This window comes from Etheostoma spectabile, chromosome 4, assembly GCF_008692095.1.
Source record: "Etheostoma spectabile isolate EspeVRDwgs_2016 chromosome 4, UIUC_Espe_1.0, whole genome shotgun sequence".
Taxonomy (NCBI): Eukaryota; Metazoa; Chordata; class Actinopteri; order Perciformes; family Percidae; genus Etheostoma; species Etheostoma spectabile.
Genome location: NC_045736.1, coordinates 16,933,532 through 17,206,250, shown reverse-complemented (window position 1 = coordinate 17,206,250; position 272,719 = coordinate 16,933,532). Strand labels below are relative to the sequence as shown.

Below are 272,719 nucleotides of genomic sequence, written 5' to 3'. Positions count from 1 at the left end.
TTTATGTTTCACAGATGTTACAGTATATGAAAGAAAAAACATGCATATTGTAAATCTTCAGCTAAATGGCAGTTCTCTCTACTGTGCTCTCCTGCTGTGCAACTACAATTGTCATCTGGAGATAATTACAACCAGATACTCCCTGAAAGGGGAATTAATAGTAGCCTGTCAGAGATTACATTTCCACCATCACTATACTGTGGTCAATATGTTGTTTTTTGTCCTACTACACAATTTATTTATTTATTTTAATTTCCATGCAACATTTCTCAATTTCTTTTTAGCATAGCATTTCTAAAATGTCTGACGAAAGCAGTATGTGTTTTTGCTAGAAGTATCTCTATGCTCTGTTTGTGTTGTTCCTGCAAAGCAGTGAGATCATTGGGTACAACAATTGGAGCCACTATTGTTCGGAGTCGTAAAAGCGAGTGATATTATAAATATTCAACCAAATGTCCACCACTTTCATCATTGCTCTAATCTGTATTCTGTACTGATGTTTGACTATAACAGGCTGGACATGAGAGACATACTCAGACATGTCCCTATTAAATAGTTTTATAGTATAATAATAATATGTAGGCTAAATGAGAAAAAGATAACAGACTTATTTCACACAAATAACATTCACAATGCCTCTTTTCCATTTAGGTGTAGAGCCAACCTGCTCGACACCAGTGCCAAAGCACTATCACACCTAAATGGATGTTATTGATGTTATCAATTACACCTATGTTTAACAAGTCAAAATGTCTACTGATTAACTGTATGCTACGAATAGTAAGGAGGGGACAAATAAAAAGTACCTAGTAAAAGTTAAATAGGAGAGAAAAAGTAAATTATTTTTAAATGATAGAAAAATAAAGGTAGAAATCACTTTGATATTTTTATCTAATGCTCTCGTTTTTTAAATATTTTTCTTTCAGCACTTTAATTTTGGGCTATTGACTATTATCAACATTTATTTTTGTCCATGCATTTTTTAATCTCCTTAAATAATTTAACACAATCTATCATGTATGTATATGTAATAATGCAAAACGGTAGGTGTGTGCACTTTTCATCCTATATTTAGGCCGGATGCAGGTGAACCAATTCATCCACACACTCCCAGAACCATACTGGACAGAAAAGCAATGTATATGCACTAAAATATTCACTAATACTTTTTTACCCTATACTGCCACATTTTTTCACATCTGGGTCTCCATAATTTAGAGCTTTACATGCTCACCTCTGGCGAGCACATGGTGGAATAATCTGTTAGCCCCAGGAGAAGAATTTGTTGTTGGGCCCCCTGTTGACATCCTGCCTACCACATATGTACCTGTCTCCTCCAAGTTCCTATTTACTGTACAATTCCCACAGCAGACTATACATAGCAGTTTCAATAGGTATTTTTTTCTTTACAGCAAATATGTTGACATGTCGTTGTTAGAGAAGCACAAATGGAACAACAACAACAATGACTGCTTTTTTTAAATTTTTAGGTGTCCCTGTTTCATGGCCCTGGTGTTATACTGGTTCTCTGAACATTTAAATGGAGAAGATACATTAATGTTATAAGTCACACTTGTGTTTTTTCAGACAAGTTAAAATCTGAAAAAGGCCTATGTCCGAAATCCACACTACTTCATACTAACTGTTGCAGAATGTACAACTAATTGTTATGGTTTACTATTTTGTACAAACAGGAAATTATCAGTATGTGCAACATCATTCTTCAATAAAATTATAATTTTGTATATTTTATATTGTCATGATTCCAATGTGCACACATTATACTCAGACCCTGCTTAGAATTTGTGTGTAGTATAATTTGTTATGACAGTTGCTACTTTAGTAAAACACATCATAATTATTCAAATTAGGTGGTGAGATTAGACTTTTGGGTCCCTTTGGGATATGGTGCCCCAAAACTGGCAAAATGGTCTAAAGGTTTATCAGACAAGTCAAAAATAATGAATACTGAATACATCAATAAATAATATTTGGCTGAAATAACTGTGGTAATGAGCGATAAATAGAAGAATTAAATTAATTTAATGTATTTTATCAACTGATCAAGTTTAAGGGAAAATAATGTAGCTTTACATTTATTTTTACACTAATTGTTTACCTATCAATATTATTTATTGATATATTCAGTTATGTTTGTTATTTTTCTCGTAAGCTTTTTCTGCATTTTTACTGCATATGGACTGTGAATAACTAGACAGATCTTTTTTTAAAGGTCACAAACCAAGCAGGTTTGATAGCCACTGCAATACTGCATTATATTTTATAAGCTTATCATATGATTTTAATACCAAATCTTAGGTTTTACGTTAATGAAATTACCTAAACAGTTGACTTGCCTTCGTGGGGCCTCTGGACTTTGGGGCACAGTGTGTAATGCAGCCTTGAGGGGTAGTGAAAGCATAACAGTTTCTTTATTTCGTTGCATTCAGGGACCCTTTAGAACTTCAACTGTTGCATCCTCCTGTCTCACAGTACACCACATTGAAGAGCAGCGGTCAGACTTGTAAAAATACTAAATTTATGCCGATGACAAATCCCACGTGGCTCTGCAGAGATAAATAAAGCCCAAACTAGATTCTTCTTCTGCTCTTCTGTTGCCTGGTGAGCGTGAACGCGCCTGTCTCCACGCGCTGCTGATGAGAGAGAGCGAGAGAGAGAGGGCGAAAGAGAGAGAGCCGTCGTGGACGCGCCGGCCTGTGTGTTGGTGGTGGTGTATATGTAGGAGCAGGAGGAGAGACTCTGCAGTGTCTTGGCAGCTGCATTAGTGCATCTCCCACCGTCCGCGATGCCTCCGCGGCCAATGCCTGCCTCCTCCGCGACCACTTGACAACCGAAACCGATATGAACTCGTTGGGAAACTGAGTCGGACTCACACTTCACACTCGCTAGCTAGCTATATGCCCCGGAGCGCTTCATCCAAGCACAGAAACCCCGTGCCGAGAATTGTTAATGGAAAATGGCGATAGGCAAAGGGTCTTGCAGCATCGTCTGCTTGGTATCTATCCAGATTATCTTGATTTCCAGCGCATCGTGGCCTGGAGCAGCGGGTCTCACATTCCCCCAGCAACACACGTAAGTGACGCTTACCCTGATTGAAAACACACCGGGGCTTTTGATGGGAGACAACTTTTGGCTTGTCCACTCAGCTCTGGTGTTATGCGATACTTCAGTCATCCTGTTTTATTTTATGCTGTTATATAATTTGACAGTGTTGGCGTTTACATGCATGTAAACGTTAAAGCTCATTGTTGTGTAAGGTGTAGTTCACTGACTGACTGGGCATACATAGGAAAGCTAATATGTATGGGAAAGCTATTCAGATCATTTACAGGTAAATATTTATATGTGAACAATCACATCAGTGTCTCAGTTAAACAGAAGACCTCCAATTTTTTTGTGTTATTTTTTAAATCAAGTTGGCCTTTTTATCAGATAAATGTGTACTTTTTCAACAATAACGTCCTCCATTATTAATGGTAAGTTATGCCTAAATGGTCTGAACACTCAACGCTATAAGTATATTTACATATTGCCTCAAGTCAGGTTAATGTAATGTTATTTTTAATTTAATGCCAAATGAATCTCATTATGTCAAGGATATAGAGATCTTTTTCCCAGTGACACTTGTTATGCAAGTGAAGTTATAGGTGATGATGGTAATTGCTTTTATTAGTTAAAGCAGTCAGATGCTCATGTATTTGACAGGCAACATGAAGTGTGCAGTTGTTATGAAACTGTAAAGGCCTCCCCCCCCCCCCCAGCTTTCCCCTGGCTGTTCTTGTGCGCCAGAACTAGAATTTTCCATGCAGGCTTTCAAGTTTCTTTATTTTGTGAAACACTCGCTTCTCTTGCAACCCCCTGAGAAAATCACCAGTACAGCAATAGCCTCTAGTAGTACAGCATGTTCAGTAGCAGTAGGCCTACCATGTTGCATAGAAGAAGAAAGGTGTGGTCTTACTGGGAATTTCAGCTGAGAATGGATTTAAATTTGAGCATTTCCTCTCTATTTTATTTAATCCCATGCTTAGTTCTTAATTATTAACCTTTAACTCGTTGCTGTTAAGTACAGCAAGCACTTAACTTGAGACTACAGTTATCTGGGCCCACCTCCAGGCTTTGCAATCAGGCTGCTCTGGAGGGAGGAACCGGCCAGATGGTCCACTCATCTTCAGGGCTCACAGTGAGGGATTTCTGGCCAATCACAACTGGAGATTCAAGGTGTATTTACCAATTAGGAAAGGGGTCTATGAATCAGGGAGGTGTGTGACTGTGAGTGTTTTATGATGAATTAGATTATTTCAAGTAGGGTATTAGCCGTTGTTTTCTCCACCTCCTCCTCCTCCTTTCCGTTGATTTTTTTGCTGAGTGCTACATAGCCCTCTGCCCTGGGTCTCTTCATGTAAGCTAAATGAAGCAGAATCTCTACGCTGTAGAACAGCATCTCTTTCCAATTAAGAATGAATACTGCAGCAGTGAGGATTTATTCCCTTTGCCCTCTCTCACTTCGCCCTTTAGTCTTGACTCTGTCCGTTGCATTCTGTCTCCGCGCATAGATAGATAGAAAGCAACCCTGTCTTCTACAGAATATGTTTATATACTACTTAATTGCTCTTCAAATAAGTTGTGGAATAACATGTAATTGCTGCCGTGATTAGATTCACAAGCAATCCTTTTTTTTCTAATTTAGGATGTGTGACAGTCAGACACAGAGCAGGACTATGACACCGGAGTTTGGAGTTTTCCACACTTAGTTCATGTTCTAGACAATGTTATATCAAGATAATGTTTGCTTGCTTTTTGTGTGTAATGAAGGTGTTAAAGAAAACGTTTGAGAACCAATAGATTAGCTTCCAACCCTCTCACTATCTCTGCCAGAGCCCTATCCCAGAATATATATGTTGTGTAGTGTTGGAATTTTAAATGTTGACTACTAATTGAATGAACCCTGAGAATGGAGCAGGATTTAGCTCCAACAATAGCCAGACAACGCTGACAGTCCTGTGGAGGTCTGGCTATGCGAAGCTTAGTAAAAAAGTAGAAAACACCACAAAAAAAGAACACCCAAATGGGAACTCTTTCAAATGGCTTGTTTTTTGGGGTCAACAGACCAAGGACCAATTTTAATCAATTCACATGATCCCAAAACAAAGAGGAGAAGCATTTTTTTTCCACTTTTGCTTTAAGTTTTTGAACATTTTGTTGGCTGCTGTTGATTTAGTTCCCCAATGATGGAATTACCAATTAATCTACTAAATATTTCAGCATTACTTGTTTTTGGTTGAATATTCAAAAAGTCTTTCTGTTTAAACGAGTATTGACTTTTCAAACATTTAACCCAAATTAAGTCTCTCATTACTTGACCTTTCTCCAAAGCGCTTTGTCAGCGCTGGAGTATAGTCTGGCTACACCGCTTACCTATTTGTGGATAGGGGAAAACAACCTTCTGGCTTGTTTGTTTCTTTAAACCAATCACAACCGTCCTGGGCCCTTGCAAAATAGATAGCGGAGATAGCGAAGGGGAGGGACATCCGGCACGTGAAAGATGCACTGAATATCAGGCTTTGTCCCAGCAAGGCACATCTGGTGAGCCAGAATAAGCCAATCATGGTCTTTCCCTTCCCCTAGCTAAATGCTTTGAGTTGCATAAATATAACTATAAAAATGTTAATCCCACTTTAGTTGTACGGAAATAAATGAAATGACGTAACATTTGTGCAGAGGAAGTCAACATGTCTTTTTGTTGCCAATAATTTGATAACAACGCTGAGAGTCTACAGCTGTCCTTTTGAATCAATGCTAACATGCAGATGTTTACCAGGTAAAATGTTTATCATGTTTACCATGCTAGTTTAGTGTGTGCTGTTTAGTACAGCTGATGCTGCTGGGAATGTCTTTATACTTGCAGATATTTGGTCTCAAACCATAGTATTTGTTTACAGTGATAACCAGTGATGGCAATACAGTGCTACTCAGGAGTATAAACCCCTACTTAAGTTGACTAAAAAGAGAAATAAAAAATCATCTTTTGGAAATTTATGTTAATGCCTTAATTAAAAATGTAGGAAAAATCCAAACTTTTTGCACATAAAGCTGTAAATGTATCCTTTCTCAGCTTCTTATACTCCACCTATTGCTCTGCTGCTCCACCCTTTCAACATCTCAACCTCTCGCTCTCTCTGCTATAAGTGAATATGGGTCACATCACATAGCGCTTCTCTCTTTCTTGTCCCAGGGGTGTGTGACTAAAGCAGGTAACAGAGTAGAGACACAAGTGTGCTCTGCTGTTCAGCCGCATCTTCGCAGCACTGCGATAGAGTTTTCTGACATCCTATAGGGCTTGAGAGTAGAGGAAATGGAGCACACAGTAAGAAACTTAGGATTGGACTTCAGCTGAACTGACTCACACGATGAAAGCTGCAGCTTTGTGGGTTACAGTCATGTAGCCCACCTGATTTATTCACGCAGTAGGATTTTTACAACACTTTGCAAGGGTATTTAAACTAATTTGTGATTCTGTACGTTTCTTGACTCTGGTCTTTTATAAAAAAATAAAAATAAAAATTGGCAACCAAAAATTGCTGATAATGTCAGAAATGTAGGACTAAATTCTTACTGAAGTGACTTGCTGCTATAAACCACATCTATAAACTCAGCAATTAAAATATGCCCAAAAAAAGATGTGGAATAGGCTGGCCAATGCAACAATGTAAGCACTCTATGTAAAATAAATCTTACTTTTACTGCCTTTTTAAAACATGACCAGTGCAAATAGATGATGTGAGTTGATGATCAGCTTATCTGCTTGCATATTCTTTCAAACAAATTAAATCAGTTCAACAAGTCACCAGACATTAATTTGACATGCCTCAAAACCATCTCATACAGTGTGACATGCAACAAATAAAATAAAAATGAAAAACTAATACTGTAATCTTAGTTTTCCACACCACTTCTTTAACTTGGCACATGACTGCCTGAAACTCAAGCATGCATCTTGGAATGCATGCTTGAGTTTCATGTCTATTCACCATCAGGTATAAAAGTCTTTCTCTTGTGTTCATCCCATAATACAATCAGAAAGCTGGTAAACAAATAATAGTCAAATATAGGGTCCTCATTGTGAAGATTGTTTTTCTGTGGATCTGGACACTCCTCAACACTAGAAGCAACCCCAACAAGACTTGAATCTGCAATGTTTTCTTGTAAACTCTGCTGTGGGCTTTCTGACTGATAATACATAGACTCTTGAGCACTTACAGGATCCAGGGCCATTTTCTGCATATTGAGATCTATTTCCTGGTTCAAACTAATTTCGTGCTCAAATAAATGTTTCCCTCTCCACAAAATCTTCCGTAATCCATTTGGTCAGGCTGAACAGCAAGATTGCATGTTGTGAATGAATGAAGGTTGAAAAAAGTGAAGGAAAGCAGGAGGAACATGCAGAAATAGGAATCTTTATTGAGATATTGAGACTGCCTTTCTTCACTGGTCCTCCTGGTCTCTAGGATGGAGTGGCAAATTCTGCGCATACAGGGAGTCTTTAAAGCAAATTTTGCTTAAGCAATTCTGTTTCCTGTGGCCAATAGCATGTGGCTCAACATGGCATTGATGCACTGACTATGAAAGACACTGTTCTTCTTACACTGCATTATGTTGCTTTTGTTCTGATTGTGTAGGATTGTGTACTGCTTTGAAATTGCAGTTTTGTATGATATGCTGTTTATGACTCAGTCCACAAGGAAGAATACATATAGAGCGCGTACTATCAGGAGCAGCACCAGATGTTGTAAACATCCTGGACTTGGAGAGGTCCAGGGGGCATCCAACCATGCTCACAGTGCAGCTATATGCACTATATACAATTACTTTTTGAAAACCTTGTAATGGCAAAATTACATTAACCAATGATTTTCATATTAATTATTTATAATAATATCTTCAATGCCTCTCAGAGTATTTGGGTTCCTGTATCGTCCCTCAGTGTGATCTCTTTGTAGAGACAAATGGATATGTTAGGACTTTGCATTCTCCCACCAAGGATAGATGACGTGGAGCCTGACAAAACAGTTGCCTAGAACGGTGTTTATCATAGCAGGTCCCAGGTCGAGACCAGAGCCTATCCAAGAGACAAGATGTCCTTTTTTAGCTAAGATAGAATGACCAGTCAACCCACTTGGACACACAGGGACAGATTCAGAAATACGTAAAAGCTCCAACTGTCTGCCTGAGGTCCACTGATTGTTATGTTTGAGATTAACTGGTTTCCAAACAAGGTTGGATTTCCTCTGGGGCACTGCATATAAAGAAGTGGATTACTGATTGTATTTACCAGAATTGTGGTGTCACTCTGTTTACTCTGTTTCATTGTGAACTGCCATTCTCGTCATTTTTGTTTGATTGTTCTCTCGAGAAATAATTAAACTCTTTCACCGAATATCTAAACTTTTATCCAGTCTCTAGCCTGTCTTTATTTTTGTTTCAACAAGGTCTCTTCTTCTTCTAAATCTTGCTTTAGCATCCTAAGCTTCCCTGTCTCAAAAAGCCATTCTCAGGGAAGCCATGCTTAGTGGTCCAATAAGCCAAACAATCTAAGGTTTGTGGACCATATCGTTTCACCATCTCATCACCAACGGGCCTGAAGGAACGTGTGATTTTGTGCCTTTATTGCCCATGTCTAAATATGAAATGAGCAGCTAATTGAAGTACTTCTTTTTCGTATAATCGTCACTATACGGCCCAGTTTAGTCCTCTCGTAACTTTGCGAAAAAACCTGAAAACAGCTGTAACTTAATTTAAGCTACATGACTGTTTATCTGTGATAGATTTTAGCTCGATGAAAATCCAGATAGGCAGCTACGATGACTGTTTATCTGTATGATTTCAAAATCTATCCTTCACCCCGTCCTACTCCCTTGTTTGATGAGATGATGTCAAATTAGTGGTTTATTCTGTTCAACAACCTGGATGTTTAAACCCACGAATAAAACCCTTTTTCTCTTGTTTTTGTAAACCAAAAATTTTTCCCAAAACAAAAGATAAAACTTTCACCAAATAATCCCAGTAAAAACCCTTGGTCAGTCTTTGTCTCACACGTGTCTCGGTATCCAATTCAATTGTTTAAAATTGAAATTCTAACTTACCCCCGCTGTTGAAATTGCTTCCTTTTCGTTTGGATTTCAGAGTGGATCAGCGAGCCCTCCGCGGTTCTGACCCTCTGTCTCTCAAAGTTTGTTTTGGCGAGGTTTAGAGGCAGGTGATCCTCAGATCCCTGGGTGCTAGCTGTCATCAGTCACCAGCGGAGTCCCGTTCTGATCCCTCCTTGAATCCTGCCGACAACGAAAAGGAAGCAATTTCAAACAGCGGGGTAGTTAGAATTTCAATTTTAAACAATTTGAATTGGATACCGAGACACCGTGTGAGACAAAGACTGACCAAGGTTTTCACTGGGATTATTTGGTGAAAGTTTTATCTTTTGTTTTGGGAATTTTAGGTTTTTACAAAAACAAGAGAAAAAGGGTTTTATTCGTGGGTTTAAACATCCAGGTTGTTGAACAGAATAAACCACTAATTTGAATCATCTCATCAACAAGGGAGTAGGACGGGGTGAAGGATAGATTTTGAAATCATACGATAAACAGTCATCGTAGCTGCCTATCTGGATTTTCATCGAGCTAAAATCTATCACAGATAAACATCATTGTAGCTTAAATTAAGTTACAGCTGTTTTCAGGTTTTTTCGCAAAGTTTACCGAGAGACTAAACTGGGCCGTATAGTGACGATTATACGAAAAGAAGTACTTCAATTAGCCTGCTCATTTCATATTTAGACATGGGCAATAAAGCACAAATCACACGTTCCTTCAGGCCCTTTGGTTGATGAGATGTGAACGATATGGTCCACAACCTTAGTTTGTTTGGCTTATTGGACCACTAAGCATGGCTTCCCTGAAAAGGGCTCTTTGAGCACAGGGAAGCTTAGGATGCTAAAGCAGATTTAGAAGAAGAAGAGCCTTGTTTGAAACAAAATAAAGACAGGCTAGAGACTGGTTTAAAGTTTAGATATCGGTGAAAGAGTTTAATTATTTTCTCGGAGAACAATCAAACAAAAAATGACAGAATGGCAGTTCACAATGAAACAGAGTAACAGAGTGACACCCGAAATCCGTGGCCTGACGAGGGCATTCTGTGCCACCAACGCTGCAACACAACCCCACCAGAAACGAGGCAGTGGTAAAGACTGACTCCGACGGTGTTGTCATGTGCTAGTGAAAGAACCTCTGACACCAGAAGAAATCCACGGCACCAGAAGCAAGACAGCCGGGTCGACAGCCTGATCCTGCATCACTTATCCAGTCACCCACACGCGCAACACCCCTGAAGCAGCAGACTTGCTGCAACGATGGAAGGGCACAAGAAAAGACAGACGTGGTATCCGCCTCACATTGTGGGGGGTTCATTGTATTCTTGTTCTCTGTGTCCTGTCTGTGTCTGTGGGGGTAGCATTTTTGTTGTTAGACAGATATGATGGAGATAAATCTGACATCATTTATTCTAACACCACTTCTTCTCCCATTAATGTTACTACTGATGCACGGTAAACTCGCACACTCAGTTTTCAGTCATCAAATAAAGGGTTAGAATGAGCAGAGCGCTCTTCACCTTTCTCTAGACAGTATTGGAAACAGGGGTACGAGAAATATAAACAAAGCAACAACCTTAAGACAACAGACTTCATGGTAGTAGCTAATGCATCAACTACCTTTCTGTTGTAACCATGCGATTACTTTCAGTCCGAAAATGACAAAATCAACTCAAATGATTAACATTGTGTAAAATAAATGAGTTCTTTCTTCTGACAAAGACAACGCACTCATATTCCAACGTATGACTAGGCTCAATCAGCAAATTTACACGCGATGTAGGGATGATTAATGTTGATTAATGATTAATTGTTTCCCCACTCACAGAAAACGGGCTTCACCCATAAAACCACTCGTGCTAAACCTAATTAACTATTTGTGCACTGACTGCACTCTACTTTAAGAGCTTAATGTAAAATGATGAGTTACAGTAGCAAATTTGTTTCAGGAATTCTTCCGTGGTAGGGTTTAGTTAATAACGCACATGATATTAATAAGATACATGAAAGTTTGGAAAATCTGACCGCCGTCATGTTTGCGGGGTTCAGCGATTTTCCTAAAACCTTGTGGGCTATGCGTAACATGTTACTTCAGAACCAGATGGGTCTAGATTTACTGTTAGCAGCTCAGGGGGGGGCACTGTCATGTATTAGGTGATCAATGCTGCACATTCATCCCAGACATTGAAGGTAACCTCACTGAAACCGTCCATCAGCTAAACCACCTCGCCACTAGTCTTAGGGCTCAAGATGTCCCTCACACTTATTCTGGGGGGGATTGGGGCGCTTGGATAATTGGGGAGGGGTGGAAGGCTTGGATGGGGAATATTGTGATTCCAGTAATCTCTGTGATCTGTTTCTGTTTTGAAGTATTGTTGTATTATCCCATTAATATGAATGATTATTTTCTTTGTTTCTCTAAAAGGTTCAGTATCAAACCTTACAACTCAAAGATGATGGTCCTGAATTGTTCCATTTGCCCTCTTACCATGAGGACGGTTGCAACTCGGACTCAGCTTCCCAATTTGAGTAGTTCCTGATTCATAATTCCATTTTACTTCTCATCTTTCTTTTAGACTAAGATGTAGTGGTAGCTTAAACTAAGAGGTTTTAAATTCATCACAAAAACATTTTTTTTGTCTTTTCAGTAATTTTCAATTGTGTTGTATTAGTATGTAATCAAAAGGGGGGAAAGTAATGGCAAAATTACATTAACCAAAGATTTTTATATTAATTATTCTAATAATATCTTCAATGCCTCTCAGAGTTTTTTGGTTCCTGTATCTGTCCTCAGTGTGATCTCTTTGTAGGAGACAAATGGGTATGTTAGGACGTTGCATTCTCCCACCAAGGATAGATGACGTGGGCCTGACAAAAACAGTTGCCTAGACGGTGTTTATCATAGCAGGTCCCAGGTCGAGACCAGAGCCTATCCAAGAGACAAGATGTCCTTTTTTAGCTAAGATAGAATGACCAGTCAACCCACTTGGACACACAGGGACAGATTCAGAAATACGTAAGAGCTCCAACTGTCTGCCTGAGGTCCACTGATTGTTATGTTTGAGATTAAACTGGTTTCCAAACAAGGGTTGGATTTCCTCTGGGGGCACTGCATATAAAGAAGTGGATTACTGATTGTATTTACCAGAATTGTGGTGTCACTCTGTTACTCTGTTTCATTGTGAACTGCCATTCTCGTCATTTTTTGTTTGATTGTTCTCTCGAGAAAATAATTAAACTCTTTCACCGAATATCTAAACTTTTAATCCAGTCTCTAGCCTGTCTTTATTTTTGTTTCAACAAGGTCTCTTCTTCAAAACAAATTCCTCCCTCGCTGAACAGAAACTTCCATAACAAACTGTACATAGTTTAGTAAAAAACATGATGGTTTCCAAGGAAAAAAAATAATCAAAAATATCTAGATCTTCATCATTCTAAAACCAGAACAAATAAAGAGAGGCAAAATAAATAGGTAGGGTAGGAATTTGGCATCAACAGCATTTATAATCTTGAAACCTATTTTTGTTTTACTATGCCCCAGAAGCCATCCCCCCATTCCACCATCATGTTGTGTTGCTGACAATGTGTACTGGCCGTCTTTCCCCCATGCAGTACTCCACCGACTCTGGTTGTGTGGCTATTAGACTGAAGTTTAAGACGCATTAGAGTGAAAGACTCTCAGTCAAATGATATATTTAGCTGGGGGAGGCAGAATACAAAACATGTAAAGTAAATTTAAAGTTGAGTTAGAGCTATTTCTCCTGCAGCTCTCTCTCTGTCTACGGCTAGCAGATAGCTAAACTACACATCGCCTCCGGTGTCTTCTTGTTTGGATAGCAGCAGCCTGCAACAAGGACCAGAGCCATACCACCTACTGCTGCCATCCAAACAAGAAGACACCTGAGGTGGTGTGAGAGGAAACTTAAACATGGCAAACAAGGCAATTTTAGGCCAAAGGCTAAAGGCATCTCAACTCTCTAGAAGAACTCTGAAATGACCTGTGATTGGCAAAAATCTCCAGTCATGGGCTAGATTTTCTAAAGCCTGAAAACAGAGCCAAGAAGGAGATGCAAAAGTATAGTTTTCTCTCAAACCACTTGAATTACAATATGCTGAATGATTATTATGGAAGTTTTGCCCAACAATTCCATTAACAAACTGCCTAACCATAAACGGAATTTGACATCCGAGCCAGAGGGCAAAAAAACCAAAAAGCGTCATTGTAGCAGCTGAGACCTGTTCTACCGCTTGAGGAACACAGCACGATCACATATGGACAAAACAAAAATGTTTATTTTTAAAACAAGATTTTAAATTACATTGTAACAATTTGCCCTAGTCGCTGCATGGCTGTCTTACAATAGACAGACGGTGGGGGAATGCCCTGACACTTAAATTTATTTAAAATGTAGCCTGACAGTGAACAATCAGTGTTTGACCTACAGTCTGTTGAGATGCCTCTTCAAACGCAGAAACGAATCGCAATCACACCATAAAACGTTAAGAAAAAAGATCCGTATTTTGCCATATTTTAATTTTTTACTTTTTTTGAAAAAAGTAATCCACGGCAATCAATAGATCCAGAGAAAGGGTCACGGTGTATCACTACGCCCATCACATTCACCAGCCAGCTCCAGACAGGTGAATGTGGCCTCTCCACTTTGCTGTTCAAACAAAGCGGAATAAAACGTATACAAGTTCAAATCTACACAAAACTCTAAGCTGACCTCAAATTCATATACATGGCATTTAGGAAACCTCTATTGCAATGTTGGCACGGCAACATGTCCCCCCAGCCCTGCACAAATGTGTATGTGCATAACCCAGCTGTAAGAAATACTTTGACATATGGGTTCATTTAAATGAAGGCAGTGACCTCAGAGCTGCTCACTGGTTGTTTGATACTGTTAGTTATTAATTAGTGCGCTGGCCTATTTATCAAAGAAGTATTCTACACAAATGTTTGAATCAGTGGTGAAAAAGTAAATTGCCTCTTGCATTAATGAGCACTGCTCTCTGCCTAAAGATGGCGGAAAACAGCTGCTATACTACCACCTTACAGCTACAACATTTACTTAAAATTGGCACTATTCGTGAGCAGTACATCTCAGCCAGCATATGAAAACAGTTATTTATTGTCTCTGGGGCTCTGGAGGGAGCTTTCCAAAGTGCAGAGAAACATTGGACCAAATAGTATGAGCCTCAATATAATACACCTCTGCATTTATGTCTTGAGAAAGTTCCTTGTGACCAAAACGATGCAGGTGACAAGTGTGCGAGATCTTTGGGGGAATTAATTCCTTGCACCACAAAGGAGAACAAGCAAGTGATGCGCATGTTGCTTTCTATTCACTTCCTCAATAATATACAGCCGTCTGTTGTTTGCTTTGTTCCATTGCCATCTAACCTCAGCTTATTCTGACCTCAGCTTGTGATCATTTAGAGCCCTGGCCTCAGGCACTGGTCACTAGCAGAGTAAAGTAAAGCTTCCGTAAGCTTGTTGATCAATAGCAGTATGGCTCTCCTGGTAAAATCATACGTGGTGTCTCATCAAAACAAGAAGAAAAACTTCCTCTACAAATGTCTTCCTGACATTGTAATGATGCTGTTACCTTCTGAAGATTCATCTTGTGTTTGTTTTAGGCCACCTTTCTGCTTAATGTTTCACTCTGTGCTCTTAAACATGATGAAATTGGTCATGGAGGAAAGAGATTGGGTTTCTAAAGGAGATACCAAGTCCGTACACATTAAACAAGGCTAACTTAGTTTTCTGGGCATGTTTCTTTGCAGGTCTAGGTAAAAGTATCCCAAAGCAATATACACATTCTCTTCAAATGCTTCTTCTTCTTCCTTCTCCTCATTCTACTTTTGTAATAGAACCCCTATTAATATACTTTTCATGGGCTGGGAGGGAATTAGTGGCTAGAACCACATGTGCTTGTCATTGGTGGTTTTGGTGTGCAGTCAATGCTGGGTGTGATTTCTGTGTTGGAGTTGACATTTAATAGAGGTATTGGTAGGAATGCTGATACTGTCAAATGCTGTGATACTGCTGTTAAGTAGCCAGGTACCCTTTTATCAGCCAGTAAAGCTTTCTTTTTTAACATTAGTTAACTAAAGGAATCTGTGTTGGTGCTGGCAGTCCACCATCAACGGGTGCAGTGGTTGTTGTTGATATCACAACTACGCAGATTTACAAGCCCAGTTTGGAAAATTAACAAATAAAGCACATGTTAGAAAACGCTGTAATACTGTTAAGACAAAATCAAGGATAAAAGGATAGGATTAATATCTAGTAAGCAGTCTGCAGTATAGCTGGGTGAAGACCTTTTGCTTTTTATTTTTTGTTTAAATGAAAACTTCTGAATTTAATAATTTTTTTCATTGTCATACTAAATATGCAAACAACAAATGACGACCTTGAATGACCTCTCTACTGAGCACAAAATCCATGCACACGCATGTGCATGTGCATATTTAAAACCCCCGCTCAATTAAAGGTATAATATGAAGTGTTTTTACTAAGAAAACAATGTAAAGACTAATACAAAAGTAATTCCTCTCCATTATCACTGACTTACTAAAAGTGTGCGGCAGTGTCTTTATCTGCAGAGACACTGCCTTTTGGGCCCCACGTGGGTGTGTAACCCCCAGCCAATAACGGCGTTCAGATTGTGCAGCCCGTTCTCATCCCCAGCTACCGCCACTTTGTCACGCCTCTTAGTGTCTCACGCCGATGGACAAGTTTAACTGACACACACAGAAACAGACGGGATAAAGGTTTGCATTTACACAAAATCCGGGAATGCCACACCTTTCCGCCGAGGTGTGTATATTTGTGCTTTAGAAGATATCTGCCGTTAAAAAAATCAGAAAAATAAAATTGTTTTCCTCTTATTCGCAGCTTGTTCTGCTCTTACTCTCTTCATTCAGTCTCTAGCTTGCTCGACCACCGCTGCTCTCTTTCTCTCTGAGCTGGGGAGAAGGGGCTAACTTTGAACTCTGTACCATCTACATGTTACCTTTAAAACTCAATGCAGCAGAATTTGTATGATATGTGTAGTTCTGGGTACTAGGGTTAAAAAGTAGTACAAAGATATGATAAAGCTGCTATAAATTATAGTTTTATAATAACAATGTATCAAATGACAGGGGTTGCATGAACCTACAGAGAATTATCACTTGAAGCTGCAGCTTGGCTTTATGGTGCTTTCTAGTCAGCTTTAGCTCATTATTTAGCTGTTTGGATCACAACTTTACTGTTTTTTTTACTCTGCTAGTGTTTTTTTCAGGAGCAGGAGGCAGCTGTTTCAAGCAACAACAAAAATACATATTTACCTCAGGTGTTGGCAGAGACCAAAACCAGAGCTAAAAGAGCGTGAAACACGACTCGAAACTATTGGATGTGTAAATAAGCAACTGTTTGCCAACATGTTCTGTTGACTACATCAATTTAAGAGGATATGTTACTGAGTGTTGAAAACCTATTGTATTTATTACAGGTTTTAAGCATTTTGAAAATATATTTTTAGACAAAATAGGTTTCAAAGAGACTTTTAAAGCCCAATAAGGTAACTAACCACAAGACAGAATTTTTCAGAATCTGGTTCTGGCTAAATGGCTCCATGTCACTGCAACAAATTATAGATGACCAACACTTCATAAAATCTAAAGAACTTGTGGGAGGATTTAAGCCACATAATAAGATGGACTCAAAGACTCAAATTCCAACAGAACCTACATTTTACTGCAGTTCATTGTCTAAAGATCATCACAGCTCCAAGCCATGTTCCAAAGGTTTCTGACAATAATAATGATAATTGTTTTTATTGTTATTTTCAAACTCCATTTCACAGAGTGCTACAAAAAATGAAAACATAAAAACAACATATTTTACAAAATAACAAATAAAGCCAATTTGGTGTATAAAAAATTAGAAAAGAAAAGAACAATTTTAAAGAATAAAACACTGTTCAAGAAGGTTCAATCAAATAAAATCAGGTAAGGCTCTCCAATAAAAGTATGTTTTAAGAAGGGAGTGACTTAAAAGAGATCACTGACTCAGCTGACCTGATATCCTCAGGCAGATGAATAAATCACTGAATACATTTTTGGAATCGATTCATAATATTTCAATTTTGAATCGGTAGAGCTTAAATCGCAATTCAATCGCAATCAATTTTTTTACACACCCCTAGTGCAAGGCCACAAAGAGCCTTTAAAGTGATCAGTAAAATCTATTCTAAAATATACTGGACAGCTGAGTTCTGCACAGTGGAGTCAATTTACAGATTTATGGTTCAAACCAGTAAAAAGGCTGTTGCAATAATCCAGGCGTGATGAGATAAAAGCATGTAAAATATTCTGTGTCTTTAAAAGTTAACATGGGTTGTATTTTTTATATTTTATATACCAGTTGTGTGGTATGCTGCTCAAACCTCAAGTTACTGCCAAACCAGATGCCAAGATTCCTTGCTACAGACTTGATGTTTTCCAAGGTTGTCCAATAAGAGAGACAGTTGCTGCTCTTCATGAATATCGATGTACTACATATTTATGTTAAACATTTTCAACTGTAATTTGTAGTGCCCAGAGCCTGTTACATTACTCAGCTCTAGAGCCACACATCGACCTCTCCTTCATTGAATGTGCCTCTGTTATTATTACTCAACACTTTCAACACTGTGGATATTTTGTTTATTCTGCCTCATTTGTTGCTCTATTTTAGGAGCTTTGTGTAATTCCAGTTGCCTCAAGTGTTCTATGTTGTTGCAGCAGGTTTTAAAAGCTGTTTATGTACTTTATGTAATAATGATGTAACAAATTGAATTTTTGTTGCTCCTGAAATATCCTTTCATAGAATTATGATGAGTCAACAAAGCTGATTAGTTACCATTGCTAACATTTCAAGGCTTAATCTCGACCACAGTCTGAGATTTTACTCTTACCCTGCTGTTGATTAGTTAATTGGTGTAATCCGTGTTTTTTTGTTTTCTTGAAAAGATGTAAGTGTAGAAAAGAGTTGGACTAATCTGAGTTGCTTTCCCAAGGTGTGAAATTCTCAGGCATGGACCTTGCATGGCATTGCCTTCTTAATGGTGTTGGTTGCAGGGTGAGGGCACCTTTTTATTCATTTAGTGCATCTTGAAACAATATTTAGTAGAGATATTAATGTGTTTTTGTTAAATGATGCACGTTTTCATAATTTGTGTTTTAATCCATGCACAGGTAATGGCTTTTTTTGTTGCAACATCACTGCTTACCTCTGTGAGATACACACACACACACACACACACACACGGTTGTAATCACTTACTGCATTACACTGTAGGGAAATTTAAAGCAGAATTGCAATTTTTGTAAGGCCAACACTGAAATTTAACTTCAATTTTAATTAAAATCGATCTACACCAAATCTGTCATTCTTTGTAGCAAAGAATTTCTGCTCATATTCATGCTGCTTACCTCTGTGAGACACACACACACACACACACACACACACACACACACACACACACACACACCACACACCCTCACCCTCACCCTCTCTCTCTCTCTCTCTGTTTAGTTAGTTTGTGTTGTGTGACAGTCAGCCTGTGTTGTTTATCCACAGGATAACGCACTGGGCCAAACGTATTGAGCAGGAGATTGACAGAGTCTTTCAGCACATCACTGGAGCTCAGCAGTTGAAAGGGGTGAGTGTGTAGCCTTCTTTTTATAGTACACAGGTCTATCTTATCATAGTGCTGCATAAACACAAGAATAAGTTTAGGAGCTATAGCTAAATACTGTAGGTGAATAAAACAATACAATAATTACAGTCTGCCTTTCAAAAAACACTTTGTTTCTTTTTTCATGACTCCCTGTAAAGATATAAGCAGCCAAAAACACAATGTTTTTATTTTCCATAAAACTCTATTAGCTTTTATATTCATCAGTTTTCATTTCATTCATCAGGTCGTAGCTGAATTTTGTGCATTGCGTGCAATAATTATCAATCTTGCCCACATTGCACGATTCATACAAATCCAAAGAGCTACCTGAACACACGCCTACACTGGTTGAATATAGACTATCTGGTGTAATGTGTCATAAAGTCATGAGTTTAAAAACACCTACATTCATGCATACTAATTCAAGTCTTTCACAAGCCTGTAATGTCTGTTATTTTTTACTAGTGGAACAATTCAGACTTATATTAATGGTTGTATTACTTTGTATAAATGCACCGATATCTTTCATCAAACTCTCACACTCTAAATGGTTCAGGAATTGTTGTGTAGGAAATAAATTAGAGCTGAAACGATGCGTTGATTATTAGATAAGTCAATTGACAGAAAATAAATCAGGAACTATTTTGATAATCAATTAATCGTTTTATCTTTACTCAAGTTTCTGCGAGCAAAAGTTGCCAATATGCACCAATTTTTAAACATAGCCACGCTGTGAAATACAGAGAGAGTTTTGTGGAGCTGATAGTCATAATTAGCTTTGCAATAACTCATTTGATAATGGCTTGAATGTAATGGACGTTCATTATTATAAAAAAAGTTATGCACTAAAGCTTTAAGTAGGCCTGCCTTGTTGCACGATCCAAATTTACTTAAAAACTTGCCACTTTCAGCATGTAGCTTGCTAGTTGAAGGAATTTTGTGAACGGCAATGCACAGAGAGGGGAAGGTGACATTCAGCGTGCCAGATGTCATACTTTATCTTGGAAATGTACTTCTGTTGATCCAGACTAATACTTATCTAATGCACCGACTATTGCACTTCATGTAAATGTCCAATTTGCTGTTTTCCTGATTTATGACAGTGATTTGGTTTCTTGCGTAGTCGGGGCCTGAAATTAACAATTGAAGGTGAATTTAGCAATTGGCGGGTAACATTATCAATCTACCTGCCACATTGGTAGGTTGCCAATGAGAATTGAATGATTCATTAAGTTTGTTTTGCAACTGTTGTTCTTTTACATTTCAACAAAGTCCGTCATTTCGTTGGATTTTAGCTTCAAATGTGGCGGCACATTACTGGGGTAAAGGGGCCATGAGCACTAGTCAAAGAAAAGTAAAAGAAGATGTTTTAATACAAAGTGGGCAATTGGCGGCAACGGCAAGGTTCGTTAAGGGCTGAATTATGACAGGAGTGCAGAACAAATGCACTGCAGAGACTGCTGTGTACGTATATGGCTCAGAGAAAGCGAAGTCAAATCCTTTTGTAATCAAGACTTAAAACTTAACATTAGAAGCAATTATGGACCACAAGTCATCAAAAAGCCACCTACACACGATAAGTTGGAAACTATTAAAGACTGCGCTTCCAAAGGAGACCGCTGCGGTCAAGGCACTGATGTCCATGAAAGCAGCACAGTTGAAGAGGATGCGATTGCTGTTTCGGAACGTTCATGTGATTCCTGTTTTTCACCTTTTTATGAGGCAAAAAAAACTGGCTGGTAAAGGATTTTTAAATCCACCTGCCAGAGTGGCTGGTCGTCAAAAAAGTTACCTTCAGGCCCTGTTGGAAATCCATTGCATGCTTAAACTCATTAAAATATCCACCATTTACCTATCATGTCCAATAAGTTTTAAGGTTATTTCACATCCTTCCTCTAACAGGTGGCTGGGAATAAAGGGTTGTCCCTAAGAAAGCAAATGCCAAAAAACAGGACCAAAGTTCATCTGTAGGGGGCAAGAGAGACTGCTCGGTGAAGATGTGTGGGGGCGTTCCCTCAGCAGTGAGCAGTGGCACGTGTCCTATCTGTTTGTGTCACAGCAGAGCAGATGGTCTGCCTGCAGCCTGCAGTAATGCCTTGATGTGAGACTCACTTGTTCATTGAGTCCTCATTAATCCCTCCATGCTCCAGAAACAATCTGGATCTGTTAAAGAAATCGTTCCTCTTTGCCCGGAAAGCTTAGTACAATCTTCTCTTGTCGAGGAAATGCTTGTAATTTAAATGAAATGTCATTTTCAATTCCTCAACCAATAAAAATACCTGATTTTTTTCATTTGCAGATTGATGACCTTTCTAACACCGCTCTGCTCTAAATCATTTTTGTGAACCACTTAGACTGCTTGGCTGCAATTTGGCATTTTTTTATTCTAAAGAAAGCTAACATGATTATCTGGAGGTTGGGAGAAATATGTTGTTAGTGTCTGCATGCTAACATGCTGATGCTAAGCTGGTATAATGTTTGCCCTGTTTACCATCTTAGTTTAGCCAGTTAGCATGTGATAATTAATACTAAGACAAAGTATAGCTGAGTATGATGGTAATGTTATTATTTTTGCATATATTAGGTTATTAATGATGATACTACATGACAAGTCATGGAATCACCAAGTAATTGCAATTTATCTTGAAGGGAAAGTGGATATGTGTACCAAATTACATCGCAATCCACCAAATTTTCAAGACTTTTCACTCAAAACTACAAATGTCAGCCACATGATGGCATTGGAGGAAAAGTCAATAGGCTTTTGACCTTGAATGTCTACAACAAATCCCATGGCAACCCCTCCAGTAGATGTTGACATATTTTACTGGGTAATACCATAGAGTTTAAAGAAAGTATATGGTAGTACATGGTAATACATATGTTCACCTACTGGTTGGACCAGCTAAAAAAAATCTTACGTTTTTCACTTTTGACTTAATTTCATTCAAAATGTACAGATATACAATGAAGAAAGACGACGGTTTAGTCTGGTGAAGAATCAGCCTCGGAAGATTGTGGAGAAGGCGGCCTCAGATATAGAGAAACTCCTGGCTAAGAAACGCAAAGCACTCGATGTAAGTACATGTTTCTGAGAAATATGACAACTGACTGTTGCTATTTTATCTGTTTTTAACTGTAAATGTTTTTTTTATGCTAATTTAATTTTAAAGTTATTTTTAACATGCCATGCCCCTTTACTGAGATTTGTGCAAGATAGAGTTTATGGCTCTGCAACATCAGTATCTCTATCTGTGTATTGATAAAACCATGGCACTGTCCGTGGTGCTGAAGTAGCTAACAGATTTGTGTTTGTGACTTTTTCTCCCTCCTTTTTGTCAGTTTGGTCTTGGATCTATAATATTCTTTAACCTTTGTAGCTAATTTTATTAATAAATACAGAACCAAGAGTCGTTATGGGGCGGTTCACTAGTTGCGGATGAACGACTCTGTTAAAATTGAACAAATCACTTACTGGCTATAGGGTTTGCAAATTTAGAATAATAAGCATTGATAGAAAAGCAATTGATTGACAGCATCCCTGATATTGTCTGAGCTCTCCTGTAGCACAAAGTGTAGGGTTACCTTATAGCAGAAGCCAGTAAACCCAGTTCTGTCTTACTCTCAGCACCATGTTTCATAGTGTTCCTCCTACTTTGATTAGATAAATCAGATTTGTCATTGTTGCTCCTCTAATGTGAGTGTTTCTCTGTTTTCAACATGTAGAGGTTAGCCAGTGAAGCAGAGCGGCTCCAGCGGGAGCATCAGTGGCGGGATGGAATCAAGGTAAACTCTTAAATAACACTTGTCGTTAAAATAATGCATTTGTAAATTTGGATCTGAGTGGCAATTTATATTACATGTACTATAGTCAGCATTACTGAGAGCCTTTGATACACAGCACAGTGCTGTACTTGATCAGTATTATCGACAACCCTTGATAATGCTTTTTCTCAAACACGCAAACCCAAGAACTTCCATAGTCCATATTTTCTGTGATTTTTTTTCCCCATCATTTTCATGATTTTTTAAATTTTCATAATTTCCTCAGATAGTGGAAACGCTACGCACTCAAATTTAACCAGTGATGTAAATTCAGACCAGATGGGTTTGATGTCTCTGAGCGTTGGGACAACTTGAAAAAGACAGAACATTTACACCAGTCAGCTGAGCAGATCCCTGAGCACTTAGCTGGGTGAAACAGATGACTGAGTTCTATTGAGCCCTAAACACATTGGCATTCCACTTTTCCACTTGGTCGGCTTCATTTGGCCAACATAATAAGATGCGGTTAACCCCAACCTCTCACATAGCCTCTCACATGCTTTTTTGAGGCGCTGAATCCTTCTGTCATTTTAAAAGACACATGGTTTTGCATATTTTAGCTCATTTCTTAAAAATGTTGAGACATTTCAACAGTCAACCATTTTCCAAAGCACACCACCAGCTTTAAGATGGATTTCCTACCTTTTTCAGTATCTCCTTGATATGATCAGTGCCCAGTAGGTACGGTATGAAAATCAACCTAAAATCTTTTTACAAATGTTTTTCTGGCTAAAGAAGATTGATAGCATTCTCATGGCTGTATGCAAAATATGAAGCTACAGCAGCCGGTTAGTGTAGTTTAGCATCAGGACTGGAAACCGCTAGCCTGGCTCTGTTCATAGGTAACAACATTTGTTTACTAGCACCCCTAAAAGCTCACATATTACTCCATATTACAAAAGTCACTGCATATGACCAAGAAATATTCCTGCATTAACACACCATAAAACCATTGTTGTTTTGTTTCCTTTGGACGGAGCCAGCCTAGCTTCTTTCAGTCCTTACGCTTAGCTTAGCTAACCATTTTTATGGCTGGAGCTGTATTGATCTTCTCATCTACCTTTCAGCTGTTACATTTTCAGAGTAAAGGTTTTTTATGATGACAGAAAAGCTGATTCCAAAAAGGATCTAAGAAATATTATAAGTAAAAATGTTTCCCTGCAATTCTTATCTCAGAACACATAAACCATTTACCACAGTGATTAACCAGTGATGTTGATCAGTAGATTACACTTTTATTTTGTTTTTTTGTACAGGAAGAAGATTGTAAAGTGCTTCCAGTTATTGCAGTTAGCTTAAATAGATAAATAAAAAACTGCAAATACTCACAAACCTTTTTCTGCTATTTTCTTTAAGTCATACAATGATCCTAATCGAGAATAGTTAGCTCAACTGTCAGTTTTGTTTTATTTGTAACTCAGTTGGGAACAAGACAGGGGTCAGTGGTTTGGTAATGCAGTAAGAGTCAGTGTCTCCCTTTCTTTTCATTATGTCAAGAGTCATTTGGATTCAAGCATTCTGAGATTGCCAAAGATTCCTGCCCCCAAATTGTTCTTTATCAACAGGTGAAACATTTTCCAGAGGATTAAAACACTGCTAACAGGATAAGGTCTAAAGAAGCTGAGCTATCAGGAGGAGTTAACATGGAGGATGAGCAATGTCACTTCTCTGGACTGTCTTATAAAAACAGAGGCTGATAATGGCTAGATGTTTTAAGCGCTGTACTCCTCTGAGGATGGGAGATTCATATTACTAACAGCAAGAAGACAAATAGCTGACAGAGAGAGATTTGGTATATTTAGTTGAAATGTAATATAAGCTAAGGCACTCTTCAGAGATAATATTTGGTAATCAGAACAGTCCAAAATAGGAGCATATCAGTAGATGCCATGCTTATTCTGAAGTATGTACGGTCTCTTCAGAAACTAAGACTAACAGATGGCAATGTCCTACCCAAGCCTTACAGCCTGTCCACACATAATGTCACAGTAGTGAACAGGAAACAATAGCAAACATTTGGTGGTTACAACTTCAAAAATGCAAGGATTTGAATGTTTTTTTTGGTTTTTATCATAGTAAACCAAACATTGTTAAATACTTATTTTGAACTTATTATTATGGAACTTATTTTGTGGTGACTTTTGATGGACATTTATCATGAGTGTTGCCATTTTACGGTTGGAACGATTCATTAATTCCTCCAAATTGACCTTGTCAGTCCCATCATTTATGTGAGGTTTACGCATTAATTGTCAATCAGCACTAGACCTTAAGTGATGATGCATGGTTTTAACTCCTATTTGAGTGTTGCTACGGTCATCCAAGCAATTTCAGTACTTTATTGTGACTAGAAGCCTAATGTATGTTACTTATAGGTTATGAGCTCATAGTCTCCGTTTTAAAGAATAAAGACACAGATTTCACTGATTTGATGTGTAACTATGCTGTAATGAACCATAACATCACACCTTTTAGAATTAGAATAAAATGCATTTTGCAACCTGGACTTTTCAAAGCAAAAACTTCTACATTCCTTAAGTGCATCATAGAATTTGACTGCAACTATTTAAATTACATGTTTTTGTTTACTCTTTGTAAACAGCCTGGCTTGTCCTAAAAAAAAGATGTGCATTGCGTTCATGAGAGAAAGGCAGATACATTTAAGTATAACAATGCCGTTTTGTGCCTGATGATTCATCAAAACAATCTTCATTTGCTACCTTATTTAAGTAGCTTCCATGTGTCTGGAGGTTGACTTGACGTGTACAAATGTACTGTGCGTATGACTACTAGTCCTCATGTTGTTTCATGGTTGCCAACATTGCAGCCTCCTCATATCTGCTTTTGTTTCTCCTAGGAGCTTGACATGGCTTATTATGACTCCAAGGCTGAGCTGGATTATGTGAGTATGGGACAAAGGAACAGATTTGTCTGCTTTGTTTGTATTTACTGAGGCCATTTCACAGAAGCACGATGATTAGATGTGTCTGGTTTAAATAAATAGACTTTAAAAAATTGGCAAAATGCAATTAGATTGTCACATAATAGTGCTGGTGAAAAGATGAAGGTAAACGTGACATGCATGCTTTCTGATGTTCTCATAGTATTCCATGGATGGAGAAGGAGAGGTGGAAAATCCTTCACACATCAAGCTGGAGTTTGTTTATGATCCAAACTTCAAAAACAATGTCAACTATTCCTACACAGCTGTTCAGATTCCCACTGATATTTATAAAGGAGGCAAGTGAAGTTCTGATTAAATAATGTATTACTCAGCAGCATGGAAATATGTCATATGCTTGTGATTAAATTTGATTTATTTTACATATTTTAAGGAGCACATCTAAGAACTTTAACTCTTTTCCCCATCAGCTCCAGTCATTTTAAATGAGTTGAACTGGACACAGGCGCTCGAGAAAGTGTTCATGGAGAACAGTCAGGAGGATCCGTCACTGCTGTGGCAGGCGTTCGGGAGTGCAACGGGTGTCACTCGCTACTACCCAGGTAGCTTTTAACAACCATCCCTGTGCTTCCTAACCTGATGATGTTGAATATGAAGGGTGTAGGGACATTTTAAATGGATTAAACAAGGGCTTACTCATATTTCCATAAACAGTATGAGGGAAACATCTTCTCATTTTTTCAGCTTCACCTTGGAAAGCCCCCGATAAAATCGACTTGTATGACGTCAGGAGGAGACCCTGGTACAGTAGTGCTGCCTAAAACATCTTTTCATGCCAGACTATCGCAGGTGCAGTAGATTTACAGGCTTGACGTAGTGCATTCTCTCTTTTTCTTTGTCACAGGTACATCCAGGGAGCCTCATCCCCCAAAGATATGGTCATTCTTGTTGATGTGTAAGTAATTAATTACGTTTAAAAAAGTTTCTTTGGTTCAGTAATTGGCTTACATGTGGCTTTTTGCTAGCATACTGTAGGTATGCTAGCAAAAAGTACATGTGTGTTGCTTCTACTATTGCTATGTACCTGCAAATAAAAAAATAAAAAACTGTCCCTTGCTTTGCAGTTTTAAATAATTAACTGGTGTTGAAATCCATCTTGAAAGTTTTCCTCAGCCTTCCTTGCACTTCTTTCTCACTCAAAATTGAAGTGAAGAGACCATCTGAAGTGTTATTGCACATAAGTGAGCAGCTTCTTGGTGCTTCTGGTCCTACAGGCCAGCAACATTAGAGAGAGAGAGCGAGAGAAGCCAGACTGAATTGTAGTGAAAAAACAGTGCACCTGGCACTGACTCTGCACTAAAAGAAGCTGAGAGTGCAGATCATATTGCTTATCATGTGTAACAGCCTAAAGGTCAGGTTGGGGATGATTCAGACTCAAGAACAAAGTTAAAATGATTTGTACAAGATGTTGTTTTGTAGTCTATAAGTGGAGAAATGACCAAACAAACAATTTAATGAGACATGAGATTTGGTATTTAAGGGAATAGTTTTACATTTTGAGAAAACAAGCTAGGATCAGGCAGAATTAGCTAAGCTGCAGAGTCTCCAGGAAGTCACTGTCCCCAGCTAAGAAAAGGTCAGGCACATAACCCCCCCCCCCCCCATAAAATAGCAACACGTTGTTGTTTTTACAGTTCAGTTTTGGTACAGTTCAGTTTTGGTACAGATTGTAAAGAATTGCTTTAAGCTCAAACATGATCAACCAAGTTTTGCTTCCTGTTTCTATGGTAGATCAGGTAGTAAAGTGTGTTTTGCTCTTTGTAGTCAAACTCATAGTACAGCAGCCTATTGTCACTGTACTGTCTCCATGGTTACTATGCATTGTGGCGGTAATTTGTGGTAACTTGGAACTCTTTGCCAGGTTAATCCTATTATTGAGTTGAATGAAAAATACTTTATGAACTCATGAAGGACCTTTCATCAACATAGTTCATCACATCAAGATAGTCACTGAGGCAGCCATTTTCTGTGGACATTTTCTAAACTTGTTGTTTTTATTATTAGAATTCTATAGCATTTTTCACCTTAATAAACTATAGGCCAAAAAATCATTTGCTCTACATTAAGTCATGGAGACAGTGTTTAGGGACATCAGGGTATAGTTACTAAATAGTGTTTGTCCATATTTGCAATTTATTTATTTATTTGATTAGGACAATCCACATTTATCAACATGTCTGTAAACGTGCCAGTTGGCTAATATTCAACTGTAGTCCTAGTTACCTAGCATGCATATCTTTATGGTGGGAAAAGACCAGAGCACCCAGAGGAAACCGATGCAAACACGGGGAGAACAGAACCAGAACCTTCTTGCCGTGAGGCAGAAGTTCTAACCACCGTGCTGCCGTTATATTGTCACTGGGGTTGTAATACGTTTTTTTAGTGCTTGCAGTTTTAGCAATGCTGCTACAAATTTTGCTTAGGAAAAAGTTAGTGTGTTCCTCTGTGAGCTGCAAGACACGGGAGATGGAAAGACATACAGATAGCCACTGAAAAGTTTTTTTTAATGCTGATTGAAAATCTGAAGGATGTGTAAAGTTCTCAGTACTATTAAAGACTTTAGTCGGACATTTAGAGGGTGAGAGGGTGCATTGTAATTGAAGCAGGTACTTGGAAAGTACTTATTAAAATAGACATTTCAGGGTTTTTAAAAAAGAATCTATTTAAGCAAATGAGCAAATACTCTGCTAAACTCAAAAACAAGCTGCATAATTTTGTAGACATTGGACAATTATGTTGTTTCTTGTGTGTGCCTTTATCCCTGTGTATGTATGTGAGCATGTGGTTGGGATGATACTTGTGTGTTTCCCTAGGAGCGGCAGTGTCAGTGGACTCACTCTGAAACTCATCAAAGCATCAGTGATGGAAATGCTGGACACTTTGTCTGATGATGACTATGTCAACGTGGCCAGGGTTAGTTTCTGCTACACTCTGACTCTTCATCACTGATACTCTATCATTTCCCATCCCTCTAGCTTTGTTTACTTGTTTGCTTCACTTCAGTCTGTACATATTAGGCCCAAACTGTCTGCTGCTGTGTTTCAGTTTAACGAAAAGGCAGAGGCCGTGGTTCCCTGCTTTAAACATCTCGTCCAGGCTAACGTGCGCAACAAAAAGATCTTCAAGGACGCAGTGCAGCAGATGCAGGCTAAAGGCACCACTGACTACAAGTCTGGATTTCATTTTGCTTTCAACCAGCTGTTAAATGTAAGTCACACATTTATTTACATCAATTTAGGATTATGTCAATACTAATGCCTCCACTCACTCATTATTATTTTACTGTATTGACCAAAACTACTGTTTACTCTCCTTCCCTCCCCCAGAAGACAAATGTTCCTCGGGCCAACTGCAATAAAATAATCATGCTGTTCACTGATGGAGGAGAGGACAGAGCTCAGGATGTTTTCATGCAGTACAACTGGCCCAACAAAACGGTTTGTTTATTCTGATCATCTCTTCAGAGCTGACAACCTTTCAGTCACATCCAGCATTTTTGCATTGTGGTATTTGGTCATCCTCTGAAAACCTATGTTTAATTTTCTCCATTTATTCCTTCTAAGGTTCGAGTTTTCACCTTTTCTGTGGGTCAACACAACTATGATGTCACACCTTTACAGTGGATTGCATGTACCAATAAAGGTGAGCAGAAGTTTTAGTGGGATCCACTGATTTCATTTTATTCCCACATATCACATACTGTAGATCAGTAGTTTCCAGCCTTTTTTTTGTCCCATCAGCCCTCCACTGGTACCACCTGTTATGTTTCAAATAGGTTTTTATTAATGGATTATAATCTGGATGTTATTTGAAACTAATAATTATATAAAACTGGATATTCTTACTCCATTTTATTATACTATTAAATTGTCAATGTTTAGGTTTCTTTGATCAAGTTTGCATTCATTTGTTCCACTTGGAGTGGAAGAAGTTAGATGTTTTAACAATTTTTTAATTACTTAACAGTTTCAAAAGTTCATTCATTACTTTTAGCTAACTATTTCAACTTCTCTGTTTGCTACCTAGTTTTCACACTGAGGTTAATGGACATCTTACTGGTTATTGAATTTACTGAAGACCAGCTTAAAATCAATTTGTAATACTATATGGCTGTTTATTTTCCTCAGTGAAATGTGTGGATATATGTTTTAATCATATCGCAATTGCTGTTTTTTTATTGAGTTTGGTTAATTTGCTTTCGACATACCCCCTTGCAGAAGTCTTAAAAAGATACTATAGGTTTTCAGAAGTTAAGACTATAGTCTGTAGTTCACTAGCAAGTACCACACTATAAGAATTATCAAAAGGTAGGACGCCATTCTCAACTGGCATTAACATCCGTCCTGAGTGATCGGATCACAAGTGGACAGCTCCAAGTACAGTGCAGGTGAAAACTCTTTTAGGACGCATTGACATCAGATCCCAAAAAACACATTTGAAAGGTGGTTTAGTCTGCATGTGTCCACATTCTAGAAGTGAACTGAGTGGTCAGTGCAGCTGCTGTGAAACGGTTTCAATTCCAATGAATTCTTAACAAACAAAGCCCCCGTTATTTTGGAAGTTAAATGCTTTTATTATAAGCAGGAAAATCTGGAAATGTTGGGTCTTCATCAGCCGTAATGTAACGCAACTCCTAAGCAAACATTAAACGTAAAATAAAGCAGTTAATATAAACTAAACTTCAAACCACAGAGATTCCTTTAGAAGCTACAAACGTACTAAGAGCTGAACACACTGAGACTTTTAAAAACATCTTTATTCTCCTGCACAGGTCCTGCCGCCCGTTAATAGACATCCATGTCGGCACTCTTTTATGTACAGTCTATGGTAGGCACTCAGACAGTGGACAGCGCTTTTTAATTTTTCACTTTGAAAGTTACAACTGGCATTATATACACACACAACCAGCCTAAATGCGAACAGAAATTATGTAGGCTACGTGTTTATTTGCATACAGAGCAGGGAAGTGAGTTTCGATCATAAGTGGTCACTGAGGACGCATTTGGATACACATTCTACCAACAGGTGAAAACACACTCACCTAGAGCTGTCCACTTGTTATTGGATCACTCAGGACAGATGTTAAATCCAGGTAAAAACAGGCCCTAATTTTAGAGTCCTTCTTGTCCTGTGTCCAAACAGGATCATTGTTGTTGGACTTTGTGTAAAGCATCAACAGTAAATTAAGTATTTTTAGCTAAGCAGATACTCTTTAAATTCAGTGCTATAAAAGCCCTACTTCATTCTTTAAAAGACTTGTCTACTGTATATTTATTAATAAATGCTGAGACTGAGGAACAAATAAATAAATTACTGAGCCTAATGTAAAGTGCACTTAGCTTGCTAATGTGTTTGCCTTTCACATCTGTGAGCAGACCAGTGTTGGTTGTCATAAGGCTCTGTTTGCTCACTCAGAGATCCCTTTTACTCGTACAGATCAGACATCATTGTCTTGGTGTCAAGACCGGGACTCTGGATTTTATTTCAAGACCACAACTGCAGGGATATCACTTAATTGCCTGTGTTTCGTCTGATTTATGTGTTAACATCATGACTGTGATTGACGGTAAAACTTCCTGCTTCAAATGCAACCAATAACTTGACTCATTTCTAATTTGAAATGTGTAACTGTTAACCCTCGTTCCCCACCCACTTAACATGCAATCCCAAGAAAGTGAATGCGGTAGACCAGAGAAGAAGCTCTGGCTGTCTGGGAGATGTCAGCCAAATCCTCTGTAATACAATTTGCCTTCCTAAACCATAAGGGGTTTATTTCTAACTAAAGGAAAACAAATATTTTCTATGCATATTAGCTAGTTGTGTCTATTCTATATGTTTTCAGTTAGTGTTTTTTATGGGAATGTGGATCTTTCAGATCAATTTGAGGAGTGCCTATGGTTAGCGTTGTCCACATTTTATCATGTCATGCAGTGTGGAACTCCCATTGGTCTGGTCTTGGTCTTGACTCGGTCTTAACCCCTCAAAGTCTTGGTCTTGTCTCAGTCTCAGTAATGACTTGGTCTTAAGTAAGTAAGTTATTAGTCAATAAATCGATTAGTCAGTCAACATAGAATTAACTGCTGCTATTTTAATAACTGAGAAATTAAATACATTTTTAAAGTAATGACAAATGTTTGATGGAAGACCAGGTAAAAAACTCTTGTCAAGTTGATAAATGAGACAAGCAAATTCTCCTTCTGAATAGCTTCAAATATTCAATTCAATACAAAACATTATCAACTTCCAGCTTATTCCATCTTAACTGTTGGGTTGCTTTTCCTTGTCATATATTATTTTAAACTAATTATATTTGGGTTTTGGACTGTTAATTGGACAAAACAAGACATTTAAAGACACTACCGTCATTTCTGACATTGTTTAGCATAATTTATATCAAATAGTTAGCTGAGTTATTAAGAAAATAATTAGCTGAGTAATTGATAATATATGTAATCATTAGTTGCAGCCACATTGCAATGAAATAGGATGAGAAAGATCTTATTTAAGAAAAAAACTTTAACAATAAATCCTTTTTTATGAAGCAGATTCTAATAAGGTTTCAAGTTGGACAGGAGCTTTACTTTGAACTCTTGACTTCACTGTGCAAATACAGATACAACAGTTTTAAAGCTCAGTGGTATTCCTCTCTAAGCTTCCTATCTGTGGGAGTTAAGTGGCTGAGTCACTGGTCGAGTAACATCTAGTAAAATCTGGAATATTTATGAGCACCACTCGTGTGTTTTTTCGGAAAGCATTGCTCACACATGCTCTTTCTCTGTCTTTTTTTCTGTTGCTTGCCAGGTTACTATTTTGAGATCCGTTCCATCTGTGCTATAAGGATTAACACCCAGGTGGGTTTGTCTAGTGCCTCTGAAACAGCTGATCCCTGTTCACTGTTTTGAATTCTCCTTGTGGTGCTCACACACTCTATAAAAACATCTACTCCCATTTGTTTGCAGACCCATTCTCCCTAAACCTGATGTTGTTGGTTGTTTTAAAGCTGCAGCCGGTCACATATCTCTTTTGTTTTGTCAGGAGTACCTCGACGTGCTGGGTCGCCCCATGGTTCTGGCAGGCAGCGATGCCAAACAGGTTCAGTGGACCAATGTGTATCAGGATGCTTTGGTGAGACTGCATGACCTTGTTGGCTGTACTGTATGTGATCAAATACTGTATAGTAAATACATCAACCATACTGTACATGCTGAATAAATACAATCATATCATATATGATTTGGGACTTTTTCTTTGGACTGTAGGGTCTTGGCATGGTAGTAACTGGGACTTTGCCTGTATTTAATCTCACAATGGATGGAAACTCACAGGTAACATAACTAGTTATTATAAGAAAGGTTATGTGTATTTTAAGGTTGCATGTTGCAGGTTACGGTTGTTTTTTTCAAAAGTAGAATTTAGCTCTGTTGTGTAAAATCATAGAATACTAAATGACCACATTTAAATGAATAGTTTTTGGGAAATGAGATCGATACAACTTTCATGACTGTATGGTAAATATGAAGCTACTGCTAGGAGAGGGTAAGCTTAGCTTAGCATAACAACTGGAAACGGGGAAACGGCTAGCCTCGCTCTGTCCCTAGGTAACAAAATCCACCTACCAGCTTCTCTAGCTCACCATTTAAACTTGTTATCTCTTCTTATCTTATCTTTGTTCATTTTTATCTTTTTTTGGTTAAGCCCATACAAAAACTGAAGTGTAAATACGACTGTCTGGTGTTATGTTGGGATATGTGTGTATCTTGACTATGTCTTGGCCAGGTGCAGTCATTTCTTACCAGATAGATACGAGGTATCAATCGTCTCATCTAATTTTAAGCAAGAAAACAAATAAGCATATTTCCCAAAATGTCAAACTCTTCCTTTAACCTTCTGTATGTGTTTTGTCCGAGCAGAATCAGCTGATATTAGGTGTCATGGGAGTTGACGTGCATCTAGACGAGATAAAGCGGCTAACACCACGGTACAATGTATGTGCACCACATTAACACCATTATTAGTCATATTTTTCTTTATTTATACTTGTGATGGCGAATATAGACTGACACATCACTGCTATTCCTTGCTTTTATTATTTCCTTAACAGCTTGGCGCCAATGGATACATATTTGCCATTGATCCAAATGGATATCTTCTCCTTCACCCTAATCTTCAGCCAAAGGTGGGGTATATTTAGCTTACCTTTTTTTTTTTTTTTTTTTTTTTTTTTTTTTTTTCAGTTTTATTGCGGGTTGCAGGGAAGAGAAGACATGTTAAGAATACAGGCCCTTTGGGGTTTCAAATTCTGATTGTTTATATATACTTGAGATAATTATGATGCTGGTATACCTGTTCTACATTTGATGTTAATGTAAATGGATTTGTCTTGCCCAACTCCTCTCAGCCGGTAAACCTCCCTGAGCCTGTGACGCTGGACTTCCTGGATGCAGAGGTGGAGGACAGCAATAAAGAGGAGGTGAGCACTTAGTGGAAAGTGGAACTGAAAGGTTTCTGGTTTCAAGCATTTTCTGTTCCTTGTTGTTGTTGTTGTTGCTGCTGCTGTTGTTCAAAGTTCTTACCGGGCCAGTGAACATCTATCTGTCTCAGGACAATCTGCCTACCAGGTAGCTGAAAGCCCCACTTAACATGTTTTCATTACATGTTTGTGACTGAAATTTTTTTTTCTAGATCCGGCGACAAATGATTGATGGAAGACCAGGTGAATTGCAGGTCAAAACTCTTGTCAAGTCGATTGATGAGGCAAGTAAATTCATCTTCTGATTAGCTTCAAATATTTATTTAATCTGACTTTTATAGCCGTCCACCCTTGTTTTCAGTCTGTTTGGTGGAATAGCTAAAAGGTTTTGATCAGCTGATGTTTGGGTTCTGGCTGGGTGGTAGTGGGATAATAGTAAGTTTCAACTTTCACCATGTATATATTTCCAAATAACTGTTTTAAAGGCCCAATTCTTATTTTATTACGATATAATTATTTTGACCATCAGTCTCACATTGCCAGACCTATCTCCACAGCGCTATGATCTGGCTGAATAACTGTTCACACAATACAGTAACGTGAGTTATTTATGTTAGCTGGTTACAAGGTTAAACGTAATTTGCTCTTACCAGGGTATCACTGTCTGTACGTTGTCCACAGCAATTCCCACCAATCAGTCCCAAAACGTCCCAGTTAGATAGTAAATGCCATAAACATATTGTTAGTAAATCTTTACAATCATTCACCAAAAGAACTAAACAGACCTGCCTTATTGTATGATCCACATATTCTTCAAAACTTGCTTATTTCAGCTCGAAGTTTGTAGTTGTTTCCCAAAGCGAAGGAAGTGGCTTTATCTTGTAAATGTACATAGTTAAGGACAATGGTCAATTTTAGTGGTGATTAGGCCTTAAAGTGCTCATATTATGCTTTTTGGGATTTTTCTCTTTCTGTTACTTATCCATTTTGTGCACATTATGAGTTTACTAAGGGATAAAGCCCAAAGTCCACCCCAGAGGGACTTTCCATCTCCAACAGAAAACACTGTTCACAAACTGTTCCAAACAGCTCTATTGTAGTCCAGCCTTTACCTTCGTGACGAATGTGCGTCACTTTGTAACACACGTTAAAATGCTCGCCTAGCTGCTAGCAATGCACGCCCTAATACTCTACTTCTCTCTGGGTAGTGTCCTTACCTAGGTACTGTGCCTGTGCGACTCCCAACAAAGATGGAATAGAAGTGTGATACCTCACTCTGTAGCTAAAACAGAGAGCTCCACACACAGGATGAAAAGAGGAGCTGCAGCAATATGCTGTTTGATAAAAATATGGTGTCTTTTGAAAGTTAAATCATGTAAAACTATTCTGACAAAACCTCTAAATACAATTATAAACCTGATAATGAGCATAATGTAAGCTCTTTATAATCGAGCTCTCTGAGGATTGTGGTCTAAGTAGTATACTTCTGCATCCTTATCCAAACACCTCACAAAAACTGTATTGCACACATGTTACATAAAGTAAAATGGGTAAACTGTAGCCTGTTTAGTTTGGGTGTTCTCAAGTGTCTCCTCTACCTAGCAATACATTGATGAGGTGTACAGAAGTTACACCTGGACTCCCATCAACGGCACCGATTACAGGTGAGCAGTTACAATAAAATTATAAATTACAGATAAAAGCTAACCAGCTGTGGTCCAATGAGGACTACACACATTCACTCTCTCTCTGTCTCTCTCTCTGTCTCTCTCTCTCTCTCTCTCTCTCTCTCTCTCTCTCTTCTCTCTCTCTCTCTCTCTCTCTCTCCTCTCTCCTCTCTCTCTCTCTCTCTCTCTCTTTCTCTCTCACCACCTGCAGTCTTGGTCTGGTATTACCCCCCTACAATGAATACTTCATCCAGGCAGACCTGAGTGATGTGATGCTCCAGCTCCAGTGTGAGTCCAGGGAGGCAGAACTTTCAAGATGCAATGTTTATTAAGATTAATGTAACAAAGAAGAAATGTAAAAAAACTTACATCCCCCTCTGCCTCTGTTACAGATATGCAGTCGCTGCTGCCCAGCTCCTTTGAATCCTCAGGACATGTGTTTTTGGCTCCAAGGTTCCAAAGCTCCAACTACCATTTCTCTTTTTCTCCTGATTTCTCAATCTGTTAGTAAAGGGAAAGTTCTTATTAATTCTGTCCTCGGTTTCTCCAGGGAATACTGCAAACGTCTGCATCTTTCTGACAACAACACCCAGTTTTTGCAGAACTTCCTGACGCTCATGCTGGACATTTCCCCAGAATCTGATGAGTGTGAGTGTGTTAACAGCATTTAATAGTTTGTGAGATCTGCCTCTGCTGCAGATACACTGATGAGATAATATACTTGTTGTTTTTGGTCTCAGGTGACCAAGGCCTCATCCACAACCTGATTTTGGATTCTAGGATTATCGGGCAGCTGGCCTCTCGTGTTTGGAAGAACAAGGACTTGAATTCGTGAGTCAACTTGTTCTTGCTTCACACACGATTCTCACACGCCATTCACCAAAAAAAAAACATTGTGCAAATAAACTGCAATATTCTTTAATGGTAATACAGTGAAACACACAGAGTTGGCTAAGTAAATATTAATTGTTACAGGTACGGCTTCCTGGCTGTATTTGCATCCACTGATGGAGGTATAACACGTGTTTTTCCCAACATGTGAGTAAGATTAATGCACTAAACTAAAGCAGATAAATACAAAGTAATAGTACACAGATATTCTGTCTGTAAACTGTTTTCAGAAAACATTTAATGATTTGTGTTGTGTTTCTACAGAGCTGCTGAGCTTTGGGATGAGGATCCTGAACCTTTCAATTCAAATTATTACAGAAGGAGCCTTGACAACAAGGCTACATGTTCAGAGCTCCATCGAGATCCGGTAAGTAACTGTGGAAACACAGCTTGAAATGGCTACTATCAAAATTTTTACAAAAACAATTAATCAAAAGACTGTGTGTATGTGAATGGGGTCACTCATTGTGATGAACCCACAGAGAATCATCACCAATCTCTGCAGTTTACTTAAACTTTACTGTTTTGGTTAACTGTGATTGTTTACATCGACAGCAGGAAGCTGTTTTCACGCAAAAAGCTCTAAAAACCCTCTGTACACTAACTGCTCAGCACCACTGACAAACAAAGTTAGAAGCTAGCTGCTGAACATAGATGAGCATTTAGCAGCTAACGAGCCAAATATCATCTCTGCAATTGGTGGAGACCAAAAAAGTGAAAGTCAGACTTGCGTCTGCCAGGTGACCAGGAACATGACTTTAAATGAATTATAATGTTTCTCTGTAACTGCTAAGCAACTGTTTCACCACAACTGTAATGATTGGTCAGTGTTGTGTTCACAGCTTGTCTCTGCTGCCAAAATTCAAATCTATAATGCAAGTTTAATGTATACGAGTTCAGTTCATTGAAAGAGACTTAGCTGTAAATGTTTAGTGATTTAAGCAAGCTGGATTTGGGGCAAGCATGTGGGACCAAATAGTCTCAAAGTTTCATTTGGCAAACTATCTCCGGTGTCATCATGTCTTTAAACTGAGACAGGGGTCATGGTTGTGAAATGATAAATTCAGCATTCATACGTGTGACATTAGACTGTAACCTCACATCAGTTTTAAAAATCACATTTTGTTTGTGAACAGCGTTGGACGACCCTGTAGGTGCAGAAAACGGAACCGTTGGAATTCTGGTTAGTTCGGCTGTAGAGGTTAATTTAGGGGGAAAACTGCTCAAACCTTCAGGTAAGAAAAATATGTGGCAAACTTAATATACTATCCTGTGTCATGTGTGGGATTCCCAGGAATGCTCTTTATCACTCAGATATTTCAGATGCCTCTGTTTTGTTTTCTGTTTCTTGTCCTCTTCTTCTTCTTTTGCTCTGGTCCTGTGGATGTTGTCACTCAGTGGTCGGAGTGAAGCTGGACTTGGAGGCATGGGTGGACAAGTTTAAGATCCTGGCCAGCAATGTGTCAGACACTCGACAGGGGTCACACAAGGTACAGCACGGTGCCAGTAATAACGAATAATCACTCATTACATACTTAATTGAATTTACTGTAAAAACATGACATTAATGTCTCATAACGCATTTTGTTAAAACAGTGTGGACCATCCAGAAGCTGCGAAATGGACTGTGAAGTGAACACTGACGTAAGAATGTTTTGTGTTTCATTCTCACATTAACACAACCACAGGACTGTAGCATACTGGCTATTACAGCCAGATACTGTCTTCAGCTTTGTGACCACAATTGCGTTCTTCAGAGGTTAAATGTGTTTTTTATATTCTTGTATTGGTCTGTCATTTAGATGAAACTTTGCATACAATTTATAGACCAGAACAGAGCTGTTGTCTCTCTTTCAGTCAGTCAACTTCACAGATAAGAGGAACGTTTCCAGTGTAATTAACCAAATCCACAGTGCTGCCGGTGTGCATGATTAAGATTAAGAGGGTGTTTCAGGTTATCAACAATGATTAAATACGACTAACGAGTGTGCGAAACAGCAGCAGCAAAAGTCAAGTAAAGGTGTAATATGACGGACATGGAGTTATGTGTATTGGGGTGTAGGATATTACACTGTGAAATATCTCCCTCTTAACAACTACTTTAGTCAGATATTGAGCCTTAAAATCATATTTCAAGAAAAATCGGCCGTGGGGTGAGATTATTTATTAGTTTCTTATACATTTTATATTTAGTGATTTGCTTTTTTCTGTTTTGACATTAAAATTACTAAAAAAAAACTTGGAGCAAGTGTATATAAATTATTATTTATATAATGTAAACTGGCTTGTTTTGATAATGGCATGGTTAATTTAAGACCAAAGGACTTATGCAAATAATGTTTTTTTTTTATTAAAGATTCATGTACTCTGCCTGTATGAAGACATATTTTTCTTATATTGGTTTTCAGCTTTTCACACTTGCCTGCAAGTTTTTTCAGTCTGCTATTTCCCCTTATAAGATCACATCAACCTGTATCTTGAGGTTTTCGGTTTCTTGCTGCTGTTAAGTGAAAGTAGTGTTAAAAATTGCTCACTTGATGTAAACTGTGCCGTGTTGTTCGTAGGACCTCCTCTGCTATCTCATCGATGATGGTGGATTTCTGGTAATGTCCAATCAGAGAGATCACTGGAAAAAGGTTTGTGTTTGTGTGGTAATGTACTTACTCTCGTGCACTGTCTACTTTGTCAAAGTATGCAGTATGTCTTATTCACTGTGTTTTAAAAGTGATGCAAAATAAAGGTATACAAATCTTAATTATATTTTATAAGCAGATGTGAATTTCTGAGGTTTTTATTAACATAGCAGTTGTTAATTGTGGGGTTTTCATTGCATGTTTTATGTCATATTTTTTGCTGATTTCACAAATAGTTTTATTTACAGGAACATTTAAGTATTTAACTCAGCTAAATTAATCTCAATTTTCCTCCATGTACAGTTCAGTTGTCACTGCCAAATAAATGAAATGAAACAAAATACAAAAGAAAGAAAGAAGTGACTTGTGACACTTTCTTTTCCTCTGTGTTATTGTCTTTCCTTTCTATCCCTGACAGATCGGTCTTTTCTTTGGTGATGTGGACCCTTACCTGATGCATGCACTCTACAACAGCTCAATCTTCACTCGCCGTCAGTCCTTCCACTACCAGTCAGCATGTGAACCAGTCAGCAGCAGCCATACTGGTGCAGCACCGAGGGGCTTCTTTGTGGTAATAGACCACCTTCTGGTTTTAGATTCTGGGACATATTATTATACATTGTTGGTGTAAAGCTCTCATCTGTAACTACTCTATGTTTCTACAGCCGTCCATTGCTGACATACTCAGCTTGGCTTGGTGGAGCTCCACTGTTGCATGGTGAGAATTTCAGATGACACCAAGAATATGTGCGCCCTTTAAAACAATCTTAAATATGTGACTTCTGCACATGACACCGGGGGTGAGGGGTTAGCTCAATGTTAATGTAGCTGTGACATGTGTTTACTATATTTATTTATGTTTACACATGGTATTTCATTTTTTAATCAAGTGCAATGTGAACACTTTTTCAGGTCTGTGACCCAGCACCTACTGTATGGACTGGCCTACAACAGCTGGCTCTACCAAGGTGGATTTGTACATCTTAACACAATCTTTGTGCGCACACATGAGTATATTCTCATGGATTCAGGAATTTTTAAGGATCATTGTTTCATGTTTTTATGTTGAAAATAATGGAAATTAGATTTTTTTAAAGTAGCAAGCAGCTCATTTGCATTTTTTCCCTTTTTTTGCCTCACACTTCTGTTACTGTAAAGCTGACCCCGTTTTGTTAACAATGATGTGCATTCCTACACAAAGGCATCAGGAAACAAAAACAGTTAGATTCATGTGAACATAAAATCTGGATGAAAATCAATTCAAACCAGTTTGCTCCTTTTAGAACATCTTAGTCTCAGTTAAAAATCAATCAGTCCAAATGAGCTTTTAGAATAATCATTAATATAAAATGTTGTTTGTGTTCTAGATGATCTCCTGGCTGCAGGTTTTGAGACAAGGGAAAGCAGCTGTATGACTATCCAAAGCCAGTTCTACTTTACAAACATCAACAACTCCTACAACGTGCTGCAGGACTGTGGAAACTGCTCACGGTGGGTATTTCTTAAGAGCCTCAGCAGTATGTGTCTGTGCTCTCAGACCTGCACTCTACATACTGTATGGTGTTAGCTTAATATCCATCACTGTCTCCCACAGGCTGTTCCACGCAGCGCGCATAGAAAACACCAACCTCCTCTTTGTGGTCGCTGAGACACTCCCCTGCAGCTCATGTGAGATAGAGAGATTGACACGGATCAGGACAGAATGTATCCTTTTCATGGTCACGCACTCTGCGGTGCTTTCTTTTGTGCTGACATTGGAAATCTCATCAATCTTGTATGACAGGTAAGATCAGTGCTAAGTCCCTTAACTAAAAAAACAAACAGTTCAGGAGGAGAATCCATGCGAAGTACTGAGCAATGCGCGATATCGTAAAGGCCCGACATCCTGCTTTGACTACAGTGCCTTAGTAAGTAGATGTACAGAATTATGTTTGTGCCTTAAGCCTGAGCTTGTGATGGGACATTTTAAGCACAGAAAAACATTTTTGTAAGCACATAAACTATATTTTGTTGAAAAATTATTATCACACGAAGAATAATTGGATTTTTAACAAAAAACAATGTGACCTCTCGGTGTTCCTGCTTCGTGCACTTGCAAATCTTTATGAAATTCTACTCGTAAATTAGCCTTTAACTTGCTCACTTAGTCAGTAGCTTGCTCACCAGATAAACAGTAGTTAACTAGGATAGTTGAATAACCTCACAGTCATAGCATTATAACCATTAATGTAGTTCATTGAAAAAAAAAAAACTAACTATGCCGTTACAACAGAGTGGGCTACATCTGATTTAAAAGCACAATATAAGGTGGTTAACAGTACTAGAATTACATTTATGATCCTAATGCTGTGTAGCTGGCAATTATCAAGCCAACTAGCTTACTTTCTATAGCTCCTGCTTATTTGGCAGAAGTAAGCTAACTACCTCACAAGATAGCTAGGTAAATAATGCACAGACTAACATATAACTGGAATTTCATAAATGTTAATTCCTTTCTGCCCTAGTAAAGCTGCCATCATGCTTCATCAGAACTGCTTGTCAGTCCCTGTGTCAGAAAATTTCTGATAACTTTCCAAAACAGACAATCTGACAACTTAACGACATGATTGGCGGAAAGGAGCCCGAGTTTCTTTCTTTCCGCTGTCACTATTCATGTGAACAACAGAGTGCAACACTATGAATTTGTGCCAGGAGAGACTGTCTTTAAAATGTGCAACGTTATCCTCATATTTCTACGATAGCACGTCCCCCCTGTCTATGACAACCAGCTTTCACTCCACCTTCCATTTTACTATAAACACTTTTGATATCCGACATAGTTGAACAACCCATCTGTCAAAATAGTTATTTTTTTAGCATAAACTGACCCTAACAATCAGCAAACTAGCAATTGGATTGAGACAAAACAGCCAGTCATAAACAAATACTCTAGTTTTACTTGTGGCTAGAATTGTGGTACACTGAATTATAATAATTTTTTATAATAGTTGTTCTTACAAACATTGTTTCTCTGTTCAATCCCATCACACACTTAGAAATAAGGCACTAATTCCATATATGAATGCAAAACCACTCATATTTATGAATCATTAGATTTCGAAAAAGAGGATTTATTCTCTCGTTGCAGGAAAACGCGTCAGAGTGTGGGCGGGGTCATGCACTGCAGTCCTCCATAGGAGTCCTTCTCTTCATTCAGCTTATTCTGCCTTTTTTTCATCTCTGACACGTGCAAACACTCAAACTGACATCTTTCATCTCTTTGGGTTTAGGCTCGGATCTACTGAAGGTCAGATCAAACAGCAACTGAAAAATTATTCTTTTTTTGATGTACAAACGGCACACAGTGCATTTGTGCTTGAAAAAAAAAAAATGTGGATCAGCTCTTAATGCTTTTTGCCTTATTGCTTATGCATTTGTTGGTTTTCAGGGCTCGAGTGCAAAATATAGGAAGAGAATGTGTAGAGTGTGCATGCTACTTAAACTAGGACAAGCATGTTTAAAAATTTTGCACACGGGCTCAACAATGTAAGCAACCACCAAAAAGTCAGGGAGGCAGCTGAAATGTACTTTTAACAGACCAATAAATGATCACCCAGCAGGAACAGACGTCAATCCCAATTTTAGGTTGAGTTGTGGTGGTGAAATGATAAAAGATCTAAAAACTCAGTTGGATTTGTATGCTGTGTTGTAAATACACAGTGGTGGAAAGAAGTCAGATATTTTACTTAAGTAAAGTTGATCAAGCAATTCCAGTCAAAGTTATGCATCCAAGATTTTAAAAACAGAGAAGTATTAGCAACAAAATGAACTTAAAGTATAAAAAAAATACTCATTTGAAAGCAGAAAGGGTCTTGCCAGTGTTATCTCTTCATAATATGCATTATATTATCTGATAATTATTATTGTTAATGTATGAAGCATGCATTTTAATGTTGAAATTGAGCTAATATTTACTACTTTATATACTGTTGGGTTGTTTTATGTTTAACAAAAATTTTAAAAACTCAGCATAGGTTTTCTATGTAAATTATTAAAATGAAAGAAAATACAGCTGCCAGATAAATGTAGTAGGTTAACAAGGACAAAATTCCTTCTACGGTATAGTGGAGTTGGAATATTAAGGTGCTATGTGGAGTTTTCTTGCAAACACCAAGCTTAAATCAAAGCTTTCAAAGCTTCTACTTAAAATCAATGTTTTTTTACCAAACCACAATATGTGTATTCTTGAGCTTCAACAAACTTTTTGAATGTTCCTTCTGCCAAAATCTTAAAACCACGTTGTTTACATCCATGTTTACTTGCTTGCAGTTATCTTCTTTGCTGCATTTTCTGGCGTATTGCAGCCTTTCTCGACACGATACTGCCACCTGTAGATCAGTGGAATGGTGTGAGACCCTTGACTGTCTAGTGTGTGCTCCGAACATATCTTCATAGCGCTACTAGTGGTCAAAACATCACAGGGTACATACAAGTAAAGTACAAGCAACATCAACACTGTACCAAATTATAGTACTTGAGTAAATGTACTTAAAGGCCCCCTCCAGCTTGTTTTTACATTTTTATGATATTTCATATTTTAGCTGTACTTTACTTTAGTGTGTTGTTTTATTTTAATAATGGAATTTCTGTGTGCAGTGAATGGATGCAATCAAGGCAGTGTTATTCAAGAAATTCCACCGGCAGAAATAGTACAACACACTCACACAGTCTCACTCACTCTCTTTGTCTGATTAACAGTGAATCCATCAAATTAAGTGCCATTTCACTGTTTTCAAAGATGCTGTATTGTTAGCTGCAATTGTTTTGCCATGCTTATGGATTACCTCCGACTCTAATCCACATACCCATTCTCTGTTTGAGAGAGAACGTTAACCATTAAACAGGCAACGCTGGCTGGAGGGGGCCTTTAATTACTTCTTCAAATACAACGCTGCACACGCCACCACATGTTTTATCCAGAAGGAGCTCCGCAACACAAATGAGCACAGTTGTTAACACAACAACTTTGTGGAGAGAGCATTCTGAGTTTTTAGATCTTTCATTGTTACTGTCTGACACCTAGTTGATCAGCTCTGAATATATTTAAATGACTTTTCAGCTATATATTTAACAGCATTTTTGTGCTTGAGATGGCTTTTGTGCTTGGGTTGGCTTATTAGATAATTATAACTGCAGTCCACCTTAATAATTATCTGTTCAACTGCTGGGTATAAGCTATAAAAGGCATTTACACAACTGACAGTTTTACATTTTGCACACGACACAAAAAGCTGACTACTACAGCATGAAAATGTAAATAGACAGAAGGTAAGATGCTGCTGCTTCTGGAAACTTCTGCTTTTGTTGGCTTTGTGAAACTAAAAATGAATTATCTGCACAAGTTTTCATTTGCATGTCCCGTCCTAGTACATGTCTTTGCACATAAAGGAGCTCCCTGCACCTACAGTAGTTTTTACATGGTAGTACATCCGGGCCTTAACCTCACATTCACTTCAGTGTCTTTCAATCCACCTCTGATCTTTGCCAAGACAGTTTTAGTACAATAAATTATATCACACATGACATGACCCAGAATGATTTCCCTTTGCCATCTCTAGTATGCCCCGTCTCTTAATTCAAAAATATATCTGGATATATTTATCGGATATATAAAAATATTTTCTCAGATTACTTTGACAAATGAGACCACAGATGAGAAAAGCCAGTATGATGAAAAAAATGGATTGTTACAGTCAAGATTTGTTTTGCTGAAATGCTTCCACCGATACTAAGTATCTAGTAGGATCTTAAAGTGCTTCCAGTTGTTAAGAATTGTTGAAGGGTTTAAAATCGGTCACAAACAGACCAGAATGAACAAATGTTAACAAGGATTTGTGACAAAAATGTAGTAGTGAATCCTCCAAACCACAGCATGGTTAAATGCAATATTGATGTGATAATCTGATACTTTCTTTTAGCAGTAATTACCATGACCATTATTTTATCCTTGAGTTTAGACTTTAAGTAATTTACATGCAGTGTTATCTCTGTAGACTTATAGGACTAAACATGCGCAGACGTCAGTGTGTGGCTGACATGTTTTTAAACATAAGTTGTTTGATCGAAAGGAAGCTCTCTGTAACTTTTTTGTATCTTGTATTGCCAATATTTGTCAAACCTGAATTTATGCACTTATGTATGCTTCTGTATGGGGAATGTAGCTTCTGACCAGCTTTCAGTGTTATCAGTATGTGATGCTTTCTGCCCCTCTGTTGAGATCCCCCCGAAGTCTCGTTCAAAGTGATGACTCGCTGTGGTAGAATATTTTAATTGTATCATGCATACCTCGTTATGGCAGTAATATCTGATTCCTCTTTTTACTAAATTATAAAGCTGTAAGACTTAGTAAGTTAGTCACAGTAAAATGTCTGCCCCGTTCTGTATGGGGTCATTACTACTTGAGTTAGAAGTGTTGCACTAAAAAATGTTTACGATTGTACAATTTATTTTATTTATGTCAGGGTTAAAACTCTTTTTGTTCAGGTTTAATTAGCACACAACAGAACATATTCAACATACATAAGGTAAATAAATGTGTTAGTGTGCTTTATTAAAATCATGTTTTAAGACGTAAGAAATAGATGTTGATTCAGAAAACGTTGAATTACCTTGTTAAAAATGCTTAAAATTACATTTACAAAAGGTTTAACTGCTGGACACAAGATGCCTCCTACTGCATATTGGACCAGAATTGACTTTTTGTGCTGTCTCAAAGCCTGCTTGTACATACAGTACACATGTTAAACTCAGATTGAAGCACAGAGAAGCAGATGAATGTGAAAACTTGGCATATGCATCATTCTGAAAAGCGAAGCTGAAGTATCCAAGTGAAGTCACAATAAGCTAAATACATTTTTGAGTTGGTGGGGGAATTTCAGTTATCAAAATGAATTCTACTGAAGAATACTGAACAGTGAGAGCCTTTGTAACAGTGTTTCACTGTCGTATTCGTGAGGAGTTGCATGATAAAATCCTGAAAACATTTTCCCACAGTGATTTGTCAGCCCCTGAGGTCTTCTTGTGTTTTTAATCATTTGATCTGGTTAAAGAGTTAATGGGGGATATTTAAAAAAAAAAAAAAAAAAAAGCTTTTTTGACAAAATATTTGTACAATGCTGTTTCTCTCTGTCTGCCTGGTGTTCTACCCTGCAGTGCCTTGATGCACTCATTTTGGATGGCAGGAACGCTTGGCTCTTAGCCATGAGGACGTTCATCCTGCAGGGTCATGCGAACAACACACTTGAATTTCAAGGGTTGCAGTGGTCTAGCTTAAAATGGACATCTCTCGGTTAGGTATTTAAAAAAAAAATGCTCTTCATGAACTTATAAAGCATTTTAAAGTAGCACAGCACCGTTTTGAAAGAGCTCAAAGGAAGTGTGTCGAGCAGCTGGCCTCCCCTCCTGCCTTCTCGTGAAAAGATGTTTTGTCAAAGCAACGAGAAAAAACTTGCTGCCCTTCTGCTACGTGTCGTTTATCTCTACACTGTGGTTAAGCCTCGAATCAAAGCACAGACACTGTCCATTGACATAGATTTACTTTGTCCCATCTGCACACTGGATATTCTATATTGAAGCCTGTACTTTTCCATTAGGACTATCGGAAACGAGTGAATGTTTATGTACAGTAATACCTACTGTTGTGCATCTCTGCTGTACCCGAGCATGGTGGGGACGCGGAGAAGCAGATTAAAGCTCATCACGTTTTGGAGACCTCAGCAAAAACACTGCTTTAAAAAATGCAAAAAAAACAAAACAAAAATCTTTTACTCTGAGACCTGCAGTAGTAACTTTAGGTCGTATTACATTACTCAACAACACAGTTGTACATTGAGGGAAAGACATTTTGTGAACTCTTTATAGCCTACAATATATTACTGTTAAGGTCAGTGTTTCGGTATTTATTTGCATGATATTTTGAACAGTTTACAGATTTGTGTACATAGTCTGATGAATATTTTACATTCCTGTTCACTTCCGGCTCTCCAGTACTGTGGGGAGAAGTGATGGCGCCCTCTGTGGATATTTGGGGTAATGTGGAGGCCTCAGAGCTCTTTGCTGTGTGGAACCTAACAAAGTGGAAAGTTTGACTTCAGTGAAGCCTACAATAACTGTCAGTAATTAATTTAGGGATTTTGCAGCAAGTTAAAGCACAGAGGAGTTTAGAGGTATGAGCAACATACTGCCGGATTAAGCTTTTGTCGTTCATTTGGGAAAATTGACACCAACACGCTGGAGATGATTTATGCATTTAAAGGCTGTATAACGAACAAATAAGGCAGTGGCATTTGTGGGGACACTCCTTTATAAATTAACTTTGTTAATCGAATAGCCTAAGTGTTGATTTATTACATTTATTTACTTATTATTTTGTCTGTTTATTTATTTGGGTATTGTGAAAAATATTTGTATTGGACAGAAAGGAATTGAATGTGTTTGAAGCTTGAGTGGGCACACTAAGCAGTTTAAAAGAAAATTTCAAAACAGACAAAAACAAAATACTGTATGTTCATGTACTTTTATTTACTGAGTATCAACACATGAGAATGTTAATGTTTTTTGCTGTAACTTTGCTTTTCATTTTGCTGACAATGTTTACCTGGGACGGTCTCCAATGCCACCTCATTTTTGTACAGTCGATGTGATCTGTCAGCAGAAGATGAAGGCTAACTTTGTAAAGATTTTGTCAGTCACATTACAAAAATGGATATTTAAATGTTTATATCTTTGGTGATTAAATGCTGTTGATATTTTTCACTTCAGTTCTCATTCCTTATTTGATTAAATGTTTTCCATTATTAGTTTCTTAAAGTATAGCAGCCCTCAGAAACATTTTGTTTGGCCCCTGAACGTGACATGAAACACATGCTTTATATTTTAATCATCTGTAGTGTATTTCAATACCTTAACATTTAATAGCTTATTTATTACGTTACTTGGCTGCTGCGTCAAACTGACCCCTGAAATTATGTTTTGTTTTATGTAGGCCTATGCACTTTTCCTGTGCAGCCCTCAATCATATGGTGGCTCCCTGGACATCAAAACGTTGAGAACCCATCGGCCATAGTATGTCATAAAAAAACCATAAGCCGATCATAAGTCAAAGTCATTAAAAAAAGTAATAGTTTAGTACCCCATTAAAATAAAAAAAAGGCTGAGTCAAGAGTATTGTATGTCATTAAAACGTTATAGTATTGTCATAGAAACGTTGTTAGAAAAAATCATAGGCTACGTCATAAAAAAGTCATAGTATAGTCATTGCAAAAATTTCATAAAAAAATCTCATAATTGTAATTTGAATAGTTACAAGACACACAAGTAAGAAAGGTTATCCTGGCACCAAACTGTAGGTTTACAATGCAGTGAAGTGAACTGTATCCCTCCAGTATTCCAGTGAGCAGCCCTTCCTTCCATTACCTACGTAATGCAGAGAGACTGTATTCCGGTCAGCTGTCGGGGATTAAAACGTGAGTTTTAGTTGGCTCAACTCGGACCAGAAAAGAAATCTTAGAGTCAAGCAGCTTGTATGGCCATGCCTTTGCTCATAACGTCAGTCAGTAAATATATCAAACGCTAAGCTGATGTCTTCATGAGAAAGACAATCGGTCGCTGGCTGCTCCTACTAGACGCAAAGCTCTGGATGGGAGTTACGGGATGTTTTGGCCGCTCTGGTTCCATAAACCAACAGTCCTGCGTGCCAGTGGCTCTTAGATATTGTTTGGATTAGTGATACCTATCCGGCAGGCATTGTGCCTTGTTATGTGGCTTAAAATACACCGTCTGATTTAGCCATGATATCAGACCATCAGAGTTTGGCAAAGCAGTTCGAATCTTATCATTTTAATGCAACAAAGCCCACTGTATGGTGTATAACCAGCACTGGAGGCTCGTCTCTCATAAGCTGAACATCAGAGACACCGATCTGTTCTGTTCGCTTTCAGGAGAGACGAGATCTGCTGCACAACATGGCTTAGGTAAAACTGTTTTAATTACAATTTATTAAAGAGGAAATCTGTTCTAGCATCAGATTCTGTATCCAAATGTTTTAATTTGTATTCTTAAGTGTATAGTCGAGCAGCTTATAAAGATATAAATAATGATATAATAATATAGATACATGTTTTGTATTATATGTAAAAGCATATTTCTTTATTCTAAAATACTTAAGGAAATCAGTAGCTTGGGACTTTTTCATGAGGACAATTTTATGATTTAGAACTGGTAAGTGTAGCAGGACTAAAACAGGTTTGTTTTGTGTATTTGATACGTGTCTAATATGGAGACAGTTATTTGTGAAGCAAAAGCAGAAATTAACCTCGTTCAAAGTTATTCAGAGAAAATAAGATACTACTGTAATATACCATACTTAGCTGTGTGTTGATATTTATGCATAGGAACTAAAACATACCAAAAAACAAGTTGGAACTATAAAATGTCCCCTGTAGTGAAATAATTCTGGCAACAACAGAGAAGGCTAGTTCAAAGTCAAGTCTGGGGCCGCAGATTCAGGAGTAAACAGGTGCCGATTAGTGGTGGGAGAAAGGCAGCTGACGTTTGTCACAATGTTAATGAATGGCTTCCCAAAGAGGAAGCACACAGTACTGGTTGTTTCCTTCACTCCCAAAAGAGGTTTGATATTTTTCTTCTTTTTCTTCTTCTCTGTTGTCAGGAAAAGTCTTGATGCAACAAGTGAAACACACTCCATCTTTATTCCCACTTGAGTCACAATTTGGACACATGTTTGTCTTTAAAATGTTTTATCTATTGACTCACTATGTTACAGTATAGATAGACAGACATACACTATATATAGACAATCAGATAGTCTTGCATTGCTGGACCTATTTCCACAGCAATGTTAGCAATGGAGTGTGCTCTGGCCACACCCAAGGGTGTTTTTAGGATTTGAGGCCAATGGGGGCTTAGCCCTGACCTAGGGGATCTGGGAAGCCATCCCTGGGATTTAAAAAAAAGAAGAAGCTCTATTTAATGCTTTTGTATGCACTCTGGCACCTTATACATTTTAAAGTACACAACTCCAGATTAATTCTGAATTGTGCTGTTAAAAATAGTTGATAGTAGTTAGAAGTAGTAGAGTTGGTATGTTAGCAGTGGTGGAATGTTGTACATTGACTCAAGTAATGTAGGCCTACTTAACTACAATTTGGAGGTACTTATACATAAAATGTATAAAACTTCTACTCCACTATCTCAGGGGGAAATACTTTTTACAGTTTTAGTTACTTTTCAAATGGAGGTTATTTATGCAAAATATACATTTTTGCACATGAAAATATTAAGTAAGTTATTTACTGAGTCTTTTCTGCACCACTGTTCTTTTTTTAATTTATTTTTTTAAGGATTAGTTTTTGGGCATTATCAGCCTTTATTTTTGACAGAAAAGTGGAAGACGTGAAAGAGGAGAGAGAGGGGGGAATGGCACACAGCAAAGGGCCGCAGGTTGGAGCCGCTGTGCAGAGGAGTAAACCTCTATATATGGGCGCAGGCTCTACCAACTGAGCTATCCGGGCGCCCAGCACCACTGTTCCATCTTGTGGCTATGTATTGTTTTAAGTTGTTTGCAGCTGTGTGTAGCACTATTGCCCAAGCAAATTTTCCCTTTGAGGACAATAAAGTATATCTTATCTTATGCTGCACTTTTTGTAGTAAATAATATAGTTTGTGTTGTGTAAAGAAAGGTTTAAAGACAGTCTACTGGCAACATCATTTATTTAATATAGATCTCCAATACTTTGTGAGAGCAGTTCAATGATAAAGCATATTTTATGATTTTCATTTGTGTCTCTCACAGAGGTTGCAGGTTATTCTTCAGCATCCTTTGCCTAAAATGGATATAGAAAATGGAGAGAAGAAATAATGAATGGTAATTGTCTCATATAAGGAAACCTTTGCAGGACTGATGCAGCCAATTATTGTAATTACTTTTTTATAATAATATAACTGCAAAACAACATTAGCTGATGAAACAATGACTTTTTTGAATTACTTACTTTTCCAATTTCCCGACTCTTGGCCCTCAGCTTGTTGACCTGAGACTCGGCGATGTCAGCTCTCTCCTGAGCCTCCTCCATCTCGTGCTGCACCTTCCTGTACCTGGACAGGTGAGTGTTGGCCTGCTCCTCCTATAAGGAAATTCAACACAGGAGTCAACATCCATTCAAGGATCCATTCAAGACTGAGGACATATACATTTTATTAATGCTTCTGGTAATAACGGTTTTGTATTTTACACAAAAGAGTGTGGTTGTATTTTTCTGTCTCTAGATCTGAGTGTACAACTTTATATGAGAAAATACAGTAACAGGTTTCTGACTCACAGCCTCCTCAGCCTGTCTCTTGTAGGCCTTCACTTTCAGCTGCAGCTTGTCAACCAGATCCTGAAGTCTGGTGATATTCTTCTTGTCCTCCTCGGTCTGCAGTTAACATTAATTGATTATTATGTTGTATTAATTTGCAACTTTGTTAGATGACTGTACCAATCATTAGGGAAAATAATGCATACCTGATAGCTGAGCTCCTTCACTCTTCTCTCATATTTACGAACACCTTTGATAGCATCTCCTCCTCTTCTCTGCTCGGCTTCAACTTCAGCCTCAAGTTCACGCACCTAAAATATGAACAATGTATGCTGTTACTTAGAGGGCAAGAATTTAATGTTAAAAGAAAAGTTGATATCAGATCAAATTTTTCTTTACCCGAGCCTCCAGTTTCTGAAGCTGCTTCTTGCCGCCCTTCATGGCCAGATTCTCAGCTTCATCCAGGCGGTGCTGCAGGTCCTTCACTGTCACCTCCAGGTTCTTCTTCATCCTCTCCAAATGAGCACTGGTGTCCTGCTCCTTCTTCAGCTCTTCTGCCATCATGGCCGCCTGAAATGTTGTTAAATGTTATATTATTATATATAAGCCTATTGCAATCTACTGTTTCACATGCTATGATAAGTTAGAGAAATGGCCGAACATACAATATTATGCACTAACATGTTATGTACTATACTTATATGCTATACTACATAGAAATGTGTAAGGATGACTTACATCAGTGATGGCCTTCTTTGCCTTTTCTTCAGCATTTCTGGCTTCCTGGACAGCATCTTCCACTTCACCTTGGATCTGGACGAGATCAGCCTCCAACTTCTTCTTGGTGTTGATGAGGCTGGTATTCTATTATTAAAAAGGGAAAAATCAATTATCATGAATTGAACTGTAGAAGAACAAAGTGAAAATTCCTGTTTGTCAACCTTTGAGCATACCTGAGAGTGCAGCAGTCCCACACGCTCGCTGGCATCTACCAGCTCCTGTTCAGCCACTTTGCGGCCTCTCTCCGTCTGCTCCAGAGCAGATCTCAGCTCCTCAATCTCAGCCAGCATCAGGTTGTTCCTGCGCTCCACCATGGCAACCTGTTCCTTCATGTCTTCTTGGCCTCTAATGGCTTCATCAAGATGCAGCTGGGCATCCTAAATTGTAAAACATTAATAGATATATCAGCAAACACTTTTGGCTTTTATTTGAAGCAAGATGCTCTAGCAAAAATCTTTCAGTGGATTTACCTTAAGCTGTCCCTGCACGTTTCTCAGCTGTTTCTGGGCTTCGGCTGACTGGCGGTTGGCGTGGCTCAGCTGAATCTCCATCTCATTCAGGTCTCCCTCCATCTTCTTCTTAATTCTCAGGGCATCATTCCTGCTCCTGACCTCAGCATCCAAAGTGCTCTGCATGGACTCAATCACTCTCTGGCTGTTTCTCTTGATCTGCTCGATCTCCTCGTCCTTCTCTGCAAGTTTTCTGTCAATTTCACCCTTTACTTGGGTGAGCTCAAGCTGAACACGCATAATCTTGGATTCCTCATGCTCCAGGGTAGCCTGTGAACAAGTGTGACCTTTGTCAACTAGTGCACCAAACAGTTCCTTCATTTTAAATAAAGAAACGGAGGTTGAGTCACAGTGAAGAAAATTGCACTGAGGTGTCAAGTCCCACACCTGTGCAAGATGAGGTTCACACAGGTGTGCTCTAAAGCTCTGCTAATATTTACCTCTGCCTCCTCCAAAGCAGTCTGGATCTCTGACTTCTCACTTTCCACTGTCTTCTTTCCCTTCTCAAGCTCATGAATCGCCTTACCGGTGTCACCAAGTTGCTCACTCAAGTCTGAGATCTCCTCTGTTGGAACAGAAGAATAAAGTATATATTTTAGAATATTAAGCATGGTAAGAAATAAATTAAGTAATAGAGATACTTCAGAGAGTGCATGTCTGTTCAGGGAAAACTTGGAAAAAAAATTGTTACGCTGCAGGTTCTTGTTCTCTCTCTTCAGGGTCTCCAGCTGGTCCAGGGCTTCTTCATAGGAGTTTTTTAATTTAAACATCTCAGTGCTTAATGACCGAGTCTCCTTCTGAGCTCCTTCAAGCTCTGCCTGGCTTTCCTCATACTTCTGTTTCCACTCTGCAAGAACCTGAGCATGTAGGGAAAAAAATTGAGTGTTTTTTGTCACGTTACATTAACCAGTCTAAGTTGTATGTTAATACAAAAAAAACCCTAACCTTGTCAAAGTTCCTTTGTTTCTTGTCAAGGTTAGCAGCTAGAGCATTAGCTCTCTCCACATCGATCATCAGGTCTTCCACTTCCCCATGCAGTCTCTGTTTTGTCTTTTCCAGAGAAGCACATTTTGCATTCACAGCCTCAATGGATTCCTCTGCATCCTGAAGACGCTGGGCAAGTTTTTTCCTAAAAAAAACAACAACAACAACACACAGTTAACCGGATTTATGAGGATTCACAGAATCAATGCATGTGCTAATGTGATTTCAGGACTGTTCATTACTTAGCCTCCTCTAGCTCCTCAGTGCGCTGAATGGCATCCGTCTCGTATTTGGCTCTCCACTGAGCCACCTCGCTGTTGGCCTTGGACATTCCACGCTGCAGCTCCGATTTGGCCTCCAGCTCCTCCTCATACTGCTCTCTGAGCAGGTCGCAGTCATGACGAGCTGACTGAACAGCATGAGCCAGGGCGTTCTTGGCCTATGAATGAAATGAACAACTGATTAATGTTTGATACCAATCGTCTGCTGGACTTTTCCTCTGTAATTTCCCTGCTGATTTCATAGATCTGTTACCTTAACTTCCTCCTCTATGTGCCTCTTCAGCTCCTCAATCTGCTGAGTGTAAGCCTGCTTGGCTCTTGTCAGTTGAGAAATAAGAGCTTCTTTCTCCTCCAGCTGACGCGAATATTCACCTAATCAAAGATGCTAGTTGTTTATCTACATCAAAACAACATTGCAACATTTATATACGGTGTTCACGTTAACATCCAAGAAAGTTTTCCTCCTGGGCCATCATGTTGAACAGAAATACAATTTTCAAGTTTATAGCTAGTGTATGTCACTGCTGATGTGTGCAATTTGCGACAAAATCTTAAATCAAGGAGAAGAGAATGAAGGTGGGATAGGGTTGTAAAACATAGCAGAGAAAATTTAGAGATAAAGTTGGATTTAGGTTTTTGACAAGACTATGTTTTAATATACAAAATTTAAGAAGCCCAGTTTTTGATATCCATACCATTTTCAGTTTGAAGTCTTGCTTTCTGTGCACTTTGGTCGTTTAGCTGACGAACATTTTCATCATTCTTGGATTTTAGCTCACTCAATTGATCTTCTAATGTCCTGCACAGCTTCTCAAGGTTTGTCTAAAAAGGAAGCATGAGTTAGTATAAAAAATTAACATTGTTTTTTTGCTTCCTGCAAGAAAATGTAGCTCTCTCACCTTTGATTTGGCGACAGACTCCATATTGCTGCTGAGATCATCGATCTCCATCTTGTATTCACTTTTCTCTTTCTCCAGCTTCTGTTTGACTCTCTGGAGGTTGTCAATCTGTTCTCCCAGCTCTGCCACACTGTCAGCCTGCTTCTTGCGCAGAGCTGCAGCGGTGGCCTCATGCTGCAGGGTGGACTCTTCCAGGTCACGGCGCAGCTTCTGAAACTCGGCCTCACGCTTCTTGTTCATCTCGATCTGAGCAGACGTTGCTCCACCAGCTTCTTCAAGCCTCTCGCTGATCTCCTCAAGTTCCCTGGAGAGATCAGACCTCTGCTTCTCCACCTTGGCCCGAGCAGCCCGCTCAGCCTCAATCTCTTCCTCCAACTCCTCAATACGAGCCTGAAACACGCAAGTTTTAACTTAAAATCCTTCAAGATATTTGTATGTTCCTATTATCCTTTACTCCTACTTCAAACTGTACCTGCAGTTCCTTAATCTTTTTCTGTAGCTGGGTTCCAAGAGACTGCTCATCCTCAATCTTACCGAGGAGCTGGCTTATCTCAAAGTCCTTCCTGCAAGAGACAAAAGAAATAGGCGTATTAGAGTTATGTACTAGTAGTGCCTCTCATGAAATCATGTATTGCAACTAGGTAGATGGATGGCGTTTGTTCATTCTTACTTCTTTATTTTCTCATCAGACTGTTGCTTGTCATTCTCTAGATCCATTATGGATTCCTGGGCCAGTTTCAGATCTCCTTCAAGCTTCCTTTTCGCTCGCTCAAGATCCATACGCAGCTTCTTTTCTTGCTCTAAAGAACCTTCCAGCTAAATAGATGTTTTATAAAAAATAAAGTTATAATCCATAAGAGTTTCAGAAAACCAAACTCAATTTTTAGTAAATTTACGCTGTTGTTTTTTCAACAGCCATTCATTCCATTTACATTCAGTAGTTACCCCTCTAGATAGTTGTTTTTATTGTTAGTTGCAGAGTTGGCCATTCCTGCATTGGATTTAGGTTGACTTCATGCACACAAGGGATTCACAGGAATCCCTTGTGTAAAAGTGTGCATGTAATCCAAATATATCTAGTTGATAACAACTTCAGTGTTTACTATTCATTATTTTAACACTATGGCAAAGCTGTTAGCATTAACAGTAATTGTTTATCAAAATGTGTCTACAATTCAAGATAGTGTTATATTTTTCAGTGCTATGACAACGGTTGTCTATGTCCACGACGTTCCACTTCCGGGATTGCTCCAATGCTGCAGAAAATTCTGCCAGATGAATCTCTTTTCACCGATGACCGTTTCCTTCTGCTTTCTTTGTGTTAGAATAAACAACCAGTCAATTTATAAGGGCTATGGTTAACTGTTCCTCAGATCTCTGCATGGTAAAGTGAGACAGGTGGCTAGCCTTTCTGTTCAATCTGAGTTTTCTCTAGCATGACTGAAACAACAATTTTACGTGCACGTTCCACCAAAGCAAGTTACTTTCCGAGGCTAACTTTCAGATGCTCTATTGGTGGCTTAGAGCAATACATGACAATTGTTATTGGTTTAAAGAAAGGCCAATAAACCAGGGCATGTTATCTCCCATCCTGGAAAGTGTTGACTAGCCAGATGCTCCTCCACAGTTCTTAGGAGGAAGGTCTGGCAATGCAAGACTATGAACACGGTAACCACGGCTGTCACCAAATTAACCAGGACTGAACTGGGATTACCAAATTTAAAATATAGATCTTTGCTGCCTCATAAGCAAGTTCAGCTTTTGCTTTTAAATGTAGATGTTACTCACATCGTCCACTTGCTGTTCCAACTTGACTTTAGCCTTGGACAGAGTGTTGACTTTGTCTTCCTCTGCCTGGAGATCATCAAGGGTCTGCTGATGGGCCTCTTGGAGGGCTTTCTTCTCTTTGGTCAACTTAGCAATGGTCTCATCTTGAGATGACATTTCCTCAACCAGGTTTTTAACCTGTATTCACAAAATTGTGAAAATAAGTTTAGTGTTCTGCAAAGAGCAGACGTCAATGCATAAGGGAAGATACCAACCTTGTTCTCAGTGGCATGTTTCTCCTTTTCCACTTTGGCCAGGGTGAGCTCCAAGTCATCAATGTCTTTCTTCAACTCAGAGCACTCGTCCTCCAGCTTCCTCTTCTTTGCAGTCAGCTCAGCATTCATTTCCTCCTCATCCTCCAGTCTCTCAGACGTCTCTTTGAGTTTGGCCTCAAGCTGGATTTTGGCTTTAATGAGCCCTTCACACCTTTCCTCCGCATCGCTGAGGTTTTCACCCTCCTACATTTGCCGTGGCATACAATTAAAATTATATTGAGTTATTTGTAAAGAAAATAAATAAAATAAGGTAAAAAACTGTCTTGTTCTATTTAACGTACAGACTGAATTTGTAGCATCAAGTCATTCTTCTCCTGCAGCAGAGAAACCATCTTCTCCTCCAGTTCTTTCTTCTTAGCCAGAGCCTTTGTCAGATCTTCTTTCATCTTTCCAAAGTCCTCTTTCATTTGGGCCATCTCTTTTTCAGTCTCTGCACTCTTCAGCAGAGGCTTAATCTTGAAGTACAGCTTCATCCATGGCCAGGTTTTGACATTCATGAATGAGCGGATGTTATACTGGATGGAGAAAATGGCCTCTCTGACAGTGACAAAGAAAAATGTAGTTAGAAAATGTTACAAAGTTGCAGACTTTAAAAATATGCTTTAAAACTAAACAACATTAACAAGACACATTACCTCCTCTCCATCATCTTGACAAACTCTGTCCTCATGAGGAAACCTCTGCAGAGAGCCTGAGTCATTGTGACCAGTTTAGCAAGTTTATCATCTCTCATCTCCTCCAGAACTCCAATCAGACCGGCTTTGAAGAACACCTAAGAGTCAATTATTATAATTATTTTTAAGTGATTAAATATTGATGACAGTTAATCTAAACAGCCATGTCCAGGGAAGCATTTAAACTTCACCTTGGTGTGGCCAAACTTGTACTGAGTCTGGTCCACATCGATGGATCCCAGCAGTTTCTCTGAGGCCTTCTTGTTGTCGATGAATTGGCCTTCTGGGATGACACTGGCATTCAATACTTTATATCTAAAAGTAAAGATTTCATTTGGTTAGACACACTACCTTGAAGATAATAAACCGTAATAAGCGCTTTCCAATGACTGTTAAGGTCTGCTACCTCTGCTTGAAGTCACCGTAGAGGATTCTGCTGGGGAAACCTTTCCTACAGATCCTGATACCTTCCAGCACACCGTTACACCTCAGCTGGTGGATGACCAGGAAGTTCTGCATGAGACCTATGATATATAATTTATTATTCGTTATTAATTAGTTACAGTACAATAAATTGTCAACTCACATGATACAATTTCTTCAACATTGACACAAAGTGCACATACCTGGTGTCTTTGATTCATTGGGAATCAGGCAGCGCACAAAATGAGGATGTGTGCTCCTCAAATTTGTCATCAGCTTGCCCAAATTCTCCTGAAGAATTAAAAAGACATTACATTGGCAAAATGCACTAAATTAGCGCCATGAAGTACGTAGTAAGTCATTCTTTCATATCTTACCCTGAACAATGCAGACACAGTCTGGAAGGAACCACCCTTCTTCTTGCCACCTTTCTTTGAGCCACCTTCAGCTGTTAGCAGAACAACAATTACATTAAATGATTAAATTCAACACAAGTAAAACATTTGCATTTGTTAATAGCTCATAATGTAGGGACAGGTAACATCATGTACCTTCTGTTGAGGCATGTGATGCATAGAGGTGAGCCAACAGTTTGACTGCAGACTTCTGGTAGAGCTGAACCACTGAGTCGTTCAGGGGGTCTTTGTTTTTGTCGAGCCACCCGTTGATGTTATAATCAACAGTGCCGGCATAGTGCACCAGAGCAAAGTGAGCCTCAGCTTTCCCTTTGGCAGGCTTTGGCTTCTCAAAAGCCTTGGTTTTACCAAGATGCTGGTCATATAATTTGTTCTTGAAGGTGATGTCTGATGCTTTGGGGAACATGCACTCCTCTTCAAGGATGGAGAAGATGCCCATTGGCTGTCACGATGAAATGATTTTTTTAAGACAAAAGCTTCAAACATCATCAGATGGTTTTCTGTTTTATGAATATACCGCATGTCGCTCACCTTCTCAATCAGCTCAATGCAGGCAGCCAGGTCCATACCAAAATCAATGAACTCCCATTCAATTCCCTCTTTCTTGTACTCTTCTTGCTCCAGGACAAACATGTGGTGGTTGAAAAACTGTTGCAGTTTTTCATTGGTGAAGTTGATGCACAGCTGCTCCAAGCTGTTGAACTGATTAATTCATAACAAGCCAAAATTACTTCCTGTGTAACAAAATCATCATCATCAAAAAAAAAAGAAGAAATTGTTTCATCACACTTACATCAAAAATTTCAAATCCAGCAATATCCAGGACACCGATGAAGAACTGTCTTGCCTGTTTGGTATCCAGCATCTCATTAATTCTGACGACCATCCACAAGAACATTTTCTCATAGACAGACTTGCAGAGTGCCGAGACGGAATTGTTGACCTGATTTCACAGATGAACAATGATAAATCATTAATAATGATGTTGCAAGAAAGAACAATAAAACTATTCAAGGTTTTCAGGGCTTAAAGAGACTATTGCAGGACTTTATATGAACATTTCACCTGAGGAACAGTCTGGCCCTTAGTCACAAACTCATTTCCAACTTTCACCCTCGGGTAGCACAATGCCTTTAGTAAATCAGCTGAGTTCAGGCCCATGAGGTAAGCAATTTTATCGGCAACTAAAAGGCAAGAGAAAACTGAGAGATAAGATGCCATTCTTACTGTTAATACAAAATATTTAACTCTTAATTTTTCATTTGTTTTCAAAAAAGTGCAACTGACCCTCATTGCCATCGGGCTCAGCCTGCTCTTCACGCTGCTTCTGCTTGAACTTCATTGCTCCATGTTGCATCACAGCTCCAGTCAGCTTGTAGATGCTCGCCTTCTCTTCAGCGGTGAAGCCCAGGATGTCAATAGCAGTCTGTGAGCATTCAAAGACAGTTAATAAGTTCTGCATTTACAATTCTAAACGCATACAGCTTTTTTGGGGGGGGGTGGCTGGATATCATCATTTTCTTACATCAGTGGCTATGAACTCCTCAACGTCATCAATACTCTTGACAGTGATTTCACCCTGACTGATCATGGGATAGTCATACGGATTGGTGGTGATGAGGAGGGCCTCTGAAGAAATAAAGCACTTGTGGTTAAATGTAAGCATATACACTATACAGCAGATAATGTATGGCCTAATAAAAAATCTCTCACCTATCAGCTCAGGTTTGTGGCCTGTCATGAGCTGATAGAAGATGTGGTAGCTCCTCTCAGCAGACAGCTGAAACGTCACCCGAGACTTCTCCAGCAGATCTGTCCATCACACAGTTGGAAAACCAGTCACTTCTGTTCAATGATCTGAACAAAAACAAACTGAGCTATCTGTTTTATTATTTTTGCCTTACATGTTTCAATGTCTGCGGAGGCCAGCTTCCCAGTTGTACCAAAATGGATTCTGATGAATTTACCCTATTCAGAAGAGGACTGTTAATTAGAATTGTAACTTCTTGAATTCTGGTATTGTATTGTAAAAAGACAAACACTTACAAAGCGGGATGAGTTGTCATTCCTCACAGTTTTGGCATTACCATAAGCCTCCAGCAGGGGATTGGCTGCAATGATTTGATCTTCCAGCGACCCCTTCATTCAGAAATGAGTCAGGGAAGCACAAAAAGTCATGCTTCGTACCTGATGGTCCAAGATCACATTCAATATGTCTATGTCAGCTTTGATAACACTTTTCCCTGAAAACAGATCTGTTCATATACCTGAATTTTTCCAGTCTGCTCCTGTTTCTTTGGTCCAGACACTGCAATTGTTGCAAAGTACTGGATGACACGTTTGGTGTTGACAGTCTTTCCAGCACCAGATTCTCCACTTTGAGAATAAAAACAGGTCACTTAGCACCAGAAAACTATTGTTTTAGGTGAGCTGAACCATCATTAAACAAAATTTTATTCAGACATAAGGTGTATAGAGTATATTGTCCAGTCAATATTACTGTATGTAGATAATGTTATAAGATGTAAGTAATGACACTTGTCTGATCTCAAGATCACTGTTTGTCAGAGCAATGATTAATAAAATTTGCAAACTTACGTGATAAGGATAGACTGATTCTCACGGTCTGTTAAAAAAACAACAACATATTTTTAGATTGTTTACTTAATTAGAAAGTTTCAAATCTGTTTGTGTACATTTATTTTTCTATTGAAAACATCAAAGGTTTTTGGCACACTTCTCACCAGTGAGCATGAACTGATAGGCGTTATCAGAGATGGAGAAGATGTGGGGTGGAGCCTCAATCCTCTTTTTGCCTCTGTATCCTGAGACAACCACTGAGTCGTACACTGGGAGCCACTTGTAGGGGTTCACAGTGACGCAGAACAGTCCCGAGTAGGTCTGTGGAGACATAGAAGGTTTCTACTGATATGTCTTCCTGTAGTCATTGTTTCACCTGATGTGATAATCAAGTCAAACTCACGTAGATCATCCATGCTGCATAGCGCTCTTTGAGGTTATACAGCACAGAAGGCTCACTGAGGTGGGTCATCATGGCCATGTCCTCAATCTTATCGTACTTTGGAGGGTTCATGGGGAAGATGGCATCGTCTTTCACAGTGAGCGTCTGTTAGAGGGACAGAAAACAACACGGCTTCAGTTTTGACAATAGAATGGTGATGTAGCAAGTTATTCAATATTTGTATATATTTGTATAACTTAGGATTTATAAAACCACAAATACTTTTACCTTTTACTTTTGGGTTCACACACAGGAGCACACTAGATGTCACACTTTATTCCACTGCCAACATGCTCACCTTTCCACAGAGGGTCTCCACGGTGGCTTTGCCGCCCTCTCTTTTAATAAGTTTCCCCTTCAGGTACATCTCTGTGGGCTCGCTCACAAAGTACGCAGTTTTAGCATCAAAAGGAGTGTTTTGAGCTTCAATTCTCTCTCGTTCTGGCTTCCGGAGGTAAATGGCCGCCGGGCCAAAACATTCCATTTCCCCATCCATGGTGACCCTTTACTGCAAGTAAGCAAAAACAGTTCCACGTTCATTTATATCAGTCATTATTTCTTCTCATGATGGGACTTCACTCATATACAAAGCAGTTAACGTTTGTGTGATGAATGTTGGACAACATATCATCATTTTTACTTTTTTATGAAGAAGTTAAAAACTACTGTAAGTGTACAGTTTTTATCAACAGTGACACATTTTTACTTTGTTATTTTTGTTGATGCTATGACTTATTACTTGCACTACTGAGTCCTTGTTCAAAAGTATCATACACTTTGTCATAAAAGGTAAACAGCAATGACACTAAAAGAAAAGTGACCATTTATATTTTCTATGTAATGATGCAAACATTATTGGAGTCAGATGCACAGAGTTGCACAGATGTTAATTGATTTGTCACAGACTTCACACAAGGTTAAGGTTTAATGAACATGCATTGTCATGACTCTATAGCTATTGATTCAAAATGTCTTTAGAGTAAATAAAAAGTGATAAATTACCTTTCTCCCTCCCCTCAGATGAAAGAAATATTGATGATCTAATGAGGGTTCTGAAGAAAGACACAAATATTTTAATTAATAACTGTAATTAAACTATTTCATATTAAAAATGAACTTACTGTACACTGAGGTCCTGGCACAAACACGACAGTTCTGTATTCACTTTGTGGTGTCTGGTAATAAGTGGTCATGCCCTGCATTGTTCATTAAGCTGCTGGTTTTCTTCCTGCTAATAAAAGACTGCAACACACTCACCTTGACTTGTGTCTGTCAGTCCTTGGGGGTGTCCAGCCTCCCTTCTTATATAGAGAGATCAGTGTTCACTCAGCAGAAATGACTTGCTTTATTTGGTCATGTATGCTCTCATGCTTGAGTATTTTTTGCCTCTTATATGATCTCAAGCATCTTTTGTCATGGAACAAAACAGACAGTTTATCATTTAACTCCTGTCACTTTTCCTCTAAGAGGCACTGGTTTAAATAGTGAAAAGGGATGAGAATTTAAATGAGAAGTACATTCAAAGATTGTTCTTGGAAATGATTGTGGTTAATTACAGTTTGTGTTCAATAGAAATGGCTCATTATTGTTGTCAGCATTAGGTTAACTCCACTTCATCAACAAAAACAAAAACAGGCCTGAAATGTGTTGATATGATGGTTTTTTCATTTAATCAGGATCATTTGCTTCAAATAGATCTCACAATGTCCTTCAGGGCTAAAGTTTATGGATGAGAGACAGAACATTTGTCTCATTGTAAAAATTTTACAGGAAGAGAAATGGTGCCCCACAATAGGCACAGTAAAACTAGAGACTGAATTTAAAAGTATAGACAAAGATCAAGACACTTACAATGCAGCATTTTTTAACCTTGTGCAAATATTGTTCTGGCAGGCATATCGGTTACTGAAGTTCATACATTGTTTTAGCCTTACGATAATCTCCTTAATGCACCTTGGCACTGCAGAGGATCCTACTTTAGCTGTGGAGAAGCTCTCATATGTCACTGGTATTCTATTGCAGAAGCCTTGCAAGTCTTTCCTGTGACAAAGGAGCACAATTGTGCCTAACAGTTGCTAATCTAAGAACCTGTGAAAATGATGATACCACATGATAGCAGTAACGCTTCCAGAGGTCTGCGCTTTATGAAATCCCAAATTTAATTAGATTTGTTCTGTAGGGAAGAAGGACAATAGGAAGAAGAATAATACTCATATTTATAGCCCTTTATTTTCCTCTGTTGTTTAATTAATGCATCCAAAGTTATGTATAAACATGACATAGTAATCCTGTGAAAGATAACTTGTCAAACAAATGGTGATGGCATTTGCTTTGAAGTTCCCTAGATATAAAATCCCCAATGTCACCACAGCTTATATCCCTATTTTACAATATTTATATAAAAATATTGTATTTATTGCAGTGGGAAATTCTGCCAGCACAGTGCCATGACATGAAAATCTTCTAAAAATAGATACATCCCTTTAAAGGTCCCATGTGGTGACACTTAAACTTATATTTGTTGTATTTGTACTGTTTATATGTGTCTATTAAACCCTAATTTAATAGTGTTACCAAAAAAAGAGAGTTGGGTAGATTTCTCCACACTTTTCTGAGAGACTTTTTTTCTCCCATCACACAAATGCTTGCATTCACTGCTGGATGGAATGTTCAGCCCACAACTAATTAATATTCAAGAGCAGAATGCTCTGATTGGCTAAGTGACTCTGCACCCTGGAGTGCTCAAGGGGGTAAGCCAGCCTCCACTAAGCGTAGCTCCTATGGCGCCATTTTTATGCCAGCTAGCACTCACCCGCTGTTAGCATTAGATAGATAGATAGATAGCCTTTATTATTTAGACTCATGGTCCATAAAAAATACAAAAGCAACAACAGAGAAACATACAGATACACAAGACAGACACCGATCAAATAAGACAACTATACCAGTAATCCCATAAGGGGGACTGGTATCGCATTCTATTGACTGCTATTCATTTTGACATTACTTTGACTGCGAATAACTTTACATCTGAAGCGTTTGAAGACTCTATTTGTCCATTGTTTATTTCTAAATAAAAACGACATTGTATAAAAGGCTCCATTACCTTGTCTCTCACGTGTCTTACTGTCGCATAGTAGTGGACTTCCATTAGCTCTTTAGGTCTAATTACTAATATTAACTGGCATTTTAGTTAGCAATAATTAACCTGTGCCTATGTTACCTCCTTACATATACCTACGCTCTACGTCTCTGCAAAATTTGGAATGATTGAGTTTTCTCTTGGAACAGCTATAAGACTTACAACTTTCAGATAGGTTGGTCATGTCACATTTACATCTTCAAGCTCAGTTGGAGACTGCGCAGTAACGCTTAGCCCTCACCAGAAAAGGGCTTCTAATAGCTTTCACTGGTCTCCATTGAAAACAACGACGTCACATTGTCCATTTCTCATACTGTCTATGGGAATGATGCATTTCTCATGGGCGGTTTTCCGGGAAGAATTAACTCGCAACATGACTCCTGATTCTTCGGCATGAAGCAAACGCTAGAAAAGGGGTGGGACTAGGTCAAATTTAAAAAGCGACACCATTGGTTACCCGGTTTCTACGTACAGTAGCAAATACATGAAATTCTAACTGTCCCGTTCAGCTGGGAGGCGGTCTAGTTTTGTGGGGCTGGAGAAATAGCTACAATGAGCGATTTCACATTTTCACAGCTTTTACTTTACACCCCCGAGTCTATATGACACACAAAATCCCATAAAAAAACATTTTCAACATATGGATCCTTTAAATAAATAAATAAAAGCCTGCCAAAGTGTCTACACTTTACTTCAAGTATTTTGCATTATGAGCAGGATATACACATTTACTAAATGGTTTATAACAATCAACTTGTGTAATTTAGTTTTACAAGTGTCGCATTAATATTTATGAGATAAGATAAGATATACTTTATTGTCTCTGAAGGGAAATGTGTTTTGGACTTTGTCCGTTCCGCAGCTTTACAAAGACAACACAAAATACAGAAAATAAACATATCTCAACATGCTCTGATATACATTAGACAGGTACCTATATAGCACATTAACTCCTTCTTCCAATGGCAGTTTAAAATTGAACAACCTTGTCGACCGCCTTCTCCGCAATTAAAACATTCATATTTAATGTATTTATTAATTTGTCAACAACCATATGAGTGGAGGGGCGACCTATAGCTCACTCAATAAGTGTGTACGCCCCAGTTGGCTGAGTCCTGCAGCGGACCGGAGTTTGAATCCAGCCTCCGGCCCTTTGCTGTGTGTCAACCCCCATCTCTCTCCCCCTTTCACATCTGTTCACTATATCTATCTATCTATCTAATAAAGGGATAAATAAATATTCAAAAAAAGAACTATATGAGTGGAGGCTGGTCTATAAACAGTTGATGACAATATAGTATAAAACAATTGCAATGGTATAAACAGAACAGAACTTTTTGACAGATATTTTTTAAACTGGTCTAAAAAAAAGCAGTCCTGTTTTTAGACCAATGACCTATTATCCCAGTGAATTTGTGCAATTACTGAGGAATAATTTGGGCTCTGCAGTTGTTTATTGGCCTGATTATATAGTGCATAAAGGAACAGAGAGGGGATGATTGCAGTTCTATTTTTGAACTTATTACTTTCCAGCAATTCTTCAGTTATTTCAGTTTGTATGAAATTGTGTCACACAAATAAACTCGAACAAATAAACATGATCTACAAACTGTCTGGAAAGTGAAGGGAGCCTGGGTAGAGCCTGAGCTATTTCTTTTTGATTTGGGTTATGTAATGGAAGGAGATCTTTAAACACTACGATCTCATCTGGTACTCTCACAAGTGTGTTTAAGGGTCAACACTGTATCCTTTCAGACAAAAGGTAAAAGATTGTATATATATATATATATATATTATATAGAGAGAGAGAGAGAGAGAGAGAGAGAAGAGACTTGTTGCCATGTTTACACCCTCTAGTATACATGACTTCTAGGGAGCTGTCTGGAGCAAAAACAGTGTCAAGTTTCCATTAATATCTTACTGACATGCTCTAACACAGTGAAAGGCTTCACTTTTACTACTTTCTCCAGCTACTCTAATAAAACTGCAGGAGGAAGAATATTTAGCGATATACTCATTCAGATGTCTGACTTTTGTTGTGGCTTATGAGGGTGTGATGAAAGTAGAGCTCGGAATAGAGGCGGATGACAGACATGTTGTCGTCTGGCTTGGTCAAAGGACTTCAGCTTTCTAGGACTGTCTCTGAAATCTGATAGCCGGAACATCACCCCTCAATCTGTGCCACAACCTACAGAGAGGTATTAGAATAGTGTAACATGCTCGTTATTTTGGACCAAATGTATTTATTTTGAAATACATAAACACTGAGTTTGACTCATACAGTAATCTGTGGGGTGTGTTTCAAATGATGATGATTCAAAATACAATACCAGTGTTTACAAATGGTAGTGATGCAAACAGAACGACTATACAAAATTAATGTAATGTTTCATTTAGTGAGATTAACCACCATCATTAACCCTTGTGTATTTCAACTCTTTCTTACATGGTCATATTTGTACGTTTAACTTGTGTAAAAGAGTTGCTTACATGTATATGTGTTTGCAAACTCACTAGTAAAACTCACCTAATATTGCCAAACAGGGAAAAAAATAACCTGAATTTAATTACAATTTAGTTTATCTTATCTATTGTTTAAAGATAAGCACGCTAATGTAAATAAGTGAATAAACTGCAAATTAAGTTAAAAGGAGACAAACTCCATAGCATGCTAATTCAAACTGGATTTGATCAAAAATTGGTGATTATTTCTTTTCTTTTTTTTCTTTTTAAAATGTATTGTTTTATTCAACTAAATCTTGTCACTTTCATTTGTTTTTATCATTAGGCAGGAATACATTTTACTGACAACCCTCTTCAGAAGAGTTTCAGATTAGCAGTGGCATTTCAGTAGCCTGCTAGAGCAGAAAAATGACTCTGACCAAACAATTAATAATCTATAGCACAAGAGGAATGACTTGAAATGAGCACATTTGAGTCACTTCACTCTTAAACTTTATTTATTTATTCATTTATTTATTTTACAATTTAATCATGGTTTTCCGGTTTCATCCTCCTGGGCTTTACAACTTGTTCACATAAACAATACAACTTCAAATGTCTATTGAAAATGTATTCTGTTTTTAACAAATGACTTTTGTCTCTTACTTACAGTATCCTGTTACATTTGATGAACAAATGTAAATGTTTGTATCTAATGTATTCTGTGTCACTTTCAATCTTCATTTTTTCTATCATATCAGATTACACATCTGCATTTCTGACAGTTTAACCAGTCAGTGTGGGGGTCAGGCGTTGACCCTCTCATCTCCCCTCTGAGCAGCTAGGGTCAAAGGTTTAAAGGTTTTCTGTTGACAACTCAACTGTCAGTAAGACATGAGAAACGGTTTTGACCCCACTTATGTCCCTTATTCCGCTGGCTCTCGTGACTCGACTGGTGGCTTTAGAAGTCCTACAGTACAGGTTGTGCTTCAAAAAGTGTTTTATTTGTCCATAAACTCTATTAATGTCAATTACAGCTCTATTGTCCATGTGGAATCTTCAGTGAACAGGTGATAAGATTTATGTCTGCAGGTTTTCCGAGACAGGCACTTGTGTTGTCTCAAGGGGACAGATGTATTTATAAACCCTTTCTTTAAATGGACTCGTTGTACTGTGTGTCCTGACAGATGAACTGAAGACAAGGTCAGGCTTGTAGCTTGACCTTTCCTTAAGGCAAGTGTTTGTTCCCCATACGTGGCAAGAAGGGGATCATGTTATATGATGTGTACTGGTTTGCATTCTTTCCTTGTGGAAAGATGACACTGAACTGGCAAAGAAGGGGAGGGGGCATTAGCAGCTAAATACTGAGGACTTCACACCCTGAAAAAGAGACCTATATATTCAATAAAAATATGTAACTTGAGCTCTTATGCTCCCGGGTGTGCTTATTTGGAAGAAATACAAATATAGCTGTCTCCTCAGCACTGTTCTCAGAGCTCAACCATTTGTCACTGCCTCAAGTCTTATTGTGGAACAACCTTTAATATAGAAACACTCACTTCCATCGTGGTCTTAGTCTTAAATATAAAAAAAAACTAATGATGCTTTTATCAATGTATCATAGTCATGAGACTTTAAATCTTATTGTGTTCATTCGTTGTGTTTCAAATTATGTATTAGCTTTCTGCAGCAGCAACTGCTGGCACTGATCCCAGAAAAATAAACACAATGTTAAAGAATAAGTAAATAATAAGACAGAAAAATCTACTAACTGCTTTTGTCCAGTTTTTTTATTGTTCAACAAGCTTTAGGTCTCAAATAAAAGTGAATAATAGAAAGAGGAATGACACAGAATATAAAGTAGTAAAAGATACTTGATTGATGGTGATAAACTCCTCTTTTTTGTAGATAAATAACCAGTTTGGAATGTATTCCTGGCTAATTAAGTAATTTATACTAAAGGTACTTCATCCCCCTGTAAATGTGGTACTGCCATACAGAAGTCTTCCACACTGCAGATTTGTCCACAATGTAACAATATAACCAGATATATTAAATGAGTAGTTACTTCTGTATGAACAGTATAGCAAAATATTTGTTGGTAGACAAATATATATCTCCTGATGCTGTATATTTTGCTACAGTCCACTCTTCAGAAAACCAGTTTTAAACAACAGGATTTCAGAAGTAAAATATATGTATGACAGTAAGTTTTTAGGTCAGTAGACTGGTGAAGCTTCAAGTAAGGTTGTAATTTTATTATTGGCAATAAAGCAACATGCTTTATTTCTTTACGTTTGCGTTTCATCTATATTCTGTGAAGATTTGTCACTAATAAATCGATTTCGGATGTTAACCTACAGTAAGCAGAAACATTTCAACACACATACACACTGAGGTATCACTGTGTCTAGAGGTTCATTAATAGGTCTATTTTCATCACAACTTGACATTGTGCAACATGTGTTTTGAAGCACATAAAAAGCTGTAAGGTCACACAGGACTGTCAGTAACATTATCACCATGAGGCAAAGATTTGCAGTTATCGTAACCTGGAGAACTTTTACGTGTTAACTTGCGACAGTTGACAACACAGTTATTTTAATGATGAAGCTACATACGCTGCTGCTTAGACACAAATACACCACTCAAAATCTGTTTATTTCTAGTCCTACTGTTAGTAATTAGATGTATGTCCTCCTGATAAAATATAATTGATTTGTTTGTTTTCAAATAATGGTCAATAATGCTCTTCAGTTGTAGATCGTGGCATCAATCTTGATTTTGTGAAGGTGCACCAACTAGCTATGGAAAAGAAATCTCTGCATGTCTTAATGAAGTGAAATAGTTTTTTTGTGTAATTACACTATGCAATATATTCTAAATAATTCAGAAGATAATCCTCAGAGTTAAGACACTGCCTGATTGGTGTAAAGAAATTGTCAAATCTCTGTCTTCTTTAAAAGTGTCTGACCTTACATCTAAACTTTCTGCTTGTAATGTATTGTGAATAAATAACTCCATACAGCCAGGGATACTTAGACAATTTGCAATCCATCATCATTGCGTGGGCAGTGTGTTTTGATTAAAGGTGTTTGGCTTCCCTCCACGGCACCAGTGCTTGGAGCAGCTGAATGACCCAAAACGCATCGGTACGTGCCATCCGATGGATCCCAACAGACCACAGCTGTTCCAACCCCTGTGAACTGGTGCTACAGAGGGAAGCCACACACTGTTGACATTGCTACGACATAGAGATGGATTTAAATCAGCAACATAACTCTGAAAAAGTGATGTGAAACCAACAGATTAATGGCACAAAAAAGCCATTCAATTACTTGCAGATTTAGGTCTTACACATTTGAAACATCCGACAAAAAGATCATGTTGTATGACTTCTTGTACTGTGCCTAGACTGATGCTCATTCTTCGGCCTCCTTTCCCTTTAAACAAATACAAAAGAGACAGTAACAAGTTAATGGTTAAAAACATTGTCAAGATGCAGAAATTCCTTGTTTAAATATCAAGGTGTACTACTGAATGAAAAGAAATAAAAATGAATACACCCTGAGGATCTCACAGATTTTTGGCTCGCAGCTTGTTGACCTGAGTCTCTCCTGAGCCTCCTCCATCTCGTGCTGCACCTTCCTGTACCTGGACAGGTGAGTGTTGGCCTGCTCCTCCTGGTAAGTTAAAGTAGTGACGTCTTGAACAATCCCTCCAGAAAAACATGCAGTCATTAAATCATGCTGCATCATCCTGTCAGTCCTCTGGTGTTAGAAAAGGTGTTACTGGTGTGACACCTATTTGCGTTGCATGTGTCAAATTTTTCACACTCACAGCTTCCTCAGACGGCCTCTTATAGGATTTCACTTTTAGCTGCAGCTTGTCCACCAGATCCTGAAGTCGGGCAATATTCTTCTTGTCCTCCTCTGTCTAAAGGTGGTAAACAGAAGTTTTTCATCCCATCAACCCAACATTCTTTTAGGATTAAAACACTCAAAAGTACACTATTACATACAACTTAGTAACTTCAGGAAGACTGGCAAGAGCAACCAAATAGGCTACAAACACTGAAGATATGATTTAATGCAGAAGAGAATTTTACATAATTTTTTTAACCACTTGTACAATAAATGTAAGGGATCCTTCAGAGCTGTCAATCAAGCTGCCTGAAAACTAAGTGTACTTGCAAGAGTTAAATATCACATGGTCATAATATGAGCACATAACTGCATGTATTCATAGTTGCAATGGTAAAAGGTTTTTTTTAGTTGTGGCCCACTCCATTTCACTTCAGTATGTCTGTCGGAGCTTCACGCATATGATGGTGATTCATGCCCTCTAGAGGTTTGTCTTCAGCAGTACAAATTATAGAATTCCTTCAGAAGATTACTATGTGAAAATAAGCAGTTGCACCACTATGTTTTGCTGGTGTTTGTAATAAGTCAGTTCCTTTACTCTGTTTGCGGATGCCTTTCACAGCTTCAGCTCCAAGTCTCTGCTTGGCCTCCACCTCACACTCAAGCTCTCGGACCTGGACGCCAAGAAGTGCAGATTTAATGGTGACAGAACAGAATATGTTTAAACACATAACAAATATTTTAGGAGCTTGTTAGTTAAACATGTTTGTTACAAGAAGAAAATAGTAAATTGCAGGGGGATGTAAATACCCTGAAATTAAAGCTGAAAGTCAGCAATTTAATTTCAAACATGGGTTTATTTCAAAACAAAATTGGAAGAATACAGATCCAAAACAAAACTAAAATAATTTTCCTAAATAGTAAACTCACTCTAGCCTCCAGTTTCTGAAGCTGCTTCTTTCCGCCCTTCAAGGCCAGATTCTCAGCTTCATCCTGGCGGTGCTGCAGGTCCTTCACTGTCACCTCCAGGTTCTTCTTCATCTTCTCCAAATGAGCACTGGTGTCCTGCTCCTTCTTCTGCTCTTCTGCCATCATGGCGGCCTAAACATGTAGTGATTGTAAGAAGGCCAATGAGCTGAATGATCGAGTAAGATAAGGCCTTATTTTTACAAATTAGGCTTTACCTTAGCCAAATGCAAAACGAAAGAGCAGATTAATACAGTGCAGTATTTAGTTATATTTATAAAACAATACAAAACTACTTTAATTAATGATGGAATTATAAAGTCTGTAAAGTGAATGTCAGATGTCAGAATTCATTCCCTAAGATCACATTTTGAGAAAATTTATTATTACAATTTAACAGAAGCAACAACTTTGTAAGTCTGACTGTCATATAACTAAGCTGCTGCATTGACTGTTGAAAGAATGTATGTGTAGCTACAGTTTCCATCATCGTTTTAAACATCTTCTAAATAATATTGCTGGTGGCTATCTGAGACGGTTTTTTCCATTACACAGGTTCTACATTCTACTTTATTCATAATTAGTCAAGAATTTAATTTAGCTGTTCTTTATTAAAAACAGCTAGGTACTACTGGATGCTCCAAAAGTAACCACTGGAATGTCTCAACTTTAGGCTCCAATCTTGGGCCTGCTGTATGCAGTAAGCAGCTGGGTTTTAAATGAAATAATAAGTACAGGCTAAAATACTAAAACATGGCTCACATCAGTGATGGCCTTCATGGCCTTTTCTTCAGCATTTCTTGCTTCCTGGACAGCATCTTCCACTTCACCCTGGATCTGGACAAGGTCAGCCTCCAACTTCCTTTGACGGTTTATGAGATTTGTGTTCTAAAGGGACAAATATATGGTAAGGTTTTTATACATTTACTGAATGTTCTTTTATTTAACAGTACTCATAACATACAGATACCTGAGAGTGCAGCAGTCCCACAGGCTCGCTGGCATCTACCAGCTCCTGTTCAGCCACTTTGCGGATCCACCATGGCAACCTGCTCCTTCATGTCTTCCTGGCCTCTAATGGCTTCATCAAGATGCAGAAGCGCATCCTAAATTAAAAAGAAAAAGCATTTGCAATAAAGTCTAAATAAAGCAAACTTTACCTTCAGTTTTGTTTAATAAGCCACCATACCTTAAGCTGTCCCTGCACGTTTCTCAGCTGTTTCTGGGCTTCGGCTGACTGGCTGTTGGCGTGGCTCAGCTGAATCTCCATCTCATTCAGGTCTCCCTCCATCTTCTTCTTAATTCTCAGGGCATCATTCCTGCTCCTGACCTCAGCATCCAAAGTGCTCTGCATGGACTCAATCACTCTCTGGCTGTTTCTCTTGATCTGCTCGATCTCCTCGTCCTTCTCTGCAAGTTTTCTGTCAATTTCACTCTTGACTTGGGTGAGCTCGAGCTGGATACGGATGATCTTTGATTCTTCGTGCTTCAGTGTCGCCTACAAAATTAAATGTAAGTTGGAAAACCTCAGAATTAGGAACTATTAAGTATACAGAATGTTGCAGTTTTTGGATCAAGATTCTTAACTTAAGAGGACCATGTTTGGATGTTTCTAAACTCTAAAGTCTTTTTAAATACCTCAGCCTCCTCTAAGGCAGTCTGGACTTCTGCTTTCTCGCTCTCTGCTGTCTTCCTCCACTTTTCCAGCTCATGAAATGTCTTTCCTGATTCAGCAATATGTTCAGTCAAATTGGAGATTTCCTCTGTTGAGAAAAAGAAAAGAAAACACAAAATGTTTCATAATGCAATAATAATTCTTATGACAAAAACAGTTTACTGTTGTTATTATAGTATTGCATTCATTCTTTGTCATTTTCTCTAGCCACTGAATACCAAAATTAAATTTATGGAGCATCATGTTCAGAAAAACAATTTAACTTAACACTAATTTGGCATATGCAAGCCTTTGTTTTTCTTCAATGCATTTAATGTCAACAATCACACGCGGGATTGGTTGTCTTACGCTGCAGGTTCTTGTTCTCTCTCTTCAGGGTCTCCAGCTGGTCCAGGGCTTCTTCATAGGAGTTTTTCATTTTAAACATCTCAGTGCTTAATGACCGAGTCTCCTTCTGAGCTCCTTCAACCTCTGCCTGGCTTTCCTCATACTTCTGTTTCCACTCTACAAGAACTTGAGCATGTAGGAAACAAATTAGTGTTTGTGTAACCTCATGAGTGAACCAGTGCATAACCAAACAAAAAAAAACCTTGTCAAAGTTCCTTTGCTTCTTGTTGAGGTTAACAGCCAGAGCATTAGCTCTCTCCACATCGATCATCATGTCTTCCACTTTACCCTGTAGTCTCTGTTTTGTCTTTTCCAGAGAGGCACATTTTGCGTTCAGAGCCTCAATAGATTCCTCTGCATCCTGAAGACGCTGGGCAAGCTTTTTCCTGTTAAGAATATTTGATTTATAAACTTTCAGTATTTGATTACTCATACTCACTAGTGGTGGGAAGACAAAGTTCAAATTGTAATGTCTTACTTAGCCTCCTCCAGCTCCTCAGTGCGCTGAATGGCATCAGTCTCGTATTTGGCTCTCCACTGAGCCACCTCGCTGTTGGCCTTGGACATTGCACGCTGCAGCTCCGATTTGGCCTCCAGCTCCTCCTCATACTGCTCTCTGAGCAGGTCGCAGTCATGACGAGCTGACTGAACAGCATGAGCCAGGGCGTTCTTGGCCTAATACTGACAAAATACATCATTTGGCTGTTCAAAGTTCAAAGCCTCAAATGAAAAATACTCACGGACACAGACTTGCTTTTTTTCTTTGCAAAGGGGAATGAGTACTGAAATCATTCAGCAGTCTTCCAAAGCACTCATCCCTTGCTCTGCAGTTTTATTAAGTGGGTGTGGACATAAATTTGTTTTACATAAATGGGTGTAGTATATAGTTGTTTTACATAAATGTGGGTTAGTATATCATTGTTTTACACAAATGGGTGTTAGTATATCATATTCCTTGCTTTACTATTGGTCCAGCTGTAGCTGGGTGTATTAGGCAGGTATTTAGAGTTTAAATAGTTCACCAAAGTCCAATAAAAGAACGATATGCATCTTTCACACAGTCACAGCTGCAAGTTTATCTTATCTTACTCTGCTAGCTCGACACTCCTGTGTCTAGCTTCCCTCGTCTCAAAGCTTTTCTTCATTTCTCAAGGTTTTTTTTTTTTATTTTTTATTTAACCTTTATTTAACCAGGAAAATCCCATTGAGATTACTAATCTCTTTTTCAAGGGAGTCCTGGCCAAGACAGCGGCACAGATCACAACAATTCTGTACATTACAGACAATTTCATAACAATTTCATAAAACTATTTAAAACATTTACAGACCATAGATTTAATTTCTAAACCTTTGAGCAAGAGTTTAAACTGGCCAATTGCAACCACTTCCTTTAATTTCCAGAACTTTTGTAAATTGTTCCATGTTGTGGGGGCAGAATAGTGAAATGCCACCTTACCAACTTCTGTGCGGACACTTGGTACAGACAGTAGCAGTAAGTCTTGTGAGCGTAAAGAATACAGTCTATCCGCTTTTGGTTGAATATATTCACACAGATATGAGGGGAGCAGACGCAGAATACCCTTATAAATGAACATATACCAATGATTGAGTCTACTATTCTCCAATGCTGGCCAGCCCACACGTGTGTAAAGTTCACAGTGGTGTGTACGAGGCTTACAGTTTGTGATGAACCTCAATGCGGCATGATAAACAGAGTCCAGTAGTTTCAATACTTTGGTTGGGGCATTCATATAAATGAGGTCACCATAATCCAGAATGGGTGTAAATGTTGCAGCTACAAGTTTCCTTTTTGCATTGAAAGAAAAACATAGCCTATTTCTAAAGTAAAATCCAATTTTCAGTCTCAGTTTCTTAACCAATTGTTCAACATGTCCTTTAAAACTAAGACTGTCATCAATTAAAATACCTAGATATTTAAAAGATTTAACTCTTTCGATTTCTGCCCCTTGAAGAGTGACAATTAGAGGATTTATGTGCAGATTGCTCTTTGCTTTTGAGAATAACATCAACTTGCTCTTATTTGCATTTAAAGTAAGATCCAGTTGTAGAAACATATTCTGAACTTTGTTGAAAGCGTTTTGTAATGTAGAGACACAAGCACTAAGAGTTTTTGCAAAGCTGTAGATAACTATATCATCAGCATAAAAATGGTAATTGGTGTCCATAAGACCCTGACCAACATTGTTCACATAGATAGTAAATAAAAGTGGCCCCAAAACAGAGCCTTGTGTGCTAACTTACATTGTAATGTTCTCTAAAACATTGAAGGTTCAGATTGTTTTATTGTTCTCTTGCCATATGTTGTACTTACCATTTTCAGTCATTAGTCTTGATCTTTGAACATCAATTTCATTTAACTGATGCATATGCTCATCATTGATCCTCAAGAACATGGCACATTTTCTTCAGGTTACCCCACAGACACAAATCAACGCAATGTTGAGTCCACTGTAGTCATAATGCTACTGTAGATGATAAAACAGGAATGGTGATAATAATAATTATTTGAATGAAAGCAAAATGTTTACCTTTGATTTGGTGACAGACTCCATATTGCTGCTGAGGTCATCGATCTCCAGCTTGTATTTACTTTTCTCTTTCTCCAGCTTCTGTTTGACTCTCTGGAGGTTGTCAGTCTGTAGCCCACTCAGCCTCGATCTCTTCCTCCAACTCCTCAATACGAGCCTGTGATGCAAAAAACAAGTTACATAGATTTGTTTAAATGGCCCGTATGCCAAGATGGTATTTATGTATGTTTTACTTGTTTTTTTGCGTTTATGAAAAAAATTATAAGATAAAAATATGTAATTCATGATAATACAGAGAAAATCAACTAAACAACTCAACATTTCAAAACTGGTATAAAACCAATTTTCTTTTAGAAATACCCTATTTTTCAGAGAAAAAAGGCCTGTGAACAGCAGCTAGTCTGAAGTGAAGCTGACACTAAATATGATGTTTTAAAAAATAATTTACTTTTCTTTTCACTAAACCTAAATGTTTGTTAATGGTTTTATTATAAACATGCAAGTGAAACAAAATTGTCCACTAGTTGTTTTAGGGAATGTAAAATAACTGCGCTCCTGATTTGCATTCCCTCCATCCATCTGTCACTTCCATAGGAAAGATGACTGTTGATACCTTTGATTAACAATCAAATTACTAACATTTTTACACACAATTTCTCCACAAAGCCCAAACACATATTTGTGCAGAATCAACAAATGTGGACTAAGAGGTACAGAATTAGCTTGTGTACCTTAGCTTGAAGTCATTATAGAGGATTCAGTGTCAAACTTTATTCTGCTAGTTAACTCTTTAAAACTTAACACGTGTCATTGTTTACTTACATCAAAGATTTCAAACCCTGCAATGTCTAAGACACCAATGAAAAGGTTTCTGGACTGTTTGGTATCCAGCATCTCATTGATTCCGACGACCATCCACAAGAACATTTTCTCATAGACAGACTTGCAAAGAGCCGATACGGAATTATGCACCTAGAGATGAAAAGAGTTATGGTTATATGAACTTTTTATATTAATTAATACATATGTCTTCATAAACTAATATTTTGATGTAAATTACCTGTGGCACTGTTTGACCTTTTACCACCATTTCATTGCCGACCTTGACTCTTGGGTAACATAAAGCCTTGAGCATATCAGCAGAGTTCAGGCCCATGAAGTAGGCAATTTTATCCGACTCTAATAAATAACAGAAACCACAGATTATTACTCAATGATGCTAATAAGTAAACAAAAAAGAGGGATTGGCTATGGTGTGAAAATCTACAGTATTTAAAAAAAAGTCCATCCATTCTGCCTGTGCTGTTTATTTGGATCTTGGTCCATGTGACAACAGGGTACGTGTAGGGTAGCCCAGACAATGTTTACCTTAGTCAATCCTCCAGTCTCTCTGGGGGAATCCCAAGGCATTCCCAATCCATAGGGGATCTTGCATGTTCTAGGCCTGCCCCAGGATCTCTTCTCAGTTGGATTTACCGAGAATACATTCTAATCAGACCAACTCAACTGGCCATTGTCAATGCAAAGGAACAGCAGGTCTCCTCTTAGCTCCCTCTGTTTATCTGGACTTCCTACCCTGGCCTCAAGAGTAAGCGGAGAAAAAAAAAAATCAAAAAGGTACGCTAGTAAGGACAAATTGGTTTATGATATCAAGAAGAAGTATGATATCAAGAAATTTGACTGCCCTTGACTTTACCTTCATTGCCATCGGGCTCAGCCTGCTCTTCGCGCTGCTTCTGCTTGAACTTCATGTTTCCATGGTGTAGCACAGCGCCAGTCAGCTTGTAGATGCTTATCTTCTCTTCAGCAGTGAAGCCCAGGATGTTGATGGCAGTCTGCATGAATGAATCATCAAAAACACAGATTTGGTGAAACATTTTGCTCTTATATATAGGCTATCTACAATATTTTGGTAACAGATCCTCATTACAGAAAAAGGTGAACTGGTTCACTTTGTGTTGTCAGTTGCTCTAACAAGACATCATGATGACATCTGCAACCCTTACAGTTTGTTCAATAGTTAATTACTTTAAAGTTACAGTGGATTTAGCAGCATGTGTACTCACATCAGTGGCTATGAACTCCTCAACATCATTGATACTCTTTACAATGATTTCACCCTGACTGATGGGGAAGTCGTAAGGGTTGGTGGGGATGAGGAGAGCCTCTGAAAAAAATTAATTGTATTTCATTATACAGACTCTGGTGAAGCTTTCATTAGTTCTATAAAACGATATACAGTATGGCTAATTCTCCTACCTGTCAGCTCAGGTTTGTGGCCTGTCATGAGCTGATAGAAGATGTGGTAGCTCCTCTCAGCAGACAGCTGGAACGTCACCCGAGACTTCTCCAGCAGATCTATAAAACAAGCCGCTGAGCCGGTAAACAGTTTGTCCATTCCTCAAACCTTCTGGATAATAGGCTGGAAACTTACATGTTTCAATATCAGCTGAAGCCAACATTCCAGTTGATCCAACATGGATTCTGATGAATTTACCCTACAAAAGAATGCAGTTATCAGTGTGGCTATATGTGTAACTCACTCTGCCAGTACACATGACTTATACTTGGTAGTAAATTTGTCAGATTTTAATCATATTAAAGGGCTTTCCACTTGCACCACACTGAGTGAGAATATAAAAACCTAAGAGTTAAATGTTAATAACATAGTGGCCTATCAAAAACTATACAAACAAAAACAGCATGCTTCTAAATTTTGATATTGCACTACAGTAAGGACTATCAGACCATCCTTACACTATTTATAACATCAGGATTTTGTGAACCAAAACTTACAAAGCAGGATGAGTTGTCATTCCTCACAGTTTTTGCATTACCATGAGCCTCCAGCAGTGGGTTGGCTGCAATAATGTGATCTTCCAGCGACCCCTTAAAACATTGTTATGAAAGATGCGATTAAATTTACACTTTTAAAGATATACATATTATATCACATTATTTACCTCCACCAGAATGCAGGAAAATAGTGCCACACAAGTTAGTGAGTCAGATATGGTACATACAGCACATAGAAAATATCAGTCCAAATTATGTAGAATAATTATGTTATTAATGTTTATCATTGACTTATGTAATCAGGATTGACTGATTCTCACAATCTGTTGATAGAATGAAATTTGACACACATTGTGTTATTGCATTCATTTATCCTAAATATTATTACTGAATTTTAGTTTTTTACATTATGGCAGCCAGAGTGTCACAAAAAGTGCATGCTTACCGTTGCGTGAAAACAAAATATCTTAAAAAAACAGTGTACATTTTTGTAAATATTGCTGTCTTATGACTATTCAACACAGATGTCAGCTTAAAAACTGACTGATACCTTGGAGCATGAACTTATTATCGTTATCAGAGATGGACAAGATGTGTGGTGGAGCCTCAATCCTCTTTTTGCCTCTGTATCCTGAGACAACCACTGCGTCGTACACTGGGAGCCACTTGTAGGGGTTCACAGTGACGCAGAACAGCCCTGAGTAGGTCTGTTTGAGGAAAAGGACATGTATACAAGATTGCAATATATACTATATAGTGCAAGACGTTTTGTTACATTTTTAAACTGGTCTTACATAGATCATCCAGGCTGCATAGCGCTCTTTGAGGTTATACAGCACAGAAGGCTCACTGAGGTGGGTCATCATGGCCATGTCCTCAATCTTATCGTACTTTGGAGGGTTCATGGGGAAGATGTCATCTTCTTTAACAGTGAAACTCTGCACCAAAACAGTGAATAATTTGCTCTGTAAATGTGCACTATAAAATAAAGTGTGAGGATATATAGCGATTACCTAAACTTGTGTACTGTATTACATGACAGTAGATCTCTACATACCTTCCCACCCTGAACTTCAACGGTGGCTTTGCCACCCTCCTTTTTCTTTTTTTTCAGCTTTTCCCTTCAAATACATCTCAGTGAGCTCTGTCATGTAATATGCTGATTTGGCATCAAAGGGAGTGTTTTGAGCATCTATTCTCTCCTTTTCAGATTTCCGGAGGTATATGGCTGCCGGGCCAAAACACTCCATTTCTGCGTCCGTACTCATGGCACCTCTGGAAAAATAATTAAAGTATAAATAAAATACTCCAATTTGGATTAATAGAAAGATTTTTTTAAAGATTTGGTATACAAATGCATTGCTAACTAATACATTTTTAATTTGATTCAGTATCCTTTTTCCAGTCAGGCCACTAGCCATTTACCTTTTTTGTTGCCAAGTGATGCAGTTGTTATGTGAATACAAAACAAAAGGAACATTTGCCAAAATTTAGGAACGTTACAGGAAGGTAAAAGAACTACTCTTGAACTACTAATTAATTAAAAGCACTTATCACAGCAAAAAGTGTGATGAAGACTCCCCTTCGTTGGCAGCCTGTCAGTTTGAAACTTGTGACGAACCTGGGAGTGCCTCTTTTATACTGAAATCTCTGGACTTCAAGCAGGAGCAGCCTTCCTGTTAAGGTCACTGAGCTAGTCTTGAGAATGATGCCAGATGGCCTTTTCCAAACCATCATCACTACTCATGTCACCTTATCCTGGATGATACATAAACAACATTAACATGAAAAACAAATAGATCAAAATTGCAGATAACTGTCCAAATATCAACCATCTGGCTATGACTATGCATTTTAACACCTCATTATGTTGTACTAAGTGGTTTAACTATGAGGAATAATGGATATTTACTGTATTGTTGTGTATAACTTAAAATTACGAATCAAGCTATTACTTAAACCCAGTCTGAATGTGTGGGCCAGTTAGACTAATTACAGAATTACATTCTCCATCTACATGCACACACTTTTGTTATTCCATCAAACTAACCTTTGGGAGTGGAATTGTTTCAAATCACTTGAGCATAGATTCAAGTTTTCAGTTGAGTCTAAGTTAAGATCTCATCATGGTCCATTTTTGCTTTCTTTCCAAAGAAAGATGACACGATAATGGACGCTGTGCAATTAAGTTAATAAAAGATGACATTCAATATGTCTGGTCTTTCTTTACAGTCTTATTAGGACTTAAAGCAAATATAGACTCCAGCTCGCAAATGCCCATGCTCTTACCATTGCAATTGTTGACAAATTCATTGAATGCTTCTGTTAATTACATGTCAGATGTAGTTCAGCATCCGGTTACGAAGCACCTCAGAAGAATTCCAGGCTGTGAGGTCCTTATTCCTGCTTCAGACTATCAGTATTGTGACTATGTCATAAAATTCAATTTAGTTGTAATTCTGTATGTGGTATTTGGAGATCTTTAGAAGTTTGTTGTTGTTTCTGTTCCTCTGTAGTTGGATGAGTTTTGTTGAGTCCAGCAGGGGCCTCTGATGCTAGAAATGCTTGAGTTGTAAGTATTTCTAAAAAATGTGCTACCCTAATGAGCAATGCTTATCTGAGTTGTTTATGGTACTTATAGTTAATATTTAGAAAAATAAGCTATTTTAAAATAGGCAGTGCAGTTGAAATAGATTACATTTTCTAAATGTATTATAGTTCATGGATTTTGTTCTAATCTTATACATTTATTACTCTTAGAATCTGCAAATAAGTTTAATGCATGTCTAATATCTTCTTCTATCACAAAACTAAGACTATAGAAATAAATAAATAGGCAAAATAGGTTGAAGAAACGCCCCCAGTCAGAGCTGGTTAATGTGGCTCGGGAAAGGGAAGTTTGGGGTCCCCTGCTGGAGCTGCTCCCCCCACGACCCCATACCGGATAAGTGGATGAAGATGGATGGATGGAGGTTAAATCATTTTAAGGTACATCCAATAGGGAGTTCCTAGATATACAACTTTCACACATAATAGACCAAACACACTGTCTAGTCTTCATAGGAGCCAAGACATTTTTGAATTCCAAAGCAGCTAATTTTCCCATGGTTGCGATAAATAAGATATCTCTTTGCAGGTGTTACGCAGCACAATGACAATGTGTGTGTGTGCATGCGTGCCTGTGTGCGTGTGTGCGTGCGTGTTACCATTAACTCTTGCGTGAGAGAGAAATTCATATGCAGAAAGGGAGTGAAGAATAGAGAGATTGAGAGTGATGCTTTTCTTTGACGTTTTCTTGAGTTGACACAGAAATGGAAACATTCTGAATTGCATTTTGAGTACTGAAAGCAGCAAGTTCAAGAAAGTTAAAGATGATTGGGTTGTATTATCCTATTATCTGTTTCATTTGAGACATTTTGAAAATATATAAACATGTTTGTATACAACATTTTTTGTATACAGCAACTCTCAATCTATGCATATCAGATCAGATTATCAACAGTTTGTTTTAAAATGTAAATAGCTACATCGTCTGTATTTGCATTTTAGCAGTCATCATTAAAGCTTGTTTGTTTAGTTTGATGACATGAGTATTAGAAATGCGGGTAACCCATGCACATTTCCAGCTCATTTTAGATGGCAACACACCGATGAGGGTGCATGAGGGTGTCAAGGATTGACTCTTCATCAAGTAATTTGGTAAGTGTGCATAGTGTGCATAGTGTGCATAGTGTGCATAGTGTTTTGCCTTATGCACACTAAATGTTTTTTCACACACGGCTAAAGCAAATCTTTATTTGTGAGTGGTGCATTTTACACAATACTACTGACAACCTTTTTTTTAATATAATTATCATACAATCAGCTATACTTGTTTTATGCCTAGCCCTTTATTTTTGGATTCCAAATTTTTTCTTGAAAATAATTTTCTTGAATATAATTTTGTGTGTCTGTCCATAAGGGACTTTCAGTTACCAATTTAAGTATATAGTAGTATGTAGATTTTTTTAATACATTTTCATCTCTTAATTAAAGTAAAATGGTAAGATTCCAGTAATGAAATTCAAATGACTATTAAATGTTCCAGACGCCAATAATAAAGTGGGCATATCATAAATGTAGTCTCTCTGATTTGTTAGTCTAAAATGCTGTACAATGTTCATGTTTAATGTTTTTATTTAATTTTTCATAACTATGTGTGTACAGCAGTTGCGGATTTCTCTGTGTTTTGCACATTGCTTCATCTTGTATTGAGTAATAGATTAATTACTTATTCACTAATTGACGTGTTTGTAATCCAGGTCATTTCTGTCCCCTACAGTAAAGTGGTTCTCTACATTGGGATACAGATGAGTTACCAGTTCTTCTCTTCACTGAGCCTTCCCGTTATACTGTTTTCCAAAGACAACATTTTTTATCACACAGCTTGCCAAATAACGTGTTACTTCCATGAGTGTGCACACCAATGCAAATAAAGGTCAATAAGATGATTTATTAAGAACTGTTGGCATGATTGTCCTTTATCATTGAGTTTTATTCTATTTCTATTTTCTACTTTGTCCTGGAAAAAATTGCAAGTAAATAAATAAATTACGGAAAAACTCTTTCAAATAGTTATACCTTCAGGTCTTTCTTGCACTTCCAGTGTACTGTAGATAAGGAATAATATACCATTCGTTAGTTTAAGTTTATTAGTTATTGTTACATTATGCAGAGCACAACGTAGTGAGAATCTGTCTCTCCGCATTTAAATCATCGTATTAGGAACAACGGGCAGCCACTGAGGAGTTTAACCTTAAGAACATGTTTTGGTGGAGGAAACCGGAGCGCCTGGAGGAGAGACCCAAAAAAACATGGGGAGAACATGCAAACTCCAAACAGAAAGGACCAGCCCTGAGTCTGGTTGGTTTTCTATATTAGGTAACTGGTTTTCTTGATTATAAAAAAACAAATCTAGTAAAACAAATGTACATGGCATTTAGAGAGGGAATCATATAGGAACAAAAACATTTATTGTGCATTTAAAACTGTTTAATTTATCTTCTAGTTAGTCGTAGTGCGTCACAAACTGGTAAATGTAGGATCCAGTATTTTTGGTACCTAACCAATGTTAGGGATTCAAATTCTGGATATCTTCATCTGCTGCTTTGATTTTGACCATTCTTCTATTAAAAGGATTCACAATTTTTGTGCATGAGTATGTCTTTATGAACAGTAAACTCTGCCCGGAGAAACACAAAGAAGGAATTTTGTATTTAAAAAGAGTAAATTTAAAAGATACCTCCTTAACTCAGACTGTAGCCGCCCAATTTTATCTTCAGATGAACTTAGAAACACAATTTTACACAGAACAAGAGCTGTTGATTTTGTCCCCCATCACTTACATTGAATAAAGGGATCTCTTAATGGCATGAACATGAGGAATGGTTACAGCAAGTAAAAACTGTTGCAATGTACACACAGGCATGTGAGCACTGTTTTGAGACAGACTTGAAAAACTGTGAGCCTTACATTTAATCTGTCCTGTGTGAGTTTCCCAACTTTAAGGAAGTGCAATACTAAATTGCTGGAGTACCCCTTTAACAAAAATATTGTTAAAGGGCCCCTTAGGAGAGACAGGCGACTGAAGTAATGAAGTAGGTGACACACAACTGTCTTGTAACAGAACTCTGCACCTGTCTAAACTGGTTTTATTTTTGTTGCACATTTCAAATCATTCTCTCAAAAGGCAATACAAGAGCTACCCAATATTCATTTAAATAATGACCTAAGATACTTCACTACATTTGAAATAACATAATACAATAGTGAAGAATTTAAAAATTGCAACCAGAAACAGTTCACAGAGGAAAGCATTTCCATTTCTTTGAAAACATAACATGAATACAAAATATTTAAACACAGCTGCAATGAAAAGAACAAAGACCAAAGACACAAACTGTGACATAATGACATGGATCACAATGTGTGATATCTAGATCTGTAAATATGTCACACCATATTTTAAAAGGGTTATGATGAAGTGTCCAGGGTGTTTCTCTGCCTTCTGTCCAATGTGTTGTGGGATCTGATTCGAACATGCCTTTTTGACTCTGTATAGGAACAAAATAAAGATTAAATATAAGTGAATTAATATTTCTAAATGGGTATTTACAATTTCGTATCAATAATTTAGAATACTTAACTTCCCTCTCAATGCACTTGTGAGTTGGTGATGTGCTATAATGTTAAGGGACCAGAGGCTAATGATAGAGAAGCTGGTAACATAGGCAGCATGTTTACACCTTTGCAACTTGAGGCTCCCTCTGGTGTTTATATGATGCCAGTGAAACGTTAATACACACACATCCTTGGGACAGCCATTAACACCACCAAGAAACTGACTGCCCCCCCCCAGCAACCACTCTCAATGTGGTCATACTGCAAAGGTTTTGAATCAGCTATTAAGTTTCATTGTGACACAGAAAGGCCAATCACACAGTATATTGAAGAATGTTATACCCAATTTGCTTAGTGGCCTGATGATGCCAAATGTCATCTATACGTACATGAAGTCAGAAGCTTTCAAAATATCATGTATGACTAATAGAGTGTTGGAGTCCACAGTCACCTACCACTTCTCACCTTCTCATTCTCCCACCCTCATCCCAGGGGCTCTACTGCGAGATGGACAAGTCAGCAGGGTCAAATTCAATCACTGAGAGCTAATTTAAACCAACAAACCCCAAACCATTACCGTCATTATTTGTTGGAGAGCTAAATTGAGTACAGCTTAATGTGAATTTCATTGAAAGATTTCAAGACAATATTACTATGTACGTCCTAAAGCATGAATGACACCAAAGCAGTTTTAAGACAGAAGTTCTTAAAAAGAAAAACGCATTTTGGAGATGAGCAAGGACCTTGAGGCTACAGCTGCACAGTTAGTGAGTGTGACACACGCATCCTTGTTTATGAAAACAAAACACATGGGTACTGAACGTTTGAATCAATATATTTCTAAAACAATAATATCACAATGCAGAACTATAAATACAATTCAAAAATGAATAAAAAATGTTTGTTCTTGTTAATATTATAATGTTAAACGTGGATGCTGCTGTTACTGTAAATATATATCCATGGTCTTTGTGGCCTGCTTTTAGACTTGAATGTTACTTAATATTCACCTTGGTTTGTTATCTTGGGCCCAGTTGTTGCTGCTTGACAAAGAAAGTGACAGTCAGAGATCAAAGACCATAACAACACAATAATCCTCTTGAGCATTTGGCTCGAGCATCAACTCAAGCCTGGTGCTATATTTGAATTTTGCCCTAATAAGACAGAAGGTTTCAGAGCAGGTATCATGTAACACATGTTCATTAAAGGCTCATGATAACTTGTGGGTAACCACTTCAGAATTTCTTCTTCTTAATCACGGCCGTAAGTAGATACTCTTTCCAATGTTAACAGTGCTGTCTACCCACACTTTTGTGTGCCACTTTCTCAGCACATACTGCACACTTTTAATACACAAAAAAACTTAAAATGTAACTCCCTAAACATTCTGAACTTGAGGTGATTTGTAAAACATAAAGTAAGTAGACCTGGAATCTATACCTCAGCTGCTCTACATTTAGGGACTGTCTCAGTCTCCCTTGTTTATCCCTTAAGAGCAAGAATGAGCAGCTGTTGGCACTGTTGTGAGAAACAATCCCTAGGCAATCCTTTGCTTTTCTTGATAGCTCATTGGCACTCATTTCCTTTTTTAATAATTTCTGACTTGTAAGGACTCTGAAACAGTATATCAGTGACTTTTTAAAGCTTTCGCAAAGCATGGGGCACAGGGCAACTGTTGCCAGAGGAAATAGAAAAGATGTATCAGCCTTTGGGCTGTCTTCAATGAACAAACTTTGTGCAAAAACTGAAGCAACTTCGTATATGTACCTCATTTGCATGCACAGTATATGCTATACTAGCATGTATTTAACTTAAACCAAAAAATAAATATATGTGTAAAAACATCAAAATATTCTTCACAAAATATTCTTCACTCCTTTCTTCACAATATGACAACATGTATCACTAAAGGCAACATAACAGCCTAGTTGCTTACCAATAATTACAGGAATATGGATAAAACCTCAATTCCCAAGATTGCCAATGATACAGGATGGAAGACATTCCATAAACTGTGTAATATGACAGCTAGAGGTAAGAACTACTGCAGACGCATTATGCCAGGCGACATGACCAAATACAGCAATGCACGTGTGATAGGCTCCCACCACACAGTATAAAAGGCAAGGCAAACCTCCACCAAGGACGGGCACCCAGCAAAGGTGAGTTTTGTTGTGGCTCAGACATGTTTAGAGTCAAACAAAATAGTATACTTGTAGTACCACCATGCATCATTTGCATCAAGTCAATATTGTGTTTAAAACATAGAAGATAAACATTTAAAAGATTTAAATATATTATGATAGCGTTAACTCTCTAAGTAGCCTTTCTGGACCTTAAATCTTTGCTCTTTTTTTCCAGAAGTGTGCACTGAAGTCTGCCAGACCAAACCCCCGTCTCTCCTGGTGTCATCAAAGGTAAATTCTTCTCTGTCCTGGAGAATGACTCAAGATGAGATATGGTTTCAACAATTACTATTGCATATGTACTACACTTGTAAAATAAAACTTGTCCCCTACGAAGATCACAATCGTGTTAGTTAAGTTCTGGTATACTGGTACCCATGTATATTTAACCAATGTTGATGGTAGAGCATTCATTTTACAACAGTTATAATAGACATTGCAGAAGTCATCACATGGGCACTCATCCATTTACTTTCCTGGCATTTAAAATGAATGACTTTTGTCTTGTTTCCTCTTTGCAGTAAAGGGGCATCATGAGTATTGATCCTGAAATGCAGTGTTTTGGCCCGGCGGCCATTTACCTCCGGAAGCCAGAAAGAGAGAGAATTGAAGCTCAAAACAGTCCTTTTGATGCTAAAACTGCATACTTTGTGGCCGAGCCCACAGAGATGTACCTGAAGGGGAAACTTATTAAAAGAGAGGGCGGCAAAGCCACAGTGGAGACCCTGTGTAAAAAGGTGAGAACAAACGGAGCAGAATTAAATGTTTTACAGAGCTTAACATTTTCATGTAAAATCTGACAGCTGTAACACATGTTAATTATTTGATGATTTAAAATGTTTAAATAAAAATAAAAAAATTATGTTTAAAGGCATAGTGCGTAGTTTACATGATACAAGCCCTCCGTGCTCACGCATCACCCCCACCCCTCCTTCACGCAGTTGCTTGTAACCAAGGAGGAAACGGAGCATCTTCGCTCGAATTTCTGCACGTGAAAGTATCTGGATGACAGTATTTTCTAAACATAGCCATAATGAGAAAAACAAACAGAGGAGCTGAACGTCTTAATTAGCTTTGTATCAACTCATTTGGCAATAATTTGATTGTAACGGCTGTTTATTAATATGAAAAACTTGACGCACTAAAGATTTAAAACATAATATACCATCAAAAATTTGTATACAAACATATGTATGACAACAACAACAATAAATTAGACAACATGTGACTGCTTGACAGTAACTAAACATATTTTTGTGCCTCTTCTGTAACAGACTCTCACTGTGAAAGAAGATGACATCCATCCCATGAACCCTCCAAAGTACGATAAGATTGAGGACATGGCCATGATGACCCACCTCAGTGAGCCTTCTGTGCTGTATAACCTCAAAGAGCGCTATGCAGCCTGGATGATCTATGTAAGACCAGTTTAAAAATGTAACAAAACGTCTTGCACTATATAGTACATATTGCAATCTTGTATACATGTCCTTTTCCTCAAACAGACCTACTCAGGGCTGTTCTGCGTCACTGTGAACCCCTACAAGTGGCTCCCAGTGTACGACGCAGTGGTTGTCTCAGGATACAGAGGCAAAAAGAGGATTGAGGCTCCACCACACATCTTCTCCATCTCTGATAACGCCTATCAGTTCATGCTCCAAGGTATCAGTCAGTTTATAGCACCTTATTTTTAGCAGTTTATTTTTTAATGTTTTACACCATTTTGATGTCTTGCAGATAGAGAAAACCAGTCAATCTTGATTACGTAAGTGACAATTTTCTATATTATCTATACAATACTGTAAGTATTGGCAACAGTAGTAAAATAATTTCAAAATATATTTATGAACACACCCAGTGGAGAATCCGGTGCAGGAAAGACTGTCAACACCAAACGTGTCATCCAGTACTTTGCGACAATCGCAGTGGCTGGAGGAAAGAAATCTGAGCAAACTTCTGGCAAGATACAGGCAAGAGATGTTGAACAATATTAATTTATATAAAATTAAAAGTATTTTGAGTATTGTCATATTGACATGTTATCTCTAGGGGTCACTGGAAGATCAAATTATTGCAGCAAACCCACTGTTGGAAGCTTATGGTAATGCCAAGACTGTGAGGAATGACAATTCTTCACGTTTTGTAAGTTATTTTTGGGATTTCTTTTTGATTTGAAATTGTGTGTTATTTTGCTACAACAATTATTTACTGTGACATTAATTTAAATGTTGATCTGTTCGTGTAAAGGGAAAATTCATCCGAATTCACTTTGGGACAACTGGAAAGCTGGCTTCAGCTGATATTGAAACATGTAAGATTTTTCGTGGAACTCATCCAGAATTATCTGTTGTATTGCATGATCAACTCCTTCAGCTATGCTTCACTGGAGTTTTCCCTCTATTTTTCCACAACGTAAATCCATATAGATCTGCTGGAGAAGTCTCGAGTGACATTTCAGTTGTCTGCTGAGAGGAGCTACCACATCTTCTATCAGCTCATGACAGGCCACAAACCTGAGCTGATAGGTAGGAGATTAGTGAATAATATTATCAGTTATTCTTAAACCCCTAAACTATGAAATTAATTACCTCCACATATCAGGCTGGCTCCAACATTGTTCCAACATTTTTGTTTTTCTGATTGAACACTTGTTGTTTTAAAATGTGCTCTATAAATAAATAAATTTGGATTGGAAGTAAACAACAATAGCTAATCACATGTATAGCATATATATTCTGTTATATTTACATCTGTATTTTTCCATTTCTTTAGAGGCCCTCCTGATCACCAAAAATCCATATGACTATCACATGATCAGTCAGGGTGAAATCACAGTCAAAAGTATTGATGACGTTGAGGAATTTGTTGCCACTGATGTAAGGACAACTTCGATTTGATTTGTTTGATTATTGCATTGACAGCTATTACAAATCAGTCTTATGTTCACTTTTATGATTACTATTTATATTACGCACTAAGTTACCAATGTATTGTAACTCTGCAATAGATTCTATCTTTATCATTTGGACTCAACTCTACTGTAATTTTTGAAACAGTAATGTATGCGTTGTACTGGATTGCATTATATACATTTTTTTCTAACATCCTCCCCTCTTTAGATTCATTATTCCAAGAGTAATCTAAGTTTGTGTTTCAAACTGACTCTTTAATTCACAGACTGCTATTGACATCCTGGGCTTTACTGCTGAAGAGAAGGCGAGCATCTACAAGCTGACGGGAGCTGTGATGCATCACGGAAACATGAAGTTCAAGCAGAAGCAGCGCGAAGAGCAGGCTGAGCCCGATGGCAATGAGGGTATGAAACCCAAACACTATGAGCTTTAATCTAGTAGTCAAGTTTTTGCCACCTAAAACTGAACTTGTGATTTAAAAGTAAATGTTTTAAGTAATTCTAGAATAGGTTTAAGAGATGAGTTTTTGTTTTCTTCTTTTAGTGGCAGATAAAATCGCCTACCTCATGGGTCTGAACTCAGCTGATTTGCTAAAAGCACTATGCTACCCCAGAGTGAAGGTTGGAAATGAGTATGTGACCAAAGGTCAAACTGTTCCTCAGGTATGGGACACACACACACACACACACACACACACACAATAAATTAAAACATACAAAATACTTCTTTCTTTTCCCAATTAAAACATTAGATAATATAGATACTATTGTTTCTGAAAAGGCAGTGTGACTTCTTTCTCTGTACAGGATTCCATTATTCCACTGTCTTTACATAGCATATATTTGAAGTTGAATCAATTTTGTTAATAATTTTAACATCCTTGATAATATTGTATATTCATTTTTAAAATCAGGTCAACAATTCCGTCTCGGCTCTCTGCAAGTCTGTCTATGAGAAAATGTTCTTGTGGATGGTCGTCAGAATTAATGAGATGCTGGATACCAAACAGGCAAGACAGTTCTTCATCGGTGTCCTGGATATTGCTGGATTTGAAATTTTTGATGTAAGTATGCTTGGCTGATACTTCATAATCTGTTGAACCTTCATTTAAAGCTGAGAGAGTAGAACAAATTTAATTTGTAGTTACGTAAAGTGAATTCAGGCCTTTGCTGACCGTTTACATTTTTATTTCTTCAGTACAACAGCTTGGAGCAGCTGTGCATCAACTTCACCAATGAAAAACTGCAACAGTTTTTCAACCACCACATGTTTGTCCTGGAGCAAGAAGAGTACAAGAAAGAGGGAATTGAATGGGAGTTCATTGATTTTGGTATGGACCTGGCTGCCTGCATTGAGCTGATTGAGAAGGTGAGTGACATGCGGTATATTCATAAAACAGAAAACCATCTGATGATGTTTGAAGCTTTTGTCTTACAAAATAATTTCATCATGACAGCCAATGGGCATCTTCTCCATCCTTGAAGAGGAGTGCATGTTCCCCAAAGCATCAGACATCACCTTCAAGAACAAACTGTATGACCAGCATCTTGGTAAAAGTGCTCCCTTCCAGAAACCCAAACCTGCCAAAGGCAAAGCTGAGGCCCATTTCTCCCTGGGGCACTATGCCGGTATTGTTGATTATAACATCACTGGCTGGTTGGAAAAGAACAAAGACCCCCTGAACGACTCAGTGGTTCAGCTCTACCAGAAGTCTGCAGTCAAACTGTTGGCTCACCTCTATGCATCACATGCCTCAACAGAAGGTAAGGATAATGTTTTAAAGAACACAAGTTGAAAGCATTTTCAGGTGTTTTCATTACATCTTAAAATACACTGGTCGATTTGTAGCTTACATACTTTTTATGAATGCAGTTTGATTAAAATGTTCTATATTTGTCAAAGATAATAATTCAAATGTAATCTCATGATACAGCTGAGGGTGCTGGGAAAAAAGGTGGCAAGAAAAAGGGTGGGTCTTTTCAGACAGTATCTGCTCTGTTCAGGGTAAGTATCACAAATGATGAAATTATTACATAAGAATACATACAAGATGTACACAAATAAATTCTTAAATCCTATACATTCACGGAAATAAGCCTAGTCAATTTTTATTAGGTAAAAACATGAATGTTTCCATATTTCAGGAGAATTTAGGCAAGTTGATGACCAACTTAAGGTCCACTCATCCTCATTTCGTACGTTGTTTGATTCCAAATGAATCAAAGACTCCTGGTAAGCCTAATATCAGTATTCATTTCTGCATTTAAACACTACGGTAATTATGCAAAACAAGACTGAACTTACCATGTCTTTAAGGGCTCATGGAGAACTTCCTGGTCATCCACCAGCTGAGGTGTAACGGTGTGCTGGAAGGTATCAGGATCTGTAGGAAAGGTTTCCCCAGCAGAATCCTCTACGGTGACTTCAAGCAGAGGTACACTAGCTCTTTTTGTACCTCTTAGTCCACATTTGTTGATTCTGTTCCGTGCATGATCTGATTGAGTGTAACCACTTTTTGACAATATAATGATTACATATATGATCAATACAATGATATATTCATTGGATTATTAATTTCCCTCCAATCAGATACAAAGTTTTGAATGCCAGTGTCATCCCTGAGGGACAATTCATCGACAACAAAAAGGCCTCAGAGAAACTCTTGGGTTCTATTGATATTGACAAAACTCAGTATAAATTTGGACACACAAAGGTAAACTGTTTGTCTGATGTGTGTGTGTGTGTGTTGTGTGTGTGTGTTTTAAACTGCCGACACTGAAACTGCAAGTAAGCATAACCATCATTTTAAGTAACACTTTGTTGTAGGTGTTCTTCAAAGCCGGTCTGCTGGGAGTTCTGGAGGAGATGAGAGATGATAAACTTGCTAAACTGGTCACAATGACTCAGGCTCTCTGCAGAGGTTACCTCATGAGGAGAGAGTTTGTCAAGATGATGGCGCGCAGGTACAGTAGATAGTTAGCTTTATAAAACAAAGGGCAACTGCACATGTGTAGTTTTCATGCCAAACATTTACTTAAAAAAACTCCATATGTCCTGTTAATACAGCTTGAAGAATCTAAATGAATCTGTGTATTTGTTTTACCAAGGAGGCATTTGACTCCATCCAGTATAACATCCGCTCATTCATGAATGTCAAAACCTGGCCATGGATGAAGCTGTACTTCAAGATTAAGCCTCTGCTGAAGTGCAGAGACTGAAAAAGAGATGGCCCAAAGAAAGAGGACTTTGGAAAGATGAAGAAGATCTGACAAGGCTCTGGCTAAGAAGAAGAACTGGGGAAAGATGGTTTTCTCGCTGCAGGAGAAGAATGACTTGATGCTACAATTCAGTCTGTACGTTAAATAGAACAAGACAGTTTTTTACCTTATTTTATTTATTTTCTTTACAATAACTCAATATAATTTTAATTGTATGCCACGGCAATGTAGGAGGGTGAAACCTCAGCGATGCGGAGGAAAGGTTGTGAAGGGCTCATTAAGCCAAAATCCAGCTTGAGGCCAACTCAAGAGACGTCTGAGAGACTGGAGATGAGAGGAAATGAATGCTGAGCTGACTGCAAAGAAGAGGAAGCTGGAGGACGAGTGCTCTGAGTTGAAGAAAGACATTGATGACTTGGAGCTCACCCTGGCCAAAGTGGAAAAGGAGAAACATGCCACTGAGAACAAGGTCACAAGGAGACTTTCCAATCAAACTTTTTCATGTAGATTAAAAACTTGTGAATTAAAATTCATGTAAACTTTTACAGGTCAAAAACCTGGTTGAGGAAATGTCATCTCAAGATGAGACCATTGCTAAGTTGACCAAAGAGAAGAAAGCCCTCCAAGAGGCCCATCAGCAGACCCTTGATGATCTCCAGGCAGAGGAAGACAAAGTCAACACTCTGACCAAGGCTAAAGTCAAGCTGGAACAGCAAGTGGATGATGTATGTATATAATAGGGTTGCAGCAATATAAAGGTTTCACGGCATACTGTTGTATGAAAATTGATGGTTGTCGACCACGTACATTTGCTTACTCTACTGAATTGAATTTCTTTTCCGATTTTTTAAACATATTAAAAAAGAAGTTTGTTCTACCAAAGAAAGCTTGGGAGGTCATTGAAATGAATAATAATAATAATAATAATAGTGTATTCCATATACCGGGATACTGTGATACAGTATATTCTGTGGCAGTTATTTAACCGTAGAAATCGTATACCATTGCAACCTAAGTATATTATAATAAACTGATTTCAGTCCCCTTGAAAGTAAAAAACAAAAACTAACTCTTCATCTCGGTTCAAACAGCTTGAAGGTTCTTTGGAGCAAGAAAAGAAGCTTCGTATGGATCTTGAGCGATCAAAGAGAAAGCTTGAAGGGGATCTTAAATTGGCCCATGAAACCATCATGGATCTGGAGAATGACAAGCAGCAGTCTGACGAAAAAATAAAGAAGTATGTAATAATGAGAAATTAATTTATATCCTCCACAATTCCCAAAATAACAGTGTGCATCTAACATGTTTCATTATTTGTGCTAACAAAGGAGGGACTTTGAGACTCCTATAGCCAAAGAGCAGACGTATTGAAAAATAATTCACAAACCAGCAGTGAAAACAGGTAATCCTGTTCAAATGCAATTCTGCTAAATTTTAAGTTACCACATCACTGATTAAAAACAATAAAAACTGATTTCCTCAAAATAATGTTAGAAAACTAGTGAGATTGTGATTTTATAAATGATTTTAAGACCAACAATAGACAGTCAAGAAATTAAGCACAATTACAAATCGCTACTCGTTCTGTTTACTTACAAAAGAAATTTCACTTGATGAAATATTTATGATTTTTTTGTTCCCGCACAGGAAAGACTTTGAAACAAGCCAACTTCTTAGCAAGATTGAGGATGAGCAATCACTTAGTGCGCAGCTTCAGAAGAAAATCAAAGAACTTCAGGTTGGTACAATATACAGTGACTGCATTCCACACACAGAAATATATCCGAATGTGGCTTTGTTTATGTGTTTTTTTTCAACATGTAAATATTAGCTCGTATTGAGGAGTTGAGGAAGAGATCGAGGCTGAGCGGGCTGCTCGGCCAAGGTGAGAAGCAAGGTCTGATCTCTCCAGGAACTTGAGGAGATCAGCGGAGGCTTGAAGAAGCTGGTGGAGCAACGTCTGTTCAGATCGAGATGAACAAGACGGTGAGGCCGATTTCAGAAGCTGCGCCGTGACCTGAAGAGTCCACCCTGCAGCATGAGGCCACCGCTGCAGCTCTGCGCAAGAAGCAGGCTGACAGTGTGGCAGAGCTGGGAGAACAGATTGACAACCTCCAGAGAATCAAACAGAAGCTGGAGAAAGAGAAAAGTGAATACAAGATGGAGATCGATGATCTCAGCAGCAATATGGTCTGTCGCCAAATCAAAGGTAAGTAAAATATTGAGTCAATAACTGAGTCAACAAAACTTAATACTTACTACATCTTTGCCTTTATTGGGCTCTCTTTGAATTAGACTACATTGCATCACTTTAGATCAGAACAACTTTTGTTGATTTCAGGGGAATCTGGAAAAAATGTGTCGTACTCTTGAGGATCAACTGAGTGAGATGAAGTCCAAAAATGAAGAACATGTGCGACAGCTGAATGATATTGGGGCACAAAGGGCAAGACTGCTAACAGAGAATGGTGAGAGAAAAAATGTATATATATATTTATAAAATTAATTATATATATTATATATATTTTATATATATATATTACTGATACACTAACCTATGATTTCAATACAATACACACATTTGCAATTAGATTAGTTTTAAATCTCTGTCTCTCCTCAGGTGAATTCAGTCGCCAGCTGGAGGAGAAAGAAGCCCTGGTCTCTCAGCTGACAAGGAGCAAGCAGGCTTACACTCAGCAGATTGAGGAACTCAAGAGACACGTTGAAGAGGAAGTTAAAGTATGTGCACAATGCACACACTAACGCAAAAAACATCACAGAACAGCAGTGTTTCATGATTGAATAGAGCTTGGAGTTAGACACATTTCAATTAATAAAAAAATGTTTCCATGTCCTTGTAAGGCCAAGAACGCCCTGGCTCATGCTGTTCAGTCAGCTCGTCATGACTGCGACCTGCTCAGAGAGCAGTATGAGGAGGAGCTGGAGGCCAAATCGGAGCTGCAGCGTGCAATGTCCAAGGCCAACAGCGAGGTGGCTCAGTGGAGAGCCAAATACGAGACTGATGCCATTCAGCGCACTGAGGAGCTGGAGGAGGCTAAGTAAGACATTACAATTTGAACTTTGTATTAAACACTATCAATGACAAATGTAAGCTCTTCCACTGTAACAGTGAATAAACTTTTAGTTGGGTGAGCTTGTTAAGAGCTTGAGTCTGTTATCACATGCATCGATTCTAATAACTCATCCTAACATGTTTCAACAGGAAAAAGCTTGCCCAGCGTCTTCAGGATGCAGAGGAATCTATTGAGTCTGTAAACGCAAAATGTGCCTCTCTGGAAAAGACAAAACAGAGACTACAGGGTGAAGTGGAAGACATGATGATCGATGTGGAGAGAGCTAATGCTCTAGCTGCTAACCTCGACAAGAAGCAAAGGAACTTTGACAAGGTTAGATTTTTTGTGTGCCTTGTGTGCTTAAATGAAGACAGTAGACTTGTGAATTACTGAAACACATGGGTCTTCTTATGTGTTCAGGTTCTTGCAGAGTGGAAACAGAAGTATGAGGAAAGCCAGGCAGAGCTGGAGGGAGCTCTAAAAGAAGCTCGTTCTCTCAGCACTGAGATGTTCAAGATGAAAAATTCGTACGAAGAATCTTTGGACCACCTGGAGACCTTGAAGAGAGAGAACAAAAATCTGCAACGTATGCAAACTTTAAAAAAAAGAAAAGAAAGCAAAGTGCTTAAATAGGCTATAAGTAAAATTAATTGACACTGGCCTGAGTGTGCTGATTGTGTGAGTTTTGCAGATTGTATCACTGAAGCTGTTTCATATGCTTTGAAAGAAATGACAGGATTGGAAGATTTAATGTGCATGGTCCAAGATTCTCAACTAACTTCAAATGTAATACATTATTGCAGCTTTTATTAATTTAATAAATGTACAAGTATACAGTATATTAAATCTAATTGTCTACCAAAGACACAAATCAAATAATTCAGTTCACACCTAGTTAAATAACTGCTTAAACCTTCTGTCTTACAGAGGAAATCTCTGATCTAACTGAGCAAATTGGAGAAAGTGGAAAAACCATTCATGAACTGGAGAAAGGGAAGAAGATTGTAGAGACGGAGAAGTGTGAACTACAGACATCACTTGAAGAGGCAGAGGTATTGTCTAATAAATATCTCTCATTAAACACAACTGTAGTGATGCTGGGGCTACACAATATTTTTTTTTCTTGTCAAGGCTACCCTGGAGCATGAGGAATCCAAGATTCTCCGCATTCAACTTGAACTCACCCAAGTCAAGAGTGAAATTGACAGAAAACTTGCAGAGAAGGACGAGGAGATCGAGCAGATCAAGAGAAACAGCCAGAGAGTGATTGAGTCCATGCAGAGCACTTTGGATGCTGAGGTCAGGAGCAGGAATGATGCCCTGAGAATTAAGAAGAAGATGGAGGGAGACCTGAATGAGATGGAGATTCAGCTGAGCCACGCCAACCGCCAGTCAGCCGAAGCCCAGAAACAGCTGAGAAACGTGCAGGGACAGCTTAAGGTATGGTGGCTTATTAAACCAAACTGAAGGTAAAGTTTTCATTCATTCATTGCAAATGTAAATGTTTTGGTTTTTTTTTAAATTTAGGATGCACTTCTGCATCTTGATGAAGCCATTAGAGGCCAAGAAGACATGAAGGAACAGGTTGCCATGGTGGAGCGCAGGAACAACCTGATGATGGCTGAGATTGAGGAGCTGAGATCTGCTCTGGAGCAGACGGACAGAAGCCGCAAAGTGGCTGAACAGGAGTTGGTAGATGCCAGCGAGCGTGTGGGACTGCTGCACTCTCAGGTAAATAAAACACCTGATACCTAAAAATGACAGCATGTAATCCAATCCAAACTGTAATCCAATTATTTGTTTAGAATACCAGCCTCATCAACACCAAGAAGAAGTTGGAGGCTGACCTTGTCCAGATCCAGGGTGAAGTGGAAGATGCTATCCAGGAAGCCAGAAATGCTGAAGAAAAGGCCAAGAAGGCCATCACTGATGTAAGTTATCCTTACATATTTCAATGTAACTGAACATCTACTGTTATAGTCTTTGAATCATAAGACTGCAATAGACTTGTATTAAATAATATACAATTCAACAACATTTCAGGCAGCCATGATGGCAGAAGAGCTAAAGAAAGAGCAGGACACCAGTGCTCATTTGGAGAGGATGAAGAAGAACCTGGAGGTGACAGTGAAGGACCTGCAGCACCGCCTGGATGAAGCTGAGAATCTGGCCTTGAAGGGCGGCAAGAAGCAGCTTCAGAAACTGGAGGCTCGGGTATGTGCCATAAGAACTAACCTAATCGTATTTACTATAAGGCAATGCAACATAATGCATTGTAAAATGACTGCATTCTTTATTCTAAGGTTCGAGAACTAGAGGCTGAAGTTGATGCTGAGCAGAGGCGAGGTGCTGAGGCAATCAAGGGAGTGCGGAAATATGAGAGAAAAGTAAAGGAGTTCACCTATCAGGTAAATTGCTTTTTACAAAACTAAAACTTATACTACTGGTACTAATAATATACCGTATGGTGATGGAAACAGTAGATTTAAGCTGTTATTTAGCTTGTATTACAATGTTTTATGATTCCTGGTTTACAACAGTTTGAGGAGGACAAGAAGAATATTGCCAGACTTCAGGATCTGGTGGACAAGCTACAGCTGAAAGTGAAGGCCTACAAGAGGCAGTCTGAGGAAGCTGTGAGTACACCTAAATATTCATCATGAGACACATTCTGAAAATGTCACTCAGTCCACAGGTTTTGAATCACTGTGGCTTATCAAACAGGAGGAGCAGGCCAACACTCACCTGTCCAGGTACAGGAAGGTGCAGCACGAGATGGAGGAGGCTCAGGAGAGAGCTGACATCGCCGAGTCTCAGGTCAACAAGCTGAGGACAAAGAGTCGGGAAATTATCAAGGTAAAGAAAAGCTGTCTGAGGTGAATCAAGTTTGAAGAAATGCAATTTGGATTATCTGGCCATTTGTTTTACATGCTATTGTTCTGTCATTTCAGACCAGGGAAGCAGAAGAATGAGGAAGAAATCGAGGTTATACAGTAGCAAGAAGCCATACAATATGTGTTACTTGTTCACCCTAGCAAGTGAAGTATGCTGTGATAACCTAAAGTCAATAAAATGTAGTTTGTTGCATCATTTTTTGTCAGTTCTTTCATTTTTGAATTACTGATTTAAAAATTGAATATTTAACATCTTTAGATACTGAATGTCTTTAAACCTCCAGGGGCTTACTCTAGGATTCATTGTGTAATTTAGACCAGAACAATACAGATAGAAAACTAGCTGAAAATACAATAGAAGAAACAAAGTTATTAAATCATATACTGTATAAGAATCATCTGGATACCATCTTGAGATGGGATTACACCGGCCACGAAGCAAAATCGGGCCATGGACAAATAGTGGGTAAACTCAATTCACTACTTCAACAGCCATCCTTTAATTCATTCAACCTTTCTAAACAAGGAACTTAAACAAGGAACAATAAGCAGAAATAAAAGGTGGCCTAGCAGTTAAAGAATCATCATAATCAAAAGCACTAGTGTATAAGTCAAGAGCTCACTGCCAGAGAAAGAGAAGAATGTCAATCATCTGTGCATTCCTGCACTGACCGTTGCCACTGGGCTGATCTCTGTGCACTATAGAACAGATATCTTTAAATACATTTCTTTAAATACATTTCTTTAAAGAAATTCCAAAGAAGATATTTATTTAGTCTGTTGATAACACCTGCTTTGATATGTTTTCCATACCAATGAAGCCCCTACCAATGAAGAGAGAAGCAGAGCCAGAGAGAAACAGAGATGAGAGAGAGAGAGAGAGAGAGAGAGAGAGAGAGAGAGAGAGAGAGAGAGAGAGAAAGACGCATGTACTGTAGACTGTATGGTATAAAGAGAGGAGTAAGTTATTTGCTTAGGTCACCAGAGGTCAGCATTGCACGGTAGTTAGAGGGACTCTTGTGAACGGAAGAGCCCGGGCTATAGCGTGTAATAGTAGAATACAGACAATGTTTTGTTTTGTTCAAATATAAAGATAATGTTTCTTTAATTTTAGAGTGTGACTATTATAGGCTACTCAGTGGATGCTGGATCACGTTCATAGAGCAGGTTTCTGAGATGAGCTCCGATGTGGTTTGGGATGCGCAGTGCGCTTCGCTGCCGCTGCTGACTGGGACTGCTGCAGTGTAAACAAGACTGGCCGAGCCTGCAGCGCTGCTGTCTGTGGGCGGAAAGATAACGACACAGTGCCAATGGTAGTTGATTTTTCATATTAAAGGAGAACAGTTTCATCATGAACCCTTCGTCGTTTTTCAGTGCGCAACGACGTCATTTCTGCAACGGAGAAACTGGCTTGCTTTTTTAATTAAACTGGACAAATCTGTCAGCCGGCACATCTGCTACTTCTACGCAACCAGCAAATGTTGATCCTACTGTTTGATTAATCAGATGGACTTTGCTGTTGAGGGAGTAGCCTACCAACTGTTTCTTGTGTCGCAGAAGAATGAGTGACAACCAGGAAACATCAGATGCTGATGAGGACACGACTCCGGCCGGGAGTGCGACCTTGCCGCTCCGGCCGCCGTGCGACCGCCTCCCTTGCCACAAGAGCAGCGTGTGCTCCCGCTCCTACTTCGTGGTAGTGATGGTGTTTTTTCACGTATACATCATTAATGTTATATTACTGCTATTTTACGTGCACTACAACAGCGGGCAGGAAGACGCCAGCCGGAGTCGTGATGCTCCGAGCAGTAACCACCAGCGCCCCGAGTCGCGACGTCCGCCATCAAAGCCTGAGTTCCTGCGTGATGTTTCCCTAACAAGACTCGAGGGGATAAGGGTGAGTAAGCTAGTGTGATGATGCATCACTCCCACTCTTTTATTTTATTCCCTCTGTGTTTCTCTGTCACACACATTTAGCACCACCACATCACTTCACTTCTCTGATAACCTCTCAGGTGGGACACGTCCAGAAGGTGTCACTGGTGCCAGGCAAAGTGCACGAAATGCGGACTCTGAGTATGAAACCTCTGCTGTTTGGTAAGAGCCAGAACACCCATGTGTCAAAACAAACAGGAGCCGTTGGTGGCCAAAGAGGCTTCTTCTTCTGATGAAAGCAAACATGCATTCAACACACACTCATCCTTAATTACATCTCCAACCTAGTTTACACATAATGCCAATAAGTCCTGAGGCAACTATTCCAATTAAGGGCTCATAGCTGAGTGGCTAAAGAGCAGAAATAAATCTGTACCTAACACAACTAACAATGCAAAAGCATGTGGTATGTAGTCATTAGATGTGCTAGAGTAAAGATGGTACAAACATTTTAAAATGGAAGGAGGTAAAGTGTATTTGTATTTTTCTCTGTTCTCTTTATTGGTGTTTGGATCAATAACAAGCATACATTAAGTAACAGTGTTCAATGTTGATATTAATGGTTCCGCTATAGGCTCTCAATTAATTGCTGATGATTGTCTCAATTAAACTTTATAAAATAGGGAAAAATGGCTATCACAATTTTCCAGGGGCCAGAGTGGTGGTGGTAACTTAAAGGTTTTCAATATAATTCCATACCAAAATAGTAGCAAATCCTGCAAGTAGCAAAGCTGGGAAAGTTTTGCATTTCTGCTTTATGAATAAAACGATTGATTAAAAATCTAAATGATTGCTGATTCATTTACTGTTGATTGACTAGTCAATTTAGCTTATCTATTTTTCCTAATCCAAAGTGAGCGTCTGGGGACAGAGTGTGTCGGTTGCTGTACAGATTGTAAAGCCCCTTGAGGCAAATTTGTGATATTGGGCTATGTAAATATAATGGACTTGACTTCTTTATAAGACTACAAAACAAATCAGAAACAGTAAAGTATACTGAGAAAATGCTAAAATCCTGTTGACCAAACTGTGTATAACTCTGTCAGTCTCTGTGTTTTTCTGCAGAGATCCCCGGGTTTTTGTCAGAGGATGAGTGCCGTGTTGTGATGCAGCTTGCACAGCTAAAAGGCCTAATAGAAAGCCAGCTAATGGTGCAAGACGGCCAGGAGGAGCTGGCCAAGGAACTCAACCTCAGCCCAGAGGAGATCTTCAACCTTCTTGATATCAACCAGGATGGACAGTTACAGCTCCATGAGGTGTATGTCAGTTTTTGGATTGTGAGCATGTTGTATTTTTTGGTTCAGAGTTGGTTAACTAATCCTGTCCTTTACTATCTTGCCTTCAAAAGATACTGACTCATTCTCGAGTAAGGGACGGCATCTGGCTTACACCAGAAAATCTGCGAGAAATCTATGCTGGGCTCAAAGCTGACAAGGATGGTAATGGTGAGAAATCAACATTGCATTTTCTACATACATGTATCTATTTGCATAGCTATTATTTTAAAAATATTATTTGCGTTAAACATTAGTAGTTCATGTACATATTCGTATGTAAAAAATATTTCTAAAATTTCAAGTCTAATTTGTGAGATAATTAAGAGTATTTATACATTTTACTGAAAATACTACCTATAAACAACAGTGGTGGGGTTTGGCAATAATGTTGGGTGGGAACAATAAATCTTTTTTTTCAGTATGGTGACATAGTTTTTTGTTGTGAAACACAGTACGTATTTAAATCATACATGATGTGGTTCTTAACCTTTTTACTGTAGCTTGTGTGACCCCTTAAACTGAGGCAATGCCTACTTGTGAACTCTCTTCAAAGCTCATGGTCTAGCATGGACATTTGAGTCATTTTAAGAGCCATAAATAATATACAGTGTATGGATAAAGTTCATTCATATAAAACCCATCTTAAACTCATACTAGCCTCAATTTAAACATGTGGAATTGCATTAGGAGTCTGTCTAGCAAAGGGCTGCAGGTCTCAATTAAACAGAAATCTAAAGTACACACACACACACACACACACAGATAAAAGAGTAGTAGAAACCAAATTTCCCTAACCTATTGTACAAATGGGGAAAACTAAAGACTTACGCATTAGAATAATACTGTATGTACCTTCTCATATTTTGGGCAGGTTTGCTGAGTCTGGAAGAGTTCAGGCTTCTGAGCAATGATGCCTTCCAACGCTTCCTGCTGCAGCAAGGGGTGAAGAGGAGTCAGCTGGTGAGAAACAGCAGACACACCTGGCTGTATCAGGGTAAAGGAGCACACCAGGCCCTCCAAGACATTAAGACTAAGTAAGCAAGTCAAACCATGTTCTCCTATTGCTGCAGTGCTATAACAACTGTTATATAGTCTTGCGTCGCCAGACCTACCTCCACAGTTATAACTATAAGGTTTTTCCATAAATGGAAAGCACAATTTTAATTTTGTTATATCCAGCCTTTTTCTTACCTTTCTCTAACAAAGGGTGACACGGCTCACTCGGCTCCCGCCTGCATTAGTGGACCTCAGTGAGCCACTCCAGGTGGTTCGCTATGAGGAGGGAGGACACTACCACGCACACCACGACAGCGGCCCTGTGTATCCTGAAACAGCTTGCACACACACGCGCTTGGCAGCCAACACATCCACTCCTTTTGAGACGTCTTGCAGGTGAGATCACTGAGGTGCACAGTGTAGCTAATTATTATGTAACTAATAATCAATATGAAATGAAATACGTTTTAAGCTATTATGACAAATAAAATGAAATACAATGTATAATTGTTCACAGAAATGTCACTTAACCAAATTAACCCATAAACAAATTAAGTAATGCCGTAAAAAAAAAATCCCTTCTGATTTGTACCTCATTCTGCTCTCCAAGGGCGCTACTCAAAGAGTTTCCGTCCATCAGCTAGCATGCTCCCTAGCTTGACACACCCTCATAGTTTGGAGCTCAAATTGTGAAGAGAGAGTAGCAGAAAGTTTAGCATCACAAAAATATCAGAAGAAAACATCGCTTCTCAAAATAAAAGCAGAACAGACCACAAGGTGACACTGTAGAACTACAATGTCTTGTAAACATGTAAATATAATACTGTGTTGGAGAATATCACTGCAATTTAGTACAGACATTTACACACAGTGTTGACTGAAGCACCATTTTTCAACAAAGATATCTGTGAATGTTCAGATCTGAATTCATCTGTGCAGTGATTACTGAGCTCCATTATGACAGCTGTAAAACATGTTTGCATTGTGTATGAACAGTATGTGTGTGTTTGTATGCACCATACATGTTTCAATATAAATCTGTGTTGCACTTCTAGGTACATCACAGTTCTCTTCTACCTGAACTCTGTTGAGGGAGGTGGGGAGACTGCATTCCCTGTGGCAGACAACAGGACCTATGATGAAGTGGTGCGTAATTGTGTATGGGTCTGGAAATGTGTAGGGTGAGCCCTGCTAAAGTTTTGGGTACATGCTATGCATGTCTTTCATATATTTGTTAACTCGCATGTTTGTCAGTGAGTGCATAGCCAGATGTTAAGCAAACTGTGTTACTGAGTTTGAGTGTGTTTTAGTCTCTCATACAGAATGACGTCGATCTTTTGGACACCAGAAGGAATTGTGACAAGAGTAACCTGAGGGTGAAGCCTACTAAAGGGACAGCTGTTTTCTGGTACAACTACCTTTCTGATGGAAGAGGTAGGATTTCCATTAAAAGTTACATGAAAAAGCTAACAATAGGCTATAAAGGAACGACACCAGGGTCACATGACAACGCCACCATCATTGGCTGATATTGCATGTTCTCTGTAAAGACGTTTTTGGTCTCATTTAGCCGCTTGTTAGCAAATGCCTTTTCTAAGACACGTGCAAGCTTCAAAATTCACAAATGGGGTATTTACTTGTTTATTTTACCTACCTTACCTTCCCTGCTAGAGTGGCAAAAAAAACCTGAATAAATCTGAAAAAAACAGCTTATCATTTTATTTCATTTCAATTTATTTTATCTTGGCATTTAACATGTCATTGCCATGGTTTAGTGGGACAATTCAAGCACAGAGTAAACGTCAACATATGAAAAGCAGTCAAAAGGTTAAGAGTCAAGCCCATTTTGGTGTTGTTATTGGTGTTGTGAAGATTAAAGGTTATCTAGAAAGACAGCTACATACCGTTAAATTACAGCAAATAATACAGTATTAGAAAGTGTATTTAAGGTTTATATCTGGCGAATTTAAACTAATAAATAAACTCATATGTTAGTTGGGAGAACACAACTGCTAAGTAATTCATCTTGAGCAGTTGAAGCAGCGTGTGGGAATATCCATAACATTAGTCTTTTAAAAAACAGACTTGATCTGAAGGACATTGCTAATCAACATTAAATGTATTTTTTTTTTTCAATAGGTTGGGTGGGAGAGCAGGATGAATATGCTCTGCATGGAGGCTGTATGGTCACCCATGGCACTAAGTGGGTCGCAAATAAATGGATCAACATTGATCCAGATTACCAGCGGCAGGCTCGCTACCAGCAGCTGGTTTCACAGCATTCCGAGGATGAGGATGATGAAGGTCTGACTCCGAACCCAGACATACAGAGTTCTAATATCCATCAAGACTTGTAGCTCATAAACCAAATTTATATACAGTTTAAAAAAAATCTACCTAGCCTTCCTTAGTCCTGTGCACAACGCCTTTGGCAACATCCTCCGTGGCCAGTATGTAGAGACAAGAATTATTCAGGGAATGAGGTCACAGTGGGTTTATGCAACTGTAAAGATATGCTTTTGTTAAATAATGCTTGGATATTGTTATCCTGTTATTTTTTTAACTCTAATAATTTCCCATTTCAGGAATGTTGCACTAGAAACTCATTGAAGGAGTTGAGACAAAAAAATCCCTTTGCATGCATTAGCTTCACAGATTTTGCTGTTGCTATGAGCAGAAATTGCACTTGAAAATTGAAATGGCTACTGTAAACATTTCAATGTCTTACCTTGTTATTGCTGCCATTACCAAAAAAGGCTCACACATTGTCAGTGTGATGCATGTTGTCTTGTTACTTGTAATCCTCATTTTCTACCAGATTCTTCTTGAAACGTGTTGTTTGTATGTTTAATTTAATTATCAGTTTATTTTGTTTTCTCTATACATGCACTCTGTCATTCTCTCACGTTGAATAAAGGTAAATTAAGCTCACATGACTTCAGTTTTCCTAAGATGGGATGTATAAATATTAGTGGTGTCACTGTTTCGATTTTCCCCATCTCCCCATCGGAATGAGCTCTCAATTTTGACAATCAGAATCAGAAATCTCTCTCCACCCTTGCCTTCTGGCACACGCCCAAAGAAAAAACAATAACAGACATAGCTTACCGGCTTGTAGCAGGCAGCTAAAGACACAGGGTAAATTAGCTGCCGAGTAGCCTGCAGCCAGACTGCTTCAGTCGGAGATGACGGTGAAATAACAGAACTAGAAAATACTTCTGCTCTAATAAAGTTGCCAGTGTGGTCACATTTTGCCATCCCTGTGAGTGAGTTACGTAAACAAACAACAAAGGCAAAGCATGTGGGCTCAGGCAGGACTCCATCGTGCAATCGTGCGCACCTCGTTAAACTAATGGTGCATTCTATTGGACTTCCTAAACTCTAAGGAACTCAAACTGTTGTTGCAAAGTATCACTCTGCCATCTAGTGGTTTGTTTGTGGCATTGCTTAAAAAAAAAAAAGTTGAAAATAAAACAATTCATGACCTTAAAGCCAAAAGTCAAAGTAAATCGTTGGATTTGGAAAATCGTAAAACCCCTAATAGATATAACTCAAAAATCATCAGCATCTATTAATTTTCAATTAAGCTTTTTGAGATAGTTTCCTCCATCTTCAGTGCTGGTTTGGTTGAAATCCTTAAAGTTTTGTGCAGCTGTATGTGTCCTGAAATCAAACAGAGAGTAATTTAGTTAAAATGACCAGATTAAATGTTTTTAGTTCAATCAAAATGTTGACCATTGGACTATCCAACTGAACATCAGGAACATCAGCACCATATACTCACAACAGATGGTTCATATCTGGGAAACAATGTTGCTCCACGGTGGTCCAGACAGTAGAGCACAGCATCATGAATGGAGGCAAAAAGATGCCTCTTAGTAACTGACTCAGAGAAGAAGTCACCGAGCTCTAATTGTTCCACCACAGAAGCTGAAAAGAAAACAGTTTATAGGCAAATTATGAAGCCTTTTCATGTATTACAGCCTCAAGGAAGTGAGGGGTTCACTTACCTTGACAACCAGCCAAGTAGATATCTACATCAATCTCACTGAAGTCCTGGAAAATCTGTCAATAATGTAAATACAGATTATTTAAACTCATCAAAAGTTATTGGTGTACCAACCTTTAAAATAAATCCCATTTCTACTCCTGTCAGGTGCTACTAATCCTGATCCTTCTAATAATCTAGCTCACATTCAATCATCAGGGTTAATTTAACTGTTAGACTATGCGTACACTCCCATTTTAGTGAACACCTGCCAAGACTATATTAAATCAAAATCAGTTTGTATGTGAAACCATAGTCTAGCACATGTGTCAAACTCAAGGCCCGAGGGCCAAATCCGGCCCCTCGCAGATTTTGATCCGACCCGCATATCAATTTAGGTTCACAATAAAAAGTTTTGACCTTTTTTCTATGATGGCTTAGGAACGTTTTTGCTGACTTTTTTAAGGCTTTCTTTATGACCAAACTGTAAGGGTGAAGACTTTATAAGACATGCAATAATACAGTCAATATATTTGACTTTTTTCAAAATGAAAGCATGTCAATAAACTCTATATGTCTGGCCCTTGATGTGATTATTGTTTCCCAATGTGGCCCTTAGTGAAACTGAGTTTGACACTACTGTTCTGGCAGGTGCCAATTGACATATTGAACATTTGTTAATGGTGAGCCACTGGAATTCACGACACATCATGCATTAATTCATGCATTAAATCATCAAGAGTCGTAATATATTAGTTAAGCATAACTTAAGTATATGATTTGTACCTTTGTTATAAAGTGTTACCCACATAACTAAGCTCTCTTTGTAAAACTCCCACGGCAACCTGTTTACAATGCTCATTCTTCTCAAATTACACTTACATTACATACATTACACATGAATGACCTAAAATTAAAAGGGGGCTCCTTAAGTGCTTTGTAAATATGCCCTGTAACTTTTAACGTTTTTTCTTGAGTGATTTGAAAGACGCCTATCAATAAGATGTATTATTATTATAACTATTATTACAGCTGCAAAAATTAATCGATTAATCCATTAGTTGCCAACTTTTAAATTAATCTTCAACTATTTTGATAATCGAGTAGTCGGTTTGAGTAATGTTTTTAAGACAAAAGTAAAAATTCTTTGATTCCAGCTTGTTAAATGTGTATATTGTGTGTTTTAGTTTCTTCTCCCCCCTGTGACAGTAAACTGAATACCTTTGAGTTGTGGAAAAAACAAGACATTTGAGGACGTCATCTTGGGCGTTTGCCAAACACAGATCCACATTTTTCACAATTTTCTGACATTTTATAGACCAAACAACTAATCGATTAATTGAGAAAACAACAACACATTAATCGACTATGGAAATAATTGTTAGTTGCAGCCCTAATTATTATTATTATTATTATTATTATTATTATTATTAATAAGATTTTAAAAGTCATGTCTTAGCCGTTGTTTTAAGGATATTTGTCCCTTTAGTACTTACATTTTTCATAGTCTTGATAGCCACTGTGTCAATAAAGTTAGCGGTGGAGAGGTCGATAATGATGGAGTGAATGTCCCAGGTCCACTTGCCCAGTGACCCAAGAGAGACCCGCTCCAGATCGTGACTCAGCGTGTCATCACTGCTGGAGCCCAGGGTGGTGGTGTCCCCGTCCTGCAGCTCAGACATCCACCCTAAGCTGGTGCAGTCTGGTTCTCCTCCCTTGAGGTACTCCCATCTACAGGGGTCGTCTAGTGTTCTAGGAGTGTTTGGAATGACAAACACTGTCCCATTCTCCCTCTTTGTCAAGCCCTGCTCCTCCTTGTCTGTAACATTCCCATCCACGCATGTGTCCCTCCAGCGTCCGGCCTCTTCCTCCACAGAGAACACCGGCGCTCCAGACATCTGTTTACCTGCTCTCTGTGCTTGTCTCTAAAGAGTGGTAGGTGAAAGAAATGATTCAAACTTCCATGAGGTACTGAGTATGTTGACGTTTTAGAAGCTTGGCCATTGGTCACCTACTGTAGTTCTGTCCACAAGAGGTACTCTTCAACCACCTTTACTTAATATAACTGTCACAGGATTTGGTGCCAGCTTTTTTCACTTTTATCATTAAAATGTGTGGTAAATTTTTATAAACAATCGATGTGTCTGAAATAATGTTATACATTTCCAGCACAATACCTCTTTCTTGGCTTGCCTTTTTGCCCGTCTCTCAGCCCTCATTTCTCTACGTCTCTGTTTGGCCTCCTGTCTCCTCTTATAGATAATCATTTTACTGATGTCAAGCCCACTCTGAAAACAGATCAAAAATAAAAAATAAAACGTATCCTGCATTTTATGGAACTAAGGCAAACTGAGAAGAGATTAGAGCTGAAACAATAATTAGTCAATTAACTGAATAATCGATTGACAGAAAATGAATCGGTATTTTGTTAATTGATTAATTATTTCAGTGTTTTAATGCAAAAATGCTACACATTACTCTGGCTTCAACCTCTCAAATATAAGGATTTGCTAGTTTTTGTTGTCACATATGATAACAAACTGACTTTGGGTTTTGAACTTATGGTTGGATAAAATGAGCCGTCACCATGGACTCTGGGAAATTATAATGGAAATTATAATGGCCAATATTACTATAGAAAAAAACCAATTAATTTATTAATTGAAAAAACATTTTTTAGATTACTCATTAATGAAAATAATCATTAGTTGCAGCCCTAGAATAAACAGTATTCTCATAAAAAGGGAACAGACCTTTTCTTTCAGAGCCTCAAGGTAGAGGTCAGCATTGGCGAAATATACCGTAGCAGAAGAGCGAAATATAGTAACACCTGGAATCTCCCTCACCTGCAAAACAGGTAAAAAAGTAATTAGCTTTTTTTTTGCAGTGAGGGTAGAAAATCTTTTATGTATGGTTTCCCATTTTTCTGTTTCACCTCTGTGTGGGTCTCTATATCCACGTACAGTTCTGTACCTGGAACATTTCCCAGAACAGAGTATGTTGGCCTGAATGGAATGAAAAAACAAATTATTATATATTTATATTTATTTATATTATTATAAACATTATTATGTTTTTGTACAGTATCTTGTCTAATTTGGCAGATCTTACAGCCTAACATCAGATACTAATATTGGCACACACACAGATACTGAAGAAATACAGTATATAAATATACTTTGATGAGGTGCATAAGAGTCTTACAGCTGAGTTCGGAAGATAACACTAAGTAGAGCAAAGATGATCGATGCTGCGAGACCCAGATCCAGATTGAGCAGCAGTGTTGACACCCAAGTGACCAACCACACCACCTGGGGGATGTAGCATGACATTGTTTATTTTTTTAGTGTGAAGATGAAAAGGAAACAAGAACATTGCCGCTTTTTTTTTTTTTTTTTTATAACCAGAGAAAATTCTATCAGGTGTTGCTTTTATGTAGTGGAAACCTTTTTTCTCTTTAAAGTAAGAATTGAACTTCTCACCAGATCAATCTTGCTGCTTCTCCACAGTGTAACAATGTCAAAGTGCTGCTTGAACATGCCCTTCAGATTTACTAAGACGATCGCTGCAAGAACTGCCTAAAACAAGCACACACAATTTGTAACATGATTAATCACATGTGTACATAAGTGTTAATGAGGAGGCAAATAGTAATTAATTTCATTACACAAAAAATGTCATGCGTCCTTTTTATTTACTGCAAATCTACTTTATGGTCCAGAAAAATGGGAGAGCAACAGAACCTTCGGCAGCTCCTTGAACAGGGGTCCAAGTTTCAGTATAGTCACCAACACAATCAGAGCAGAGGCCACTCCAGCCATCTGCAAGAACAACACAAATGTTTCTGGTTTTATTGAAATATTTGTGATCAACAGGCTAGTAACGTATTTGTTTGTTTAGCAGAGATGGATCATTTCCATTTAAAGAGAATAGATCAACGCATTGACAGCACATAATTTCAACATTAAGTGGTAGCTACCCTAACAACTATTAAGTCTGGCTTCCAATAATTATTTGATTTGGTACACTGTTTAGATAAATAATTAAAACATGTCCATGTGCACATTCATGGACATTACCATTAAATACAGAAACAGGCTTACTGGTCTCCCTGAAGAGAAAAGTTATATGATTTAGTCGAAACTAAAGACAAAGTCCATCTCATGTTTTATGATATATGATGATTTAAAGGTGACTCTTTGTGCTGTCTATTTCTTAGGAGTTCTTCTATATGAATCAATGTTAAAACCTCAGATGTGGTTTAAGAAATTAAGTCTTTTGTGTGGCAGATTTTATTTGTGGAGCATGGGGCAGTTGTTTTTTCGCAATGTAATATTATAAGGTATGGTTTAAGTCCACTTGGACTGGGCCCTATTACAAACAAAACTATCTAACTATTTTGCTGCATAATACAGCACGTTCTTGTACCATGAGTTTTGAATTTCCGCTATGGTACTATCATACATAATGTGGTTAAATTTTATTTAACATCACTTTTTACTATACCAAAATCATCTTTAAATAGGTCATATGCATTGCATATTTATAGTATGTTGCATGTTGCATATTCACAGTATTTGTGAGATCATGCTTATGTGTGGTTGTTACTTCTGTTGCTCATTTACTGTACTTGTGTTTTTCCTCCAGTGTTCTCTTGGATGAGACTTCGAGACATGGAGGAACAGACTGAGAAGCACTGGAAGAAGCCTCCCACTGCATTACTGAGACCCAGCGCCACCAGCTCCTGTAGCAGGGTGAAGACAGAGACACGAGAATGAAAACAGAGAAATAGGGATGCATAAGTATGATTTAATAGGTATTTGATTAGAGTTGTGGTTTACCTGGTTACTGTCCACCTTGTATCCATGTTTCAGTGCAAATGTTTTTCCAAGTGAAATTGATACGGCATATCCAACCATAGCCAATGCAAACGCATCACCAATTACTTCTCTAAAAAGACTCACATCTGGTACACTGGGAGAACTAAGACTAGTGCACAGGTGGAGAAGAAGGAAATTAGTTAGTACTAAACAAGTTGGGAATATGACTCAACCAAAAATTACAACAGTATAACTTAAACCCAAATGCTTACCCACTAGGAACTACTCCAACAACTGAAATAGTGTAGTTGTTGTCCAAGTGGGTATAGGTTGATATCAATGTTCCTGCCACAATCTAAAGAAAGCATCCAGATCATAAACACAAACACACACAATGAAGCCAAATTTCAGAACACATTTCAAACCTTCAAACCAAATCATTAAAAATTCTGGTAAATCATATTCGAAAAGTGAACCTAATTATTAGCAATACATATCTCCTTTTTGCTGTGAACTGCATAAATGCAGACCCCTGCCAACTGCTGATTCAGCTGCTTGGCTCCACTGTATCTGTGCATTGTCAGTGCTGCAACAGCAACAGCACAGAGGTGACATTAAGACAACATTAAGAGAGGCCAGAGAGTGTGTCCTCTTATCAACTGACTGTAATGAGTTCCACTGGGATGGGCACTGGCAGCTTCGGACTGAGATAAGAGTTGAGCTCCTTGGCTGCAATTAGAAACACCATGGACACAGCACTGACCACCAGTGTGGGAAAATGAGTGTGTGGCAGCAAGGAGCAAACATCCTTTAAAGTCTGAAAATGGAGAATGGAAAAGCAGAAGGTGGTTATGGTTATGCTTAACTGCAAAGACGTAATGGTTTTGTCATTTTTGGTCATAATTAAGTATAATATAATTTTCACCTTCTTACATTTTCACCTCAGAAGCGTATTTTCATTCTACAATGTACACTTATCTTACAATAGATACAAAATAAAGATTGGCTTGTATTTTGTTATCAAAGGTCCATTGCTTTTTGTTGTTGTGACCTCATGTCCTATTGGTTTACACATTTCATTGATCCCACACTCAAGCCTGAAATACATTATATTAGTAGAATCTCAGGACTCATCTCAGTGTTGAGTGTCTGGGTGCACAAGGGTGCAATACCTCAAAGAGCCATTTTGCAGTAATTTACACATGTTGACTGGATGTGCTCAGGTAAAGATGTAGAGAATGATTCTTATGTTTTTATCCTTAAAGCCATTCTTGGTAAACTTCCTATTTACCTTTGTAAAACCCTTTTCCTGTTTCTGACAGCTACTACACTAGATCATCTAATGTAGATGGATCATCTTCAATTTCCCTAGTCTGCTAAGAACTTGATAAAACTGTATTATTTTATATATATATATATATATTTTTTTTTTTAACACGTCATCACTGGGTGGTAGATGAGACTTTTGGACACCACACTACTGCACTAATGCAACCTGGACATTTGGTTTATTTAAATTTACATTTTAGCATATTATTTAAGCAGTTGCACATTTTTGTTCCCCCATCCTGTACATATTCAAATATTTGTTCTTTTTACTTTATTCGTATTATTATTTCATGTATATTGTATGTATGTATATTTTTCCAAGTATTTCATTTACACTTATATTTGTGCATTGTGACTGATTTTTGCTGCTGTTACACAGGAATTTCCCATTTTTCTTGGGATCTATCTATCTATCTATCTATCTATCTATCTATCTATATATATAATATACACATATACATATACACATATCAACTTTCTGGTTAAATGAAGGTTAAATGAAAAAGAGGAACATCAATCAATCATCAAACTCTGACTGGTGTCATTTTCAGTGCCAAACAGATAATGCAATCAGATTAGTGCCACTGTATTAACAAAAGCACAGCAATCAGAACCAAATACTTGACAGTACTCACATACACCAGTGACAAGGGACCACTAAACCGTGTTGGTGACACTCCAAAGATGTATTTCAGTTGTGCAACAACAGCATGAGCTGCAGCAGCTGTTGTGTAAGCTCGCACCAGAGGTTCAGACAAGTACGTTCCCACAAATCCAAACTTTACCAAACCCAGTGCCACCTATGCAAACAATTGTTTATGTATGAGTTTTGTTAGTTGTAACAACCACATAATACATTATCATTTCTGTAGGGTGTTGTATTCAGACCTGAATAAGTCCTCCTAGGACAGTAGTAGCAGCTGCCACCTCCACCCTGTATGAGTCCCTGGCAATTATGTTCACCTCTGCAGTGATGTTGGTCCCATTTATTATGAGGAAATTCAGGTCTGGAGCAAGTCTTTCTGTCACACTACCCACCATGATGCTAAGCACTGTAAATGTACCTGAACACAATGAAATAAAGCAACACGTCTTATTACAGAAGTTATAAGGACCATGGTAAAACGTGTGTCTCTCTCTCCTTACCAATGGAGATATGACGTGATGTTCCAAAAAAGAAGTAGATTAATGCTGGATAGAGCGACGTGTAGAGCCCAAATACAGGAGGTAAGGAAGCCAACAATGCATATGCCAAACCTGGGAAAAACAAAAGTTGTTTTTCCGCCTGTCATAGTCTTTACTAATGAATATTGGTTATGAGGCTGTGCTATTTTAACTGTAGTCATACTGGAAAATTAAATATTGCCTGTGTATGAAAAAAATAAAATAAAACCAGGCTATGGGGGGAAAAAAATAAGTTTTTTTTGCAATGTCGTTGACGTTTAATTAACCATGATGGACTATTGTCATACCTTGTGGCAGGTGCATTATTCCCACACTGATTCCGGAGATGAGGTCAGGCATGCCATAGTCCCAGACTGAGTACTTGGGCAGCCAGTACAACACAGGCAAGCTGCTCACCACACTTTGTTTTAGTTTGGGTACTGTACATCTGGAAGAGATTTGAAGAATGCACACAGACAAAAGTGAGTCTTTTTATTGGCTGATATTTTAAAGCATACATTTGCTGAAGATGGGTCTCTGGTTGTCTTTGAAAAGATCAGACCAGACATCTACATCTACAGCACAGTAAGGGTCAAAAGTTACAACATTGTTATAAAATGTGCCTTACCTTAGGGATTCCTTAAGGTGTTCAATTAGAGAAGGGTGAGTGTCAGAGTATGTTTTTCTCTGTGTAACCTCTTCCAGTCTCTGCTCATCAAGCACTTCTCGCTCCACTCTGTATTTCCCAAACTGATGTGTAGAGTCCATTGAGCTGAATCTGTCAAAATCTGTGCAACTTATTTTTTTACTCTTTACTACCAATGCTACTGTACTACTGTCACAAGAACAAATGTATCCGCGTATGTACATTATATTTCCTAATGGTTAACTATAGTCAGGATGTTGTGGGCAGAGCCTCTACATGACAATGATGGCTGACAGGAAGAAGCAAATGATGTAGGCCTAATTATGGTCTTAATAGGAAAAATATTAACTCTGTTGAAATTCAATGGATGTTTGACAGGTGTGTTCCTATCCTTCCATTTTTTTCCATTCGCTAGCAAAAGTAAAGGAAATGAACCATGAAATGTCACCTTAAACTCAAATTATCGGTTAAGTGAGGCTTCTTCTTTTGAACAAAATACTTGTAATATTGTAGAATTTAAAAAGCAAAAGAATCCACTAATGGTCACTTTATTTCCAAAACATTGCTGGCAAGTCAGAAACTAAGATGTACAAATACACAATACTTTACAAACTTTATTGTAGTTGGTGCAAAAAATCTCAAGATCTTTGATTTTATGAATCAAACTTAGTAGACAAGGTCTGATTTTTACAACATGTGGGCATGCATGATAGCCTACTGGGCCTTTAAGAGAGTGCCGTCATGAAACCTGAACCTGAAGCTAGGACCAATGATTCATTTAAGTCATTCCAGAGCTGCAAGACACGTGACCGAGGCAAACAAACTGGAATAGAGAATTACTTTCATCACATAGTACAATATAATGACAATGAGTCATATTAGGAATGTCAAAATAGATCACAATATGTGTCACTGTCATGGCTTAAAAACCAACTTGCTTCTGATCACTCAACCCCTTCTGACCTACTTGCTGTCTGCCACAACACTGTCTATTTTGGGTTAGTAGCTCAGAGGGCCACAGCAGTGGAGGGGGTACATATCTTTCTCTTGCAATTGCTCAAACCCTCTCTAAGACCCTCGACTGACACATTTGGCAACATCAACGATACATGAAAAACATGGGCATTTACTGGTCTTTTAGACCTAAGAACACAGGAGCTGATGTGTGGTAAGGATTTTACAAGGGACTGCTGTAGGACGTGGACAGATGTAGCGCTAACTTAGAGGAGTGCATGTTATATGGACAATGGTGAATTTTGCTAATATTTGTTATATCTAAGGCTAATTAGGAAATGTTGTTTATTAAAATAGTGGCTGCTTAATATCTGAAGTTGATGAAAATATCACTATAGGTTTGCCATTTTTAGCTATTTTAAAAATTGGATTTTGTAATACTTAAATATGCTTAAATGGTTACATTCTTTGTAATGTTAAATTGATTTATTATAGTTACTCAGGTAATACAATACATACTATCTTTTATCTACATTGTCAGGAAACCTAAGGTTAACAAATACGTACAAAACGTTCACAATCTAAAAAGAGATTGATTTGAGATTTGATTTGACTAGCAATTTTAGTATTACAAGGAAATGTCAAACTAACCTGTGCTTAATAAACTGCTGTTTGATATGATATTGATGGATGCTCAACATTAGTTTTTTTTATTTCTTCTTTTAGAGACAATCTCCTGACCAGAGTGCATAAAATTTCCTGTGTAACTTTTGAAATATTATTGTAACTAAAAACATTGAGGCAAAATGGATCTTACAGCCAAACATGGGCTGGTGCTGCTGGACCAGCTGAGGAAGATGAGGGAGAGTGAGCATTTGACAGATGTGGTGCTGGTTGCTGAGGGCATTAGCTTTCCCTGTCACCGGGTTGTTCTATCCGCCTTTAGTCCATACTTTCGTGTGATGTTCACATGTGGCCTGCGTGAGTGCAACACCAGAGAAATATTTCTGCGTGACACCCCTGCAGACAGCCTGTCCCTCCTCTTGAACTACATGTACTGCTCAGATCTTCCTCTTACTAACGACAATGTACAAGGCATCTCTATTGCAGCTTTTCTGCTGCAGATGGATGACGTCTTTACTCGCTGTCGGCAGCACATGATCGAGAACATGGATGCCTCCAACTGCCTTGGTGTGTATTACTTTGCCCGGGACCTCGGTGCAGAGGAACTGGCTGACCATGCTCAGCGTTTCCTGAGGCAGCACTTTGTCCAAGTCTGCCAAAATGAGGAGGTCCTGGAGCTGGAGGCCCATCAGCTAGGAAAGCTCCTGACTTCTGATGACCTTAATGTTTCACGAGAAGAGACCATCTTAGATGTGGTCCTTCGCTGGGTCAAACACAGCACTCTGATGGATGGAGAAGTCCGTGTTCTGCACCTTCCAGAGTTACTGAGGAAGGTCCGTCTGCCACTGATAAATCCTGACTATTTAAGAGAGGCGATGAAGAGAAACACGGCCCTGCTGGCTGATGCTGAATGTCTAGAGATACTCAATAAAGCCTTGGAGACCACAGCAATGCATCCCTCAGCTGCCCCACGCAAACTAAAGCTGCGGTATGGCATGGAGACCACAGATCTGCTGCTCTGTGTTGGAAACGATGGTGGTGGGATTAGGTCAAGATATGGGACCTATACTGAGCGCAGCTTTTGCTATGCCCCATCCACAGGCCGTACCTACTATATCACTTCACCTCGCTATGCAGAGGCTCTGGGGTATGTGTGTGCTGGGATTGTGACTGAAAGAAATGACATTATAGTGGCAGGAGAGGCAGGTGCGCGAAGAATGGCTAGACAGAAGGACATGAATGTTGAGATTTACAGGTGAGATATTAGGTGTCACAGCTGATAGCTCTGTATTTGCACACACACAGAGGTTACTGATTATCATCTTTGGTCGCCAGGTACAAAGAAGAGGCCCAAGGAAGCTGGGAGCACCTGACGTCAGCAGAGTACCGCGATTCATATGCCCTGGGGTCACTGGGTGACACTCTGTATCTGCTGGGTGGGCAGATGAAACTGAAGAATCAGTTTCTCATCACTAACTGTGTAGAACGATGGTCTCTGCAAGGAGGACCTTGGCGCAGTGCAGCACCCCTGCCTATGCCTTTGGCCTATCACAGCGTGGTCAAGATGAAAGATCGCCTTTATGCAATGGGTGGTCGAACACCTCAGGTGATGTCAAACATCTTTAACTTCTTAGCAATTGTTGTGAACTCTAAAAGATCAGACTTCGTGTGCACATTTAATATGAGCTCTTACAGTATCTGTATGTGACTCCTCTCTGACTGCACCTGCTCTGCTTTGTCACACCCTGCCTCCCCTTCAACCCTCCAGTCATACCGGATGGATGATGAGCCTGACCGTCTTAGTAACCGCCTCCTGGAATATGATCCAAACACAAATAAGTGGACGGAGCTAGGGCCCATGAAGTACTCAAAGTACCGCTGCAGTGCTGTTGTACTCAATGGTGAAATTTTTGTGATGGGTGAGATTATTTGACTCATTTTCTAAATTTTAAATCTCTCTTGGTATGCATACAGTATAGACAATATTGTGATGCTCCTGCTTCATGCACTGATTCATGTAAGAGTCTGGTGATTTTTGCAGGAGGTATTGGCTGTGAGGGTGTCGACTGTGGGCAATCACGTCGCTGCCTTGATGCTGTGGAGATCTACAACCCAGATGGAGATTACTGGAGGGATGGACCTCCTCTCCCATCTGCACACCTGTCACTTCGCACTAATGCCTCAAACGCAGGAGTGGTGGGAGGCAAGATCTATGTGTGTGGATACTACAAAGGAGCAGGTAATGAAAGAATATCCATATCCAATGAATGAAAAGTGTATGAAAGATGTTTCCAAGTGACTGTATTACCCTCCCTGTTTCTTAACTACATTTAGATCGCCATGATGATATAACAAAGGACATTTTGGAGCTAGACCCATGGGAGAACCGGTGGACAGTGGTGGCTCGGAACGCTTTAATGCATGACAACTATGACGTTTGCTTAGTCGCAAAACTTAACCCAAGAGGACTCATGTCCCCACCTGCAGACTTGGTTAAACAGTGACACAGCGGTCAGATCAGGTTAAAGTCTTTATGGGAGAATTAGCTAAACAAATTAATTATTAATGCACTTATTGCTGGGCCAAAAGCATTCATTTTTGTAAGCAGATAGGATTTTAGTGGCCCACATAAAAGAGTATCTGCGCTTAATTTCTTGTTGCTATGTAAGATGTTATGAGAATAGAAAGATCAATTGTAAATACAGTATGCTTGTCTTTTTTATCTTATTGTGCAACATCTGCAGATACTGAACAACTAAAACCTGCAGCTGTGTGGCTCATAGCATTATCAGCAACACCAAGAAATTGTTTCCTTTGACATTAAACATACACTATAATTATAATTAGGGTTGCAACTGACACTTATTTTCATTACAGATTAATCAGCCAATAAGTTCCGTGGTTAATTGTTTAGTACGAAATGTTAAAAAATAGTGAACAAATTGCATCAGTTTCTCAGAGGGCACTGTGGTATCTTCAGATTGTAATTTTGTCCGAATGGGCCAAAATCCTATTTTAATTACTGCCATACACAACAAAGACAAACAGCAAATTGTCACACATTAGTAACTAACTAGTAACTACTTGTAGCAATTCTAGTCATAATTATGGACTATGCATATACATCTGATTATTTAATAATGTAATAATTAATGTGTTTGTTCTATTTGTGCTATGCTTGCTTAAGTATAATAACATGTTTTTTCTGCAATAAACATGCACCTTAGCGATATTATGGAACATGGCTGTTTATTTGAACACAAAAACTCAATTATTTTTGTTAATTTTCAATGTCAAGTCAGCAAAATAGCTTAATTTTTAAAAGTCAGCAGAGACACTTAGTGTTACAATATTTGTTGTCAGAAGAAAAACTTATAAACTAAATATGTGTATTTGTAGGTCAGTCTATCCTAAACTCATTTGTTATTAGTATCTCTTTACACCCATCCACAGCTCTTCCACCATAAGTATAAGACAAGAAACATTTATCAATGTGTTCATTTTTCAAAAAACTGAATGACTCTACAACTAACATAGGTTATAATTAGTAGTAATAAATATAACTAACATTTTTGGCTTTTACTCTAAAAATAAGAACACAGATGCTTCACTCTTCTGAGTTCTGGGACTTTCCTCCTCCTTTAAAAGCCTACATTGTAATCCATGTCAAACAACTGCCAGAACCCTTCGGGTTTCATTGGGGTCTCTGTTTTGGACTCAGCTGAGAGCTTCTCTATGATGGGTTCGATTCCTGCAAGGCACACCGAGCTGTTGCTGTCCTGAGACCAGCAGCTGAGCGGGGTGATGAAACATCCTTCAGCTATGGATCTTGCCTCCCTGTTTTGGCTGGTTACCGTGTGCAGATCACGGCGCTCACAGAGAGGGGTTAATACATTTTGTTGTTTGTCACAGTTCATGAGGGGTCGACTGTTTTCATTTGTGACAATGTGCTTATTCCTTTGTGAGAGCACCAGTGGCCTCTTTTTGCGCCTTCTATTGCTTCTCTGAGTGAATTTCCTCTTTCCTGCGACACAGCTGGGACCTTGAGGGGGAACTTTAGCTGCATTGTGCTCAAGGTTGTATGAGTTACATGTAAGCTGTGTGCTTTCAAGCTTGTTCTCCTGCAGGATGTTGCAGAAAGGCTGTACCAGCCCTGGTGATGTCTGGATGGCAGTGTCTGTCACTCTCTCAGGGGTGGGTTTGGCTGAGTGCTTCGAGACTAAGGTGTTGAGCAGCTTCAGAGTCTCTTCAAGCATGTTTCGTTCTCTCTCCTGCTCCTCTCTCAGACACGCCAGACTATTCTTTAAGCTTTGCATATTTGAACCAAGTTCTGCTGTGGTGTCCCCACTCTAAACGGTAAAAATGAACAGTCATTACTAATCAGAAATATTTATCAACCACAAAATCTACTTTCTCCTCATTGAAACTGCAGCAATCCTGACCATAAGATAAATGCATACTATTCACCTTTTGCACCCTCTCCTCCAGTTCAGTTATCATGTCCTTCTGGGAGTTCACTTTATTCAAAAAAGTCTCAAACTGCTTGAAAATGTCACGCTGAAGACTGTTAAGATTATTGTGCACTAGAATGAAAGAATAAAAATATATAAATGCATTTATAAAACAAATATTTCATCCAACAGAAGTCAATACAATGTAAAAATGCAACCAATTTTCTGAAATTAGTGGAGATTATGGATAATCAATGTTTGACCATTGGGCAAAGAGCACCATCTACTGGCAATAATACATGTTTTTTGACTGCCTTTTTTACTAAACTAACCAGATCTACAGTATGCTGAGAGCAACTCTCAGTCCAATCATTTCAACAAAAAATACAGATCAATAAATTAGAAAACTTACATGTTGATGCAAAATTGTCAACATTCGCAAGGACTGTTTGGCACACAGCAGTATTTTTCTCTGTGCCAGCAACCAGTTGTTGGATCTGAAAAACATGTCAGCATTTTTCACGTGTTACATCTACAAAGACGAGCTGTGTAATCGAAAAAAAGCAACAGAAGGGATGCCTATGATGACTTACATTGTTGAGAGTTTCTCGAAAATTTAAACATTCTTTGGCTAAAAGATCACTGTTAAAGCAAAAGGACAGATGTAAAAATGACAGAAGTGATTAGAACTACTACTTTTAATAATCCCACAAGTATAACTTCAAGGTGGGTTGCATGTTTCAAGTGATATAGCAATGTACCCGTCAGTTTTTTCTTTTGCTTTTTTCCTGTCCTCTTCGAATTTATCCAGTATTCCAAAGGCTTTGCTCTTGTCCTTTAATTCTCCAAACAGGAAGGGTTTAGTGTGATAACTGCTTGAAAACTTTGGGTCACTTCCCTAAATAAAAACAAAACAAACAACAAAGGTTAAGAAACAATTTTTCACATAATCTGTGTGATGATGATTAATGAAACTGTATTCACTCATGGCCTTATAAACTGATTGAAGTTTTCCATGACAGTTGGCCTATATGTTATCCACCAAATGGAGAACATTTACATAATGTAAAGAAACAGGTTGCCTCTTGAATTACTGCACTTAATCATCACTGTCCATTTATGTGGATTAAAGAGTCCAACAGTAATGTTTAATGCAATTTAAGAATACATTTGCATTACATTACAGTGAGCTGACGCTTTTACCTAAAGCCATTTACAATTGCTATATATGTCAGAAGTTGTACGCTTCTGGAGCAACTAGGGGTTAGGTGTCTCGCTCATGGACACATTGGTTGATGCACCATCACCACCCCAATTCTGTGTTACTGATGGTATAAAAACATCTCTGCAAAATCTGTGATGTAAGAAATCTCTATTTTCTCACATTAAATATTGTCATAATGCCAAAACCTATATATAATTATGAAATTAATTTGTGTATAAAATTACTAATGGGAACAAAAGCACAAAAAGGTGGTAGCTCGTAAATAGAATCCAATCTTGTTTTAAATTTTCTCAAAACAACACACCTGCAAATATCCCCATCGGCTCTTGGATTAGACCCATTACTCTGCTCACATAGAAATAAAATGAATGTAACATAGCGTAACATGCATGTAAGTAATAATGCCATTAAACCAGTGGGGTTTGTCTATGCATTTGGGAATTATAAGAAATTAAGGCCTCTCATCAACAACCACTTTTAAGATAAAGTTGATCAATCTCACCTCTTGTGAACTTTGTTGGGATGTCCTGGCTGACAAACTCATATCTTGAGACATGCCTTGAGAATTTTCAGGCCAAAACTGAGACCCAAAGAATAACTGAGAGTCTGTGATACTGGAGTAGCCGCTAGTGGACACATTTCTGTTGCTTGTTTTTTTCGCCCATGAGGATTGATAAGTAAAGAAAACACAAACACACAATTTGTTGGTGCAGCAAAACAGAGACAGTGTTTGCAGAAATCACGTAAACACAGACACACACATTCAACATTGGCTGTACAAATGCAGGGCTTGATGGTCAAGCATCATTAAACTTTAAAAACTATTAACCACAGCGGCATTTAACAATTTTTTTTTTTTTTAAATTAATATAAGTATTCACATTTGGAGAGAAGTAGCTAATAGCTTATGGGAGTCACTGTTAAAAAAGCATCCCACCTGCTTCCAGTTGGGATGCTCAGCATTTCTTTTATGTTCCTTGTATGATTCATTGCCTTTGACGACCTGTTTGTAAATATAACCAGTTAGTAGCAATTTCAGCAAGTTATGTCTTCCTAAGATCATAAATTCAGCTGCTGTCATTTGCAATTAACGCTAATCATGCGAGTTAGCGTTAATATAGCTAATCCACAGCGCTGTGGAGTGTTAAGTTAGCATTAAGGGCTTCACTAGCTAGCTAGCTAGCTAGCTAGCTAACTTTAATTAACATGGAGTCAATTTAAACTTAGGTTACCTGTTTAGCAACATAAACTCGTTAAGCCCTGCTAGTCATCCTACATTTAGTGAACACTGGTTTTCGTGGGTGTAATACTAAACCCTAAAATATGTTTAACTAGACTTACAGTATACGTAATGAAGAGTGGGAATTCGGAAACGGGCAGTAAGCAAGCTCGCGAGGGTTTAAGTCTCCCGCCAAGTGACCTTTCAGACAGAGCGAGGCTAGGCTGCATTCAATGACCGTCAAAAAAGTCCAAAATACAACTTTACAGAACCAAAACAACTAAACTAAACTTAACTTCCAATTTACATCTAAATACTTACTACGATGTATTGGTTCTATCACGTGTATTTATCCAGTGTATATATTCAATGTATTGTCTTCTTCAGCCAAGCCAACAAAAAAGTGAATTAAAATTCAGAAACCTTTCATTTCAATAATATTCAATTTCATTCATATTGCAGTATACGTACATTTCATAAACATATTGTCATACAATGTCTTTTTTTCAATTTAACTTTAAAGTATCGTATGTGCTTTATAGGACGATATTTTGTCCTCAGTGGGCCTTTTTATGACGCACCAGAATTATAATACACCCTGAGGTGTTATTGTTATGCTTTTTTATAATACAACAAAAAATATTGCAAATCCTGAAATTAAATACGTACGTACTCCGGTTATCGTATATGTGTTATTATAGGCTTCTTCTTCTTATTATTTTTATTATTATTATTATTATTAGTAGTAGTAGTAGTAGTAGTAGTGGTAGTAGTAGTAGTAGTAGTAGTAGTAGTAGTAGTATTTTTATTAGTAGTAGTAGTAGTAGTAGTAGTAGTAGTAGTAGTAGTATAGCAGTATATTTTATATTTATTTATTCATGTTTTCCACGCAGACATGAAAAAACACCTAGTCAGAGTTTTATGTTGAAAAACCTACCCGGAAGTGTCCGTGCTAAATGAAAGCAAGCAGGTAGCTATGAGCTGCGCACTGACTATCTGTGGTTGAACTGCGGAGGTGTGTTGATGACGGATCTGCCAAAACCAAAACTGACTTTCTGACAATACCTCTGCGGCGGACCTGGCCTGACGGTCAATAAACCACACCTAGGAGTTTGGTCCGGTTTTCTCAGGCCAAAGCCTAGTGTTTGGCTGGTGAGTTAACTTTTGTTATGTACAGCTGCTCAGTATGTGATTGTACATACCACATAATACATATTTAAATAATGTTAGTTAGATTAGCAAATCTGTAGCTATGTCTTAGGCCGACATCATTATTTTAGCTCTGACTGCTAGCACAGTTACGATTTAACTTCATCCCAGTGACAGGTGCTAGCTAACGTTAGCTAAACACCTTGGTTGTAGGTTGTATCCTGCAACTCAACTGACGTTAGAACATGTCATGCCATTTTCTGAAACATTAAACATGTTGATTAATTATTTCGCATTTAAAAACGTAGGTGTAAAGATAAGCAGCAAAGTAGCTAAGCTGTGTGTGTGTGTGTGTATGTATGGATGTATGTATATATATATATCTAATATATAGATAGACATTATAGCCAGAAAGGAAACTTGTCAAATGATAATATCAGGCAAGTTTAGGCAGTTACAATATGTTTTGTTTACAAGAGACAATATTAGACATGCACCCAAAAATCCTGATGTGGAACACTGTTTTTTGACATATTGCGGAGAGCAAAACTTTTAAATTCACGTTGACTCTAATAAACATAATATCAGCCTTGCAAGAAACCTCAAAAGTTATTAAAAGGGCTGGGGATTGTTTAAATCATCTGGTGCAGAATCTTCAAGATTTTTGCTCACGTTTTGGTATACCCATAAAACTGCTGCCTTACATTGAGACATTAAATGTCCTTTCTACAATACCACTTTTCAATATAAAATAGATAATTCCACCTAATATTAGTACATATTTGAATACAGACCAGTGTGAATACATTCAGAGAGGCATTATCGTGACATAAGTTTTAAACTGACTAAAACTAATACACTCCTTGTACGGATAGCAGCATTCCACTGTTGTTTTGCAGCAGGGGCATCAGACTGGGTGGGGGGGACTGAGTACCCAGGGCCCTCATCCTCATGTGAGGAGGGCCCAAAAAGATGCTAGAATGTAAAGCTGTGGATGCAGGGAGGGGCCCATAGAAAATGCCTTTCCACAGAGCCCAGAATTTTGTGCTACGCCTCTGTGTTGCTGTGATCAAAAAGTATGCGGTAAGAAAGAATAAGATAATTGTCAGCTGTGTAAGACAACAAAACAGCAAGATTTCAAATGTGACAAGGCAACTGTTTCCACAAGGTATGGAAACGTTATACCCAGCCCTTGGTATTCATACAATTTAGTTTGGTCAATAAACAGCAAATTTTAAAAGACAGAACATTACCAAGTTATTAGTTAGAAGTATTCTGTATCCTGATAATGAAGTATCTGACACATTTATTAATTAAACATCCAATCAGTCAAATAGTGTGTTGTTTGATCATTCTCCTCTCCTGTTGGACTAAAACTAAACGGGTATCTGTCCTTCAGTGTGCCTCGTCAAAGTCATGGATGTGTATCTAATTCAAGTTTGTTTGATCTTTAAGGGTTTGAATATGGCTCTGTCATTCCTTTTGGTCTTGGCTGCAACTGTGATTCTTATCAGACCCGAAACACCTGTAACTAAGGTAGAAGAAGACTGTTACTCAGCCAAAGGGCCATTTTGTTCTTTGATCAGTTACGGTAACACTGATTTATTCATCTGTGAATAATGTCCTGTCTGTAGGCCCTACATCAGAACTCCCTTGAGTGCTGTGGCGAGAAGCAGAGAGTGAACAATTCATGTTCAAATGACACCCACTGTGAACCAGGTAATGTGGATGTTTTCAAACAGCTCTGATTCAAGTTGGCACACATATGAAGGCTGTGACTAAGAGTTTGGACCTTTGTACATCAGTATTATGTTATCATAATCAGTTGGATTAGCCACAGTGAAATGATGCTCTGGCCATTTGCATTCTGGCGATATTTCATATAAATACTTATATTAAATAATTAATCGATAGTGAGGAGATGTTTTAAAGGTTCCAAATTATGCTCATTTTTGTGTTAATACTAGAACATGTTTACATGCTTTTAATGTTTAAAAAAAACGTTGATTTGTCTCATACTGGCCATGGCGGCTGCATGTTCCTGTATTCACCCTCTGTCTGAAACAGTTTGTTTTAGCAACTGTTACTTAAAAATGTGAAAATTATATAAATGTTTCATGGTCACCTCTATCTTGTGGCTGTTAAATTGTAGGGGGAAATTACAATTGTATTATTGCAAAGGTATCCAAGGGCAAAGAAATGTGAAATATGTTCTTGTTTTTAATTCTTCAGGATGCTTCTTGCGTGTCCTTGACAACAGCAACACTGTTTGCATATTCTGTGACTCCGCAGCTGTGGATTTGGAGAACATAACAGTCTGCACTTACAGTTAATATGACTGGGTAACTGTCTACGTTTTAAAGTAGTTAACGTTTCTTTGTTGAGTTTTTTTTTTTTTTTTTTTTTTAATGTGCCCTCTTGGTGTTGCTCACTAGACTAACGGTGGAGAGGAAAAATCACACACAGACTACTGTCTTCCTAAATTGGTAAGATCTCATATCCACAGTCACAATGGACTCATTTACTAATTTTCCTATGTAGGTCTATTATTTTATTTCTTTACTGTGATGTGATGTGTTTCAATTATTAGAAAAAAAACCTTGTTAATTTAGATTTAAAGCAAATGTCTTTTAAAGTAAATCAATTTTAAGGGGTATTAAAGTTATTCTTTATTAAATTATGAAATTTAAGTTGGATAATACAATAAAAAATAAATAGAATCCAAAGGTATGTAGCTGTGTATGAGGGTATAAAATGTAAATGTCTGCAACAGCTGGTAAGATATTCACCATGTTTCTCATCAGCCCTTTCCGGTTCTGTGATGTTTCTGAGCAGGAGGCCCAGGTGTGGCAGCCTCACTTCTTCTGGGAACACTGTTGATCAGCCTGTTCCTGATCCTCTCTGTGGCCTCCTTTTTCTACCTCAAACGCTCCAACCGACTCCCGGGCATCTTCTACCGCCGCAACAAGGGTAAAAACAGCACAGCTCTGATACACTGTAATTATACAGGGAGGGTTTTGTTGACTCACCGCCAAGTAAATCCAACACAATTCTATTGCTATGCTTTAGTTCTAATAATTGCTGTTGACTCTGTTAAACTCAAATGTAACATTGTTTTGTGTACTTTTACAGCCTTCATATTCCAACCAAGTGAGACAGTAAGTCAATTTTATTGTTTGTTCCTAGCACACACTACAGTGGAGCCTTGTGTAAAGACAGAATGTATTTAGTGTCAGCAATGTTCTCTTCTAAAAATGTCTCAAAAAGGATGGTTCTAATTTCATTATTTCTCCCCTTCTAGGCTGTCATGATCCCCTCCTCAACAGGTAAGACGACTTCACTATCTCTATCAACTACCTGTGTTGAAACTCGTTGACTCTGCTAAACAGGTTGCAAGACTATGTGATGCTACTGAGTAATGCAAAGCAGTCAAAACCTTACACTGAAGTACAAAACATGTTTTGGTTGGAGCGTTTACACACAAGTAATTGGCAACCTTAGTGAGAAGCATTCTGTACTTGAGGACTGTTGTAGCGAAGACAGGCTTGTATTTAGGCCTGTACAATTTGGACAAAAATCTGAATCACAGTTTTGTTTTGTTTAGAATTGATAGCACGATTCTCTCCCACGATTTTTTTTTCTCATGATGTGTAACGTTTATTGCACACATGAACCATGACCAAACAACAAATTGGCAGTACCAAACATAGATTTGTTTTGGCACCTATAGCACATTGCGCATCACTTCAAGCCTGTAAACATAGAGGCTTCAATGAAGAGAAGGGAGAGCATTGCAACGCTTGGGAGCACTTTAAAACCTATTTTATACAGTCTCTGTTTAAAACTCACGGAAGAAAGTAGTAGCGTTTGTGATGCAGTCGGCTCATAAAATTAAATGAGAATCAAAGTCATTAAAATAAAAATTTAAAAAAAAGTTATTTAAAAAGGAAATCGTTAACAGGGTATATTGAGATTGTGCCCGCCTACTTGTATTCACAGAAAAAGGGATCTTTGGCATAAACGTGGTTCTTAAAAGCACAACCACGCAAAATAGCGCAAAGATCCTCTGATTCCAGTGCATGTCTCCTCTTGTTTTTCCTCACAGGTGATTTGTATGTTCTCTTTTGTTTTGTGTTTCTTTTGAAGTGAGGAAGCAGAGATATGTGAGAAGGGAGCGGCCCTCTGCAACATCAACACTGAATAATGACACCGTACCCACCACATCCACCACCCAGGTCTATAATGTGTAGGAGGAAAAGGAGGAGGTGGAGGGGTGGGAGTGCCAGGGCAGGTAGGAGAGAGAGAACGCTCAGGAACGATGTTAGATTTAGTTATCATGTGAGGTCCAGCAGTGCAAAGAAAGACCTCGAGTTGACTTGTACAAAGGTGGCCATATTTAACTGTAGCTGCTTCTGCTGCATTCTTGTCACGAGGGCTCTTACTTTATCGCTATTTATCAATAATTTAAGTGGGAAATTGAAAAAGAATCCAGTAACTAAACTGTAAATCTTTTTGACACAGTCTCTTATATTACATATGTTTTTTTCACAGGATAACTTAATCCTGTGAAAAAAACATTTCAGAATTTATCAGTAAATTTGGTCGGTTTGAATTTTTTTTTTTCTCCCACCAACAGCAGTTCAGGATCACTCCTTTGATTTTAAGTCTGAACACTGTTATTAAACCAATTTTATTGGCTGTTTGACGGTGCATGTTCGCTTGACTTGATGGATTTCATGAATACAAGACCTGTCTGTTAAATGAATAGTTCAGACTGATCTCATGAAAGGGTGTATGTATGACACGCCAATTCCTATGCCATTATTGGCGTGTTATCAAGACGCATACTTTTAACATGTTTATCTACACTGTTTGGCCTTGATTGACTTAAATTACCTTGCGATAGCGTGTGAGTTAACGCTGTAGCGAGTAGTGTGAAAGGGCTAAAATCCGTGTAAGGAGGTGTGTTGTGGTGGTGGATGGGTAGAACGCAGGACATTCACCCAGGAGACCGGGATCATGTCCCTCGTGTCATGTTTCCTAAACTCAACCTGCTTGTCACTTTTCCTAACCTCAACCGTTGCTTTCTTCTCACGATAACACGTCAAGTGGCGTGTATGTTTAAGCCCGCTGTATACAGCTTAGACATACACACGGATAGCTCAAAATAAGTACAGATAACACGCCACTTGGCTTAAGAAAGTCGGCGTGAATGGTTACGCAAAGTCATGATGACACGTTGAATAGTTTGACATTGAGAGGGAAAAGCTTGAAAGCTCTCTAATTAACACATTATACGTCTTTTAATCTTTACAAAAAAGCGAAGTGGAATAAACCACAATCCCCCATCGCGCAGGCCGGACTTTTCCAATGAATTAAGGTTTTTCCACTTTGGTTTTTGTATTAAACCATATGACGTTGTGATTATTGAGCAATGAAAGTGCTGGTAGGCGGATTGTGTTGCCTTTGGACAAAGCCTGGCTAGCTATTTCCCCGTTTCCAGTCTTTATGCTAAGCTAGGTGGCTGCTGGCTACAACCAAATTTTTAATTGATCCAAGAGTGGTATCAATCTCCTTATCTACCTCGCTGCCAGAAAGATAATGAGCGTATTTTCCAAAATGTCAAACTATTCTACTAAAGCAAAGATTTATCGAGCCAGTGACCAAGTTGAGCAACAGTGTTTTTTTTATTTGGGACAAAATCATAGCCCAGTGATGTTTTTTAATTAGGCTGTTGTTTACATGTGTATATTTATTTACATTTTCTTGCTGTGCACTGAGTTTTACTGATTACATTCAGACCAACAGAATAAATGCTTAATGATTGAAGAATGCGTCTAATAGCAGTAGAGTTCTTCTGGTGGACTGGGACATTTTAGGGAGAGTTACTGTAGGCGCTGACTGGATGATTGTTTTTTTTTGTTGTGGTTTTTATTATTGCATTTGTATTTATTATTTTCTGTGAGCTTAACCAAGGGGAATGTATTACATGTGTACAACAAATCATGCATCATGAATTACATTCCACAACAGACCCAGTCGAACATGAAAGATTTGAACTCATTTTCAACAACAGAATCATATTTTTTCATATGTGATCCTACAAAATATTTTGAAATACCAGTTTTCATGAAGTGGATTCAAATTCCAATAGATTTCTCTCTCAAAACATACAATTAATCTTATTGCACTTTATATGTCTGAGGTCATCTGCTAATGTTGGACAGTATGAATGTTTTTTTTGTTTTTGTATAGATGGCAACAATATTGTTGCATTGTCGGATTTACATGACTACTACTAACTTTTTGCCAAATGTTGTCTGAAGAAAATTGACAAAACTGTGTGCCATAACTGTGATTACTGTGCCATTATGAGCTTTAACTGCAGCCAGGAAACATATAGGCATGACGTGATGAATAATTGGAATTATATCCAGTGGCCTTTACTGTACACAATTCACAAGGCTAGATATCCAAGTTTAATTTGCTATTTAATTACATAAAGTTTTATATATTGACAACAACAACAAGGTTTTGAAAATCATGTCCGTCATCAGTATATGTGGAGCAACATCAAGTGAACCATGATAAAAAGGCAGCAACCATTCCATGAAGATTCCCCGTTTTGCCGTTGTACAGACAACCATAAGCTGACATATACATGTTTTATACAAAATGATGTATTGTTTCTGTAATGATGTACAGTAGATATTTTAGTTTCAATGCCATGAAGAATGTTCTAAAGATGTATGTAACGTTTGGAGAAATAAAGCACCTTTCCATAACTTTCCTCCATGCAGTTATATGAACTCTCACTTTATTTTTTGTGTGACACTAGTTAGCTGTTAATGTTCAAGGCAAAATTTGAATAATTTTAATAAGTCTCTTTTGTGGTTCCTGCTGCTAATAAAAACAGTGCCTCACTGTGTTCCAGACAAGAATTTCTTTAATATTTTGCTGAGTACTTTTTTTTTTTTTTACAGTGTCTTTATTTTCACTTGTGGTAACTTGTGGTAAAACTATTTGTTAAGGGTCCCATGGCATGAAAATTTCACTTTGAGGTTTTTTGAACATAAATAAAGGAAAACTCATTGTGGGACTGGCTCTAGTGGCTGTAATTCTGCATCAAGGCTGACTTTTGGGAAAAAGACTTCAGATATGGTATTAAGGGACCACTAAGGGTTAGATAAAAGAATCCAAAAAGCACCATGTCATGGGACGTTTAACACAGTCAGTACTTTTATTGTCTATACAGAGGAAGTATACCAATACAAGTCTTAATGTTCGGAGATGGAGACATATTTGCGTAAAGACAGTGATGTTGTAGTCGAAAATAATTTTGAATATCTTAATGCTGTTTTTGTTTTAGGGATGATTTTTAAAAACAAAAATCTCAAGATTTCTTGAGTTGATGCTCTCCTTCATACACGTACAGTATCTGAAGAGCGGATGTCAAAAGTGGTACCATTTTACAGTATTTAAAGACAGGTGTACAATCCCACAATCGTGTTTTTGATTTCAAAGGGTATTCAAGGGTGTTTTCTGTGTAAGACTTGAGACCATGGCTTTATGTTAAATACTCTGGGATTGTAATGACCCTCAAAGTTTTATGATGAACCAAATACTTTGAGAAAAAAATCCTATTAATGTAAATTGAAAAAGAAAAATGATATGCTTGCCTTCTTAGAAAAGAATTGACTGAATTTGTTCAGATGTCTTCTTTTTTTTTCTAGTTTATTTTTGGGCATTTTCAGCCTTTAATTTGATAGGACAGCAGAAAACATGAAAGGGGGGAGAGATGAGGGAATCATGCAGCAAAGGGCTTCCGGTCGGAGTTGAACCTGGGCCCGCTGCGTCCAGGAGTAAATATCTAGACATGGGCGCCTGCTCTATCAACTGAGCTATCCGGGCGCCTTTCAGATGTCCTTTTAAATGCACTATATACTGTACATAAAATATACATGACCCATTCAAAATGTGGCATGTGTCAGGGTGGCCTCTAGCTCACCTAGTAGAGTGTACGCCCCATGTAAGCTGAGTCCTTAATGGCCAGGGTTCGAATGTGACCCGCGGCCCTTTGCTGCATGTTGTCCCCCTTCTCCCCCGTTTCTGGTCTTTACGCTATCCAATCAATTAAAGGCCATAAAAGGCCCAAAAAATTCTCTTTAAGAAAAGTGTTGTGTCCTTGAACTTATATCATGTTAATAATGGAATTCGTTATTGATCTCACCTCTAATAACAGTGAAGGACCTTGTATTTTAGGGTACTGAAATGTCATACCTCTGGTAATAGAGGGACGGATGTTTGCAGCAACATGTGACTGGACATACTACTCTATTTATAACCGCTGAGTGCAAGGCCACAGTCTGACATAAGCAAGGACAGACGGACGTCAGAACTGAAATGTCCCCGCAGACAGAAAGTACAGACACCTTCAAACTGGACCGTTGTCCTTCTGCAACAGGTAGGTCTCTTTTAACGACAGAAACACATTAACATTAATGTACTGTAGCCAAAGGATTAATAATAATATTGTAATAATAATAATATTGTATAAATAATGTAATAGACAAGACCTTCATTGACTTTGATTTAGTGGCAAAAATACTTTTAAGAACTGTGTTGATGAAATACAAACTATAAGGAGTTATTTGAGTTGGCGTTATTTCATGTAAGATCATATTATATGTATGTTTACGTATATTACATTGCATCAATGACCCCCACCAACGATGATTGTTAAGCTAATACTGTATGTTGTGTACTGACATTGGACAGCAGAGTATTTTGGTCTGTTATAGAGCTTGTGACCACAGTTTTCTGGTGTTGCTTTAAAACCTCTAAAGCTTTTTACAAGAACCTTTCTCCTTCTGCACAGCAGTTTCGTGATGACAGCTGATTACAAGCAATGTTGAGCTCCAGACAAATGCATAGTCTATATTAACTTAAATGTGTTGATGGAACTACAACTATAACTTAGCGAGGATGTCAAGGATGTAGGAGGTATGCAAGGATGCTACTCCTTGCATTTCATTATTTCAATTCAATTCAACAACTTGACTAATCCCACAAGTGGCATTTAGTTAAGAGCAGCTAAAAACAACACTCACACAAGCCTACATATGGGCCTATACCCTAGAAAGTAGATAAATAAACAAAAATAAAGATCTCTTCCATTTTCCAGTCAAATTACAGAAAGGATAAAATAATTAGTTTTAAAAACAGGTAAAATATGTTGGCGTCTTGATGGCAACAGAGAAAATTCCCTCTGAAGAACATGATCTTAAGCAGACAAAATGCTTGTTTCTTTATGCACGATTTGTTGATTACAAAGATAATTAAAATCTATTTGTTTCACGTCAACCATTTTAGAGAAGGTTTGACTATTTTCTTCAGTCTGTTTCTGTCTTTAACTGTGACGCTTCGAAACCAGAAGATGAAAGAAAAAGTCATTTTGCATGCAAAATACCTAAATCTGCAACCTTCTAACACTGATCTTTACGTTACTTCTTTTTTCTTTAGATTGAAGAGCATGTGAGGTTAAAAATGGATTATTTAGATCACAGCATGCACATTGCAGAATATGATTGGACAAGCTTCTATGAGGACTGTGAGGAGTGTTGCGTGCTGCAGCCTTCGCTTGCCTACCACGATAACTCGAGCCTAAGTGAATCAGAGGATTCAGACAGTTCAGTCTTCTGCACAAGCCAACAGGAGCCACAGCCAAGCCCTGCTGCAAACTGGCATGACGCTAAAAGCAGCGCTGCAGGATGTTGCATGGAGGAAGAGAACTGCACAGGACAAGATGATCTTACAACAAAAGCTAAACTATGCCTTAATCATCCTGAAGGAACCACCATCCCCACAGCAGAGCACAACACAGAGAAGACAAACGACAACATCACAACCACACTGCAAACTGAGCAACTAAATGTTCAGTCTTCAGATGGAGATGCGCAAATGAAGAGTGACATTCGTGAGCTCAAATCCACACAGGAATCTGACCCACTTCTTTGCAGCCGAACAGAGCTAAATGTGAATGAGTCGCACACTACAGACATGACTGTGAGTGAGGATGTGAGTGGAGGAGCTTTAGGAGGAGCAGAAAAGGAGCGCTGGTTTGTGACAGTGAATGACGGTCCTGCACGACAGCAAGTGTGTGCCGCCTCTGTGAAAAGAAAACGGAGACAAAAAAAAACACGTAAGGACGATCACATGTGGAGACCAGGGCAAGACAAATCACTTAAAAGCAGCCTAAAGTTTGAGACAATGAAAGATAAAAATGAATCTGAGGGTGGAACATACACAGAGCATGTCACACAAGCAAACCAAAACTTGGTACAAAAATCAGGAGGGTATCTCAGTGCGGAAGAAGATCCTGAGAACGTTCAGATGGGAGTCATTTCAGATTTTTCGCTGGAAACGTCTGGGGAAGAAGACAATTTGTCAAAAGAACTGGTGATGTCTCATTCCACCAAAGACAATAACATTGAGCCAACAATAGACAGAACATTGCAAAATACAAGCACCTCAGCATCCACACCCCCCATAGACCTTTTACAGTTTGACAGTGTAGAGTCTGATGCGCTTGAAGATGACGTCAAGTTCTTCTCTACTCACAGTTTTGATTCTGAAAGCTATCTGTCAGCTACTGAATCAGTGGAGGAATTACAACATCTTCTTGTGGAACACCAACAACTGCATAGCTCATCATCTCTGACAGAAAACAACCATCTATTCAATCTGACTGAGAATACCAAAGCAGACAACACGCAGGACAGAGAAGTGCATTCTTGTGCTAGCACTCTCTCATGCAATGTAATAGCTACCAACGCTAAAGGTCATGAAAGCGCTGATGTTCAGCCTACCATGACATTTCCATCTGCTGGCCAAAGTGCTGATAAAATGCCAGATGACAACTCCACATGTGATAACGAAACACACAGCACGCTGCCCCCGAATACACCTGGACTCCAAAAACATGAAGTCAATCTTTCAGCATCTGATTGCTCTTCAGGAGATCAGCTTCTCCCCGTTCCTGATTTAACTGTAACACTCTGCTCTGTGGCCGACAGCCCCGAAACATATGCCGAAGCTGCGGGCCACACTCGACCTGTGTACGCCATTTCTGCTTTTTGGGATGAAATGGAAAAATTGACGATACATGACATTTTGCAGCTCAGGATGGGTAGAAGCACCCCTCCCAGGGAAACACAAGAAACAGTGACACCAAGCGTAGATGATCACAGCTCTTTGATTAACACTGCGGAGTATAATTTGCTTGATGGTGGGCTGATGGATACATCTGACACTGCTGACTCAGACTATTTCACACAGCCTGATGAATCCAAGCCGGATCGCTCCAGCTGTGAATTTTCCACCTCTGATTTTGAAGAAGAGTACTGGCAGTTTCTTGGCGCCAGTAGGAACCCCAGTCCAGACCCTCAAAGCAAAAAACAACAAAGCACAAGTGACTCTCCTTTCTTGGTACAAGAGGAAGAGGACTCCACAGGCTCTGAAGGAAAGGAGGCACCTGTGCCTTTAAAGGACTTTGCAAGTGAATGTTTTGAGGATCAGGACTCAAATGCTTTCATTTCAAGCAAACTTGCATGGCCGAGACAGATAACAAAAAGCAAAAGCATGCGCAACGTGCAAGCTCTCAACACAGAGGATTCATCTTTGCAGTTGCTACTTGGGGATGATGAGAGCTGTCTGTTTCTCAGCAGCTGTCCATCTATGGAGAAAAATGTGGTTTTAAACGCGAGCGACAGCGTTGGAACATACATACGTGCACCTTTTCTGGATGAACATTATCAAGTATCCTTCCCTGAAGTGTTTGAATACTTACTCAAAGAGAATAAAACAAAGAGGTACTTGCAGTGTGTCACTTTCTATGATCCAGAAGACGTCTCATTGGCTCCTGTGTTTGACTACAATCTTTGTACATTCAGGGACGAAATGTTCTTTTCCCTTCATGACTACCAGCGTAGCGATGAGAGACCCATACCCATTTTCTCCTGTCCTCATCCCTGTGTCAGAGAACTCACATTCCCACATCAGAACTATGTTTTCTTGAGTGCAGACTGCGAGGAGGAAGATGACATCTCTCCAATCAGAGTTGTGTCTCGCTCTTTCATCCGGGGCAGTGATTGTGGCGCAGCGGCCACACATGGATTTTATAGCTGGAACAGTTTGATAAGGAAGATTCACTTTCCCGACAAAGGTAGCATCTGGTGCAGAAGATCTGGTGCCTGGGTGTTCCCAGTTGAGGCTGAGAAGATCACCATGAAGAATGCTGATTCAACAATAACAATGCTCACTGAGAGGAGAGTCACTTCAACACCTTCTCAGTTGTTTAGAGAGCTAGCAGTGCAGCAAAGGGTTCTGGAAGCTATACGGACAACAAGTAAGTCTGAGCTCTCTCATACAGTGGACGGAATGTAAAAAAAACATCACACACACCCAAAGCAAAACTACAGTTAAACAAAATGTACTGTATTTGTGCATGTTTATGTGTGTGACAGGACGAGAGGGCATCTTCTCCACACTGAAGCAGTCAGATATGTGTTTGGTCTGCATTGCTTTTGCCTCCTGGGTGTTAAAATCCTCTGATCCAGAAACTGCTGATGCCTGGAAAGCAGGTATGAAACTAACCCTAACCCTTACATTTTATATTCTGCTTTTACAGTCGTTAATCTACTAGTTTAAAACTAAAATACAAACATTAAATGCCCTGAAAACAAATTCTCTCCATCAGCTTCTTCCTGAAAGGTGATGTCACGTACACTCACCTAAAGGATTATTAGGAACACCTGTTCAATTTCTCATTAATGCAATTATCTAATCAACCAATCACATGGCAGTTGCTTCAATGCATTTAGGGGTGTGGTCCTGGTCAAGACAATCTCCTGAACTCCAAACTGAATGTCAGAATGGGAAAGAAAGGTGATTCAAGCAATTTTGAGCGTGGCATGGTTGTGGTCGTGGTGGTAGGCCAGCAATGGTCGTGGCAGAATTTGGCGTAAACAGAATGAGAACATGGATCCATCATGCTTGTTACCACTGTGCAGGCTGGTGGTGGTGGTGTAATTGTGTGGGGGATGTTTTCTTGGCACACTTTAGGCCCCTTTGTGCCAATTGGGCATCGTTTAAATGCCACGGCCTACCTGAGCATTGTTTCTGACCATGTCCATCCCTTTATGGCCACCATGTACCCATCCTCTGATGGCTACTTCCAGCAGGATAATGCACCATGTCACAAAGCTCAAATCATTTCAAATTGGTTTCAAATTGGTTCATGACAATGAGTTCACTGTACTAAAATGGCCCCCACAGTCACCAGATCTCAACCCAATAGAGCATCTTTGGGATGTGGTGGAACAGGAGCTTCGTGCCCTGGATGTGCATCCCACAAATCTCCATCAACTGCAAGATGCTATCCTATCAACATGGGCCAACATTTCTAAAGAATGTTTTCTGCACCTTGTTGAATCAATGCCACGTAGAATTAAGGCGGTTCTGAAGGCGAAAGGGGGTCAAACACAGTATTAGTATGGTGTTCCTAATAATCCTTTAGGTGAGTGTATTTCTGTGCACCAATCAGAGATTAGCAACACTGTATCAAAAATACAGTGTTTTCTGAGCTGAGGTTTTGAGTGTTACATAACTATGGATAGTAAGTGTTAATGGGAAATATATATTTTAAACCACATTTCCAGGGGCTTAAATTTCATTGAACATGAAAAGTACTGTATAACTTGGTGACTTGACATCCAATTCTTCAAAGTAACCTTTATTGAAATCCTGTTCAGCTCTGCTAGCAAATGTGAGTGCACTGTCGGCTATCCAGTACCTGCGGCAGTATGTGAAGAAGAAGAATCCTTCTTAAGATGATCCCTGATATGTGTAGGCCTACACACAAGAGAGAAGAGAAAAGTCATTTCCAAACTTTTTCATTTGGGTCCATCCATAAAATGCTTTGGGTTCTAATACAGCATGTAAAGGTAGGCATGAGCAAACTAATGTTTTAAGTTCTTTTCAAGCTGAAGCTAGTTGTACATTTTTAGTGAAAGGAAGTTAGTCTGGTGATATTCTACGTTTAATTCCATGAAAGCTAACAATGAATTGATCCTAATAAGTATTGTCTGTGTAACTAAAGCCTGACATTGCTTATTCCTCTCTGACAGAGACCTCCATTGTTGTCCAAAAACATCTTACATTACAATTAATATTGACATGACTAGCAGGTAGGGTGCTGAATATAGTTCACAAAAAATGCAATTTCAAGACTTAAGATCAAGATTCAAAGATTTGTTGGTCCCATACATCATATTTTCAATATGTGCAGTGAAATGTGGGGGTGGTATAAGCTACTCTTTAGCTTCTACTCTTTTCGCGGATGTGCTAAAAGGCAATAAAAATAGAGAATAAAAAATAATTATTGGACACAGACTACATAATAAAGAAAGACACGCTAAGACAGATATTATGGTTACATTTGCTAAAAACTAGTGCCTAGTTGTTTGAGAAAATTATTTAGCTTTTTTATTTATTCATTTTCGTCAGTATATTTGAGTATAATGCAACGCTACCAAGCCACAGCCAAGAGACGTGCGCGGCAAAGTGTGTCTTGAGGTGCACGTCAGGCGATGGCGTAGACGCAGAGGTCTGCAGGGGTACGCTGTTGATTCGACGCAGAAGCATAAAACGGCCTCAAGCTAGGCTGCACATCAGGCTACGCCGTAGGGTCCAGTATGGAAAGCCAAACAGTCCAAATACACGTGATTTCTCATTTCTCTTTGGACTGTTTGGCTTTTCATAGTCCAGCCTAGGTTTTTGTCTTCACGTACTTATTCACGTAGCAACGACGTAGATTTTAAGCAGAAGTATAAAACGGCCTTAGTTTTAGCGTCTCCTTTATTTCTTGCGCAAGACGTGAACGTATGTGTCAAGCCAGGCAGGTAATCACATACAGGAAGACCACAGTGCAGACGCAACACACACACACACACACACACACACACACACACACACACACACACACACCACACACACACACACACACACACACACACACCACCACACACACACACCACACACACACACACACACACACACACACACACACACACCACTCTTTTCCCCACTCATCCGGTCCGTTCAGTTCTGGGTAAACTGAGGTTGGTATGTGGACCATTATGTAAACACAGAAGCTCATACTTCTTGTTGGAAAAAAAGGTTCAGTACTGACTGCATGAGCTGTGCATGATGGGTAAGCGTAGTCTACAGCGGTTCCCAAACGTTTTGGCTTTGTTCAGCTTTAAAACAAAGTCACATGTACTTGTTACCTTTCATCATGCTGCACAAGTCGTGTTAGCTCAGAAGGATTTTCTACTTTTAGACCATTTCATTTGAATAATTCCATACATGTAGACAAATACAAATAGAGGGAAAACTATACAGCCTTAAACTACACAGAGAATTTATTGTAACTGTGTAGTAGTTTTATTTTTATTTTTAATCCTACTCTGGTAATCAACTCACAATGCCTTAGATTAACAGGATGGGAACCACTGATCTAAAATACTTTGTAGTGAAAAGGCCAGGCTATCTGCTAAGATCCATCACATCCTGAGTTGGAATAACATTTAAGCTTTAAAAATAGCTAATGGTTATGTATTTGCCTACAATATACATATGCAAAATATAATTGACATATCCATTCTCAGATGCTTGTATGAATTACCCCTAACTATTCTGCTGTTGCCACTGTCACATTTTGTGTAAAGATCTACAAGCAACACTTCATATCTCTTGTCAAACAAGACTGGGTACATATGATTTTACATAAATATCAGAATTTTGTGCAATAAAGGGATTTAATGCAATAAAACCATAAATACACTCCTCTCTGTCCAAGTTGATGTGTGCAAGAAAAACAGCACTAATAGGATACTGTTATTTTCACAGTATAAACCCACTGTTGCCAGTTTATTTGGTACACCTAGGCTTACACTAATGCAGTCTAATACATTGCATTATGCAGAGAGGTTTACCTGGTAGTTAGCCCTTTTCGATATATAACAGGGTGGACAAAATAACAGCACCGTCAGTATACCACAGGCTGTTGGTACAGAGGAACTCCCATGTGCAAAGAGAATGTCATTGCAGAATTATTTATTGAAATAAATATGCAATGGATACACTTTCATATTATGTCACATAAATATTGAATTTAGAGGCAGTTCTTTTAAAAATTCCATCGAAATGCTTAAGATTTAATTTTCTCCAATTTAGTTACTCTGATCAAAATGTTGTAAATACATCATTATAATAAAACTGTCTGTCTGTAGCAACAGATCATGGTCCAATTAATAATAATAATCTCTCCTTATAATACCATATACTGTTTTAGCTTATGATTTACTGCTATCGTGCTGAATCAAGGGTCAAGTGTTCACATCTACTGCTATATCAATAGTACTTATTCATATAGAACATTGTAAACATGTAATATTTACAATCTCAAAAATGAGCGAATAAAAGCTTCGGTTATACTGTGAAAAGATATCTTGATATATAAAACTTTAGGATTTAGACAAATATTTAGCAGATTTAAGAGTGAAACCAACCTCTAATATGCTTTCAAAGTCTAAACACCACAATGCAACTTTCTATTCTAGTTTTGTGAAAAAGGAAAGCTGAGTCATGCTAGGTCATTACAATCATTCAAACACAAATTTAAATGTCATTCTGTACAAGGAAATCATTTAGAAATTATAGATAGGTATTTAAACTTAACACCAAAGTCAGACTGTTTTCATATCTTTTATAAGAGCTATATTTTAGCAAATTCTCATCACTGCATATGAAACAGTTTTACAGTTTGTTAGAGAAAATCTGTCTCTTTAAATCACACATGAATGGGTGAGATTGTTCATTATGTTGATAACAAAACCAGTATAAAGTCTAAAGGACTTTTACAGTCCCATTAAGTGCTGACCAGGAATGCACATAAAGAGCCACAAAGATTATTCTAAAATATATATATAAAAAAAAAAAAAATGGACTGACATTTTTTCTTACAGTCTTAAAAGTACAGTATTCTATTGGGTGTGAGTATAGGATTTCAGGGCATGCACCACCTGGCACTCAAGATGGCTTGTCACCTTCTTTCTTCAGACGGCTTTTAGAAAACAGAAACAAAGAAACAAGGTAAACACTTTTGCAGTGAGCAATGAAGAATCATGTCGATAATTTTGGCTCCATGGTGGAGAAAATGTTAACAACCAATGCACAAATACAAAGGCATTTTTCATAACATGAAGTCCCATTAAGCTGCATAGCTATGATAATAATGTGATGCTTTTTAATCACTGAAAGATCCTATTTTCTTCTCTTTTTAGTGTAAGATAGGACATTGAAAAGCCTCACCTGTAATAATCTTCCTGACTTGGGAGAGGGCCCCCATGCATGTGATGCCCATGCAGCCACTGCTGCTCCATAGCCATCCTCTGCAGCTCTGCAGACTGAGCATGCATGGCCTGGAGCTGATGAGCAGCTGACTGGGGAATATGGCCCTGCAGCTCTCGTTGATATGCAGCTCCTATGGAAGACGCATAAAAAGACCAAATTGGAAGAGATGGACTCAGAAAAGATTCAAGTGGTAGGTTGTGGGTTGAGATTACGAACCAAACAGTGGGTGACGCAGCATCTCATGATCCTGAGGAAGATCGCTGAGTAAAGCATTGGGAATCGGGCCGCCGGGGAAGGGGAACCTAGCAAAACGTGGTCCTGTTCCCAGGGGGTCTAGGGGATGAGGACCTGAACCTGGATGAAGAAATAAAATAATACCGTAAATGAAGGTTAACTTCACCCAACCGGACGTTAATTAACTTAGCAAAACTCATGAGTCAATAAGTCCAAACTCACCTTGACCGAGCAGATCCTGTTGGTGCAGGTGGAGGTGGGAGTGAATATGAGAGTGCTGGTGATGATGTGGCGTCACATTGAGCATCTGCAGCCTGGCAGCAGGGTCGGCCCCCACAGATGCCATTCTCTCTGCGTGAAGCCGCTCTGCAGTGAGTCGCTCTGCGTAACTCAGCTCCGGGCGCAGCTGAGGTCCTGCCAGCGCCATCCTCTCTCGCTCCAGGTGGTGCAACCCAGGATGAAAGGGTGCAAAGTGGTGGGGAGGCCCGGGTATGTGGGGAAGACCGATTGCCCCGTGTCTGGCAAAGTGCTCCATGGGGTTGGCTGATTGGTGTAAAGTTTCCATGTCTTGGGGCTTGACCTCAAAGCCCGGCTTCATCCTCTCGCGGAGCTCCCTCTCTCTGAGGTTTCGGAGCTCGCGCTCTCTGAGGCTGGGTTCAGCGTTGTACAGGCCAGACATGTGGTAGGCCAGCAAGGGGTCGCCAGGGCTCAGTGACACATAGAAAGGGTGGTTGCGGTTGTTGGGCGACATGACATGAGGTCGGGCATATTCACTCAGGGTGCGCAGAGCAGGTGTATCAGGGCCAATATATGGGGGCACAGCGGCTACAGTGGTGGGCGGCTGCTCAAAGGAGGGGCGGCCGTGGCCCTGAACCGTCATCTGAACATCACTCATGCGACTGTCATGGGACGAACTGGAGGCTCTCTGTAAGCAAAGAACGCGTGACATAAGTCAGGTAAAAACACAATACATGTTTTGTCACAAAGAAGATATTAAAAAAGGAATGATTGGACTGTTGCACTCACAGCATTTCGGTCTGCCTCCCTTTCTCTCTCTCTCTCTCTGTCTTTTTCCCTTTCACGTTCTTGTCGAGCACTAAGCTCCATCTCTCTCCTGGACTTTTCCACAGCGTCTTCCCTTTTCTTGGCCAGCTTGGAGGCAGAAAGTGGAGTAAAGAACAGGTCTGTTCTGGCACAGGAGTTGTAACCACGATCCAAGTGTTTGATAAACCTGAAAGAAATAACAGATGTACATTTTCTTTTGAGTATGACTAATAAACCTTCACACATAATCGCAACATCATTCATTTAAAAAGGTAGTTTTGGAAACAATTCCTGTCAGTTATAATGAAGGAGAGATAATGAGGTCTGGGAATCAATTAACTCAGCAAGAACTGCCTTTACAAAAGTAATAATAGTTAACGGGAAAAAAACCAGCAATCAGACAATTCCAGAGTTTAACTGTATATGTGAACCGCTTATTTGTAAAGGAAAACAAAAGCAACAATACTTAACATGACTACTTCTCTATAAAAGTGGGCGCTCCAAGTAATGAAGCTACAGAAAATTACAAGACTCTACAGTCCATTTCAGCTTAATAAAACTTTCGTTTTTCAGCTCCTTGTTTTAGATTTCCGGACTGCAACTCAATTATTTTAATTCTCTCTCGCCGTTGTGATCAGCAGCAGGCAGCTATTTTCAGCAGAAATGACTCCAAAGCCCAAGACAAGACAGTGAGCAACTAGCTGGTGAACATACATTTTCCTTAGGAAGTGGTGGAGACCAAACCAGTACTACAACGAATATTTGACTTCCATTTGTCACATTGGCTTCAAATGAAGGTTAGTGTTGCTCTTCATCTGTTGGATGCTGCTAGAAATAGGCAACGGTCTGCTTGTGTGTTGACAGCTTTTTTCGACTGCCACCAAGTTCTTAGTTATTGCAGGTTTTATGGATTTTGTTTGAAACGTCTGGTTGTCTTACTATTTGGTAGAATAGGTGTATTCTTTAAATTGTGCATTTGATACGCACACATGTAATAAAATTAAATAAAACAAAGAGGCATCATTATTTAAACACTGTGGTATAGCGTTTTTCACAACAATACATAGGAATCTGAAAACCTTCCAATTTTTACAAGATGAGCCAAACACTTATTTTTTGTGAATTTCCTAAAAAATACTGTTTCCAACATACCGTGCAGACTGGCTGGCATGGCTTGCCATGTTGACAATGGTGGGCTCTGGCGAGGGGCTCCGAGGTGGAGAAGGAGGGCTTTCAGCCTCTTCTATCTCATCAAATGGCTCTTCTTTAATCTGAATGTGTGATCCAACTGCTGCAGTGCTCTGTGAGGGTCTTGGAGGAAGAGGTGGGAATGAAGGCTGGAGGCTCGGGACAGGACCAATAGCAGAAGATGTTACAGAGTTGAGAGGGTGTGAGGCTGGTGGGTGAGAGGAAGTCATGCTTTTTCCAGGGTGGGTCTGCACCTGAGAGATCACTGGAAGCTGGGTAGGAAGCGACTGCATTGGCAAAGGCTGTGGCATGAGCTGAAGAGGAGGAGGGGGGGCACCTGGAGGATGCTGGTTGGGCAGAGAATTGAGTGGCTTTAGAGCAGGGGGAGGGGGGAGATTGGAGGGCATCTGAGGGAAAGGTGTAGCAGACTGGTGTGGCATCTGTTTGTGTGAAGGTGGAATTGGAGTGGTGGGAGGAGGCTTGATTTGTGTGCCAGACAGAGGAGGTTGGGGGAGCTGAGACTCCCTAAAGAAAGGAGGGGGTCGCTGGGGGGCCTGAGGTGACGGGCCATGAGGCTGCAGAGACTGTGCAGAGTTGAGAGCAGGTGGGACCTGAAATGCTGGAGAAAGAGGAGAATCCTGAGCCAGTGCTGAAGGAAGAGGTGGTAGACCAGAATGAGAGTGAGAGGCGGGCTGTGGTTGGCTGTTTGGGCCTTCTGTGGAAGCTGACTGACCAGGAGCTGGCTGAGGTGAGTCCTGAAAAGGAGGAGGGGGGCTCTGAGCAGGATCAACTGGGTGGGTGCTTTGCATTGGCTGAAGTGTGATGGGATGGCCCTGAGATGGGAGGGCCTGAGGGACTGGTGCGTCAGCCAACACAGCAGCAACAGGCTCTGATGGGCCACCGTTCGGCTGGGCAGATGAGTCAGAGTCGCTTTCGTTGCCCTGCTGAGGGCTGGGAATGCTGGGAGAGGAGCTGCGGTTGTCCTGATCGATGTCTTTGGTGTCACTGCTGCCATCGTCCTGAGCACTGCGGCTTTCTGAAGAGCTTTCCTCCTCAACCTCGGCCTCTCCCTCTGATCGCAAGCCTCGTGGATCCTGGAGGAACAATCAAACAAATGATGTACCCAATTCACACCGAGCAATATATGATTACTATTTGAGAGAGAGAGGTGTTGGTAATAAGAGCAGAGAATAAATTAGCAGTAAAGTTGTCAAAGTGGTAACAAATGTACAATTTATGTTTCAGTTTGTCTATTAATACATTTTGTATATTCTCAGGACCAAGTAAAGTTCCCGTGTCTTGCTTCCCAACTGCTTGGTAAAGTGGAGCTGGTTAGCCATGCTTCCCACCTCAGCCTAGAAGCTGAAGCAGGAACGGTTAATACCAACTTTGTGTTTCTCTGTTGTATATTAACTTTTAAAAATAAAATTAAGCCTCCTTCTACATTAACTAACTGTCTTGAACCACCTTTTTATTAGATTAGGTCAGCCTGGGTGGCTTTGGGGTAGCGGGGGGTCAGCCCTCAACCACAAAGATTGGGGGTTTGATCCCATGCCCCTCCGGCATGTGTCAAAGTGTCCCTAAGCGAGACACTGCACCCCAAGTTGCTCCCAGGACACTGTATGTAGCATCCACTGTTCCTAATGTTCAGGATGGATTAATGGAGAGAATTTGTTTCACTACCTTGTACTGTACGATTGGATGTGACAACTAATAAAAATAATTGTCAACATCGATTTAGGTCTAGTTGCAAAGCCAAACAACAGCACCGCTGCATCGCATAAACTGAACAGAAAAAGACAATAGAATTGTTAAATCACAATCTATCGTCACACTTTGGAACTCATTGCAGAATTTTTTACGTATGACGTTTACTGCTACTGGTGCACAAAATGGCCCCTTCGGAGAAGTGTTTACCCAAATGATATTTGACAAAGTGTTCCATCTCACCTGTGTCTTCGGCCTTTTAGGTGTAACTTTTTCAGGCTCGTCATGCTCCTGAGCAGGACTCTCCCGTACACGTTTTGTCGTCTTTTGTGACGTTACCTCCTCTTTTACCTTCTGTGGACACAACATGATTTACACATTGGTGTTAATTACTGACAGAAAACAATGATGCTGACTGACACAAAACCTCAACGGGAGATATTCAACAAACATCTATGGCTGCAGCAGTATTAAATGTGTCCTCAAGGGCCACATTGTTTAAATCACTTACATACAATGTGCATGTATAATTTCCATTACATGTAGGTTTGGACTAACTTACCTTTCATCAACTCAACGGCTGAATTCTTTGAAGAGTTCCTCGACAGAATAATATGCAAACAATCCGGCTGGTCTGATAAGATCATGTCATACAGGTCCAGCATATGAACGTGTGTAGATTATGTTTACCTTGTTTGTCTTCTTGCTGGATTCATTCTTATTATCTGTGGATGACGATCTCAGAGAATTAGAAGTTGCTCCACATAGAGACGGCATACTGGACTGCTGATCCTCACTGGTGGGGGATCCTGTGAGCCTCCTGTGGCCACTTCTTAAAGTTGACAGCTGCTTTAAAGAAAAGAAAAAAATCAATAGTTTATTTTGGTAAAACACATGCAGGAAAGACATGTTTCACAGTAAGTAAAACCATTGGATGGATTCAATAGGTTGTGAAATCTATTTTATATATAAAGGACATTTTAACTACAATTTCTTTTGAATGTTCAAAAATGATGTGATTGATCTGCTAGCCTCAGGCTTACAGGTGCTCTGCTTCGCCGTGTCCTCATGCCATGTTTGCTGTTCACCTCTTCTTCCTCTTTAACAGGTTTAAACATGAATGGAGCGCCTGCAGATTTTGGAGCTGGCGGCAGACATCCATGTTTGTTTTCATATGTGCGACAAGTCGTGCATAGCAACGGGTTGTCTCTACGCCCCTGGTGCCAATCCTTAGAACCTGTTTCGGAATAAAATGCTTTAGGCAATCGTTTCACAAACCGTTTAAAGCATTATCATGTATGTAATAAAAATAGAGAGAGAGTTTGATTAATCACATATAAAGACATGTACTCACTTGTTGTACCACAGTGGCTGCAGCTCTTGACTTCCTGTTCACTATCTTCACTATCAAGATCATCCTCACTGGCAGAACTCGCATCCACTGCAAAGGAGAAGATCAGCTTCAATGAAGACGTCCTGTTCATTTGTGACGGCACAGCTGTGAAGATCGACATGAATAGGGGAAAGAAAAAACTGGAACACTACGTGTTCACCTGAATAATTCCGCGATGGGGTTACAGGAACTGTCGCAGAGCGAGTCTTTGCTTTGCGAGAGGACGGCTGTCGTCGTTGCTGTCGATAAGCTCTGGTTCCTGCAGCCTCGGGAGTTTTCTTCCAGTGGTAATAGAAAGTGATCAGCTCCCCCTGATGAGAAGAACACAGGACGTTTAGGAACAATCCAAGTTATGTTTCTTAAAAAATGTATAGCTACACTGAAATCACGGCATGCATGACAAATTGTTCTGTAAGCAAAAACATAGTGTTCAATTACAGTCTTTTTGGTGGGCAGAAAGTCTTTCCGGATGCGGAAGAAATTCTTTCCATACTGTCTCAGGCCTTTGATGAAGCGTTTCTGTTGGTGAAAAAAGAGGGAAGGGTGGTGGTGGATAAAACTAAATGATATACAGCTGCGAAACAAAAGGCTCCTGTATAGGTAATGTTAATATTGTAATATATAAATGAGTGTATGAATATAAATTTAATAAACATATATGTCTGACACTGTTATATATATCAAAGTACTAGACTGATTTTCCATTCAAAACTAAGGTAGCGGTTTAAAAAAACACTATTTTACTGCTGGCTGAGTGAAAAAAAGTTAAATAAACTGCCAATTTCTGAAAAGAGAACTTGTATATTACACTCAATGCATTGTTAAACATGCTAACTATTAACAGTTTACATCATTTTCATCACCACTACTAGCTAAAGGTGTCTTACCACATCCTCCTCCGACCAGCATTTCTCAATAAGCTTCGGCAGAGGCTTCTTAACCAGACGCTGGAGAGCTTTTGCTGCATCATAATGACTTGCATGTAGCTAGGATTGATGAAAACATAGATGTTTGTAAATCTGCAATGCCATATTTTGGGTCTTTGAATTTACTGGATTCTGATAAATATAATTCAAGTTGTTTTCCACACCATGTTGAGTGCGTTGAGTGTGGTATCATCACGGGAGGCTGCTAAACATCCATCCTCTGTGGATCCACCATCACACATCCCTGCAAATGCTGCCATGCTCCTTGAAAAATAAAAGGTGAAAAAGATATTGAGGGTGCATTTTTACACTTTCCTAGTTTCATATTTAGCAGGACTCCAAGGAATGATTCTGAAATGCTTAAGAGTACAGGTGAACAGTGTTTCTCTTAATCCCTTCCCCCAACTAAAGTAGTTAGTTGCAAGGCTTCAAATGAATCAGGTAAATAGAAAAAGTAGACTATAGGCAGGCTGCATTCACACTGGCATTCACATAACCAGACCAAGACTGGTTTTGTTTTGCAAGTACTTCCCCATATGTGACACTTTTATAATTACCCTTGTCAAAAGGTTTGTAAATAATACGGTTATTTTATTTATTTTTTTATTGTAATAATGCCCCATTTATCTACCATTAGTACTGGTTTGAGATATAGTGAAGTAGTATTTGTTTATAGATATGTAACATAGTACATATACACCGTAAGGGCTATTCAGTAAAGCATTAAATAGCATCTGCATCTTGTTGTTCAGTAAGGACATGGCTGCAGGTTAATTATTGTTTTTGTTCCCTTTTGCAAAGGTGCCAGCTTTGTACAAAACTCACAACTGACCAGGTTCACCTAAGTACCAGTGATATTAAGCAGTATAGTGCAGATGCTGACCTGGCAGCTCTGAGGTACATGAGAAGGTCACAGTCATTGACCCCAGGCATCCACATCAGTTCCTCACTCTCTGTCTGAGTCTGTAAACCAGGAGCAGACCGCAGCTGCAACTCTGGTAGTTTGGCCTGTAGTGAAACCACAGAATTGACAAAAACAGCAACCAACACTTATTAGACCACCTTAAGAACAGCAACTGAAAGTCCTGCCAAAATTAATGTTTTTGAACGGAGAATTACAGGGCACAAATTCAGGCACTTTAGAAAACATAAATTTACATTTTAAGAGTAATTCAAATGTCAAAAATTTATATTATTACCATGTGTAATTCAAGTATTTAATAGAAAAAGGATTTGTTATAATCAAATAGACTTTTGCTGGGGTTCGGTACCAGCTAGAATCAGTTTCACATAAGATATTTATTCATTTATTCAAGGAAAGGCCCATTAATTAAAATACCATACATACTGATTGACATGCAAACAAAGCAAACAGAACAGACAGGTCTGACTAGTTTTTTAATAATAATAATAATAATAATAATAATAATAATAATAATTGGACCTAACGTTACATTCTGCAGGTACACATACTCTAATATTGTCATCTTACAAATGTTGATTATCAAACTATTTATTTACCTCTCCCCAACAAGTAATAAAAGATTTTAACTTTTGGATATAGAAGTGTATTAATAATTTCAAAACTTAAATGTCATTCAAATGCCAAATAATATTGCAATAGGGTGTACCTGATGACTTGGTCCCACTCTTATCTCGCCCTGTGTGCTGTTCAGGCTCCTGAAACAAAAATGTTCATCATGTGCATTAATATTAATTTTCAACCAACAGTCTTGACATTGGCAAAGTGTTAAGAATAAAGGAAGAGTAAATGTAATTGTGTTGCAATTCATTCAGTCTGCTATGACCTGTTGATTAGCGGGTCGCTAACGCTGTAACGTTACAGATAATTATGTACACAGACGTATGATCAATATGTCCGGCTTTAACTTGGCTGTCAGAGCAGCTTGCCTTCTACTGCACACAGTGATTTCAGCAGCAGAATACCATCCCGCCCCTCCATCACTGTGAACCAATCTCAGCTGTGACCTGCGACGTTTCCTTATATCATATGAATGAAACCCGACGCTAGAACCGTGGAAGACTGTCAATCAGTCATCCTAAGCTGCTAATATTTACGGTCACCATTACAAGAACAGTGTGTGCTACTTTGGAGATCCTAAGAGGTTGACAGTAGCTGTCTGCCTCCGTCTCCTGGTTAACTGTAAGCTAAAGTATGGATTCGATAATGAATATAAATGTTAGCATGCACAACATGCCATTGACATACATAACGTTAGCTACGTATAGCGACAACGACCCATGTCAATACACGCCAAGCCCAAAGGAAATAACAGCTGATTTATTCAACGACGTATATGGTTAATCTGCATTAGTGGCATTATTTAAAACAATAGCTGCAGGAATAACTGTTAGCTATATCAAAGCAATCAAAAAACATTCTTCAGCAGGAGCTGCTAGCTGCTAACGAGACAGTAACATTACGCTGTTTTTTGGTTAGCTTGTTAGCCAGATACGAACTTCGTGACCACTGACACGCCGACTATTTCATACAAACGGCTCTTAAAGTAACGCTACAAAACACCGAGACATATGTAATACATAACAACTAAAATATAAATGCAAATGGTAAGTTAATCAAGTTACCTCCGCGGACTGAACAGGTCGTCCATGTCGAAGGATGTTTGGATGTGGCTTGTTGACACTACGCAGCACAGTGGGCGATACACACAAAAACTATGCGAATCCCCCATTACATGGCTATTCAAAATGGAGGCGGTATAGTGGAGGGGAGGGAGTCGGTCTATTTTCTTTCCCAGTGCAATGACCTCAGCAGCCACAGCTATTAGCTAGCCTTCAAAGTTGTCTCGGTGTACATAACTGAGCATGTGCCGCGGATCGGCAGCAGGAGCCACTGGGGCTACTCACCAGCTGCTGCACAGGCCTCCATGAATCAAACATCGTAGCATACTGCGTGAACTGCTGTGGTTATTAAACATTATGTAAGACATTAACCTCCCAGCCGCAGAAACCGTTCTGTTAACGGAAGGCTGTGGCTTGTCAAAAACCACTGATTAATAATTTAATATACTGTCAGTTTTGTCAAGTTTACAGCTATCTGGTTTTGAGATTATTCAATACAAAAAGTAAACATCACTAATTTATCTTCACACACACACACACACACACACACATATACATATACATATATATACATAAATATATATACACACACATATATATACATATAAATACACACACATATATACATAAATATATATACACACACATATATATACATATAAATACACACACATATATAAATACACACATATATATATACACATATATATACACACAAATATATATACATACATACACATGTATATACATACACACACATTATATATATATATATATATTAATATATATATACACACACACATATATATATATATATATTATATATATATATATATATATATATTATATACATGTGTACATATATACACACACCTAAATCAAAAAAAACATTGATTTGGAAATAAGTAATTTGACTTAATTGCATGACATAAGTATCTGATACATCAGAAAAGCTGAACTTAATATTTGGTACAGAAACCTTTGTTTGCAATTACAGAGATCATACATTTCCTGTAGTTCTTGACCAGGTTTGCACACTGCAGCAGGGATTTTGGCCCACTCCTCCTTACAGACCTTCTCCAGATCCTTCAGGTTTCGGGGCTGTCGCTGGACAATACGGACTTTCAACTCCCTCCGAAGATTTTCTATTGGGTTCAGGTCTGGAGACCGGCTAGGCCACTCCAGGACCTTGAGATGTTTCTTACAAAGCAACTCCTTAGTTGCCATGGCTGTGTGTTTTAGGTCTTTGTCATGCTGGAAGACCTAACCACAACCCATCTTCAATCCTCATACTGAGGGAAGGAGGTTGTTGGCCAAGATCTTGCGATACATGGCCCCATCCATCCTCTCCTTAATACGGTGCAGTCGTACTGTCCCCTTTGCAGAAAAACATCCCCAAAGAATGAAGCACTTCCATGCTTTACGGTTGGGATGGTGTTCTTGGGGTTGTACTCATCCTCCCTCTTCCTCCAAACACAGCGAGTGGTTTAGACCAAAAAGATCTATTTTTTGTCTCATTAGACCACAAGACCTTCTCCCATTCTTCCTCTGGATCATCCAGATGGTCCTTTGCAAACTTGAGACCGGCCCGGCCATTCGCTGGCTTGTAGTTCTGGGCTGATCCCTCATCTTCCTCGTGATCATTGATGCCCCAGGAGGTGAGATCTTGCATGGAGCCCCAGACCGAGGGAGCCTGATAGTCATCATGAACTCTTTCCATTTTCTAATAATTGCACCAAAACTTGTTGCCTTCTCATCAAGCTGGTTGCCTATTTCTATTAAGTCTGCTTGATTGAGTGTGTGGACAGGTCTTTCATACAGGTAACAAGTTCAAACAGTAGCAGTTAATACAAGGTATTGAGTGGAGAACAGGAGGGCGTCTTAAAGAAAAACTAACAAGTCTGTGAGAGCCAGGATTTTTACTGCTTGGTAGGTGATCAAATACTTATGTCATGCAATAAAATGCAATACCTATGATAAAAATTACAGACCTCTACATGCTTCGAAAGTAGGAAAACCAGCAAAATTGCCAGTGTATCAAATACTTATTTTGTACTTGTATGTAATAAATAGCTGAAATAATTAAAAAAAATATGTAAGAAGTCTCCTTTATCTCCTTTAACCCAACAAATACATCTACCACCACCACAGCAAAATAAACAGAAACATGGGACAAATAATCAAAATACATTTTGTCACTAAGAAAACTTTATTTTAATTAACTGTTTCCAAAAGCAGCTTTTGTAATTACAGTTTTTCAGTGTTGAAAATAAATATTACTCAAGTTATAATCTTGTCTTATTTTACTCAACATTAGCACAGGACAAAAATAATTATACAATAACGTATTAAGACTTTGTCAAGGGTAACAATTTCAGTAACTACAGTAAGTTCTGACCATTTATTTTCAATGATTATTACATTCTACAGTGGCTCTACAGTAACCAGTATCACTTTTATGTGTTTTCCATTATTATCTGATGTGTTGTTATAGATTGTGTATGAATCCATTTGTATGTTAAGTAAATCGATTTACTCTGTCAATGGGTTTCTGAATTTTCTTCCAGCAAAACGAGCCTTGTCACCCAGCTCCTCTTCGATTCTGCAGTAAAGTGAAAAAAAGATATAAAAAATGTAATGTAGATTTATTTTTACAACAAGCAGATCCTTTCCCCTGTATTTTAATAACATTTCCGGTTAAGTTTAAACAGTTAATCAAAGATATGAGCCAAGTACATACACAATGTTTAAAGGATCCAAAATTATACAGACCGAGATTAATGCACAAACCAAAGCAATTAAAACAATATAAATGTATGCCGTTTAAATCAATATAGCACAAGTAAGTCGTTGTAGTTGTTGTTTAGCAGAAAGGCATTGGCGGTATTTAATTTCACAAAATAAGAACACCACATGCACGGTTGCATTTTATACTTTTAAAAAACTGGAATAAACTTCCTATTATTGGTAGAAGACTCACTTACCTTAGAATCTGGTTGTATTTGGCTAAACGCTCAGAGCGACAGGGTGCCCCAGTCTTAATCTGAAAGTGCATGACAAAAGTGTACAATGATTTCAATCAAAGGGATTCAATGTCTATTAATCTTTGTCCAAGTCATACCATTGCGATTCCTGTCTCACAGCATTTGATATTGCATTTTGACTAATGGGGTGTTTTTCTAGAAATGTATTAAAGTTAAAAAATAAAAAATAATAAATAATTCCCCAATGTGAAAATGGACAGAGGAGTTAAATCCATATCGTTTGTCACACATGTCCAATTTACTGTTCCCAAAAAACTCAATAAACATTTTTATCATCTGAATTTACCTGTCCAGTGCACAAGCCCACCACCAGATCTGCTATGAAGGTGTCCTCGGTTTCACCGGAGCGATGGCTGACCATCACACCCCAGCCACTCTCCTGAGCCATCTTACACCTGACAGGAGGACGAATGGGAGACCATTAACTTCTAGACGTAACAGGACATTGTAAGGTATATAGTCTAATATTCAATTGATCTATAGCCACATCCCAGACTTATTTTAAATTTAAACTGTAGACTCACGCTTGCATGGACTCAGTAACCGTGCCAATCTGGTTGACTTTAAGCAGCAGGCAGTTGCAGGCTTTCTCCTCCACAGCCTTGCTGATGCGATTAGGGTTTGTCACCGTCAGATCATCTCCAACAACCTGAAGGTCTGTGCTTCCAGTGAAGCTGGTCCAGGCCGCCCAGTCGTCCTGGTCAAAGGGATCTTCAATGGAAACCACTGTGAGAGAAAAAATGCAGACATTCCTCATTGGATATTGACACAGATGATCAGTATGGCTCAAACTAAAATATTTGTGATCACGTTTAGCTGTTGTTCCATCAAAAAAGCCTTCATGGACCAAACATACTTTTGGTCCAACAGGGCAATAAACACGAATGATGAGACAATCCAACAATTTGACAGAATATATACAGTAACCAATGTTATTTTAAGGTAAAACGTAAGGTCCCTTATTGCACAGGAAAACTGGGCATTTACAATAATACCAAGCACTATATGTCAATGTTGAACCAAGAATCGATCTATGAACTGTGATGGACATTTACAACGGACAGATTGGGTAATAGTTGTAGCTTTCCAAATAAGTTTGCCAAACCTCTGGCTGTAAGATCACCATGCTCATGTTCCTTCCCCATCAGACTCTCGGCAGTTAACCTGGTTAGCAAAATGTAATTATCACTAATAAGAATAATAGCCAAACATGAAAAAAGACCTATAAGTTACAGCAAAACCAAAATACAGTTCCATTCTAAAAGGATCATGGAGACATTTGAACATCACATTGTAGGTGTACTTATATTTGCAATATCTTTTCAAAGCACATCCATGCTATAAAAAGGGAACTTTGTAAAAATATCAATATTCACCAGTATATAAATACCTGTGTGACTATGCCAAAACGTTCCAATAATAATCAGGACAATAGTGCACAATAGTATGTGAAAAATAATTATAAATGCAACACATGACATTGTTGACATGACACTTAGGTCTTTTTACAGTTTTTTTCTATTAGTACAAACAAAGATGTTTGTTTTAACAAAGTCATTTGAATTTAAGATCCTTTTGGAATTCACAATTGTTTTTGCGAGGGCTGTCACTGTGAGTTGAAAGCACAAATCTATCTAAATTACATTTTTGCAAGTGCCTTTGATTTGGTTTTACTCTCTTAAAAATGAGATGACTTCCGACCTTTTATTTTTTCCTTTTAGGTTTCATATCTGTTTAAAACTTGACAGCAGATCAAAATGCCAAGTGCTTTCGGTTATCTATTTGAAGATCCAAAAAATGAATTTGAAAAAGATGAACTAGGAATACTGCTGTTCTTGAAGGCTTTGCAATGATGAAACAGGTGTTTGATGTTGTAAACCAGTGCTGACAATTATAGCACACAATCAATTTGTGTGGCTCTTTTAGATGATGAACAGATTAAAGCTAAGGAAGTTAATCTATATTCCAGATCACTTTCATCAGCACTTTCCATTATAATTACGATTTACTACTTTTTCATTTCCTCATTGGTCTGAACGAGTGATGAATACAATTGCTGATCGTCTACGTACTTTCCAGGAAATACAGCAGCAGTTTAAAATACCGGCCACTTCATTTTCCTTTTGCTTGCAGATGCGATCTAACTTTTATGTGCTTATGGAATCCCCTGCGGGAAAGAACAGCCGTTGGATAGCTTATATTGTATATATTCAAGTGTGGGTACCAGAGGTCTGGTCTCCCAAATATAGTCCATGGCGGCAACTCTTAAACCGATGCCAACCAAAAGTATATCGAAAAAAAGATTTATCATCAAAATACACAGGTATTAATTAGTTCAGAGTCTGATCCAATATTTTAATTTCTTCAAGAAACCAAAATCATCAGATGATACATTATAAATGTGTTTTGAGAACATACTGCACACCTCGCAAATTATTTGTGATGAAAGCCGGACAATCCCCAAACATGTTGGTCTGTTCTGTATGCATGTTTTTTTATTTTTTTTATAAAGTCAATTAAAAAAACGTATCATACGTATAAAAAAAAGCAGCCTGAACTCTCCCCTTCAGGAGATTACATTAGTGCTGACATTACTACTACGTATGTTGTGTGACCTATTCTAACGGTTGCTAAATAATGGGTAAAAAGATAAAAAATGTCTGGAAGTTACCTGGATAATCCTTCACAAAGCTCTTGTAGAGATCAGCCAGCTCGTCTGGAGTGATGTAACGGCTCGGGTCGTCAGGAGACTTGAAGTCCAGATCGTATTTTCCCTCCCTGTAGAATTCAGATGCTGCCACATCCATGCCAATCACAACATGATCTGTGTATCCTGCTTTAGCGATGGCCTCCTTTACCAGCTCCAGAGCTGCAGAGGTAAACAATCAATATGAAAAAATAAATTGATGAGCATTATTTATCATGATTTATGCTAATAAACTTGCATGGAGCACCATAGAAAACAATAAATGAGCATGATGCTTTCAACACTAAGTGACCACAAAAACAGAAACCCCCAAAAACATTGTAATGCAACACAACAGTCGTGGAACAAATACTACTTACAAAACATACAGTACATTTTTAACTGTTGACACTGTGTCACATAGATGTTGTTTTAATGGTATTTATTTTGAAGTATGTATAGCATGATTGTGTAAGGTCTAATATGTTTTGTTTCACCATATCTTTCAAGAGGACACACTCCAAATCTACACTACCAACTGCAGTCTCAAAATGTACCATAGAAACAAGTCAACAAACAAAAAACTAAAGTCCCAATCAAACATGATTGTATTTGTTACTTGGCCTATGTTCTGCATTACATTGTGTACTTTATATATATTATATACCACATCGTACCTCGACCCAACCTTCCCAAAAGTCTTCCTTTCAGAATGAGAGGTTTCTTTAAAAGCAGAACATTGTGCAGATTTTTTTGTCTTTTGGAAACGGTTTACAGGCTGCACATTTGGTTTACAACAGTCATTTTCTTTAGAGGGATAATAGCAGTTTAACTTCACACTGGGAGAGTTTTCTCACAGGAACCTGTAATCTGTGCTAATCTTGCAGTTGTAAGAGAATTTTAAATGAAATCATTCGTCCTCCATACCTTCCTGGTTCTCCAGGATGTTTGGAGCAAAGCCACCTTCATCACCCACATTGGTGGCATCCTGACCATATTTCTTCTTGATAACGTTTTTCAGATTGTGATAGACCTCAGCTCCAATGCGCATGGCTTCTTTGAAGTTGCTTGCGCCAATGGGCAGGATCATGAACTCCTGCATGGCCAGCTTGTTGCCTGCATGAGAGCCACCATTGATCACATTAAAGGCCTGGTGGAGGCAGAAGGGAGAGAAACAAGATCTGTGACGTCACAGTGAACTGGAAGGTAAACTGAAGAATGGGGAAAAAAATAATAATTTGGCACACAGATCCTCACCGGCACAGGCAAGATGACCTCGGGGTTTCCTGCAAGATCAGCAATATGACGATATAGAGGGACACCTTTCTCTGCTGCACCAGCTTTGCAAACCGCTAAAGAAACACCCAGGATGGCGTTTGCGCCAAATTTGGCTGTTTGGAAGAAAAGCAAAATATAAATATTTACCATCATTTCACAGAACTTTCTGTCCTACTACTGCCACTACAGCAGTGGCATTATTTATGAACATCTCAGATCTAAACATATGCATCAGATTACACTGGAAAGAAGGTTCATATTGCAACAGGACAATGATCCAAAGCACAGAGCCAAACAGTAAAAAGAACTTTACTGGTCATCTGACCTCAATTCAACTGACCAGAGGCCTATACTACAAAGCAAGATTTGGGGTTACCAAGGTAAATTCAGGTTCAACACAGGGTTTTGTGTATCACAATGGTGGGTCACTTGTTACCGGGTTACATCTCCATGGTAACTTATGTTGAACATCTAACCTGCAAGGAAGCAGGTTATGTTCTAAATTATAGATCAACCGGTGTAAATGCACCACTGACCAATTATTGACTGATAGCGTCACCGTTCTTAGAAGTGGAACTCGGTGTGCAGCTAGTGAGACGTGCGCTCAGAAAAACTAGAACCTTTAGAGGCCGAAAAACCCGTCGACCTTCCCTGATGGGTATTTTTATGAAAGATATTGATTTTCAGCAAAGGGGATTTACCTATCTAAGTCAGCTTCTCGAGCCGTATATTGCGTTTGCGAAACATTGGTTTGAATTATGTTTTAATATTTTTTTCATCTGCTCCCATGGCCGCTTACCACTATCAGAGTTAGAACTGAAAGAATGGGCTGCAGCAATTAACGTTTATGGAATGCACAAATGTAATCACGGTCAGATCTTGTTGTGCCTGAAAGCTGGGGCAATGACACTGATAGGCCTTAACTTACGCATCTACAGCGTCGGCAATGTTTTCCTTCCTGGGTTTAGCAGCAGCGACTGTATTGCTTTTTGCCTGTATTACGTGACTGTGTTCTTCATATTTCTGTAGGATTATCTACATTATATGGTGCAAGCATGGCCCCTTTTGTGTGAACGCGCTCGTCGCTAGATTGGGAACAAGTTGATAACCACCGTCGTGTCACACCTTTTGCGGGACCGAGGTTAAGTTAGGTGAAGCTGAGTAACGGAAATAAATCCAGGGCATGTTGATCTTGCTTCGTAGTACAGGCCTCAGGTGTTCTGCTTGTTAAACGAAAGACTGGGAGGTATAAACAAGCAAGAAGTGAAAATGGCTGCTTCAGCAGAAATTTGCTGTAGTCCGGATAGTTATGAAGACTGTACTGCAATGTTCATAGTTGTTTCAGATGTCACAACAGTACAGTTATTGTCACTTACATTTGTTCTCTGTGCCATCCAAGTCAATCATCATCTGGTCAATTCTCTCTTGCTCAACCACCGATACATCCTGACAATATGGATAGAGCAAGTTGGGAATTATTCACATCAGCACAACAACAATAACAGTCCATATCTTACTCTGTACAAAATTTGGGAAAATGAAAAAACACACTATGAGAATTATCTTCTTACCTGGCCAACAAGTGCAGGTGCAATAGTTGAATTAATGTGTCCTACAGCCTGGGACACTCCTGCGACAGAGAGATTAGTGTGATTATTCTTTACAATGTCATGGGCAAATCTTGTAAAGCCATTAAAACATAGATATTGAACACATGCAATTTTTATTTCTTAAAAACACATACAGAAATGCATGCAATTTTATGTTACAGTCCATCAGTCCACAGGCTAAACATCAATGCGGAAGTGTGAGCATGCTTTACTGACAATTCACCATGCACATCACATCTGGTTGATTGTCAAAAGCATTCAATGATTTGTTGTGTTGTCATGTAATTAAATGACCGTGTAATTAATTGTTCTACTGTCAAAGGGACAAATCTTAGTTTTAATCAAGAGGGACAGACAATGGAAACTCACTAATCCTTTCACATCTGGAAAAGAGGAAAAGAGAGAATAGAGAGTAAAGATGACACCCAGAAAGATAGAGAAAATGAAAAGTATAAAATATAGTACCTTTTCTTTGAAATTGTATTGTGCTTTAAACTGGCCATAAAGGTAGTTCGTAAATGATAGTGAATAGAAAACCCACACCTGACATTTAACTTAATATATATCACATTAAATAGAAAACACTAAAATGCTGTACAGACCTTTTCCAAGGTAACGTGACTTGTCATTGTCCCTAAGCTCCAAGGCTTCGTAGATTCCAGTAGATGCACCGCTTGGAACAGCTGCCCTAAACAAGCCTGTGAAACGTATATGGGAGCAGAGAGAGAGGACATTATATGGGTGACATGACAATCACTAAAGATGATTATATGTATTTTGGTAGTGAAGCACATGGGCAATGGGTTTATAGATTATTTTAGTCATATTTTTGCCTACCTTTGTCAGTGTATAGGTCAACCTCCACGGTGGGGTTTCCACGAGAATCAAAGATCTCTCTGGCGTGGATCTTGAGTATAGACATGGTGTAGGACCTTGAGATGAGACAGAGAATTTGAATTTGTTACTATCTAACAATCATCTGAACAATCTGAGTGAACCCTGCAACAACTCTGGTTTGAGACAGAAGAATACATGAAAATAAAAACGCAATGCTATCTAAAAATCTAGTTTACTGATACTACTGGCGCACCTCTTTTACTCTCTTTAGTCCTTAGGGCTCAATCACAAAAATATCCTGACCTAGCTGCGAGCTTAGGAGTGCACACAGGCATGCTACCATCCTAATTGGATTGGACCTTCTCATCTGATTAATCACATGGCAGTAGGGAAGTAGAAATTGCCTGCCAACGCTAGGTTAAGCCTGCTATCCTGTGTTGCTGGCTGCTAAAGTGTATATGAATTTAAGTTCTAGCATGGATTCATTATGCTAATTTGATTAAAAAATAATGTATGCCATAGCAAAGCACCTCTGCCACTCACCACAGGACATGCTATCCATAATAATTCCTCCCCTTTGCTTGCCAGATACACAACCAGGCTAACAGCTTACACTGTTATATATATATATATATATATATATATATATATATATAATACCTCAAAGGTCACTGGAATCTGTGCAATTTCATACAGGGCAATATTTAATATTTAACTATTCCATTTCATTACTGTGCAACATTTATTTATTTATTATTTAGTACTTACCCATTTCATTACAGTGCAATATTTATCTATTTGTTTTATACTTATCTCCTTTCCCACAATGTGTATTCAAGTCATTTTTATATATGCATACAGTTGCTCTACGGACTGCACCTGCCCCCCCTCTCTTTTTTCTCTGCACTACCTGCATTGTACTTTTTTTTTTTAATTTTTTACTTTTTATATTTTGTGTTCTTGTCTTATGTTTTTGTGTCAACACTGTAAAGGGATTGCTTCAATCTCTTGCACAGGTACTGTGTACTTGTGTATAATGACAATAAAGGCATTCTATCTATTCTTCTTTCTAACTACACAATTCCTCTTCCTAGACTGGGTTGCACATTAAGGAAACTGCAATTTCTGTTTTAACATATGACTAAATGATTAAACACTGGATTAAAAGGTGAGGCTGATGCAGACACACCTAGGGCCCTATTTTAACGATCTAAGCGCACAGCGTGAAGCGCATGGCGCAGGTGTATTATATGCACATAAATATTGTAGGCTCAACGTGTCACACTCTAATCAGGTAATTAATCCAAAACACCAGCAAAGGGTTCCTGACACTTTAAATGGTCTCAGTCTGGGTCAGTAGAATTCACAATCATGGGAAAAACTGCTGACCTGACAGTTGTTCAGAAAACCACCATTGACATCCTCCACAAGGAGGGAAAGCCTCAAAAGATCATTTCAAAAGACGCTGGATGTTCTCAAAGTGCTGTATGAAAGCACATGAATAGAAAGTTAAGTGGAAGGGAAAAATGTGGAAGAAAAAGGGGCACAAGCAACAGTGATGACTGCGGCCTGGAGAGGATTGTCAGGAAAAGGCCATTCAAAAGTGTGGGGGAGCTTCACAAGGAGTGGACTGAGGCCTGGAAATGGGCTTTAAATGTTGTATTCCTCTTGTTAAACCGCTGCTGAACAACACACAACGTCAGAAGCATATACCTGGGCTAAAGAAAAAATGAATTGGGCTGTTGCTCAGTGGTCCAAATTCCCAGAGTCTGGAGGAAGAATGGAGAGGCACACAAGCCAAGATGCTTGAAGTCTAGTGTGAAGTTTTCCCAGTCTGTTGATTTGGGGAGCCATGCCATCTGCTGGTGTTGGTCCACTGTGCTTTATTAAGTCCAGAGTCAACGCAGCCGTCTACCAGGACATTTTAGAGCTCTTCATGCTTCCTTCCGCAGACAAGCTTTACGGAGATGCTGACTTCATTTTCCAGCAGGACTCGGCACCTGCCCACACTGCCAAAAGTACCAAAACCCGGTTCAATAACCATGAGATTACTGTGCTTGATTGGCCAGCAAACTCGCCTGACCTGAACCCCATAGAGAATCTATGGAGCATTGCCAAGAGAAAGATGAGAGACATGAGACCAAACAATGCATTAGAGCTGAAGGCCGCTACTGAAGCATCCTGGTCTTCCATAACACCTCAGCAGTGCCACAGGCTGATAGCAACCATGCCACACACCACATTAAGGCAGTAATTTATACAAAAGGGCCCCAAACCAAGTACCGAGTACATATGCATGATTATACTTTTCAGAGGGGCCAACATTTCTGTATTTAAAATTGATTTCATTCTAATTTTCTGAGATTTTGCATTTAGGGTTTTCATAAGCTGTAAGACATAATCATCAAAATTATAACAAATAACTGCTTGAATTATCTTGCTTTGCATGTAATGAGTCTATATAATATTAGTTTCACCTCTCAAGTAGAAATACCGAAATAAATTTACTTTTGCAGAATAGTCCAATCTTCCGAGTATCACCTGTATTAAGATGTGATGCTTTTCTTACTCTTAAATTATATTAAATTAAATATCTATGTGGGTTTTTGACTGTTGGTCAGAAAAAACAGGACATGTGATGATGTTGACTTTGGCTCTCTGATGGACAATTTTAATTGATAATCAATGATGAGCCCTGCCATAGTAGGCCTATCAAGAGTTTCACATTTAGTCTCGACTTCAGCAGAAGAATCTACAGCACCACACAGTCATTGTTTTGCATGTTACTAGAAAGTCTGAAATCTTGGCTATGAAGTCCCAAGTCAACACTTACAAGTCATATTTGGACAGTAGTGTCATGGGACTCAAGACAGGAATTAAGTGAGGACCATCTTAATTTTGATAACAAAAAGAGACTAGGGGGAAAAGATGTAGATGAAGATGTTTAAAGACAAAGTTAAAACATGAGATAACTTATGATTCATTCACTCGAACTGTCACTGCTAGCTATTCCTGATACAAAATTACTAAGCCATGTGAAACAAGCAAGACTTGGATAAAATATGGAATGTCTGTTGTAAGAATTATTGTGGTAAGTTATTTTTAGCAACAGCTCATCCAGTCTCAAGCAAGCAAAATAACTGAACATTTTATAAAAACCAAATGCATTATTAAAGAAGCTATAGGTTGTTGCAATTGTTGTCATTGTATGAAAACATGGATGTGTGTGGCTAAACTTGAGCCTTTTTATATATATTTTATTGTAAAGTGAAAAAAGTAGAATAAATGATTTTATTTAAGTCTCAGTATTGCATTATTAATTCCCTTTACATAGCGTCTAGCAGTCAATATGGATCACTGACATTATGGAAAATATCCCTTCATCCTAAGTAATTCTTGACCTTGGAAATAGCACAACAATTAACTCAAGGTCAATTTACTAGTGAAGAAAAAGTGGACAAAACACTGAACAAAATACTGTTGATTTGGCTAAAATTAACCCTAGGCAGTAGGCACACTGCCTAACAAAAAATATGACGTCATTAAAACTTTAAGCAAGGTATGAACTTGCCCTATTTTTATCCAAACCCCAAACGCATCGGCTCCCATTACTGATTCCAGGGCTGCCAACTCTCACGCATTGGCCGTGAGACACACGCATTTGACTGGTTTCACACGCTCACACGCCACACCCTCGATTTCTCACGCTGAAGTGTCAACCCGGTCGGTCAAAATTCTGAAAGATGAGTTTATCTATAAATTTAGCTGTTGAACCACTTATGATCGACTAGTTGTGCTTTCAGAGACTGTGAGGGGGTTCAAGAGCGCTTCCCGGCTTCAGGTATGTGCTTTGAGTATTACAGACCCGTCCGTCGCTTCGTGTCCACTCTCTGTAAAATAGAGGTGAGCAGCGCGGCTGGTAGCGTAGCAACTTCAGTCCATTTTAGTGTACTCGCTCGGGGGGGGGGGGGGCAGTGACGCGTTGCATCTGTGTGTAGTCCTCCAATGAAGAGCAGCGTACAGCCTCCTCTAAACTTTGTCAGAGACCCAAATGGTCCTCTGTGTCTGTCAGACGGTCTGAGTGAGATCTACCATATCAGCGGAGCAATAACATGCACAGCAGACTATATTACAACTCTCCAAATCTCGGACAACAGAGATGGGAGGAGTTATATTTTGAATGTGCACAAAGTTGTAAACAAGAGCAGAAATCTGATGAAACACATCTGAGCTATACTATACTATATATACAATACTATATATACTATACTATTTATACTATACTATATATACTGTACTATATATACTATACTATATATACTATACTATATATACTATACTGCAACGTTGGGCCACTATAGTGCTTCTCTAACCTCAGTGCATCTCTAAATGTAACTGTAAATAATTAATTTGATGTTTTATAAAATGAACAAATAGTCTTTATTTTCACAAAAAAGTAAATACAGTAAGTGGGGCACAGAGGATGAGGGCCAAACATTACTGAGCCTTGGCACAAAGGTTAAAGGAATAGAATTTATGTAAAACAGTGGTTCTCAATCTTTAGAATTTCAGTGGTCTTAGTTGATCCCTCAACATTAATTTGACTTTGGGTCCCTGGTCCCTACACCAGGGACCCCTGGACCTGTTCACCACAGACCCAGATCTTCTCAGCTGTTGCTGACATATGCTACTGTCTCTTCATGTGGTTCATCATGTTTGGCACATTGTGTGGGTCAGTTCTTATATCATAAGAAGTTAATAATGTAAATAATGTAAATGCTAAATGCCCTAATACCTGTTGATACTACAACAATGCAAAGGCTCTTAACCCTACAGTTTTGCACATATAATGTAGCTAACACTTGATTTCTACATTTTTTTTGCAAAAAAACTCTCCAGAAACTGCCAATTAATGGTTTATTTTTCCAAATTTTTTCCTGGGGGGGCATACCCCCAGACCCCCCTAGGGAGAGCCCCATCCCCCCCACATATAACAAATCCCAATTTAAACCCTGAAGGAAAAAGACCCAAAGAAATTGCTTTGTACGCGGCAAAATATGGGTTGGCCCCCCAAATCTCACTCCAAGGTTTTTGGAAAAGTTGGCAGCTCTGGATTCGGTTGCTGTCGGACATTAGCTAACGTTAGCTAACTGAACTAACTGACTTAAAAGCTACACGTAAACAAGAACAAGAGCGTGTTGACAGATTACGACCAAAACGCACAAATGAAATAACCCTACCTTGCTGTCAACTGCAGACAAGTTGAGACAACTCGGTTAAGAAATGTGCACAAGCCCAAGTGAGGATGAGTAAGGGAAGCGTTTCTTCTTCTCCGTACACATTTCCGACAGGCTTGCGCGCCTTGTATGCGTTGTGTTGCTGCTGCCCCGTAGTTTACAATGTGAACTACAACACGGTGAAATCACAGACTGTATATTATTAATATTAACAGTCTATGGTTGAAACGTAGACTGAAAGATGGGTGTACTTTAGGTTAGATTGCTGAGATCATCATGTTTTTACTAATTTACGTACTTACTTACTTAGCTACTTACTTACTTAGGTACGTACTTATACGTACTACTTTTATTACTTAGAAAACAGAAAAAGATGAAAAAGTTCAAATATAACACCGAGACTGTAGATGGCAGGAAATTGCTACTTTATTTTATGAGAGCTACTTGGCTACTTACACGCCTTACAAAAAAACTTTGATGAATATACATTAATATTATTATAATTATAATATCCAGAAGGGACGCTAACTACCGTATTTTGTTCAGTAGAGGGCAGTAACCTGCTGCCGGCTTCCTCCCACATGCAGAGGAAACGAGCGGCAACCACAGAAGAAAAACTCCCCCTGAAATGAATTGAACAAATGTGCTAGGCTGAAGGGAATAAAACACTTACTTTTATTTAAACTGGTTTGTTTGAAGCCTACCGAAAAGTATATTTTGGAGTGATAATGTCAGGGATACCTCCAGATACATGGCAGCCGCCAACAGTGGCTCTGGACACGACGTAAGTTTTAGTTAAACCGATGATGCTAACTCGGTTAAAATAGCTCTCAGTAACGTGATGTTAGCTAGCTGTTTGGTGACGTGAACTACGCGTTGCGCCTGCTAAATTAACTTCGGCGATACTAAAATATATCCTAAGACTTTGGATAATGTGTTACACACCGTCAGAGTGCTGTCTGGGCTATCCAAGGACGCTACACACATTAATACTGAACATGCATTGCAGGATGGGGACGGTTGTGGTGGAGCTGTACTGGAAACATGCACCAAAGACCTGCAAGAACTTTGCAGAGCTGGCCAGAAGAGGCTACTACACCAACACAAAGTTTCACCGAATAATCAAAGACTTCATGGTGCAGGGAGGAGACCCTACAGGAACAGGTGGGTTCGTCACATACATACACTACACATCGAGACGTGTTCGATTGGTATTGTAGAATTTGTCTACAGGCTAACATAAAATGCATCATTTATGGGGAATTCTACTTTTAGAAAAATATTTCTTTGGTATAAATGGAGCAATTCTCAAAAGTTTCTTCGGAAAGCAACAACTGCTTTTAAACTAAACCCAAACTGTCTCAGAACTTTGACTCTATTTCATATAATTTGTACCAAATTACATAGTTCTTACAAGGAAGCTTACAAGACCTTTCTTAGGAAATAATGGGCCCTATGAAATAAAGCACTCATTGATATTTTAGAACATTTTGTGGTTCCAACTTTTTTAGCAATGGTTTGGAAAAGGGTTCATGTTTGGAAGTGAAACATATGTTACAAGTGTGTAAGAACTAGACTGGCCTGCACAGAGCCCAAACCTTTACCCTATCCAACACATTTAAGCTGAAAACTATAAGCCAGGACTTATTGCCCAACATCATTGTCTCACCTCACTGATACTCTTGTGGCTGAATGGGAGCAACAACTACAGCCAGGCTCTATGTGTTTAATGGTATTAGTCAAACTTCTGCATATTTTAGTGGGCCTTGGGTTTTAATTTATGCTTCAAATTAGTAGTGTAGCGGGATTTACTTTCTGCATTCTTGAATTATTCAATACATTTCACCCAACCAAAACACTTAGCAGTGCAGCCTGTGTAGTGAGGATCACGCCACCACACTTCTTATTTTACGAGCATTTAAAAAAAAAAAAAAAGGTATTTTATTTTGTGACCTTTTCAAACATTTTGTTTTTCTAATTGACATACATTTCATACAATGTCTTACACCACATGTTGTAACTCATGCTCATACATTTGTTTGTCATCCTATCCATTACATTCACTTTCCTTTCCTTTAGTTACCTCACTTGAGGATGGTACATCTGTAGTTTACTGGTCTTTGGTCTTCTTACAGGTCGCGGTGGTGCCTCCATATTTGGTAAACAGTTTGAAGATGAGCTGAACCCAGAACTGAAATTCACAGGTAATCACAATCCCTATTGAATACAAGTTGGTAGCTGTGGTGGAGACAAATACAGGTTGGTAAATAAAGAAGAAGCTCTTGCACACTTTACAAATAATTTACCTGTCAGTACTGAGTCCTTAATGTTTTTTTTTTTTTTTTTAATTTAATTTTTTGTTTTTTACAAAAGTTAAGTTAGGATTTGTTCCAGTGCTGTTGTATTTAAGTACATTAGTTTTTAGCGTGGTATACCTATATACTGGCAACTCTGTGGATTTTCATTATAATAAAGTCGATGTATACTAAATGTTAAAAGTTGCGGTTTTGCCTCAAGAATTTCTTGATTTGAAATCTGATTAAACTGGACCAATTAAGTGTTACAGATTTCTAATATTTATGTGACATTCAAGGGACCTTTAACAGCAAAAAGTCATAAAATTGTAATTCTCTATTTACATTTGTGTATCTGTTAGGTGCTGGTATTCTGGCGATGGCCAACGCAGGACCTGACACAAACGGAAGCCAGTTCTTCTTCACTCTCGGACCCACTCAGTGGTTAGATGGAAAGCACAGTATTTTTGGAAGAGTATGCCAGGGGATGGGAGTGCTGAACCGGATTGGGATGGTGGAGACAAACGGTCAAGATCGTCCAGTTGATGATATCAAAATCATCAGAACTAATGTTGCCAATTAAACAAATAGTGATTATTTTTTACACACGTTTTTTTTTTTTTAAATAAATGTTTAAATGTTCCAATGTCATGTTTTTGTTAATTTTATAATGCTATGGAAGTTCACAAAAACAAAAAACTAAATTACCAGTAGCACTAGTACCAACTAAAAGGTTAAGGAACAGACAGAATTCAAACCCTTCTACATATCACTGTTAAGTAGAGCTGCAATGGTTAGCCGATTCATTGACAGAAAAGAAATCGGCATCTTTTTTAATTAATCAATTATTTACCGCTTTTTAAAGCAAAAATGTGATTCAGGTTAATACATTTGAGATTTGGTGATGTATCCTGGACGTTTGGTACTGGTAAAGGTACTTTATTGTCACATACACATATCGAAATTCATTCTCTGTATTTACTCCATCCCTCAAGGTAGCAGTGGACAGCCATTTACAGCGACCGGGGTCCAACTCCAGATCTGAGCCAGTGCCTTGATCAAGTGCACTGACTGGAGAACCTACTACATGTTTTAATAGACCAAATGATTAGCAAGGAAAGAAAAGAATCTGCACATTAATCGATAAAGAAAATAAAGCGTAATGAAGAGTCAAATAATTCTTGAGGGCAGCTGTTATAAATGTCAAAACCTTTGATTGTTAAACACTTGGACACAAAAGTGAAACGTAAGAACAATTTTGAAACTTTAGTTCACTCTACTAACATATAATGAAAATTAACAAGTCATATTGCCCCTGAAAGTATTTTATTGTATAAATGTAAAGTTGGGTATAAAGTTTTTTATACAATTAATTATATATACACACACACACACACACACACACAGTGGTTTGAGAAAGTGTACACACCTGTGCTAGAGTTGATTTAAAAAGAGGAGTAAAAAAACATCTTTTGGAAATTGATTAATGCCTTAATTAAAAAAAAAATTGGAAAATCCAACCTTTTAAGGACATCAATTTTCTTTGTGAATGAATAATGTATTGTGAAAAAATAAATGTTCTTCCTTAAAATACAGGGGTCATAAGTATTCACACCCCTATGTTAAATTCCCAAAGAGGCAGGCAGATTTTTATTATTAAAGGCCAGTTATTTCATGGATCCAGGATACTATGCATCCTGATACAGTTCCCTTGGGCTTTGGAATTAAACTAACCTCACATCATTGCATACCGTTCACCATACATACGGATTGGCATGGTTTTATTTCAGTTTGCCTAATAGCTGGTTTGATTTGCATTGAGAGATGATCTAATGAAAAGTTCCCCATGCCAATCTCTAGCAAGCAAATACTTTGGTTCCTTTCTCTTTCTCCCAGTGGATTCTCGTGTTGACGTGGTGCTCTCGTTGACTAAGAAACGTGGTTTGATCTCAACTTCATGCAAATCTATATCATCGAGGAGTCCGGTCTCTCTTATGAAGATCAGGGGCAAGTTGGAAGGGGAACTTAAGTTTAATTTGACGGACAAATGGTGGGAAAGGGCCCTTATTAGAATCAATTACTCATCTTCTTGTGCACGTCTAAGCTTTACTCATTTTAGGTCCTACATAAAATTAATTTTACAAAAGCTAGGCTAAGCTGTTTATTTCCAGGTACTGACAAAAACTGTGGCCAATGCAGCTTATCGCCAGCCAATCACACACATACATTTTGTACATATGAAATTGGTAGAGTTCTGGTCCTCTTTTTTTTCCACATATTAAGTAAAGCCCTAAACATCACACTTGACTACAGCCCTTTGACGGCTATCTTTGGGGTTCCTCCTGCACCAGTCAGTCTCTCCGATAAACACTTGGATGTTATTGCTTTTGCTTCACTCATTGCCTGTAGAAGTTTTTCTTTTTGAAAAGCCCCAAACCTCCCCCTGCCAAATCCTGTCTGATTTGATGTCTTTTCTCTAATTAGAAAAGGTAAAATCTAAGCTGAGAGGCTCATCTGCCCAATTCCACACAAGACGGCAGCCTGTCATTTCAACCCTCTTACATCTTACATCTCTGGCCCCCATCTGATTGTTATCACATTTAAGTTATTATTTTTCTTCTTGAAACAGGCATCCCTGCCATCCTCTCTCCTTATAGTGTCCTTTTCAACCTTTTTTTTTTTATTTTTTTATTTTGTCACGTCTGTATTGTTTTATTTACTCTCTGGGGTTTGTAAGGTGGTGTTCTGTTCTATGTTCTATGTTCTTATGTTTTACCACACCAGAAAACAGCTGGGGGGAATACAAACAACAAAACAAAAAGCGGAACCTGTATCTTTTCTGTTAATTTATATTGGCGCATCTCTGGTTTTCAATAAAAATACATATAAAAAACAACACACTCAATAAAATCAATTATAAGGTAAATTATATCCCTAAAACAGGTAATGTAATATAAAAACCCCATGGTCTATGTTATATTAAAAAGAATGTTACACCAATTATACATCCACACCAATATGGCAACCCCCGGAAATAATTTTGCAATCCCCAGGTTAGGAACCACTGCTAAAAGGCATACTGGAACATGAAAATAATGACATTATCAGACAAATTACATGTTTGCTTTTACTGAAAATAGCTTTTAAAGTCTAATTTGGTCTACAGCAGACACATTTGTACACAAAATACACGTTTCAGACTGGTATATACCCAGCAGAACTGGAAGTTGTCAGAATTTATTGTTCACCATAATTTCTAAAAGATGCTTAGCTTGTTTTGGGGTTTAAAATCATGATATCACATTTAAACTTAATCAAAAATGTTTACTTTTTCACATTTGCAACTCTATCTCAGCTCCACCACTTCCTTTGTTTTCATTGGCAACAGGAGTAAGAGTGTCGTCTGGATTTAAAGGGCATTGCTCAGGCTGCTTTGCGGTGCTGTGCATCTTGTTTTCAGGGCAGCAAAGCTGCCTGAGGTTCTGTAGAAACAATCAGTCACTTCACATTAGACAAAACGTTGATGTGCAGTGCAAGTTTCCTAAACTGGTCAACAGAAACACATACAGAAAAGGAGGGAATTAACAACACCCTAACTCCTGTATGTATGCAACTGGACCCTGATGCTTGTTGTAAAACAGTACTTGTACTGTTATTGTTGCATTAACTACTTCTCAATGTTGGACAGAATATTTTGTTCTTGAGTAACCAAGCTTTTCTTTTTCTGCGATGTAGAAGCTGAGCTGTTATCTCACCATGATTCGGATTTATAAAGAGAAATACAATTGCTTTCTTCATTGCCCCAAATTAACCATAAACTAATTAATGGCTTAGAAGGACAGTACCTGGTATTGGAAAAAGTATTACATTCATTATTTGTATTAATGGTGCAGTTTATTGTAAGGGACCTTAGTCCCCATACACAGTCTATGTAATTACAATGAGCAAGAATCAAAACAATAAAAAATAAAATAGATTTGTAAACCATTACTTAAATGAAAATAAAACACTATTAGAAATAGCACACAAAATTGAAAGTGCAAACCATTAAAAACTATCAATGACGCCGCCCTGGTTGATCATGGTTGGGTTTAGGGCGACAACTAACGATTATTTTCATCATTGGTCATGTGCTGTTTTCTTTCATGATTAATTGTTGGTTCTATGACAAAAATACCCCTTATTTCCCTGAGCTCAAATTGACATATTTAAATTACCAACACCAAAGATTCATTTGTACCTTATAATAATATTTCCAAAATTGTTTCAGTGTTTCATCAACTCGTCACAGGGTGAACGGCACTTCGGCATTCACTTTACGGCACTTTACCGGCTATAACAGCACTGTGCAAGTTTGCCAGATCGGTTAGCAGATCTGTAGTGCGATTGAGACAGAGGTAATGGACAATTCCACTTCAAACTTGTAGGGGGACTGAAGCGGAAAAGTGCTTTGGTGTTGCTTTAAATGATGAATCAATAATAAAAATAGTTGGTGATTAATTTTCTGCCAATCAACTCTTTGTTAAACCCCGACATCACGCGAGAATTTATTTGTGTTTTTGGAACATTTATCTTTCTTTACTGAGCACATACCTGCCCTATTGTCCCTTTCATCTGAGTAACTTTGAAGATGATCCACAGAGGAACCAGGAGAACACAGAACAGTCCAAGGAACCAACCCAAAGCATAAGCCCAGCTTGGGTAGACGTAGGTATTGTTATACTTGAGAGGCTTGTATTTCATCACTGAAAAGACAAATGTACCCTGACAAAAAAAACACACATTTAATTTCAGTAAAACCAGGTCAGATCAACAACTTTTCCCTCCAGTCCAGTGATGTCTATTCAGGTCTCAGTGTTTATCAAACATTTTCTCCTTGAAGAATGTTATGTTTACTACTAAAACATGGAAGTGCTCTCCATAAACATAACACAAATGTAATATAATTTACAGCTCTCTGTGGTGTCTTTTCATTTACACTTTAGTACAGTGCCTCTTGAAAATGTGCCTGTTTTGAACAGACCAATTGCTTGGCCTGTAGTATTGCTGCTTGTAGAATTCATCAAAACCAAATTACACCCCAAAATTACATACAGAAGGACCCCAAGATAGACACTTATTATGTACAAGAGAGTAATGAAATTTGATGACAGAAGAAAAACCTCATTGAATTTGTTGCTAGCCAAAGAAGTTAACCAAAACTGCTTAAATTTTCCTTTGTTCATTGGCGTTCATAAAAGACTCACTTTGCAATCTATATATTTTGCACAATACACCAGACCACATCTTTTTTCTGTTGACAGGAATGAAAGAAAACATTTAACTCACCACACAAACAGTGGGGGTTATATAAAGCCAACAATACTTCATCATTGGCCATGGACGATAACCCACCATGTCTTCAATGTTGTCATAGAGACGATCTGCACCTGGTAATCAAAAGAAAAATAAATAGCCTGTTTTAAAATCAGTTTAATAGTCACATGAAACTATAGTTACAACACAAACAAATGCATAATGTGATGTGAATTTATGGGTGATGCTGATGCTGAACTCCTGAAACTTCAAATCCCGAATGTATTTGAAGGCAGTTTGTGCCAACACGCGTGGGTTGCTGCCCAGTTCTATTTTAAATGTACTAAGATTTCGATATAAAAAAATCTGAAAAACTAGGAAAACTATCTGCGTGCTTCTCCTGACAATATGGTGAAGCTAGATCGATGTCTATGATACTTTTCCTTGCGTCAATGATAAAAAAGGAATGTCTACCCTACCCCACAGACTAGCTACAGATAGAACAGCTGAAGCTAGTCTGTGGAGATGCTAAGAGCTAATTTCAGTTTTATTGACATTGTTCATACTGCTCAGAGAAATATGTTAAAAACAAACCTCCGTTGCTCCTATGCTGTAAACATTGCCTTACACTATTAATCTTGTACAATATAGAGAAAAACAATAGCCCTGAAACTTTGCTAACAATTGCTTGCATATGTTTGGAAACCTGAATGCGGATGTTAGCATTTTGGTACCAAAATAACATAAAACTATTATTTCACTGGAAGAAACTCTCACAGAAGCTAATTTTGCGTATGGCCACCATAGAAGTTTAAATGAGCTCGGAATGGGAGGGGCAGTAATATTCAGTTGGTTGTCATGTACACTTTCATTGCAAGGTGAGAGATATTCTTTCACAATGTAGCTTTAAACTCAGGCTGAAGCTGCTGTTTTTATGGCCGTTTTTATTGTGTAAATTTGTGTGTAGTTTGTGTTGTATATTCTCATGTGATGTCTTTCTGCTGCAAACAAATTGCCCTTGTAGGACAAAGAATAAAATGAACAGAACTAAATGCAACATTGTACAAGTTGTCCGTGCTCTCTGGTGGACAAAATGTGTACTGGGGAAACTTTCTAATGCTGGCCGTTGTAAATGACATGAAACGGATCTTTAGCAAAACGTCTGCTGACAAAAACACAGACCTTTTAAAAATTCTTATAATTTGGTCAAAGGTCTTTTCAATAGGCGTAAAAACAAAAAGCGTATCAATTACTTTCTTTGATTAATGCAGGATAACCATAATGACTCACCATATATCCATCCGATTGCTATCGATTGACACACTGAAAGGAGGAGAAGATTGTTGCCACTACAAACGTAATGGTCAAAAAGTTGAAGGAAATATAAGCCTCCCTGCAGGCAGACAGAGGGTTGATTGTTACCACACATCAAACACAAAAACAACACAACCATTTGGCTAAACGTTGCAATACTTAACAGTTTTTTCTGCTTAAAAATTAGATGAACAAAGCAGTTCAGCGTGCCACAGGTTCAGGGGAGATTGTATTTGGCTTTTGAAGGGTACACCGGCTCATTTTTATTTACTGCTATGTGAACACACCACAAACATGGACTCTCACCTCTGTGACAAGAAGAAGGCCGAGAAGGAAGCAAACAGAGCAGAGAGCAAGCAGCAGCAACTCTCGACGATAAGCTTTTCGAAACATGTTGGGGAACATGTCGGTCACAGACGTCATCAGGCACTCCAAACTCACAAACTGACAGAGAAACAGATCTGTTGAAATACTTTAAAATAAACAGCTTTTGTCTGCAATCAACAATGGTTAAATTGAGGATTTGTTACTGCTTACGGCAAATGTGTTTTTTTCTCACCTGTGTATCTGCACCCAACAAGATGACCATGATGAAGAAACATATAGCCCATAACTGAGGGAAAGGCATCATGGCTACTGCACGTGGATAGGCAATAAATGCCAGGCCAGGTCCTGTATTTCAATCAATCAATCAACCAATCAATCAATCAATCAATCAAACAATCAATCAATCAATCAATCAATCAATTTGTCATATGAAATTATATAAAATACAATTCAAATACAACTATTTGAGAACATGCAGATAAAGCTTTTATTTCATAATACAATTTAGATTACTTTTAAGGGACAATCTTTCCGTCTTATTGTGTAATCAGTTAACAAAAGATAAAATACACTTAGTTTGTATTCCAGCTACCACAAATGATCTTTTTTGCACATATAGTTAAACCCCACTAATACATTTTGCAGCCAGCAGGCTGTAATTAGTGCTACACTTTCAACCCTATCTGTATAATTTGTTTTATTCAGAGCACTTTACATTAACAGCGACATGATCATTAAATATACAGTATGTACTGTAACAGAAGTGGTTTAGTGATGGTCTTACCAGAAGCAGCCACTTCAGATATTGGCAGTCCTTGTTCGTAGGACATAAAGCCCAAAACTGAAAAGATAGCAAACCCTGCCACAAAGCTTGACCCGCCATTCACCAAACACAGAACAAACGTGTCCCTGAGGAAAAAAACAACAGTCTTTGATGTTCTTTATCAGAGCGTCTTAAAGAGACAAACTACATCCAAACTAAGGCTATTCACCACCTTTTTGTCTCTGACAGACATGGATATGTGTTAATGTGTATGTCCATCATTTCATACGCAAAAATTCTCTGTTTCAAGCTTCTGAAATGTGAGACTGTGCTTTGTCATTCGATAATAAAATGAATATCTTTGGGTTTTGAAGTGTTGTTGGACAAATCAAGCAATTGTTGCCACAACATGTTGCCTTGGAAAATGTATTCTCATATTCATCACCTTCCACAATTTTAGTTTTACAGAAAAACAAAGATTTCAGATAAAATCAGCAAATCAATTGATTATGATATTGATCATAAGTTGAAGCTCTAATTAAGTCATAATAGTATGTTTGAGAAAACTAAAAAGAAAATAATCTTAGACTACATATGTTGTAGTAATGCATTTAAATAAAAAAGCAGAAGAGCAGAGAGCACTTACTTGTAGCAGTCATTGTTAAACTGATTGTAACTGCCCAGAGCTGTCAAACTCCCCTGACAAATCCCAAAAGAGAAAAGAACTTGTGCACCTGCATCCATCCAAACCTAACCAAATGTAAAAAGATACCATTACACTTTCACCACTTAAACTACGGTAAGAGTGTATCGTGAAATATAAGTATATTACAGTAGGCTATTTGGACTTCCGGTGGGAGGCAATTGTCTTATGTTGAATGTTCAACTTTATTACTTACTTGAGGGTCCACCAACCTTGTTGGGTCAGGATACAGGTAGAAAGATATGCCATCAATAGCTCCTGGTAAAGTGAGTCCTCGAGCCAACAGAACCACCAGCATCAAATAGGGGAAAGTGGCTGTAAAGTAAACTACCTGCGACAACAACAGACAAAGGCATGTTTCAGCTTTTAATGGTGTTTTAAATTGCAATTAATAATTGGATTTTAAAACAAGAAGTTGCAACAGAACAACTATACATAAAAAATGTGCAGCTCACACAATGTGACATATGCCTAAATTAAAATAAAATAAAATGCCTGTTATAATTTCGTTGTCTGTTCAAAGGAGGACACCAAAGCAACAGCAATCCTGGACTTATGCTGATATATAAACTAACTATGTTATAAGTCTGTACAGTTTGCTATTATTGAGGTTTTTCTTTTCATTTATAACCCTGTTGCAGTTCTGCTTGTTCTGATTGGTCTGCTTTGTGTTTTCTGAGACATGTTTGGTGCTGGTAGCGTTTGTTGCAAGGTTACGGTGAAGACAGATAGACGATAGACGGTGAAGACAACATGGAGCAAATTTGCAGCGTTCATTTTTTGTTGTGATTGTTCAGTGTGAATGAGAGAACATTAACAGGATTACTTAGGTTATACTGTAATGAATCAACATCACTGTGCACCGGGCTTTGAAGCAAATAGAACATACCGAACAAACAGCGGACTGGCAATTAAGCCCTCTGACCCAAAAATACTTTTTTACCATAGGCTTACATGGCAAAAGACACTGTAAATCAGTGGATACATGTTTCACTATCAGAATTTGATCCAATTGGTCCGAAAACATTTGGAAAGTCTAAAAGAGCCAACCCATTAAATCATTTTATATTTAATGTATTTTTATGCGCATATTGAATTGCATTAAACAGTGTTGATGGGAATGGCAAAATTTGAAAAAAGTCCTCAAAAATCAAAAAAAGGGTTTTACTCTTGCTTGAGGTTGTTCTTGCTTTTTTAGAAAGTGCCCATATTGTGAAATAAATCAATGTTTCTGGGATTTGGGGTGTTATTTTGTGTCTCTTGTGCTTCTACATGCAATCAAACTTGGAAAAAAAACCTAAACATGCTGTTTTGAGTGAGATACATGTTTCTGAACGTCCTCAGCATTCAGTCTCAGGTGAGCTGTTCAAAAGCTGCACGGCTTTCTACGTCACTAGCCGAGACGAGGTGACTAACTGTAACACATGCTAGAGGTAGCATGCTAGCTTGTTCTCAATGGCGAACACTGCTACAACACACACTATTTAATCTCTACACTACTACTATAATCTACAATAGAACTACTTACATGTCCCTGTTCTGCAGGTATTCCACAAGTGCACCCTTGTTTCAGAAGAAGTCTCCCAGCTAATCCTGCCTTATACTGACCAAAGTTGGAGAAAGAGTTGTCTAGCTGATGTGATCTTACTTAGCTACTGCGCATGTGCGACTCCTAACAAAGATAGAAGTGAAATGTCTCACTCTGTAGCTAAAACAGAAACCCAAACACACTGGGTGAAAACAGGTGAAAACATCTTCAGAAGTGTGCAGTTTCATTTTTGAAAATGAAACCACATAACCCTATTCTGGTACAACCTACAAATACAATTATGAACTTGAAAATAAGCATACTATGGGCGCTTTATTGCGCAAAATGGGAGATGGAAACAGCTTTGCTGAATAAATTGTGACGTAGCAAACATGTAACTCAAACGACATGTAACTCAAACATATCCATTGGATGGGGGCAGGATCGGGATATGGGTTCTATCCACTGCGCCGTACACTTGTGGCACAAGGTGCAAAGTGGAGTTGCGGTGCGATATAGCCATTTGTCATGGCGCATACGAAGGATTTAAGAAAATATGTGACATTTACCATTTGTTTTTATTTTTCGTATTTAGAAAATTCATGAACTAACTTAAAATTTAACTGTAATAAAACCTCCTTAATTAGAATTACTGCCTCACAGTTGTATACAACTGCTAACCAGTCAAGAAGGGTTTATCTCTTATTTTACATCTCTTTATATACAGTCTGTGTTATACATCCAAGGTCTAGCTGCAGAGCTCCAGACCCATCTCAAATGGAATTTATTTTAGCCAAAAATTCCACCATCTTACACTGGTTACAGAAAATGAGCTGAACAAAGTTATCCCTCATTTGGCGATAGCAATGTGCTAACCTACCCTGTGACAAGTTAGGCAATAGTGTGCGGATGGAGGATTAAGTTTATAATATATTACTAATTTAGTGGCAATTTATTTAGTAAGCTAGCTAGCTTGTTCATTCCCACCAATGCTACTATGGTTAGAAAAAAATGAGCCAAACAGGCATTAACAGTTTGCTGATCCAATGCAGTCTGGGCAGTCCTGGGGGTTTGCACCCAATTTAATCTTCTGAAGAAAGACTTGTACCTTTCCTGTGGATCTCACTCCTTTCCAAACACAGAAGTAGCACAGGATCCAGGCCAGTAAGAGACACAAGACCAACTCCCACCTCAGGCTACCAATCTCTTCAATTCCTTGAGATATACCCAGCACTCGTCTCCTGAAAAGAAACACCTAATATTGTCAAAACAGGGGCTGTAAAACAGTTTTGGAGACAAAAACACTGAGAACTGTGTTCAAGACTACTAGTAATGTTCATAAAATAATAAAAAAGGTTATTATAATAGTGAAGAATAATCTAATGTGACTGATCACACAGTGTTATTACTACATTGCACCAGATTCATGTTGAAAATTAGCAAATACCTTTGGCCTTGCAGAAGTAGAATTTCATTTCCAGGTGGAAATTAGCAATATTGAAGATATTGCTGGTATTACTTGAAAACAATAATGCAACTTAAGATAAAATGAGATAAGATAAGAATTTTTTCTTGGGCAAAGAGAAGTGCTGGCAACAGCTGCGTACACACACGTAAACCAGGCATTAACAAACAGTATGTACTTAACAATATAACAAGACAACAATGTGCTTTCTGGACTAAAAGAAGAATAAATAAGATCAATCAATACAGGATATTCCCAAACAAGGGAATCAAAACTAATTAATTAACATTAGTGACGCCTAGCACACATACATGTATCAGTCCTGTACAATCACGTAAAATATTGTTCAATGTTGTATTATATTTGTATCTGGCTTGTGTATGAATTAATGATGAGTGTTTGTTTTTTTGTCTCTATGTATCTAGCAGGTGTAGTCACGGTCTATTTCTTAAACAGTACTTAATTAAAGTCAACCTCATTTATCATGGCCAAATGGTTTGGTTTGCTCCTCCTGTATGAACTCAAAAAGCTGTCCCTGTGGTGTAGTCTTAACATTTGCTGTCAAATGACAGTTGTTTTTATCACCTAACCCTACATTCACAGTGTACTGAATGTTCTGCATGTTATCTATTGAGAAAGGTTGACCATGATTTAGCAAAAGCAATGTGAGACACACCCTGTTTTTAAGTATTTGCTGCCAAATTTATTTGTATGTAACTGACAAATTCTGTGTATATTCAAAATGCTGACTGTATCAGGTGGTTCATATAATATAGTGACATTTGGAAATTTGGAACTCTGTTCAAGAAGAAGTAGATTTTTTCAAAAGAAAAGCCTAACATTTATCTCCTGCTAACCATGAATGTCTACAAAACTGAGTAACAGTTTTAATTGTGCTGAAATTTTGCCTTATGGCAGCACTAAAGGGATTGTTAAATGTGTAAACAGGTAGCCTGAGAAATAATGATGGCTGCTATAGACCCTTTTTACAGAAAGAGGAACAACAAAAACAAACACACAAACACGACAGGGTGCCAATGAACAACTAGTGTTTAGCCTCCTAAAAATGTGACATCCGCTATAAAGGAAGGCAGGTGTGAATTACTCTTACTCCCAGAATTCTGTTGCAGGTGTTGTTGCGTTTGCTGTCCAATTGGATGACGCATTTGTTTTATCAAATTCAACACAAGACTCTGAGAAAAAAAACAGAAGGAGATGTTTTAATCTGTCATAGTCTAGAAAAATATTTAAAAACAAACAAAATAACAGATACAGTTTAAACTCGACAAATAAAAAATAATCCTTGACCATTTTTTAGTCATTTGTGCTGTAAAGGACCCTCTGCTGTGGCAAGAAGAAATGTCTTAAAACCCTCATGCACAGTTTTCATGAAGATTCTGACATTCACTAAGGTCTTCTTATTTGAGATTTCTTACATTTCATTAATTTTTCTTAATAACTATTTTCATTATTGAACAAAGCATTATGGTCTTTTAAGATATGTAAACATTACGCTAACACTTCAATTCACATAAATTATGTAAATTGTGAACCATGTCATCCAATAATAAGTGATTGATCACGCTATTTAAAGCTCCAAATTCTGCCTATTTCTGCACCCGAGGCCTACTCGCACAATGGCATATTTACTGCTGCTGCAAGATGATGCTGATTTTGCCCTGATGAGGGAACGCATCTTCCAGGATCATGTAGATTTATTTGCATGAGAGTGAAACACTACTACATATGACAGCTCATTTGGCATTCACTTCCTGCACAAGTTCCTCCGCTTCAGAACTATTTAAGTTTTTTTGGAGTCCTTTGCTCTACCCTCTTTAGGCTTGTTTGGGCATTCTTGACTTAATTCTCTCAACCTTTTTTCAATTTCTGTGTGTGCACACGGCCCTGGAGGATCATGCCCTTTTATGTAGATTGGCAGGGCGTTTACACATAGGATCAACTGGCATGCACTTTAGATTTACGAAGACAATGGGATTCATCATTATAAGAACACAAGTGTAAACAATTCTGCGGTTTAAGGACATGTCATGAATCAACACTCAGACTTTTCTCGGTCAAATTTCTTTTGTGTGTACATTTGGCCAACAAAGGTGACTCTGATTCTGATCTAACTGAGCTACAAGGTATGAAGGTAAGCATGGTGCAAAATGTGAGAGAGCGTAGATGCGATGTGAGCACTTGTAGAATATGATTTGAGAGCTTGTAAAAAAAATCTGTACTTGTAGATGTGATGTGAGCACTTGTAGAATATGACTATGAATATGAGAAGAATATGAGAGCTTGTTGAAAAAAATGGGCCAGCGTGGAAACATTGCTAGAAAGCTTCACTGCCAACCTCAACCTGATGTGATTGGAGCTCCAGCGGGACACGGAGAGCGCCAGACCTGGTAGCAGCAGCACAACCCCCCCCCCCCCTGGAGCTCACTGCCAGTGTTGGTGGAATAGCAAGCTAGCGTGTTGTAGCAGCTGCGGATGGGGTATAATGCGTGCCTTTTCAATTAAAATGTATTCATTTATGAGTGTGCTGGTTGGTTAGTTTGCTAACGCTAGCTTGCTATTCCACCAACACTGGCAGTGAGCTCCAGGTGGGGTTGTGCCGTTGCTACAGGGTCTGGAGCTCTCCCTTTCCCGCTGCAGCTCCAATCAGATCAGGTCAAGGTCGGCAGCAAAGCTTTCTAGCAATGTTTTCACGCTGGCCGAGCCCCAATGATGGCGGTCCGTCCACGATTGCAGGACCTGGAACTCACCGCCAGGGTTTCAGTTGGACTGTTAAAAAGTGTTGAGATAATTAAAAGGTATTTACAGTATTTAGAAGCGGGCTGGCTGCTAGTTAGCTAACGCTAGCTTCCATGCTACATAAATAACCCGGACAGAGTTGTCCTTCATCTGGTGAACACTGCTGTCCCCGGCCATCCTGTTGGCGCAGAGCTCCACAGACTAAGTCCACAGGTACAAATTAGTTTTATCAAATGTATCGCAAGAAGTGTTGCAGATGTTGTGAGATGTGAGAGACCACATTGCGACAGATTCGAGAGGTTGCAATCACTGAGTTGTGGTTGTACTGGAAAAGTGACTGACGTGAACAAAAAAATAAGAGTACAGATTTTTTTTACAAGCTCTCAAATCATATTCTACAAGCGCACACATCGCATCTACGTGCTCTCACATTTTGCACCACATTTACCTTAAACAATAACTTGATCAATCAGTCAATTAATCAATCAATCAAGAATGCATGCTTTTTTTTATAATTCTGGTATTTCTATTTAGATTCAAATCCAAGCTCTTGGGTGTTTCTCTATAGTTGCTGTTATGAAGACAGAGGTAAAAAAAAATGATGCAAAGACACAGATGTCTGTCATGCACGTAATTCCTGTCTGTATCTGCATCACTACCTGTGTTCCAGGAGTTCCTGCAGCTGGCCCACGGGACCTCAGCGCTGAAGGACGAAAAGAGGTAGAAGAAGGCCCATGCCTGGATGACAATGTACGACACGGCAGCATATGCAATCACAACCTGTGTAGCGTAACCAATCCCTGAGGAGACAGATGGTGATGGTCAAATAATACATCATGTAATGTAACATATATAATCTCTATTCCTAAAAAAAAAGTATTGTTATTTTAGTTGGTCTAGTCTGTCTGGGTATGTTGGTTGGTAATGTGACCAATCAATTAACAATATTGTTGGACCATGTCCTGCTCAGAGAATGGCATGGATCGGAAGCTGATTGGAGGCGATGAATATCTTCCCACTCTGCAGGCCGGCAGAACTGCCACAATCAGAGTGACTTGACCAGTGGCCTGTCTGTCTCTGATCTTGTTATTTCGATGGCAAAGAGACTTCCAGAAAAAGTAACAGAGTGTGAGCTGCATCACAGAGGCAAATGCCGCCAATCTGTCTTCAGTCATCCAGATCGATTTGTTTTTATCGATGTGTTTTTGATATCCGCATGTTGAATGATAAGTCTGATGATATTTTATATTTTTCTTGTTGTCAACAAATTCCATTAAAAGATCAAAACAATGAATTGAAACGACTAACAAGTGGAGCTTGATCTTATTCCTTTGTGCCATAAACCTCCATTGTCGCCCAAAAACTATTAAAAAGACATCAATGAGCAACACTGTTGCTGTGGGCGACATTTGATTTATTTTGATAAGGTCACAATATGTGTGTGTTCTCTCATGTGTCTATTTACCCTGCTTCTATGTAGTCAATATACTGTATGTGTTGAATGAAGCTCAACCCCAAGGTGACCCTTTTATTAATATTATTTTTTATTTTGTTTGTTGTTTTGACCTATCCTTAAGAGAGTGTTTGTGTGTGTGTGTGTGTGTGTTTGTTTATGTAGGCAATAAAGTTAAAAAAAATGGTATACTTTACATCCATATGTACTGAGCTATGCCTATTGTCTAGGGTTTAAGGCATAAAGCTGTATTTCTTCTGTTGAATCAGTTTAATACATTTGTCTCTCCTGAAGACACTCAGGCTTCATTTCCACTGCTTTACCTTCGTTTTACCTTTAAATTATGAAATTTGTTCCAAGCTTTTAGAAAATTATAAGTTTCATACTGAAAAAGAAATAAATGATCATACTTGTACATATTTACATATTTATGTTTGTGTCACAAATGTTTTAAATTAGCTAAATTAATAACTACTTGTATGTATCTTTAAAGTTAAGATATATCCATCAGTAAATTACATCAGATGTTATGTATTGTACATGTGGTTCAGCATTTGCATGTACACACTGGAGAAAAAGGGAAGGAAAAGTTTAGCTTTTATAATTTATTTTATGTAGAATACACATTTGTAATATTGTAAGAACAAAGGGGTATCTCTACACACTGGGTGCTACTGGTGCACCAGTGATGCAAATCAGTGTAACACACTGACCTTCAAACAAGGGGCAGAAGTGCCTCCAGCAGGTGATACATCCTTGAGATGTGAACTGTCCCATGGCCGTCTCCAAGAGAAACATCGGGATACCACAAGAGAGTAGAAACAAGACGTACGGAACCAGAAATGCACCTGAGAGAAACATGACATGTCAAACATATCAACATATCAAAATATTGTTTCCTCTGTAAATCTTCTAAAGAGCCACATCCCATTATTCATGTTTGTTTTTAAGCTTGAGTATTTGAAATCTAGTGAAAAGGGCTGTAAACACAATCAAAAATTTAGTTTTTGTCTTTTGCATGCAAACATCACAGTGTTTATTCTACATTTATTGACATTATACTTTGATAAAGTGCAGGAATTCTGCTTACCTCCCCCATTTTTGTAGCATAAATAGGGGAACCTCCAGAGGTTTCCCAGTCCAACCAGGGTGCCAGCTACAGCCAGCAGAAATTCCACCTTGTTTGCCCACTGGCCTCGATCCAACAGCTGAGTCTTCTTCACCAGACTCTTATCCTGACTGGGCATGTCAAGGCTGTTTCTTTTAAGGAACTCTCTTGACATGTCAAGGAACAGTAGCAGATTAGTTACAAATACAAAGAAGTCAGAATTGAAATGTCCTTTTGCGTCCTTCACATTTATACACCAAGAACTGTGAGACAAAACTACTCAGCTGATTGTTTGGCAATGCTCATAAGCTTTGTTTATTTGAAAGAATGTAAGCTTGCAGGATTATCAGGAATGGAAAGTTTTCACCAGCAAGTGTTTGTCAGAAAATTGCACTTATTGGAGCACATTTAAGAATTAAAGTGATGCATTTAGCAGCCCAGTGTAAAACAAAAACACAGTGAGGTACTTACCCCTCCATCAGAAAGCTCCCTCCCTCTTGAGAGCTTACAGCAACAGCAAACTGATCAGTATTCCTCTCAGCCGGGTTCAACACAGGATCTCTGTAACATGAGGAGACCAAGAGTGAGAAACCAGTTTTTTTTTGGCTCCTCTATGACGTCTACACACCATGCCATCTCACTTTAAAAAGTGTTTGGCTCTGACAAATTTCCAAGGTATTCCACTTTCCTGCTGTTCAGTATTTTTCCACTGAGGCAGTGGCAGTTTGAGTCATTGAGATTAGCACAGTTACTCCAGTAGCCAAATCAGCTGAGTTGCCTCTGTTGTGTCAGAGGCTGCACACAGCCTGAAGTTATCTGCCAATTGGGAATTTGTAGCTTTGGGGCATAATTCAGTCAAATACCAACGGAAGAGGATTAAGGCCACATGTGAAAAATGTATTTGAGTTCAGAGTTTAAAGTCAGGATTCTGACGTTAGGCCGGCATATACGGGTGTTTTGCTAAACCTCAAGGCCGCGCCCGCTTTTGGGGGATAGGCCTAGTAAACAGACAATCCCATTGAAGTCAATGCAATTTGACATGTTAGGATCATGATTTAGACAAATGTTAATGGATGTTTATTTTGTGACCTTGCCTGAACCTAAGTTTTCACAATACCTTAATAAATTAAGGTTGATCGCTGTCACGTCCCCTCAGTCTTCCCCCGTATCAGTGGATCAATGACCAAACACCGTGGCCGCATACTGCTTGTGTGGAAATACATATCTGATTAAATCACTATTGTTAGGATGAATGTCATCAGTAGTCAACCAACCTGTTATTAATGTTAACTGTTTGATCTATTGCTGAGATTTAGTTGGAGACGACAGTCTGATCCTGCTTTAACTGTTGGCAGCCTCCCTCTTAAACTAGTTATGTTAGCTATCCATCAGTAAACTGTCACCAGCATTATTTACCACACTGACTGAGAATATTCACGTATCTTATGCGCCTCATATATCAGTGTGAAAGTCTCGATCAACCTGCTACACAACAGCTTTTTTAAAACGGTTTGTTTAAAGTTAAAGTGGGAAGTGATGTTAAACTTCCACCATTGTTTACGCTGTTGCGTTTTTTTTTTGTCTAAATATAATAATTCTGACTTTAAAGCTTTAGTGTGTAACTTTTTTATAATAATTAACATCCATTTCACTCAAGCCATTGCCAAAGGAGTTGACACAAAGCTGAATAAGAGTGCGTGGAGGAGGGGGGAGGGGTGGTGTGCGATCCCTAAAGGCTTGTATCATGTGGAGGTGCCGCCAGTTTTGTTGCCAGTACTTATCTGACAATGACATCAAAAAAAAGAGTAAGATATCAGAGAATGAGGTCAAAATTCTGACTTCAAACTCAAAACTAAATACATTTTTTTCACGTGGCTCTAATCTTCTTCTGTACATGTTCATACTGTGTTGCATCTTATTGCTTAGTTACATTTAAGCATAGCTCTAACATGTACAGTACACCTTCAACTTTTTTCATTCATCATTACTTTATATTTTTATGATCTCTGATTAACTCTACTTTTCTCTCATCTTAATTCCACTGTTCAGAAAAAAAACTTGTTTTTAGCTTTTTATATTTCAGTGACTTCCTTCTTCTAGTTTTTATAGTCACATGCTGTACTTTATACCAGAACAGGCTCCTGCTTCTGGGACACTTACCACCGTGGCATTTACAAAGTTTATCTTATCTCAGTCTTATAAATAACATCTGAATGAAATATGTATATACCTTTTCAGTGGTTGACTATAATTTGATGCCTTTAAACAAAATTAAACATGATACATTTAATTTATGTTTTGACTCTCATCTACATGTATGAAAAACCAGAATGTAAATATCTTGAGGCTTTGAGGAAATACAGTACAACAAACACATAAGTAGAGTTATTAAATATGACGACTAATTACTGCAATTTAGGTTTAAGATGCTTTATCTACAGTTCAAAAGCAACCAAAAAATTGCTGCTTCTTAAAGCTATAGTCTGTAATATCTGTCTCCCCCATGATGAATTCCAAGTAATAACAACACTGTCAGCGCATCCACATGATACAAGCCTTTGGTGACCACGCACCACCCCTCCTCCAAGCAGCTGCTTGTAACCAAGGAGGACATGGAGGATTAAAAAATCATGGACTCTTCAGAAGAGGTAATTATCTTCACTCGAGTTTCTGCAAGGGAAGTCAACGGACGACACAATCTTCTTAACATAGCCATACAAAGAAATACAGAGAGTTGTTTGGAGCTGATAGTCTTAATTATCTTTCTAACAACTTATTTGGGAATGGCTTGAATGTAACGGCCATTCATTAATATCAAAATGTTACGCACTAAAGCTTTAAATCTCTTTTTCTTTAAATATACAGCCCTGCCTCAACTGTCACACGTTTGTACACATAAAAACTACTGTTTTTTGTTACACAATGAAGCGGCTGAACTGAACTTGAGCTTTTCGATGACCATATTTCAGGCACATTTGGTGGTGAGACAGAAATCTATCACTCAAATGTCAAGCTGTAGCTGGAGTTTCACGTCGTCACGTGCGGGCATAGTCGTTCTACCTGTGTTCGGTTAGAGCTAAATTAATAATTCAGTTCTTTAGTTAAGATAGAACCCTGCAGACTTAACATTAGTGATGCAAAGTAGAGTGGAAACAATAGAAACAATAAAAGCTCTGCTTTATTTGTGAGGCTCCTCTTTTGATACAATAAATCAATGACCATAAAACAAGACAGATACAAACACAAGACAAGACAGCTACTATTTAAGGCATATATTTACAGTTTGCTGTAAATCTCTAGAGCTAACATGGACCATGCTCTCTGTACATCAAATTATTAAAATTGTTAACACACTGGCAGATACTAATTACATGCTCAAAGGAAGTTAAAATTTAGCTGCAAAACATTGTTGAGTAAAATCTCGATTTAATTTCTGGTTTGAGCAAAAATGGGAAACATGAGTATGTCCACTTGGATATTAAGTAATATATTCTGTTGAGCTACAGACAGCTGTACATATTCTGAACAAAAAGGCAATCTACTTTGAATGGTGTTCACACAGTTATTTCTGTCCTCAGGGTAAAGACATCCCTCACATAGTGCAGTTATTCTCAGCTGCTGGACTGGAGGATGAATGATTACTCACACAGCTTGAGTGTTGTACTAAACACATTTAAACAGGCCCGTTTCACGTCTGTCTTCAATGTTTCTTCAGAAGATAATAAATAGACCAGAGCAAACAAAGCATTTCGCCTCCAAAAGTGATTAGGTTTGATCAGCCCAAAAAGGTTCGGTGTTCACATTATCTGTGTTGACCTGACTTGTTTCTTTCTTTCTTAAAAAAAGATATATATTTTTTTTAAAGTCTCGTACTGTTTTGATTGTTGAGCAGCCTGTTCTGGTATATTTTATAAAAATATTCTAGGAATACCTTAAAAAATATCTTGTAAATGCAATGTTAAAAATTGTACATGTTATGAACTGAAGAGGCACATGATCCTGGAGGGAAACTGTTTTGTTTTACTCAAATACATTTATTGATTCTTTGAGACATTAAAGGTTTGACTTAAAGAAGAAAATAGACACTGTTTAGCGCATAATAAGACATTTTCATAGCTTCATTTCAATATTAGAATTACATTTACTTTAACAGTTTTGGACAAATCCACACTATAATTGATCAAATTCAGGGTAAAATTCACCAAATGTCAGGCTCACTTTGTTTTGGGACAGGATGGGATGAAGAGGTCAGACAACAGACATGTGTGTGTGGAAGGATTCAGGAATGATTCAAGAATGAAAATGACCTAAATGTTCCTTTTTGACCAATAAAGAAAATTAGCTTATTATATTCACCTCTAATGGCAGCATAAGACCATCACTGCATACTTATTTAAAAGCCATGGAGGGAAACACAGAAACATACAACAAATATTTGAAGAAACTTTTGTCAAACTAAGACAAAAACATAAAAACATTTTCCCCTTTCAGTAAAATATTTAGCATGGTCAAACCTTCAGCTGTGCATTTGTATCGCAAGTAGAGTCTACAACAGCAGCAAGTCACTCGAGTCTCACTCGATGAGTCAGAGAAAGTACCTGCAGTTTCTCGTGGGTCCCAGATTTTGTCATGCTAGAGCATATTTGGCACTCATTCGATTTGTAAATTGATTACAACAATCACAAAGTTAGGCCAAAGCAACCTGTATGCAAAGACACAAAAATGTACAGCTCAGACTCGTACATGTACATCTCTGGTAGTGATCACACCCTCATACCAGACAAAAACAAACCAGATTAAAAAACAACAACATAGTAATAATAATAAAGAGATATTACAGTTATCTGATACTTTCAGTATTTGGACAGAGATCCATCTCATAGCATAGACAGGAATTCAAGGTTTTACAATATGTCATTTATGATGTTCTGTATTTTGTGAAGATGATACAGAATCAATGATAATGAGGATAATGATGATGGAAAAAAAAACATGATGGCACTGAGCGTGTTGCTGGCCTTTCTTTCTGTCCTTACTATATTCTTGTAAACTGACTTACGTTACACATTTTGAGTAGTTTAAGAAATTAGAAAAGTATATATAAAAAAAGGAAATCTTAAAAAGGAAATTTTATTTTCACATTCTTCAGCACTATGAGAAGAAATGGCAGCTGATGAGGAATCATGGAGTGCACCGTAGCCACATGCCATTATACTCACAAACACACTGTACTCTAAACTCATAATTAACATCATTGTCAACATGTCACAGAACATAGTGTTCAGGATTGAAAACCTTTTCATTCACTCTGAGTTTTGCTATTCTCACTGCATCTAAAGCCCAATCATGGACCATGTACTCTTAAAAAAGGACTTATTCAATTTTAATGTCAACAACCCCTAAGAAATAGAGGAAAATTCTTAAAGATAAGTTTGGATATTTGCTTTCTTGCCAAGATTCAATGAGATGATTAATACCACTCTCATATCTATCATATTAAAATGAATCATGTGCCATCCCCCTCTCCTCCCAAGCTCACTTAATCAATCGTCTTATCCAACTCAGCAAGAAAGCAGATATGCTTGTCTCCCAAAATTTCAAAACATTCCTTTAAACAGACATAACTTAAAAATACAGTATGGTGTACAACAATCAGCAGTTGGCAAGTTTTTTTCAAATACAACTTGAAGTATGAAACCACTTTGACTAAAGCCCATTTCAACCTGGTCAGTCTTTCTTAAAACTTTCAACAGGCGGCGTTTTATTTTTTATTTTTTTTCAGGCCACCCTTATAAACTGCAATGAAAATGTTTCTCCAGCTTGAATATGAAAGGCACTGTGAGAAATTTCTTTAAATGGACTTAATGGCGTTATCTATCGCTATCTAAGGTTTGTACAGTAAACACAGAGCAAGCCCTTTTGTTAAACAACCCGTTCAATAAATTCAGTTTGGGGAACTTAATGACAGGATATGTCCTTGTGTTGTTGCTCCTTGCCCTGCAGAACTAATTATACCCATCAGCAGTGCTTATTAATTTCGCATACCCCTGTGTTTATTTCGCCTTGAGTATAAACACTGAAGGTGAATGTTTGAGACAGCATCCCTCCGAGCCAATCACAACGATTTATGGTATGAGAGGGACCCTTATTTTAACTGAAGTGCAATGAGATCACATGAGCATTTTTGAAAAACAATTACCACATCTATTTATTTTGATTATTAATCAGTAAACACAAGAGTATGTGGTAATGATGCTGTAATCACTGTTAACTGCTATTGGTGGTGGTGAGGTTACTGCGTTATAACAAAGATTGGTGACATTTCAACATGGATTTTTTTTTTTTTTTAAATGACCATAAAACCACATGTAACTATATTTTGAGAAATTAGATGAAACTCTTTCTGATTCCTGTATGAAACGTCACCACAGGTTTGAAAATTTAAATAAAAAAAATGTGATTAAGGACTGGCAATGGTCACCCACTATGGCACCTTTAATGTCAGTTTTAGAAAACACAGTGTCTGACAACCAAGAAAACAGGCATATTTCTTTTTTACTTTCATAGCTGAAATTGTACTATGATGATTGAAAAGTAAACATTGTACCTGAATTAAAAATAAGACTGCTGATTCACAGAACAGGCGATTAAATACATTAAGCGCACAGCTCTATAGACTACTATTTAAATTTCACACTTCACACATTAGTCTGATTTAGATCGACAAAACAATAATTCACCTATTATTGCAAAAATGTAAACATCCTTCCATTGTATCATGACAATATATTTGCAAATACAGTCAAAAATGTCTGCTAAAAGTTGGCCTTTTTATTATATAAGAGACTTTCTCTTTTTAAATGTCATATTAAAGTATGATGATCAAACAAAAATACAAACTATTAACTTTTGATTTTGGAGTTGTTTAAAGCTTCTGTGTTGGGAAACAAAAACTTTTAGATTATTGTTACCATTAAACCAGTAGCACTGAAATTATTCATTTACTTATGGAGTAACTCATTTGCATTTGCAACGCTTTTCTTGCTTTCTCTGTTTTACATCAGTGTAAATGGAATACTTTGGCGTTTTGGATTGCTGGTTAGACAAAACAAAACAATTTGAAGACATCGCCTTGAGTTCAGGAAAATTGGGAGGGGCCTTCTATAGACCAAACAACAATCATTAAATGCTGTCCTACAATTGCGAATAAAATTAGTGAATTGCAAATACCTTTTTATTACATATCTAACCATGAATTCATCTATTGATTCATCTACATTTTGAGAAATGGTTGCTTTTAAAAGTAACTTTTTAAAGCAAAACTGGAAATGGAATATCTTTGAAGTTTCGACAAAACGGAAACGGCATGCGCCCCATGGGCTGTAGAAAACTGGTGTGCACTTTCTGACATTTTATTAACTAAACAGTTTTGGTTTCATGAAAAACTAATGTAAAATCATAAAATGAAATATATCTGTATATATATATATATATATGTTATATAATAACAAACTTATAGTAATAGGCGCAGATTTTTGCAAGTTTGGGAACTTGAAGGTTTCCTCTGACAGTGTTTCACAGTTTTATATCATTCTAAATAAAATATGTAAATAAAATATATGTAATGAAAAATAAATATCTATACAGCAGCCAAAAGGATCAACCATCACAAAATTGAAGCTGTTTTTTTTTTTTTAAAGAAATCATCTTTCATTTGCATCTCATGTCACACAGAAGCCAAAAAAACCCTCCTTAGCAGAAGTTGAGAATTTGTATTTGCGTCCTATATTGAATACCACATTGAATGCTCTGTTAAAAAAACTAAACTACCACAATCTGTAAATCTAAAACAAATGGCCTCCATCAGTTGAAAATATTACCTTGATATGAGTGCTTAAAAAAAGAAAAAGATGATAGCATCTATAGGCCTGTGCTTCTGTTACCTCTCCTACCAGACAGACAGTTTGTTGAAAAAGAATGGATGAAATTAAATATTGGCCAAATGAAATATTCTCTTACATTGTATATTTCTACTGCTCAGAAATATTTTCAGAAGAACTAAACAATGGTACTTCTAGAGCAATTAACAATATGGTAAAAGATCTGACATCGCATAGGTTCAAACACATACGTTTTCATTTTGACAAGTACCTTAGTATTTACAAATAGCAGCATAAAACCCCCCTGGTTGTGATTATCAGACTACAAGACTACCTTTCTTATATCTCACTACAAAATGGCTGTCGATGTGGATGAGGTGGAATGTGCAGTTTTTGTTGTTTTAATTTATCCTTTAAAAGTTAATTACCTTTTTTTTTTTTGGTCTACCAACCATTATAACTTTGTTTTCCACAAATCCTGATGGCACGTTTGATTTTATTCATCATACTGTTTGCAAATAAGTCTTGGCACTTAAAATATAAATACAGTCTTTCTTTTTTTTCTTAAATATAATTAAGCACAGTTATAACAGTAATACACCGGAGTCCAGTTATAATTTGATGTGAAACTTTTGTCTCCATATTACCAACTGGATTACAAAAAGATGGTCATCACATGGAAAACAAAATAATTACAATTAAAAATAAAAGAATAAATAAATAAATAAATATCTGACTACGGTTGATAAATAGCCTCACAAAAATCTTCACTTTGCGACCCTTTAAAAACAGACCATTCACACCGGATAACTGACAAATTAAAGATTCAGCACTTTTTATGTGAGGTTATAGCTTAATGCCACTATTTGAGGTTGTTGATGTCTCCATCAAAACATGTAAGTAAATCCTATCTACGATGCTCACTAAAAATCTCAATCAAATATTTGGCCCCCTGCTTTTGGTAAAAAGGACACAGTCAAACCTGTGGCTCCAGAGGAGTGGGAGTAGTGACAAAGAGCATTTCAGTGGCCCAAAAAGTCAAAAGTGCAACGTGACAAGCGTAAACCGCATGGACCTCCTGCAGGTCTGGGACAATGTGTAGGAGGTGTGATCGGAAATGATATGCTACTTTTTTATTTGCTGCATGTGAATAGGAGGGAGCCAAAGCTCGTTTAATCCATGTGTGCTACTTTTACCATCATCCAGTTTAGTGTAATTCTGCAAATATCACCATCTTTTCTGTTCATTTAATTCCATTTGTCTTGGACTAGACAAACAATTCCCTAAAGTATAATAAAATACAATTCCATAGGATTGTGTGCAAAATGCTCTATAGGCATATAGGAACACATAATGATCTATTCTACTAGCCACAATATTACACTAAGATGCTTATGGAGAGGTATGAATATTGGCCAGTATCTTGGAGGAACCATTAACCTTCCTTCATGCCAACAACCACTCTACTTCTTCTGTAACAAGGCTCTAATTTTTTACTCTCATAGCATTTAAGTAAAAAAAAAAACACATGGATGTAGATTAACTAAATGATAGAAACTAAAAAAAAAGTCTAAGTGAAGATGGGTTTATGAATTAAAATTTGCTAATACCGTATGGCAATGACTGATTCCACTGAATGCAGAGGTCTCTGCTCTATATAGCTAAGCATAAAGTCATATATATCTATATATATATGATTTTATGCTTGTATATAAATATCCATATATCCAGCAAAACAGTATTTGCAGCAAAAACTGCCAATTTCTTGAGAGAGCTTCACACCACATATCTAATAAATAACACAGAATAAAATGGCAAATTCTCCTCAGATATTTCTCATTTCCTTTTATATGCACAGATAGATTTCATTAAGTTTCTAAGTAGGTACCTGTACTGTATTAGTCAGCCCGACAGTTGAATGGATGGATGACAGTGAAGGGTCCAGTGTGCTCAGATGAGGATAAGCCTTCATCTGTCTTCATTGTTCCTCTTCAGTTTGAACACCGTTTACAGAGGCAGGTCTGTGCTGTTGTGGCGAGTCTTTCTGGAAGTCCCATCATCTCTGGGCAGAGCTTTCTGAAGGTTGGACATGGCAGCGGTCTTCTTTAGGTCAATAACGGCGTAGCATTCACTGCGCCGGGATGCCTGTGGGCCACATTTTTTGGGTGGTAGACGCTGGTGCTGTGGCTGGGTCTGGGCACCCCCGCTGCTGATGGCTTGGCAGGGAGGTTCTCCCTCTAGGTCCACCTGGATGTAATTCAGCTGCCGCGATGGAGGCATGTGGCCGTGCTCACAGCCTCCAACCCCTGACCTTGATCGTCTGCGGAAATCAAAGCTAAATATACGCCCCCCTCTGTCTGGCTGACACGGCCGTGGATGAGGAGGGCAGGCGTGTCGGAGCCGGGGCGGCTGGACCTGCTCTGTGTTGACATAGTTCTGCAAGGCATCTCTGTGGATGCCCCGACCATCCTGGTGGTACCCATTGGGTGTCCCAGGGCCTTCTGAGAACTCATACTCATCAAAGTCTTCCTCTTCTTCCTCATATTCCTCCTCATCTTGCTCATCGTCTTCCTCATCCTGTTCGTCATCCCGCTGCAGGGCTCTGTACTCCCACACCGGCGGCAGAGAGGGCAGGTTCTCGTAGTTAAGCAGAGCTGTCCGACGATGACCTCCACCCATGCCCCTCTCGCAGGCGTAGCCCTGCAGGGGTAGAGACGACGGGCCGAGGGCGTGTGGGTGCATGAGGGAGTGGGTGTGACTGTCCCCAGTGCTGCTGCTGCTGCTTGAACCCACAGACTGTGACACACTGCTGGGGCTCAGCCGCTGCTTCCGGCCGCTTCTTAGCCCATTGATGTTCTCATAGGTGAGTTCACCACTCTGGCAGCTGTCCGGGTGCTCGAGGCCTGGATGCCGGTGCGTGTGATGATGGAAATGGTGATAGGAGTGAGAGTTGCACAGGTGCATGGAGGGCTCGTCTCCCTCCGTCTCTGAGCCTGTTGCACCCTCTACTGGCTGAAGGTTGTGAGTATTGTGCCCATGCCTCTCCCTCTCTCTTTCCCTCTCTCTCTCCAGCAGATGGCGTTGTGCCGGTGTGGGGCCCAGCATGAATTTGACCTCCTGTGAGGACGGCTTTAAGAACACCTGAGGATCGTTATGCTCCTCCAAGGGACAGCATCGCAAGTTGGACTGCGGATTTCCTTGGCCCCCAACACCCATAGCTCCCCGTGTTGTTTCAGGGAAAGAGCTGGGCCGCACCTCAGGCAGGGAGTGCACACAGTGACGCATAGAGAGATCCCCCTCCATACTAACAGTATTTACATAGGTGTGGGTCTATTGAGGAAATTAAAAACAGGGTCACATTGTGAACTAGCACAAATACAGCGAACTTTAAGGAGTAAGAATAGTTCTTACCTGGTCTTCCAAACCCATGAGGCTATGTCCTTGATCATCAGCAAGAGAGGGTTGGGAGGAATCACCTCTGATTGGATAACCTGGGTATCCATTGGGAAAAGACTGGACAGGGAATGCTGGAGCTGCAAACACATTTATGTGAAAATATAAAGAGACAGACAAAAAAAATGCAAGGCAAGAGCCTTGATTCAGTGAGTTTGACAAACATGTCCAGAGAACTCTTTTCTTTTATTGTAATTTTAGGAAGCATACTTTAAAAAGTTCTTGGTTTTATAAACCTAGCCAAACCCTAACTTCTCAGACTCAGAAGACTCTGTGTTAGTACATGTCCTCATTGTGATTATGGCCAAGTCAAAAAAACACAAAAAACAATTTAAACATTTTACTTTGTTAGGGCTAAACTCAGAGGAACTTAAGGGACTTCTTGTCAATGGCTTTTGAGACTAATTATCTTGTAAAAAGAGATGTATTCACACCAAAGCAACCCTTTTTAAGACCTAGAGCAGTACTGCAAACAGTACCATCATCCAAGGCAACAAAAGCGATCCAGTAGGTCAACAGCAGATCTAAGAATAAAGTGCTGCCTGCCAACATGGACACAAGCCAGCTCTCAAACTCAGCTCTAACAATGACACAGACTGCTGTAACATTCTGCTTGAGAGACACAAGAACTATTACAAAAGATGATATGAGGTTGATATATCAAGGTACAACAACACAAGTTAAATCACAAGTCTCTTATGCCACAAAATTGCTTAAGAATGCAATATGTCATTTGACTCCTTTAAAGTTTAAAATTCTCCATGAGGGACTAGAAATATTTTTACAACAGACACTTAAGTATTCAAAAGAGCTTCTCTGGCCAGATGTGTGTTGTAATAATCTTATATATTCAAGTAAGGACAACTCAGGCTCATTGAGTTATTTTTTTATTTATCAAAGAGAGATTGAGATTCTGCAAGTGTATAATGTGTGTGTGTGTGTGAGAGTGCATGCGTGTGTGTGTTTGTGTGTGGCAGTGAGACTCACTGTTGGGTGTCTGGGGTGTGCGAGACATTTCCATCTCTGGTGTGTGACCACTGCGACTCATCATCATTGACTCTTCCACCACGTTGATGCTGTTACATTGCATCAGCTCCTGAAGCAGATTGAAGATCTCTTCTGCCCGGGAACACTTGAATGCAAAGATTCCTAATCAAACGGGCAAAATAAAAACATTGTTAGTCACCAGTAACAATGAAAAAGACACAGATTCCATGGCTGAAGGATAGATGTTATATCATAGTTATAGAAATAATGCTGATAACACAGAAATAGAAATGGTGCCGATAACACACCATATTAATAAATAGACAACTCCCGTTTCAACTTTCGTTTTATGTTTAAAAAGCTATATTTTGTCCTTTTACTACCGAAAAAAGGTTCCTGTTGCTACAGAATTTAACATCTTAACATCTCGTACTGGTAAAGTTACAAGGTTTTAACAAGCATACATGGGATGCCTCCTGTCCAGTAACCCTACATGGGTGAACACAAGCTATGTGTTAAACATATGCTGAAATCAGACAACAGGATGTGTGTCATTTGAGATCAGAGTCACATCAGAAGATGAAAAGAGTCATAGGGTTGTGCTGTGTGACTTGGCAAGAGACATGACAGACTAGTTTTATAAAAGAAAGTGAACCTGGAACCACTGCTTTGTGGAGTGTGTGGGTACACAGTTTACATACAAGGGGCGGCTGTGGCTCAGTGGTAGAGCGGTTGCCTGCCAATCGGAAGGTTGGTGGTTCGATCCCTGCCCCTGCAGTCATTGTCGAAGTGTCCTTGGGCAAGACACTGAACCCCGAGTTGCCCCCGGTGCTGCGCATCGGAGTGTGAATGTGTATGATTGTTTATCTGATGAGCAGGTGGCACCTTGTACGGCAGCCCCGGCCACAGTGTATGAATGTGTGTGAATGGTGAATGTCTCCTGTAGATGTAAAAGCGCTTTGAGCAGTTGTTACTGGAAAAGCGCTATATAAATACAGCACATTTACATTTACATTACATACTGCGTGTGTTAAACCCACAGGTGTGATTAATTTGGTATTATGCTCCTGAACCGAGCATGGTATTGTCAAATGGTTTTAAGTTCACTTAAATAAAATGAATCATCATTTGTCTTTTGCGTCTCCCTGTTTGAGGCGCCAGTATACTAGATGAGAACTGCTTATCGGATGGTCCAATAGCCTTGGAAACGCCCCTCCGCGCCTTTCCGACACCGCAACTGGTTTGGGGTGTCCCACCATTTCTGTAGCTTTCCATCATTCCCACCCGATTCACTTTCAGTGTAAAGATTCTGACAGGCTTTCTGTCGAGATGTTGTCGTGCATCCCAGCTATTGTGTTGGTTGTCTTTCACTATCAAAGACTACATGGGATAAAACAAACAGCTGTTGCATCAAGAGCTCCTTTTTGTTCCAGACATTATCAGGCTGATATTGTGTAGTCTGAATATGACATAAGCCTTTTTCACAGTGGTTATTTGGACTACAAAAAAAGTGTTACTAATGACATTAATAAGTGCTCCATTCTATTAAAGTGACCCAGTAAGACATGACAGTTATCCAGCATGCACATTACGAGGACCCTGAAACTGAAGCAGCTGAATAAGTTTGAGCCAACATTCAATTTAATGTTCACACCTGTGATTTTCCAACTGTGACATGTTGAAATATCTTCAATGAAAAAAAGCTTAGTAGGCCTACGCACCACAAATGGTTAAAAATTGTAAATATAAAACATGATCATCATTATGACTCTACAGCTGTGATACTGAAAAAGAAAAACAGTTTCTTACCCTGGCCAGTCTGACAGCGACGACCGCTCTCAAAAGAAAACAGGTTGGAGTCGTAGCCGTAGCGGCGCAGGCAGAGGTACGGCCACCGGATGGCGTCTCTCTTGCGTGTGTGAAGAATGAGCTCGGTCTGGGTGAGCTCCATGATCCCAGAGCCCAGCTCGTTGCCTTCATCGTCCACATTGGTGACCTAGGACAGGGAGAAGAAATATAACATGAGATAAGGAACTGTAAATGCAGATTATTACAATAGCCTACACTGTAAAATACATTACTTTATTACAGATTAATGGCTCATAGAAACAAACTGTATAAGTAGTGGGGTTATACAGGTGATTTACATCCCAAACATCTCAATTCAAAAAATCTAATGCGTTGAATTTGAAGTAAATGTGGGATTCTTTACCTTAAATTTTGTAAGATGGTTGTCTCGGACGGGGTCTCTGTACAGACAGCTCCAACAGCTCCCCATAGCTTCAGCAGGCCAGCTGAAACCTGTCATGGAAGGGAACATCATCACCTACTGATACAATATCCACAATTCAATGACAGTTATATAACTCAGACAACACAAAACTGAACATCCAACTTCTGGGAACAGCCACACACAAACTTCTTACTCAGTCCAGGCCATCGGTGTAAAGGGATTCACGTATCAATCCCAGGATCTTCGACTGGGCATCGTCGTCACAAGCCATTTAGTTTGTTGGACTGACATCTTCAAGAGAAACATCATGTTCTCCCCCCTGAAACCACAACAACATTCAGGTTTAGACATAGAACATTTGTGTCGATTCATATATTCCCCTTGCGAGCAAATATCAAATATAAATGTTGGTTATTTTATCCGAAATGCAGGTGGAGTCAGGGCATCACGGGGGCTTGAACCTGTTGCATGTCATCCTTCCTTTTTCTGCCCTAAATTTCTGGTAACTCTCTACTAGTCTATATCGATGATGTTTCATTTTCGGGATTGTTCCGGTGCCACTGGTGGTTTGGCCAGATGTCCCTCCTTTTTGGCTGGATGTCCCTCACCTTCCGTTTTCTTTGTGTTGGGATTCTAAACTCAAGTCGATTCTAAATGTTGTGTGGACTAGTCAGCGCTGTGGAGATAGGTCTGGCAATGCGGGACAACATCTCTACTATCCAATCTCAAGACAAAATGTCAGAGAAGCCTTTAAATTACCAATAGATTGAGAATATTTTAAAACATAATTAACATTTAATTTGACTTTTTAATGACAGAGTTACAGTGACAAGTGGGAGTTTTTGAGCTTGTCCACATCTGTCAAGATAATGAAGTATCCCCCATGACTAAATAAAGGGAAAATGTCTTTATCACCTGTTGAGGACCATGATATGTGTTCAAAAGTAGGGATGCACCGATTCCATACACTGAATCAGTATATTTAGTGTATTTAGTCCCACAACATATGGCATCCAGATTCAAACTGTGCACTGTATTGGCTGATAACCTAAATTGAGGTACCACCCAATCCGGAGAGAAAAAAGTTAGACTGGTGTTAAAGTTAGACTCCCTAGTTTAAAAGCTAGTAAGTGGACCTTTGAGTTGAGATTATTTTGGTCCACATATCCATGTGCAATCACAAATATAACCAAGACCAAATACAACAAAGTAGCCAGAATCATGTACAAATTAAAGACATAGTACAGTGAATTTACAGTACAGTTACTGAAAATCCAAAACTATGCATTTGCATCTTCAGATCAGGAGTGAAAAGTAAACACAGAACAAAACAAATATAAAGAAAGCAATCTTACACATCTGTACATTGAGCTATAGAAAGTAAACAACAAACAACATCTCCTGTTTCTTGTGCTCACATATGCACCAGTGATCATCCTGTAATTTCTGCAACTTGTCACACTTACACAACCCTACAAACAAATCTCAGATCAACACCGCTGGATTATGTGTGCTCTAACCTGGGCCTCCACATCTGACTGGAGATGCCAGGCTGGACTCCACACCATCAATTCACAGACGAGATACCTTAAATCAAAGTAAAAAAAAAAAAAAAAAAAAAAAGAAGGAAGGAAAAAAAAGAGCTAGGCTACATTACACACAATGTCATACAACCCAGTGATTGAATGGGCTTTCCCTCCATCTGGGCTATTTACAGCAGCCAAATCACTGCCTTTTGCTCAATTAGCCAAGGCGACGCAGAGCCCCCCAAAACAAGCAGACAGCGAGGCTTCATCTGCCCCGTCAACGTGCAAAGACTTGAGCTCAGCCACCGTGAAACCAGGACACTGACACTAAATGCTCAACGACACGGTTCAATGATCATTTGTTCTCATTGGTGTGAGGATACAATAGCGTGAGCACATATAGCAGTCAGGACGACAGCGATGGTTTGCTACTCACATGTCTGGCACGGATTTTTTTTTTTTTTATATCAGCCCTAATGCGAAATGAGCATTGAGCCTGCGATTAGTTATCTGCGGCGGCTGCTGCTGGTAGCGGGATGTCGCACATGCACGGCAGAGACGTGGATAAAAGATGCGGTGAGAGCAGAAAAAAATGTTATTTTCCCCCCCCCCTCCTATTACGCCCCCTACTGCAGCACGGGCCTCTGCCTGTATGACATTTCCCAAGCAGCTGGGGTGAGAGTTCACCGCCAGACAACGAGGCTGAGAAAAGCGACAAGAAGGTAAGAAACGCTGGAGGACCAGAGAGGAAAGGTGTGTCTGGCTGACGGACTAGGAGGGGCAAAAATCCCACTGAACGGAGAGGAAAAAGCATCTCTATTCGTGATCCGTGGTGAAAATTCTCCCATCAATGTGCATGGCTTATTCCCCCCCGTGTAGACTAAAGTCCTCCACTCAAAATTATGTTTTAATACTTTAATATTCACTTGACAAACATCTGTGTTCACTTTAAAATTAATAGTTGTTGGAAAAATGCTAAATCGCTTACTTACTGGGAATTAGCAGATTAATACCACTTTCATCTCTGTGAATAAGGCAACCTGCAGCAAGTGGTGAGCTTAGCATAAAGACTGGAAATAACAGGGGAACAAACTGCTAGCCCGTCTCTGTCCAAAGTGGTGCAAATGGATGATAAATAGGATACATTTACATAAAAAGAATTGGGGATGGAGCCGATTTTTCGAAGTGGGGTTGTTGTATGAGCATGCTACTTGTTTTAAGGAGGAGGGTTCAGTTTTAGATTGCCATGGGGCATCGGTCAGAACGCATGAGTCACGGAGAAGTTCAGTCCATTCAACAAAGATTTATTTAACAAAAGGGTGTGGTACATGATAATGGTTTGCATAACAGACACGTGGGTTGGAGAATCTGGAGGAAACAAACAGAAATTAGAATTTAACAGTCGATATTATGTTCAACATAAATAACACAGATAAATAAAGCTGTCATTAAAAACAAAAAACTTAGACACCTTATTAAGAAATAAGTGCAAAGTAAAACTCATTTTACCAGCGGCCACCCCATGTGACGGCAAACAAGACGACTGAGAGGGAGTGGAGTCTTAAATAAGGAGTGACCAGGTGAACCCAATCAGGTAATTAGGGTGGAAACAAGAGCCAATCAGTGGTGAAGACAGGGGAGGAAAGGGAGGGAGGTACAGGAAGAGGAAAGCAAGTGCCAAAATAAGTGTGTGTGTGTGTGTGTGTGTGTGTGTGTGTGTGTGTGTGTGTGTGTGTGTGTGTGTGTGTGTGTGTGTGTGTGTGTGTGTGTGTGTGTGTGTGTGTGTGTGTGTGGTGTGTTCACAACATTAAATTGAATAAATATAACTAAATAAGTCAAAGTAAACTAAACAAGTATATATAAAGTAAACATAATTTAGGACTAGTTTTTGACAATTTTTTAGACAATATACTGTAGAGCAATACTTTATTTACACTTTATATTGGTTGATTTGCAGGATGTGTTTTGACATTGTCTAACTCTCTTCTTTTCGGAAAACAAAAACAAACTACGAGCTACCAAGCTACAAGCTGAAAATTTGGAGCATGCAACAAGGCAGGCCTGCTTGGCTCTTTCTGGGAATGATTGTTAAGATTTATGTCAACAGTATTTACTCTAACTGGGACATTTTGGGACCGATTGGTGGAGATTTGCTACGGTCAAAATACACACAGGCATGGTGATACACTGGTAAACTAACCTTACTGTTGTGTGAACAGTTACCTTTATTTAATATTGCATGTGGCATGTTCTCTAGCAGGGTGCAAATGTTCCACCAAAACACTTCCTTCCCGAGACCATTTTGCAGAGCCAGTGTCTCTGTGACCAGAGTTTAGCACCGCCAAAGACAATTGTGATTGGTTTACAGAAATGCAAACAACCCAGAGCGTTTTTTTTTAAACTCCGACACTAATGACTACATGACTGGTGAAAAATAACCCTATTCATAATTCAATTTGAGTTATATGGGTAACAAGTTCCATTTATTAATCCCCACAAAAGGACATATATCCAAAGGAGATTATTCCAATATGCACCTTACAATTCCGCCACGTGTTAATGAGCCAAAAGTCGAAGCATTTAATGAAATTATTAACATGACAAAGTTTCTTAAAAACATAGCAGTGAAAACAGAACATAAGTTACTATTGTACACAGATGACATAATGGTAGGCCTACTGACAATAAACCAGGAAACAGCACTACCCCATATGTTATCACTGACGTCCTTTCCCGTGTATCTGGGTACAGGATACATTGGGGGAAATCAGTGGCAACGCCTTTATCAGGGGCGTGCCCGCCGTCTGTAGGCTAAGGGAAATTTGGCCGTTTAGATAGCTACCTTCCGTGCTGGTGTATTTGGGCATTATGATCACCCCAGGTTTAAAAAAAAAAAACAATATAAAACCTCCTCCCCCTCATACACAAAATTGAGAGCCCATTAGCAAACTGGGCTTATCCCTGCTGGGTTGACATCCTAAAAATGATCACAGTCCCACAAATTTATTATATTACTTATCTACCTGTAAGCTAACTCCACAGAGGAACAAAAAGCTAGCCATGAGAGCGTTACTAGCGGGAACTATCTTGACGGTTTCGTAATCTTTGATGTCGCCTATTCAGTTGGTCACGTATCCAGTTGTGTAACGACAAATGTTTTGTAATCAACGAGGAAATATAACCGGCCAAGCAGGAAGTACGGGAACGATATTGTTGTGACCTTTGGAATTTTGTGGCCAACTGTGGCGTTTTACAACATAAATACTTAGCAAGTTAACTGAAAATAAAACAGCTACCGAAATACAAACTATGCTACCAACTCTATTGAGTTAGTCCTCCCTACCAATCAGCTGCGACGTCAATGTTTGGCGTGTGTGTGTACGCACGGGGAGTGTCGTTACCACACTGATAAGACAGCCCTGCCCGTTCAACAAACTTATATCACAATACAGCAGCATGCCTTAGGTTTTCACTGTTGCGTTAGATGTCTCGCATTACAAAACAACATTCATACTGTAGCGTTACATTCTGTACGGACGACAACAATTGAGTGAGGGGTGAGTAACATAACTCACGTTAACGTGACCAAACGTTAACGTTACACAATATATTTAACGTTATCTGTAACTTTGCGCTACTGAAACGTTGACCTAACTGTCCTTAAACACCTCTCTCACATCCAGCCCGACGAATACTGGATTTATGATGCAGATTGTGCAGATGTTATTATTTGAGTGTACAGAGCAGATATAACATTTCCCAGCCTTGGTCTGACGTTTTATTTTATTTTATTACTAATAGTAGTTCTAATTTTTGCTACATTTGTTAACTGTATTCGGTTGTGAAACTGTCTGATCTGACGGTCCAAAGCCACCAAACACGTCGACGTTGAATGCCCATTGTTTGAACTTCCAAACGGTCAAATAAGGTCAAGCTCTCGTTGTCCGTGACTGTTTGTGAGAAATCCTTGCAACGGATCCATTTAGCTATTTTGCATGAGAAAACAATGTTGTACAAAAAATACATTGTAAGTGCCAAAAGCGTTTTACCGTGCGGTTTGATCACACTTGGGACAATGTTTTACCTTCTGGGCCGTGTGCCAGAGTCAGGTGGTGACATAAAAACTGACATTCTTATCTGACGAGGGTGGGTGAACGGGTCTGAAGCAGGACTTCAGCAAGGCAAAAGAGTTTGGACGTTCAAACTATGGTCATTTAAAGTCTCAGTAACTGCTGGGTATAATTAATATTTATCTAATAATGGCTCACACACTTGTACGGGAATGAGGTTCTTGATTAGTGATGAATCCACAAATGAATTATCACTTGAAAGTGGATTATCATTTGACACTGTCAAGTAGTCAGGTTTGATACCCAGCCCTAGCAGAGGTTGAAGAGCTTATGTGTCCTGCAGAACATGTGGCTGCCTATGCTTGGGATGACTGCCCTGCCGCACCTGGGAGGGCTCGTTGGCGGTTACATCACACGCAAACAGGTAAAGACCTGGTACACAACCCTGAAGAAACCATCATGGCGCCCACCAAACGCAGCATTCCCTGTCGTGTGGACCTGTCTGTATACGGGCATGGGGTAAGCACAATCATGATGGGCCCCTACAGTCTTTGAGATCTACAACTGCAGTCTTTAATTTCAGCGATGCAACCTCCTTCTCTAAATGATCTTTTTTTTTTAATTTTGTTATGCAGGTATGGCTCCTACCTGGTGTGGAAAGAGCTGGGAGGTTTCACTGAGGATGCATTGGTTCCATTGGGACTTTATGGGCTGCAGCTAGCACTGAACTGGTCCTGGACTCCCATCTTCTTTGGCGCACACAAGCTGAAATTGGTAAGTTTCACACATAAACGTAATAATTACATTTAACTGGGAGACCAAATGGGAAGATTATGATGGACGACAGCTCAACATCCTACATCCACATGTCCATTTAAAAACCTTTCTCTGCCCAATTTAGGCACTCATTGAAATTGTTCTTCTCACGGGTACCGTTGCAGCCACCATGGTGTCATGGTATCCCATCAGCCGCTCTGCCACACTGCTGATGGCACCCTACCTGTCCTGGCTGTGCCTCGCCACCTCTCTCAATTACTGCATATGGAGGGACAACAGTGAGGAGAAAGAAGAGTAGGGAGGCAGTTTTGTGTGCTGTTTCCAACTCATGTTTCTTGTCATTAAATTGCTGCACTGTGTCACTGCTTAGCTTTTATTTTTAGACATTTATGTTGGCTAATGTGAACGTTAACAAAAAAAAGAAAAAAAAAAAGATGGTCATTGAGTCATTGTTTTTCTTGCATGCCATCTGCAGCATAATACACACCTTAGCCCTATTCCTGTGATCCATCTGTCATTGTTTTGTTACCCAAAATACACCGCTCTTAATCTAATATTGATCAATCTACTTTATATTGAAGTGAATGAGAATCACCTTGTCATGTTGTGACAGCTTTTATATGTAACTGTAATGACAATATTGAATAAAATCTCTTGTCAAGTCTAAACTGCATTTATTTGCTTTTTTAAATGTCTCAGTTGAGTATTGTTACTGTTTTAACTTAATTCAAATATTTACATCCAATTTATCACCCATGATTGCAATAAATATAATTGGAGTTTGATGTTATCTTGCATATTAAAATGCAAATGCAATTCCTTTTCAAATTACCCTTCATTTTGTTTTTTATCACTACAAAGCTATAGGTGATGGAATTAACATCACAGTTAAAATAATTTGAAGACCTGTAAAATAGAGAAGAAAAATAACAGTCCATAAAGATCACAACAATAGCTTTATTTATATACATGCAATGACAAAATAAAGGAGATTGAAAAGTTATTTTTCAGGAGCTTTCTCTGGAACGTCTTCTGGTGATTTGGAGAATCTCTCCATTAATGTTTTCCACAAACCCTTTTTTTCCTCGTCCATCTGTTGCACATTCCCTGTACAGAGAAAATAGTCAACTGTAATACAAGTGTGTTTCAGAAATAGTCATGAACATAAATGAGATGTTGAGGGTACATACCTGACAAAAGCAATTTACACTCTTCCACTGTAACTCCAGTAAAGCTTGTGTCTCTTACGCGAGGAAACTGAGCAAACAAACACGTTTGGATTAAATATATTAGTCTTTTTTTTATACATTTCATTGAGTTTCACACAGACCTAAACATATTAAATAGTTCAGTTAATACATGGTTTGAAAAAGTACTTTCTGAGAAGTAATCTTTTTGATGTTAACAGTAATTTAAAGTGCTTTTCTAGCACCAAACTAATGAGACCTTTGCACTAACTATTAAGTATTTTATTACCCTCATCCCTAATAGAATGCTAAACAGTAATGCTTTACAGTCTTTGAACATAACTGACAAAGTAGTTCTTAGCTGATACATTTCATGTTACTGACCAAAGGGGAATGCATTGGACAATGCAGATGGATTTCTCTTTCATCTGTTGCATTTATATTAAAAGGGCAGGCAAAGCACATGCGATATGTCAATATATAATCTACTTACTCGTTGTCTGTAGAAGTTGTCATTAATGCGGACCAAACTTTCATACATGTGGTCACACTTCTCTGGATCTGAGATCTAGTGGGGAACATGTAATGATTGGACAAATGTCAAATGCTACAGAAATATCATTTCAATGATACAACTTCAGATATTTTACTGGCATTTTACTAGAGCATAGAACAGAAGACATTGTTGTGTTGTAAAAGACTAGGCAAATGTATTGACATTGAAAATAATCACATTCTATAAATAACTGAATTGAAAATAAAAGATACTTTGTTACATGAAAAGTCAAATTTAATCAAACCTCTGTTGGTGAACTGCTTGGGTGAATTCATTTATATTTGTGATAAATGGCCATTTGGAAAACTGACAACAAACACAGGCTCTTACAAATTAGTGGTGATCGAAGTTTTTAGACTTAAATAAAAGTACCAATGCAACAATGTAAAGAACAGTCCTTTCCATGTTAAGGGCCTGAGTATTATCTGTAAGTATCATCATTATAAAACGTAGAAATACTTTCAGCATATTATGTAAATTACCCCCTCGATGATACTTAATTTATGCTATTAGACTATTATAATTATTTGGATTATCATAAATATTATCTGCCAATTTCATTTATTACATACATACATACATACACACGTACATACGTACGGTATTTTTGTGGCATTTTTGTTATTGATGTTGTTTAAGATTAAGACAAAAAATAAGATATCTCTCATTACTCAATGTTTTAAAACTTATCAATATCAGTATTAACTTCAAAAATCCAATGAGTAGACATTCCTGTACATTTTAGTGCAATACTTTGCAAAACATTGTTGTTATTGTTAAAATAAACGTAGTGGAGTAAAAACAGTACAGTATCTTTGTATGGTGTACGTTAATCAAGCATAGGTCCAAAACATAAGGATTTAGTGCAAGCACCTCAACATTGTACTCGTAACTTACACTCCACTCCACCACTTATGAAACACTGTTCACATGACGGCAGCATTTCAGCATTAAAATTATGTGATAATTTATAAAGGTAAAAACTAATACATAATGATGTACATTACATCACCCTCTAAAGATGCATATTTAACATTGATGATAAAGAGGGTCGATCAACTTCCAGGGCAGCCAAGGTCGACGGCTGTTATCGCGGATATCACCCGCCTAACGTTAGCTTAAATGTAGCCGGGTGCTGCGTCACTTCAACTAGCTACAGTAACTTACCTGTGTGTTTTCACCCTCACGGAAGGCTGAAGCTACTCTTTGCCGGAGAAATGTCCCCAAATCCCGTGCTTTCTTGGCCTCGTCCCGGGGCCATTCCTCACACAGCTTCAGGAACCGACGGTACCTGGTGGCAGACATCTTTGGACAACGTAGTACATGTACTTCTTCTTTGGGTTAGGGTTTTAACTGTAGCTTGCGTCCTTAATGTAGTACTACTGCCATCTTCTGGAGTTGGTTAACTCCTACAGTGTCCAGTATGTCAGTCGAATTTTCATTCGCTCGTTCAGGGGTTGATACATAGACTGTGGATGTGAAGCCAAACATCTCGACCTGTAGTATGTTCTTTACTCCTGCTGCTGTTATCAAAAATAGTTTCATTTCCTCCAACATGTCCTTTTTTCTGTGAAACATATTTCTTGCAACTAACAAGCACGTAATCTACAGTTTGTGGTAACGTTACCTCACTATGATCACAAAACCAGTTGGATGCTTAATGTGATGTTACGTATGCTGTTTAGGTTGCTGAGTCCAATTCTCAGCCTGCTTATTGTGACTTGCTCTTTTCGTTTAGTTCCCCTACTCATTTTTTGGATGGATGTTTCCTTTTATAATCCCAACGCTTTTGACCTACTGAAATGGAGTTGGGTTAATGACGGGTAAAGTATGAGCTTTATCGCACTCCGTACTTGTGTTACATCTAAACTCGTCCTTCTAGTTTCCCCATCCTGGCCCCTATCTGTTCCTCGTTGTTGCATAGCACGTTAGCAAGATGAGCGGGGCAAACGGTAAAAAGGGTCCTTCCACCGGTGTGATGGAGTGGATCGGTTCAGCGTGTCGATTTGCAACAGACAGAAACGACTTCAGAAGGTGAGATAATGGGGATGACACGATGTGTAATGTGTTTGAACGGTGTGGTCGTTAGCCGGGTAGCTAACGCTAGCTAGCACGCACTACGTCCGTCAGGGAGATTTGTCCTTGCCTCGTCCAGTCTCTGTCGGATTTCAGAACTAGTCAAATCACTTTGTCAAAATCAAGGTATGTGGCCGCAACATCCCCTGTTGAATTCCGGTTCATGCTATACCCCTCTCTCCTGTTAATATCGAGTAAATTACAATGTCTGCCCAGCAGGTAATATTTGCCCCATAGGAGGTTCATTTAGCCAGTTTTTTTCAGCTGACCTAGAGATGTATTTTTTTTTTGCGCTGTTAGTTTAATGTTGTAAGATTATACTATCATTTGGGGCTCAGTGCATGTCTCATTCATTTCCAGGAATCTTCTGGTCAACCTGGGCTTGTTTGCAGCGGGTGTTTGGGTTGCAAGAAATCTCTCAGATTTTGATCTGATGTCTCCTCAGCCCGTTACATAACCTGGTCAAAATACCGCACCACCGAAACCAGGATGAGACGGTGAGATCATGAAATCATCTTCTTTATTAAAGCCAGAGGGAGGTGTTACGTAACTATTGGCCAAGCTAATGTGTGCTATAGTAGCAAGTGACTTTATCTATCATGAAATCATGTTGCAATTGAACTGCAGTTTATAAGCAGACCAATGTTATAAATTATTTGCTTGAAGAGGTAAGTTTGTAATTGACGTGATCTTTGTTCCTTTTAGGTGTCTTGGACCAACAAAGAAGACAGAAGGGACATGAATACATAACTTTTGTACGACTAGTTTTACTTTGAAAACAAACCATCTTGTTGATCCAAATCAGCTTCATCAGTGTTCTTTGTCCCATAGATTTTGAAATAGCTTTCATTTATTGTTTAAATTTGAATTGTGTGTGATGTGATTTCTTCAGCTATGTCCACTCAGGAGCTCTTTGTCGCTGCAGCTCGTAAATGTCTCACTGTTGGTAGAAAATCTCTTTCCGTCCCTCAGAGTCTGGATCTGGCTGTTCAGGTCTTGGCTCTAGATTTGGGCTTGAAACCGGCATTATTGTACGATAGCAACGGTGCCGGTGCAGATCAGGTGCAACAGTATTTGAGCTCTTTGCAGTCTTCCCAGCTTGTGTCTAAGTCACTTCTCACACTGGATTTAAATGGAAACACTCTTATTATTAATCCACTTACAGTCAGATTAAATATAGAACAGCTGATTCATGATAACAACGTGGCTGTTATTGATGTCTGCCACTCACTGGAGAAGCCCACCATCGCTGGCCTGCTCAGAGGAGAGCTGAAGAGCATGGCACACGATTTACAGCTTCTCCTGAGAGGGTTTGAACTGAAGGAGGCTGAGAAACCTCATTATGTTGGAGAGAAGTCAGAGGAGTGGAACCTGTGCACAGCGTTTGGTATTTTATTGGGTTTCCCTGTCGCTTACTGGTTTGATCAGACCAAGAGTTTTGAAAACTGTTTGTCCATGACTCCCTTGATGGTGACTACAGCTTCAGCAACATGGCCGGCAGACACCGCAGGACCACAGGTGTTGTTTCTACTCCTTCAGCGTCCCAGCTGTTGTGCTTAAAGCGGTGCAGTCCAACCTGGAAAACTGGAAGCTTCGTTTACAAGAAAGATTTCAGCAGCAAAATGTCCTAAAGGATCTTACAGTTTTTCAATCCACAGTCACTCTGCCCTCAGTCTGTTTGTAATGCAAGCATGGAAATAAACTGTTAAAGATTATTTGGTTTTAACTTTATCACTCCATTAAACTATGTCAAAACAGCTGTTTTTTTTAAATTTCTTAACGTGCGGTGGTATTTAGACCCCCTCTGAGTGACGTGCACATACAACCCACATTATGAAACATGATTAAAGTGATCAAATACAATTAATTTAATGTATGGAGTGCAAAACTGCTTTGAAAATATATATTTTAATTAAGAAAAACGGACAATGTTTTTGTCATAACATTTACTTGACATTTGCATCAGCTTCAGGTAAAACGTGATAAACAGTTTGGAATTTCAAGCCTCGTATTTGATTTGTTTAATTCTTTAACAATTTGAAAAAAAGGTCCATTGTCTAAGCATATACAATGTACACCTTTCAATGTCAGCAAACTAAGTCAATAATTTCAGGATAGCACAAATCACACCCTTTAATACCGGATGCTTGCAGTATTTTGTTGTATTATCTTTTGGAAAAAGTTTCTAAAACATAGTAGCCTAAAATCACCGTTTTTTTTGTGTCTTACCTACAACATGATTTTAACCTTTGTGCAATAACAGCATGCACTTCCACAAACAAGACAGCTGAACCCATTTTTTTGATACAATACAGTATTGATTGTAGCTCATTTCGTATAAACTAGAATGACGTCCTTGGGGCTGTATGTCTCTGCCAACCAACAAAGTTGCAGTTTATACCCATGTCTGTCCAGACTAATGTAGCAGTAGACAACACTAGAAATCCAGATGGTGCTGCAAAGAAGCTTTGTCATAATTAGCGTATTAATTCAGAGTTATGGCCAAAAACATGTTTTGTGAGGTCACAGTGACCGCTGCACACCAAATTCTAATCCTCATCATCCAAGTGAAAGTTTATGTCAAGGTTGAAGACATTCACTCCAGGCATTCCGGCGATAGCACCTTCACAAGAATGGGATGGACGGACAACCCGAAAACATAACATCACACCTGTCCTCGGCTCGGAGGCAGAAAAAAAAAAAAAGCAGCAGCCAAGTCTTTTTGTTTTCCCTGGCAGGGGCAATGCGTCTGTGGAACCAAGATATTAATCCACCTGACACAAATTGGTTGTGTGCATTGAAGTTGAACTTTTTTTGGAAGGCACACTTTTTTTCACATGTTCTCCATAAAATAGGTGAAAGTAGATACATCAGTTGTATCATCAGTTTGCCCTACTATGGATTTTATGATTTCAATGCCAAACCGGTACTTTTAAAACGATTCCAATTCCTCAACCGATTCTTGAAAAACTGAAAAATTATATAAAAGAAACGCTTTATAGTCCTTTTGAAATAGAATATGATATATTAACGTTATAAAGTACCTAAATATATAAACCTAAGTCACCTAACACACAACACTACAATAATTTAACAATAAGTAACTACTGTTAATTAAAAAGTAACAGCAAAATTAATGTTGATTTGGTATGCTAACCAGAGCCCAGAGGGAAAATATGGCATTTTAAAAGTAACCTACATTTACGGTAACTAACAGAGAGATTGTGATATTTTTATGTCCGTTTCAGAGTGACAGAGGTAAAATATTTCAGTTGACACATTAAGTGGAACCGAAATGAGGAACTGAAATGTGCGTTCTAATTTGGACCAATTCCTACCAGTTGCATGGGAACCGGGTTTTGGTACCTAGCCTAGTACGTGATGCAAAAAAGTACCAAACATCTGAGAAAGTGATCCTGAAGTAGATCACGTTGTTTACCTGTTTAGGTCCAAGGTAGTTTCGACCAGCTTAATGTAGAATATCCAAACTGCACGTCCGTGACAGTCAGAGAGTTGAATGACTGACAGCACTTCACCACAGCGGCCGCTCACTTTCAGCTCAGCCAGGTGATCTGCCCTCGTGGGCCCAATGTTCAGGATGGCAACTGAGATTTTCCGATCACGTGCTGCCAGTAAAAACCTGTATCCTGAGTATACCTGGTGAATAACAGAGAAGGGCACAATTAAATACAAAAGTCCAGAATAAATGTGTTGTAAACTACTTATTTTGACCAAGGTTCTTTACAGATTTTCTAAAAACCTACCTGTAACGATGACCCTACAACTAGCACCGCGTCAGACTCTCCCAGTCTGTCGTGCACAAACTGTACCGTCGCTTTGTTTACAGAGTCTCCAAAAAAAGTGACCTCAGGCTTTAGTATTCCTCCACATTGCTCACAGGAAGGAACTCTAAAGTGGAGGACCTGCTCGTCCTCTATGAAGACATCACCGTCCGGAGCCACACCGCCCGCCTGTGCTCTCCAGTCTGGGTTTAGTGCTACGAATCGTGTCTGGAGCTCCTCCCTCGCTGAGATGACACCGCAGCCAAGACACATCACCCTGAGGACACGTTAATCAACACTGATAATTAATTGATCCTATATTACGTTGAGATATCTGTCTACAAAACGGTAATGGGGTTTCATTTGTGGTGTTCAACACAGCATAAAAACAGATTTCTTTGCAACTTTCTATGTAAGAAATGGAACCTACTGTATGTAATCTGTTGACACTGGAGTCTGTGGATTATCCAGTGTGACCATGACACATGTTCTTTGATTGATGCTGCTACTGAACTATTAAATAAAATGCCTAAATGTTTTGGGCACTACAAATTCAATTCAATTCATCGCCATTGTATTTGGGTGGCAACATACTGTACATCAAAGGCAGATATCTCAAAACCTGGGCAAAGAAGACCAAAACTATCTGTGTAGCTGGATACGGTCATTTGGCTGAACCTTTCAATATTCAGCTGTATTTTTACTATTGACAAATTATCTACTGGCACTATCATTTTTGTTTCAACAAATCTCATGACTTATCACGCACCAATATGTAACAGTTCTAGCTTTCCCATGAATCCTGGACAAAAGAAAACAATTCTGAAGACCACAATCTTGACAACTAATCGAGCACGTTCATGATAAAGATGCGTTTCCTCACCTGTGAGCACAGCCGTGGAGCTCAGTCAGTCTTTTCTGTCCCGCCTTTGAATGAAGAGCATCCACATTCTGTGTCACCAGCCAGTGCAGCTTGCCGCTCTCCTCCCACTGCTGCAGGGCCTTGTGCGCAGAGTTCGGCTGATGGGTGGAGAACTGTGGCCACCCGAGAAAGTTTCTGGCCCAGTAGCGCTGACGGGACTTTGCACTGCGGACAAACTCTGCATACTGCATGGGTCGTCTGTCAGTGCGAGCATACAGCCCGACGCCCTCTGAGCGGTAATCAGGGATTCCTGACTCCGTGGAGAGTCCAGCTCCACTCATAACAAACATGCGTCTGGCTCGGGACACAAAGTCCTGCAGCAGCTCCAGGGAATGGGCATCAGTGGTGCTGCAGGCGGGTACGAAACTCACCATACCTGCAGGGACTGAGGAGGCCCACCTTATCAGGTGCTGTGTGCATCGCAAGGATCCGCCGTGGCAATCTCATCTACAGCAAGACAAACTGATGATTATAAATAAAACCACACGTTTCCACCGCCTGCTCCGCTCCATGTTCCTCCATAGAGGGGCGGTGACAAGTCCTTGTACAAGTGAATGCTAACAGTCAGGAGATAACCATAGACGGTTAAAGGTGATAACTAGCTGAGAAGCCACACGAAATTCAAGGTAGGTCAGTTAGCTACTATACCGTATTTGTGAGTTATGACGGTGGCTGCAGTTTACCGTTAGAGTAATAACAGGTACACAACAAAGTGTCAGCAGCTACAAAGTGTTGGTTTGGTTGAATAACGTTACATGACAAACTGCAACGGCATGGTTATAGACGGGATCATTTGTCACAGTGGCAGAAACAGGAAATACCAAGTTTTACGTAACACTAAACACAGTCGCCATGTAGTCTGGGAGTTGTAGTCAAGGATTATGGTGTTCAGTTTTATTTGCTATTTTCTGAAGAAATTAACACATATCTTTTTATCATCCATGAATGTTTTTATTTCCATTACTGTGCAGACACTAAAATCATAAAATCCCTGTTTTGTGATCAATTTTGTATTGGTATTTACATACCATTTTATGATTTGAGATAGAAATCCTTGATTCTTGAGGATAAATTGTTCCCACAATGATTTGATATCTTTAAATTATTTCTTAAAGTTATTACTTTACACAGACACAGGTAATATAGAAAAAAGATGATTGAAAAACTTTGCACCTACTTATCTGCATTACACACCTTACATTACATATCGATGCAAAACATACATTGTGTTACAAAAACAAACCAAGTATAATGTATTAGTCCTAGCTGTATTCAGCTGTATCACTTTCTGTGAGCTTCAATCTCAAAGTTCTTAATAAAATATGTGTAGACATGTATATCCTCCAGGGCTGAGGCCATTAATTTCAGAGCTGCTGTAAGACTGATGAACGATAATAATAAGCATTGCTTTAAAATGGCATCCCCACATATCTAATGGTTCCCAGTCTTAAACTCACTTTAATATGTAATAACAAATACAGGGATATATTTGGTGCATGTAAAAATGTAACAAATGGTTACATTTTTGTATCCTACACATGGATATTAGATCCATATATTTACAAATGTATTCATCTCTTTTGTGTCAATGCTGACTATCAACTCAACTCAACTTCTTTGTGTGAGGCTTTGTGTTTGCACTTTGCTGTGCTAATGACAGAATTATTTTTAAGGTCTAAAAATACAAAAGTAATATGTTAGGTATTTAAAAAAATACTAGCTGAAGATTATACGCAACATAACATTTTAAGTTAATGGCAATTGGAAGTTGCTGAAGGCTTTTCTCTATCCTTTAACATGTTTATTATAGTATAGTTAGTTAATAGTAAAGGATAGCTGTATAGTCAGGTAGCAGAGTTTATTTTACTTTAATCTCAGCTGTTAACAGGATGACACCAGTGATGATTTTCAGTCATCAGATATGGATGAAACAAGTTAGTGGATGAAGTGTTGAACCACTGCACAGAGTAGCACAGAGAAAGGTAATGTTTCCCTCTGTGCGTCCATTAGAATATGCTGCACACGTCCTGATTACAAAACTCCAAGATATCTGTTGCAAGGAAAATAATGTAAACATTAGCATTATTAACAAGTGTGAGGGTTAGTTTGATTATGTGTTGGACATTAAAGCAAGTGTATTTGATTACAGTCATACCAGAGCGTGTGCAGTTGAAGGCAGTTTCTGCCTGACTGTAAAATTCCTCTCCAAGGATGGAGCGGTAGTCCATGTGGCTTGTGTGGACAAAACACTGAGTTGCGTCTTTGAACAGCAGATCACTTTCTCCATATTGCTGAGACTCAAAGAGCTTGAATTCTGCGTTTGGGTTGGCTGCCAAAGTTTCCTATAAAGGCCAGACAAAAAGTACTTTTATTTTTGATACTTTAAAAGAACCTTACTTATGTACTTTACATTTTTAATGCAGAACTTTTACTGTAAAAAAATATTTCTACAGTGTGGTATTACTACTTTGACTTAAAGGGATATTATGCTGTATTTTCCTAAAAAAAACCCAATGTATAGAATACAAAAATAATCCCTCTCAATCATTACTTATGACCCACTAGAAGTGTGTGGCGGTGTTTATATCTGCAGAGAACCTGCCTGTATCTTCTTATTTTACTGTGTACAGTAAATTTCTAGGCACCAGCCTTTGGGCACTGGGTGTGTAGCCCCCATGCAAGCGCAAGGACGCATCCTAGAGGAAGCTACAAAAATGGCGGACACCGTGCTGAAAAAACACAAATATGGTGAGGCAAAATACCAAGTTGACAAAGCTTGTTCCATAACGAGAGCAAAGCCGGGGTTGGCTTTCACTTTGGCATGGAATGCTGCAGGTAGCACGCTGGACAGTGTTCTGGCAGCGGTCACGGGACCTGTGCTTCTTGTGTTGTGAAGGCGTTACTATGGAAACCATGCAACTTCTAGGCAAGACCCGCCCTTAAATAGAAATCACACACTACTATTGGCAAGGCATCCATGCTTACGCAAGGCAATGTAACTCAATTTCTTTAGGTCCTATCCCCTGACCAATTGGCTATTCTAACTTTAACCACTCAAGGTCAATGCCTAACCCCAACCAATCTAGCTGTTTCTTAGGGCTAGAAGTCACATGGGATCCATAATAACACGTTGTTGAGCTGAGGGGAGGCGGAGCCAACTTTAAAAGTTGTGTTTACAAACAGTAAGGGACAACTCCTGCATAGTATGTCTTTAAGTAAAATATCTGAATACTTCACTGCCCATATAATACTACAGTAAAACCAAATACTGGTATCAAATGTCTGGTCAGATCAGATCAGATTATTCCTGATTTTAATCAGAATTGTGCTCATTTAAGACTTTAGATTTTACTCAGGAAAGGATCTTATGAGGCTGCTTGTTTTTAGACAACTTACACATCTAAGAAATGTGTCTTTTCTGATATTATATTTCTCGATGTAAAGCATCAAACTGTGACATGAAATAACCCTGTCCTAAATGACATGGTAAGGACTGTTAACTTTTTTATGAGGTGAACCAGAGAAAGGCACCATTAAGACTTTTATATCATCTGTCCCAAGCAGGGTTAACTGTAAGTAGTGGAGGTGCTGCTAAGCCACAGAGCGAGCGTAATTGAAATATACGCTATTCTTGACAACTTCAAGAGGCAGCAGAGTTCTACACAGTGTGTACAAGGAAAACTGATTTAAAACACTAGCAATTATTTAAAAAACAATCTTTTCACATAAGCTGACCTGTGACTTCATGAGGAAGTCATACACTCGTGCAGTGAGCACCGGCCGTGTCATGATGATGTTCGGTGGGATTGCTCCAAGGTTACAGCTCTCCCACTCCGACAACGGGGCCCGACGACCATCACTGCACAGCAGCTCATAGTCTGCTGACGTCCACCCCTCTGCCCACCCGGTGGAACTCAAACCTGAAGTACAACATGACAAAAGTATAATGTAACATAATAAACAAACAATATATTTAGCATCAGTGTGTGTGTGTGTGTGTGTGTGGTGTGTGTGTGTGTGTGTGTGTGTGTGTGTGTGTGTGTCAAACTTTATCTTGAATAATCTCACTGAGGATGTTGTCAAAAAGGTTGTGTTGCTCGAGGAAGGCCACGTCACCGTAGCTTTTACCACTGGGATCTCCGACCAGACACCTATGAATAATGAGTAAAATATTAAAAGGTTCAGTTCAGACAAATTACATTAAAAATAAACATATTTTTCACTTAGCCATAGTAGCATCCACCTACACAAGTGGTTCTGATTTTGTTTGCCCAAGGTTTAAGATATTGGTCTCTAAACATTTAGCCACCACTCAAATACAATAGAGGTGGAGGCAGATTAAAAACAAATAAATTAGAACTACTTTCTACCAGAGCACCATAAACTTAATTCAATTGACATCAATTGTATAGGGGTGGCGGCAAATCTGAAAAACTATCGTAATGGCTGTATAATACAAAAGACAAGTTAGAAAATGTGCTTTTAAATGCTCCACACCAGCAATCACAGATGAACAGAAAGCTCTGGTTCAGGTAATTAAGCCACTGTGCGTACCTTAATGCGCCCATGTTGCCATAGTAACGTTCATTGTGGTTGTCAGCGCAGCGTTTGGTGGCAGCCTCCCCTGTGCCTCCCAGACACACTTTACACAGATTCCCCTGAGACCCAGGTAGGCAACCTTTCCAAAACACGTCGTTGTACACTGAGGAAACACAAAGTGGGATAACTGCAGCTACACTGTGTGTGAGGCTTCGTGCAATAATAAGTTTAAAATGCCAACAGCGGAAAGTGTAAAGTAGTGATGGCCAAATGAAGCTTTGTGAACCGGTGTAAATAAAGACACTGGCTCACAAAGCTTCATTTGGCCATCACTAGTGTAAAGGTCAAGCGGTCACAGCTTACAGAGAAGAGATATTACAGTGGTGTGAAAAAGTGTTTGCCCCCTTCCTCATTTCCTGTTCCTTTGGATGTTTGTCACACTTAAGTGTTTTGGAACATCAAACTAATTTAAACAATATTCAAGGACAACACAAGTAAACACAAAATGCAATTTGTAAATGAAGGTGTTTATTATTAAAGGTGAAAAAAAATCCAAACCATCATGGCCCTGTGTAAAAAAGTGATTGCCCCCCTTGTTTAAACATACTATAACTGTGGTTGTCCACACCTGAGTTCAATTTCTCTAGCCACACCCAGGCCTGATTATTGCCACACCTGTTCACAATCAAGGCATCACTTAAATAGGAGCTGCTTGACACAGTAAGGTCCACCAGAAGATCCTTAAAAGCTACACATCATGCCGAGACCCAAAGAAATTCAGGAACAATTGAGAAAGAAAGTAATTGAGATCTATCAGTCTGGAAAGGGTTATAAAGCCATTTCCAAAGCTTTGGGAATCCAGAGAACCACAGTGAGAGCCATTATCCACAAATGGCGAAGACATGGAACAGTGGTGAACCTTCCCAGGAGTGGCCGGCCGCCCAAAATTACCCCAAGAGCGCAGCGACGACTCATCCAAGAGGTCACAAAAGACCCCACAACAACGTCCAAAGAACTGCAGGCCTCACTTGCCTCAGTTAAGGTCAGCGTTCATGCCTCCACCATCAGGAAAAGACTGGGCAAAAATGGCCTGCATGGCAGAGTTCCAAGGAGAAAACCACTGCTGAGCAAAAGAACATCAAAGCTCGTCTCAATTTCTCCAAACACATCTTGATGATCCCCAAACTTTTGGGACAACATTCTGTGGACCGATGAGACAAAAGTGGAACTCTTTGGAAGGTGTCTGTCCAAGTATATCTGGCGTAGAAGGAACACTGCATTTTATAAAAAGAACATTATACCAACAGTAAAATATGGTGGTGGTAGTGTGATGGTCTGGGGCTGTTTTGCTGCTTCAGGAACTGGAAGACTTGCCGTGATAAAAGGAACTATGAATTCTGCTGTCTACCAAGAGATCCTGAAGGAGAATGTCCGACCATCTGTTTGTGTACTCAAGCTGAAACGAACTTGGGTTCTGCAGCAGGACAATGATCCTAAACACACCAGCAAGTCCACCACCGAATGGCTGAAGAAAAACAAAATGAAGACTTTGGAGTGGCCTAGCCAAAGTCCTAACCTGAATCCTATTGAGATGTTGTGGTATGACCTTAAAAAGGCCATTCATGCTCGAAAACCCTCTAATGTAACTGAATTCGGACAATTCTGCAAAGATGAGTGGGCCAAAATTCCTCCAGGACGCTGTAAAAGCCTCATTGCACGTTATCGCAAACGCTTGGTTGCAGTTGTTGCTGCTAAGGGTGGCCCAACCAGTTATTAGGTTTAGGGGGCAATCACTTTTTCACACAGGTCCATGATGGTTTGGATTTTTTTTCACCTTTTAATAATAAACACCTTCATTTACAAATTGCATTTTGTGTTTACTTGTGTTGTCCTTGACTATTGTTTGAATTGGTTTGATGTTCCGAAACACTTAAGTGTGACAAACATGCAAAGGAACAGGAAATGAGGAAGGGGGCAAACACTTTTTCACACCACTGTACATGGACGGCCATATCAAGCTGAAATCTGGTTCAACAAAGTTTTTTTATGCAGCTCCACATGAACGATTCGATACAGTACCTTGGTTTGGATCACAGGGGGAGCTGCTGTTATGCTCCAGACTTAACGTGTGTCTGTATGGCAGCAGCCAGCCTGCCGGACTGTACATGTGGCCATGACAAGAGCGCCGGCCTCCGAGGTTCCCAATGAATATGTTTTTGTTGGAGCGCTTTGCCATGGCCACACCCACCACTGAGGGCAACACTGAGGAGGGAGACGGCAGCATATTTTAATGTAAAGACAACAATCATATCAGCTACCTATAATATTGCACGCTGTTCATTTACTGTGCTGTCGTACCGTCTGTCTCTAAGTGGGTTGATCCCTCAGCCGGAACACATTTTCCTCCTGAGAGTCCAAGAGAACATAATGGAAACAGTTTTTCTTAAATAAATAAAGACTATGACTGCAGCTAATGTAATGATAATGTACCTATAATTTGTTCTACTCGGGAGAATATTGCACTTAATTGCAGTATCATATGCCTTTTTTTGGAATTTAAATGCTGCAGGCGGAAAGGCCTGAAATACCTTTGATTGATGATCAGATTTACCTCAATTACAATATCTTAATGATGATTCTCCACAACACTGCAACAGTACAAGTAAGAGAAAATATAGGGAAGTTGGAGCTTGTATATTTACATCAATCATTTGTTTATTGTAAGATTTTTATTTTTTATTATCAACCTGTTGTTCTTTTCTTTTCATTTCTATGCACTGGAGTTATAATTTATTACCATATCTTTTATCATCATGGGCAGTCAAGGCTTCTCCAAATTGTTACAATGGCTGTTATTTGAACATTGCCTTATTGTTATTTTTATTATTTGTACAAATTCAAATGAAAGAAAATACAAAAAGTAACAAAATAGTAGGAACAAAGTTAAATTAAAATAAACGACGGCCATCACATTTTCCCAGAGCCCTTGGTAACGTCTTCAAATTGCATGTTTTGTCCAACCAACAGTCCAACACTTAAAGATATTCATCTGAGTTGGAATTTTTGCTTCATAAATGCCTTTTGAAACTTCTGTCAATCTCATAATAGATTAAACTTCAAATTGTTTCAGAAAAAAATAAGACCATTAGTCAATAATATACAGTAGAAAAGGCACCAACTTTTAGAGTAGCTTCGCTGTGAGTGAATATATTTTATGAATGTAAATAATACCATAATATTCTGTAACCACGGGGACAAGGCCACATTTTCCTGCGATGAAAGAGTGAGTTGCATCCAGCGAGACGGCATCCACCTCGTCCCTCTGTAGAGAGAGTACACAGATGTTTGCAACTTCAATTAAGTTGTTTTTCAAGTGTGATAAAACCTTAATATCCCCAAAGCCTGTGATTCATACTACTTACCTTAATTTTCTCGATACAGTCGCGCAATGAGACGGCTCTGACACACACCAGTGGGTCTGACTTTATACTTAGAGCCCACTGCTCACATTTCTTCTGCTCTGCCTGGCTAATACAGCACCAACGCACAACACTGTCCTCCAGTGAACTTCCTGAACACATACAGGTTTGGTGAGGTCATAAAATCCCAGCCAGTCTGTTTCAAATATAAAAATGAACAATGTGGGTAAGCACCTTCATGTCCGAGACCTTTGAGGAGTGCCACATAATCGAGCCCCAGCACCTGACTGACATCCATATTATCTGGCAGAAAAGCTAGTTTATCTGTCACATCTTTGAAGAGAAGGTCGTTTTCTCCAAAAGAAGATGAGTTGAAGAGATGGAAGCGCTGCCTCTTTCTTCCTTGTTGGCCAAACAGCATCTAAATTACAATAGAAATGAATCCCTTAAGAGTCTTGTACTCTGGTACTATGGACATGTAGCATGGAAACAAATTATGTGATATTTGTGGGCAAAAGTGGGAAAACAATTGAACAAGAGAAACGTACCTGCACCATCATGAGAAATTTGTGAGCAATCTTGCGAAAGTTAAATCTGGTGACCACGCTGCCTCCTGGACCACGTCCCAGATTACAGTTTCTGTAGTGGCTGAGAGGAGCTTGTGTGCCATCTGTGCACAGTAACCTGAACTCATCTCTATCACTATCTGAAAAAACAAAAAGAATAAAAAAAAGAAAGCTGATGTTACAATCCAGCCAACAGGATGTTAATAACCACCTGTTATGTTCCAAATATGTTTTACTAAACTGATTTTAAACTGAATGTTATTTAATATGAATAATAAAAAAGCAGATATTGTAATTCTTTTTCATACAAGACATTGTGATCCTGAAATTGTCAATGTTTAGGTTTGAACTCTTTTGCACTTGTACTACTAAGAGTGGCAGAAATTGGTCAAAATTATTCATCGACTCCTTTCAGCTTTTCCTTTTCTCTGCTCGGTGCAAACTACTGCAGCAGGTAGCGTTCAGGTGTTCCAACTGACTCAGGTTGGTGATAAACTGTGTAATCAGCTCATCATAGCTGGTGGTTTATTGGATATTGTGACAATTATTATACTTAAGATCAGCCTTAAGATGTTTTTTTTTTCTCCAGAAAATAAAAAGAGAACGATATGAGGGTCGATTTGCAACAAATATATTTTCTGGACACAAACTGGGGACATTGCAATAACATGGTCATTTGGCTAAAAGACAGAATAAATAAATAAGATACTATAGAAACCTATTAGAAGATAGCTTACCTTCAATACTTTCAAGAGCTAAATGGTCCACAAATGCAACATCTCCTGTCCCACTCCTGAGACATCTGTGACAGAGCAAAAGAGGCAATAGAAGAAAGTCATTTTTATGTTGTCTTGACTGTCTACATGCTTGAAATATAGCAAATGTAATTCACAGGTTTGAGAGCTTTGTTGATTCTTTGTTGAGCCTAACCTGAGGGCCCCTTGGCTGTTGTAGAAGGGTTCACTGTGGGACGTTTCGCAGTGGTAATTCTTCTGGCGAATATAGGACTTCTGGCCTTGGCACAAAGCACACAGAGGTGATGCCATGGCAACAGCCCCGGGAACACAGCTGGCACTGAAAAAGGTACTGACTTCTGCTCGAGAGGAGAAAAACAAGTTAGGGAACCATGAACTAGAGGAGCAGAAATGCTAAAATAGAAATCAGAAAGAAGAAACTTCCACACTGCACTGTTTTCACAGACAGCTGATAATAATCTCATCACCCTGACTGAGTGGCTGTTCTTTGGACCAGCTCAGGTAGTTGCGGGACAATAAGAAGCCGAGTGGAAGACTCCATCCAGCCGTCCATCGGACCCCGCTGTGACAGCTTCTTTGGCCCCGCAGGGATCGTATGTCCAAACTGAGGTTTCTCACCACAGCCACAGAAAGAATACAGCCTCCTGCAGGACTCAGTGTCAAACAGATAGACAGGTTTACTGACTCAAGGCACTCATGCTGAAGATGCATGCTGAAGTGTCTCCGAAATCTGAAGTAGCCTACACCTACCGTCACTGTATATCTCCTTGGCGATGGCAACAAGGCCAAACTGCTTCACGGCCGAATAAACTTCTCCTGCATCTAACGTTACTACATCAGCACGATTTGCCTGAAACAAAGAACTAACAGTGAGTCTTATTAGTAAAAGTGGAAGCTCAAATACCTTACTATATATCTACTTACCTCTGGCACTTTAAACAGGTTATCATAAAGAACAGCGTTAAACAAATAAATCTGCTGGGTTTTGGCATTTATGGGATTAATAAGAAACAAGAAATTGCAGTGCAAAGACACCAAAGCTAAGGCAACCAAAGGTTATTTAGAAGCAGTCTCCATTACATGGTCCTGTCCATCAAGTTTTTTTCAACTTAACAATATCATGTTCAGAACATACCTGGTCACAATTCTTTAATACAAAGGACACTGATCAAAAAGGTTTATGTGGAAAAATCTATAACGGTCAATTTATTGTTATTCGATAAAAAAATAAATAAAGAAACCTCAAATATCAATATGGATACTGGATAAAAATCCAGTATCAGTCGAGGTCTAAACAAGAATTAACTGTTTGGCCTTAGTTATTGTTGCAGAAAGCTTTACAAACCCTCTGACCAGATGTCCCAGAAAAGTCATCTGTAATACTTTATATGACACATTTCTCTGGGTTTAATCATCTCAAAACCACTGAAAATGGTATCGGATTAAAAACGTTTTCAACATCAATATCTTTTCTTTATGTCTATTCTCTTTTCCAACTAAGATTTTTAATTTTGAATAATCTATGAGAATTTGTTAAGAAGAAATCTTTGTGTATTTGTAAAAAAAAAATAAACACAAAAATATGAAAAAATGGTTTAATGTATGATTTTAAACTGTGATGAACATATACAACATACTTAACACAAAACTTCATTGACTTCTTTGTCGTTTGCACACTTTCTTTGCTTGATTGCAACCAGGGCAAAAGAAATGAAGACATTGCATTTAAGGTGAAGGATGGCTCACCCTGATTCTATCGATGCAATCAGTCGTACTGGACGCTCGTATGCACGAGAGTCTGGCAAAAGCAGCCACATCAGCTGGCGGCAGCACTGCCACCAGAGCTTTAGCTAGTTCTGCACACTTCCTCTGTTCAGGATCTGACACTGTGCACCAGCGTGTCTTCTTAGCTAACATGTAAACAATAGTTCAGGAGATGAATATACATTTTGTACAGAATTAGTTATTTGTCAGCTTCATGCATATTTTAGGAAGATGCAGGTATTTAATGAATGTATTTGCACATTCATTAATACAATCTAAAATGAACTTTGCATTTTGTTAAACTGTGAAAATTGACAACATTTATAATTAATTAAATCAGTTTTAATAATGTCCACAAAAAGCTCTAGGAAAAGGACAACAATCTTGCCAGCAACAACCAAAAGTAAACATCTACAAAAGAATAGAAAGACTTTAAATGTTCAACAACACAATGAGTATGAGCATAAAATAACTTGATGAAAGTAAATAACTAGTGCAGTAACATAACTCACCCCTGATGCAGCAGACAAAGATGAAAAAGAGTAAAACGCCATAAAGTCCTTGCATCCTGTGCTGTCGTAGATCAAAGATCTGGACAAACCTGTTGTTATATAGTCTGCAGAGCTCAATAGACAGACATACTTTCTGTAAGTCTGAAATCCCTGAAACTGCTGCATGGATTTCCCAAAGTATAAGAGGCACTGGTACTACCGGATAAATAGAAAGCTTATTGCGCAAGGGCAGCTCCTCTGAAGACGGTTAAGTGACTTTTTGCCCACATATGGAAAATATTTAGCAGCATCTGTCACAAGGACGACCCCTATCTTGCATTTCTGCAGATTTTAAGGGTAGATGAGGCAGTGAAAGCTGCTGTGGGAACTAGGCTTTAATGTTTTTAGACAATTTACATGATATTCAACAGGAATAAATTGAAATATGTGGACATTTAGATTTCTTTTTCTTAAAAGCTGAGTACAGTAGAGGTATACATGTTCAAACTAAAATATGGTGGCTGGTGAACAGTTTTCTCAGTCAATACTCGTGTCAATCTTTGTGTTATTTTAACAATGAGCAGTTGTAATTACTTTTGTATGTGAGGCACTATTCCCTGTCATGTTGTAAACACAGAGCTAACTGTTTCCATCTTTTCTGTTTTCCGATGGAGAACAACAACCCCTGGAGCCTGGAGGGCAGTCTGTAAATGCTGGATCCTCTCTGCATGTAGCAGCATCGTCGGTTTCCGTTTTGCCAGTTCAGTGGACAGTTTGTTGATGCGCTCCTCCAACTGTCAACATCAAGAACATTGACTGTGATTTCATACCGCTTTGCCTAATGTGACCTCTGATTGCTGACTTTTCTTACAAACAATAATTTAAAGTATAAACAAGACCTCAAAAGAATGCATGCAGAATTTAAGCCCTCAGTGTAAGCAATTTGGGAAGTCACTTTTAAATAACTTCTCATGATCAGCATTTCTTTTTCTCATTCTGGTCAAAGTGTGTGGATACAACATTCATTTTTCTCATTTCTTGTTTTAGTTGTTAGTACCAATTGGTTGTAGTTAAAACAGGTTAAAAACTTTGCATAAAGATGTGAAAAAATCATGCTCACACGATCTAAATCAGCACAATAATTGAAATATATTTGAACAAACGAAGACACACTTAGCAATCACATTTAGAGATTTGTGGTGCAACAATTAAATGAGGAATGTATCTTTAAGAAACAATCAAACATCAATCATCAATCATCAATCCATCATCTCTTAAGCTGCTTTGACAACCGCCTCCCTGCAAGAGCATTCCTCAAAAAGCAAGTGTTTTTAAAAGCCGCTGGCCAAAGCCAAGCAGTTACAGACTAAAGTTCACCACAGTGAACTACGCGGCAGAGTAAAATCTGTGTGCAATCACATGGGCGGCAACCGCTTCATACTCAAACAAACCACCATAATTGAAAACGCTTGCCCTCCGGCACCTACCCTCATTGAGATAGCTGGAGGCACAGCGGTGAGAAAGCCCCTTAAAGTGTAAACTACTTATTTAAGTACCATGCAAGTGCTGAGAATTCTGCCCTCGTGCAGTCATACTGTTTGCAACATGTGTAAGTGTCGTTTCCTGTTTGATATAAAGCAGTTTTAGAAAAATCTTATTTTCTTACCTCCTTCAACTCTTGACAAACGTCATTTTTTTCCTTTTGTTCATCCCTTCCACTTGTCTGCAGCCAACTTTGTAACACCTCTTTTAGTTTGTGCCATGCCCTTAGTTCACACACACACACACACACACACACACACACACACACACACACACACACACACACACACACACACACACACACACACACACACACCACACACACACACACACACACACACACACACACACAATTAATCACAACTGTGTTCAACAACGTGAGAACAATAAGAAAACTGTCACAGATTTTGTACCGGAGCTGCTTCCTGTCCTGTTGGTATGACATCATGTCCATCTGAATGCTGAGCATGTCTCTGGTCAGAGTTGAAGTTGGATCCGTCACTGCTTCTTCTACAGTTTCTCCACTTGATGACCTCAGACGTACGTCTTGAAGAAGCACAACAAAAAAGTTATTAACATCTTGGCATATGTAATGTTTTGCTTAATCCAAGCTAGACAATCGTCTTATTTTAAAGTGAATACAAAAATACATACTGGGGAAAAAAGTCCAGGTATTGTACCTGAATAAAATGATGAGTGTTGTTTAAAGGGGGAGCCAAACTGGTGAAGAGGCACACATGAAGCATCTTCAAAACCTGAGCTGTTAGTCTTCCCCAACTTGCAAAAAAAAAAAGAAAAGCAGACGTCATAACCTATTTCAAGTTACTTAATTTAGCTTTGAAAGTCAAACAAGTGATTATTACCGTATCTTCAGTCCCACTGGTCATAAAAGCAGAGGGGGGTAAAAGAATGTCTTGGGTTTGGGTTTCCTGAGAACAGTCCATAGAGGACATGTACGCTTCAGAGGGTGACACATTCAGTGTGTTGATGCTCTGACATGTGGAGGTAACAGGGACTTTAGCAGGATGGAGGCAGGATGATGCCGTACAATGGCCTCCCAGTGAAGGACAACTAAGCTGCGAGGGTTTTGGAGCTGCTTCAGCACTGGTGACGACAGTCTGCTTTTGAGTGCTAGAAAAAAAGAAAGATGAAGAGCTTTAGTCAGTGCCTTATGCCAAGTGAGACATTTTCTAACATTATGTTTCAATGTAAGCTGATTTCTAATTTTAAAATCCAAGTCTAGAATTTAAAAAAACAATGCATATCGACAATGTAGAAAAAAACTACTTTATTTTTAGTGGGGACTCAAACAGTTCCTCGCAGCGTCGTGGCTGACGTCGAGGGGTACGGCTGAGCGATCTGCAAAAAAATGTAAAACTCTGTAAGACTGAGTCCTAGTATGGAACAAAGATTTACAGCCCGTGAGAGGCTCAGACTCACAGCTTGCTAAGCCCTCCATCTTGAGCTTCCTGCTCCTCTGAGTCAAATGGAGAAACACTTTTCAATCCAGGTGTAGTCAAACAGAAGGTCACGCTCTTTTTCAGTTGCTCTTTGACCTCTTGCTCTCTTTGTGGTTTACACAGCGCCCGCTGCATCCACCGCATCGCACAACGCTTCACCACTCTCTGGAGATGTCGTGACCTCTGCAGTACACAGGCAGACTTGATGAAATGATACTCAAATTTAATGTCTGTAGTGACACTAAATTAATTAACACCCACCTGCTCTTGGCTGTGTTGTGTTAGGCTTGTTGTGAGATCGTTCATGTGAGCAGCGTACGTGAGGATGCGCGCCACACCGTCCCTCAGCAGCTGGTCTCTGTAGACATGTGCAGCTCTGACAGCCTGCTCTTGTTTTCTGCGTTGCTCTGTGACGCACAGTCTCCATCCGTACAACACCTGCAGCAGGTTCACAAAACAACATAAAGACCGTGTGAGCGTGTGTTTTTCACAATTCAATGCTCAATTTTGAATCAAAGAATGTGCAGGCAGGTGTTAACCTTGGCCTGAAGAGTGAGGGACCAGTGCCAGAGCGCTCGCTCCGTCTGCTTAGCTTCTCTCCGTCTGCGCTGCAGCTGTTCACAGAAAAGAAAGCAAAGTTATGGCCAGTTTAACTGCACAAAATCAAACAATATGCATGGGTCTGACTGTCTGACCTTGTACCATATAGATAGCTGAACAAGAAAGAACATCATACAAATAACTCAATTCTCTCCTTCTCTCCTTTTCTCCCTCTCTACTTTTGGCTGAGCTATACATTTTAAAAGGGGTACACAAGCAATTTTATTTCCAAATCATAATTCCATAAGTCAGGGGACATGTGAGACAATTAAAAAAATATGTTTTTGTTTTTGTTGTTTTTTAAACAGCAGCGGTAAAGATATTCTGACTTTTAGTCTCTATGATGAGTTTGATAAATAATCAACCGCTTAAAGGATTTGTAGTAAGCTAACACTGAGACACAGACAAACCACACAGTGTTTTTAATCTTCGAATTTGCCGATAAGCATACTACAAATCTGATAATGCAATGGCTTCGGATTTAAAATGCAAACATTTTCCTCTGGCATCATTTTTTTTTTTTTTTTTTTTTTTTAAAACCTTTCATGCTCCACCCATCCTAGTCAGTTGAGATCACTGGACGTCACTGAGAGCCTTTGATTTGATTTGACTCGGGGGCAGCTGTTGCTCAGTCCGCAGGGACTTGACTTGGGAGGATTGCCTTGAGCAAGGCAACATACCCCCGCACTGCTCAGGGCGCCTTCTTCTACTCTAACATCTCTCAATGCATGGATCTTGTTAGTGCATGTGTGTAATATGTAATATATCAACAGAGTGTTGAAATGTAATTTTCCCCCTGGGGATCCATATAGTATCTCTTCTTCCTCTATGAATAAAAAATAAAATAAAAAAAAATAAAAACAGGATCATGTGCTATTATAGTTTTACCCATGTGGAGGTGCTATTACACCATGAAACTTTGTAATAACCCAAGTTCATCTTATTTTTATAATATTATTATTTTACTCTAATCCTTTCCCACCAGCTGTAGCTTCCAATTAGACTTTTACACAAACATTTCTTTGTTAAGAGTTATGGTAAAATTTACCATCATCACACAGGAAACGGGGAGGTTTCACTCCCCCTTCCAGGCGAGCTTTTTTTATAATGGGCCTTTTTGTATTTAGTCTCGAAGCAACTTTAAACATTGGTATTAATTTCCGGGCGCTAGTGTATGAGACACATCTTTTCATGTAATCAAAATATGATAACAGAAATCCCCCCTCAAACCCCTATTGTACAAAGACTCTCTGAAGTTCCTTCAGGATGATTTGCTTTCTCTCTTTGTATATTTACATTCTGATCATCTCTGCTTCATATTCTCTTATGATTAAAATGAACACACAAAGCTTATGCAAATGATATGTGTACTGAAATACAAATAAACGGAGCCACAGAAGACATTATACATCTGGTTTTACTAGCTTATTATTACTCTAAATGACAACTACAGTGATCTTTGTGTGTAAATGCAGAGTGTTAGGAGGCTAAAGTAAATATCAACAAACCTTCATTTTCCACTGTTCAAAGTATGTCTGGTACATCTTTAATCTCATCAGAAGGATTCCCTGTCGTTTCATTACCTAAGAAATAATCACATTTTTAAAAACTTGTGTCGAGAAGTCAACAGTATTGTTACAGTAAAAAACAGTTAAAAAGGTAATGAAGTGACAACCTTATTTTTCTGATATTGATTGTGATGCTGATTCCAGGCTTTCACTGCTTTCGAAAGGAGTTTGGAGTCGTGGCACTGCCTGGCTTTTTCCATGCATACTCTCTCTCTCCGGGCATTCCTGGTCTGCTTCCTCCATTGTCTAAAAGACCGCAGCAGCCGCGCTAAACAGGAAACATCAAGCTAAAAAGTATGAACAATTCAGGTACATGTGCCTAATCTTAACAGTATTCTGACACAAAAGTTACTTAATACTTGTCAAATCAGAGGTGAAATACTATGAAAACAGTGATGCAACAAAGTAGATGACGATGGGTGGTATTTGTCTGTGACATAAGAAAACAGTGTGGAAAGGATTTTTTTTTGTTTAAAGAAAAATCAAGATATTTTACATGTAAAATGTTTACAATTTTACAAAACTTAAACTGTCAAACTTGTAACAATCTGTTTTCTTGGGTGTGTATTACTTGGGTTTTCTTTGTGTGAGGGTCTGTCTTCATTATAGCCGGTGTTGTGTTGCATAGTTTTAACTTTTTTAAGTTGGCCAATCAGCTGTCAGCAGTAAGACTGAGAGGTAATCAAACCACAACAACTAACGCTTCCTGCAGTAGGTGTAAGGAATGTACATTACTACCAAAATACTAAAGTGATATTCAGGGAAGGGAAGTGACATTCACAGAACAACTTGCTGCCAACAGAAAATAAATAATAAAATTGTTTTTAAATATACTGTACTGCATGTGGCCACTGTAAGGAGTTATGTTGTACCTTGATTTATGGACCTCTGAGCCTTGTTGACTGCTTCCCACTGCTGGTGGCGTTTTGACACTGCACATGCTGTTGCTTTTCTCCAAGCAAGAAACACCTAGACAGAATTTGCACAGAAACAGCGGTAAGCAAAGGAATAACTATGATGTTTTGCATATGAGGGCACTGTACTGTTTAATAACCTTAAGTTGAAGGACATGCAGAAAGTGACTCTGTGCTCGCTGCTCTGTGAGCCTGTTCTCTGCGTGCAGCACAGCGTTCTCCCTCCAAACACACAGAACCGTCCTGTAGAGATAATATTGAGACAGAGGCAATAAAACTAACATAAATCATTCAAAAGGAGAAAATGGGAACAGATGCCAGATCTCAAAAGAGAATAAGACTTTTTGTTCAATACCTGAGAAGGTTCTGGTTTTTTTGCCCATAAAGTTCCTCTGCATGACCATAGATCTGACACATCTGTAGATGGTGTGCCTGTGAATGCAGCAGGTGACTGAGTGAATGAGATTCATCTAGATTACACCAACCTTCAGAAATTATGCAGATGTACCTTCCAGGCCACAAATGTGCGTTTGAGGAGATTAACTTCATGGTAATGCTGCATCTGCTTCAGTCTGCTTGTTTTCACTCTCTGGCTCTGAACAAACTGACCAAACACACAAGAGCTATTAAAACACACACACGCACGTTGAGCCAAAAGAACAGATGCATATCAAGTATAATCTGAACATGTGTTTGCTGTAAATACTACAGAGTTACCTTTTTCCATTTGTCCACAGACCATCTCATGCAGCGCAGGTCACCCTGATGACAAGCCTGCAGCTCTCGGTTTCTCCTGACAGGCAAACGAATGCGTACAAAGGTTAGCCAACAGATGAGCACCATACTACTCAAACACTTCTGCAGCACTTAGTTTGCTTCACCGGTCTCGTATCTCTGTGCTGTTGTCCTTCCACTGTGTCATCGTCTTGTGAAGCACTCTGTGCAGGTACAGACGGTCTGAAGCCTTCTGTTTTTCCTCTTCTTCAATCTGCTGCTCTGTCCGTTGTCTCCAACGAGTCCAGGCATTCTTCAAGTGGCAGCGCTCCTCGTGTAGAATTGCCTGACAACAGTGAGTTATCTGTCAGTATCTGATACACAACTGCACTAAACATGCAGTAGTTTGTTTCCATTTATAGCTAACATACCATTCGCTCAGAAAGCATCTGCTCCTTGTGTTTCTCTGATTGTCCCCACCAGGTGTAAAACACCAAAGTGTACTGACGCTGCCTGATAACACAGTGGTCAAACAAATCATGTGAAGGCAACAGACAGGTCAACTCTGCTTGGTCTGGAAATTAATCATAACAGAAGTACAAATCTGGGGGTTGGTAACTAACTGGTTATAGACTTCTGCCTTGTGTCTTCTCTGTTTGTGGAGTCTTCTCTTCAGAGTGAACTCAATCCACGAGTCGAAACAACGAGGCAACATGCGTTCAGCAAACCAAATGTCTGCACGATGCTCCATTTTCTGCAGTAAAACATGTTTTTGAGTTTGCAATTAAACTATACTAGACAGGTTTTCCTCATATGTTTACCTACATTTTGAATAAATGTATAACTTTATATAATGTGTACTTATCTCTGCTCTGTAAGTATTGTTCTTGGATAGCATCTTAAGCATACCTGCATGTGTCTCTGTTCAGCAAGTTTCTCTCTCCATTGGTGAAAACAGCTGCTCAACAGGAATGATCTGTAAAGAGAACAACAAGTCCACATTTATATACAAATAAGGCAAACAGGAACAACTTTATATGAAATATGTAACATGTTTGTAGCTTTGATGCCAAAATAATAAATCAATAAATATATTTTCTCTCTCTAGGGCAAATGTGTAAAAAAAAACGCACCTGTGGTTAGTCAGTGCCATTTCTGTTAGGGGTTGAAAACTCTTGTCTTCAGCTTCTTCCAGACGGTCCTGCCACAGCTTCCAATACTTACATGCCATCTAAGAAAAACACAGGCATTAAATGTTTAGAAACGTTATTTAATATATGCAATTGACTCTGTGATATCAGGATAATAGAGCACTCATCAATTACAGTTTGATGATAATGCTGGACAGCCATGTTGTTGTTCAGTCGGTGCGTTTTGTTCCCAGTGACATTAAGAGAAAGTCCCATCAGTCCAGCATGCTGCAACAAGAACACACAGTGATCAAGACATGAAATGGCTGCACTCTCTACTTTCACGAAGTTGCTTAATTTACTCTTTATCTTACCAGTAGATGATGATGATGATGTTGACTTGCAATCCTGTTTCTTTCCGCCTCTTCTCTGCACACCGTCACATCTACTGACAAGCTCAAGAATCAAACTACTGTACTGATAATTATAAGCCCTTACTATCCCTCAGTTTACTACAAATGATGCTGTAGTTGGTTAAAAAATTAAGGTGTGTTTATTTCATGTTTGGATTAGGATACAAGTTCTCCAACGCTCAAGTGCTCTGCGCTGGGTGCTCTTTATGGCCAAGTGCCCTGCAGCTTGCAAACGCTCCTCCTCGCTCTGTTTACGATGCAACGCACTGCTCCATTTCCTCCAACACATCATCACCAGACGGCGTACGTAGGTACGCTGAGCCACAGCTTAAAAAAAAAAAAAAACGAAATAAGAAAATAAATTTGGCTAGCGGCAATTTTGCAAGCTTAAAAATGACAACATGACATGTATCTTTTAATGTTGGTTTATATTAAATGAAGAAAAACAGGTTATTTATAATGACCTTGTGACTTTTTCTTGGTTTGGAGATAAGACACATAACTTTTCCACAGATGTAATTTTTTTCTTTTTAGTCTGAGGATGAAATGAAGTGAAGCTTTGGATTCTTTCTCCTTCTGGCAACAAACAACTCTGTGCGTTTCTGTCCAATGAAGCCAAGTCTTGGCCAAAAAAACAAAAAAATAGACTTTTAAACATCCCCACACCAAACACAAAGGAAGGAGATCAGCATTCATTACACATTATGTTGACAGAATATGAGTCATGAGTGCGTTGGATTATTATCCCTTTACCCTTCTCTGTAAAGATAGCGCTATCTGTTTTATGGCTTGATCCTCTAAAGTGTGAAGGACTTGATGCTGCTGCAGCCGAGTTTGCCACAAGCTCCACACTGAACTGCACAGGTGAACAAAACACAACAGCATTAAACCAATAATCCATTAAGCATTTTAAGTGTAGGTCTGATTTGTAAATACAATAATCTTACTGCAAGGTAGCAAGTCTCTTCAGTTCAAGAGCAGATTCAAGCATTCTGTTCTTCATTTGCCTCATTTCTGTGAAAACCTCCCATCGTTCCCAAACCAGACGCATCCGTTGCCTGTTAGCTAGATAAGGAAATGATAATGAAATTATATATATATATATATATATATATACAGTTGTAGACAGTCTACGATAAACTCTCATTGTATGTGCCAGAATCATACCAAATGATTGAGCGTTTTGGACTTTGCTCTTCTTTTCCCTCTGCAATGACAGAAATGTTCGCCAGCTGTGGAAAGCCAAGTTATACAGATAATACCTGCAACACAAAATACATCATTACAAGACATAACCACTATCTGTGACCAGCTGACTGAGGTACAGGACAGTATTGTGTACCTGTAGTGACACTCTGCCCGCAATGTAAGACTCCATTCCTTCCTGGACATCCACCACTCATCTCTCCATTCTTCAAAGGCCCGTCTCAAAAGCACGCTGTTGTAATGGGACCTGCAATGTGTAACACTGCCCTAGATTAGGGAGCTCAGGACAATTGAAAGCGCAAACAAAATGTGATCCTAGCGTTAAAGATAAAATGATTTCTTATTTCTACAACTCCCGTTTGCCGAATGAGTGTAACATGTTACTTGGCTTTAGAAGGACGAATTCGGCCAAAGGTGTTCAGCATCCATATCTTCAGGAACTTCCTTGCCAAATGCCTGCAGTGTTTAAAAAAGTTAGTCTAAGTTATACATGATCGATTAAAGTGGCAATGCAGTAAATTAAGTGTATCTGCACCTTATTCGTAGCTCCTTGAGTCTTCCACCTTTGTTCCAGCTGTATCCAACTCTGTAAGGAACCTTTCTGGTATGAACTTTGCGGACTTGTTTTCTTTCACCGCCAGAACTGACACAGCTTGGTCGAGGTCTTACTGCATCTGGCGTTCTGGCGTTACTTTGCATTATAATATTAACTAATGTACGGAACGGTAGAACCACACCATCACATATTATAAAAAGAAACAAAGACCGAAAGTTTTACCACAGTTTTAAGTATATAGCCATAGTTTTGAAGAAAATGTTTGCGTAACTAGCTAGCTAGCTAAGTGTTGCCCGTTTGTTTTTCCTTGTCACGTGAACGCTGGTGTGACACCAGGGTCTGTTCCAGTTGTCAACGGCAACGGCAACAGGCTGCGCAGATGCTCTGCGTGTGTATACACCCCCCCCCCTCAACACACACACACACACCACACACACACCCACACACCACAACACAACCACACACACAACAACACACCACTTCACACACACACACACACAACACACACCACACCACTCCTGAGTTCGGGCATTACAGTGTCTTCCTGTCGTTTTCACAACGTTTAAAAAATCATCAGACTGGAACTGAAGTGATTGTTATACAACCTTATCTTCTAGCCACACAAAACTTTGATTTTAATTGTATTTGGTGCGGTAGGAACACATCCGGGGTCCTTCCAGAGTAGTGGCTACGCGCAATGTTAGTCTGGACAGCCCGTGAGGGCGGGTCTTACGGTTTCACAAAGAAGCACCGGCAGATGGTAGATGACTGAGAAACAAATCGGGCAAACCCCAAGACAATGAGTAGCTGCCCCAAATAATGCCGCTTAAATATTATAAATTTATCGTAAATTTTACCTCTACAAAGCAATTTAGATTTTTTCCAAAGTTTATCTAGTTCCACACAAATAGCTTACTAGTTAACATGGGGTTTCTATAGTATGAATAAATATTAAAATGCAACACGGCCGACGAACACAAGATTATGTAAAATTCTCTAAAGGCGCGATGGGCACGATGTAATCTTTCCTAGGACCTTCTTAAAGCGGTGATCAGAGGAAAATTGCTGCTACGACTTAGAAAACAGAGAAAGAGCAGACAATAATTTGAGGTTACACAGTTTACGTGTGAATTAATTTGTTACTTGGACCTTTGCTATTTTGTTTAGTTACCCCAGTATAGTGTGCGTTTGCTGAAATCACTGCAACAACTCAGCCGGCTTCAGATTTGGTACTCGCTGGGTGGGCATTATCCCCAAACCCCAGCCAACGTTAGTTAGCTAGCTAGCTAAATGTGCTAGGTTAGCTAGCTAGCTAACTAACTAGCTAACTAACGTGAACTGTCGCTGCTCGGCAGTTGGCAGCCTGTGTTCCACGCAACATTTAAACTAGGTACGTTTGCCGTTTGTGTATTTCTAAATAAACTACATAGCCAGTCGTTTGTACAACCAACTAGCTAAAAAAAAAACACTGAGGTTTGCAGTCAACTGTGTGGGACGTTATGAGCTAGCTAGCTAACCAGTGTCTAGAGTAATTGTTGGTGTATCTTTCCCTGAAAAGGTAATGTAAACGTTATCTAGATGATTCATATAGCCATAGATCAAGTAATATTGTTACTGGCTGTAAATGTATTTCAAAATCACTTTGTGCAGATAACGCAATTACTTTACAGGCACTTTGTGAATTAATGCTAGTAAGAGGTAGTTAGCCATTGAATTGACGTGTCACGTCTTATTACAGCGGCTGTTGTCAATTAACTTGCTAATTGGCTAGCAGCGTTTGCTAAAACTGTCCCCACATAAGAGAGCTCGACGTTAGGTGAAGTTTATTGTTGTGATTTATAATGCAAGGCCAGGTCACAGGGATGACGCTTGCAACTTAAAAAATGTTTTTATTTGAATCTAGTGATCTATTGAAACATTTTAGTTATTAGCTAACCTTGTAGGACAAACTTTGTCCGAATATTTCACCATTCAACGGAACTGCTTAAGTTATAACGTTATTGGTTTCCAACAGGAACAGAGTCACTGTTGGGCTTGAAGCAATTTGTTCCTTTCTGAAATCAGTCATGGAAAACGATGCTTGTGTAGAGCAGAAGGATGGGGATTGTGATGTGGCTGTGGATGAAGTTAAACAGCTAGCAGCCACAGCTCCTTACAGATACACCAAGGTAATGAGATATCCCAACAAAACGATAAAATGGAGGCCACACAGCTTTTCCTAACACAATTAACCATAATCAATTATTGTACAGGAGGTGCTTCTGGAAATTAAAGAACTTCCAGTCTCCAATGAAAGGCCAGATTGTCTTTCTGAGAAATATGACAGGTAAGAATGAATTGACTCGGATGTATTCTAGATTGAACACAATCCACATAATATTCTGATATGTGGGTCAACAAGGGAAGCAAGACTTATTTATGAAATGAGGCTTGGATGTGCGTCCTTGAGAAACACCAACCTTTTTCCCTCTTTGACAGTAATTGAATTAGGTGTCAGATCATAGGTATGTTTTCCCTTAAACACATGAGCCAATAAGAATGAAAATGCTTAGGTATTCTGAATCTATACTAGTGGCTTTTATTTTCTGTTGTAAAAGAGTGTCTAATTGTGTGTGTGGTCAATCAACTTGTGTGTTGTAGTGATGAGAGTTTGTAGTAAAGTGTGCCTGTTTCAGCAACTCTCCTATAGGACTGACTTTATTTAATCTGCCAACATAGATTTTTTTTTTAATTTATTTTTTATTAACTAGTATTTGGCAAGTGAGCCCTGTTTTTTCATTGTAGATATACGACAAAGTAGGATTTTCAGACATGACTTAATATGAAAAATCGCTTGTATGGTAGAAATAACATTACTCTTCCTGGCTCACGAGAAGAGGTTGAAATATATTTTAATGTTGACCTGTTTAATAAACACAGTTGTTAGATTGTACAAATTGGTCCCAGAAACGAAGCTGAAATTAAATGTGTAGCTGTGCCCAGTATTCTTAATTTTTGGTGTTCTTAGCCTTTTCATATGTGAAATGGTCTTTTACCCATTTAAAAAAAAATGGAAATAATTTGTCAGTTATTTGTCATGTTGTGGTCAACAAGTTGAGTATGTGTTTTGATACAGTGATGGTGTCTGGGATCCTGAGAAGTGGCATGCCTCACTGTATCCCACTTCAGAGCGTAGCTCTCCGGTGGAAGGTTTTAAGAAGGACTATGTGGATGACAGGGTTCCTTTAAAACGAAGAATCCCAGGTAAATGGCTCAAAGCCATGAAGCTAAAGATTTAAACCAAAAAACTGGTCATAAAATTATGTATGTTAGAAGTGATCTATTGATATGCCATGAAACAGTATAATTGTTATTTAGAAAAGGTTTCTGTAATTGTAATGCTCAGAACTCCTGAATATTAAGCAGTGTTATGCTCAAACAACTATTTAAACTACATTGTTGTCTTGAGGAATAAAAAGATAATATAAATGAGGCATAAATTAAAAATGTAACATTTTTTAAAGTTAAATCTAGGTTTACTTTTGATTGTGTTGGTTGTGATGTGAACATGGTGGTTGAACCTCTGCATTGTATTCAGATCCTCGTGAGCGGTTAAAGGAGGATGATCTGGATGTCGTACTGAGCCCGCAGCGACGCAGTTTCGGAGGTGGATGTCAAGGCAATGCTGCACTTGCACCCCATGCCCGTCGCCCAATCAGTCCCCTTGAAAATAAGGAGAACGAGAGTCTCCGTCTAGGAGGGGCACGCAGAATTGGCAGTGGCCGCATAATTGCTGCCCGAGCATTTGAGAGAGAAGCCCGTTCAGAGAAAGAGCGGGAACGTGAGAGGGACTTTAAGGATAAACGATTCAGGGTTGGTGTTCATTGTTTTCAGTTAATCCTTGTTTTTTCCTTAGTGTTCAGACGGTGAGACATTCAATGCATTGAGGTTAGCATTTCTCTTAGACGTTAATGTAAGTCGGATTGCCAGGAGTTTTTTGCAAAATCACAAACCCATATGCCATTCAGTTAGTTTCACAAAAGCACTTGTGATAATTAACAAGTTAACTTTTGAGGATAAAATAGCCGAAAAGAGAAATGTGCAGGAGAAATAAAGCCTTAAATGTGTTCACAAAATTTATTTTTCATATATATATATATATATATATATATTTTTTTTTAATGATCCCATTATTTTAATCAAATTATTAGCATCTAAAGGTCTTATCTTTCTACACAGATATTATTTTGGATTTGTTTAATTTGCAGAGGGATTTTGGTGACAAACGCGTGTTTAGTGAAAGGAGAAGGAATGACTCTTATGCAGAAGAGGAGCCAGAGTGGTTCTCTGGGGGTCCCACCAGCCAGTCTGAAACGATTGAGCTCATTGGATTTGACGACAAAATCCTGGAGGATGATAAGCGGAGGTCCAAGCGGTCAAGAAAACGGGCAGAGTCCATAAGAGAAGGCAAGGAATGCATTTTTTTTTTTTTTTTTTTCCACCAGTTGGCAAACTGCATGACATTTTTATAACTATTATAGTGCAACTTTCATCCCATTAGGGATGCATAACTATTAAGGGTGTCACGATTAAAATTAATTCAAAATCGACCGAAATGAAGTCAAAATCTCAAATTCTTATAAAAAAAAAAAAAAAAAAAAAAATTGACTTGTTGATGCTGCCACGCCCCATATCTCGTCCGGTCGGTTTGCCAAGCGGAAAAAAACGCGTTTAAGTCCTGTGAGTCAACCTTAGCTACAACCAGTCAATATAGCATGGCAACTGTAGATGCAGGAGACTCATCACCAGAACGTGAACCTCATCTTTCACTGAAGTCGCCGGTGTGGAAGCATTTTGGATTTCCAGTAAGTTATGTTGACGTTTGCGTTGTCAGCCAAAAGCCTTCAAGCTCTATGTGCGTGTATCATTCTTCCACTGGCAGCACGACTAACATGGCGTGAAGAAGACTGCATTTACAAAAGAGAAACTAGATGGCAGATTATTTTGCTTACGTTTCCAATTGAATAAAGAGAGAAGTTATTGTTGCATTGTTTTGTTAATACATGTTTTAAATTTGACAGTGTAGTTTGGTACATTGCGAACAAAGATTAGATATTATATTGCATACAAGTTTAGTCTTAAATGGCATAGCAAACTGGTTTAAAAAAAAAATTGGGAATCAATCTGTGACCAGTCAAATATCAATTCGATCAAATGTAATTGAGGATTTGGAGGAATCGTGGCGTGCTTATTAACTATTTGTTTGGTTGTTTTTTTTTTGTACAGTGGAATGTAATGGAACTGCAGAAGAGCGAGATGCTGGTTTGCAGTCTACTGCTGATCAGGAGGTTCCCCACCCTGATGTTCTGCCTGAACAGACAACTGGAGACTTTGACTTCAATGAATTCTTCAATCTGGAGAAGACCATGCCAGGGCTGGCCTCTGTAAGTACTGGGGTGCACTGTGTGGTTCTGTTGGTGTTAAAAGTGTGAACGTCACAGATGGGATGACTTATCAGTATAAGCTTTTAACAGTAGAGGTTTTCAAGTGTGTCTGTCCCTCAACAGACCTGCAGGTCATTTGTTTTATGTAATTTGTCAACCTTAACATTTTAGAGGCTAGATTACAGTTGTTGCACAATTATTATGTAACAAATTAATCTGTTCATGTCTCATTAAATAAACAAACTAGCCTTTTTGAATTCAAGTATTAAGTTAGCAAATCATTTGTGTCAGCACAAGACCTCTGCTACACTGGCTTGATCTCACTGAACTTTCTCTGGTGTGGGTATTGTCACTGAATGTTGCACTTTCTTTATTTTTGTCAGTGGGCTGCTGCATGGGGTAAGATGTTAAAAAGGTATCAAGAATCCAAATTTATGCCCATCATAATAGCTACATTAGACCTGCTAAATTGAGGACTAACAAATAAGGGTTTTGTCTGGGGCATTAAATCAACACAAAGCCAAACAGTAGTGCAGTCAATGAGACTGCCCTTATCGTCTTGCACATTTTGTGCTAAATCGATGGAAAACACCCTAAACGTAAGTGCCACTTTTGCCTTTGTACCTTTTGGCCTGCCGTTATGTTTCTTACTGTTTCACAGGTGCCTTTTTTTTGTCTTGCAGATGATAGAGGACGTTTTGGGGGAGGGCCCTGTATCAGCTAGCCGTTTCAGTCAGTGGTTCTCCAGTAACCTGAGCCCTTCGGGCAGCCGGTCCAGCAGTCTGAGGTCCACTCCCCATGAAGAACTAGAAAAACTTGCAGGTGAATGATTTGGTTTTCTTTTTAAAGGAGCTTCATGTAACTATGTAGCTTAAAACCAGGCAAGATCAAAAGCCTGCTTTTTATAAGTGGGGTTAAAAAAAGTATTAGAACAACTTCCATCTTTGATTCCAGGAGGTCTTTGGTTTTGGAAAGTATTCCAGATAATTCAGAACAAGCACCTGGATTTTATATATATATCTATATCTATATCTATATATATATATATCTATCTATATATATACTCTATATCTCTCTATATCTCTATATATCTCTATATATCTCTATCTGCTGTTAACTACTTTAATCCAGTGCTATGTGATTTGTTGGCCTACTTTCTTGCTTTGTAATGTTAATAACCCCAAAACACTTTCTGGGTTGATTCACTAAATCTTGAACTGTTTTGCTCTTCTAAAGGTCTTGAACCACGCAGCACTTCGTCTAGCCAAGGCCCTGCCTCATACTTCACACCTATTCAAACATCTGAGTGCAAGGAGAAGGTGGATATCCTGGAGCTGCTGCATAAGGCCAAAATAGACCTGAAGCCTCTTCTTTCCACCCTGTCAGTCAACAAGGCTCGGCTAAGGGAAAGCAGTGAGTGCCAGTTCAATTAGTTTAACATGAGTCAACTTTTTACTGGGAATATACTGAGCATTAGACATGTTGTTCCTGCATGTTCACATAAGGATTGTGCACCATCCGACTTAATGGCATCAAGTATGAAGTCGGGGTCCAATTTTAAATCTCCTGAATTCAATTTCTTGACATTCTCTCTTAATCAGCATTTCAATTTACTTGTAAAGTACAGTAACTGTTTTTTGTTTCAAACAGTGCTACATAAAGTTTTCTCTGTCCTCAGCTAACTGTGGAGCGGTGCTCTCGCTGGAGGAAGTGGAGGGTGAGATGAAGGGAATGAAGCTGGGCTCAGAACCACAGGTGCGAAAGGGGCCGCCTCCACAGAGAGGAAATGGCACGCCATTTATGGCTCAACATTTAGAGGAGGCTTTAACTGGTGGCTCCAGTGCCCGTCCAAAGTCTCGTGACACAGACATGTCAGCCTTTAATAAACTAGTCAGCAGCATGAAGGCAAGTGGAACTCTGCCAACTCACCCCAAAACCAACACAAACAATGTAAGTAGTTCCCTTTTTATATAGACACTTTTAACTGGTTAAGTAACAACATTGTGTATGTTGCAATAAAACGGTTATTCATACAAATTTTTCTAGTGGAAGGCTGCACGCAAGCTTTTTCAGCTTAACAGACTAGAAAGTGATGGGCATAAATTTGTTTAAATGGTTTGAAGGTTTTTGAATGTTGTATGAAGCTGCAAGTGTCCTTTTTTCCAGTTTCTGAAATTGTAATCTGGTTTCAGTTTGTATTGAGATGAGAACCATGTTTTGTCATTGGATGAATGCTCATTAAGGAACATGACATGCAGTATGTATCAAAGGCATACGTGACTTGCATGAGGGACACTTTGACTTTCATGTACAAATCCATCTCAGTGGGCTTGCCTTGTTGCAGTTTGAGGAGGTTTCACAAAATTCTGTATTTGATACATGTCTACATTTTCATATCTGGTGATCACTGATCAATTTTGGTTCAAATTTCTGTTTTGATGCACCTATAAATGCCTACCACATACTCAACATTGGTTACTGGGATGGGTTTTTACAGTGAAATGGTTGCATCAAACCTGCCACAAATGGTTTCTCCCTGTACAATGCAGCAACCTTCAGACCCAGCTGTGGTGACACTGTCTGAAGCTCAGTTGCCTCCTCGGCAGCAGAAAAACATATTTCAGGTGTGTATCTCGACTATCAACATAATGGTGAAAAATGTTTGGTATAGACTAGAACTTTTCAAATGTACACTAGTTTCTCATTAAAACAGTTGGGCCGGTGGCAATTATGTTCAGTCCAATCGGGTCTGAGGAAAGGCACAGGTCTATGGTTTGTGATCAGGTGGTGCGTTTATCTGATCCTAAACACTACATAAATTGGTTTTCTTCTCAATATAGTGCCAACACAGGTAGGTACACCACAGATCCTACCAGCCCTAAAGAACCAGGGAATAGATTATCATCTTGGTGCACACACTGAAAGCTTGACGGCAGTAGACCTCTGGCTTTACCGTATATCTGCTGCAACAGCTAATAAAACCTGGAACTTCTAAACTGCAAGGAACTTTTTCTCCCTGCTGTTTTTCAGACCCTAATGTAAGCTAATTTTAGCCATTGCCAGCTGTCGTAGCTAACGTAAGCGCTTGTTCCAGTGAATATGTCATGAACACAAACATCAGATCAACTTTAACAAGCCCCGCTTTGTGGAAAAAAACGTCAGAATAAACAAAATGGCTGTTTGAGAGTTCCAGGTGAACTTATGGAAGACCGTACCGTATGCTAGCTGTGTGGTAATACCAGGCTTTGGAGCACACACCCCAAAAGTGACATGAGACAACGCCCCCCCCCCCATCCACAAGCACCACAAATAGAATTATTTGGGGAACTCAGGACAGCATATATGTTGAACTACGTGGATTTATCGATGATAGTCTTTCACTTTAATTTTAACTGCCAGACCTATAAGATTAGAGTTAATTGAGACATGAAGAAATCTTTATTTTACATTTGTATCATAGGAGCTCTTGGGAGGTCCTGCACGAAGTGGCTCTCCTACACTACTTGGCAATCTGTTGGGCAGCTCTGAGGGCCCAACAACCTCTGCCCCTCTACACGGCCTACTACACAAGGGCCCGTCACCCCCACTCTTTCCACATAGGGCACCCTCACCTGACTACTTTAGCAGTCGGTTGCAACCTTCAGCAGGTAAGTTATTTGTAAAAGTGACATGTTGGAACCTTAAGTCATGTAAAAAATACTGGAAAGAATGCCTATTGTATGCATTGACTTTATATCATCAGGCTTTCACGATTGCATAATCAGAAACAAACCCAGAAATAGGTGAACTCAGATGTTTATTTATTTTTTTGTTTCATGAAATGTTTGTCGTCATTGCTGCCTCTACAATTTATCATTGATAATCCATCCAACATTTAATGATTATCAGCACATGGTGGAAAGCTTTACTTTTTACTGTTGATACAATCCAAAATTATTACAGCTCTGATCGTATGGCGTTGACACCATCTGTGTGTATCAACAGAAATGCATTAGTGAAACAAATTTCAGAGGCTGTTTTACATAGGTTTGGGTACCGAAACCCTGTGTAAATGCGGCACCGGTGTCGAAACCACTGGTACCTACTGGACCGACTAGCAACACAGATCTCAGTGCCACTTAAGTGACTGTGCAGCTCTCTGATGCTCCGAAACAGACACTGAAGGCAGTGGCGTTGCATGTGGCTCTAGTTAAAACTACACTTGACAGAAGGTAACATTAGCTTACAATTGGTTAAGATATGGGTTAAACACTGTTAAAATGCTGACAGATAAACAGTGTAAGTATAATTGTATTTTGCTGGAGGATTTCAACACTGGTACATACTGTCTGAAGCTGCCGTTGTCAGAAAAACGGGTGTGTTAATTTGAAACTAGTAAGCCTGTTGTGAAATACCCGTTTTGCATGTAGTGTTTTTTTTTTGTCCAACAGCATTTTACAGAGTTATGTTAAAGGTTTTTACATTTTTAATCATTTAATTTAAACCATATGGCCTGAACAATAAACAAGTTATTTAATGCCGCCAACTGGTTTGTGATAGATTAAAAAAAATATATATATATCAATCAGTTAGGCATCATCAATGTTTGAAAATCGGTTTAGCACAGGTATTGGAAAAACCCAGTCGTTACCCAACCCTAATATTACGCAGGTGCTACAAAAGCAGTAAGCTCAACATAATCAACTTTTTTTCAGTCTGAGCAAAAAATGTTGTACTTATGATTATCTCTTGCTGTGCAAGTGTCATATGATCACAGCAACTAAAGAGTGCATCTCCGGGGTTGTGGGCATTTTAGCCACATCATCCAATAGCTTCAGTTTAACTTTTTTTATTGGATGGTGTTGGTCAGACGAGCTGTATTATGTCATCAATAGTTTTTTGTTGTGGTTTATTCTCTCTCCTACCTGAAGGTTTTCCTGTTGGCCATCAGCCCATGCTGCCGGAACAGTTTGCTGAAATACACAGATCTATCAGCCCTGGATCTGCTGCACAGCAACAGGTAACCAGTGTTTGGACACTGTGAACTTGGACTAATGGCTTTGTTTACTCAAAAGATATCTTGCACACTAAGTATTTTATGTAAATTGGTATTCAGTTTGAAGAACCTTATTTTATAACTTGGGCTGTCAATTAAATTTATGATTTCGATTAGTTAACTTGCGATTAATCAACCAATTTTTTTTTTGTTCTAAATGTACTTTAAAAAAACAATTCACATCAACAGTACAGGCAAATAACTTAAGACTTTTGGACAGAATCATCTGAGAGGGCTTTGAAACACAATTTGCCATTCAAAAGACCCTTTTTATTTATCCATTAAAGTTACATAGTGCTTAAACAGTATTCGAGGCGCAAAGTGGGAATGACATGGCATTATTTTCCCTAATACAAGTCAGAGTAGCATTAAAATGATTTTGAAGCTGTAACGTCAAGTTCCGTAATGTTGCTTAAAGATGTCTGTGATTGTTGTTGGTGATCTCTTCAGTTGTGTGAATTTTACTTAACCAGATGAGGGCGCTCTCTATGCCAGTGAATCAGGCAGATCTGGAAGCTCTGGCATTTCAACAGGACCTTGCTCTTCATGCCCACCACTCATTCCAGTCTGGCTACAAGCCACCACAGGACATATATTTTCGAAATAGGTTAGTGTCTTTTTAAAAATATTTCAAATACTGCACAGTATGTATTTATGTTGGCACAAAGAATTGAATGTGATTAATGCCTCCTTAGCAATCAATGATCTTCATGTGCTACAGGACTCCAGACTGCCACCTGCAAAATTGATGACATTTTTATTTAATGTTGTAAAACAAGGAGCCAGAGTCTACCTGAATTGGCTATTGTTCCATGGAGCTGTTATGTGTCTGTGAAAACATGATTTTTGCAGTCCATAATGCATTTGAATGGTGATCTACAGCTGAAAATCGTGCATTTTGTTTATAAATCTAGTAATAATAATAGTAGTAATTTTATATTTATTGATCCCAGTAGGGAAAATACAATTTAGACTCATTTTGTTAGAAATCACTACACACTAGCCTGAAATTTTGCACGCACTATTCATGCACAAATAGAGCGATGTCAGTAAGAAGGCTGCCAGTGCTGGACCAGAGCCCTGAGCGGTTGGGAGGGTACAGTGCCTTGCTCAAAAGCACCTGGCAGAGCCCCAGAGGTGAAGTGACATCTCTCCAGCTACCAATCCACACTTTGTACTTTGGTCAGTACGGGGACTTGAACAAGCGACCCTCCTTCCAACCCAACTTCCTACGGACTGAGCTACCATTCCATTAAAATGTGATTGAACCAAAATAAGAGATAAATCCTTTGGTAATAAATACAGAAACTAAAATCTATCAAAGTTAAAAAGTGAAGTGTGAAATTGTGTTGCCGGTTGATTTAAGGTGTACGCCCCTACATTTTCTGCCTATGCCCCAAACATTTCTACTTAGCTTCAATGCTCTTAGTTTATATAAGTGTGTTGTTTTTTTGTTTGTTTTTAATTCTGGAGCCCTTTGCTATGAACACCTTTTTAAATTGGGCTACGTGTTTGGCCTGTTAGCAATTGGAATGTTGTCATACACAACTCAGTGTATTACATGTTACAGCGGTACACTATTTTTTTTTTTTTTTTTTTTTTTTTTGACTAATGTCTTTAAAATAATGCAAAATGTTTGACCCAAACCAGATAACAAGAATTTGCTAGTTGCTTATGGCTGATGTGCTTGTGATCCACAGACTGCAACGTGTTAATCGCTCTCCTGGTCCAGGCCCTCCACCTGCTGGAAGAAACTCCCCAGGAAATGCTGTCACCAGCATGGTGAGCAGAGACTGTATCCTCTCACCTGTCATTGTTTAGTTGTCCTGTGAAGTTAAACTTGGTTTTGCTAGTGTGTGTTTTTTTTGTTTTTTTTACTACAGTTGTCTCCATCCTTTACACCCACATCTGTGATCCGTAAAATGTACGCAACAAAAGAGAAAAGCAGAGATGAACCATTGAGTCATTCAGAGAACAAGGAGGAGGCAGGACACGCTCAAGATGGTACAGAGCATTGTTACCCACAACTTCCCGATTTGAACTTCAGTTAATGTACAAACGGTAAATATGAAATTTTGGTTATGTATTACAGACGGCAGCTCCCCAAATCCATATATGGAGGCGATTGACGGGAATGTGGCCCAGTCTGGAGGATTAAGGGCTGGCTCCCAGACCTTTCCAAGAAAGGATCAGGAGCGTCTCAGGCCTTGTTCTGCTGGACACCATACGCCCAACATGTTACCTCCAGGACCTGCATCTTTCCCTCGTCCCATCTACCCGGTACCGCTGCTATCCCAAGTACCAATGGCGTGCCCTCCTCCCCAGCTCCACCCTAATGTGGTTCAAAGAATGTTGGCGCAGGGTATCCAGCCCCAGCAACTTGGACCTGCTCTTGTTCAAGCAGGTTAGTTTTTGGATCTCTTACACACACACGCGCACACACACGCATAAACTATAAATTGACCTGGTATTAAACCTCTGACCTTGGTGATCTCTGATGGAAGTCTTTAATTATACACACCAGGTATATTCCCACCACATGTTGACCTTGCCCAACTTCAAGGCTTGCCTCCTGCCCTGCTTGGACAACCACTGTACCCTCTCAGTGCAACAGGGCATCCTCTTCTACCTCCCAGAGCCAACACTCAGATGCAGTTAGCAGTAATGCAGCAGCAACTTCAGCAACAGAGACCAAGTGAGTGGAAGTTTAATATTATAAATCACTGTGGGCATATGCTAGTGGAAGCATTATGTCCCCTCAAAGGATTTGATTACTGAATAATGCCACAGAGAATAACCTAAAATACTAAAGTCTTGGATATTCAACGTGAAATGTATGTATCTGTAAGAGCAGAAATTGGTAAAATTGGATTGGATGTTAAAATACGTGCAAATAATACATGTAATAAGTCTAGTAATTGCATGCTAATTGAAAAAAAATAGAACAAATCCTAATGTGATGAGGTGGGAGTTTGTCAAAGCGCCAACTAAGATTTGTACAGGTCGAATCCCTCAGTTGTGCAACATTCAAGAAAAAAATTACTATAGTGTTTTTTTTTATTCTTTAAAATTGAAATGCTTTCTGGCATGAAATAAGTCATTAACCTTTTTTGTTACATTTAATATGTTCAGGAGTGTTTTGGTAGCTGTTTTGTTCAACACAACATCACAGTTGGATTCTGGCCTAGGACCTGTGTTAAATGTCATACTGCCCTCTCTCTCCCCCTTTTTTCCTATGTTCCTCAACACTATGACTGATTAGGATTTGATTACTGAATAATGCCACAGAGAATAACCTAAAATACTAAAGTCTTGGATATTCAACGTGAAATGTATGTATCTGTAAGAGCAGAAATTGGTAAGTTTAAACATGACAACTTTTGTCTTATCTTTTTAAACTATTCTCATCTTGCAGTGCATCCAGGCATCCCAGGCCCTCAGTCACAGAGCCAAGGCCCTCACCGGACTAATGGCTCCCAGCAACACAGGGGCACCCCCCCTCTAGGCCTCGCCAAGTGGTTTGGATCAGATGTGCTAGAACAACCACTACCCTCCATGCCGGCCAAGGTCATAAGTGTAGACGAATTGGAGTTCCGGCCATAAGAAAATAGACTGCTGGATAGCAAGAGATTTTTTTTTTTTTCTTTTGCCCATCTCCACCTCTTTGTTACCATAAAAATGTGAACTTTAATTTGAAAGACGGTGCACAGACCTGGACAGTCTAACAATGCCATGCTTATTAGTCTTCAATCTTGAAGTCACTGTTTTTTGAAGATGCTCATCAGCAGAAAAGGGAAGACAAGTAATGGGGATTTGTTTTGCCGACTGAGTGATAACATTTTTTGTATTAGTATTAGGCTCTGCGCAGTAAATAATGTATAGGCCCAATTGTACAGACCATGGGAAATAATCTTATTGTCCCTGTATATAGCGGTTTTCTTTTTCTTGGAATGGGGAAGGTGAAACTATCCTGCAGTAAAACTGACAACTGCGAGGGACAAAGTCACCAAAAGCTGGTAGCATTCCTTTGTCTTAGCCAACTTTAATTTCCCACTCTGAACTGCACTGAGAAAGGGCCACTGCTAGTGAGAAATGTTGGATTGATGAGTAACTTCATTGTATACTCTACCCTTTTGTGGCATGGCTGGTGGCCCTTTTCTGTAGATGTGACCGGTTGGAGCATTTCAAGACAACTCCGGGGGATGCAGCAAGCACTGGTTGTGCCTTTCTTTATTTTTGTGTTTTTGTTTTTGTTTTTTTTCCCTTAAACTGTATCCTCTCCCATCCAACCTGTCATTGAGGGGGGGCAGCACTGCTCACATTGTCAATTTTTTTTTTTTGAGGGTGGTTGGGATTGTTTGGGATTCAGTTTGTGCTATAAGTTATAAAAAGCACAAATGGAATAAATAAATACAATTGAGTAAAACACAATTTGCTTAATCGTTTAAATGGTTGTGTCTGTATGAGACGTTTTGCTTTAACTACTGTTACACTGGACTGTTAGATAGACCGGGGTTTTCTAATGTTTGCCTCTTTACATCGATAGGAAGCAAGATACTAACCTCTTAAGTACAACACAAACTACAACCTTAAAATGTATGGCAGAGCATTAAATGATCATGGATTGTGTTAGTGCTGAACAGGTGTACATAATAATAATAATAATAAATGGCAACTGAACAAGTAAGAGCGGTCTTGCTGCAGCTTTTCTAACCTCATCCAAAAAACATTTAAGAATAGCTAGCGTTTATGGTTGTGCTGTTTGAGACATTTAACTGAGGTACTTGTTTATTTGGTAGTAAACAAGCTAGTTTTATTTTTCCAGGCTGATTAGCTTGTTGCATATATCACAGCCCTAGAAATAAAATGACCACAGCAATGGGAGTATGTGGGCCAACCAGCAATGTCATACAGTATATTTAAGGTCTTAAAGAAATGTCTACTACAAACTATAATATGCACATCATGGTCACAATTCTTTAATCCCATTAAAGCTATAATTTTATTAAATTAAAGCTCTATTTAATTTAATTGGTATCTGCCTGAAAGACCTAGTCTAATGAAAGCTTGAATGAGTATTTGACATTGTCAGGTGTTCAATTATTTCCAGGGGGTGGTGGTGGAATAGGTTTAATATTAAAATTTCTAATATTTAGCCTCGTTTATGGAAGTAGACAAAATAACTGGTAGCTCAATGTCTAAGGTATCTAAAAACTGATTATAAAATGAAATAGTCACGCTAGAGTATAAACCCTGTTCAAAAATACCATGCACATATCAAAACTGATTAACTAAAATTATTTCTACAGAAAGATTTTTCAATATTACTGCCGTTAGCGTTTTTTTTTATTTCACCAGTACCTTCCTTATTGTCTTGTCAAGCCACAACTTACTGTATAGCTAATGCTTTTACAACCTTACTCGCACAGAGGAAAAGGTTTTTGTCGGATTTGTGGTTGGTTGGGGGAGGGGTTTTACAAACAGACCAGGCAGGAAGAGACCTGCGTGTTAACATTTTGGCATAAAGACGTGATAGACCCCTGCGGTGTTGGGGCTGTAATACTCCTTGATAGCCATTATAACGTGAGAATCGTAAAAATAACCATTTAATATCAAACCCTAGAGACACATTTTTCACAAAACGAGCGACCCCCACCCCTCCAGAAACCAGGGTCAAAGTTCACAGGAAGCTGGGGGGCTGCCATTTTTCCCTGCTAACGTTAGATGCTAAAACGACGGGGAGGGCGGTTGGTTTTGGATTTTGTAGCTAGCTGGTATCAACCGATCGGATTCGTTAAACAAAACCCGTCATTTCTCCGACCGTTGTCGCTAACAACCATTGTTATTGGATGAATTCGGCATGGAGAAGGTAGCGGAGCCGTCTTGGACTTCTTCGTACACCTATCAGGTGAGCAAGCACAGTGCGGAGATGCTACACAACCTCAACATTCAGAGGAAAGATGGAGGAAGGTTCTGCGATGTGATCCTGCGCGTCGGCGAGGAGAGCTTCCCTGCACACAAAGCTGTGTTAGCGGCGTGCAGCGAGTATTTCGAGTCGGTCTTCAGCCGCCAGGCGGAGGGCGACGCCAAGGAGCTGGAGATGCACACTATCAGCCCAAAAGTTTTTAAAGACGTTTTGGACTTCGCATACACCTCTAGGATTGTGGTGCGATTGGAGTGCTTTCCGGAGTTGATGACAGCTGCCAAGTTTCTGCTTATGCGATCCGTTATTGAGATATGTCAGGAGGTAATCAAGCAGTCAAACGTACAAATCCTCGTCCCGACCTCACGGGGAGGAGAAGCCAGCCTTTTCCAGGCCACAGGGGCCACGGAGCTGGGTTTCCCGGTGGCGCAGCAGGATCTGGTGAACGGAATGGCAATGCTGGTGAACGGTCAAAGCTTTGCTAACAATGCACAAATGCATGTGGATGGGAGTGAAGACACTGCCGCCGTGTTATTGGAGGACGGCGGCGGGTCGTCGATGCGAATGTTGGTGCCTGTCGAAGCACTGTCCGTTTCCCCATCAACGGAAACACCGGGAAACACGTTTCAGCATGACGCTGGCTCCCCGGGTTCGAAAAGGAACAAGGGGAGACCAAAGAAAGCTGTCGGGGTTGTGGAGGCTGTACACTTTAATCACAGCACCCAGAAAGACAATGGGCTGTTTCCCTGCGGGACTTGCGGTAAAGCATTCACAGAAGCTTCCCGGTTGAAGAACCACGAAGCGCAACACGGAGCCCACACCGGCGGTGTAAACAACGTCGACGACAGCCTGTCAACAGCGGGTGGCATTTCTTTAATGTCTCAGTCGGGTTTAGTGGAAAACGGTGTGCCGTTACACGGAGGGCTCACACTGGATAACGGTCGCAAACGGGAGAGGACCAGGCGGCATGTCGGCTGTGACATTTGCGGTAAAGTTTTCCGCGACGTTTACCACCTGAACCGACACAAGCTCTCCCATTCAGGGGAGAAGCCGTACGCTTGCCATGTGTGCGGGCTCCGTTTCAAACGCAAGGACAGGATGTCGTACCATGTGCGGTCCCATGACGGGTCAGTCGGGAAACCTTATGTATGCCAAAGCTGTGGTAAAGGTTTTTCAAGGTGAGCTGACCTTTATTCACACCGAACGCGTATCATGTCTTGTGGATTTGTAGAAAAACAGTGCTGCAACTGTGCCCCAATGCCTGGGATTCTCACTTAACAAGGACAGGTCTTACAATGAGGTGCAACTCTATCGGCATTAGAGATATAGCTAGTAGCTGAATACAAAGTAACTGTAGCTAGTTATTTAGTGAGTAGGCCTACTCACGATCACAAAACTGTAAAAGCACAGCTTTGAATCAAAGCAAAAACCGAAGGAAGCAATTAATGTCAGTCGTGCGATTCAGAAGGCTGTTTGTCAGCTTTTGAGATGCACAGACACATATTGTTGTCAGCAACTTTAGCACGAGGTCTGAGGTCCAAAAACAAGGACTTTAGTTAAACTTTATAAGTAGTCATTCTTTTGAGTTGGCACCTATTAACGGGAGACCTAGTTCAAACCCTGAAGTGTGAGGGGCATTATCAGTCATTTAAGAAAAACACTTTCTGCCAAATCTGATACACTCTTAAATGTTGTTATACGCAAACCTTACTTGTTTTGTTGTAAGAAAACTTCTGAGCCGTTAAATATTGCCGTTACGATTTGTGGTCTGAGTCATTTGGGTTCACCCACAAACCAATTTCCCAGGCTTAGTGCTCTTAGGCTATGATGCAAACTCACTGTCTCCACCTACTGTTTTGGATGTTAAAATACGTGCAAATAATACATGTAATAAGTCTAGGTAATTGCATGCTAATTGATAAAAAAATAAGAACAAATCCTAATGTGATGAGGTGGGAGTTTGTCAAAGCGCCAACTAAGATTTGTACAGGTCGAATCCCCTCAGTTGTGCAACATTCAAGAAAAAAAATTACTATAGTGTTTTTTTTTATTCTTTAAAATTGAAATGCTTTCTGGCATGAAATAAGTCATTAACCTTTTTTGTTACATTTAATATGTTCAGGAGTGTTTTGGTAGCTGTTTTGTTTCAACACAACATCACAGTTGGATTCTGGCCTAGGACCTGTGTTAAATGTCATACTGCCCTCTCTCTCCCCCTTTTTTCCTATGTTCCTCAACACTATTGGACTGTCCAGTAAATCCTACATATGTAAATCCACTGCACTCTGAGGAAGAATTCCTGTCCCAGATATTTAAAATATTACATTAATTTATACTTACTTTAATGCCATGGTATACTAACCAGAAGTAGATTTTATGGTTACTTACCACTAATTAAACTTTTTTGTTTTACTGTACTATTTAAATTACATTTTATTGTTTACCAGATTTGACTGTAACTAAATCAGTACATAAGTCAGCCTCTAATTAAAATAACTAAGAGACAAAAGGGTCACCACGCAAATGTAATGGAACGTTTAAACGTTAAGACAACGTGGATGTAATTTTATGCTCACAAAGTCACATATGAATAATTGAACACTTGGACGTAATAAAGGTAAGTGTGCACAGGAAGGTCAACACCCACCAGAGTAGTACAATCTTAGGTTTTGGGTTGCTGTTCTTCAGTTACCGGTAGTAGTTAAAAAAAGTTAAATAAAATGAGTCTTGCACAACATAGTTTTTAACAAAAGCAGTTATAATTTCTTAGTTTAAATGAGGAATGCTTGTGGTAAGAGACAGGATCTTTAGTTGCGTGGAAATATATTAGAAATTAGTCATGGATGGACATCAAATATTATTTTCCTTCTTTCTTTCCAGACCAGACCACCTGAATGGACATATTAAACAGGTTCACACAACAGAGAGACCACACAAGTGCCAGGTAACATTCAGGATTTATATTTTGGAATTAATATATTATGAACGCACAGCTTGTGGGTTAACGTGTTGATTTCTGTATTTCAGATTTGTAACGCCTCTTTTGCTACAAGAGATCGCCTCCGGTCGCACCTTGCATGCCATGAGGACAAAATTCCTTGCAAAGTTTGTGGCAAGTTTCTGCGAGCTGCCTACATGACAGACCACCTCAAGAAACACAGTGAAGGGACGCACAACTACTGTGGCATTTGCAACAAAGGTAGTTATTCAAAAAACCTCAGCATGCATCACAGAGCTCCAGATTGTGACTAAACATTTTTCATTGGTTGTACCAGTGTGCCTGACTTTTAGCAGGTTTGTCTCTGTGTGTATGTGTGTAGCGTTATTTTCCCCCCCACCCGCATATGTGAAACTGCACCCTGTACGTCTCCTTGAGTGACAAATAAAGATAATTAGTGCTTGTTTTTTATACAACACGTGCTGCGGTGCCCGTTCCACCTGTCCACGGGCCCTAAAAGACCCGTCCTTTGATCTGATATCATCGGAGGAGGTAACTGCTTTACCACCTGTCTCCCCTGTCCCCAGTAAGATGCTAATCCTGACCCAACATCTTGGCAGACATGGCCTCATCCCACTCTGACCCTAACACAAAAAGGCCAACACGTATTCCTTTTGTAAAGAATGGCTTGTCCAATTTCTGTGACTTAGAAATGATAAAATGGCCAACGTTATGCATTGCAACTATTGCATAAAGTGCAGCCAAAGCATGGCTGACAACAGTGCTTTTGCCATTCCTTCCAGGATTTCGCTGCCTTTTTTTGAGATAATTGCAGCCCAAAATGCCTGATTTTTGCGGGAGGTTTTGTAAAAAAATTAGGTTAAAAGTTGCTATGTTTTTTGTATTTTGCGTGAGACAGTGAAAATGGGGTATACTTCTTTAAAAATAAAAAAGAAACTTGTTTCGTGGACAATAAAATACTCTGGAGTGAGTTTTTCTAGTAACCTTACCAAAAAGGCTCAAGATGCTGCAAATGTTGGTATAATACCGGTTACACGGGGGGAACTGAGCAGCAGCTCCCCACCCGCTGCAGAGAGCCAGCTGGATTGAAACTTCAGCAGCTTTCAGCAACTTCAGAGTGGAAAAAAAACGTTACAGCGTACATTGATGTTAAAATGTTTGCAAGTTGGCAGGACGGGTTGAAATGTTTTGCGCAGTCTTTTGGAAATGAGTTTGGCGACGTGTGTCAACCCTTTCTCACTACTGTTTGGTCAGTGGCTCTCAGAGTACGCCTCAGAGTCACATACTGACCCAAAGTCTGGCACGTGGGACTGCTGTGATTTGGTTGAAGTAGCGGAAAAGTTGCGGTGATTACTCAAAATTGCGATTCTATGATTGGTTGAATTTGCGTGAATTGTTTTGATCATGACATCGCAAAATCCTGAAAGGGACTGTTTTACACATTGACATTCTGAATTGAAATGTTGAAAAAGCACAATGTCTCCAAAAAGGTTGACGGTTTTGGATTCGGCTGGCTCTGTTGTGGGTTCTTAGAGAAATATTGAAGGTCTGGAGTTATAGTCATTGTATTGCAATTAATTCCTTTTTTCTTTTGTGAATTAGATTGTTTATTTGTAATATAAATTCATAACCCGGTCCAAAACACCAAGGATTTCCTCTACCACTCTGCAAAACCGTGACTAAACAGCTACACAACTTGAGTGGATCACCATCTAAATGTTGCACATTAATCTATTAATGCAAGGGGTTTGCCAATCAAATATGGGCAAGTGCGCTTAGAACAGAACATAAACAATTCTAGCATTAAAGAGGAAACATTTTTGCCTCTACAGCAATATAAAATCACATCTTACAGTGCGCTGATTCTTTTCTTTTCTCCGGGGGCCTCTGTGTTGGCTCCTCCACTGTGTATTTACTTTCTGCCCAGACACAGGAGGAAGCATAAAGACCCTTGACATTTCCCAAAACTTTGTTCAGTGTGTGATTTGTCCCATTTGCTCCCTGATTCGACGGTGCCACTCAAATGCCATGCAAATTATTGCCTGTGTCTTTCTGTGAAATGCACATACTGAATTTGACAAATATGTGCGAAAGTTCATACTCGTACATACAGTTTTGGTGCATGCTACATAGGGCTGCACAATTAATCGAATTTTAATCGCGATCACGATTTGGACTTCCCACGATCAAATTTGCGTGATCAAGCGATTATTTTTTATAAAGCGTCATTTCATAGAACGCTCCGGGTTTTTTGCAAAGCCAATCTCCCGCTCCATAAAGCCGTCTGCTCATGAGCCAGTCAGAGTAGTTCACTGCACCCCGTGCAGCTAAGTTTCTAGATGTAGACAGTCACAGAGGACAGAGTAGCGTGAGGAAAACTCAACAGATAGCAGTCGGTAATACGTCAGTCTCAAGGTTTACCAGTTTACCAGTAAACACAACACTTTGTCCCATTTGTTGTTTTTCAGACAACAGCAGTGACCAGTGCTAGTTAGCGTCTGTTAGCTGTTAGCTAGTTGCGTCTGTTAGCTGTTAGCTCTTCTAGGACGCACCGGTGCTAATGTCCTCGCATCCGCTGCAATGCTGTTTATATGGATATGGTTTAATTTTGCGTTACATGACCCATTTCGTCTGTAAAGCCGTGCCTGTGTTGGATCTTTCTACGCTCTCTCGTCCTACTCTCTCTCCTCTTACTCTCCGCGCCCCGCCACACAGCGGCCGCCGGTCCACACTTCTGATATATGTCTACAGTTTTAATTTTTCATTAACACAGCTGTATGTTGTTAAGTATGAGGGGGCAAACCTGTATTTGTACCAGTGTTTCCGCGGGTAACTGTTATCGCGGCCGCTACGGCGAAGAACACAGAAGAAGTTTTTGAATGCAGCTAACTTCAGTTGGTAGAGTCACAGCGTGGGAGACGGAGCTGCTGTACCGAAGCCTGGACCAGGACCAGAGATGTGACCCATGGCCAGAATATCATAGTTCATAAAAATGCAGCGCAGTGAAGATACAGACGTTTAATACACACGACGTGTGTATCCGCCGTTCGACCCGTGCTGGACCTGTTCATAATGATCAGCCGTCTCTCTGTGAGTAGCGTCCATCACACTCCCTCTCGCAGTTATAAATAGCCTATGTGACAATAAAATTTGTTTTGGTTAAAATCAACAAATAATCGTGAGAATAATCGCGATCAAAATTTTGATCAAAATAATCGCGATTATCATTTTGGCCATAATCGTGCAGCCCTAATGCTACATACTGAAACCGTTTTGCGGGCTTCCTTGAGCATCTGCTTTTTTGTGCCTGTAGATCCTGCACACTAGAGTCCAATGCTATTTACTGTGGCCTTTACACCAGAATAAAATAATGTGATTCGCTCTTAAAGAACATCTCTTTATAATGTGCATCACTCTTTGTTTGCTTGGGAATTTAGATTTTTTCCTCTTGCTTATAATCTAGTGTTGCTCTTTACAGTTAGTTGAGAAGTCAAATTTGAGATAAAGATATTCATTCAACTCCCCCTCAATGAATCATTAGTGTTGGATCATGACATCAAATAGCCAGGGCACCCCTCGTCATAGTCAAGGCCTTGAGTGTGCCAAACAACTGCCTTTTTTTTGTTCTTCTGGTCCCAGGTTTCTCCACTGCGTCCTACCTTAAGGTCCATATAAAGACACACCATGGCTCTCCACTGCCCCCCTCTGCCACAATGCACACCTTCCCTGAGCCAAGGGGGGAGCTGCAGATGCACAACGGCACCCCTTACCACATGGGACGCCAGTGCTCAGTGGAAGGCAAGCAGCCGGCCGCCCCCTCCCAAACTTTCATGTTTCTGGCTTTTATTTGCTCTGCTGCTGTTTGGAGAAACATGCTGTTTCATCTTTTGTGTATGTTTTAAAACACAAGCATACATCAACCTGCCAAGCTTTGCTCTCAGACATTTTGTTCAATTTCATGTGCTGGTTGTTTTCTGCTAGCTAACTTTCTTTCATTCAGAGGGGGTAATTAGGTGGAAGGAAAACCGCTTGAAGTAGTCCAAACCTGTATGAGTTGCTTAACTTCTTAAACTGCAGATTAAGTAGTATATGATTAGACATTTAGTCAGTCCACTCAAGAGTGCCACACAAAGAGCTGGATATACTAGGGTGTTCTCAGAAGTTTCACTGACTCAAATGTTAGTATTGTAGATATGACTGGAGAAACCCCTTTATGCTGTATCTATGAGCAGTGCATCTGTTACTATTGAACAAATTCTAGTCAATAGGCAGACCACTCATTTATTCACATCCAGAAGCGAAACTACAGTGGAAATTAGGACCTTTTCTGTTAGTCAGACAAGTAGGTAGGCTTAGTACTATGGGCACCTCTGTTACTAAAACACTACATTGTTATTTAGAGTAAAGACTTAGCTCCTCATTAGGCTGGAAATTGGGAATGTAATGTGGACACATTCTTTACTATCTTCGCATACCGTAACTAAACATGTAGATGTTGTCTGGAATTAACAGTTGTCAGTTCTTACACATGAGCATGTAAGAATTCGGAGTGCTAAGTAATTTTTTTTATTTTATATTTTTTTATAAATGTGAGTGTCTGTCCAGCATGGCCTCGGCATCATATGGTGTTTGTTTCTGCTTGGCTGGTCCATCAGCAGTTGTTCAGCAATGCACAGTGTTGCATGAGTGTCCTTATGTGTACTCCATTTGCCCTGGATTCATACCCTGGAAATCCAGAGTTCTCGCAAAAGCACAATTTCAATTTGCTCTGCAAGTTACTCTGGCATCGAGTAATGCCGCTCATCTACTATACCCTTGTAGTCGATCTAACCCAATCACATCGGCGTATCTGATATAGGCAGACCATAGGCAAGCTAAACAGATGACAGTTTAATCTACCAGTTAGGTCCGCTGGTAGCTAAGCGTAAGGGGCTCTGGATATGTCACCCCGTGTGTTGTTCTGATTGGTTGTAGTGTTATCCAATTGCGTGCAGTGAGATTTTCAAATGCACATTTGGTGTTGCCCCTAGAGATGGGCGACTTTCATTACTCGATGCCAGACCCTTAATCTTTCGGATTTGGGTCTGGATTTCCAGGCTACTGGATTCAGTGAAACCTTTTGTAGAACCAGTAGCATTAAGACAGTGAGCACAAACCACAATTGATAATATGGAAGATGATGAATATGTCTGTTGATTGCACTTGTAACTAGAGCTGTGTGATGTGAAGAAAATCAAATATCCCAATATTTTTTACCAAGTACTTCGATATGGATATTGTGGCGATATTGTAGGATTGATAATTGGTGCTTTTACAAAATATGCACACAATGAGATTTTTGATAAATAATCATCAGTTATGTTGATATAATAACTATGTGGGTAAATGCAAATAATAGAACAGCTAGAACAGTCTGGTGTGTTCAGAAAATTACATCACTCTACTGTAATGCAGCCTTTTAAAACCGGAAACACTTGTGTCATATCAGGATATTACAATATCTAAAATTTAAGATGATATCAAGCCACATATATCAAAATATCGATATATTGCCCTGTCCTACTTGGAAATGACTTCCTGCAATTATGTGAACAATTTTTAAAAAACTGGCTTAAGACCAAACTAAGGTTGGCTATCAAATTTATTTATTATAATGAGAGCAGCTTTTGCTTCCAGAACTGATTATAAGGTAAGAAAAAAAAAAAACATTGACTAATTTAAGTAATGAATCATTCAAATTGATTATGGTCTCTTTGTTTGCCATCTTCTAAATTGCATCATGATAGACAGGTGGCTGCAAGTGCATCATCAACAAGTATACTGTAGGTAATTGCCATAATTTTTTTGCTGTGCTAGAGTTATTTTGAGAAACTGTCCTCTTTTTACCTAGTGGTATTATCATTTTATCAATACGAATTTATTAGCATCATATTGATCCTATAATTTCTGCCCTAGCAGGTGCAAAGCAACTGGAGACTTGCTTATTATTAGAGAGTGGGTTAGCAGTTTCTTTTGAATCCATGATTGAACATTGGTTGCCATATTGTTTACTGGGAGGTTTGTGACAAGAACAACATGTCACACTACTTGACGATCCACGGATACACCAAGTCACAGTGCTCCTGCAATTGGTGTTGAAAGAGTAGTCATGTTTTTCACGTGTCCTTTGGGCAGCATTATTGTTATTTGCTTGCTTAAGTTATACTATTAGGCAAGTTAGTATTTCTTCTGCTTCATTTTAAGATTGTTCAGTTTAAAAATAACATTTTTAAACAGATTGTAGAGTAGTCATTCTGTGGCGATTTACACCCCCCCCCCCCCGCCCTATATAAGCTAATTACTCAAAGGGAAAGAGACTGAATGTTGAGTTACACAATTAGAGTAAACACAACACACAGGGTTTGACATAATTTGGTTTTAATGCTTTAATCCTGAGTGACAAACCTCATCAGATACAAGTTTTAGCTGAAAATACGATTAAGCCTTGAGAATTGTGTACTGTCACTATATTTACTGCAGTTTTTACTTTGTTCTTTATGTAGTGCCATACCATTTGTGAACATTATACTATGCTATACACAGTATTGGCTTTTCTCACCTGGATATACGTACAACAGGACATGAAGATGTAATAACATTATGACTCTCTGTTCGTTCAGGTGTGTCAGTGAGCCAGTATGCACAGTAGCAGGGTCCTGCACTCAAATGACACACAACTTATGTATATTTATCTCATAAAAGTAGATTGTTAGTCACATGTAGGATTCCCATCCTATGTATTTTTCACAATATCAACTGTTTTGGTCAATTATTTTAATAACTATTATAAGTCTCTTAGTTCATGGATTTAGTATTTGCTGTAGGGAGAAAAATAACTAATAAATAACTAATTAATTAATCCATCACTGACATCTTTAGTAGAGCCCGACCAATCGGCCGATATTAGGCATTTAAAAAAAAAAAAATATATATATATATATATTCATTCATCAGACTCATTCACAATGACAAAGATTATTCTGATAAGTGAATATTTAAAAATAAAACTATCAACCATGTTATGAGCATTGGGGTTGCATAGTTTGTCCACCAGAGGGCACTCTACAACATCCGTGTTGATGTGTTTTTGTTCAAAGGACTTTAAGTTTCATATCTTAAGTTTGTATTTTTATAAATTTTATTATCAGAACTATAATATATTTTGATGTTCCTCTGTTAATAATAAAACAAATTATTACCATATTATTTTAGTGACAACTCATAAATAACTAATGTTAGGAAAATCTGTTTGTTTTGTAACGCATTTCTGGATTTCTGCAGTTCTTTTTAAATACAGTATATCGGCATATCGGATTTTTAAATAACCAAATATTCGTATCTGTCTTAAAAATATTTTATTGGTCGGGCTCTAATCTTTAGTGATGGGACTCACTCAACGTGGATTATTTCAAACTAAAAACTATTTTGTTCAAAGACAGCATTTCAAGTTCTAGTCGTGAAGTGAAGGTAATTCTGTCTGTATGGTTTGCGCCGGCCTGTTATGTCTGCCCCTCCCCTTCCTTTCTCCCTGGCCGGGTGTTGTGTAGACCTGTGTGCCAGTCACCAGCTTCTTCTCACCTCGTCTGAGGCAGAGGGTCGCTTTCATGGGCTCTCTGGACACCCAGTTCTTCCCCATCCTGGCCCTCCAGCCTTGGGCCTGCAGCCTGAGCTGCTCATGGGGAAGGCAGGTGGGGCTCCATATTTCTGGGATTGTCGCTCTGGCGGGGTGCCTGGCTTCCCTGTCCATGGGCCTGCTGCAGGTCAGTACAGTCCAACGGGTGGGTGGGGGCATGGTGCTAGCACTGCCCACTGGTTGGATGAGCAAAGCCGAACTGTCAGTGGACACTGGGCAAACGGACTGAGATAAATGATTGTATAGTGTAATGCCATGCCACTTTGTTGTATCTAAATGTAGTGATTGACTGTAAGATTAATTTCCACAATTTGTTCTTCTTGTACTTGGTGCCTTTTCACTAAAGTTCTTAAGTAACTTTTTTAAGTTTTTGCAGGTGCCAACCAACTACTGGATTTAAGTTGTTTAAAAACCTGTTCTGTAATCCATTGCTAATTCATGCCTCCCTTTCCTCCCATTTTCTCTCTCTGTCACACTCTCTCCCTTCCTATCCATGCTGTGTTTACCACAGATGGGCAGGAAAACACTGGGAAATGTCACCATCTGGAATCAGAAGAATCCGATCCTTCGTTTGGAGAATTGTCCAACGGTGACGAGCTGAAATCTCCACACAAACCTGACGGGCCGGAGCTCGAGATGCCCCCTTTAGCCTGTAACGGAGCCTCTGCGGAGGCCTTGGGCTCTCCAGAGGGATCTAAAGCCAAGACGGACCCTGAGAAGAAGTTTAGCTGCGGTATTTGCGGTCAGGCCTTCCGCACCAAGTCCTACCTCAACAAGCACCAGCACAGAGTTCACAAAGCCCAGAAGACCCAGGGGGTTTCAGGGTCGGGCTTAAATGAGCTGACCCCCTCCCTGACCTCTCCCTTCTCCCCTCAACAAAACATGTCCCTGCTTGAGTCTTTTGGCTTTCAGATAGTCCAGTCTGCTTTTGCCTCTTCACTGGTTGATGCTGAGGCAGGTCAAAGTGGAATTGACTTTGGAGGGAAGTGACATATTTGCTAAAGTTCTAGCAAAGACTCTCATTCTTATGACAAAGCTGGGTTGCCCACAGAAGATGCTCTGTATTTGGGAATAACTTTGCCTCAAGGCTAATTTTTCTTTGTTTCCTCACTTAATGTGTATCCGATATTTTTGTCACAGACGCCATACAATTCCTACTTTTTCTACTTTTTCAGAGTATGAAAAGTGCATGCACGTGTTTGAATTTTCTTTACAAAGAAACGACATGAAGGTCTTATGTCCTTTACCTGATGTGGATCAGTTGAAGTTATGTTTGGTATTCTTTATTTGTTTTTGGCTTGCGTGTAATTGAGCTTTTTTCACTGCACAAACGTTTCTTGACAAGTAATTACTTACTGTTTGTCTGCCCACTTTAACTGCTCTGATGTACCTTGGCCAATACAATAATTTTAATGCTTCATATTCCTCGTTCCCTCAAAGGCTGTAACAGTTGTCTTTACTTCAGAGCAACAAGAGGGCTGAGTTCTGTATTTATGTTTCTGCTTCTTTTAAGAAAGATTTTGTTTTTCTTAAGAACAGGGATTTAATTTGGCTCAATTTTGATTTTTCTTGTAATATAGTAATTGTTCCAAGAAACATTTCTAACAAGCGCACGGCATATTTTTCGACACAAGTTAGCCTATTTTTCTTTGGCTTCATACAGAAAGTATCCGTTTGCTGGCCACTGAGTATCACTGATAGCTGTCAGGGACCTTAATGAATTACTATTGACAGGATTACAGTTAAGAAGCACTTTTAAAACATTAACAACTTATTTTTTGAACCGTTACTGCCTCCATATAAAGATCATCTGGCACCATCAAATCTGGCACTTTTTTTTTAGGTGAAACAAGAGAATAAGCTACCTCACTGAAGAAAAGAACACCATAGTGTTTCTCATAGTCGAGTTAAATGTTGCGCCAACTTCATGAGATTTTAACTATAAAAAGTTGTAGCAAATGTGAAAACCAACCACTCTTCCTGAAATGGGAAAAGCTTTAAAAGCACCATAGCTTTATTTCTTTTAGTTTTATTTTCAGATCCAGGTTTTTAATGTTTGTAGCGGCTACTGGTAGACACAGTTCTTTTTAATTATTTGAACAAAGCCTTTGAGGTGTGTTGCCATTCCGCATTAACCTGAGGTTGGGAATCAGAGAGCAGTGCTGGTCCACCAATTTTCTAGCTGGAGGGACTTGTGCTCTAAATGAAGCAACTACGACTCTACTAGCTGCTCATTTGGATGTAAGAGGGCTGTTAGTCAATTTTTGATTTGATGATTTGGGAATTATTTATACAAACAAAGCAGAGGTAAGAAGAGGAAAGGCATTATTACAGGACCAAAAAATGTTTTTAACCTGCAAAATTTGTCTTGAAAACATGCCTTGAGCTTGTTAGGAAGCCCCCCCCCCCCCAAAGCCTTGTTTGTGAGGTATTAAATCATTTGTGTGTGTACTGAACAGGGACCAAGGTCAGGTATATTTTCAGCATATATTTTGAGAAATGTAGATTATATTTTATTAACTTATTCATGCCCTCGGTTTTGTGTACAGTTTTTATGTCCAACAAAAATCTTGTGATTTGCTTGTTTTGATGATTTTTCACTCTAAATGATGTTAACTGTAGATGTGCGGTTGTGTGTGTTGTACGACAGCTAGAGCACTGATCCACCAGCCTCTGGACCGACCAAACGTAATACTACTTTTACAGAGTCGAGTAATTAAGCTCACTTTATTTCTTCGGTGTTTCTTCCTCTTCATCACTTGCAATTCTTGTATTGCTCACCCATCTTCTGTCAGATTTGCTTGTGCTGTTAGATGATAGGTCTTGTGTTTGCACTAATGGTCGCTAGGTTACGGTGCAAGCTATCCATCCGAGTGTCTTGCAGTGAAATTATGTTTTATCCAAAATGTTGAACCAAGAAATTTAATTGATGAGGACAGACTTAATTGAAGGATTCCTTGAATCAATGCGCAATGGGAGCCTCACATTCACTTTTTAGCTTTGCTTTGTTTGATTTGTGAATTGTTAATGAAAACATTTGTTATTGAAAACATTTTTACACCGATGAATTGGTTGTGCCTCTTAAATAATCAAACAGACTGTTACGGATTAGCAGAAATTGTGTGTGAAGATCAATAGCCTGTAAGTTAAGATTCATTTGGTTTTGGTTAAAATAATCAAAATTGCAAATGTGGACCCTTTTCACAATCATGACATACTTCCTCTTAGTTTTGTATGTACAAACACAAAATACAAAACAATACAAAATAACACAAAATAAGCAATCACTGTTAGAAAATTGGCATCAAAACTCTGCCGGCATTTATTTGTGAGAAGAGTGCTCCACCAAAATAAGTTTAAACGTTAAAATGTAATTATCTTGTATCTTAGTAACTTCTCTCACAACTCTTTCATCAGTTAATTAACATCTTTTTCCATAGGTCGGTGTTTTTTCCCTGTGTTGTAAGGAAGTGTGTGTGGTGTGTGTGTGTGTGGTGTGTGTGTGTGTGTGTGTGTGTGTGTGTGTGTGTGTGTGTGTGTGTGTGTGGTGTGTGTGTGTGTGTGTGTGTGTGTGTGTGTGTGTGTGTGTGTGTGTGTGTGTGGTGTGTGTGTGTGTGTGTCCTCTGAGTGTTTACTGCTTTGTTTGATTATTATATGTGTAAATTAGGCTGTTAAATTCAGTACATTCCTATATTATTTATGGTTATGTTGTGATTGTAAGACATGTATATACCATTCATATACACATTCTATAAATATATAAATATATATAAATGTATATGAGCCAACCAATATGATCAGTGATTGTCAATGGTGGTCCTGTACAGATAGTTTTTTTCCTCGTCCATTATAGTGGAGAGATGTTAAGTTATGGCCATTTGATTGAAAGTGTAAACTGCATGCTCTTGGTATGCGAGCTGGGGACTGAATGTCGATCACTGGTCGGGGGCAGTAACAGTTTAACTGTTCACCGTAATGTCACTCTGCTCTGGTAGCGGTCACACTGCCAGCTGCACGACTCGCATCTTTGAGTTTTTTTTCTCCTTTTTTGATCCACTCTGCACTAGTATTTACTCCTTAAAAGGTGACAAGGGTTGTTTTTGTTATTGCTTATTTGAAAAAAAGTGGAAGATACTGTAAGGAAATGATGTTCCTTTGTCTATATTCTTCACTGGGAAGTATGATTTTGTTTCACCCATGTTGGTACTCAAGTGTGCGAGGTGTTTTTGTTAAGTATTTAGGCTTAAATGTTTTTGCTTTCTGCTTTGGTCTGTTGCAAAGTGCCTTCAAAAATACTGATTGTGCACAGCAGTGGATTAAAAAATGTCCTCTTTTCTAAAGGTTAAGAATTGTACAGAGTGACTTGCATTGCCACTTTTGTATAAAAAAATACACAGAAAATGTACAATATGTTAACTTCGTATTTTATCATCATACTCAACAAGATTGCTCTTAAGACGTGAGCTACATGTTTTGTTATAACGTCTTTGGACATATTTCAATATAAGCATACTTTTCTATAGATATTTGTTTTTGTACTCTGTTATTGAGTCTCATCTTTCTTGTTGGTACAGAGATGAGCATCAAATAAATTGCAATTGGAAAAAGCTCCTAACCTTTCTCTTGTAGTCATTACTGGAATCAGTCCATCTAGTCCCAGACTAGACCTTGGGATCCATTTTACAACTATTACGCTACAGTAGGGGGACTGTAGTGGGGGGGTGGTAAAGCTTAACTGAAACCGGTAGACAAACTAAACAAGTCTTTCAGCTGCTATTCCAGTAAGGTTCTAAACCGTCTCTGGTATCTTTATACAACAAGTAGATTCGACAGGCACCCAGAGCCAATTGAGCACACCTGGCACATTACTAGAAATATAATATTACTCCGCCATTTATAGAAGGCCTGCGCGATTAAAATCAAATATAATAAAACTTAGATTTTTTTATTTTTGTATTACTGTGATGCTCTTTTAATTTTACAAGCCAACTGCATCGCAAACACTACTACTTTCTTCTGTGAGTTTTTAGATAGACTTTTAGATTAACATAGACTGTATAAATAGGTTTTAAAGTGCTCCCAAGCACTGCAATGCTCTCCCTTCTCTCCATTGAAGCCTCTATGTTTACAGGCTTATGGTGATGCGCAATGTGCCACAAAAATCTGTTTGGTACTGCCAATTTGTTTTGTTTTGTCATGGTTCGTGTGTGCAATAAACATCGTGCAGGCCTAATTTCTATGTCAAAATTACAGAGTTGAATTCAACACTTTTTGAAACACGTGTATTCATATACGTACATTACCGGTTAAAAGATTAGGGTCACTTACAAATTTCTATTCCACTCCATTATAGACAGAATACCAGTTGATCTGAGTGGGTGGTTGATATTTAATGCAATATCTACATTGCCTATTATTAGCAACCATTTATTCCAAAGATACATTGTGTTTACTAATCTGACATAATAAAAAAAAAAAAAAACTACCTGAGAAAACGTTGGAGAACCCTTTTGCAATTATGTAAGCACATAAAAACAATGCAACTGATCTGAGCTGGTATTCTGTCTATAATGGAGTGCAATGAAAATTTATGAGTGACCCCAAACCTTTTGACCGGTAGTGTAAGTAAATCAGGAACCACAGTGGAACACACAAAAGTTCTCCAACATACTTATATAAAGTGATTCATGGTACTTGCTGGTTTTGTATTGTTTATTATTACCTTCTTTCATTCTGTTCAATTGTTTTGTTGCTGCCTGTTATGTATGTGTTCCTGTAATTGTAAAGTGCATTGAGACCATGTCTAATGGTGATTTTACATTTTATATACATTTGAATGATGCTTACAGACCTCCCGAATCACTGTCAATTAAACCCTCTTGTGTTATATTGCTTAAGTAATTGTTATTTAACTCATTAAATTCATGTATAAATTTAACGCCTGTTGATAGTTACTATGCTTACTCCTGCCACAGCCACTTCGATGCTTTTACATGCATAAACACAGACAAACACACACCCACACACACACAATCATTAGAAAGCTCAGTTCACAGTAAAGTGAGATAAAAGACAAATTAAAAATTGGATCTAAACAAAAAAAACTCTTTATAAACTTTAAAGTCAAGTGTGGATATGTAGATAGAGTCTGCTGTGTCCCCTCACCTTTTTTTCTGTCTTAAGTGTCTCCTTTGTCAAAGTATAGATATTGAGGTGCCGCAGGGAAGAAAAGCAGCGTCACAAACTGCAGGATGGCAGGAATAATAGCTGAGAGGCATGGCCACATTTCTTCTGCACCCATCATCTCCCTAAACAGAGTGTAAAACAAAGACAAATGTTAACCCCTACAAGCCCCTATATGTGTTTGTGTGTTTAGTGTTTGCAGTGCTTTTTTTCTTTTTTTAAAGTAAAGGATTGCGGTCGTTAATCTATCGACTTGGTTTGTCTTTTTTCCAATGATGTATGAAACTTTAATATTGACTCTCATAGATGATATTGACCAAAACATAAAGACAGCACTAAAATGTATTATTCTCACATTGTCACATTGAATTGCTTCAAAGTCTTCACTACATATATATATTATGAGTCTGGACTGACTGGTTGGTGGAGGCATACAACTGCAAGGTGGTAATTTGTTTGTCATCAATATTAAAGTGCCAATAGTCAGTTCTTTATTGATTTGATCATGATCATTTTGTCATGAAACTCTCCCCGAGGTACAGTGCTGCTCATGTGTATAGGAACCCCTGCTTAAGTTGACTTAAAAAAATAAAATCCAACCTTTAAGGACACCAATTTTCTTTGTGAATGACTAACGTATCGTAAATAAATAAATCTTCCTTAAAATACAGGGAGCATGAGTATAGACTCTTCTATGTTAAATCCCCATAGAAACAGGCAGATTTTTATTTTTAAAGGCCAGTTCTTTCATGGATCCAGGATACTATGCATCCTGATAAAGTTCCCTTGGCCTTTGGAATTAAAATAACCTCATATCATCACATACCCTTCGCCATACCTAGAGACAGGCATGGGGTACTTTCCATAAAATCATCTCTCAATGCAAGTCAAACCAGCTATTGGGTTAACTGAAATAAAACTATGCTTTCAGTTTTCTAACCGTTCATATCAGTGACACGTCAGAGAGGTTTAAAAACCAGAGATGTCAGCAAGTAAAAAGTGGGTGTTTAATATTAATTAACAACTATCTAACCCCACATATGTCTTTTTAGATCATATAATTGTAATTGTAATGTGTGTGTGTGTGTTTGTGTATACATATAGCTCTCTCACCGGCCGTAAATGACAGGAAGGCTGCCACTGTGAACGGCCCCGGCCATCGCTCCATGACTTTACACAGCCATGATGAAGGACCAAATGAGCTGGTTGGTGGAATCCTCCACTAGAGCTCTGTACCTCAACAACCATGTAATAAATAATCTATCACAGTGAAAAATAAATGTATTTTGCTGACTTTATGACTCTCTCCTAATGCTACTGTTAGCCCTACACTCTGTTTTAACATTCAACATTACCCTGTAATTGTAACTTGAAAAATATACGTCATAGTATAACTTTAAAATTGTAATATCTATCTATCTATCTATCTATCTATCTATCTATCTATCTATCTATCTATCTATCTATCTATCTATCTATCTATCTATCGAATTAAAATACCATTTAGGTGAGAATACCTGCTTCAAAATAATGTTTAAGGTTTTCTTTATAGAAACAAGAAATTTAATTCTGACACATTAAGACATAATATTGACTGTGTTAACGTATCCTAGTTAGAATGGCAGCATGTGGCTTCTTCTGAAGACAAGAAAATAAGACCTGATCTTTCCATCCACACTGACTGTGCGGACACCCCAGGGTATAATAAAGAAGGGAAACAAACTGTGTAAAGTAAGACGGCAGTGTTCCAATTCACAAAGCAAACCTTGGGTTTTTTGTGCACTTCTAACTAAAATAAATCTTCCCACTGCTGAAGAAGCAATGACCGAAACTTGTTTTACAGATTGCGGCCAATGGAAAATACAGATTATTGTTTTACTTCTTATACACATTTTCTGTCATATTACTACTGTTATAATTATAATGAGAACCATGTGTCTAGCCTTCTTGAGTAACACAGTTGTTTGTTGCAGAACAAAATAAGTATTTCACTTAATACAGGTTGTTTGATCCATTTTGCAGAGATTCCATTGTGGGTTTGCTTCATTTTAATGGCTGCATCTACATTGTGTTAAAAAAAACTCTGAAACCTTGGGCGGTAAATGCCCATTTACAGTACACTGAAAAATTACAGTAAGAATCAACCTCCTGTCATAAAAGCTTTCTTTTGACACATGACTAATTTATTTTATTTGATGTGACTATTTTACTGTATGTACAGTATAAAAGGTACTTTTTGATGAGCACATCCAACAAATATGAAAAGCAATGTTTATACAATTTTATTAGCTCAGAGATGGATCATGAAAAAGAATAATGACAATATTCAAAATAAATAATTGCACATATTCCACTCCTGTAAAA

The 272,719-nt window shown here is 38.8% G+C and overlaps 22 protein-coding genes and 2 pseudogenes across 39 annotated transcripts; 12 read left to right on the top strand and 12 right to left on the bottom strand.

Annotated features, from left to right (window-relative positions):
- The first annotated feature begins 2,698 nt into the window (after positions 1-2,698).
- On the top strand, positions 2,699-48,114 carry LOC116687866 (voltage-dependent calcium channel subunit alpha-2/delta-2-like). Its single transcript, XM_032513554.1, is given in 39 exon segments — positions 2,699-3,093; positions 18,774-18,855; positions 21,834-21,950; positions 22,600-22,659; positions 25,556-25,600; positions 25,803-25,938; positions 26,071-26,202; positions 26,345-26,402; positions 26,505-26,555; positions 28,474-28,573; positions 28,706-28,867; positions 28,987-29,097; positions 29,224-29,302; positions 32,462-32,511; positions 32,696-32,785; positions 32,920-32,985; positions 33,571-33,645; positions 33,762-33,836; positions 34,059-34,130; positions 34,343-34,414; positions 35,733-35,794; positions 36,009-36,085; positions 36,190-36,250; positions 36,348-36,445; positions 36,538-36,628; positions 36,773-36,835; positions 36,953-37,020; positions 37,023-37,055; positions 37,825-37,923; positions 38,087-38,178; positions 38,285-38,332; positions 39,253-39,324; positions 39,740-39,892; positions 39,987-40,039; positions 40,234-40,289; positions 40,689-40,812; positions 40,916-41,025; positions 41,146-41,228; positions 42,449-48,114. Coding segments are annotated over 39 exon segments (3,288 nt in total). The 5' UTR covers positions 2,699-2,977; the 3' UTR covers positions 42,545-48,114.
- Positions 48,115-51,070: 2,956 nt separating this feature from the next.
- myhb (myosin, heavy chain b) lies at positions 51,071-63,180 on the bottom strand. Its single transcript, XM_032513194.1, has 41 exons — positions 63,022-63,180; positions 62,767-62,816; positions 62,063-62,272; positions 61,726-61,869; positions 61,487-61,643; positions 61,341-61,368; positions 61,010-61,118; positions 60,789-60,881; positions 60,647-60,710; positions 60,456-60,554; positions 60,268-60,371; positions 60,030-60,168; positions 59,808-59,926; positions 59,536-59,685; positions 59,274-59,444; positions 58,878-59,184; positions 58,704-58,774; positions 58,530-58,617; positions 58,310-58,427; positions 58,095-58,218; positions 57,865-58,001; positions 57,511-57,766; positions 57,170-57,412; positions 56,916-57,092; positions 55,798-55,943; positions 55,600-55,690; positions 55,128-55,517; positions 54,924-55,050; positions 54,482-54,600; positions 54,190-54,386; positions 53,909-54,092; positions 53,655-53,820; positions 53,404-53,528; positions 52,925-53,233; positions 52,628-52,831; positions 52,413-52,538; positions 52,074-52,244; positions 51,881-51,985; positions 51,696-51,791; positions 51,369-51,500; positions 51,071-51,200 (listed from the first exon to the last, which is right to left on the bottom strand). The coding sequence occupies exons 3-41, from the start codon at positions 62,258-62,260 to the stop codon at positions 51,180-51,182; spliced, it is 5,805 nt and encodes a 1,934-aa protein (XP_032369085.1). The 5' UTR covers positions 62,261-62,272; positions 62,767-62,816; positions 63,022-63,180; the 3' UTR covers positions 51,071-51,179.
- LOC116687561 (myosin heavy chain, fast skeletal muscle-like) lies at positions 51,385-80,855 on the bottom strand (annotated as a pseudogene).
- Positions 80,856-87,888: 7,033 nt separating this feature from the next.
- On the top strand, positions 87,889-100,220 carry LOC116687873 (myosin heavy chain, fast skeletal muscle-like; annotated as a pseudogene).
- A 745-nt stretch (positions 100,221-100,965) lies between these two features.
- Positions 100,966-107,164, top strand: p4htmb (prolyl 4-hydroxylase, transmembrane b). The gene is made up of 9 exons (XM_032513632.1): positions 100,966-101,924; positions 102,043-102,124; positions 103,028-103,218; positions 103,311-103,407; positions 104,111-104,273; positions 104,446-104,631; positions 105,291-105,381; positions 105,546-105,669; positions 106,375-107,164. Exons 1-9 carry the CDS (start codon positions 101,589-101,591, stop codon positions 106,590-106,592), a joined length of 1,488 nt encoding a protein of 495 aa, XP_032369523.1. The 5' UTR covers positions 100,966-101,588; the 3' UTR covers positions 106,593-107,164.
- slc26a6l1 (solute carrier family 26 member 6, like 1) lies at positions 106,797-116,541 on the bottom strand. The gene is made up of 19 exons (XM_032513630.1): positions 116,165-116,541; positions 115,845-115,984; positions 115,519-115,629; positions 115,261-115,436; positions 115,008-115,172; positions 113,708-113,860; positions 113,316-113,398; positions 113,065-113,212; positions 112,854-112,967; positions 111,967-112,044; positions 111,706-111,801; positions 111,428-111,534; positions 111,159-111,228; positions 110,977-111,069; positions 110,401-110,511; positions 109,720-110,148; positions 108,246-108,300; positions 108,020-108,165; positions 106,797-107,898 (listed from the first exon to the last, which is right to left on the bottom strand). The coding sequence occupies exons 1-19, from the start codon at positions 116,404-116,406 to the stop codon at positions 107,872-107,874; spliced, it is 2,544 nt and encodes an 847-aa protein (XP_032369521.1). The 5' UTR covers positions 116,407-116,541; the 3' UTR covers positions 106,797-107,871.
- A 560-nt stretch (positions 116,542-117,101) lies between these two features.
- On the top strand, positions 117,102-120,992 carry kbtbd12 (kelch repeat and BTB (POZ) domain containing 12). Its single transcript, XM_032513631.1, has 6 exons — positions 117,102-117,350; positions 117,863-119,015; positions 119,096-119,366; positions 119,529-119,679; positions 119,802-119,999; positions 120,095-120,992. Exons 2-6 carry the CDS (start codon positions 117,943-117,945, stop codon positions 120,262-120,264), a joined length of 1,863 nt encoding a protein of 620 aa, XP_032369522.1. The 5' UTR covers positions 117,102-117,350; positions 117,863-117,942; the 3' UTR covers positions 120,265-120,992.
- Positions 120,476-124,857, bottom strand: ccdc36 (coiled-coil domain containing 36). 2 transcript variants are annotated; one of them, XM_032513633.1, is made up of 8 exons: positions 124,669-124,857; positions 124,374-124,439; positions 123,939-124,083; positions 122,973-123,109; positions 122,805-122,853; positions 122,624-122,708; positions 122,228-122,343; positions 120,476-122,109 (listed from the first exon to the last, which is right to left on the bottom strand). In XM_032513633.1, the coding sequence occupies exons 1-8, from the start codon at positions 124,680-124,682 to the stop codon at positions 121,402-121,404; spliced, it is 1,320 nt and encodes a 439-aa protein (XP_032369524.1). In that variant the 5' UTR covers positions 124,683-124,857; the 3' UTR covers positions 120,476-121,401. The 2 variants fall into 2 exon arrangements, with proteins under 2 accessions (XP_032369524.1, XP_032369525.1); XM_032513634.1 differs by having other exon boundaries at positions 123,939-124,077.
- A 739-nt stretch (positions 124,858-125,596) lies between these two features.
- Positions 125,597-132,732, top strand: c4h1orf159 (chromosome 4 C1orf159 homolog). The gene is made up of 9 exons (XM_032513025.1): positions 125,597-125,807; positions 127,260-127,340; positions 127,439-127,523; positions 128,037-128,132; positions 128,640-128,774; positions 128,937-128,962; positions 129,106-129,130; positions 129,951-130,571; positions 131,052-132,732. The coding sequence occupies exons 2-8, from the start codon at positions 127,269-127,271 to the stop codon at positions 130,052-130,054; spliced, it is 543 nt and encodes a 180-aa protein (XP_032368916.1). The 5' UTR covers positions 125,597-125,807; positions 127,260-127,268; the 3' UTR covers positions 130,055-130,571; positions 131,052-132,732.
- Positions 132,733-134,164: 1,432 nt separating this feature from the next.
- perm1b (PPARGC1 and ESRR induced regulator, muscle 1b) lies at positions 134,165-140,548 on the top strand. The gene is made up of 4 exons (XM_032513943.1): positions 134,165-134,268; positions 135,327-138,210; positions 138,329-138,445; positions 139,616-140,548. Exons 2-4 carry the CDS (start codon positions 135,351-135,353, stop codon positions 139,690-139,692), a joined length of 3,054 nt encoding a protein of 1,017 aa, XP_032369834.1. The 5' UTR covers positions 134,165-134,268; positions 135,327-135,350; the 3' UTR covers positions 139,693-140,548.
- Positions 140,549-141,761: 1,213 nt separating this feature from the next.
- rereb (arginine-glutamic acid dipeptide (RE) repeats b) lies at positions 141,762-152,737 on the bottom strand. Of its 4 annotated transcripts, none has more exons than XM_032513940.1 (17): positions 152,379-152,737; positions 151,403-151,451; positions 150,655-150,779; positions 149,936-150,035; positions 149,733-149,831; positions 149,284-149,364; positions 149,006-149,156; positions 148,807-148,893; positions 148,496-148,707; positions 148,143-148,298; positions 147,696-147,806; positions 145,710-146,839; positions 144,540-144,744; positions 143,736-144,438; positions 143,496-143,633; positions 143,238-143,409; positions 141,762-142,989 (listed from the first exon to the last, which is right to left on the bottom strand). In XM_032513940.1, the coding sequence occupies exons 1-17, from the start codon at positions 152,483-152,485 to the stop codon at positions 142,956-142,958; spliced, it is 3,660 nt and encodes a 1,219-aa protein (XP_032369831.1). In that variant the 5' UTR covers positions 152,486-152,737; the 3' UTR covers positions 141,762-142,955. The 4 variants fall into 4 exon arrangements, with proteins under 4 accessions (XP_032369831.1, XP_032369830.1, XP_032369832.1 ...); XM_032513939.1 differs by having other exon boundaries at positions 148,143-148,301; positions 152,379-152,736; XM_032513941.1 differs by having other exon boundaries at positions 148,143-148,301; positions 148,496-148,689; positions 152,379-152,735.
- A 1,856-nt stretch (positions 152,738-154,593) lies between these two features.
- Positions 154,594-167,185, bottom strand: eno1b (enolase 1b, (alpha)). Of its 2 annotated transcripts, none has more exons than XM_032513953.1 (12): positions 167,071-167,185; positions 161,831-161,925; positions 161,596-161,691; positions 160,955-161,013; positions 160,760-160,829; positions 159,363-159,496; positions 159,033-159,255; positions 158,091-158,288; positions 155,944-156,145; positions 155,706-155,814; positions 155,360-155,418; positions 154,594-154,977 (listed from the first exon to the last, which is right to left on the bottom strand). In XM_032513953.1, exons 2-12 carry the CDS (start codon positions 161,913-161,915, stop codon positions 154,908-154,910), a joined length of 1,305 nt encoding a protein of 434 aa, XP_032369844.1. In that variant the 5' UTR covers positions 161,916-161,925; positions 167,071-167,185; the 3' UTR covers positions 154,594-154,907. The 2 variants fall into 2 exon arrangements, with proteins under 2 accessions (XP_032369844.1, XP_032369843.1); XM_032513952.1 differs by lacking the exon at positions 167,071-167,185 and adding an exon at positions 162,084-162,190.
- Positions 167,186-167,617: 432 nt separating this feature from the next.
- On the top strand, positions 167,618-169,965 carry ppil1 (peptidylprolyl isomerase (cyclophilin)-like 1). Its single transcript, XM_032513957.1, has 4 exons — positions 167,618-167,851; positions 168,077-168,231; positions 169,203-169,271; positions 169,724-169,965. The coding sequence occupies exons 1-4, from the start codon at positions 167,796-167,798 to the stop codon at positions 169,942-169,944; spliced, it is 501 nt and encodes a 166-aa protein (XP_032369848.1). The 5' UTR covers positions 167,618-167,795; the 3' UTR covers positions 169,945-169,965.
- A 2,404-nt stretch (positions 169,966-172,369) lies between these two features.
- Positions 172,370-186,804, bottom strand: slc6a11a (solute carrier family 6 member 11a). Of its 2 annotated transcripts, none has more exons than XM_032513950.1 (15): positions 186,546-186,804; positions 186,057-186,241; positions 185,680-185,814; positions 184,173-184,313; positions 181,868-181,949; positions 180,400-180,532; positions 177,960-178,094; positions 177,707-177,810; positions 177,082-177,206; positions 176,530-176,642; positions 176,277-176,414; positions 175,947-176,049; positions 174,690-174,790; positions 173,955-174,125; positions 172,370-172,843 (listed from the first exon to the last, which is right to left on the bottom strand). In XM_032513950.1, exons 1-15 carry the CDS (start codon positions 186,551-186,553, stop codon positions 172,694-172,696), a joined length of 1,824 nt encoding a protein of 607 aa, XP_032369841.1. In that variant the 5' UTR covers positions 186,554-186,804; the 3' UTR covers positions 172,370-172,693. The 2 variants fall into 2 exon arrangements, with proteins under 2 accessions (XP_032369841.1, XP_032369842.1); XM_032513951.1 differs by having other exon boundaries at positions 186,057-186,205; positions 186,546-186,678.
- Positions 186,805-189,234: 2,430 nt separating this feature from the next.
- frs3 (fibroblast growth factor receptor substrate 3) lies at positions 189,235-202,943 on the bottom strand. 3 transcript variants are annotated; one of them, XM_032513949.1, is made up of 8 exons: positions 202,590-202,943; positions 202,148-202,214; positions 200,821-200,946; positions 200,607-200,695; positions 200,204-200,390; positions 198,395-198,556; positions 197,366-197,487; positions 189,235-197,284 (listed from the first exon to the last, which is right to left on the bottom strand). In XM_032513949.1, the coding sequence occupies exons 4-8, from the start codon at positions 200,670-200,672 to the stop codon at positions 195,962-195,964; spliced, it is 1,860 nt and encodes a 619-aa protein (XP_032369840.1). In that variant the 5' UTR covers positions 200,673-200,695; positions 200,821-200,946; positions 202,148-202,214; positions 202,590-202,943; the 3' UTR covers positions 189,235-195,961. The 3 variants fall into 3 exon arrangements, with proteins under 3 accessions (XP_032369840.1, XP_032369839.1, XP_032369837.1); XM_032513948.1 differs by lacking the exon at positions 202,148-202,214; XM_032513946.1 differs by lacking the exons at positions 200,821-200,946; positions 202,148-202,214; positions 202,590-202,943 and having other exon boundaries at positions 200,607-200,702.
- Positions 202,944-205,440: 2,497 nt separating this feature from the next.
- Positions 205,441-207,409, top strand: tspo (translocator protein). 2 transcript variants are annotated; one of them, XM_032513958.1, is made up of 4 exons: positions 205,441-205,710; positions 206,567-206,742; positions 206,859-206,997; positions 207,125-207,409. In XM_032513958.1, the coding sequence occupies exons 2-4, from the start codon at positions 206,570-206,572 to the stop codon at positions 207,296-207,298; spliced, it is 486 nt and encodes a 161-aa protein (XP_032369849.1). In that variant the 5' UTR covers positions 205,441-205,710; positions 206,567-206,569; the 3' UTR covers positions 207,299-207,409. The 2 variants fall into 2 exon arrangements, with proteins under 2 accessions (XP_032369849.1, XP_032369850.1); XM_032513959.1 differs by having other exon boundaries at positions 205,510-205,633.
- Positions 207,410-207,937: 528 nt separating this feature from the next.
- On the bottom strand, positions 207,938-210,181 carry uqcc2 (ubiquinol-cytochrome c reductase complex assembly factor 2). Its single transcript, XM_032513960.1, has 4 exons — positions 209,911-210,181; positions 208,681-208,755; positions 208,191-208,257; positions 207,938-208,107 (listed from the first exon to the last, which is right to left on the bottom strand). Exons 1-4 carry the CDS (start codon positions 210,046-210,048, stop codon positions 208,001-208,003), a joined length of 387 nt encoding a protein of 128 aa, XP_032369851.1. The 5' UTR covers positions 210,049-210,181; the 3' UTR covers positions 207,938-208,000.
- A 476-nt stretch (positions 210,182-210,657) lies between these two features.
- On the top strand, positions 210,658-211,547 carry tomm6 (translocase of outer mitochondrial membrane 6 homolog (yeast)). The gene is made up of 3 exons (XM_032513961.1): positions 210,658-210,777; positions 211,180-211,316; positions 211,525-211,547. Exons 1-2 carry the CDS (start codon positions 210,680-210,682, stop codon positions 211,274-211,276), a joined length of 195 nt encoding a protein of 64 aa, XP_032369852.1. The 5' UTR covers positions 210,658-210,679; the 3' UTR covers positions 211,277-211,316; positions 211,525-211,547.
- A 102-nt stretch (positions 211,548-211,649) lies between these two features.
- c4h1orf74 (chromosome 4 C1orf74 homolog) lies at positions 211,650-212,531 on the top strand. Its single transcript, XM_032513955.1, is given in 2 exon segments — positions 211,650-212,324; positions 212,326-212,531. Coding segments are annotated over 2 exon segments (789 nt in total). The 5' UTR covers positions 211,650-211,713; the 3' UTR covers positions 212,504-212,531.
- A 591-nt stretch (positions 212,532-213,122) lies between these two features.
- Positions 213,123-216,282, bottom strand: sirt4 (sirtuin 4). The gene is given in 4 exon segments (XM_032513954.1): positions 213,123-214,476; positions 214,584-214,878; positions 215,485-215,924; positions 215,926-216,282. Coding segments are annotated over 4 exon segments (1,002 nt in total). The 5' UTR covers positions 215,971-216,282; the 3' UTR covers positions 213,123-214,254.
- A 177-nt stretch (positions 216,283-216,459) lies between these two features.
- Positions 216,460-227,324, bottom strand: sxph (saxiphilin). Of its 3 annotated transcripts, XR_004331717.1 has the most exons (18): positions 227,079-227,324; positions 226,549-226,712; positions 225,553-225,652; positions 225,270-225,446; positions 224,978-225,140; positions 224,785-224,849; positions 224,030-224,187; positions 223,716-223,902; positions 223,485-223,633; positions 223,294-223,384; positions 222,421-222,468; positions 222,142-222,324; positions 220,078-220,225; positions 219,592-219,674; positions 219,259-219,443; positions 217,679-217,865; positions 217,432-217,573; positions 216,460-217,217 (listed from the first exon to the last, which is right to left on the bottom strand). XR_004331717.1 is itself a non-coding variant. In XM_032513944.1 (17 exons), exons 1-17 carry the CDS (start codon positions 227,131-227,133, stop codon positions 217,530-217,532), a joined length of 2,187 nt encoding a protein of 728 aa, XP_032369835.1. In that variant the 5' UTR covers positions 227,134-227,324; the 3' UTR covers positions 216,460-217,529. The 3 variants fall into 3 exon arrangements, 2 of the variants coding, with proteins under 2 accessions (XP_032369835.1, XP_032369836.1); XM_032513944.1 differs by having other exon boundaries at positions 216,460-217,573; XM_032513945.1 differs by lacking the exons at positions 216,460-217,217; positions 217,432-217,573 and having other exon boundaries at positions 217,733-217,865; positions 219,249-219,443.
- On the bottom strand, positions 226,788-237,554 carry sfi1 (SFI1 centrin binding protein). Of its 2 annotated transcripts, none has more exons than XM_032513938.1 (31): positions 237,140-237,554; positions 236,989-237,060; positions 236,741-236,851; positions 236,566-236,660; positions 236,346-236,463; positions 236,152-236,254; positions 235,863-236,019; positions 235,564-235,725; positions 235,360-235,430; positions 235,181-235,273; positions 234,989-235,086; positions 234,765-234,831; positions 234,479-234,609; positions 234,287-234,368; positions 234,023-234,201; positions 233,859-233,934; positions 233,650-233,745; positions 233,497-233,573; positions 233,282-233,384; positions 233,100-233,196; positions 232,335-232,495; positions 232,168-232,242; positions 230,599-230,673; positions 230,321-230,497; positions 230,040-230,242; positions 229,887-229,958; positions 229,463-229,730; positions 229,280-229,319; positions 229,013-229,145; positions 228,724-228,823; positions 226,788-227,851 (listed from the first exon to the last, which is right to left on the bottom strand). In XM_032513938.1, the coding sequence occupies exons 1-31, from the start codon at positions 237,301-237,303 to the stop codon at positions 227,678-227,680; spliced, it is 3,630 nt and encodes a 1,209-aa protein (XP_032369829.1). In that variant the 5' UTR covers positions 237,304-237,554; the 3' UTR covers positions 226,788-227,677. The 2 variants fall into 2 exon arrangements, with proteins under 2 accessions (XP_032369829.1, XP_032369828.1); XM_032513937.1 differs by having other exon boundaries at positions 229,280-229,376; positions 237,140-237,553.
- A 622-nt stretch (positions 237,555-238,176) lies between these two features.
- eif4enif1 (eukaryotic translation initiation factor 4E nuclear import factor 1) lies at positions 238,177-252,069 on the top strand. Of its 3 annotated transcripts, none has more exons than XM_032513711.1 (19): positions 238,177-238,550; positions 239,175-239,328; positions 239,413-239,486; positions 240,276-240,403; positions 240,738-241,012; positions 241,408-241,606; positions 242,426-242,583; positions 243,267-243,405; positions 243,820-243,996; positions 244,262-244,533; positions 245,133-245,207; positions 246,044-246,230; positions 247,494-247,582; positions 248,092-248,225; positions 249,319-249,400; positions 249,502-249,622; positions 249,711-250,022; positions 250,143-250,313; positions 251,034-252,069. In XM_032513711.1, exons 2-19 carry the CDS (start codon positions 239,227-239,229, stop codon positions 251,219-251,221), a joined length of 2,883 nt encoding a protein of 960 aa, XP_032369602.1. In that variant the 5' UTR covers positions 238,177-238,550; positions 239,175-239,226; the 3' UTR covers positions 251,222-252,069. The 3 variants fall into 3 exon arrangements, with proteins under 3 accessions (XP_032369602.1, XP_032369601.1, XP_032369600.1); XM_032513710.1 differs by having other exon boundaries at positions 238,177-238,400; positions 251,034-251,285; XM_032513709.1 differs by lacking the exon at positions 238,177-238,550 and adding an exon at positions 238,700-238,718 and having other exon boundaries at positions 251,034-251,285.
- Positions 252,070-252,970: 901 nt separating this feature from the next.
- On the top strand, positions 252,971-268,774 carry patz1 (POZ/BTB and AT hook containing zinc finger 1). Of its 4 annotated transcripts, XM_032513777.1 has the most exons (6): positions 252,971-254,719; positions 256,422-256,485; positions 256,569-256,740; positions 260,140-260,298; positions 264,087-264,299; positions 264,684-268,774. In XM_032513777.1, the coding sequence occupies exons 1-6, from the start codon at positions 253,479-253,481 to the stop codon at positions 265,160-265,162; spliced, it is 2,328 nt and encodes a 775-aa protein (XP_032369668.1). In that variant the 5' UTR covers positions 252,971-253,478; the 3' UTR covers positions 265,163-268,774. The 4 variants fall into 4 exon arrangements, with proteins under 4 accessions (XP_032369668.1, XP_032369665.1, XP_032369666.1 ...); XM_032513774.1 differs by lacking the exon at positions 260,140-260,298 and having other exon boundaries at positions 252,972-254,719; XM_032513775.1 differs by lacking the exon at positions 264,087-264,299 and having other exon boundaries at positions 252,973-254,719.
- Positions 268,775-272,719: the final 3,945 nt, after the last annotated feature.

Coding starts and splice junctions, on each gene's coding strand:
- slc26a6l1 (XM_032513630.1), bottom strand. CDS start 116,406: ATGTACATACGCGGATACATTTGTTCTTGTGACAGTAGTACAGTAGCA. Junction 113,399..113,707: donor TCCCAGTGGAACTCATTACA/GTCAGTTGATAA, acceptor TGCTTTCTTTAG/ATTGTGGCAGGAACATTGAT. Junction 111,229..111,427: donor GTTATCTTCCGAACTCAGCT/GTAAGACTCTTA, acceptor CATTCCATTCAG/GCCAACATACTCTGTTCTGG.
- sfi1 (XM_032513937.1), bottom strand. CDS start 237,303: ATGCAAAGTAACGCCAGAACGCCAGATGCAGTAAGACCTCGACCAAGC. Junction 235,431..235,563: donor ACTTGAGCGTTGGAGAACTT/GTATCCTAATCC, acceptor GCTTGTCAGTAG/ATGTGACGGTGTGCAGAGAA. Junction 233,385..233,496: donor AAAAACCAGAACCTTCTCAG/GTATTGAACAAA, acceptor TTATCTCTACAG/GACGGTTCTGTGTGTTTGGA.
- ppil1 (XM_032513957.1), top strand. CDS start 167,796: ATGTCAGGGATACCTCCAGATACATGGCAGCCGCCAACAGTGGCTCTG. Junction 167,852..168,076: donor ACAGTGGCTCTGGACACGAC/GTAAGTTTTAGT, acceptor CATGCATTGCAG/GATGGGGACGGTTGTGGTGG. Junction 169,272..169,723: donor CCCAGAACTGAAATTCACAG/GTAATCACAATC, acceptor TGTATCTGTTAG/GTGCTGGTATTCTGGCGATG.
- uqcc2 (XM_032513960.1), bottom strand. CDS start 210,048: ATGTCTGCCACCAGGTACCGTCGGTTCCTGAAGCTGTGTGAGGAATGG. Junction 208,756..209,910: donor GTGAGGGTGAAAACACACAG/GTAAGTTACTGT, acceptor GTTCCCCACTAG/ATCTCAGATCCAGAGAAGTG. Junction 208,258..208,680: donor ACAACTTCTACAGACAACGA/GTAAGTAGATTA, acceptor TTGTTTGCTCAG/TTTCCTCGCGTAAGAGACAC.
- slc6a11a (XM_032513950.1), bottom strand. Junction 185,815..186,056: donor ATGCTACAAAAATGGGGGAG/GTAAGCAGAATT, acceptor TGTTTCTCTCAG/GTGCATTTCTGGTTCCGTAC. Junction 178,095..180,399: donor GAGTGAGATCCACAGGAAAG/GTACAAGTCTTT, acceptor TTGTTGTCGCAG/GTAGTTTACTTTACAGCCAC.
- tomm6 (XM_032513961.1), top strand. CDS start 210,680: ATGAGCGGGGCAAACGGTAAAAAGGGTCCTTCCACCGGTGTGATGGAG. Junction 210,778..211,179: donor GACAGAAACGACTTCAGAAG/GTGAGATAATGG, acceptor ATTCATTTCCAG/GAATCTTCTGGTCAACCTGG.
- kbtbd12 (XM_032513631.1), top strand. CDS start 117,943: ATGGATCTTACAGCCAAACATGGGCTGGTGCTGCTGGACCAGCTGAGG. Junction 119,016..119,095: donor ATGAATGTTGAGATTTACAG/GTGAGATATTAG, acceptor TTTGGTCGCCAG/GTACAAAGAAGAGGCCCAAG. Junction 119,367..119,528: donor TGGGTGGTCGAACACCTCAG/GTGATGTCAAAC, acceptor TCAACCCTCCAG/TCATACCGGATGGATGATGA.
- ccdc36 (XM_032513633.1), bottom strand. Junction 122,709..122,804: donor TTCGAGAAACTCTCAACAAT/GTAAGTCATCAT, acceptor CATGTTTTTCAG/ATCCAACAACTGGTTGCTGG. Junction 122,110..122,227: donor TGGAGGAGAGGGTGCAAAAG/GTGAATAGTATG, acceptor TTTACCGTTTAG/AGTGGGGACACCACAGCAGA.
- eno1b (XM_032513953.1), bottom strand. CDS start 161,915: ATGTCTATACTCAAGATCCACGCCAGAGAGATCTTTGATTCTCGTGGA. Junction 159,497..160,759: donor GGATGGCACAGAGAACAAAT/GTAAGTGACAAT, acceptor TCTTCCAAACAG/CCAAATTTGGCGCAAACGCC. Junction 155,815..155,943: donor GTTACTGAGTCCATGCAAGC/GTGAGTCTACAG, acceptor TCCTCCTGTCAG/GTGTAAGATGGCTCAGGAGA.
- tspo (XM_032513958.1), top strand. CDS start 206,570: ATGTGGCTGCCTATGCTTGGGATGACTGCCCTGCCGCACCTGGGAGGG. Junction 206,743..206,858: donor TGTCTGTATACGGGCATGGG/GTAAGCACAATC, acceptor TTTGTTATGCAG/GTATGGCTCCTACCTGGTGT. Junction 206,998..207,124: donor GCGCACACAAGCTGAAATTG/GTAAGTTTCACA, acceptor TGCCCAATTTAG/GCACTCATTGAAATTGTTCT.
- patz1 (XM_032513777.1), top strand. CDS start 253,479: ATGGAGAAGGTAGCGGAGCCGTCTTGGACTTCTTCGTACACCTATCAG. Junction 254,720..256,421: donor TGTGGTAAAGGTTTTTCAAG/GTGAGCTGACCT, acceptor CTTTCTTTCCAG/ACCAGACCACCTGAATGGAC. Junction 260,299..264,086: donor ACGCCAGTGCTCAGTGGAAG/GCAAGCAGCCGG, acceptor GGTGTTGTGTAG/ACCTGTGTGCCAGTCACCAG.
- sxph (XM_032513944.1), bottom strand. CDS start 227,133: ATGCAAGGACTTTATGGCGTTTTACTCTTTTTCATCTTTGTCTGCTGC. Junction 222,325..222,420: donor AACCCACTTAGAGACAGACG/GTACGACAGCAC, acceptor CTCCCTCCTCAG/TGTTGCCCTCAGTGGTGGGT. Junction 220,226..222,141: donor CCCCTGTGATCCAAACCAAG/GTACTGTATCGA, acceptor GTGTTTCCTCAG/TGTACAACGACGTGTTTTGG.
- frs3 (XM_032513946.1), bottom strand. CDS start 200,702: ATGACAGGTTTCAGCTGGCCTGCTGAAGCTATGGGGAGCTGTTGGAGC. Junction 200,391..200,606: donor ACCATCTTACAAAATTTAAG/GTAAAGAATCCC, acceptor TCCCTGTCCTAG/GTCACCAATGTGGACGATGA. Junction 198,557..200,203: donor TCGCTGTCAGACTGGCCAGG/GTAAGAAACTGT, acceptor CCGTTTGATTAG/GAATCTTTGCATTCAAGTGT.
- c4h1orf159 (XM_032513025.1), top strand. CDS start 127,269: ATGGCTCTGTCATTCCTTTTGGTCTTGGCTGCAACTGTGATTCTTATC. Junction 128,963..129,105: donor TATTCCAACCAAGTGAGACA/GTAAGTCAATTT, acceptor CTCCCCTTCTAG/GCTGTCATGATCCCCTCCTC. Junction 129,131..129,950: donor CATGATCCCCTCCTCAACAG/GTAAGACGACTT, acceptor TTTCTTTTGAAG/TGAGGAAGCAGAGATATGTG.
- myhb (XM_032513194.1), bottom strand. CDS start 62,260: ATGGATGGGGAAATGGAATGTTTTGGCCCGGCGGCCATTTACCTCCGG. Junction 60,711..60,788: donor ATGACAACTCATCCCGCTTT/GTAAGTGTTTGT, acceptor TCTTCTGAATAG/GGTAAATTCATCAGAATCCA. Junction 58,618..58,703: donor CTGTGTCTGCATTGTTCAGG/GTAAGATATGAA, acceptor TTAATTCTTCAG/GAGAATTTGGGCAAGCTGAT.
- rereb (XM_032513939.1), bottom strand. CDS start 152,485: ATGGGGGATTCGCATAGTTTTTGTGTGTATCGCCCACTGTGCTGCGTA. Junction 143,634..143,735: donor ACAGGATCTGCTCGGTCAAG/GTGAGTTTGGAC, acceptor TTCTTCATCCAG/GTTCAGGTCCTCATCCCCTA. Junction 142,990..143,237: donor AGTCAGGAAGATTATTACAG/GTGAGGCTTTTC, acceptor GTTTTCTAAAAG/CCGTCTGAAGAAAGAAGGTG.
- perm1b (XM_032513943.1), top strand. CDS start 135,351: ATGGATTATTTAGATCACAGCATGCACATTGCAGAATATGATTGGACA. Junction 138,211..138,328: donor GGAAGCTATACGGACAACAA/GTAAGTCTGAGC, acceptor TGTGTGTGACAG/GACGAGAGGGCATCTTCTCC. Junction 138,446..139,615: donor TGCTGATGCCTGGAAAGCAG/GTATGAAACTAA, acceptor AATCCTGTTCAG/CTCTGCTAGCAAATGTGAGT.
- p4htmb (XM_032513632.1), top strand. CDS start 101,589: ATGAGTGACAACCAGGAAACATCAGATGCTGATGAGGACACGACTCCG. Junction 104,632..105,290: donor CCTTTTGAGACGTCTTGCAG/GTGAGATCACTG, acceptor TTGCACTTCTAG/GTACATCACAGTTCTCTTCT. Junction 105,382..105,545: donor ACAGGACCTATGATGAAGTG/GTGCGTAATTGT, acceptor AGTGTGTTTTAG/TCTCTCATACAGAATGACGT.
- eif4enif1 (XM_032513711.1), top strand. CDS start 239,227: ATGGAAAACGATGCTTGTGTAGAGCAGAAGGATGGGGATTGTGATGTG. Junction 241,013..241,407: donor TTAAGGATAAACGATTCAGG/GTTGGTGTTCAT, acceptor TTTAATTTGCAG/AGGGATTTTGGTGACAAACG. Junction 250,314..251,033: donor ACTTCAGCAACAGAGACCAA/GTGAGTGGAAGT, acceptor CTCATCTTGCAG/TGCATCCAGGCATCCCAGGC.